At 45.6% G+C, this 288358-nt stretch overlaps 3 protein-coding genes and 1 non-coding gene across 5 annotated transcripts; 2 read left to right on the top strand and 2 right to left on the bottom strand.

Annotated features, from left to right (window-relative positions):
- The first annotated feature begins 81123 nt into the window (after positions 1–81123).
- LOC119163915 (luciferin 4-monooxygenase) lies at positions 81124–275949 on the top strand. 2 transcript variants are annotated; one of them, XM_075872461.1, is made up of 12 exons: positions 81124–81256; positions 81566–81655; positions 187987–188170; positions 220312–220513; positions 222744–222847; positions 226097–226299; positions 231958–232126; positions 233643–233780; positions 237720–237848; positions 242842–242986; positions 250197–250451; positions 273494–275949. In XM_075872461.1, exons 3-12 carry the CDS (start codon positions 188036–188038, stop codon positions 273541–273543), a joined length of 1530 nt encoding a protein of 509 aa, XP_075728576.1. In that variant the 5' UTR covers positions 81124–81256; positions 81566–81655; positions 187987–188035; the 3' UTR covers positions 273544–275949. The 2 variants fall into 2 exon arrangements, with proteins under 2 accessions (XP_075728576.1, XP_037271883.2); XM_037415986.2 differs by lacking the exon at positions 273494–275949 and adding an exon at positions 252277–254068.
- LOC119163917 (calcium-independent protein kinase C) lies at positions 255777–282263 on the bottom strand. Its single transcript, XM_037415987.2, has 9 exons — positions 281542–282263; positions 280530–280581; positions 274571–274736; positions 266352–266383; positions 263997–264079; positions 261718–261850; positions 259308–259411; positions 257644–257692; positions 255777–255969 (listed from the first exon to the last, which is right to left on the bottom strand). Exons 1-8 carry the CDS (start codon positions 281998–282000, stop codon positions 257684–257686), a joined length of 1038 nt encoding a protein of 345 aa, XP_037271884.1. The 5' UTR covers positions 282001–282263; the 3' UTR covers positions 255777–255969; positions 257644–257683.
- A 362-nt stretch (positions 282264–282625) lies between these two features.
- On the bottom strand, positions 282626–282699 carry TRNAI-AAU (transfer RNA isoleucine (anticodon AAU)). The gene has a single exon. It is a non-coding gene; the product is annotated as a tRNA-Ile (tRNA).
- A 193-nt stretch (positions 282700–282892) lies between these two features.
- On the top strand, positions 282893–283657 carry LOC119163918 (NTF2-related export protein 1). Its single transcript, XM_037415988.2, has one exon. It carries the CDS (start codon positions 283078–283080, stop codon positions 283507–283509), a length of 432 nt encoding a protein of 143 aa, XP_037271885.1. The 5' UTR covers positions 282893–283077; the 3' UTR covers positions 283510–283657.
- Positions 283658–288358: the final 4701 nt, after the last annotated feature.

Genomic DNA, 288358 nt, shown 5'->3' with positions numbered 1-288358 from the left:
TCAGAAAAAAAACATATTATAATATCACTAACAACACATACTCGTCAATATACCCTAGCATCTCCTCTCCATCAATTTTTGTGGTCCCCAAAAGGGAAGTCACCAATAATCCATATCGAAATGATCATTTCCCTATAGTTCTCAGCGCCAGAATAGCAAATGATGGCCCTCCACAGGTACCCAAATGGCTCACCCAAAAAGCTGATTGGGAACAGTACCAAAAATTTACTCGCTTAACCTGGAATGAGATGAGTACGTTAAGCAAAGAGGCTCTTGTAGATAAATTCACTGCTTTTTTGGTTGACGCTGCAACCAAATGCATTCCACAAACAAGCGGACTCTCAGGCAAGCGACGTGTTGCATGGTGGAACGAAGAGTGTTGTAATGCACGAAAAACAAAAACAAAACAAGGCATGGCAGTTGCTTCGAAACTCGCCGACGTCTGAGAATCCTATAAACTTTAGGAACATTAGGTCTCAAGGCAGGAGCACGCACCGACAAGCTAGAAGAGAAAGTTGGCATACGTTTTTATTGGGCATCACTTTATCGGCCATACTTTACACAAGCGGGTAAAGTATGGAGCAGGGTGAAAAGAGTAGAAGGAAAAGAAGCATGTCCACTCCCTCTAGTAAACGCACAAAGCGACAGCTTAGAAGACCAGGCAAACTACCTGGACGCACACTTCGAGCAGATTTCCAGCTTTTCACACTACTCTCCAGAGTATTAACGCTACAAGGCAGGAGTGGAAAAACGTAAACTAGACTCGAAGTCTACTAAATATGAGGCATATATACAGCCATTCTGCTTGGCTGAATTACAGGCATCTCTTAATTGCTGCAGCGATTCCGCCCCGGGATCTGACCGTGTAATCTAAAAAAAAATGGTGAAAAGACTGCCTCTAGAAACTCAGAAAACATTACTTTGCTTCAGTAGGGTTGAGAGCTGGGCTAGTCGGTGAGACATCATTTAACCATATGGTGTAGTAGCGCTAATTCGACGGGGACGAAGAGGACTAGCGAGTGTCGTGTTTTCTTGTCCTCTTCGTCCCCGTCGGATTTGCGCTACTACACCATATGATTAAATGATTACTTTGCTTGTACAATGCCATCTGGTTTTCTGGCGTCATGCCTTCCTATTGGAAAGAGGCCATTGTCATTCCCATATTAAAGCAGGGTAAGGATCCGTCCTGTGTTACGAGATACAGGGTCGCATAAACCAATTGCCTTTGTAAACTCTTTGAACAGATGATAAATCGCCGACTTATACACTTCCTTGAAACAAACAGTCTACTTGACTCGTACCAGTGCGGTTTTAGAGAAGGTAGGGCAACTATTACCACCTGGTACGTATTGAAGCACAGATCCGAGACGCTTTTATCTACAAACAGTTCTTTCTTTCTGTGTTTCTAGATATAGAAAAGGCTTATGACACAGCATGGCGCTTTGGTATACTCCGAGACCCCTCAGATTTAGGTATACGGGGTAGAATGCTGAGTGAAATTCAAAGTTATTTCTTCAATCGGACGTTCCGTGTTCGAGTAGGCACAGTCTTGTCCCGAACATTTGTTCAGGAGACAGGGGTGCCCCTGGGTGGTGTACTGAGCTGTATTCTATTCATTATCAAAATGAATTCATTGCATCTTTCCATGCCTTGGAGCTTGTTTTACTGCACTTATGTAGATGATGTCCAGTTCGGCTTTAAATCTCGTAACCTGGAAATATGTGAGCGGCAGGTGCTGCTGACTATGAACAGGATTTTAAAATGGGCAGATGAAAGCGGGTTCCGGATGAATACAAAAAGCACATGCATCTCGTTCTCTAAAAAGACAGGCAATCATTTCAAACATCACACTGAACTGCATGGCCAGCATCTTTCAATAAACAATGAGCACAAATTTGTAGACCTAATCCTGGACACCAAGCTAACCTTCATACCGCACATAAAGTATCTAAAAAAAGAGTGCATAACAACGATGAACATTATAAAAGTCTTATCACGCTCTACCTGGGGTAGTGACAAGAAGTGTTTGATCAATTTGTATAGAAGCCTCATGCGAACACGCCCAGATTACGAGGCCAGACCCAATCAGTCTGCGACACCAACGGCCTTAAAGATGCTCGACCCTGTTAATCCCCTAGGCATTCGTCTTTCCACAAGTGCTTTTGCACAAGCCCTGTGGAAAGCTTGTACGTTGACTCGAACGAATGGTATTTCCAATTGCAACGATCCTACCAATCTTTTCTTTACTTCCACTAGGTGATTGCCAACAAAGAACACCCCGTACACTCCACCATCAATGACTTGTCCAGTTCTGTCCTGTTTAACAACAGCCCTGTCATAAGGCAGCTCTACGCACTTCGTGTAAGGACTGTAGCCGAAGAAACAGGTGTGCCGCTCCTTCAACACGGTTTGGCGGCTCCCGCTGTATATGTCTCGCCTTGGCAGTGGCAGCTGATAGACTGCGATATGTCTTTTATACAAATCACCAAGCACGCGCCAAATGTACATATTAGCACACATTTTCTAGAACTATAGCAGAAATACTCATGCCCAGAATTCTATACTGATACCTCAAAAACCAGCCTTTCTGCCACCTATGCAGCAGTCAGTCCATCTTTTTTAAATGCCGGTATTCTGCACCCGAACACCAGCATTTTCACAGCAGAGGCTTCTGCTATACTGGTAGCTGTTAAAGACAACAAACAACTAAAATTACAAAGTGCAGTGATCTACGCAGAGATTCCCTGAGCGTTGTGAGGGCCCTTAAACATTCAAAAAGCAAACAAACTTCATTGTTATCTCTCTCTACACATTTCTGTGCACAGTCTACGCACTCTGTACACATGTCATAGTCTCCTAGGTGCCAGGGCACCGTGAGATACAAGGAAATGTTTTGGCGGACCACTTAGCTTCAACCGCCAAAGAAACAGCTGCCAGTAGATCAATAGTGATTCCTGCACTTGACTTGGAACCTTTTCTGAAACAAAAGCTCAGGGCCTATCGGCAGAGCACGTGGGACAGACATACAGGCAATACACTCCATGCTATCAAGCCGCAACTAGGTAATTGGCTGCCGCTATCATAATCACGACACACAGAAGTAACACTAACAAGGCTTAGAAGAGGACATCCACACTCTACACATTCTTATCTTCTGTCCACCGGCAATCCACCTTTTTGTGAGAGATGTTGAGAACCACTTACGGTTCTCCACATTCTCGTCCAGTGCAATGAGCTGGATGCGCTGAGAAAATAAGCACTTTTTACTGCCCTACGGAAAACACCTCTCCCTACACCCTGAGATGCTCATCAGTAGGGATCCACTTCTCAAACTGCAATCGGTTTTCGCGTTACGAAAAGATGTTCATAGCTTTCACCCCATATTTCGAGGTGATCCTTAGCATGACCTCTGTACCCTGGTCGTGGCTTCGGTGCCTACATCTCCATGATGATTTTATTATCATGACATTTCGCCATCCACTTCCACTGCACATAACTCACGCCACTGTCATGATTTTATTACTTCCATGTTTTACCACTATTAGCGCGAGAAATTTTAAGGCCCCTTTACAGCCACGCATCATATCAATGTTCATATTTCTAGTCTATTGAAATGGCGCACTTTGGACATCATTTGGCGCTTGCGCCGTTCAGAACCACTCATCATCATCATCAAAAAGGTCATTTAGCAAGCAACTATGACGAAACGCCGCTTGTTACTTCATGAAGCCCGCCAAAAGCGCACCTGTGACTAAAGCGGCAGAATAACGTTTTTCTAATGCGAAGCATTTCTTAGCGAACTTCGGGGATTTCGAGCGTATCTATCTTTCTATCTATCTATCTATCTATCTATCTATCTATCTATCTATCTATCCAGCCGCCGATGACTTTTAGCTCTCCTGGTCATTTCGATAATGATATTGATACCAAACTTTGTATGGCCTAACATGAGTGTATGTCGAGCATAATTCAGAAGACATAACATGAAAAGCATGACTTTTCTGTCATTACTGTCATGATTTACATTTTATGGTCTTGCTGCTTTTGTGGTGGTTTCGGTCACATGACGTTTTGCAAAAACAATATGTTATGACATGACTACATGGCGACTACATGGGAACACAAGAGACAGACCCTGACATGCGTCTCATGTAAAAACATGTGTACATGCCATGCTCATCATGTGCTCGCGCCCGTTTCGCTAGCTTCACATATACCAAATTTAGTATCACGGGACGTGAATAGATGACAGAGGTATGTGACTGGTGCAAACATTATAATCATGAGATGCATATCATGTAGCAACATGACATGTCACGCTCATCATGCGCTCGCGGCCGTTTCGCTAACTTCACATTTACCAACTTTAGTATTAGGGGATGGGAATAGATGGCGAAGGTATGTGGCTGGTACAAACATGACAATCATGAAATGCGTGTCATGTAACAACATGACTACATGCCACGCTCATCATGCGCTCACTTCCGTTTCGCTAGCTTCACATGTACCAAGCTCGGTATTGCGCGACGTTAACAAACGACATGGGAAAATGACACGTCCAAACATCATAATCATGACATGCCTGTCATGTAGTAACATGACTACATGCCACACTCATGATGTACTTCCGGCCGTTTCGCCAGCTTCACATGTCAAATTTGATATTAAGTATCGTGAACGGATGAAGAATGTATGTGACTGACGCAATCATGATAATAATGAAATGCGTGTCATGTAAGAAGATGACCTTATGAAACACTCAAAGCGCAAATACAATTCAACGTAACCCGGCGCGCGTGCGCGCCGGCATTCGTTTTGTCACTTCCCGCCGGTGATGCCACGCCAGGCGCTAATCTGCCTGCTACGCACTGCGTTGCTTTGACGCATGCACGTTTGAGCGCGGTCGTCGTCCCTCCGTCACAAAGAGAGGCTGACGCAGTGCTGTCTGGGTAACGTCATCGGCGCGAAATGCACAATGTCACATTTCACGCCGGCTTTCGCCGAAGCACGCTGCTCGCGCCGGTGGCACCTGGCGCCAGACTCGTGCTCGCGTTTTACTTGCGTAGCGTCACCGCGTCCAACGTGTGTGCGCGTCAACGTTACGTTGGAGTATATGGGCCTTCATGATGCGCTCGCCACAGTTTCACTAGCTCCACCTTTACCAAATTTAGTCTTTCGTGACGTCAATAGATGACGAATGTATATGGCAGGTACAACATGACAATCAAAACACGCGTGTCATGTAAGAACATGACAACATACCACGCTCATGATGTGCTCGTAGCCGTTTCGCTCTCACCACTTATACCAAATCGACATCACGTGACGAGAATAAATGACAAAGGTAAAGGACCCCTTCAAACATGATAATCATGATATGGGTGTTATGTAAAGCATGACTAGATGCTACGCTCACTGCAAGCTCGCAGCTGTTTGACTGGCTCAACATATAGCAATGTTAGTATAACTTGACGTGAATAGACGACAAACACAATGATTTGTCCAGACATGATAACCATAATTTGCGTGTCGTGTAAAGCATGACTAATTGCTACGCTCATAGCGTGCTCAAAGCCGTTTCACTAGCTCAACATATCCTAACGCTGGTATTTGGAATAATTACAATACGTTGTACCTGTTCTTGTTTTATGTTAACATTTACTTTACCCATCCTCTTACGGTCTTGGTGACCAACAGTATTTGAAAATAAATAAAAAATAACTTGACGTGAATAGACGACAAAGACAAATGATACGTTCAAACATGACAATCAAGGCATGCGTGTCGTGAAAAGTTGAACTAGTTTCTACTCTCATAGAAGGCTCGTGGCCGTTTTGCTAGCTCCACTTATACCAAATTTAGTATCAAGTGACGTGAATAGATGACGAAGGTAAATGACTCGTCCAAAGATGATAATCATCACATGGAAGTCATGTGCGCCATAATTTACTTTCGCCTCAAAACATTGTGATGATTCAAGGGACATATGAACCATCGTCATTCGTGCTTCGCATAACATCGATTCTCACTGTACGTGGTATCTGCCAATTTTTTCCGAGTGAAAAACGCGCCGCTTTCGGGACGCCGGCGTTGCACCAGCCTCACCGGTTGCTTTGTTTTTTTTTCTATTTTTAAGTTGCACTGCCTTGCTGATAGGTGCGCTGCTGGCAGCGGTCCAATGAACGCGCGTCTCGGTTACTTTATCTGGCACATCGTGTCCCCGAAAAAAGCCTTAAAGTGTCCCCACCTTATGTATTTTGTATCTTACGCCGTGAACCAGGTCAACGCCATGCGCCCCGCTACTGGTTCGCATCCGATCAGTGTTCCGAGGGAAGATGGTCCATAGTTCTTGGGGGGGGGGGGGGGAGAAGGGGGGTTGTTTTTTTATGATGTGTGGTGTTTAATGCCCAAGGGCCATTTGATGGCCAAAGAGCGCCAGGTAAGTCGACAAGTGATGCGAACAATGTTCATGACAGGTGGCTCTAAAAGGGCCTTATTTCTCGCGTTAACGCGGGTAAAAACATAGCAGCATTAAAACCATGACATTGACGTGAAATACGCGCAATAATAGTAAATTGCAAAACTTCGTGTTAGTGAGACAATGATGGAGATACAGCCCCCACGGCATCGACCTCTTTCGGAGATCGTGCTAAAGCGCCTGGGTATGTGTCGGTAAGAGTACGTACATCTGTTAAAAGCGCCAGCAATGATTTATGTGGAAAAGGTGGTTCTATACCGATGAACATTGATGGGTGCAAGGGTATCTGTTGTCGGTAGGGCAATAAAATTAATTTTTTTCTGAGAGAATCTAAATCATTGCACCGGGCGAGGATGCGGAGAACGGCGAGCGGTTCTCTACATCTCTCACGCAATAGACCCTTTTCATAAATACGCGGCCTGGTGGTTAGCTTTTCGTCAGTTTCGATTTTGCAAAGGCTTCTGGGATAGAAGCCCGCCTTGTATAGGGCGAGAGGTGTGTGATGGTGCAACGCCTCCTAGATTTCGCGTGCCTGCCGGATGAGCGCAAAACGCTGGTCATCTATGGCGGCGCTGCCTACGTAGGGGTAAGGGTTTTTGTACTTGGCCTTTGAGATCGTCAATTTTGGCGTTTGCTACTAATTTCAAAGGATGCCTTGTATTGAAAAAGTTGCTTGCTAAATGACGGCGTTACTTACGTATGGTTAATTATAAATACGTTTACGCCTTTTGAAAATTTTTACGTTAATTTTGTTGCATATAAGCTCGAAAAACGTAAAAAACCTATTTTCACGAAAGGAGTGACACGGGGAGGGGTCAAAGGGAGTTGTGGCAAGCATTGTCTTGAATGACCTAGTGATCGTGCAGTCTGTGTGTGAGCGATCATCTGTGCAGCAGCCGTAAAATGAAGCCTCCTCGTTGTTTTGACTGCATGCGGTCTGTATTGTTTTATAGGCAGTCTGCATTCTTCGTACAGGAAAGATGCTCCAGAGCCAGAAGAAAACTCAGGCGACATATCTCGTTCACATCACTATAGGTCGATATGGCAGAGTACTTGGCAGTAACTGCTAATGCCCCGCAGGCAAATCTAGCTGCAGCCACACTCAGGCCCTCGTTCGAGCTATTTGCTTACTCCAAGAAAAAGGCTTTCATCAGGCTCCAGACCACTTGTCATCTACAGATTTGCCGCAAGTTTAACGGCTTCATAGTTGGCCTCTGAAAGCTAGCCGCCTGCAAGGTGTTGACTGGAGGAGCGTTGGTAAGGGCGGCAGAGACGTACCATTGCCGAGCCGACTCAACTTGAAGAAGTTCAAGCCATGCAGCATTAAAAGAAGAGGAGCAACGTCATGCTTTTTGTGAATGGCTTGGCCGAGGCCAGAGCCGATAACTATTTAGTCAGGGTACTGTCTACTGCCGATCATGCACCAGTATGCGCTGCCAAATGTAGTACTGTTTTTGAAGGATCACCTCTAGCGTATCAGCAGCCTTTGACTCCGCATGAATTTGAAGTGCTTGTGTGTGAGTCGCTCACAGAAGTTATGAACTCAAGTGAGCCACCATGACTGCCCAAGTACATAGTGCCATTTACGAACAGCACATCGTCAAAATAAACTGAACCCTTTATTTTCATAAATACACGCACAGTGCGCTCCCACATAATTTCAGCCCAGACATTTGAAATGAAAGGTGCAATGAGACTTAATTGAACGTAATGCATAATTTTTGCATAATCTTATGAATACAAAGCTTTTTTGATGCAGCTTATAGTGATAATCGAGTAAAATTGTAGTTGCCGCCTAGCTTTTGGCTGAGCTTTCATTTAAATCCATTCCTAATCATCATACGTGCTGTCTTCTGCAACCGGTCACGCCAAGATGCTACGACAAGGTGAAGGTGACTTGTAAATAATGACAGAAGCACCAAACCACGTCGCCTACGATTAACTTTTCTATAGTTCAAATATGTGCTAGCATGTGAAATCATGTATGTTGGCTGGTTGTGTAAGCACTTATTAGCAAGGGCGTCTGAATATTTGAAATTTCAAATAATTTTCTTATAGTGCTGGCTGTTTCATTCACACTGGAGCTTTATTATTTGAAGTATTCGAACTTCCTGTAAACTAATTCGATCAACGTCCGATTGGCAGTAACCCTTTCAGATTTTGATTATAGTTCACCACATTACATGTGTGCATCGCAGCAAAGCTATTCTTAAACTCTACTATGATTGCAAATTCATCAACTCAAGAAGACGCTGGTTCCGACTCGTAGACGGCAGACGTAGCAGAGGTGGGGGTTTAGTTAATGCCATCACAGCCCTGGAATTTGAGCCAGAAGTCCAAAGAATCAGCTACACTGAAACTTCAGTTGTTCTTGTACACGGACTTCCATGGAGCAGATTACAAACTTCAGACTCGAACAGAGCGTCTCGTTGTCCTCCACATAAGTTGTGCCCCGACAGAAGTTGAATGAGGAGTAGAGGCTGAGTGATTAGCAGCTTTGCCTTTCATGTGTAAAGAGATGTTGACGGAACTTTGGTTGCACCTGATCATGTAAATATATGCAATTTTGCCTTTGCATTCCTTTATTGTTGATAAGAATACTACGAAACACCACCTCTCCAGTGCGTCCCGAACATATTCAAACAGAACAGTTTCATTTTGCTGTTTTCTATCATTATGCTTGGGGATGCCCTACAACATTTTAAATGTAATTTCACTTCGAAGCATCCGAAAAGTATTCGAGAAATATACGAAAATCATTCTATTCGATACGCACTCAACCATCAGAACTGAAAGTTTTGCTATTCGCACAGCTCTACTTATTAGTGACCTAGACAGCGACGTCAGCGAGCCAAAGTTGTCTTGCATCGTGGCAGGCCCACGTATATGATTGGCCCAAACAGGCTGATTTCATATATGCATCTAATACTACATGTATAGACCAAATTAATCTATTATTTCCGCATGGTATATATTCTGGCCCTGTCGGGGGAGGGGGGGATCCTGACTCATACCAGTTACCCTGTGCTGTTATAATACGTCGTCAGGTCAGCTTAGCATACTTGCTGAGGGCTTGGAATCATATGTTATATAATATTCGTTTTTGTGAAAAGCTAGTCTACTTTAAAAGATTGATTGTAATTATTACAGAAAACACCAGTTTGTCTACTTTGAACTATTGATTTCGTAACATTATTTTAAGATACGTTGCAGGGCAATTCGCTCTGACCCAATGGGCATTGAAACTCCCTCAGACATCCCAATAAAGTACGAACGTCCACGTCCTAAGCAGATGGACGTGGGACATCCGGAGGATACTAATTTCGGAATAAATGTTCACATGCGTTTGGCTTTCTCCAGCAGACGCCCCCGGGACATAACAAAGACGTATTGTATATATATATAAAACTATAAAACTATATTAAAACTATTTCAACTCCTATTTGTCGTTCCGCATGCTTTCATAAACTTGTTTTGGATAAGGAAGCACTTATCGAGAACATTAAGAAATCAGACTGGCTTGCTGTAAGGGAAACCAACGACCCTCAAGAAGCATTCTCGCGCTTTTTTCTTTACTTTCACATTACTTCCATTCCCATTCGCATAGGAAAAAATGGAAGAAGACCATTGCGTCACCTCAAAACCCATGGCTAACTGATAAATTACTCAAAGCAATGCGCAGACGCGAGAATCTTTACAAAAAAACCAAGAAACAACCTTTCAATGTTAAGCTAAGAGCAAGGTACAAGAAATACTGTAACAATCTCTGTGCGTACTTAAAAAGAGCAAAATGAAAATACCTCGAACAGAAAATATTGGAATGTGGAAGTAACTCCGATAAAAAATGGAAATTAGTAAATTCCTTTCTAAATAGAAACGGCGACCGAGGAAGCATTACTTCAATAATTCATAACGGCATTGTACACTCAAATCCACGTGACATTGCTGATACATTTAGTGACTTCTTCTTTTCGAACAATCTGCCATCGGACCAAGTTTTAGATTACGAAATCACTCGCTTACCCCAGTCCTTCTATTTGTTCCACACTTCTGCCGATGAGGTAACCGCGGTAATTCGGAATCTAAAAACCACTAGCGCTGGTCTAGACGACATCAGTCCATCACACATAAAGCTGATTGCTCTACTTATATCTGACATTCTTGCACATGTCATTATTCTAATATTTAAAAAGGGGACTTTTCCTCGCGAACTTAATCGTGCTAGAGTTACCCCAGTATTTAAAAAAGGAGACCGATCATTGCTAACGAACTACCGGCCTATATGTGTGCTTCCGTTCCTCAGCAAAGTAATTGAGAAATTATTTGAAAAGCGCCTAACTAATTACCTTCGAAAGTTTAGCATTCTTACTGATTTTCAGTTTGGTTTTCGAACAGGATATTCTACTGATCTCGCTTTATTATATATTACTGAATTTCTAAAGCAGGCGATTGACGATGGCAGTTTAGCTGGATCTGTTTTTGTTGACCTAACAAAAGCCTTTGATACTATTAACCATCAGATACTCTTCATAAAACTGGAAGCAATGGGAATATGTGGTCCTGCTCTGTTATTTATTCGCAGTTATCTCCTTAAGCGAAACCAAACGGTCAGTATTTCTGGTACCTACTCCAAACAAACAACAACGAACATAGGAGTACCACAAGGGTCCATTCTGGGCCCACTTTTGTTTTTAATATATATCAAAAATCTACCTAATTTCATCATACAATGTAAATATTTGCTCTACGCTGATGATACGACGATTTTTAGTTCCGATAAAAGCATAGACTGTTTAATAAATAAGCTGAGCACAGATCTTTGCAATATACTACACTGGTGTAAGCTAAACAAAGTACAGTTCAATCTTCAAAAAACCCAATTCATTCTCTTTTCATCACATCAGCGATCGCTAGTAACGTATCCCTCAATTAGTATCCCAAATCATTCGATCCACGCTAGTAATGATTGTGTTTACTTGGGCGTCAAACTAGATAGAAACTTAAAATTCCACTCTCATATTTTAGATGTCAAGAAAAAGCTGTCTTATGGTATACGCATCCTCATTCGGTCTCGCCCTTTTTTTTCACGTTCCATTCTCTTGTCACTATACTACGCATTTATTCATTCTCACATCAACTACTGTATAACTACCTGGGGCACTACCTACAACACTCACCTCGCGCCGTTACAGACTGTTCAAAACAAAGCAATTAAAATAGTCACTTCTGGTTCACATTACACCGATTCAAAACAACTATTCTACATTTACAACATCCTTACAGTGCGCGATATGGTTAAGTATAATCTTGTCATATGTTTATCCAAGCATATCAATGAGCTATTTCCCATTTCCATCATCCCATCCTCCTCACTTCTCAATACCAACAACACTAGATTTGCTTACCACAAAAACTTCATCTTACCGAAAGCCCGGACTAACTATGGCAAACAAACCGCTCATTTTAGCTCACTTTCCTTATGGAATTCACTTCCATCCATCTTAAAAGTAATGAATCCTCACTCGTTTGTAAAAGAATTAAAAAAGCTATTTGTCAACCAATACAACACGTAGCACTTCATTCTCATAGCCCCTAAAGCATGCTCTCACACATGTATGTATGTGTGTATATATATGTGTATATGTATGTGTGTATATATGTATGTGTGTATATAATTATATACATATTTTTTCTTTTTTCTCTTTACATCTCGTGTTTACATGGTTTCTTTATATTATGAAATGTGCTTGATCACCCATATCAATATGATTATTGAAATTTTGTCCTTCCTGTCGAAGCTATGTTTTATTTTGTCTTTATGTTCATCATGCACAGGAGGTCCCAATTCAGTCTCCGACTACGGGACCTCCTTCTGTATACTGTCTGTAATGACTTTACTTCACAGTAACAATAAAATCTGATTCTGATTCTGATTCTGATATATATACATACACACACACATATATATATATATATATATATATATATATATATATATATATATATATATATATATATATATATGGGTTGTTGAACAAGCAGGCGTTGCTCGGCGAACGAGAGGTTTAGTTAGCGCAAGGGCTAACTGAATGCAAGGCTGCGATCACAACACGTCTCCTTCTCCTTTCTCTACTCAAGCTCGATGTACACTGCCCTCGTTACAATCACCTCAAATAAAAAAGGCAGATCCCACGTACAGTGGGACACGATGATATGGCAAGTGCGAATGAGAAATGTTGATATGTCACTATAAAATCTCCACAACGTTATGAGGTGGAGGTAAATGATGTTGTACATGACTTACGTGTCATGACTATCATATGAAACGTGGTGTTGAACAAGCAGGAGATCACTCGGCGAACAAAAGATTTATTTAGCGCAAGGGCTAACTGAATGCTAGTTTGCGATCACAGCACGTCTCCTTCTTTCTCTACTTTAGCTCGATGTCCACTGCCCTCGTTACAATCACCTGAAATAAAAAAAGGCAGATCCCACGCACAGTGGGACTCGATAATATGGCAAGTACGAATGAGAAATGTTGATATGTCACTATAAATCTCCACAACGTTACGAGGTGGAGGTAAATGATGCTGTACATGACTTACGTGTCATGACTATCATGTGAAACGGGGTGTTGAAAAAGCAGTTCACTCGGCGAACAAAAGCTTTATTTAGCGCAAAGGCTAACTGAATGCAAGGCTGCGGTCACTTTGTTTTGTTTTGTTTTGTTTCCCTGGGAGGTTGGCTCATACCCACTCAGGGGGATTGGCCAAGAAAGTGTAGTGCAGTTTATCTGTAATCATTTTAACTATGTGTAATGAATTGGTATTATAATAAGACTAATGTAAAAATAAAAACAACATAAAAAGAGCAAACGAAAAAATAAATCAAGTTGAGCAATTTTGAGATTTGAGGTGTTATGTTTACCACTTAGCTGCGTTTACTTCACTCTGCCCTTGGGAGTAATAAATAATTTTTTTTTTGTTTTTGATTGAAGATCACAAAGGTATACGCTTGGTTGCCTGAATATAATCGCAAACGGCATTGAAAGCATCCCTGTGGCAATGTCCCAAAGCTGAGGCGCCAAAGCTTAGCGCCGTTTCCGCCGTCAATGTAAGGCCTATTTTCCGAAATGGCACAACTAGTAACCTTTTCCTAAGTATTTCGTAGCGGCGACAATACAAAAAATAATGATCTAGTGATTCCATTTCTCCGCAGAATGCGCAGAGGGGTGATGTTTTCTGACCAGCTCTGTGTAGATATAGGTTTAGGGGGGGGACACGACATCGAAATTTAGTGATTAAGACTTCGATCTTTCTGGAATGACTCCAGTGGGGTTGCCATGGAAACATGAGGTGGTTATAGTCTGTCCATGTAATTACTTTTTCTATCGTATGAGTGGAGATCGCCGATTTTCGATATCTTATAGCCGTGATATATTCTACATCTGGCAGTATGGACAAAACTGGCCCATCAAGTGCGGCTCGAGCTAAGGAATCGGCCAATTCATTTAATCTTAATCCACAGTGACCCGGAACCCATAGTAATCTCAGGAGTCTCAACTGCGGCGGTACTAATGTTTTGAATGTGCTTAGAATTCGAGAGTTCTCTGAAGCTGTCAGAGCTGCACAAACTGAAAGAGAATCCGTCATTATTACTGCATTGTTTTGATTTGATGGAAGTTTTCGAAGAGCTAAAATAATCGCCAAGAGCTCCGCTTCAAAAACTGGAGTAAAATCAGGCAGTCTCACTGAAAAGGACCAGTCAAGCAAATCAGAGGCAATTCCTACACCTGCCTTTTGATTATTTACGGAAGCATCTGTGGCTATTATATTTTTAGTTTTTGCATGCTCTAAGTAATCTAATAATATGCTATTTAAAAATTTGAGGGATTGTAATTTGGCGTTTTGCGGGAATATATCATCATACTCAATAATAACATGACAATTCGAGTCATTAGTCTCAATTACATTTCTAATGTTCTCATTTATACTTTGTAGATTTTTTTGTACAAACATTATCTGAGGTGTGTGAAACCGTGGCCAATGAGCAAGGAAGAAGGCGTCTGGGTTTGCGATAAAAGCATATTGAGATCTTCTTGCCGGTAAGCTATAAAATTTTAAAAATGCTTGTACTGTCAAAATTCGAAATCGACAAAGCAGTGTAGGCAGGCGCGCTTCCTGGTACAGTACGTTGATAGCCACAAATCTAGGGAGTCCCAGACACATTCGCAGTGCTTCTCGTTCCAAGGCAATTAGAGTTTTCGTTTTATAAGCAGGGCCACCCGAGAATAATATGCAGCCGAATTCCATGATGGGGCGCATGTACATCTTGTACAACGTTATCAAGGTGTGCCTCCGTAACCCATATTTCCGGTTACTTAGCTTGTGTAGTAAGCCTGAGGCCCGCTGTGCTTTGGTAGTTATATACTCTATGTGTGGACTCCAGTTAAGTTTGTCATTATAAATGATTCCCAAATATTTTATTGAGTCTACTTGCTGGATGGGTTCCTGTTTATATAGAATTGAAATCGAAATTGGTTCTGCAAGCGGAAACGCCATGAGCGCGCTTTTGTTGACATTTAACGATAACGAAATCGACTGCAACCAAATTTCCAACATGTTAATATATCTTTGTAATTTAAGTTGTAATGAGTAAATACCACAGTCAGCAGCAAAGAGTGCGATGTCATCAGCATAAATGTAGACAGTAACTTCTCGATCTGTTGGAATTGTGCTCATTAAAGCATTGAATAATATTGGAGATAAGACTGCTCCCTGAAGAACTCCACGCGTTTGTTTAAATCTAGATGAGGAACATCCATCCTTGACGCAGTAGAATTCTCTTGATTTTAAGAATTCTGCCACCCACTCAATAAAATATTGTGGGAAGTTCAATCTCTCTAGCGTATTTAACAATATGAAGTGCTCCACACTGTCATACGCCTTGGCTATGTCAAGCGTTACTAAAGCAGCGTATTGCCTTCTTTTACGCGCGAGCTGTATTCGGCTCTCTAAATCAGCATGGGCACACCAAATTGAGAAATCACTACGAAAGCCGATTTGGTTCGGTTTTATTACTAAATTGTCTGCCATCCAGATACTTACTCGGCTATGTAGGACCCTCTCAACTAGTTTGACCATGTTAGATGTTAAAGAGATTCGTCTGATATTATCGACTGTTAATCCTCCACCCGGCTTTTTTAGTATAGGAATCACCTTTGCTATCCTCCAATCCTGCGGCACCCATGAGTTTTTTAAGGAGTAGTTAATAACATTGGCGACGTCTCGAGGCGATAAATTGAACAGAATTTTAATCATGGGTACTGTGATTCCATCTGGGCCAGGAGATGCACAGGGTAAATGTTTAATCACGTTGGATACTTCAGTCTGTGTCACTTCTTCAAAGACAGACTTTGTCGTAGACTTGTGCCAGTTGTTTGGCACTACTGAAGTGAATCTGCTTTCCAGACCTTTACCGATAGCCTCTAAGGTGGTGGTCATTTCTTGTGCCGACAGATTATCACAAGCTACATTAACTGGTGATGGCAAGATTTTCCGAGCTCTCATATATCGGAACAGTGCTTTCATATGTTTAGGCTTCGACAGGTATTCATAATGTCTTCTGTCATAATCTTGTTTAGCCTGAGCTACCGTTCTTTTAAAGCCCGCAGCAATGAATTTATAATCGGCCCAGTTTTGTGGGGATTGATTATGTAAGAGCTGCTTCCAAGCTGCCTGACGTCTTCGGTGCTCTCTTGTACATTCATCATTCCACCAACGGCTATATACTCTTTTTGTGGATTCAACAGTAAATTCGGCTCTTTTGTAGGATCGTTTAATGACTGCGTTTATTTTCAGTGCTTTTTTATCATCGTTCTCTTCCGAGTGAAAAGCCAGTGCTGACTTCAGGTCATTCCTAAATTTAGTGTAATTTACAAATACTCTTACATTTGAACAAGATGGAATTAACGGACAAGAAATTTCAAAACTTATCGGTAAGTGGTCACTGTTGGTGCCACAGTCCAGCGCTTTCCAAGAAGAAGTACTAATGGCTGAACTGACAAAACTTAAATCTAAGGCCGACCTGGAGTGATTACGAATAAATGTGGGGGTTCTGACGTTGAGGCACGTCAGGTCATTGTCCATTGTCCACTCCCACAAGCGTTTCCCACTAAGATCAGTTCTAAAACCCCAACTCGTGTGTTGGGAATTGAAGTCTCCAACTAAAACTTTGTCTTTGCACCACGATTTTGTAGCTAGATCCAAGCTTCGTGTGTCTTGAACTCCATCCGGAAAATACATATTAACTAAAGTGAAAGGAGTGCAGTTGGGCAGTGTAATGTCTACTGCCAAAATTTCGCATTCTGGCGACATATGTTTGTATGAGCATTTGACTTTCATACTAATTCTATTACTAATAAAGAGAGCTAGACCCCCACCTCTCGATGGACGGTCTAATCGAAAAGATTGGAAGTTATTTAAATGAAACAAATTATGTACAGATAGCCATGTCTCTTGTAATGCTATAATATCAGGAGCGAATTTAGAAGTCAAGTATACCAAATCCGTAGATGCAGAATGGATTGATCGGCAATTCCAATGGAGAATCTTAAGCGACCCTATGGTTTCGAAAGAGCTGCTTCCGCTATAGCTTTCTCTAGAATGCTTTCTTTCAAGAAATCCCTCTTTGAAAGGCTCTCCTTTTCTTTCAGATACTTTTTGTTCTTTGTTTGTTTCGGTGAGTTAGTTTTCCTTGACACAGGGGATCTAGATCTCTTCAGGGACCTAGGGTCCAAATCCATGTCATCGGAATCTATTGTATATGCAGCTTTGTCTTCACTTACACTCTGTATATCTACTGCAGAGGGTGCTGTAGACGGAGAATACGATGGTGCGGTTTCAAATTCCTCATTTTGGCTGTGGACGCCTATTGCAGAGGCTCCTGCGGGCTGATAATACGATGGTGCAGTTTCAGATTCACCGTCAGCTATTGGTCGTGAACTCTCAACATGTTGGGATACTAGGCCTGACTCTCCCGCTGTACCAAATATGCGAGTCATCTGGTTAGCCAAAATTTGAGATAGAGAATCGCAAAGGTTAGAAGTCAGTCGTTCCATGGCTTTTTCTAGAGCCTTTTCTATGGCCTCCGCTATATTCAGGGAAATCGACCCATTTATTTCCGAGAGATGTCGTGCTGCAACACTGGCATACCCCTGAGTTCTAGTCTGTATTTCCGCTAGGGCTTCTCGTCGAGAACAGCGCCTACGCCCTATAATTTCAAGAATTTGCATTTCTCGAGCCTTTGCTGGACAATCAGGATTATCTGCACAGTGTTGTTCGTTGCAGAGACAACATTTCTCTTCTTCCGCCATTGTTCCAACTACTTCTTTTTCTTTTCTCCTCAGCAGACTACCCACTACTAGCTTATGTCCCAAGTGTGTCGTGCCAGAAGAAGAAGAAAAGTATGCCACAGCACATTCCATCGCGGGCGCGTGCGCTCATACTCAGAACGTCACCTATAGGCGTGCACGTCGCCTACAGAGAGGAACCAATAGCACGCGAGCAAGCCTGATGCCGGCGCTGGCGTCCTCCTTGCACTTATTCTATACCCTCTTTCGTGCGATGCGGGGCCAGCAATTCCAAATACGCCACAGGGCATCAGTCAGTAACGCATAGTCTGCCGATTAGTTATTGCCTCTCCCAACTCAATTCTCTGAGATGAGGGTAAATGGGGTTCTTTCCTGGAACAATTTGGCGGGTAGGTTGCTTCTTCCGTCTTTCCTTGGAAGGCCAGCCAAGGAGTAGACACTTGAATCGCGGAGACACGACTTGTGCGGTCGGTCTGCTTCGCCGTCTCGCTAAACAAGCTGGCCCAGAGGAATTTTTTGTAGGGACATCGGTTCTCAGCCCATCTTCTAATCGCTTCGTCGCTCCCCACCGCGGGACGCTGGTTCCAAGAGAACTGGGGTTTCCAGGCGGGGGAGCGCTGCCCAGCTACATTTCTCAGCGACAGCCTCGCGCCTACTGGCGATGGTCATAACAGTTTCACCCTCGCCAGATGAGTCACGAAGGGCAGCAGTCACCCCTGCTGCCCACAGGGACGACGAAATGGTCCGTAGTGGAATGCCAGGAACTCGCCTTCGCTTGTCGCATTGTCTGTGGTAATTGCCGAAAACTTCGACAGCGTCTTTGAAACTTGACCACATGCAAAAGCAAGCACTCGGTCCCCTTCCAACAAACTAAGGCAAAAGAGGGATGGCAAACCAATTTTCATTGCTAGCTTTTACAAAAAGCTCGCACTCAAAACTCTCAGGACTCACTTGCGCTAAGAAACCAGACGTGCTACCTTACACATTTTACATAATAAGTTGCACAAAAAATAAAAAATAAAATATCACTTTTGATACATCAAGAGCACCCCAGGATGGCTTAGAAAGAGCGGCAGAGCTCGTCGGCGTTTCCCTTCAATTTACCTTTATACCTAACGTCAAAATGACATTTTCGAAGAATCAAGCTTCACCTCACATGGCGACTGTTCTTTGATGTCACGGTTTGCAGCCAAGTAAGGAGACAATCATCATCATCATGAGCCTGACTACGTCTAATGCAGGACAAAGGCCTCTCCCGTGCTCCGCCAGTTAACCCGGTCCTGTACTTGATGCTGCCAATTTGTACCCGCAAACTTCCTAATCTCATGTGCCCACCTAATCTTCGGTCTCCCCCTGACTCGCTTGCCTTCCCAGAAGGAGACAATGTTTCCTTCTCAGAAGGAGACAATGGTCTGTCTCTATTTTACATTGAGCCCCTCTGAGATAACACTGCCACTGATGAATGCCCTACACAAGGTAAGCGCACTCCTTTCCTGAAGCGCAGTATGTTCTCTCACGAGAACCCAATTTCTGGAACAAGTAAAGTGCAGCTTTGCTTGTTACCACTGTCGTCCTGACATAAAACAGCTGCCTGCTTCTTTTCATCGCTGACCACTTTCATCGGTTCTGTCCCGCTGAAAGCATCGGTCTGGAACTCGGATTCAGCGAGCGTTAAAATTTGTCCTAAACGTGCGTCTTTGTCTACGGCCGCCAATAATTGTCTACTACTGCGACATTAAGCTCACCAGCCTTCCTAAGCCTTAACCTAAGCTGTGACCTAACGGTCTACCTCAAAGTTTAGGGAAAGCTTTATGATCTGCTCATGATCTTTAGATCAACCATTCTTCAGAGAAAACAACAGAAAGTAACAAACACTGCCTTCTAGCAGGTTTGTTCGGTTAGTTACGTGCCTTTGCTAATGCCTTTGATTAAACAAAACACTGAGTTCATCTGAGCGTTTTCAGTTATTCTTATTTCTACAGCGCTGCAAAATGTCCAGCACTACTAACCAAACGTTTAAGCCTTCACAGTTTGTCTGAATTCTTAGTCAAACGTTACCTTGTAACACACCGTGTACAACAGAAAAATAATCCTAGGTAAAAACACCTAAGCAGCAATTGGATGGGTTTTATGTGAAAACCGTGCCCCAATGACTCTCAATTCTCAATGCATGCAACGACAGCTCCACAGCGTTGAGCCAAACTTAATCATTTTGCGAAATCATTCGGTTTTCGCTCAGATGCTCATTCACGCCACATCCCCATAGCAGTGAAGGCATACGATATTACACTAAACCTTTGAAAAAACTAGAAAAATAACACATTTTCTCGGTTTTCACCTTATGATAATTTTCGCACTCGTGATTAAACTAACTTCAATTTTCAGCCTTTAGTTTGGCGGTTTTTCATTTGAAAAATTCAACACCGCGTCAGGAAACTTACAAAATTAAACTGGCTCAAATCTGCATCTCCAATGTAACAATGAGTAAGCGTATTTAACACGCACATGCAACAATTGTTCAAACTGACCGCCACTTTTCTCAACTAGATTTGCTCGAATCGCACACGATGGGGTCGTGGTCCCGGTGCTTTTCGAGCACGCCAGAGGCTACAAAACGTACGAACTCTAGGCTGTGTCCTGTTGTCACGCCTCATTCTGCACTTCGGCCTGTTCCCCTCAGGAATTCGAAAGGTACGCTAGAAACAGGGATGAAACCTGCACCATTTTTTTGTGTTCTCCCCTACGCGGTATTTAGCCACTCTGTGCTTCCGACTTTGATCCATCGGGCAAGGCCGCTTTCCCGAAGTCGTGACGATAGTTATAGTGCGAGAAAAAAACGACGACAGAGAGACAAGAAGGACACGTGTCTTTCGTGTTCTTCTTGTCTCTGTGTCGTCGTTTTGTTCTCGCGCTATAACTATCGTCATGCCATACCAGCTAGCCTAAGCTGCCACACCCCGAAGTCATCGAACGCAACCGCGCTTTTTGTTGGGGTAACGCACCTCGTTCCCCCCTCTACACCTGGCTCGCGGCTTGTGTCTCCATGAACGCCACCATTGACGTTTCTTGAAACGGATTAACGGCCTAGCCTGTCGTCTTTGTTGGGAAGGAGTGGGACCTGCCCTATGCGTACGCTGTGCCGAACGCTTTTGCTTCTGCTTCTCTATTCTGTGATGCTAGCAAACCACCTCGATGTTATGGCTGCACTGCTGAAGCGTGGTGTTCTTGCTCTCGTCGGCCACCGCGCTAGCCATGCCTACATTTGACGATGTCGAAGCGTCCTTTCGAGGCTTGAGGATGGTTTCCAGCCCCTTACTGAGCCCATTAGGGCTGCTGGCACCCGCGTCATTCTCGAAAGTACCGTCTTTTGAAATGGTCTGTACCTCCAGACCAGCCAAGGCCTCGCTCTCGACATGCTCTCTGATTTCCTGAATGGCGGTATCCTCCTTTAACTGGTCAGTAACCAAGCTACCCCTGTTTCCATTCATAAGTAAAGTGAACCTGTCTGATGCTGGCGGAAGTAAAGCATACTCGCGAGATTCCTTCTCTGAGTGACGGATCTCAAGTGTCTCGCTATCAGGGTTCTCTGAACTACTTTCCTTCGTTTTCACCACTTTTGTATCACGCACTTCCTCCGTAGTATTTTTCTCAGACGTTAACTGCGTTGCCAGTTTTCGTGTCTTTGATTGGGCTAACGCTTGCACTACGCTGTCACCGAAAAGAATGCCCTTCTCTCGCAATAACATATCCGACTTGTTTGAGAACAAGTACGAATAAGATTTCAGCAGTTTTCCCGAAACTGCAGCCTCGATTGTTCATTTACCGAAAGGGCCCTCGATTACCACAGCTGCAATGGGCAAGCATACTCTCTGCTCTTCCACCACCTGGCGGAGCCACGAACATTGTCCTGTGTGGTCAGATGGTGACACATACGACGGGTGGAAAACATCTATTGTTGCCGCCGAGTCTTGCAGCACTTTACATGGCTTTCCAATCACAACCATGTCATGCATATGAGGCTCCAACAACCTGATGTTTTCTTCGCAGTCACTTATATATGAAAACGCCATCTTTTCTCTTTGGCAGTTCGCTGCTATGTGGCCGGTCTCATTGCATCTGAAGCAAGTGAACGGCTTTGTAACTTTAAAAACATTTTCCGCTTTTCCCGCGTTTTGCCCATCCTCACTTTGTTCACTATCCTTCTTTTGAAATTCGCCAGACAGTACCTTTCTTTTCTCTTTCTCAATTTTGAAAACTCGAAAAATCTTTTCCATAACCTTTATTCGAGAGTGATTTGGAATTATAGGTTCTATCGGCTCCCAGGTTTCTGCTATAATACCTGCGTGATGCATACTCTTCGACAAGTTCAGCCGCTTTCGTCGCAGAACTTATGTCACCCCGGTTCAGTAACCAGTTTTTATCCTGCTCTGGGAGACAGTTCAAAAACTGTTCTAACAGAATCCTCTCTAATACAGCGTTTCTGTCACTGTATGACTCGGTGCTCTTTAGCCATTCTGTCAAATTCGCTCTCATTTTGTACAGAAAGTCAGGACAGTTCTTGCTCTTTGACTGTTTAGCGCGCCGAAATCTTTGTCTAAAATCCTCTGCGCAAAGTCTATACTTTCTTAAAAGGCAAGCCTTGACCTTCTCATAGTTGTCTGCGTCCTTTTTGCTGAGTCGCGCAGCAGTCTCCGCTGCCTCGCAAGGCAGAACCGTGAGTAGCTTTTGTGACCAGGTGTCTTGCTCGAATGACATTTTCTCGCACATCCGTTCGAAATTTTCCAGGTACAGACCAATATCTCCTGATACCACGTATGGCTTGATGTACCAAGACATCTTGAACTCTGCCTCCATGTTGGGGTAAGGTACCACTTGCTGGGGACCACTGCCCAACCTTTCCCTCAACTCATGTTCTGGTTTGCGGATCTCGATCTCGTGCACCTGTCTTTCTGCTTCACGTTCACGTTCTATGCGACGCTCTTCTCCCCCAGATTCCCGTAATTTTGTTTCACGCTCGCATTCTAAGCGACGCTCCTCTCCTTCGCGCTCACACCTCTCTTTCTCCTCTTTCTGCGGTCTCTTTCTTTGACTGATGAGGTCCCACGCTTCACAGAGCTCCTCATTATCAGCCCCTAAATCATTAACCACTTGAATGATTATGGGTCTTCGTGCGAAACCCTTTGTATCAATCCTGAATTCCTCACACAAAAGCAACATGTCTGGCTTCTTCAGCTCCCGTAAGTCCATGATCGTACTGAGTGCTCGCTACTTCCAAAAAAAAAGCTTCCCGAAGCGGCGAGACTGAGTCTTTCGGCAAAGTTAGCTACCAGTTCTAAAATTTACCCTCTTTTAGAACCTGGTTCACTCAAAGGAAAAGCCAAGCACTCACCCATACGTGATCCATGTCTGGAGACAGCTGCTTCCTTTGGGCTGACTGATGTTGTCACTTCTCGCTTCGTATCCCACCACTGCCACCAGTTGTTGCGTATCTCAACACTGCTTACCATTAGTCACTTCGGATCCCAGCGCTGATCACCAGTTGTTGCGGACCGGGGTCTGTCCGGTCTTTGTTGGTGGCGTGGTGCAGCTTCGGGTTAAGGAAACGAACGCTCACAAGATGGGATACGAAAAAACAAAAAGGTTTATGGCACTATTTGCAATTATTTACAGCATAGGGAGGTTAGGAGTTAACAAACCATGAGCGTGGTGGTTGAACCATTACATGGTTCAGAGCGACGTGCACCACACTGCGGGGTCGTTTTAAGCCCTGTCGAGTTCCTCCTCTTTGATCGGGACACCAATCACATACACAATACACCACCCACAGGGCATCAGTCAGTAACGCACGGTCTGCCGAATGGTTATTGCCTCTCCCAACTCAATTCTCTGAGAAGAAGGGAAATGGGGTTCTCTCCCAGAACAATTTTGCGGGTAGGTTGCTTCTTCCGTCTTTCCTTGGAAGGCCAGCCAAGGAGTAGACACTTGAATCGCGGAGACACGACCTGTGCGGTCGGTCTTCTTCGCCGTTTCGCTAAACAAGCTGGCCCAGAGGAATTTCTTGTAGGGACATCGGCTCTCGGCCCATCTTCTAATCCCTTTGCCGCTCTTCGCCGCGGGACGCTGGTTCCAAGAGAACTGGGGTTTCCAGGCGTTGGAGCGCTGCCCGGCTACGTTTCTCAGCGACAGCCTGGCGCCTACTGATGACGGTCATAAGAACATACAGACAAAGCATCCAAAATAATAATAACTTTTGATTACTGATAATTTAGTTTTTGAAGACCCAATGTAATAGCCAGGAATTCTGCGAGATAAATTGGCGTGAAGTCCGGCAATCGGAGCGCAAAATACCCATTAAGCTGATGAGAAAAATACCTACTCCGGCCATTTGAAGATTTTGCGTTGCACCCGTCGAAATTACTGCGTAATTGGAAAAATGACTTAGATGGTCTTGAAAGAGGCCCTCCAGAACATACTTTGGAAGTAACTTGGCATTTTTCGGAAAAATATCATCGAAAATTAAATCAACTGGCACCGAGCATAGGGTTTGGGGAGTTAAATGCTGGAGGGAAAGGTGAAGATGTGATAACAGAGACGCGACAAAAATGACTTGTGGTCTTTGATAATGAAACCACCGGCGCTTAAAGAAAGAAACTGGATATTTGATGAAAACTGTCTGTGAATAAAACAGGGGCGCATCGTTTAAAATTGTTTTAAAAATTTTTACACAGTAAGCTGTCGAAATCTAGCATGAAGTGGAATGATTCGAGCTTTCAAATAAAGCACAAAATTCGCGACACACTTAAATAGACCGAGACACAGCCGCAGAGCTTGCATTTCTGGCAATATAAGAGGTCTTAGTTTGTACTCGGCACTTTTGGAAAACAGAACGCAACCAAACTCCAGAATTGGGCGTACGTAAAGTTTCATATTATAAGTAACGTACCCCTGCGCCTCCCTGAATTCTTATTGAAAAACCGGCGTAGCAATCCTATGGCGCTTTCTGCTTTACGGGTGTTTGATTCTATTTGTTGCTGCCAATTTAAATTGTCCACGTAAACAATGCCAAGATATTTTAGTGATGTTACTTGTGGAATCGGGTCATTTTGATAATGCAGTAAAAGAAATACGGGAACGGATAGAGGGAATACAAGCAGAGCACATTTGCTAACATTAAGTGAAAAAGTCAGCCCGCCAAGCCATACCTCAAGCTCACGCAAATATGACAGTAATATTTGATACAAACAATTGATATCTCGGGATGACGAGAAAAAAGCGATTTCATCAGCGTGGACGTAAAAAGGAACAATTTTATGAACGGGAATGGATGATAATAAGATATTAAATAAAAGAGGTGACAGGACTGATCCTTGCGGAACACCCCTTGTTTGTTTATATGAGGCAGAAGTAACCCTCTCGTGGCAACAAAAGAATTGTCTCTCAAAGAGAAACTCCTGAACCCAAGATATAATGTACTAGGGCACCTCACAGTCCACTAATCTTGAAATAATTGTACTGTGTTTTATATGGCTTGTACTTGCAACTGCCGTAGTGTGGCTGCTTCTCTGCGTTGTAGGTCTCGGTGAGGCGGTGGTTAGAGGCGTCTGCTCTATCTGTACCACTGCAGAACGTCGGCGTAGGTTGTGATAAAATACTCTCCGTCTTCGGCATCGGGTCGTTGCGGCTCCGAGGAATGCGTTGACAGAGACCCTCGGCTAGTTAGCGTGTGTGCCTCCGTATCTGCCTCCTCATTGCGGTTCGGGCCCACGTCCAGCTCCCCGGCGTGCGCAGGGAATCACTTGACGGTAACGTTGGTTTCCGGTCTTGCTATAGTTGAACATACTCTTGCAGTGGTTCCATGGACGTTGTTTGTAGCAAAGTTGACTATTGCCGTCTTCGAGTCGCTGAGGACTGTGCGGCAATCCGGGATCGCTAGTGTCAGTGCTGATCCACTGATTGCCAACTCCTTGGCTTCCGTGGGCGACTTGCCTCGTATGCTTCCCGACGTTGTGAGTACTCCAGTGTGTGCTGCGATGACTGCTGCTGCGTACGTGATTGAGCCCCGTCTGGGCAAAGCATGTTTGCCCGGAGGTTTACACCACTGATGTATGCCAACACTGCAAGAAGGCGCGAGCCACCCAGAGACACCTCCTATGGGACTGTGCACCACCGCCGGGTAACCAAGAAGTAATGCCAACTGCCATAAGCAGCAAAATCATCAGCCGAGAGCCAGGCAACCAGAGACGTGGTCCAGCACGTGCTTAGCATCCTGGAACGCCAGCGGCCGAAAGCGGCACCCCCACGGGTTTGACGCGAGTAGGTTGCTGCTCCGAGACGTCCGAGCACGCTAGTGTCTCGCTTTGATCCCCTACCCCTTCTCCCTTTATGCCGGATCGTCAATAAAGTTGTTTCACTCACTCCCTCACGTACTGTGTTCCACATTATCGTAGGCTTTTGCAATATCTAACTGTAGTGCATACCCACTTCATGGATTATTCCTCGTTGTCGTCAGCCACTGCTTGAACAATTGGCACAAAATTCCTCGCAATAATTTAGCGCATAACACGATGCTTCTAAGAATGACAAAAAATAGCATGGTGAATGCCGGCGAGCTACCCTGAAATTTATTATTAATCACGTAGCGGGCATAAAGCAAGTGTACTTGTGGCAGTTACCTAATGAGTGTTAAGAAAAAACTCTGAAAGGCCACTCTTCTATAGGTTTCGTTGTGACTGTGCTGCGCCTTCCGCACATGCGTGAAGTTTTCCTTTCTATCCGAAGTTCGGTGTGACAGTCTTTATAGGGACATTGACAACAGGGCTTGCTGCAGTCCCATTATTAGGTAGCTTGTGAGAGTGCCCCCCCCCCCTCTTTTATTTTACACAGCAGCTACAAGTTCGGCTTCTGCAGCTTCCAAATGTCGGAGATCATACTGAGTTCTTGCTACTTCCAAAAACAAAACGTAACCTTGTGTCTTTCGGCAAAGTAATTTACCAGTTCTTAAATCTAACCCTCTTTTAGAACCAGGTTTAATTCAAAGGAAAGGCTAAGCCCTCACCCATACGTGATCGATGTCCCTAGACAGCTTCTCTGTCAGGCCGACCGTTGTCCCTTGTGGCTTCGTATTTCACCGCTGCTCACCAGTTGTTGTGCGAAGGTCTACAGCCACGTCTCATCTAGCGTCACTTATGATGTTAAGGCTACGTCGGACCCAGACTCCGTTTGGTGGCAGGGTGAGTCTGCGAGTTGAGGAAATAATGCTAGCAAGCTGGGAAAACGCAAAACAAAATGGTTTAATGGCACTTTTTACTAGAACAATATACATAATAAAAAGCAGGAGTTCAGCGAACCATTAGCGTAGTGAATGAGCTTCTTAAACCAAAGCCCAGAGGGTCTTGCGCATAGCACCATCGCTTCAACCAGTCAGTCAGGCTCCACCTTCTTAATAGATGCCAATCATACACACGACAACACTTGCCATGGCATCGGTTGATAACACACTGTCGACGATTTGTCGTTGCACTAGCTGACGCAAAGATCCTACATTCAGTGACACACAAGATGGGATCCGCCACGAGGGCAAGTTTGTGAACGACCTAGGGCAGTGCCACGCGCATTCCGCACAGCCGCAACGCACGTGCCGGCACGTCTATAGCAGGCAAGCGGGGAACAAATAAGCCGATTGGCGACGCTGTGGAGGGTCAAAGAGCGTCTTCAATTGGCTTATTTGTTTCCCGCTTGCGTGTGGTAGGGGTCCCGGCACGTGTGTTCTGGCTGTGCGGGAAGTGCGTGGAACGGCCATTACACACGTCGTCTCTGGTTAGTAAGAAAGCGAAAGATAAAGGCTTTACCACATGTACCTGTCGCAGCGCGTCAACGCGTGGCTTTCTGACGCGGCACTGCGCCCTCTCCCTGTAAAAAGAGAGAGGGCACACGTATACGTGAAGTTACGCACCTTCTATCTCCATAGGGAGAGGGCGTTACGCCGTGTAAAAAAGCCACGCGCCGACGTGCTCTGCGAAACCAGTCGTCCCGGTAGCCTGCCCAAAGTATTGCGATGTCAGCTTGAGCGTTGGCTCGCGGTACGCCGAAGCTTGCAACATTATTTTTCTTTGCGGCACTTCTTGTCGCTGGGCGCTTGTTTCTGGGAAGGATACAGATTTGTCGGGTCGCGGCAGTGGCTCCCCAACAAACTTCTCACAGACAGCGCGTCGTCAGTGACTGTAAGTCATAACAAAGCACGCGAACAAAAACAACCAATGTGCTCACGATGCAATACAACGACCACCGAGAAGTTCACTAGATCAGAGGGCGTCGCTGCCGGCTGGTGGAGGGACGCGTGACCATACGTCAACTACAGACATCAGGGCGGTGGCGGCACGTGACTTTCAGTTGTTTTTCGTTCTCCACGGAAAAAGTAAAGGAGTCTGTTACCCTCTCTCTCGATCTCCATTTCCTGCTCCTCGTGCTAGCGATGGACAAGGAGTTGCCAGAGTGGGTTTCGTGCAAAGCCTTGTGGTACCAGAGGAATAAAAGCATGAGAGCCCCTTCTTAGAATAACTTGAGTTTGACATTCGTTAATAGTTATGCACGCGTTATTACAAGAAACGAGCGTTTTATTCTCCCACGGCGTTTCCCGTCCGCTTAGCACAATTAGGGACGCCAGCAGTTTGTTCATGTGACGTCAAGATAAAAATAGGCTCTTGATTGTTTAGTATACGAGAGATATTTGTTGTGAATCGTTTTGCACTCTGGTTTACCATATAGTAACATGCACGTTCTGCCTTGTATTGCATGACTATCGAGCGTGATAGACTAATGGTCAGCTTGCAAAAATCTGCAAGCCTGCTTTTCTACAATGTTTATTTTCCAGTCAGAAAATGTTGTTAACAGACTGCTTTTCTTCCTCATTGTGTTTTTGAATTTCCCTTTTCCTCGCGAATGACAGGTTATATGTCGTCCGCCATACGACGTCTGAGGGTATATGTACAAAACGGGACAACCCCATAGTAGTTGTTGGGGGAAAATTGGGGGACCCTTAACCTTCGCCTTTAAGGGTTGAACGCGATAGCGAAATCCGGCCCCTATTGCGTCCTTCAACCGTTAAGTGCATACTTAATAGTTTTTTTTGCTACACACACACACGCACGCACACAGTCGTGCGCGTGTGCAAGCGCGAGGTATCTACAGTAATGCAGTGACTGTGCTTTGTGACCACTTCCATTTGCTAGAATGGCAAGCACTCTGCTGTAGTCAAGACAAGTTTTTCACAATTTCTCATAGATGACACACCGAGACCCACACACACACGCGCGCGCGCGCGAATGGTACATACAGGTTTTTAATCTCAAACAAGAGACGCATGGCCTCCAAGATACACGCCGCACGCTTGCCATCTCGAAGGCCATAAAGAGTCTCACAAAGCATCACAGATGGCAGCACATTATCTAGCGTTTGCTGTTTGCTTGATCAACGCCTCTTAAGGCATGATATGTTTTCCGCTAGATAGACGTTCTGGTGCATTTTTAGAGCTCTTTGAAAGTTCCTGTGTGTTTTTAGCGACAATGGCTGCACTATCCCACCCTTTATCGACGTAGTTTTATGGCTTCCAAATGCACCTACGAATCGCCGAATGGGCTTGTTTTCATCGTGACACCTGTCGAACGAAATGGGTTACGGAGACTCCTTCCACTACATGGCATTTATATAGTGTTCTTTTCCCAAGCAGCCGCAAGTAACATCGTGGCTTTTTGGTAGGACGCCTGCTTGCCACTCGAACGGCGCGGGTTCGACCATCAATAGGACCAAAAATTTTATTCTTTTTTTATGTGCTTCTTTCTCAATTTTTTGCTCACGGATGATTTTTCGATCACAACCAACACGACCGACGCCGACGGCGGAATTTCTATGACTCCAGCTCTCTAACGCTATCGCGTTAAAGTTAGGCGCATCCCTCGTCTGGTGCCTTGAATTTTTCGGTCGGCAGCACATTGCGTTGATTCGGGCACGTGTCGACGGGAGAGATTCAAATGAGTCCCTTTTTTTTCATTTTTTTTCATGTGTTCTCTTGCCTTTACCTCACCTATCCTTTTTATGTCCATTGCCCCATCCCTCCGCCGACCAGTTGACGTTTCGTCTAAACGATAGACAGTTACGGGCAGCACTTTTTTTTCATTTGCATAACTTTTTTGAGAGAAAGAGAAAAAGGTGTTTTGTTGTAGTCGCACGTCTTCACTGAAATTTGGAGAAGTGAACACACAATGAGCGAGAAAAGCAGCCTGTGAACGAGAATTTTAGTTGGATAGTAGAGCTTACAGGAAAGCTGCCTTGCTAGTTATTGCACACTCTCCATTTTAGTTTCCGATGCACAAGCAGAGATAACAGCGTGTAGTCAAAACGCGTAAAGTCTTAACTGGCTGAACGCCTAATGAATACGTTCCACGTGTTTCATGAAGAAATAGGTGGTGAGGAAAAGATAGCGCAGCGAAGAAGGGTAGTGAAGTCGAAAAATAAACTACTCTATTGCCTTCTGACACATTGTGGTTTAGGGGCTGTTTAACAAGAAATACTAGCGGGCATTTTATGCTATCAGGTAATGAACTCGCAGCAGGTTTTCCATGGTTGAAGTGCTACAAAGTACTAATTAGTTAATTCGAGAGTTACTTTCCCTATAGTTTGTACTATCTGGCTAATTGGCATCGTAAAACAATAATTTTTGCGACCCGTCTTTTTTATCAACCACAAAAATACCTCTAATTACTGTAATTTTCATGCGTGAAAAATTAGTTTTACAGATACATTTTACAACGCACGTGCGTAAACAAGTGTGTCGTTAAATTCATGCATGCACTTGCCGAACACATTTTCCTAATTTCGCGCTCTATATACGGCCTTACACACCACAAATAAGGTTTTCTTCAGCAAATGGTAATTTGAAACAAGTATCGGAGGATGCATGTGAATCTAAGAAAAACCCTTCAAGACCCTTAAGAACACGAAAGTGTCTAATGTGTAAAGCTACTGAGGCATTTGATGGTCATACCTGGGCTCTGCCAGTTCCCTCAGGAACTGTCGCTTCTTACCTCGGTTATTATGTTGTTGATTTTTTTCATGTTCCATATTTTCTGTTTACAATCTTCCAACCTTCAATGAGAGCAAGTGGTGTGTGCTGCAGATTAATTTATGTACCAAGAACTGTCATGGCAAGTAGATGTATCTTGCAGTCATAGTACTTGCTTATTATTAGGTTTATTTGTTGGCGTTCAAGCAGAAAATCTATTTTATTCCTGGGCCACTATGAGTAATGAATTAACGCACTATGATACTCCACTAGGTAAACATACCGATGCCACTTCATAAATGTGGCTAATGGTCCAGGAATGGGTCAACGTCAATTCCTTGCCGACTCCGCCTAAAATAACTTCAGAGTCTGTGGCGCAAGCTGTAATTTCAAAACCTGTGCTCAGAAATTATTACAAATCTGATTTTTCGGCTCACCGTAAGCGGGAAAACAAATACGTGCAGGAGAATGTCTCTTAGGGCAAGCTAGGAGTGCGTTAAGAAAACTGTATACTATAAAGATGCATAATAATTGAAGAGCGGGAATTTCATTTTAAAAAAAACAAATTGAGACGAATGCATCCACACTCTTATTTGCTTTTATTAGTGCTTTTATTAAGGGATTTCTAATGGCCATTCCTAGTGACGGGTCGTACTCACAGTGGTGCTCAAAAAACGTTACTTTGTCCTCCTATTTTTACAGTCTGTCCACTTCAACATGACAAAATGTACTTTTGCCAGCGAGCCGGCGAGACATATCCACAACTGTGCCCTGGAGTAACGAAAACCTGCGATGCACGCATGCAGCTAACATGCATTTGTCAATCAGGATACTATCGAAAGCGTTTCTGGCGACCTTGCGTGCCATACGAGCAATGTGGTAAGAAGCTGTGTACAGTCATTTATTTCAAAAACATCATGATATGTGCAAAAAAGAAACAGATTTGCAATAGAAATCACGAATGCAGCAGTTGGTAATACTAAATAAATAGATTTGCAAAATGTTGCTTTCATGATCTGATAAAATTCGAGAAGCTTAGCGCGAACAAAGAACAAAATAGAAATTGAATAATACTATGGTATTATCTGGCATAGGCATCTGAGATGCCTATGCCACGGCCGCTGGATCAAAGCGCACAGGGTGCGGCCCGCTGCGTGCGCCCGAAACAGTGGGATAGGCCGAGTTCATTCACCTGCCGCCGCGGCGCCACTGGTCAAGGACAATGAAAAGCGGCGGAGTAGCGGTGCGCGCGCGAATTCCCGGGATGTTTTAACTCGTGACTCTTCGTGCTGCAAGCGGACACTTTGAATTTGGTATCCTCTCAGTGCTTTGTTCCACCCTACTACGGGACCCATTCCCTTGTGACAAATGGTTTATCGCTACTAAGGGAGACGGAGTGGCCTCGACTAAGCCATCCCGCCCCTGCGACAGTCAGCTTTGAATTCATGCTTATGACAAGTTTGCTCCGTCCTCAGGCCCCAGGACTAATACACGTATTTCATATTATTTTACAAAAAACTTGAAAGAACTTTCAGACCCCTTTTAGCCATTTAACTATAGCACAACGTTTTAGCTTCTTGTTAAAATCACTTTGAATAAAGGCCATGATTTTATGTTTGCCTTTGTCCGCAGGCGCGACGGTGGATTACATAACCTTCAGTTCATTCCATAGTATTTCAGGAGCTATAATAACTCTAAATTAGCATACGTCTGCATATTTCCCGTTCGAAGACTGTTGAATGTGAAATTGTCTTCTTTGCTGTGTATGTGGAAATAATGAAAATGCCGGGTATTGTGCTTACAATGAAACATGCGTTTATTAACTGGAGCTCTACAATCTCTAAAATATCAGTATATTTTCTAATAGAGCAGAACAATTTTGTCTGCATTACAAGGTAAGAAAATGGAGGTGCCATGGTCCTCAAAGGCGCAGAACTTTTCTGGAGAGGGGCTTGTGTGCCAGCCTTACAAGACGTTGCACAGTGGCACTCACATTCCCTGCCCAGTTAGCTAGGAGTGGTCGAAGCAGCTTTTAAAAAAAACATCACAGATCTGGTTCGTGTGCTGAAGGCTGCCCGAACCACACCGTAGTGCAGGGCAGGTAACCAAATGTTGAAGGAGGGCAGAGTGAAGAAGTTTACACAGATTTCCACTTCTTCGAACTTCAGTGTCTTTCATCACTTCACTGACAAAGTCACATGCGAGTTTGCAAATTTTCACGATCATCATGTTGGGATACCGAAGTTGTCCGTTATCGATTTTCTTCACTAAATCGTAGATGCTGCCACACGGTTTCGTCTCTTGCAGGAGAACCTTGCATGATTCACAGGGCAACTGCAAGTAATAAAATCAAGTCAAGTAAAATTTTCATCAAAAGTACTATGCAACAAGTATTTAGGCTCCTTTTCTTACTTCGCTTAGCTAAAAAAAAATATTATCTAAATTTCGTAAGAGTGGGAATGAAACACCTGCGGTAAAAAGAGTGGCATACACGCATATCTGGTGTCGACCCTTACAGTGGTGGCACACCGGCGGGGCGGGACCCGCACCCTGATTCGGGCCGGAACCCTGGCTCCGGACTGACCTGAGTTTTTCTTCAGTCGAGGTCAGCCTGGAACCCTGCCTTTGGTTTTTAGTGGCGAAAGGGAGGGCAAAAGGAGAAAAATATGAGAAAGAGGGAGAACTGCTGGTTCGCATAATATAGTTAACATTCGAAGAAGGCGAAAGTGAAGTGAACATTGTTTAAGACTGGCTGGCGCGCTAGCAACGCGTTCGAAAGAATGCAGCAAATAATGCAAAGCTTTAAAATAACCGTCCTTACCTTCTCCTCACATGCACGCACAATGTATCCGGCCAGGTATACTAGGGGTGCTAGTTTGAGGTCATCCGCCACAGCAAGCCAAACATTTAATACTTCTAGCTCATAGGAAAGCCGCTTAGCACCGAGGACGACCGCAAGTGGCACGGCCACGGTGTTACCTTCTCGGGCTTTGAGTTTTAGAGGTGCATTTGTTTCAGAGCAATGGGGAGCGTTTCCACTTTTAGCAGCTTGGAGGATTCCAACCTGGGGGAAAAAGTGCGTAAGTTACATGGGTGTGCTCCCCAACGGGCACCCAATATACCTTTAGCAGCTTTTCGGCTGTGAGGACCGCGGTTCTTGCATCAACTGTATCGTTGCCTCCGTTAAACTGTCGAAAGCAACTGAAGAGGGACTCCACGGGGTCGCTGTTCAAGGCACGGGTCAAGACGTAGCGAAATCTGGAAAAAAGTTTGTTTGATACCTAAGTCAATACACATATATGTACCTGCGATAAAAAATATGAAGGTGAAAAAAGAAAAACCTACTTGTTGTCTAATAGATGTTGAATCAATGCCACAGTTGACCTCGTCGTCATTATCGTTGCCTCGCATGTTTCTTTCGTCATTTTCTTTTTTGTTTTGCCACCAGAAAGCTGAATCTCCTCGATGTACGTGATGAAGTCTACTTCAAGCCACGAAAGACGGTCGTCGTCGATCAAGTAGAATGGTTCTTCCCCTTGACCGCGCGGCTTCACAGCGCCAATATTGTGAAGGTCATACCACTTCAACACCATTTTCATGAAGGTGATGGTGGGCAAACAGTCCTGAAATTCTGTCACTTCAGGGTGACATTGCGGGTTTTCTTGTAGGAACTCAAGCATTGCTATTACGACTAGGGAGAAAACTTGCGTAGCCCTTGACACTTTCATCTTTTGTAAGTTGTTCGGTTCAACGTGTGACTGTGTTAGGAACCTCACTGGCTTTACGAGTACCTGTGACTGAATGCTGAGTAGCTTCTTCAAGTACAGTTCACCTTGAATTATATTATCTCCTTCCATCATCTCTCTTTCCACAAGATTATTTCTGAGGTTCTTGATGAGGTGATTCGGATCAAAAGACAAAAAAAAGAGGATCACCTTGTCGCAATGGATGTGGCACTACATGCGCAAGCATTCCGTCCTCGGAAAGGCTCTTGTAGAGCGCAACATTTGACTGGTGATTGTCGGTAACAATCCTCGTTACACGGAAACTCACATATTCGACTGCCTTCATGACATTCATTGTCATAGAACGAAGTTGCTCGCTCCTGAGGCACCGGGTAAAGAGGTACCCAGCTGTTATTACATAGGCAGTTGACAGCCCTCACAGGACGAAGCACAACAACCTGTTCGCCACTTCAGGCGTTGCACATGATTGCTACTCAGGACCCATGTCAACGAGACCGAAAACCTTATCAAGTTGGCGATCGTACATAACTTTCTGCTGTATCGCCATTTCATCGATGATTAGGGAGCAGAAGATTTCTTGTTCGACTTGTAGCGCTTGAAACTCTGCGCGGAGGCGTTCTGTTAGGAGTGATGTGACGCCTATTTTGCCTGTTGAGTGCCCGATGTACTTCTGTAGTGTGGCACGACAAGGCAACTTGAACAGGCCTCTTGTTCTCACATACTCGTAACCTTTGTTAGAGCACGCTTTCCAGAGGACGCACTCCCTCAGAATTGATTCAGTGTACGCTGGCTTCTTGGGAGCGAAATTCGGCACTTGATTCTTGATAAATTCGGCGGTTTTATGGCCTTCGTCTGCGGCTCTTAGTACACTCACAAAACAGGCAATTTCTTTGTTGCTTTCAAAAGCTTGAAGCCGTTCACGAACCGTATCGTGCTGGCTTTGGAGCGTCTGCAGTGACTTAATGAGGCGGGAAATTTTCCGCTACAGGCGGTTCGTCGTTTTCTTCGCATCCTCTATCATCCGCTTAAGGTCAAGGTCTGTTTGAGACATTTTATCTGCACATTAACTGGTTTGGCACATACTATCAGCAGGCAATGAACAGTCCCACGTTCCGTCCGAAGACCCGCTTGGTGCAACATGTTCTTGATCTCCGAAGAGATCAGGCTCGACATCTTCATGCCTGCTTTCATTTGGGCCATTTCGTGCACTCTTTTTTGCGCAAGCTGATGAACCACTATCTGGCACTTCTCTTCGAGGCCACTTTCTTATCCTTGGAGCCCTTGGCTTTTGCATATAGGACGGGTAATTGGGGAACACCGTCGGGATAGCAGTTGGCAGGAGCATTCGCAGTTTGGTGCCTTTCTTACAGTCATTTTCGGTGAAGTGAAGGGAACAAACCGAAGAGCGGTCACTGGGTACCCACCTCGTTTCTTTTCCGCCAGATCCCTGCCGGGAGATGTTGGTGAGCCATGCTTGTCGTCGTTCAGCGCTCGATGGAAATTCATGGTAGCTCAAACCGGGCTTTTTTTTTGCGTTCGACGCGCACAGTGGAACACATCAGTTTTTTGGCATACTAACTGGCCACTCTAACTACCTAGCTGGACTGTGAGGCAGATCGCATTAAGCTGAACACAACTATATTTGTTTGGAGCATGTAACCTCATTCCGCGGCGAGAAATTGGTGCGCAAATGCCGCGTTCGCCGTAGCGCGCCCGCGCGTCTCTTCGGTGTGTCCCCTACTACTAGCGCCCCCCGCGAAACTTGCGGCCGCAAGTGTCAACAACGCTCGTCCTCCCTCGCCAATGCGCGGCGGCTCCACGCAGCAGGCCGAACCCTGTGCGCTTTCATCCAGCGGCCGTGCCTATGCAATAGAATAATAAATGCTTTTTAAATGACTGCCGACTAGCGAATTTCAACAGATATTTTAGAACCATGCATGCGATCGCTATTGTTCATACTTGCAGTAGCCCATCGTGCAAAACATAGCAATTGAGTTTGTAAGTGCGAGGGTGCAGGATTGCTGCCATCCATGGCGGCCGCACTTACGCGGTCGTAACATTCAAAGACGCCACCGTATCTAGCATAGAATATTATTAAAAAAACGTGAGCTATCAAAATTAATCTCAATTTGTCTAGTACAGTTAATCTAATTGTCATATTGTGAATTCGGGATCGATAACCCGATATGTGACTCTCTGAAATATGAACGAGAACGTACGAAAACCAGCTTGTCGTCTGCGAACATTGTGCTGCTTTATAAAGTACCTGGAGGCGAAGTGTCAAAAGTTGCCCGATTTCTTTACATTTCGCTCGAATTGAGGCGTGCGCGCCACCGGCAGTGAACGTAAAATGAACTAAGGACACATACCTAAAGTTGTAACAGCCAAAGACAAAAATTTCACTGGTACATTTAAAAGTAAAATGGCTTCCGAAAAAGGTGAGGTTGCAGTAATTATCAAAAACGGAACATGACCTATATCTGTCCGACAGTATGTCATTCCATCAATCTATCCATCAAACGATGTACTCGTTCATCTGTCCATGTAGCTGGCTAGGTATCAAGCTTGTCACCTAGCTAAGCTAGCCGCCTTGCACTGGGTACTCTCGTGGGCCTCACAATAACTTCGTATAACAAAACAAGACATGAGTTGAAGCAACGTACAAAATTTGGCTAGTTTGAGCATACTCATCCGGATCAGCTCACAAAAAAGACAAAAGCCCAAAAAGTGCACAACACACTCGCTGTATAACAACAGAAAGTTTAATGAAAGAAATGCGACAAGTTTCTTGTGTTGTGAAATAAATGTTGTGGAATAATTTTTGTTGTGAAAACATTGTTGTGGAATAATTTGCTTCTGCTCTGGATAGCGATCGGCTGGCGTAACTAATAACTTTTTCAAGTCCGTCAGCCCTCTGCACAAGAACGGCGCCAGGACCTACGCTGCTTGCGTCAGTATGTATTTCTTTCTCGGCGAATTCGTCGAAATGGGCAAATAACGGCGGCGTCTGGAGACGATGTTTAAGCTCCTGGAAAGTGTGTTCCTGTGGCGTTTCCCACTTGAACTCTACGTCGGCCTTGGTAAGGTTAGTGAGAGGATCGGCGATGCGGGCGAAGTTTTTCACGAACCGCCTATATTAGGCGCACAGGCCCAGAAATCGGTGCATGGCCTTCTTGTCTGTGGGCGGCGGGAAGTCGGCGATGGCGGCTATTTTCCATGGATAGGGACGAACTCCAGACTTGCTGATAACGTGCCCCAGAAACAAGAGCTCCTCATACGGAAGTCTGCACTTTTTTGGCTTCAGTGTGAGTCCGGACATCTTGATGGCTTGAAGTACAGCTTCAAGGCGCCGAAGATGCTCGTCGAAACTCGAGGAAAACACGACGACGTCATCCAAGTACACAAGGCAAGTCTGCCACTTCAATCCTGCCAGTACAGTATCCGTAATGCGTTGAAAAGTTGCAGGCGCTGAGCAAAGTCCGAAGGGCATCACCTTAAACTCGAAGAGGCCGTCCGGTCTTACAAACGCCGTCTTCTCTCGGTCTCTTTCGTCGGCTTCGATTTTCCGATATCCAGTCTTGAGGTCCATTGACAAAAAGTACTTGGCGTTATGGAGCCGATCAAGTGCGTCGTCTCTTCATGGGGGAGGATACACGTCCTTTCTTGTGATTTTGTTCAGGCGGCGATAATCGACGCAGAAACGTAGGGTCCCATCCTTTTTCTTCACTAACACCACGGGGGATGCCCATGGACTCTTGGACGGCTGGATAATGTCATCCCGCATCATTTCATCAACTTGTCTCTTCATGGCCTCACGTTCTTGCGTCAAAGCCCTGTACGGACTTTGACGGAGTGGTCTGGCATTTTCTTCGGTTATGATGCGATGTTTCGTGATTGGGGTCTGCCGAATTTTCGATGACGACGAAAAGCAATCTTCGTATTGCAGGAGCAGGGCCTTGAGCTGTTCTTGCTTATCGTTCGTAAGTCTGGGATTGACGTCGAAAGCAATATGGGAGGGGCTGGGTTCGTCTGAGTAGGTTCCGCAGAATCGGCGAGGGCGAAAGCACTGGTGGCTTCGACAATTTCTTCGATGTATGCGACCGTTGTTCCTTTGTTCACATGTTTGTACTCATTGCTGAAATTCGTGAGCGTAACCGTTGCTTTGCCTCCCCGCAGCTCTGCAATTCCTCTTGCGACGCAAATATTTCGGGTGACCAACAGATGCTGACTGCCTTCAACGACGCCTTCCAAGTCACGTGATTTAGGAACGCCGACTGAAATAATGACGCTTGATCGAGGCGGAATGGTGACTTGTTCTTCCAGCACATTCAAGGCATGGTGTCCTGATGGCGTGTGTGGCGGTAGTGCTTCTTCTGTGGATAACGTTATCGACTTTGTTTTTTGGTTGATGACAGCACCACGGAGGCATAAGAAGTACATGCCAAGGATGACATCTCTCGAGCAACGCTGTAGGACTACGAAGTCTGTAGGATGAATACGGTCGTTAATGGTGACTCTTGCTGTGCAGATTCCTGCAGGCGTTACGAGATGACCTCCGGCAGTGCGTATTTAAGGGCATTTCCAAGCTGTCCTAACTTTCTTTAACTTCGCGGCGAACGACCCACTGATGATAGAATAGTCGGCTCCAGTATCGATGAGAGCGGTCACACTGTGGCCGTCGATAAGAACGTCGAGGTAGCTAGTTCGCCGTCTCACATTACAGTTAAGGTGTGGCGTCGGGTCACGGCTGCGACGGCTTGTTCCGCTGCTTCCATGTTGCGTCGTCAGGCCACCTTCGGTAAGTGAGCTTTCGCCGTCAGGGCTTTGCCAGGTTGGCGTTGTGTTCGGAAAGCTCCATCGCGGCGTCTCGTCATCGGAAGATCTTCGGTAGGTCGTCGCACAGCAATCGCACCTCCATCGGTTTCTGCCCTTAGTTTCCCGGATGCGGGCCAGGGGACCGGCCCCGCGTTGAGCCGGAGTACTGCCGGGGGTGCGGTGACATGCGGCGGCTGGGCGACGGCGAACGGGAAGGACTTCGGGGTGTCCATTGAGTTCCTGTCAGGTAGTCGGCGATGTCACGTGGCCGTTCCCCTGGCTGCGGACGTGGTGCATCGACGGCGAAACCACGCAGTCCCGTCTGTCGGTACTGGCAACGGCGGTAAGTGTGCTCGGACTCGCCGCAGTGGTAGCACAGTGGGCGGTGGTCAGGGGTGCGCCAAACGTCGGTTTTACTCGGCGCACTGCGCTGGCCCGCTGGCGAACGGTAGGTCGTCGGTGAGGGTGGTGGCGGCGGTGGTGTCCGGCGACGGAAGTGCGATGGGGCGGCGTTTTGGCGTGCGCGTGGAGGAGGGGCGTGGCGGCATGCTGCAGCAGCATAGCTCATGACTTGCAGCTGCGGCTCTTGAGGCTGAGGAACGCCCAGTGACTGCTGGATCTCCTGGTGTACGACGTCCGCGATGGATTCCACGTGAGGGGGCGCTGAAGGACGTAACTTTCGCAGCTCCTCTTGCACGATCCCTCGGATTGTCTCACGCAAGTCAGTGATTCCGAGCGCTTGAATGTCGGCGTAGCTTGCAGACGAGAAGCTACGGTTATATTGCCACGTGCGCATTTCGAGCGTCTTCTCTATCGTAGATGCTTCAGAAATGAATTCGGCGACCGTCTTAGGCGGGTTTCTGATCAGCCCGGCGAAGAGTTCCTGCTTTACTCCTCGCATAAGTAGACGCACCTTCTTCTCATCGGACATGTCGGAGTCAGCGTGGCGGAAAAGTTTAATCATATCTTCCGTGAATATCGCCACGTTTTCATTTGGCATCTGCATGCGGGTTTTGAGGAGAGCTGCGGCCTTCTCCTTGTGCACCACACTTACGAAAGTGGTGAGGAACCTGGCGCGACAGGCGTCTCACATTGTGTGGCTTCGCTCTTGATTCTCGAACCAGGTCCGAGCAGCATCTTTCAAGGCGAAATACACACGCCATAGCTTGTCTTTGTCTGTCCAGTCACTGAAGGCGGCGACGCGGTCGAACCTTTCGATCCAGTTTTCCGTGTCTTCCAGTGGCGAACCGCGAAAAGTTGGTGGCTCTTTGGGTTGCCGGAGCAGGAGTGGTGCAGGTAGAACCGGCGTTCACATGGTCGCCGTGGTCGACGTCAACGTCTTGGTTTTCCGAGCCTTGTCCAGTAAAAGCCCGTACTCCAGTGACAGACCTTGTTGCCTGCGGCTAACTCACTGCTCGTTGCTGGCGTCGGTGTCTTCACGGCGTGGGCTGGGTTGATGGCTTGACGGAGGGGTCCGGTACATGAAAGAAACAGCACCTCCACCAGATGTCACGGGGTCGTGACGTGGCCGAAGACAGGAAACTTCGTGTTGGGATTTAACTGTTTATTTGGGCAAACCTGTGCCCGGTAAACGGAAAGTATAATTACGGCAGCAGGCTTGCACAGATAGCAGTCTCGGACTGATAGCGGCGAAAGGAGCGTCGGCCTTCGATCAACAACTGACAAGCGGCGAAGCGCGTCGGCATTTATACTCTTGCCGTCAAATGTTCTAGCGTTATCGCTGGCAGTGGCGTAGGTTTCAGAACAATCTGCACCGTTCGCACAGTGGGTGTGATCTTATCGAAATGATCTACTACAGTCCGGAACCTTCTCGAAAACTGCAGGCGCGGTTTGCGCTGAGAATCGTGTGGTGTTTTGGGACGATAACAAAAACTTGGGAAATGGAACGTGGCAATATGTTTAACATGGAATGAATATGGCTCGACAAGTTCTCGGTTGTAGTGTTAATACCGGAGATGATTGATATGTGGGGTTTAACGTCCCAAAACCACTATATGATTGTGAGAGACGCCGTAGTGCAGGGCTCCGGAAATTTAGACCACCTGGGGTTCTTTAACGTGCACCCAAATCTGAGCACACGGGCCTACACTTCCGCCTCCATCGGAAATGCAGCCGCCGCAGCCGGAATTCGAACCCGCGCCCTGCGGGTCAGCAGCCGAGTACCTTAGCCACTAGACCACCGCGGCGGGGGCTTATACCGGAGATGATTGGACGGCCCGGGTTACCTTGTTTATGAATCTTCGGGAGTATGTAAAATCTGTCGACCACAGACGGAATAAATGACCGAAATATTTCTTCTAGTTAGAGTCATCAGGTTATCTTGCAATATGGGCTTAAAACTATCTGTTGGATCGGTTAGGAGGGCTTTTTGAAAACTGTATAACGCGATACCACTATATATTTTCTCCATTAATATCTGCTGACGGACTTGTCGCATGAAAACAGTCGTTGGACGTCTTCGGTGGTAAAAACTGTTTATTAAAGTTAACCAGGAACGATATAACATACAAGATGCACTAAACTGCTTCGATACAGGACAAAACGAGGCTAGGCAGCGTTGAAGTGAAAACCCAGCCATTCGTTCCAGTCCTCTGATTGCAACTGCCCAGGAGCTCCCCCACGCTCCTCTTTGCGCCCTCAAGGGGCGTCAGCTCTGTCTTCTTCCTCCCCTACTCGCCACCCTCGGTGCCTCAAATCTGGTCTTAATTAAGCAGTGTCGGCTACAAAGCACCGTTCCAGTGTCGGTGTGGTCGTCGCCTCTCCTGACCTTGAGAAAACAGTGGTGACCCCAGAGGGGTGAAAGGAGAGAGAGGGGGGGGAAATGGAACGCAAAGTTACAACAGGGCTAGTTCGTGCATAGCTGGGAAGTAATTATTAGGCGCAGAACGAAGACCAAGGACGAAGGAGGGACACACAAGCGCACACTCGCAATTGACCTCACTGTGATTGCGCTAAAGAGCCAGTAAACAACACCGAGGTCCAAAAATTTAATGAAGAGAAACATGTGGGCTTTTGCTACGTGAGCATGCCGCCGAAAATTTTTGCGAATACGTGCCATAACAAAGAAGTTACAGGAGCTAGAACGTTCGTTCTAGCCGGTTTTCAATTTCGGTACGGGTGCTTGCCACCCATCTCAGCGAAGGATTAGCCCGTTGCTGTACCTCCGCTCAATTCAGCAACGTCACAGTGATACGCCATCGGCGCCAACCAATGACCGGGTTGTGCTTGCCAACATGTGCTAGTCATAGCGGCGCCCGCCGGAAATATAGAGCGAAGAGCACTTCTCCTTTTTTTTTCTCGTAGTGTAGTAGTGAGACGCCCCTTTATCACGGAGGCTTTTGTTCTGGTAATACCTTTTCTCGGAGTCTCTGGCTCAGCAAAACGACATAGGGCAGCACAGAAAAGAATTGGTCGCGTACTTGCATGTTTCACTGCAAATTTCGTTGAAAGATGATAGCCTTGCGTCTGGAGAGAACGAAAAAAAACGTTTAATTGACGTTCTGCGCAAGAAAACTAGTGAATTGTATTCTACGTTAGAGGCGCTGCGTTAGAGTGTCTCGATACGCGCCGCGAAGGTGAACGAGCGCATTGCGGCACGTTAGACACAATCACTATTTGGAAGTTATCTTCGACAACGAAGGAAGGCGTGTATGCCTGTCTCGGACGCGACAAGGTTTTGAAAGCAAAGCGACGGGCACGTTCCACCACCATGTCGTCTTAGCAAAGCGTTTGGAGCACCTGCATTTTTCAGCACAGCGTTGCATTGTCAGCGCAGCGTGATAAACGCTACGGTCCTTAGAATGCCTTCCATAGTATAAAAACACGCATACAGAATATTGACGTGCTCTTATGGTGCCTCAGATATGCGCAATTATTGTTTTTCATTGACAATCTCACAAGTATGAAGTTTTAGCTGAAGAAATATTGCTGTGTGCTATGGATTGGGTTAGCCGTTTGGGGTTCCGTGCGAGGCCGTTTGAGGTATCGTTATCGCTGACAAACAGACAAATGCACAAACATAGAGACTGCCAGACAGACCAAAATTTTATTCGTAAAAGTACCCCAAGAACGACTATCGTCTTTAAAACTTCACAGCATATCCAAGTGAATGATAATGATTGGGCGAAGGTTCGCCGGCTCTCAGCTCAGCCGTCCACCCATCCATCTGTACACAATCCCTCTGTCTGTCTGTCTGTCTGTCTGTCTGTCTGTCTGTCTGTCTGTCTGTCTGTCTGTCTGTCTGTCTGTCTGTCTGTCTGTCCGTCCGTCCGTCCGTCCGTCCGTCCATCCGTCCGTCCATACGTCTATTCAGGATCCACCTATTCGTCGGTATGTTGTCTGTCCGTCCATCCGTTCGTCTGTCTGTCTGTAGAACATCCTATCAAACGCCTATGAAACTAAACCACATGGGTGGATAATTGTATATGGCTGTACCCTTTCGATCGGGTAGTGGCTAGCGCCACCAAGCCGTTATACTTAATGAACCAAAACCTAGATTTATTTTTTTTCTTAAATAGTGAGATTGAGGATTCGTACTTTGCAGTGAAGGGCTTCATTTTCACTTGTGCCTTGATATAGCTACCAATCAGACAACCTTCTTCTAGTGAATTCTACCCGCTTAAGGTCTATTTTGCCCCAACTGTCCCTAAACCCCAGTGCTTTGAAAATCTCTGCGCTATCATCCTGAACTATAGGGTGAAGCCCTTTACATAACATTATCAAGTGTTCCGCAGTTTCTTCTTCCTCTCCACACACACTGCATACCGTGTCTACCCCTTCGTATTTGGCCCGATATGTCTAAGTTCGCAATACTCCCGTCCTGGCCTCAAACAGTAGAGAACTACCCCGAGTATTATCATAGATCATTTCCTTGGCAATTTCCCGCTTAAAAGTTTGATAGATCTCCAGTGCAGACTTCTTAATCATGCCGATTCTACACATATTGGTCTCGGCTTCCTTCACCTTCTTCTTAACCGATAATTCTTTTCGGTTCGGCCCCCTGCTCTTTTCTAAGTATTTACCAGTCAATTTTCTAGTTCGCTTCCGCCATTTTGTACCGACATTCTTTATGTACAAGTAGCTGAATACCTTCCTAGCCCAACGCTCCTCCCCCATTTCTCTCAATCGCTGCTCAAATAATATCTTGCTGCTAGCTTCCCTGCCCTCAAATGATGTCGATCCCATATCACCTTGTACTCCCTGATTTGGTGTATACCCCTGAGCTCCTAAGGCAAGCCTACCTAATCCACGATGCTTAATTTCTAATTTTGCTTGAACTTCTGATCTCATGCACAAGACCACATTGCCGAACGTCAAACCAGAAACCATGACCCCTTTCTTTATTCCTCTCACAACATCATAACTATTGTAATTCCACAGTGCCCTGTTTTTCATTACCACTGCATTCCTGTTACCTTTAATCGACACGTATATTTCGTGTTCCCTTAGGTACTCGGCCCCGTTGCTTATCCATACGCCCAGTTGTTTGTATTTATCTGTTATATCTAGCGTGACCTCCTGTATTCTAAGCTCACTACCTTCATTGTCATTAAAAATCATGACTGCTGGTTTTTCCTTACTGAATCTGAATTCTAACCTATCTCCCGCATTACCGCAGATGTCCACTAATCTCTGCAAATCTTCCTTATTATCGGCCATCAGCACTATATCATCTGCGTACATCAATGCTCATAGTGCCTGTTCAGTGAGTTTTCCTTGTTTGACGAAATAGAGGTTGAAGCCCAGTCCACTTTTCTCTAATTTGGCCTCTAATCTTTGTAGGTACATCATGAATAATAAGGGTGACAGGGGACACCCTTGCCTAAGCCCCCGTTTTACCTCTGCAGGCTTGAATACCTGTTTTTCCCACTTTATATTTACGTCGTTACCTTTATAGATATCCTTTAAAAGATTCTCCAATGAATGAATATTCGATTTGCAAGTGTTAGTCAGTACCGGCAAGCTGTAGCGCAATAGACACAGAGATAGGGCCCTGTACAGCTGTAGCATGGAGGCCACAGAAGTTCCCCATGCTTTACCGCCACGTGCTACGTTTTCAGACGTCATAGCCAAGCACCTAAACAGCATTCCATCAGGATATACGCCAGCTGCGAGAACGGCATGCCCTTTGTGGTGCCTCGACAAGCCGCAAGTACGTCTAGAAATTCCGGGAATCAAAAAGAAAAGCAGTCACTCCAAAGTCGCATTGAAGCAAGCAACACTGCTATTTTTACATGAGTTGTACTTACACCGAACGCAGATATACACTGATGGGTCCGTCTCATCCAGCAGCTCATCAGGTGCCGCTGTAATTCCGGCTGCCGAAATGACAATCAAGTTTAAGTTGTCGCATATGACTACATCTACGGCCTCAGAGCTTGCTGCTATAAGAGCTGCTTTACAATATCTCGTTCAAGAACGTCCAGGAAAATGGGTCATATTCTGTGATTCGAAGGCAGCGCTTCAGAGTTTGCAGTCTGCCATGCGTAGGAGGAGCCATGACCAACTGGTACAAGAAATAAGACATCGCCATCATAAAGCTCTAGCACGAGGGCATGATATTATATATCAATGGCTGCCTGGACATATCGGTATTACCGGAAATGAACTAGCCGATGATGCAGCCCACTCAGCCCATGAAGAAACCCGTGTAGTCCCGATTCCTCTATCAAGGAATGATGCAGCAAGACAACTTTACCTGCTGGCTCACGATCTCACACGCACGTTCTGGTCGTCTACCAGCTTCCAAAGGTGTCAATTTTATGAACGGGATCCTTCGCTCAAGCTAAAGCTACCATCACAACTTTCCCGCTCCGATGCGACACTGTTATGCCACCTTTGGTTGGTTGTTCAATTCACAAAGGTGTACTCCTTTCGCATTGGTATGGCAGACACTCCTACATGCGACTACTGCGGAGATGAAGAAACCATCGAACAAGTCCTCTGCAGCTGCGCTTGCTACGACACACAGCGATGCCAGCTACGGATGGTTTTGAATCGACTTGACCCCGGACCATTTTGTGTGCAGAAGATACTAGGACCTTGGGCATCTGCCTCAGTTGCGCAGAAAGCAACTAAAGCACTGCTTCTTTACCTTAAGTCAACAAACCTGAGCGACCGCCTGTGAACTGTGTGTGCTCCCCGAGTGTGCTCGTGATTGTGTGTACCTTCTCATCTTTGTGCAACCTCTTTTCTCCCCTTTATCCCTTCCCCAGTGCAGGGTAGCAAACCGAATGTGCGTCTGGTTAACCTCCCTGCCTTTCCTTGTATCTTTATCTCTCTCTCTCTCTATCTCTTTAAAAGATTAGTGACTACATCTTCCACGCCTAGCGTGTCCAGTATTTCCCACAATTTCTCTTGAACCACGCTATCGTACGCTACCTTGATGCTAGCCACACGGGCCTGTGTTCCTATTCTACTAATTCGATGCACTGCGTCAGTGAGAACAGATTGTCTTCCAACCTCCTGTGTTTCCGAAACCCATTCTGCAGTTCCCCCAGCACCTCCTCATCCTCTATCCATGCCTGCAGTCTTTCCTTTATAATCTGCATCGCCAGCCTGTATACCACGGATATCACTGTTATAGGACGGTAGTTGTTTATGTCAGCTTTGTCCCCCTTTCCTTTATAGATCATGCTCACCCTGCTAAGTTTCCATCCATCGGGGAATTCACCATCGATTATTATTTTGCTCACTGCCTCTCTCAAAGCCTGCTTAGACTTCGCACCTAATGTCTTTATGAGCATAATTCGAATGCTATCTGGGCCTATTGATGTACTACTAGGAACCCTTTTCTCAGCTATTTCCCACTTTCGTTGTGAAAATGGAGCCAATGCGCCACTTAATTCATCCTTGTCTATTGTGGTGCATAAGCACTTCTTTTTTGAAATTTTTCTGTCACCCTTGTTCTTATAAATTCAATGTGTTCGTCCCTTTCTAGCCTAGCAATTTCAGCTGTAGTTATAAAGCTCTGCCCTAGGCTCGTCTCATTTCTTGGGGAGTTTAGATGGTTCCAAAATTTCGCAGTTGCCTTTCTATCTTTTTTGTGTACTTCTGCCAGCCACCCAGCTCCCCTTCTTATCTTTTCATTGATCAGAAGGGATGCATTTCTTCTACAGCTTTGAAAGATTTCCCATTTTCGTTCAACATCATCTGTCGGTTCACCCCACTGCTTAGCATGTCTGTGTTCCCTACAGGCTTCCTGAAGTTTTGCTATGGCTCTCTTAACTTCCTCATCCCACCAACTTTTAAGTTTGTGTCTTTTTTTTCGGGGTGACTTTTCACGTGCCTTATCAAGCTATAGCTCGAACACTCTAATTAGGTTCCTGTATGTCCACACTGATTTATTATTATCCTCAGTGATTACTATCTCAATTCATTTAGTAGCTATTTCTATTTGCCTTTCTAAATAAAGATTTTCCTGTAGTTGCTCATCTTGTCTCCTTCCCACTTTCACTGCTCTTCCAAAACTTAGCTTGATATGTTTGTGATCACTACCCAGACTTCTGGAGTCACCTTCATCTATGTGCATTCCCCTGAGCTTATCATACATACTTTGTGACATCAGTACGTAATCTATCGTCGACTGCAGCCTTTCTACCTCCTATGTTATTTGCCCTTCACACTTCTCGGTACTGTTGCAAATGATCAAATCAAGCCTTTCACACATATTGATGATCAATTTGCCTGTCGGGTCGGTATACCCATCTATATCTTCTATGTGTGCATTCATGTCTCCTAGTATAATTATCTCGCACTCTCTTCCATACTCCTGAATGTCCTTTGATATACACTGTACCATCGCCTGGTTTACCTCTCTGGCCTTTGCTCCCGTCCACAGGTATACGAAACCAAGGAGTGTCATTTGCCCTGCCACTTTCCCTTTTAACCATAAGTGTTCCTTGCACTCCTGCTTGACCCTTTGCCAGTCTGTACTTTTATGAACAAATGCCCCAATGCCACCCTTCCTTTCTGCTGCCTTCTGTTTTATTACAATATTTCCACGCGTAGTCTGCATTGTTAGGAGGTTGTTCGATGTCCCTGAGATGTGTTTCTACAAAACCGTATACCATCGGACTCTCCTTCTTTAGCTGTTCTTCAATCTCTTCCCACTTCAGCCTGTTCCTACCACCCTGCATGTTAGTATATTCTATGTCCGACTTGGCTCGGCGCTCGTGGCTACGTCTATTTCTGCCCCGGACTCTACCTATCTTAAATACAGGTGCCACTTTGGAATCGTATCTGTCCATACCACCTGTCAAAGAGTCTCCCTGGTTATTCTTCTCGTTACTGCACTCCGAAGGGCTCGCTTGCCCCCCAAAAAAGCTACTGCGCGTCTTGCAAGTCGCCAACCCACCTCATGACCTAGCCGCCCATCGAAGTGAATTCTGTCTCGTTGAAAACCACCCCACCTATGCACCTGTCTGTTTATTTCCACCATCTCAAAGCTTTTCTCTCAACTCATCCGACATATATCTTGGTTAGCGTTGACAACCGCTCTTTGCAGGTTGCTATCACGCACCGGTACCTCAGGTATCGTGCATATCGCTACCTGTACCTGAGAAGAAGTGGCGCGCAAGTCATCGATGCCTTCCGCCAGTGTATTTGCTAGTCCTGCTGTATCTTCATTTAAGACATCGTTTAAACCGCCTGAAATTACCACGAGGTTTCGTCTATCAGCTGTAGTTTTGAGTTTTGCGCTCGCTTGTCTCATGACTGCTTCCAGCTTGCGTCCCGGGAACGCCCCTTCTGCAACCCTCTTGTCACCTTTTACCCTCTCTTTGATGGCTTCTGTGCATCAATTTCAATTCAAGTCCCCGGCGATTATCACATGCTGTGACTTTTCAGCTGGAGCGTCCTGCACCTGGGGGTTATTTGCACCTGTGACGCCGGCTGCTTTGTCCCCTCCCAGCCCCACTACTTCGCTGAAGCTGGCCCTTGCGACAATTGAACCGGCTGAACCTGTTTTTTTCCAAACTTGCTAGCTCGTTCTTCTCCTCCGTTCTGGTTGCCGGTATCCTACTGTTCTCTCCATAGGCCGCTCCTCTGTTCACCTTGGCTAGTGCTTCCCCGGTGGACTTAAGCCTTTCCCCCTTGCCCTCGTTTTCCTTTGCCCTGTCGCTAACACAGTCTCAAGCTCGATGATCTTAAGCAGTCTCAAGCTCGATGAAACATGCGGGGCGTGTTTGCTTGTCGACGATGAAAGCAGCGCATCACCAGAGGGCGACGGTTCACCGCTGCTACAAAAGACGCTGCAAGAAAGTCGTCGCCTACAGTCCGGCAGCAGTGCACATTGGCATCGCTTACTAAATCTACGCCTGTTTCAGGTGAGAATTTGTCTGTTGTATTCAACAGCATTTTTTTTGCGATTTGTGCACTGCTGCCGGACGTGCTGTTCCTGTGTCATCGTTTGCAAGTGAACGCATTTGTGTTGGCTAACCATGCCGAAGGATGCGCGCGATACTGCTAAAGCAATCGAAGACTTACGACGAGAACTAAGAAAGGAACTTCGAGATATAAAAGATGCTTTGAACGAAGTGAAAGAACTCAGAGCAGATATTCAATCTGTAATAAAAGAAAACCAAGAGCTCAAAGCTGAAAATGACAGACTACATCGTAGAATAGAGGAGGTCGAAACTTACCAGCGCTCAAATAATCTGGAAATTAAGGGTGTCCCATCTGATGTTGAACCCCTTGATGCGGTTAAGAAAATTTGTGGTGCCATTCAAGAGGAAATACCTTCAGATGACGTCGATATCTGTCACAGAGTACCGACTGCTCGTCATGATCAAACTAATATAGTAGTCCGATTTGTGCGCAGGACAAAGAAGCTTGCCATTTTAAGCAAGTCAAAGAAAGTTAGAATTGACAGCAAGGACCTGGGCAGCCAGACGTCTTCTGCAGTATATGTCAATGAGCACTTGACGAAACACGGAAAACAGCTTCTTGGATCAGCTATTCAGAGAAAGAAGGAAATGCGTTGGAAATTTGTCTGGACATCGGGGGGCAAGATATTTGCTCGTAGAAACGAAACCTCGCCTATACTAAAGATAAGAAACGCAGATGATCTTGCTTGCCAAGATGACCGTGGAAGGGGGCGGAACTGCCACAGAGTGAAAATTGTTTTTTGAACATGCACAAACTGATATACGTTCGTTTAAGATGAGCACCGATACAGCAATACCTAGTGATGACTATCATGATAGCAGTTCTGCGAATGGTCTTCTTGGGGCTGCGCGCAGGTGCATAAAGGTTTTTCATTTAAACACACGCAGCATACGCCACAAGACAGATAAGATCCTCAGTATATTTAGCTCCCTTACATTTAGCTTTGACTTGTTGCTGTTCTCTGAAACCTGGCTAACTGTAGGCGAAGATCCACCATATTTTGAGAACTACACTTACAATGGCATAGTGCGTCCCGTTGGCAGAGGTGGTGGAGTGGCTATTTACGTCAAACAATCCTTAAAGCATGAAGTTGTCCCCCAATTTTACCTGGTTAATGAAGTTGTAGAGTGCCTCATGGTTCGCTTAGAAAAAGCATTCGCTGTTATACTTTACAGACCACCCTCGGGGTGTAAAACAAAGTTCATTACATTCATTGAAGACGTTTTTGAGTACTTGTGTCCTACTGGCTTTCCAGTTGTGATAATGGGCGATGTAAACATCGATATGCTCTCTCAGGATGCAACTTCACGGCAGTTAATAGCGCTGGCAAATTCCTTTGCCTGTAATAACGTAATTTCTAAGGCAACCCGCCTAACTGCAGAGACTGCGACACTACTTGATATATGTTGGACGAACACACTCCCAACGTCTTGCGTTGCTGGATCGCTGGCAGTAGATATAAGCGATCATCTACCGATCTTTTGCACCATTCCTTCTTCCAATGGTACTTGCAAAAGCAATAAAAAAGTACGGTCTCGTCAGATCAACGCTGACACGCTTGGAATCTTCCGGTATCGTGTTATTGCAACAGACTGGAACCACGTGTTACAAGAAAGGGATGCTAACTTGGCATACAAGCTATTCAATAATAAACTCATAAAATGTTATGATGAAGCTTTCCCGGTGTCTGTGAAGAACGCAAAACGCCAGAAAATTAGAAAACCTTCGATAAGTAATGCGCTATTTAAAAAAATTACAAAGAAGAACAACATGTACCATGCGTTTCTAAAGACACGAGATATCAAATTACTCAGTGAGTTCAAAAAATACAGAAACCATCTAAATGGTGAAATAAGGCGCGCTAAATTCAGGTATTATGAAAATTTATTTAGTAGAATAAGTGATAATCCGAGCAAAATTTGGAGCGAGGTTAGAAATCTTTCTGGTCAAATAAAACAAAGCCACATTCCTAGGGTTTTGGAAAACTCTAGTGGCCTTGGTAACCGAGAGGTGGCAACGGCAATGAATAACTACTTCATAAAAAGTTGTGATTTCGATGATGCGGGGTATGACGAGGATACACAACTGCCTGTAAATGACCGTCGCTTATCTAACTCTATAGTTCTGCACACTATGTCATGTCATGAAACCGAAGAATTAATAACAAAGATAAAAAACAATTGTGCAGCAGGTTACGATGATATTAAAGCTATACCAATAAAATACGTCGCTGATAATATATCACCTGCGTTGTCACATATTATTAATTTAACTCTTGTTACCGGCGTATTTCCCGATGAATCAAAAATAGCTCGCGTATGTCCGGTTTTCAAGGGTGGTAATGACCAAGAGATTGGAAACTACCGACCGATATCGGTACTTCCGACTCTGTCAAAAGTTTTTGAAAGCGCTATTAATATTAGATTACAAAAATTTTTTGCGAAATACAATGTAATAAGTGATGCCCAATTCGGCTTTCAAAAATGTAAATCCACCGAGCTTGCTATACTCAATAATAAAAACGAGATACTAACCAATTTTGAGAAAAAGCTATATACTCTTGGTCTTTTTGTTGACTTCGGCAAAGCATTCGACACCGTGCACCACAGTGTTCTTTTAGAAAAACTTAATAACTACGGTGTCCGTGGCGTTGCCAATAGGTTAATTCAAAATTACTTAACAGACCGCTATCAGTATGTCGCTATTAATCAAGAGACATCTCCTCGTGCGAGGGTCAACAAAGGTGTCCCTCAAGGATCGATACTTGGTCCTCTGTTGTTTATAGTTTATGTAAATAACTTGTGTAGCATTCCGGATTCTCCTAAGTTAATCATGTATGCTGACGACACCAATATATTTTTTGCTGGTTCATCGATCTCTCAACTTGAAAAGTCTGTAAACACATATCTAAATAAGTTGTCTTCCTGGATTAAACTAAACAAGTTGCGGCTAAATGCGAGTAAAACTAAATATATATTGTTTGCACCCATTAATAAGCCACGGAATATAAGTCTAAGTGTCTCCTTTGAGGGTCAGACTTTAGAACAAGTCAAGGTACAGAAATTCGTGGGTGTGTCGTTCCAGGAAGACCTTTCTTGGAATGAACATATAAATAAATTGGCAGCAGATCTAAGTAGAAGCGTTGGATGTATGTACAAACTATGTCCGTTATTACCACTTTGGCTAAAGAAAGCGTTATATTATAAACTGATAAATTCCAGGCTAAGTTATTGTGTCTTATGTTGGGGAACAACGACGGCTCAAAACTATAAAACATTACTTACACTACAAAAGAGGGTACTAAGACTATTCGAGGGATATTACGGTATGCCACAAGGTCTTAGCGCACGTCCGTTATTCCCTAAATATCTCATATTACAAGCAAACCAAATATGTTATTATAAGTTATTATTGTATATCCAATATAATAAACTATACCTCATGTACGATTCTTCTCGATGTGCTGAGTACTATCTCCGTACACATAGTATAAAAACACCGAAAACTAGAACAACCTATGGTCAACAACATATTGATTATGAAATACCGAGTCTCCTCAACAAACTGGGTGACGTACTTGACCTAAATAAGAAAACTTCCAAAAATAAGTTCAAGGAATTTCTCCTTTATAATTGTATTGAATACACTTAATACAGAAATTTGGATTATTTATTACTTTCTGTGTCCCAATTGCTTAGAGTACACTATTTGTGTCCTTTTGTTGTTGTTTTTTTTGCTTATTGTTTGTTTAAGGTGCTTAGGAATGTATGTGTCTCCAGATGCTTTCCTTACCTCACCTATTGTATATATTGCGATGTTTTTTTTAGGTAACTCATTACTATTTACTGTCCTGTTCTTTCTTTATATTTGTGATGGTTACATGTGTGATCAGAATTTGCAAATTGTATCTGTATATAATGATGTTCTCTAATTGCGGCTAAGTTGTGTATGACATGTTATTTTTAGTTTTTATTTTATTTTATTTTGCCAGACTGTATTTCGGAGCAAAAGCCTCCGTCAGGCTATGTAGCCTTTTGCTTTTGCTTCGTTTTTTTTTCTGTTGCACGTACAGAAAAAAAATAAAAATCTCAAATCTAGAATCTCAAATCTCTCTCTCATCAGCAGGTCACTCTGGGTAACCATCATTTTCTCCATTTTTTCCTCGACCTCACATTGCTTACACTTCGCGTCAGCCTCTTCTCCTTCTGCTTCTACACTTGGGTCCACTTTCAAACCAACCCCACATCCTGAACCATTCACAGTCTTTTTAACCATGTCTTTCCGACACCAATTGTCCCTATGACTTGGCTCACTTGATAAATACAAAATTGGAACCCTGCCTACGAAAAAGAGAAAGTCTAAGCTCTACTACAAAAATTTGCGTGTTTAATGTACGTGCACCTCCCCCATGGGGTAGAAAAAGAAAAGGAAAAACGACAAAAAACAAAACAAATGAAACACACACACACACACACGCACAAACTAATGAGTACCTGGTGACTGACCCCCGAAAAAGCCGTACAACAAAATGAGTGCTACAGGGATTTTGACTGCTGCCCTATAATTTTAAAGACAAGCTCAAAACATGCAAAACAACTTATCTGCGCAGTCGAACAGGAGTGCTCAAAAATCACGTCCATCCACCGTTACAGTCTGAACCGAACCGAACAATCAACACGCGTCAACGCCATCTAGTGAAAATTTCACGTATTACAACAGTGCAGCGCCATTTGGAGAACATTGCCAGAAGTAACGGGTGGCTACTACGGAGGAGGGACCGAGCCACACCGTAAGGCGCTTCGCCCCCAGAATGAAAAAGCGGATTGCGTGGTTGAAATTGCATCGCCGTGGGTCCAAGGCACCGTTTCATTGAGAAAAGAAGCAATCGACGAGCTCAGTAGTGCATAACGCCGTCCACGGGCAAGCTTTCTTCAGACTGCGCGTAGGAGGGGGATGGGTCAGGCAAGGAAAACAGGCGTCAGATTGTTTTTTATGGAAGTTCTGCGCGGCACGCAGCACCGTAACATTAAAAAAATGTGATCGCCATCCTCTGCTGAGCGAACTGTCGAGCTCGCCTCAGGGGTGTAGAAAAAAGTTGGAGCCTGTTTACTGGCCCTTTAAAGAACTCATTTCACCGAAGCTGCGGCATCGATGTCGGCAGGGGCGTCGTGGGTAGTGAACGAATAATATTTATGCCAGCCGTGGCCGAAATATGAAGACATTTTTGAAATTTTCTGGTCCGAGTGAAGACCGAACCAAGGCCATTTGCGTGGCAAGCAGGTGTTCTACCACATAGCCACGCATCAGCTAAGACGTACAGTGAAATTATCTTCCTCTGCTGGGAAACGCACTGAAGATAAAGTTCATGCTTTAGAAATACACGCGTTTTGTATACAGGCTTCTCAATATAATACGTATTATCACCGTACTATTGCGTGGTATAGGCGTACATTGCCATCGGGCATCCTCACGCGGGAGTCAGCCAGGTGGCACGGTGCAACTTCAGCGCCTGCGTTGGACCATGGTAAATCTGTACTCACTCACTCACTCACTCACTCACTCACATGTGATTGTTATGAAGAGTTTGTTGTTAAGAGCCGGCCACCCATTACAAAAAAACATACATGTTACTGCGCGTATTCTCTAAAGACCACGTAGTGGGTGCCCCCTGGCCAGTTCTCATATATTTCACGTACTTAATTGCTTGTGGTTGAAGCATGCTATCCGTTACACAGAGTGCAGTCATATGCGAAAGTTTCACTGACACAAGCCACTTTCGACTTTATTGATTACATTGATGTATTCCACTAGTCAGAGTTCTCGACTAACATAATAAATTGAAAAGTATGCAATAAATGGTTGCACTAGGGACAGGATATTGCTATGGTGTTGAACATATGAAAGCGAAGCTTAATTATTCCCTAAGTGTCCTCAAGGGTTCCCCAAGGGTATCCCAATAAACCGATGTTTAGCCTCTGAAACACTCAAGCAAACTCTCTCACATTCATTTCAATTATCTTTCTTATTTTTTCTATTTGCAAAACAATTGCCCTGCTGACAACCTTCAAAATGAAGTTGACCCGAAGCACACATCTTTTCAGGTAAGCTTTTTTTTAAGGATTGTCTGTAGATGGTAACTTTGGAACTGTTGTCTCATTGCTATAATGTACTGCGTGCGCTCCCATTTTTTTCGCTAATTCATTGTCGAAACAGGATCATTTTCATGGCACATTTTTAATCTGCACTTATGAACGTGTACCTGTACTATGGAGACTTTATGCATATTAGAAAGTTTTCTCGAGCGATTTTAACATTTTTAGTAAGAGCGTTGAATTACCTGGAGGCTGCTGGGCGAAAAAAGAGCAGTGCAATAAGAAAATGTTCGCAAATCTTTCCCGGTGCACTGCTTTGATTTCGTTCAACCCTTTTAAAAGTGTGGTCCGCCACGGTGGTGTAGCCGTTACGGTACTGGGATACTGACCCGGTGGTTGCAGGTTCAATCCCAGCAGCATCGGTCGCATTTTCATAATGGGAAATGCTTGGGGCCCGTGTACTTTGCGGTGTTAGTGCACGTTCAAGACCCCAGGGTTATAGAAAATTCCGGAGCCTTCCACATAGTGTCCCTCGTAATCACATTCTGGTTTTGATACGTTAAGCCTCCGTTATTCTGATCATGTCATAGTGACGCATGAACGAGCTCAACAGTCTACCTTTCTGAGGTCTAGAACTGCGCAATGCCGTCTGCATTGCTGTTTTAAAGCAAGTATCTCACATGACACCATATTCTTTCTTTTCGTATTAGGAGAACGGGTTCCTGTGAGTCAAAACCGTGTACATCGAACCTTGCTAAATACGGGTATATCAGAGATAAAATCTTGGATCTCCTTGAGGAGCTCTGCTATACTAGCGCTTATCTAAAGGGCCCTCGTGGTGAGTTTTCTGACGTGCCTACCCCAGTGGCAAACTGGTCGTACCCAAAGATTATTAGCTTCTTCCGTTGCTTGAAGAGGGCGGTCATCGTGGTTCAATGCACCGTTTGAGCACAACTATAAACATTGATCACAAAGATGCGGTTGCGAGAAAGGCCAAGCTTGAAGAGTGGGCTGCTGGCGCGATGGCATGTTTTGTAAAAACCCAACTGTCCTATAAAATGGATCGTCGAGCAAAGCTTCCCGTACATACGTACGCAGTGAACATGACAGCACAAGGAGCTACTGATGACACTGGTAGGGAGAGTACAGCTATGCAGCACATGATTCTCAATCTGTATACGCAGCCACCATGCTCGTAGCTCACGCAAGGCTCGAAAAATGCAGCATGCCAGCATCTATTCGCGAGGCAGGTGTACAAACTTCGCTCTTTTTGGACTGAATGAGTTCGTTAACACACCTACGGCTTTGTTGCTGAACGTACTGTTCTGATTTGAGCATTGTCAGCTCAAACATTGAAAGGGTGTGACTGCGTAATCACAGTGCGACGACTGCTAAATTCGAAAGTCGATATCTTTAAAATTGAAAGCAACTAGCATTTCAGGGCGAAAGAACCGTGTCGACAACCACAGGGCTTCTGAAATTTTGAGTGAACGTAGTGTCATATTCCCTTTTTCGCGTCATCTGCAACCGCAGCAATATTGAGACGTGGCCTCAACTCCGTCAATAGCACATGGACAAAGTTGTTCACGGAGACCATGGTTGTTAACAAGAGATACACTTGTTCGCGTTGAGCTTGGCTGTTCGTGATTGTGGCATTTTGTAATCCATTGGCTGAGCATTTAGCGTCTTTATACGTTACTTGAGCATCTAACCCATACCACGCCCCCACCGTTTTACCACGTTATTTTATCAAATCAAGAAGTGTCACCGACTTCTAAAACGACTTCAGCTTCCGTCTATACCAGCGCAGTTGAGTTCGCGGTTGGGTAACATTAAGTGCTGAACGCTAACTTCACGTGCACAGTCTTGGCAACAGCAATCTGAGAGTTATTGCTTAGAAATATTCATTTGAACTAGAACACTCAACCTAAAGGACTTTTCAAGTCAGCCTTACGAGGCGCAGTTTGGTTTAAAAGACGCCTGCATGAATAAAACTTTATCGTCGCATGTGATGCTCAGCAAGCCTTCGCTTGTGTTTTGGGGCACTTGGAATATGGCTAATCAGCTCTCTTAATTTCTCATGGGGACCAAAGACGTATAAATATAAATAAACGTCATAGTTTCGATGCAAGGGTGAAGACAACGTTTTTGGAATAAACTCAACTTTAAAGCTTCGTGTTTCCGCCACCGGAGAAGGGTGGGCCAAATGGTGGTTGCGAGAACTAGCGGCACTGCAGTCAGATCTTGAGTAAACCTTTAATCTGGACCTACTCTTGGCGCATCGCCTGCTACGGCAGCGCACTGCGGCGCTGTGCCGCGATTTTCTCACGGAGACTTTCTTGTTCTACTATTATTATACTTAACCATTCATCATGTTTCCAGTCCACATTCTCACGTCGAATTGGTGGACTGCTTATGTGGATACGCACAAGGTCGCTTGTATAGAGTGGCTCGGATGCGTTGCTCAATTCAAGTTGGCTGAGAATCGCTGTCCTGAATATATTTAAGCTCTCTGCATTGCGTTTAATGTCAAAGTACGGGAGGTTCTACCTGAATGAGCATTTTAAGCACAGTTTTTATGATGACCGCTACCACTTTAACTGGAGCCGTCTTGCCCAGACGAAAAACGGCCCAAAACATCTCTAAGAGCCTCAAACAAGTTGACTCACTGGAATACAAAACGCTCTAGAAAAACATTACTCATGTTTTTTTACTAGTATTAAAAAAGACAAAAAGAACACTGTGGCTGAGAAAATATCTACTCCTGTAATATGAAGGAAATATAACCAAACATGGTCATTGGTAAAAGATGACCACTTATATACGATTCCATTGGTTCATACAGAAAATAAATATTAAAACAAAAATATACATTGTCGTGAAAGCACTGTAAAAGTTGACAATTGATTGAATGTCATTGTGATGCAACTCTCCAAGTATCAACAGTGCCGTTCGTCGTGTGTCTTTCATCTTGATGTGCTACTATTTGCGGCTCCTCTAAACTCGACACTGGGCATTCGATGGGTTCCATGCCTTCTGGGGAGATTGGCGCCTTGGTTTCGGTCATTCTGGCTTCGATATGTAAGGGGTGTTCTGTTGCTTTCATTATGAAGCACTATGGCAGCGGTTGTATTCCCAGTATATTTCTTCCAGGTTGTGTATATATGCTTCGTCGACGCCACGATTCCACAGTGTCTGCATGACTGCTGATATTTCTACAGAATCAAATGCTTTCTCGTAATTTATGAAGGCTATGTATAGTGGTTGGCTCTATTCTGGGCATTTCATTATTACTTAATTGATAGTACGAATGTGATCGATTGTTGAGTAGCCTGTTCGAAATCCTGCTTGTTACTTTGGTTGATTGACTTTTAATGTTGTCCGAATTCTGTTAGCAATTACCTTCGTAAAAAAGTTGGCCCCGTATCTGCATGTTACTCTGCAAATTCCGTCGAAAGACGATAGTCTTGCGTCTGGAGAGAGCGAAGAAAACATTTATTTAATGTTCTGCGCAAGAAAATTGGGGAATGGTATCCTGAAGGCGCTGCATCAGAGTGCCTCGAGCGTGCAGCGGAGACGAACGAGTGCATCGAGTCACGTCACACGTGAGACATGAGTGCTATCTGGCAGTTATCCTGGAAAACGGGGCGCGCGGCGTACGCACCCGTCTTGGAGGTAATAAGGTGTAGAACGCATTGCAGAACAAAGTATACGAGTGGTCTGCCGAGCACACTGCCATCTCGCTAGCATATATTGCTTCCAAGACCAGCGTACCACCAGCAGCTCATGATGTGCATAAATAGCTTCCCGTTACAAAGACAGAGGACGTGCTTTTTCGTGGTTCTGCATCTAACGCTGTATGCTGCAGAGCGAGGGGTCACTAGTACGATTCCGTGCGTCGGAAAATATTTTTATGAATTTTTTAAAGTTTTTATTCACATACATGCATGTACGTAAATATACGGGACATAAGGGGGGAGATAGACGATGTTGACAAACGGCGACACCGGTGGCAAAAATCAGCCAAGAGTGTCCATACAAGCTCTATCGCAATAAAAGTAAGAGCGAAAAAGGCAAAGGTAGAAAAACACAGAAATATTGGTTCTAAATCTGCATGTTACACCGCAAATGTCGTCGAAAGACGATAGTCTTGCGTCTGAAGAGAGTGAACAAAACGTTTATTTGTTCTACGCAAGAAAATCGGTGAATGACATTCTGGAGGCGCGGCGTTAGAGTGCCTCGAGCGTGTAGTGAAGGCGAATGAGCGCATCGAGGCACGTTAGGCACAAGCGCCATCTGGCAGCTACGTTTGAAAACGAAGGCGTGCAGCCCGAGGAGAAAGATGCGCGTCAGTTTCGGAGGTGATAAGGTGTAGAACGCAAAGCGACGAGCAGGTGCCACCACCGTGACATCATAGCAAAGCGTTGAGAACACCTTTTTGAGCATCGCGTTACCTTGTCAGCGCAGGGCGATAAACGCCAAATTCCTTAGAGTTACTTGTGTGTGCTTCTTCTAGTATAAAGGCAGACATACAAAACATCGAAGCGTTGTTGTGGCACCTCAGTTATGCGCAATATTCGCTTTTTAATTCACAATCGCACAGCTCTAAACGCTAAAGCTTGAGCAATATTGGTGGGTGCTGCGGATGGGGTTGGCCGTTTGGTGCCGTTTGAGGTATCGTTAGAGCAGACAAACACACAAATGTACAGACAGACAGACAGACAGACAGACAGACAGACAGACAGACAGGCAGGCAGGCAGGCAGGCAAGCAGGCAGACCAAACTTTTTCCGTCGAAGGTCCCCAAGAAAGACTATCATCTTTAAAAGGTGGCTACCGATTGCTCCTTGTTGGTTCATCCCAGGCGTGTCGCCTACGCGAAGCCGGGGCTACAGAAGTGTATTAACGTGATAGCGTTAAAGATCTCGTGTAGCCGAAAACGCACCGCTGGCATCGGCCCTGTTGGTTGTGAGGGAAAAATCGTCTGCGCGTCTATGACCGAAAAATCGGGTTACCGAGGTAGCCGCGGGCGACTGCTACTTTTCCACGCGTGTGCGCACGATCATACTAAAAAAGCAGCGCGTTCGAAGAAAAAAAAAGTGCTCAAGGTCCCGAGGCGCGGTAGTTTCTTTGTCCTGCCACGCCTCCCAGCTTAGCTTCCAGCGCTTTCGTCGGGACGAGTGAAAAGATCATGCGATTGCAGCATGCGACAAACCTTTGTAACTCCACTCGCACTGAATGGATTCTTAAAATTTTTGTGGCATTGAATTCATGAGGCAATATGTTCTTTCGGTGAATTCATTCCATTGTTACTTGACAACGTTTTTCAGGGCCCCTTTACCACACTTTGTCCGACAGGTGTCACGATGAAAACAAGCCCATTCGCTGATACTAGCGCACGCTGGTCAAATCTACTGTGTGTGTGTGTGTGTGTGTGTGTGTGTGTGTGTGTGTGTGTGTGTGTGTGTGTGTGTGTGTGTGTGTGTGTGTGTGTGTGTGTGTGTGTGTGTGTGTGTGTGTGTGTGTGTGTGTGTGTGTGTGTGTGTGTGTGTGTGTGTGTGTGTGTGTGTGTGTGTGTGTGTGTGTGTGTGTGTGTGTGTGTGTGTGTGTGTGTGTGTGTGTGTGTGTGTGTGTGTGTGTGTGTGTGTGTGTGTGTGTGTGTGTACGGGCGTGTGTATATTACAAAGCATGTAATAAATATGCACTTAGCGGCTGAAGGGTGCACTAGGGGCCGGATTTCGCTATCGCGTTCAACTACTAAAGGCGAAGCATAAGGGTCCCCCAATTCTCGCTTCTATGGGGTGGCCTTAAAATTGCGATCACCTGGGGTCAGCACAACCCGCAGGATACGCTTTCCTCAGACACTTAAAAGACACGCACAGCAAAGCATGGCAGGAAGTTCAACCCACCCCTCCTCCCCGTGCCATTATGGAGGGTTCACTCTTTGTTTTACCACCTTGCTCGCCAAGCTTCTTATGCTCGCGCCTTGTCCATTGTCGGTGGCGTGTACACTATAGTTCTCATTTCTGCTGCTAGAGGCGAGAGCAACAAGCACGAGCCCAAGCAACGCTTGCTCATAAACTGGATCGTTGGTTTTGCTGCCGGTTGATCCTTAGACCAGCATGAAGTAAATTCTCTTATAAAGGCCTCTACAAGTTAGAGCGATGTCATTAGCAAATGGATTATTGTGCAGCAGAAGAGCAGAATAACAGTTGTTGTTTGTAATGCAGGCTCTTGTGGGGTTACGAAGGGCTCTCTGGGTTTCAGACTGTGATAGTATTAAAGAAGAACAAACCCGTGTTTTTAACAAATAACGCAAAAGTTTCAAAAGGCTATTAAATTTACGAAAATCCACCCAAAACAAAACACCAAATTAAGAATTCACAACACGTGGTGAAACGCATCTGTCAATATATAAAACGAAAGTTTAGCACCTTAAAATTAAACTACAAATTGTGAACACGGGTGAGCGGTGGAGTGGAGAAATGTGCCAGTTCAGTTTCACAAACTAGCAGAGGCTTGACTGTTGGATTGGGTGCGGGCTCGCTGGTAACGGCAAACAAACGCTGGCGGCTGTGCGATGCGTCGAGAAGTCAGGCGAACCAGGTGATGCAGCTGGACCTACAGCTCGAGCCCGTAGCTTGAGTGCTCTTGCTTGCTTGTCAGCACCGAAATCAGCAGGTATTGGGGAGGAGTTCCGGACCGGATGACCATAGTCCTTTCGAACGGGAACGCGATGGCAGGAGGCCACGACCAGTTGAAGTCTTCGAGGGTCGGGTCACTCGGTCCCCGTCCCCTTCGGACTCGTCACCTCTTCTCGGCTAAGAGTCTAGCTTGAACTCAGGAACACCTGTCCCGTCTTGAATCGTTACGTGTAATCATCGTGGTCAATGCCCATTGGATCTCTTTTGTTTTATTTTGTTGATGTCTCGTCATCAATCCTCGTCCTCTTGTACACAACGTCTTCGCCTTCGTCGTCATCTACGCAGCACCGATCCTTGCATTTTTGCGTCGAGAACTTTTCAGAGACGTGCACTTCGGAAGTGCATCGCACTCATAACACCATTAAAACACGGGAAATGTGGAGTGTCCAATGACGTCATCCATTAGCCGATTCGGAGTGTCCCACGAACTCTGCGCCGGAGCGCTCCACTCTGAAGGAGGGCAACAGAAAGGAATCTACGAATGAAACTCATGGGCTCTCTCTGGAGCAAAAGGCAGGGTCAGAATAGAACACGATACACGCGTCTGCTTCCTTTCTTGAGTGGGCATGCTCTGTAGAACGACGCTACGCCAGAGAAACGTGAGCTCCAACGTGAGGCTCAACTGACGCAACCAGCGTCCGTTGGCGCACCCAAAGTTCACACCGTTTCAAGGCACGGGGCGCTCGCGACTTCAGGTCAAACCCACCGATTTTCGCGGAGTAAAAAAAGTTGCTCCATGGAGTGGGTCTCGCAACGGAGCTGCTCAGATTTGCCGATGTAACATACACGGAGCACTATCAATCCGCCAATGGGATAGACTTGCTCCGAATAGAGCAGAAGAAAGTATTACTGGAAGTGCTCCGAATCTGCCAATATATTTTTGAATGAAACCATATTTTAACGGCCAACCACTTACAGGGTGGACAGTTAAAAAGAGTACAAAATTAGGAAAGGCAATAATAAGGAAAAAATATACATTAAGAGAGTAAGAAACACGTAAAAACAATGCAAAAAAAACAAAAAAACGACAAAGAGGAAAAAGAAAGACAGAGAGCCAGAAAGAAAAAAAGAGTGAAAACGAAGAGGGGTGCCCAGCTGGACTCTCCTTTCAGTCATGGCACCCTAGTGCGAAGGTACCTCGATTTTTACTTGCTTGTACGTCCAACTTTTTGTGCTCACACCTTTTATGTTATCAGCTGTGCGTTTCCCAGTTCTCCTTGTTCCCGCTAGACACGCCGCTGTATTCTCGCACAGCTGCGCACTCCCCGGTTAGTCACGCAAGTGGCACCCGCACACCACCCGCACATTCGCCACGTGCACTATTTAGATGGGTGACCGCTAGAGAGCCGCAACTATGTAGAGCGCTCACGTTGTGCGCTCTTTCTTTCTCTTCGCTGAGAGCTCACAGTGAACACTCTTTATTACCACTTCGCCGAATTACCACCTCAAAAGCCAAAGCAACAGCATGGCAGGCTCGCCGCCAGCACCTTGCGGGGAGAGCCCGGGAGACCCAAGCAAAGAGAGATCACCATCAAGCGAACCCGGAGCTGCGGGGCAGCGAAGCGGGCTCACTGTGAAGTAAACCCGTCATGCCTCTACATGATTGTAGAAGAATATATACGCATGATTCTCGGCTTACTCGATCGTCTCCAGGCAAGCTTTTCTAACACCGTTCACTTTGTGGATATGGCGGTGATTTTTTTTTCAAGTGAAGAACTCAAGCGATTTTCTCAAAACGTATGATTGAAGTACTTCATGTCGAAAACCTATGAAACTTTTCAATTTTCCAAAAGCGGCCTCTAGAGCTTGTTGTGACGTTATTAAACTTAAATGTGAAAGGGAAGCTGAATCTCTGATGTTCGCAACAAGCTGTCGACTGAAATGGCGCCATTGTTCGAGCTAACAATTACAAAGGAGCAGTTCTTTCACGTTGTTAAACATATATATACGCCGTAGGCGTTATCATACTGCCACCGTAGAGCACGTACTCAGACAGTGAAGTTGGTTGATGGTTTATACAACGATGCTAACATATTCCGAACGTTCCAGAAGAAAAACGTTTCACTGGCGTTCTTCTGCCTTTCGGTTTTCCCGCTATTGCGTTAAAGAGGTCGTTTCGTAGATATTCTCACGTTGGTGGCGGCGTTATTGGTTGTGGGCGAAAAATTCTACTCTTTTCGTGGCTGGAAATCTGAGAGATACAAGTAAAATAAATAATAAAAAATTCCTGGGCTGAGTGGAGATCGAATGCAGGTCGTTTACGTGGCAAGCGGGCATTCTACCTCAGAGGCACACTTATTTTTTTTAATTCGCATGCACTTCTTAGTTGACATTTGTCGGGCGTCCACCAGAATTCATCCACCACCCTCTCCCAAAGCAACAGCTGTGGGCGCGAGATGTCGAAACATTTCCCACTACAACACGTTGTGACAGCGAGCAATCAAATAGAAAAGCCAGAAACATTTCACCAATTCTAGTGGCAAAAAGCCCCACTGAAAAACTAGGACCATGTTACAAGGAGACTAAGATGACCAGTGGCTGTCTACTCCTTCAGCTCAAAGACAGAATGCAGTAAGAAAACCTCTCCAACCTCACATCATTCGGGAACATCCCTTTCACAGTCAGCTCACATACGTCCACGAGCACCGTTCGTGGTGTCATCTCAGATGAAGATTTCCTGAACCTCTCTGAACATGAGCTACTTTATGGTACATGAGCTACATGAGCTTTAAGAATGTACCACTCAGAAAAGCCAACCAAGCACTTATTACTATATTTTGAATCAAGTGAACTGCCAGAAACTATTGAGGCAGGTTACAGTAAACTTAAGAGTTCTGCCCAACGTACCGAACCCAAGTAGATGCTTTAAGTACCAGAGGTATGGCCACAGCTCCCATTTTTTGCAAAGGTCACTCCCCTTGTGCTGCTAGTGCCTTAACAAACCACGTTTCTGAAGGCTGCGAGGCCGCAGCCTGCTGTGTAAATTGCGGCGGTAACCACTTGGCATACTCGCGATTATGTGAATCACAGAAAAATGAGAAATAAATAATTTCATTGAATATCAGACAGAAAATATCTTTTAAGGAAGCCAGGAAGCGAGTTTCACCGTTCTATGACACCACTTATACGAATGCGCTGCGTCAGGGGGCAGCGTCGCACCAGCCTCTGCCCCCAGCCCGGCCCGCGTCAAGCGTGCCACCGGCTGTGGCGCCCACTGCCAAGGCGCAGTATTTCAATCTGCTCCACCAACACAACATAACTCTGCGACTCCAGAGTCATCGGGCCACAAGGTCTCGTCGCTCCAAGCGAGGTCTGAAACTCGAACTATCAGCCTGCATAGGCGGGCATCCAATGCCTTGAGGCAATAAACACTACTCCACTGCCTTTGGCGCCGAAACAGTGGTGTAACTCTGCGGACTGCAAAGGAAAGTGAAAGCAGAAAATCACGGGTCCTCCCAAGGACCTTTGAGCAACAACTTCTAGTACTGTCAAAGACAGAACACCTCCATCTGTGCTAATATGTCAACACAAATAATGTTTTGGAATATCAGAAGCCTCATTCGCAACCTAGATTACTTATATAGACTGTTATGCTCCTACCAGCTCAACGTGTTTTGTGTCTAGGAGATACATTTGAACTCAAAACACACGAATTTCCTCCAGCATTATGCCACCTATAGAAAAGATTGTGAAGAAACTCTTGCTTCATCGGGAGGTGTGGCAAGAATTGCTGACAAGTCTGTGCCTTACCATCACGTAGTCCTCCAAACAGCTCTCGAAGTAATCGCAATTCGTGCTATTTTATTCAACAAGTTGGTTACAGTCTGCTCCATTTACATATCACCCAACTACCCCCTCACTGAGGCGGAATTGCACAACTTGATTACCCATCTTCCTGAGGCTTACAATATCGTTGGGGATTTCAATGCACATAACATACTATGGGGAGACTTGGGCTGTTATGCAAAATATCACCTTGTGGAGAACAGTCTCACAACCTCTGATCTATGCCTGTTCAACAAAAAAGAGCCAACATATTACAATCTATCACACAATTCATACTCATTTATTGACCTAGCGATTCGTTCAACAGTTCTGATTCCCTATCTTGAATGTAATGTTGTAAAGAACCTATTTGCGAGCAACCACTTTCCTTTAAGGCTGCAGTTAACAGAGCATGATGATTTCTGCCCCATCACCCCAAACGGAAACTAGACTCTGTTGACGGGGAATGCTTTAAACAATCCACATATGTGTCACAAGCTTTTATTAATGATTTTAGCATCGGCACTGACGTCACATATTTTACCGTTAATTTTTTAAGCGTAGCCGAAAAAGTAATTCCTGAATCAAATGGGCACTCTAGCAGACGACGAGTTCCTTGGTGGTACAACGACTGCAAGCAAGTGCGAAGAAAGCAAAACAAGACATGGCGTACACCGTACCCCACAGAAATATCCAACTGCGGAAAATCTGGTACAGTTTAAACTGATCAAATTACAGAGAAGGCACACACGAAGGCAGACCAGACGGACAAGCTGGGAGAAGTTTCTCTCCTGCATAAACTCGTACACTCAAGAAATAAGGGTATGGAATAACTTTGGGAGGTTGAAGGGGCAGCAAGCCCAACCACTGCCTCTTGTGAATGATGAAAGAAACACCTTGACAGATCAGGCAGACGCCGTGGGAGAGTACTTTGAACGTGTATCCAGCTCTATGAACTTTTCAAAGTAATTCTAAAAATACAAAGATAAAGAACTCAGAGCGCTGGCCATAAATGCCATCAGAACGAACCTTATAATTGTCTTTTTTGCACTGCAGAGTTAAGGGCTGCCCTCTCTTCATGTCGGAGTTCTACTTCACGACTTGACAAAATTGTATATGGCTTGATTAAACACCGACACCCTTACACACAAACGACACTGCTTGCAATTTACAACATTTGGGCTGATGAACACATTCTAGACACGTGGAAAGTAGCAATCGTTGTTCCTATATAAAAGCAGGGCAAAGTCCCCTATTGGTAACAAGCTACCACCCTATTGCACTAACGAGCGGCCTCAGCAAGGGGTTTCAAAAATGATAAACTGCCGTCTATTGTATTATCTTAAATCAAACAAACTTCTAGACCCGTATCAGTGCGGCTTTAGTGAGGGCATGTCGACAACTGACCACCTTGTGCGTGTAGAGACCTACATTCGTAATGCATTTGTCCGTAAGCAGTACTTCCTGTCAGTTTTTCTTCACATTGAAGGAGCGTATGATACGACGTGGCGCTATGGAATTATTCGTGATTTATCCGCAATGGGTATTGACGGGAACATGCCTAAAGTTATTGAGAGTTACTTATCAAACCGTACATTACGTGTCAGGATTGGTAACACGCTTTCAAGATCATTCATTCAAGAAACTGGGGTATACCATGACGTGATATACTAATCTGCATCGATTTTGTTGTAAAAATGACTTCTTTGTGATACTCAATTCCAAAGGACATGTTCTACTCCGTGTATGTCGAAGATGTGCAAGTAAGATTCAGGTCCTGTAACCTAACTATCTGTGAGCAGCACGTACAAGTTAGCCTAAACAAAATATTGAAATGGGCTTATGAGAATGGCTTTCAAATTGACACGCAGAAAAGCTCCATTGTCTTTTTTACTAGCAAAAGAGGCTTAGTCTCAGATCCTGCTATGGAACTTCATGGGCAACGCTTAGCGCTGTATGCAGAGCAAAACTTTTTGGTGTTACACTTGACTCCCAGCTGACCTTTTTCTTTACATTAAATTCCTCAAGGCTTGATGCCTGAAAACAATGAATATTCTGAACATCTTGTCACACACCTCATGGGGTATGGACAAAAAATGCGTGTTAAATCTTTACAGAAGCCTTGTTTGATCATGGCAAGACTACGGCGCTGTAGTTTATCAATCGGCTACACCAAGCGCCTTGTAAATGTTGGATCCTATCCACCAATAAGGCATGCGTCTCGACCCCGGTGCTTTCAGGAGAAGCCCAATCGAAAGCCTATGTTGAGTCACATGAGTCGTCGCTTGACCTACAACGTTCATACTGTACTTTTAGTTATTTCTTGAATGTATATTTCTAGCAAACACCACCCTTGCCATCCCACAATCAATGATACCTCCTCTGCACTACTTTTTCGCAAGAAACCCACAGTAAGAGAGCCACTTGCACTTCGAGTTAAGAGGCTGTGTGAAGATACGTCTGTTTCACTTCTTGAGTATCACCTAATGGCTCCATCTGAACCGTTCTCGCGATGGCTGTAAAACGTTGTTGACTATGACACATCAATTACAGAAGTGACTAAGCATGCCCCAGACACCCCTATCCACACGCATTTCCTTCAGCTGCAGTTGAAATACCCCTGCCCCGAATAATGCACACATGCGTCGAAGTCTCAGACCAGCGTGTTTTTCGCAGCCATTGGTCCATCCTTTTCTGAATCAGATATTCTACATCCCACTACAATTATCTTTACGGCAGAAGCTTATGCCTTACGTTCTGCTGTCAAACACACCAAACAACTTAAACAGGCCAAGGCAGTTATATACACAGACTCACTGAGCGTGGTTCAAGCCTTAATGTCATGCCGAAAACTCAGAAATTCATCACTACTATGCTCTGTCTACACCTCTGGCCAACATATAACCGTGTTATGGGTGCCTGGTCAGAGAGGTGTTCAAGGAAATGCCCTGACGGACCGAATCGCAAGTTCACTCCACAAAAATGCAATGAAAACATATATTGCTGACCCTGCACAAGATATGATGCCATACTTGCGAAAAAAAACTACGAACTCACTGGCAACAAGACTGCGGCTCTCAATCTTTAAATAAACTTTAAATAGTTAAGCCACAGTTAGGACATTGACCATCATTAACCAATTCAAGGCGAAGTGATGTCCTACTCTGTCGCCTCAAAATAAGACACAATTACGGTGCGCACAGTTTGTTATTGACTGGTGAGGAACATCCCCTGTGTGATAGATGTGGCGAAAGGCTCACTGTTCAGCATGACCTGTTGGAATGTCATGAAACAGAATCGGAAAGGATGAGAAACTTACCTTTATCATATAAACTATGCATACCTCTTCACTTGTCTCTCTTCCTAGGCAGAGGACCACTATTTAGCGCAAAACCTTTTCAGGCTTTCTTGAGCGATGTCCGACGCCCAATATTATCTTCCCTAGTAATCACACTGCCTCCCTCAAGAGGCAGCAGTCGCCATTTTTTTAAAGGCACATGCCTCCTTGACCTTCTACGCAAGGCCTCAGTGAGGCTGATGTGCTACTTCGTATTTCATCTATTAGGAGTTAAGACGCTATTTTTTTTTCATATTTGACATCCCCTTCTCATTGCATTCACCCCTTTACAGAAGCCACCATAAATTTAAGTTGCAGGTATTTTAAAGCTCTTACAGTTTTGATTTTAAGGCTTCTCTACAGCCTCTGCATGAACCATAAAGCCATACAAAAACATAACTACTGTCTTGGCACTCTTTGCTCAAACCAAAGCCCTTGCGACACACCAAATCCCTTCCCATTTATACAAGTACGTAACATTCCTTTCCCTAAGTTCTACATTGTCTAACTCAGTCAGATGTGATATCACTGTACTTACATTTCATTTCTTTCTTCGAAATGACTAATAAAATTGTAGCTTAAAGTTCTCTTTGAAGCACACTGTAGAAGAAAAGAGGTAAAAGACGGGGTGAGTGTAGAGAAGCGGGCAAGTGTATTTTTGTCTCGACGAGGCACGGCCGCGTTTCGTGCGTGCATGAAGCTTTGGAGAGAGCTTGGAGGTGAACGCCGTAGATGAGGGAAACCAGAGTGAGTTCATTTCTGCCTCTGCGGTGTACCGGCTGTGACAGCTGTGGGCTCCCTCTATTGGCGTACAAATAAGCACTGTAGTGATAAAGAGTAGGTGCCCTTGACTGTACGTCTCAGCATCGCTCACCTCACAATCATGGGCACCTGCCAAAGAGTAATGTTGTGGTGTGGTGTGGCAGTTGCAGTAATCGATCAACTAAAGGGTTTTAATTGATTACGCCTAATAATTGAAAGGCAAAAGTTTATTGCAGGTAAATTTAATGGTGCGTCTTTAATTTATTAATGGTTCATTTGTTTCATCATCCCAAATTCTCATTCGCAAATGATATTCATCCTACAAAATATTAACGTACTTGGCACCTCTCAACGAAACTGCCAAATGTTTCATTATCGAACCTCTTTAGCCGCACGCTAGGACTTCTCGATTGGAAGACTCCGGTGAAGCACTCGATTTTCTAAGTGTACTTCATCAGCAGATCTTTCCGTAGACTTACTAAACTCTGGAAATTAACCACGTGTGATGGGTAAACTATAATTGTGATGAGAGCTCCAGGGTGCTACTTAAAAGCAGACATGTCAGGGTTGTTATATTGCGTTGGCTTCTATAACAAATACATAGGACATAATAACATTGGGGTTCCGCACTTCGAAACCACGATTTGATTTTGAAAGGCGCCGTAACAAAGGTCTCCGGAAATTTCGACCATCTGGTGCTCTGAAACGCGATCTCACATCGCACAGTGCTTTGCCCAAAGTAGCCTCCATCGAAATGTGACCGCTGTAGCCATGTTCGATGCCTCGACCTTTGGGTCTGCAGCTGCGCACAGTAACTGCTACACCACCGCCGCGAACTCGACGACGAGGTAAACGCAACCTTATATCCAACCGGAACTGCGTCTCATGTCCCTGTTGACTTCATAACTATCAGAGTGCTTCGTGTGCTGGTGAACCGGGAAAGTAGGTGGTAGACCCAATCACCTTAGTGCCAGAGGCGAGTGTCGTGTTGCCGATATCAGCCGGTAAAATACGGAGTCTCGAAAACTTCCTGTGGTTTCCGTTTACTTCACATTGGGGTTCTCTTCAGCACAAAATAAAAAGAATCGACATGGTAGCCGAGCAAGAAACCAAATGCTTATAAATCAGGTCCTTCGGTCTCCGATCAGCTGTGCGTTATTTATACAACAGGTACGGACTCTTGTTCAATCATTCACGTGTATATGCATGTAAGGGTGGGCAGTATTGCGGTACATTGTCGGGTTGGGCAATAATGTGTGATTTAATGACCGTGCATGCATCTTATGCCCGATCGGAATGGTGGGTATTATTAGTCTTGAAAGCACAAAATATGACACAGGCGCTCACTGTGCTCCGAAGTCTCCATTGTGTTCGTGTCTCTGTTGACTTCGTGTTTAGAGGTGTGACGCCACCAAAAACCACTTCGGTCCCTGTAGCGACGATATTTTTCACATCATCATTTTGTCAACTGACGCGTGACACTATAGAAAATTCACTGTTAGGCTCATATAGCCATTAAATTTGTTTTTAGGGCATTCAGTGCCCTGCCTTTGAAACGAAACGCATGTCCCCGCTTCATTCGATTATAAGGGTCGTCGTAGTTCACATTGTTAGTAGAAGCTTTTAGAGGCAAAGCATCTTTTGCTCGAGTGTATGTCCCGTGGTGCCAGTGTCGATGTCCGCACTAACACAACGCATGCACAACATCTTTCCTCTCCCACGCTTCCCTCTTTCACCTCGCAATGCCGACACAAAGAGCGTCCGCTAACCTACGCTCACTCCCCCCTTTCCTCTAGGTATTCCTCCCCGCGGCGTTTACACTGCCAGTGTATATGTGCGTCCTCTCCCCCTGTCTCGCCTCGCAACGTCGGCGCACGCAACGTTTGCTAGCGAGTTTATTAATTGAAAAAGCCGACTGCTCGTGCTGCGCAACCTTTCACTGGACGTCCCGTACATATATAGCGCTAGACCTTTGCCTCCATGGTACTACCGGTGGAGATTTCTCATGTACATTGTTGAACAATAAAAATTTGCCATGTGCGCCTAAATATAAGCGGACTGCACGTCTGCGTATTCAACCGGAGTGTTAAGTCTCCCACTGCCCATTAGCAGCCACTGGCATGTTCCAGTAAGAAACAGCGGTCCATGACTGCGTGCTTTATGCCTCCCCATGTTTCTCTCCTGTGCGACGCCGCGTTGAGTACCAGCGCCAACGTCGCTACGGTGTAAGCGTTAGCACCCACTGCTTCACATATACACATTGTTTCTATTAATGGGAGAGCGAGAGAGAACGAAACGTTTTTATTCATAAAGGCATGGAGAAGGAGGGCGTGGAAGGAACCCCTAGTCCTGGGTCTCTAGGAGGACTCCAGCACCGAGTCGGGCCTGCTGTATCAATACTCGAAGGACCTCCGGGGTCCATTCCGGAGAGCATCGTCCCATAGCTCCTCATTACGTAAAGGGTGAAGGAAAGCAGGTAAGGGAGGAAAGTTGTTCGCAGAGCACTCGATTGAAACATCGAAGGTCGTGGGCGAGTTTCCACAGCCGGAGCAACGGTCTGCATAGCACTGCGGGTAGAATTCATGAAGTGATAACAGATTGGGAAAGGATTTAGTCTGTAGCTGGCGTAACGCAACTGCCTCCTCTCGCAAGAAAGATGGTGGTGGGGCGCTCTCAGTGCGAGGGACGTTCCTATAGTGACGAAGAATGTCGTTGTAAGTGAGAAGAAGGTCCCCCGCTCCGAAATGATCGTCTCGCCGTGCCGGGCCAGCCGGAGCGAAGTTTCGCGGGCAACAGCGTGTGCGCATTTATTACCCGGCAGAGAGGCATGACCAGGAGTCCAGAGTAAGTGGATGCGAAAAGTACTGTTTGACTCAGCGGAATTTGATTGAGAATTCGGTGGGCCGCTCTTGGGATGTCATGTCCTGATAGGAAGGCCCGACAACGCCTGTTGCGAGTCTGTCCATATGCAGACCTCACTACGAACACGGATAGCGTGTCCTATCGCTAGTGCGACTCCAAAAATTTTGCCGTGAGCGGCATGTGTCCCAAGCATTACGGCCGAGTCCTGCAGGGAATTGGTGCCATCTAACACTACCGATTGTAACCTTCGCGTGTTCGGACTGTGTCCGTGTAAAGAGTATGCGATTCCGAGATGTCTTCGAGCATACGGCTGAGGTATCGTACGCGGGATTTGCGCTGGCCTTTGTCATGCTGGGGGTGCATGTTACGTGGTAAAAGATGAACAGTCAGTATTTTCTGTATTGCAGGCAATAAGTGCATGGGGCGGGTTTTAATATCACGTCGTGGGACAGGATATTTAAGTGTGAGAGGAGACTGCGGCCGGTAGGGGCGAGTAGCAAGCGTTGGCGCTTACTAAGCTAATCTGCCTCGAGCAGCTCGCTTATTGTGTTTTGTGTACCCTACTTAAGAAGAATACGTGTGGAAGTGTAGTTCGGAACGCCGTGCGCCAGCTTTCTCGCATTGCGGATCATGGCATCTACGCGTAGTTGTTTCGATTGGGTTAACCACTGGAAGGGCAGGTGATATGTCAGCCGGCTGATCACGCAGGCCTCCACCAAGCGCAGCAAGTCTTCTTCTTTAAGCCCTGAGCTCCGATTTGAAACCCGCTGGCTCATGGACAGTATTTGATCAACTTTTCAAGATAAAAGGCCAACGGTGTAGTTAGCTTTGCCATCCGCTTGAATATGTGTTGAACATGTGATGTGGCTATGCCATCCACGTGCACAATGATTGGGGGAAGAGGGCTACTGTTTCGGCAAAGAATGACTATCAGCTCTGATTTTTGAGGAGCACATTGCAAGCCTTCCTTTTTAGCGCACTCAACGACAGTATACACTGCTTTCTGCAGTTGGTCCTGGATGGCTTCATCAGAGCCCCGTGTCGACTAGATAGTGATGGCATCCGCATAAATAGCATGGGCGACATTGGGGATCTGATCGAGCAAGCGGGGAAGCCCTGCCAGTGCGATATTAATTGACGTAGAGGAAAGAACAGAGCCCTGAAGGTGTCCCACGTCTTGTACGGTGGATCGTACAAGACTAATGCTGTTCCATTCTCACAGTGGCCGTACGATCACGAAGAAATGAGCTGATGTTATACATTCGATTTCCGCAATGTGACCAGGCTAGATCGCGAAGAATGAGGTCATGTTCAACATAATTGAAGGCCTCCTTCAAATCTAAAACAACAATTTCTCTCGTTTGAGCACTAGAAGGAGGCCCTAGGACTTCCTCCCGTAGCTGTAACAATACACCTTTGGCCGATGAATGAGCTCGTTATCCGAAATGAAAATGACTGAAAAATCATTGCTGTTCTAAGAAGAGCTGCAGACGTCGCAAGGCTACACGCGCCATCAGCTTGCCAATGCAGGAGGTTTGGGATATAAGACGTAGGTTCTGAACCTCGAATGGTTTGCCTGGTTTGGGAATCAACAAAATATCAGCATGTCGCCACGCTTAGGGAAGCGTACCTAGGCGCCAGTATGCACTGAATATACAGGTAAGGTGGGTGATATCTGCATCACCTAGGTTGCGGAGTGTGGTAAGACCATTGTGGTCTGCTCCCAGTGCCGTGTTACGGTGTAGATGTTGTAACCCTACCCGTACTTCCTCAACCGGGATGTCTGCATCCAAAACACATTTTTCTCGATTACGTGCGGATACTGAGAGTATTGCGGCGTTATGCCTGTTGGAATGAAATGTTTTTTTATTTCCCTGAGAAGTCTCGAGCGGTCGTCCCGATACTCGTGCATTAGGATGTTTAACTGTTGAAATGTTTTTGTTTTCGTGGTCGTGGGGTCTGTGAGTGATCGAAGAATCGACCATGTTTTGCGGTGCCTGATGTTCCTGAAAGCCGGTTGCAGAATCTTCGCCAGTGATTTCTGAGGATGGCCGCTGCGTAGTCTTGAGATTACCACGTAATTTGATCTATTCTTTTACACAGTTTACGATTGAGACGCTGGCGTTTCCATCGCCGTGTCAGTCCTTTCCGCGCGTCCCAAAGAAAAAGCAATTGTGGGTCAATGTCTGCTGCTTCGGTGGTATTACATATTGCCATTACTGGCAGATTGTGTAATTTTTTATCCACTCCTTTTCACAAAAGAGGCATTTTAAGGGCCTTCTTTTCTTTTTACGAGACATGATGTTACCCAGAACCAGCAGAAAAAAAAGCCAAGGAAACTATACCGGATGTCATTTCTAGTATTCACCGCAATGCTGTTCAACGCCAACGCTCATCTACCCGCACACATTACTGGGTATGTCCATGTATTCGAACCTGGAAGTGTTACTCAGCACCGCACATAGCCATGGCAGCGAGTGTACAATACTCTTTAGAGTACTAGTGTCACTTGGTGTGGGCTCTTTTTTATTGTTTGTCAAAATTTACTTGGCGAAATTTGACGAGATTACAAGGTGGACAAGAAGTGCAACTTCATAGGTCCCGGAATAAAAACTGTCGGGGAGACCTCCTAACAAAACATAAATGGGGGTTTATAGCAAACTAGGTGAACACTGAGTCATTTATTTATATAATTTTTATAGCTTTGGTAATAAAGAGTGAAATATTCATAAATAATTTAAAAAATTAAAAGTCAGCCATGACAATCACAAACGTAAATGATATAATCATTTATCTACGATTTCACAGCTCACTATTAAATCATCGCTTATTACCTGAATACACCATGTCTGCGAGTACGAGGTCCCCGCTATGAATAATTTGGAATGAATTTTAAGGGGTCGTTATTATTTGTGAGAGGCAACTTCAACGCGAACTGACCGACAATGGAACCAAGGAAACTTTACGCGATGTTATTTTAGTCTTTATGATATAAATGTGAAGAAATTGAATCGGACAAAAAGACGACATGCGGCCGGCAGAAACCGTAGCCGCATGATTCAAATCCGTCCTTTTGGTTATGCGCTTGCAGTGCTACGATGGACTTGCCACGTAGTTCTGCCATTCTATCAAACTTTCCAGGTGCCTGTTGTTTTACCAAATAATTTTTAGTCACGACGTTTATTATTTGCCCTTTTGACCAAACGGGCTTTTATAGACCAGTTAATGAATCAAAATGTGGTTCTTTTTTACAGTTTGAACCGACATCTGGCTGGGAGAAAGTGTAAGTGTTACGTAGCCATCATATTCGTATTTTGCTTCTCTTCTCTCCAACGCCATACAAGTGATATTTTGTGGCACTACCTTGAACCATTCAGTGCTTTGCTTTTGAAAGTGCCCATGAAGAGATATAGGTATTATGGTGCACAAAATTGCTGAATAAAACCACAGAAAAAAGAAAAAGGCTCGCAGAAAAAAATATTTCGCAGATCCCACGTACCTTCGAATTGACGTTATGTGAATCATGCGAAGGCGAGGTGACCGTGTTGCAATTTTTTTTATTCAGCGACTCATCATGAAATGACGCTACATTTATGTACAGATGTTGCGCGCACAGACATATGTTGAAGAGTTGCAGATATTTATGTGACCAGCTGTTTGCACTTGCGCAACGATGCCAACTAGAACATGCGTATCAGCAACATCAGAAGCTGATATGAGGCGCTGGAGCTCGCGGGGATGCTGGCCCTGGACACTGCTACATAAATCAAGTTCAGCAAATGGCAACTAACCAGTATTGAGGTTAACCCGACGTGCGGCTGTATCAAATAAGTACATATGTAATGTTTATAAAATTTGGTAGGCAGCACTGCATCCGCTATTGACATTTCACGAAGACTAGAGTCTATCAGCGTCGACCTTTGAAAGCTTTGTTACGTTTCTTTGCGGACAACTGGCCTTGGTGACAAACTTAAGTGCCGTATTCTCTTTATATTGCTTTTACAATTTAGCTATTCTTGTTTTTTACCTCTCTCTCTGTGTCTTTGTAACTTTTCTTTCCTATCAACTTTTAGTCCCCTTACCTCTTTACCCAGCACAGGGTAGCCAGCTCGTCTATGAACTGACTAACCTCTCTGTCCTATCACTCATTTTTTTCCTCCTCATCATAAACGCAAAAATGAATTCATACCACTCTTTAAGTTCTCTTCCAGTAATTACATGGTATATACGCCAATAGCTACCGTCCGAGCATTTTATGCTTCACAAAGTGCAGAAATTGTGGCATTGAGATTTGCTCTCCTATTCAGGAGTGGTTGTTTTCACTTCGCTGTTTACAGTATATACTGTACTTGTAACAGACTATCTGGTCATTGTTTTGGCTTGCTTGAAATTAAGATAATGAATGCGTTCCACAGCAATTTTGATGGATGCGGTATTAGTATGCTCCTTCCTGACTGTAAATTACGACTCGCATGCCTAGCGTGTATTCGAATGATTAGTTTCACCACATAAAAATTGAAGTGTCGCAATCATCATTGACAGGAACCTTTTACGGTACATTAACTAACATTTCGTGACCAGCTGTATTTTGTCAGCAGCATTTCTTTTTTTTTCTTTAATAACGTACAATCAGTGTTTGTGCAATGTTGACAAACTTTTTGTTGCCTGAGCTCGGAGCACTCTTATTCTGTATGCTGCATTGTCGTAAGCACTTCTCCCTCTTCAAATGTCCTTTGGCCATGGAGTAATATAACTAACTAACATACTAACTAACTAACTGAAATAAGTTAGGATTTCTAAATACAAGTACCTATATCTCTGAATAAAGTAGTCGATCGGTTCTTAAAGATAACTTTCAATGGCTCGCTGTTCTTCTTGTATTACCATTGCTTATGGGTGCTGGATTACGAAGGAAAGTTATGTTCATGTGCTATCAGCTCTGTGATTAGCGACGAATTAAAATTTCAACGTCCTACTCAACATTGCAATATCAAAGTATATCAAACGCGATCAAATAATGTCTCCATTTCAGTAAAACATTGTCAAACTTCATACGCAAGTTTCAATTTACGCGAAGCTGATTTCAGGGCTTGTCTCAACTTTTTAACCTCACGTCCCTTAATATATACACTACGTCAACTAAAAATATGTTAAGAGCTGTTTTCGTACTCTTTAAATTAGATTTAAATGCACGAAATGTACTTTCCTTGATGTCTTTTACCTCGGACAGAGGGACGGTGAAGTTGCCTGTGTCTTGCGAGAGTTTCTTTTAGGTTCAAAAGATTCACATTATTTACTGACGATTTTGTGATATTCCGCAGTACTTTATTTAGCGCTACATATTGGCCACTTTTTTATTTATATAAGTACTTTTGTATCCGTTGATCCCTAATTGTTTTTCATTTTGGTTCAATGTTAGTAGTTTTGCTTTCTTCACAAGCGAAATCTAGCTGATAAATCGGGACTGTTCTCTGCAAACAATATGGTTCCAGTCCAACACCCTTTCGTCAGTGCTTATCACGGATTCGTGGTTCTACTCCGCTCTGCTTTATTTGCAAAACCACCTCATTTCTCGTGATTCTCTGTAGTAGCTACGAGTCACAGATAAACAAAAAAGCAGGAAGGTGGTTCTGTCTCAGTAGGCAAGCTCCGAGCCAGAAGAGTGCCTATGTCAGCCCTTTTCTACAGTGAAGGCTGCTATCAGACCGAAACACGGGTCACATGCGGTGCTGTAGTTGTCCGCCACCGCCACTGGTGTGTGTCTGTAACCAGTGTCACAAGAAATGAGAAAAAAACTCAGTAAATAAAACACACCAACGACAGAATGTGATTTTAACCCGGGTCAATTGCGTGCCAGCCCAGTATTTCATCAATGAGCCACGCTGGCTCTTGTAAGTGATTTCTAAACTGGCCTCATGCAGGCTTGATATCGGGAAAAGAATCACGGTAATATGAGTAATAAAGCGTTTTGGAACATCAAGGTAACAACGGAGCGTTCTACAAGGTGAATCGCGTAAAGAGGGTTCGCCGAATGATCCAACCCATTACAAAAGCTTGTTCGTGTTCACCTATAAACTCTGGAGCATACCCACTTCAGGCATAATTTTTCATCGTCATGAGCCACTGCATAAAAAAATACACAAAATTCCTAGCAAGTGTGTAGCGGATACCATGCTTGTGCGAAGAATGAAGAAGGATAGCACAGTGAATGCCAGCCTACTACACAAAACTTATAATTAGTTGTTACGTAGTGGGTTCCCAGCAAGTGTGCTTGTAGCAGTTACTCAAGCAGTGTTACGAAAAAAGCTCTGAAAAGCCGCTCTTGCAGCTTTCGGAGTGACAGTGCTGTCCGTTACTCACAGGCCTGGCGTTTTTTTTTTATTGAACCATGCAACAATCCTAACAGCAAATAGTACCAGTATTCTAATTTTCGTTGCTTCTTCTGATTCAGAAAAGGAGAACTTTATCTTGATTTAGTAACAAAGAGAAACAAAGGCAAGAATGAGTACGTCATCAGGACTAATAAACTGCGTAAGACATCTGCCCTAGTCACCTTCATTTCCAATGCGCAAGAGTTCGTTTCATCAAATTTTACAACCGCACTCATAGTTAAATGGCTTGTGGTGTTGTAGTACACACCACCCCCATATATTACAGATGAAGCATACACGATATTTAACACTCTGGTAGACAGAAACTCGTACAAGGATTTAGAGCTGCAGAAAAGACATACGGCCGATAAAGGCGGACAAAGAAAACAGTGGTATCCGAAAGCGAAGTTTACTTGTTGCAGCTTTCGTATATACAATTTCCCAGCCTTAACAAAAAAAGAAGAGCAATGAATAGACGGCGCCTTCACGCCTTAAGTGTAGCGTGTCGAAGAGCGTCGCTGAAGGCGTGCGAAAATCCGCCGCGAGCGTCTAGCGGCTAAGGTACTCGGATGCTGACCAGCAGGGCGCGAGATAGAATCCCGGCTGCGTTGCGATAAAGGCGAAAATGCTGTATGTCCGTGTGCTCAAATTTGTGTGCATGTTAAAGAACCCCAGGTGGTCGAAATTTTCGGAGCCCTCCACCACGGCGTCTCTCATAATCATATAGTGGTTTTGAGACGTTAAAATCCACATATCAATCGATCAATCGGAGGCGTGCGGAGTTTTGGTAAAACGATGTGAACAACAGGAGCAAACAAATACATGTCTCTGTTGGATTAAGTGACAGTAAACGTGCTAACACTTTCGTGGCGTAGCATCGCCGTATGCAAAGTTTCTGGAAGTTTTTGACCAACTGGCCCTGGTGAATCTTTATTGCGATAGCAATTACTTGGACACTCTCGGCTGAATTTCGGCGCCGGCGTCGGCGCTGGCTTCACCGTCGATGCCATGCACCATAGATGTATACGTATCTATATCTATAAAAACGCCAGAAAGAAAAAAATCCAGAAAAAAGACTTTGGCGCACGGATCCGACCGTACGTCGTGAATACGAGGCGGTAACCACTTAGCCACCGAGGGGTACCTACTTCATCCTTCAAACGGCAAGCTATTTATGTCTACCACTTACCGCTGTTGACGGGCATCTCGAGGGGGAACTATCGTGTTTTCAGCATTATCGGCAAGATGGCGCAATGAGCGCGTGGCGGCGGCTCTTATCTCTCACGCGCACTTCAGCCCACAGAGAGGTGGGGAGTGGAAAATATTTCCTTCACCCTTATCTGCTGGTTGGGAGGATCATGTGTCTTAGCTGGCGTTAAGGCACACAAAGGTCACTGATATCGTTGCAGAGCCTCTGTTTGCAAAAATGGCCCGCTTTACCGACACAGTGAAGTAACAACTGAGACACTTATTCGCGTTCATCTGTACCTGTAAGTACGTTTAGTGCGTGAGAAACTCGACTCACGATTCGTTATGCTGGCCATTCTGCGCGTGACCTTCCAATTTGTTGTTATCACTTTCATGGCCTCGCCTTCGCGGCAAAGCTGTGACTTCTTTAGAAGAACAACCCTCTCTCTGATTGGTGGGCTTCGACATTTAGTGCCAAATGCAGCAATTAACATACCGTCATAAGGTCTACTAGCGCCCGAAGCGAGAATCGGCGTGAAGCGACGAATAGCTTTTCTATAAATTTTGTTTGTGATATGTGAGCTATTAAGCGATATGTATAAATTTTGCAGGCACTCCTCCTTTCGGTGTTGAGAATGAGTATACTGTCCTGCACGCCGATGCCAACTGCATCATCATCATAATACGGCCAAATGTTCCTGGTAAGTACACTTAGCTTTCAGAAAACACTCTTTTTCGCACCATTCGGGAGCTTCAGGCTCAGTAATAGAAGGTATCTTACGTTACTTACTACTATCAGTGTCATTATCAACCTTTCAATTCCATATGTTTCAATTATAACAATGTTTTCACTTAAGGTACTGATACTTCTAATGGAATAAATGTGCTTCTTTTAAACTTTCTATATCCTATAGCCATAATATGGAGTTAAGCATTCATACCTTTACACCAATATTCATCATTATCATCAGCCTCACTACGCCCACTGCAATATTATCATCAGCCTCACTACGCCCAATGCAAGATTATCGTCAGCCTCACTACGCCCACTGCACTATCATCAGTCCCACTACACCCACTGCCTATCCCATGTTCCGCCAGTCAACTCTGTCCTGTGTGCTGCTGCCGCTTTATATCTGCACACTTCCTAATGTCATCTGTCCACCTAACTTTCTGTCTCTCCCTCACCCACTTGCCTTCTCTTTGAACATCATCTGTGATCCTTAATGACCAGCGGTTATTTGGCCTTTTCGCTACGTTGCGAATGTGTCTTCCCTGACACATTCTGCTCTCTTCTTGTATTATCATGTTACACCTATCATATTCCTTTCCATTGCTTTCTGCGTTATTTTCTACTTAAGTTGTACCCTCTTTGTAATCCTCCAGGTTTCTGCTGAGTAGGGAGGTACCGGTAAGATGCAGCAGTTACATACTTTCCTATTGAGTGTTCGTAGTAGGTCACCATTCATGATTTCAGAATGCTTGCTGAATGTGGTCTATCCCATCATTATTCTTCCAATTATATAACTCTCACGGTTCGGTTCCGCAGTTACTACCTGTACCAAGTAGAAGACATATTCTTTCACAACTTCCAGTGTCTATCCACCTATCGCAATGATTGATGATTTATTTGTGGGGTTTAACGTCCCAAAACCACGATATATAGTTATGAGAGACGCCGTAGTCAAGGGCTCCGGATATTTCGATCACCTGGGGCTCTTTAACTTGCACCAAAATCTGAGCCCAAGGACCTACATTTCCGCCTCCATCGGAAATGCAGCCGCCACCGCCGGGATTCGATCCCGCGACCTGCGGGTAAGCAGCCGAGTACCTTAGCCACTAGACGACCACAGCGGGGCTCCACCAATCGCAAAGCGTTGTTTTTGCCAAGAAACGTGAGCATTACTTTATTTTGCGCATATTAGTTTTCAAACCCACTCTTCTGCTTTATATTCAGTTCAGTAATCATGAGCTGTAAGTTGTCCCCTTAGTTACCTATCAAGGCAATGCCATCGGTGAAACGCGGGTTACTAGGGAACTCTTCTTTAACTGGTAACCCTAACTCTTCCTCTCCTATAGGCCTCTGCAAACCTCCTGTAAGTACGCGGTAAAAAGAATGAGGGAGATCGTGTCGACTTATATTACACCCTTCTTTATTTGTACTACATCGCTTTCTTTATGGAGCGCTATGGTCGTAGTTGTTTCACTGTAGAATTCTTCCAGGATGTTTATATATGCTTCGTCGGCACCCTGATTCCGCAGTGTCAGCAAGACTGCTGATATCTCTGCTGACTAAAATACCTCCTTTTAATCTATGAAGGTTATGCACAGCGGTTGGGTGTATTCTGAACATTTCCCCGTCACTTTATTGATAGTATGAATGTGGTTAATTGTTGATGAGCCTGTACTAAATCCTGCTTGATTTTCTTTAATCAATTGAATTCTAATGTGTTCCTAATTACGTTAGCTTTTAAATAGCTTGTACACGATGGAGAACAAGCTTATCGGCCTGTAGTTCTCCAGGTTTTTGTCGTCCTCTTTCTTATGGATTAAGACTCTGGTACCCTCACCATCAGGGGACACTTTGTGAACGGCGTGTCCCATTTTTCTAATACAATCTGTTCTCCGTCTTTTCAGCAGATCTTATGTTACGTGATCCTGACCAGCACCTTTGCCGCTTTGCATTCCCTCCGAGGCTTTCTTGACTTGTTCTGCATTACTGGTGGGATGTCATCCGGGGTACTGCTGCTTTTTACATTATGTTCGTGACTGTCCCAGCTACTGTACAGATCTTTGTAAAACTCCTCCGCTACTTCAACTATCCTATTCATTTTGGTACTTACATTGTTTTCCTTGTTCCTTAGTGCATGCATATAATTTTTGTCTATCGCAAGTTTCCACATATAACAACTCTTTACAGCGGTTACGTTACGCTTATTAATCAACTTCAAAACATCTGCCAGCTCTATTTCGTCTGTTGAGTTTCAGGCTTTCATGCTTAGACGTTCATGAAGTTCTTTGTCTCCTGAAACAGCTTGCAGTGTCCTGTCTATCCACAGTACCTCAAACTTTCACTGCACACTCCATAGTGATACTCGTCAGATTATGAATTCATTGCGTCAACGCTCTCAAGCAAGACCCTGCATTCCTGTACTTTCCCTATCAGTGCTATAACTCATCGATTGGCTTCTTGAGTATCAGTTTCTGTCGTTCCTTCTTCAAGTCTAGGTGATTTAGAGTCCTTACCATTCACTGTATCGTAGCTTGCCAAGCATTTCCACACCCTGGACTATGCCTGGGTATGCACTCAGTATAAGGTTTATTTCATTCTTACTTTCGCCGTTAGGGCTCTTCAATGCCCACTTACGATTCGCTCATTTTTGGTACAAGGTATTCAAGATCCCTAAATGATTGAGTTCAGTGAATTCTACTAATAACTTCCCTCTGGCATTTCCGGTACCGATGGCCTAATACTCTACTGCCTGGTATCCAGCCTGCTCCTTCCCTACTTTGGCATTGAAGTAGCCCATCCCTATACCAGTAGTATGCCATAATTAGGGCTTAGCAATGCAAACACTCGGATTACAGTGACTGCTTCGAACACAACCACAAATAATCGAATGCCGACACATGAATACAGTGCGTCATCAATTTCAAAGCAATTTATCATAAATTTATTCGTAGTAACTGTCCTAGTCACCTTTCGTCCGACGTCGCGCAGTGATTAACGTCACTGCGCGACGGGACTTCTGAATAGCGATGATTTGAGGCTTACCTTCAAGAGTTTTTAAAAATATTGCTCATGAAGCGGCTCTTTGTTAGTAAACCCACCACAGTCTTATTGCCAGATACTAAAGTCCTCGTCCGCACTATTCATGTTTATAATGAGGGAAGCATTGAGCAGCTAAATCAGTCATGAGGATCGCGCCCTCAGTCAGTGGCGCTAGTACGTTGCGTTGTGCTGCGACCTGCAAGAGAAGGTCTCTCGAGCTTGTTGTTAGGGTTTGCGAAGGCACCACCCTCCAGGAGAAAAAAAAATGCTAACTTGGAAAAAAATCACTTAGTGTCAACAAATGCGGTACTGGTAGACTCTTGATGGCTTCTTTGATCCGATGCGAGAAACAGTTCATGAACACTCAGTAAAAGAAAACGGCAGAAAAATTAGTGTAATGCCGCAGCCGCTGTGAGCGTGACTTCATTCCTACAAACCTGTACCATCGAAGATTCCATCATTAGTTCTAGCAGCCGGGTAAGCTTTAGAACTAAGCCCCGCCGCGGTGGTCTAGTGGCTAAGGTACTCGGCTGCTGACCCGCAAATCGCGGGATCAAATCCCGGCTGCGGTGGCTGCGTTTTCGATGGAGGCCAACATACTTTAGGCCCGTGTGCTCAGAAGTGCTCGCACGTTAAAGAACCCCAGGTGGTCGACATTTCCGGAGTCCTCCACCGCGGCGTCTCTCCTAATCAGATGGTGGTTTTGGGACGTTAAACCCCACATCTATCTAAGTTTCACAACTAGCTGATGTTCGCGTCGAGCACACTGTATAAAAGTAATATTCTGTAACATTATCTAAATACTCTAACTTTTTCGGACATGCTTTGCACTAGGGAGCACTTACCCCCGTATTCAGAAACGCTCCTTGACTCGACTTTCACCCTTCACATGACAGAGTTGAGCACTGCGCCTCCACTTGGCTGAAAATGACGCTGCGCAACTCAAGAATCGCAGCAGACTATCGTTGATATGCAGTGACTTGCCGTGCCTTGAGATGGCGCTCCAATCGGCTTTCTGAAGTGGAGGCGAAGCGTTGAGTGAAGGGAGGTTCTAGAATACGGGGTTAGATTGCAATGCGACGGTAACTTGAAAATAAAGAGAGAAGAGTGAAGTGTGGCATTGCCTTCCTCTGAAAAGGCATCACATCCGATGCCTCAACAAAAGATGGAAGTACATCAATTACTCAAGGAAGTACAGTAACGAAAAATGTAGAGTTCACAGGTCCACAAACGCGTGTAATACAGTTTGAGGCGCATGGCGTGGGCGACTTCAGGTCACGTAAGGCGCCGCTGAAAGTTCATAATGTCATCAGGGGCAACATCGTAGTCGAAGGTGCCGACATGTCAAAGTACCCTGTACGGTCCGAAGTATAGTCGAAGATGCTTCTCACCTAGGCTCCGTCGGCCGGCTGACACCCAGACCGATAGTGGTCAACGGGTTCGTATTCCACACGAAAAAGAGATAGTCTGTCACCGCACGAAGCTGAGAACGCACTGTCCCCTACGCAAGTACTCTAGCCAGTTTACCCGCGTTTTCGTTTGAACCCTTAAAACGGTTTCGGACTTGTGAATAAAAAACGACTCGCATATTTCGCGCTTATAATGTGACGTGATTCCCGCCTCCAATACAGTCGCCTTAAATGATTCGAAGTCATGTCCCGTAGTGGCAACGTGTCTAGAAATCGGCAGCTGAGGCAATGAGTGCACATGCGCCTTGCGGTTGTTATAATAGTAGTGAAATTCATTTTCGGTGAGACCGATGTACTACAAGTTGCGAATGGAATTAATTACCTGTGTCACAGGTAAATTCACCACGAATTTTTAAACTAAAAGTATTTGCGCAGCTTTTAGCCACCGTGGTATAGTCGTCATCCGATCGCATACCTTGCATCAAGGTTTGCGGCATGTATGGCAACCAGCGTGTGAAATATAAATGAGTATTACGTAGTTTGGAGAGACCTGAGTATGCCCTACAAATTCTTGAAGCCACCATACACGGCATGGGGTAGCTCTAAAAAAACTTTCTTTGGGTGCTCACTTTGCGTTAATATGATGTGATGTTTTGTACTTGTGATTCAAAAATGACTCGCGAGATACGCGAGTCATTTCGTATTCACATGTTCGAAACAATTTCGAGGGGTTTAACCGAAAACACGGGTAAACTGGCTAGTGCACTTGCGTGAATATGTTGCGTGCTCAGCTTCGTGCGGCGACAAACTTATATCTTTTTTGCGGGAATATTTGCTCCCTGGTAAAAAATGTTTTTTTTTCTCGAGTTTTACTTGTAAAGAGCAATCTTGTGCTAAGTGCGCTTGGCGCAATGCCAATATTTCTTATACGTGTTGTGCCTCGTGGTATTTCACTGGCCAGTGACGCGGTTCCTTGTATTACGCAATATCTTTGTTTTTGTCATTGTTAGTCGTAGTGTGGTGTTGTGTCCACCATGCGCCTGTACCTTGTTCTCATTGCGCATGGCATCTGACCGTGGTGCACTGCTCCTGTGTCTGTATCCACCTACATATCTAAAGTGCCCGTAACATATCTGCAGTCATTCTAACGAAGGCTGGCCCACCAGCCGAAACGTTATTAAAGCCACATTTTGTATAAGTGCGTCCTTCTCTTTATAAATGAATATATATATATATATATATATATATATATATATATATATATATATATATATATATATATATATATATATATATATTATATATATATATATATATATATATATATATATATATATATATATATATATATATATATAAACGGTGTGCCAATGTTTTTTATGATGGTGCGACAGAATGCACGTTGTTGACTCTTACATGCAATGAGTCACAATAAATTTTGTTCGTAATAATTGCATAATTATTACGAACATAACCAAAAGCCGTACGAGATAGTTTCGAACTTTTTTATATATTAGGCACTAGTGCTTTTTCTTCGCTTACTAGTGATGCCCGGAGAAGACAAAAGCAAATACCACGTGCCATGCCTGCTTGCGTGCATTTTCGCACTGTGCTTGCAGTGCTCCCCTACGTCCCACCTTCAAGCAAAATGCATCGCTCGCAGCGGTTCAGTGAAGTGATAAGCACGCGCAGTGGTTATCGCTTTTGTTGCCACTATCCCTGCTAGCAAAACGTACGTAAAGCCACGGCCACGTCTGTGTAGAGAGCTCGGGCAGCCAGTTTTTGCACTGCGGGCCGAAACCTTGAGGCCGTTTCGGGCTCTGAAGTAGTGTATCAGGAGCATGCACGGCCTAGTCGTCAAACTGACCACGTCAGAGCCTGATACTGCCTCGAGGTTTTGCTCCGCAGAGCGAAAACCAGCTGTTTGTGTGCTCTAGACAGGCGTGGCCGCAGCTGTACGCCATGTCAAACAAAGCCGGCCTGTCCTGTCGTGTGTGTCCTGTCGAGGCAGCACTCTCAGCCGGATAGTACTGTTACTTGCGTGCGGCATGTTTAAAGAGCACCGCAGTCAGCGCGTGCATCGGCCCAATTAGCACCGAGAACGAACACTGGCAGTGCTGTGGTCCCGGCGATTTGGCGTCACGGCAAGTACTTCGCAACTCAGCCGCCGCTTGTCTCCTTTAACTGCACCCGCCATTTACCCGCTCTTTAGCAAAACGTTGGCGAATACTTCTCAATTTTGTGGCGCGAATCTCTCAAGGTACAATGTGGAAGGGTTTATAACTAGTCAGACTTGTCGAAATCTCACATATCAATCAATCAAGATGTAAAAATCTTTGATAACTTATCTGAGGATAGACAGATTCCCGCCCTAATTGAAGATTTATTGCGAAAATGGGGTTTCAGAACAACAACACAGCCGTTTTCATTCGTACACCAAGAATTGAGTGCTAAGAAAGTATGCTGACTGGTGCTGACGTGATTACAACTAGGCATAGACTCCACATTAAGAAAATATGTGGACCGAAGTATCAAAAACAAAATTATAAGTGTCGATTCAATAAATACGTTGCGCTTTCTGAACTATTTGCAATTGCATCTGCGAATAATCTAAATGATTTCACAGAACTGCACCTTTACCAACAGGACACTTACACGAATCTCATTGTCATAAGCACTCAGCTAAAGTATTCGGAAGATTAAATAGGTGGTACTGCCACACTCACAAGCATTTTAGAAATGTTGAGATATGTCAGTTTTCCCTTTATGGATCATACGTACAGGTTCCTTCTCGACAGTCACCAGGCAATATGTAGTCGTATACCCCAATTTGCGTGAAAGGCTAGAGTGATCCACTGGTGCGTCACAAACACAGTGTTCACTTCGCGTGGGAGCAGCGCATATAATTCGAACAGAAACGCCAAAAGTCGCAATGAACTCTTAAGATCGCGTACTAAGCGACGTGACCCAAGTAATAAATAAACAACCCTCGCCTTGATAAGTCAACTACTTGTGTCACGCGTCATTTCCACTTAATCAACTGAAAGAAAAATTAATTTACAATGTGGCTATCTAAATTGATGGTTTCTTGTGCGACAGCACCATTGCTATGATTCTGCACGAAGACAGAATCTGATGGCAAAACAATTCACGCAAACAACCTCAACCGCACTAAACCTCAATAACTTCCGTGAAATGAAGCTCCAAAATTATTGCGAGATAAACATGAAACTAAACAGCTTGTTGAGTAAGCAACTAGACGAGAAAAACAAACAGCGGTGGTATTCTAGGCGCATGCATTCAAGATTGGTTGATATGTGGGGTTTAACGTCTCAAAACCACCATATGATAATGAGAGACGCCGTATTGGGGGGCTCCGGAAATTTCGACCACCTGGGGTTCTTTACCGTGCACCCCAATCTGAGCACACGGGCCTACAACATTTCCGCCTCCATCGTAAATGCTTCCACCGCAGCCGGAATTTGATCCCGCGACCTGCGGGTCAGCAGCCGAGTACCTTAGCCACGGCGCATGCATTCAAGATATCTTGCGAGTTTCAATGCTGCACTCGAGCACGAGGTTTTGGCACACCAGTGAAAGTATTGTCCGTAGATACACCAGTTACACCATTTTCCGTAAATAACGCTAGAAGAGGAGAAACTCTCTTATATCTTGAAGGAATCGCTCACGAACAGCTGCACCTAATAGTGTAAATATGGTGCCTTGCATCTCAATATCCCATGATTTTGCGCCAATGAGTGTGTTGTATTCAAGCAGAAGCGTGTTTTTGCTTTTCTCCCCTTTCATAATAAGGCTGGCGTGGGCAGTAATGGAATACATCCATCATAGGACTTAGAAGCGTGACACACACCTTTTCACAGTTTTCATCGGGCATCGAAGAGTCCATGCCTTGACGTCACGAAAGCCTCCCTCCAAGTGGCGCCACCCCAACTTCTAAGAGCTAATAGTCGTCAACATGCACTTGGTCGCCTTCCTGTCAAACCCTCACTAGTGATTGTCAAAATACTGTTAAACCCACACTAGTGGTAGCTTGGACTCCCTGTGAATGAATGCCCAACGCAAAATGCGAGAAACAGTCGTCACTATTCTACCACAACTAAACGAGCTGTGCCTGATCCATTACGATTTAACTCTAAGTAAGCGTGCGCTATATATTGTTCCTTTCGTAGAATCGCGTACGTCTGAATTCATAAGGCTTCTTAGTTTGATGCTAATTACCAAGCAATAGTGTCAAGCAAAGTGTAAATGTGCATGGTATTCTTTTTTTTCTGTATACACTGTACACATCGTTTAAAATAGTTTGTTAATGAAATATATATCTTTGGTCAATAAACCTTGTTGCTTTTCAGGAATGACAAACTGTGTGTTCTGGACCAAAAAACGTCTTGTTGAACAAAAACTGTTGGAATGCGATTTTGTTTTCGAGCATTATTGTAGTATGCCTGACGAAGTTATTGAGAGCGTGGAAGATTGCCCTTAGCTGCTTGATATTTTAATAAAGTGATGATTTCAATAAATTAGCGAAATACGCGCAATGACGGCGAGGCTCTTTCTCAAAGAATAACTTTGTCTATTGTAGCATTGACCATCCTAGAAAGTCGGCTTTCGATGCCACAAGGTAGTATCAACAGCTTGTCGATGGACCTTTGTGCGTGAAGCAATGTTCAATAATTTGCTGAACGTCGACATGACTACAATGAAAGCGCCATGTTTTGCGCTTCTATGAAGCAGTATAGGTTCAAGTTCATCTCACCATAGAGAAAGGCTTAGAAAAGATGCAGGGAACGTATCTTAGGACGAATGAGACAATGTTATGTTCTGCGGAATTGCTACCGGATTTGTACAACATTTAGGAGGTTACTATCAAAAAACTCCAATTAGCAATCTGAAGTCATAATAGAGTTTCGTGGATATTTAAAAATTCAGCTTCGCACTTGTGGTGGCAAGCCTGTAGGAAGGGCAGAACAGGGCAACCTTCTTTGTTTCTCTTCGGTTTTTTTTTTCTTTCCTTTCTCCCTTCTTAATTTATTTGTCTGTCTTCCCGGTTTTTCTGCCTTTTTATCTTTTTTTCTTCCTATTTAATTGTGTTTCCCCCTACTTTCATCTCCCTATTTCTCACCTGCTTCATTTTTTTTTAAATCTTTACTTCTGGTTTTACCTTCATTGATCGAAGCCATTATTTTTTACATACTGGCGACCTTTATGTCCAAGCAGGTGGGCAGTTTCAAGAGGACGTAGTTGATACAATAAGTGACATCAGAAATTGTTCGGGGTGGGTGTATCATACACTCAGAGTAAACACAAAAAGCTAAATCGAAAAGTATTTCGTAATAACGCATGTACTGAACAAAATGAAGAAAATATGATACTGAAAATCCATACTTCAAATGTGCGCAAGAATACATACGTAATACAAACAAAACAATAAAAACGATCATTTTCGCTCTTCAAGTCAAGAATGTAATAAATACATATGCATACAATAAAAATGGTATATACAAGAGTAAAAAAAGAAAAAACACTGTATTGAAACATCGGAAACCTGGACTTGCAAGACAATGCCATATTGGAGTGAAGGAAACATAGATACTATGAAGGTGCCTGAGTTATTTCTTTCCAATCTGAGACCATTCGTGGAAAATATAGGTACTTATAAGTGTGTGTTCTACAGAAATAAGGTGTTAGGAGCTTAGCGTGATGATGGCTTGAAGGTGCGGTTGATGAGAGTGTGAGGTACGGCGATGAGTCACTCGCAAGCTTGGCTTTGAGAAGAAGATAGAGAAGGTCAAGTATTACCTATTTTCGACTGGCGCTAAGAAGGGAAATGCTTTTGGCTTTCATCCTATCATAAGGAGAGTCGACTCGTGAGAACTTGTTAAAAGTAGACCGCTCTGCTTTCTCTTTATTTTTTCAAGGCACTCGATGTTAGTTCGAGTGTATGGGTCTCATGCTGCACTCGTGTATTCTAATTTCGGCCTCATCAGAGAATATTAGGACAGTAATCTATTATTATTGCTCTGGGCGTCGTGAAGCTTATGTTTTAAAAAGCAGATCTAGCTTTCTCCGTGCAGAGGAGGAAATATTATTGATATATTATTATTACGTGTATGTGCCAGACTGAGAAGAGGGAATAGCAGTGTAGACTTTGGAAGAAGAGGATCTCTCGGCAGGTTTGTCCACCAGTAAGTCACAGCCAGGGAAATGTTTCCTCACAAGTTGACAATGTTCAGACGATGCCCTTGAATGAGGGTCCTAGTTCCAGCTTGTCTCTAAAGAGCGGTAGCCCTTCAGACTCACAAATCTACCATGCAGGTTTACAGCAATGTGCAAGCATGGATGTTGACCCGCGTGCAGAGAAACGAAGGGGGCCTCCGCTAGAGGTTTCCAATACCTGTACTAACAATAAATCAAAGAAAGTTCTACCTCAGGTCAACAGCACAGCAAACATTTTGGAGAAGGCTGTAGCCTCTACGGTGCTTTTGTCACCGGAAGATAGATGAGAGTACTACAGTGGAACTGACGATGCGTCTTTGCTGCTTCTACTGATCTCAACAGTTTAATTTCTCAGAGTCATTCAGATGTTGTCATAATACAAGAAACTTGGTTACCTCCAGATAAACTTTTTAGTTTGCGTGATGACCAACCATTTCGGTTAGATCGTCCATCCAGAGGAGGTGGTTTACTCACTCTTTTGTCTAATAAATTCTGCCATAAAGCAAGGTTATCCTTTCAGCTAATGTCTACTGAAAGTGAAATATTAGCAATAGAATTTACTCTTCCAGGAGGTCTCGAGTTTTCTCTGGTAATGCATATTTTCCTTTGGGTATGCTAAAAACTTAGTCACTAGATTCAGTTCTTCTAAACTGTGGAAAAAGAGTTGTGCTAGCTGGAGATTTCAACTCTCATCATATATCATGGGGATTTAGAACGAGTCAGAATGGAAAACGCCTATGGGACTGGGCGGCATTGAACAATTTTACCTCTCACAACACTGGATCATTAACATTTTTACGTGGCCTGTGCCATTCGGTGTTACGTTTTCGAAATCTTACGTTTTCGAAGTATTACGTTTCGGGTCCAGGACTTTCGGTGTTGTCCTGGGAGACTGTGGACACTGGTTCGATTAGCGACCACATTCCCGTGATGTTTGAGATCCACGGGTCACAGTATAGTGCATAGTGTCTCGTTCGTTCGTTTATTGACCATAATAGGTTTAAAATGAATTCGCGGGTATTTTTTGCATCTTTGGCTGAAAGTTCAAGTAGCGCACGTAATGTTTGCAATATTCTTGACTCTGATCGTAACAAATCGGAGTTCAAGATACAAGTAGGTAAAGATCCTACGGCTAATATTTGGTGGAATGACGACTGCTTGGGGGACTAGAAACGCCGGAAAGCAGCGTGGAAGCAACTTTTGCATAATCAGTCTTCTAATAACTGTAACAACTACGAGTTTATTGCAGCGAGTTTCACGCGTACAATCCCGAAAGCAAAGATGAATATTACGTTCGCCATTTTGAGTTCCTTTCAAAATTAAACAATAAGACCGCATTGTTCCGCTATCTCAGATCTATCAAATTCCACGTTCCTTACATGCAGAATTAATAGTATATACTACCCGAGAAATAGAAGATTCACTAGGTGCAATCGCCAGGGGATTGGAGGCTAATATTTCTACCTGCAATCATTCACCTCTTGTGAGGCAAGACACTCTCAAAATACGAAAGGTATATCATTTTCGGTCCTCTCTTCAGTTGTAAAACGTTAATCAGCGGCAGCACAAGCCTCGATGGTATCACTACGAAGATGCTGAAAATCTTCTTAGATGTTCTTCAAATGTGTTATTTGATACCATAAATTATTCTATAAAACACTCTTGTATTCCTTCTGTGTGGACGGCAGCTAAAGTGATACCCCTGCTTAAAGATAAGAACAAGGGACTTACTCAGGACAACATTCGACCGATTTTGTTAACATCTGATTTTTTAAAACTAATTGAGAGACTATAACATGCTCACGTTAATAAGTTTGTTACTGTTAATAAATTATTAGGTCCCTGTCAAACTGGTTTTAGAACAGAAATGTCTATCTGGTGTGCTCACGTTGATTTATAGAACAGAATCCAGCTAGCACGGCGACAGAAACAGTATGCAGCAATAAATACACTAGATATCTCTAAAGCCTACGATAATGTCGAATACCCAATTTTACTTAGAAGGATCAGTGAGATTACCTTGCCTAGCATTTTTATTGCATGGACGACTGAGTTCTCGCTATACAGGGAGTTTTACTGTGTACAGGGTGGGATATCAACAAAGAAATTGAGACAGACAAGAGGTGCTTGATCCCCAAGGAGCGGTTATGTCCCCGCTATTCTTTAATATCTTGCTTAGCTCCATTCCTCGTCATCAAAGAGTGAGCACGTATGTTCAGGTGGATGACATAGCATTCTTTGCGTCTGCGACTGCCATAAAATTACTTTACACTCTTTTACAAGGATACTTATCTACCTTGGAAGCTTGGCTAGACAGCATTTGTTTAACGCTTAATGTGCCGAAATGTGCAGTTCTAACGTTCTTTCCGCAAGACAATATAAATATATCACTCTCATTCCACCAAGCAGATATTCCCCAAGTGCAAACTCTCAAGTATCTCGGAATCATCTATGATAGAAAGCTCCACTGGAGGATGCATATTGAACATACAGTGACGAAAGCGTCACGTGCGTTAGGCCTACACAGAAAGATGAGTAACCGTCAATGGGGCATGCGGACAGACGCCTTAATAATGGCTTACCAGATGTGCATACGTCTTATACTGGAGATTGGGTGTGCCTTATTTCTGGCGTACCAGCCTGGAAGATACGTCTGTTAGTTCTAATTGATGCCAGGCACTTCGCTGGTGCGTGGGGTTACCCATATTTGTAGCAAACTCTGTTCTATATAAGGACTCATGAATTCCTTCTCTGCCTGTTAGATTCAAATAATAAAGAATTCAAACATTTTTAAGGGTCTATGACTCACCGATAAGACGAGAAGAATATATATTTATCAGTGATCCAGCTGTGTTATTTAATATAACATGGCCTCGCTTCCATACCTCTTAGGTAATCGTTACCCATAAGCTGTTGGGCCCATTGCAGATAAGGCTTATTTATATGGTGCCTATGAGTGGCAGGTTCAGTGTATTCGCCATATCTTATGACGATATATTTCCTAACCATGCGAAATTACTACCTAGAAATCTTCTGAGTAGCATTTTTCGAGAGCACTTAAACCAAATTGGTTCTATGGTTGTAGTAGCAACTGATGCTTCGCATTGTGAAGAGAAGGCCGGGGTGGGAATTTTTTCTACACAACTAGACTGAATGGTCGTTTTCCGTTAGACTTCCTGATTACACCCAAATATTTTTGCCGAGTTTTTAGCTGTTATATTAGCCCTACGTAAAATTCTTTTAACCATTACTTCTGTGGCTATAGTTACATATTCATTGTCGTTGTGTTCGGCACCAACTGCTTCAACAGATTCGGAGATTCTAAGATTACGGCGATTACTTGTTCCTCATCATTTGCGAAACTTGCGAATATTTGGGTGCCAGGACACAAAGGAATCGTAAGTTGCGGACTCTCTGGTGAAAGCTTCTCTGACAGGTCCAGTTCTCCCTCTCTTTCTTGTTACGGCGTTTGTTACTGCGGCAAGGTTCAGAAAGTATGCATTATCTGTGTTTACTCAAATTCTTGATTCATCACCGAACTTCCTGCACCTACAGTTCTCTTATAATGGTGTGCTGTTCTCTTATGGTGGTGTGCAGTCTCTTAATGGTGTGCAGTAAGACGAGCTGAAGTTACAATAACCAGAATGCGTTGTAGAATCAAATCTAAATTTTTACATTCACAGAGCGGGTTTGGCGGTCTGCTCTTGTTGCTCATATTACAACGAACTCGCAACTATCGAACACTTCGTGTTGAGCAGCCGACGTTTTCTCTTGCAGAAAAAACCTACCGAAATTATATTGCGGCAATGTGGTCTACTGGTTACGTCAGCCGTTCTGCTATCATTTGGGGCCATCGCGCTGGGGCACTCGGACAGGAATATATTCAAAGCTGTCGAAAAGTGTACATGCGACTCGAATAGATTTGATGGGTGTATCAACTACTAACAATTATTTATTCAGCCTTCCTAGTCAAAAGATCTTCAGTCTCTGTGAGATTGCACAAAATAGCGCGACTTAAAATTACAATTACTCGTAATTACGTTCCATTAAAAATCACCTCAAGATTATTTTACCTCTCACTAAATAATAATCATAAATTCAGTATACATGATCCGTCCAACTCATGGCCGATCCCGCAGAGTGGGTAGGTGTCAATGATCCAAGGAGCATCATCATCATCCCGTGCCCCCTCGCCATCCCAGCCTTCTGTTCAATAGACCCCCGCACCCCTACTTCAGACGTAACAGAGTAGTGCAAGGTGCTCGGTATAACAACCAACGACGGGACCGCTAGTCTTAGGACTTCGCCGGCACTGTCGCCTCGCCAGCCTGCCTCCTCTTTTGCCCATCATGCCCGACGAAGCAGAAGCTCGGCAACCAGCCCCCAACAGTTCTTAAACGTATCACAAAGAGCCACCAACCTTTTCCGGGAAGGTCAACGACGACGTGGACGCATGGCTCAAGCACTACAAGCGGGTAAGCTAATACAACATATAGAATGCTGCCTCCCAGCTGTCTCGAGTGGTTTTTTTTTTTACCTTACTGACGTTGCACTCGTCTGGGACGAGAACCATGAGGACATACTGACGATGTGGGAGTGCTTTGTTGCTGAGATAACGAAGTGTTTCAGTAACACTGCTGCGCAAATAGAGCTTGCTGAGCAGACTCTTGCACAAAGGGCTCAGTTTCGGTGAGACCTGTACAATGTACACAGAAGACATTTTGAGGCTCTGTAGGCAAATAGATTCCAGCGGGATGTTTATAACTTTATAATAAGCAAAAAAGTCTGACTTCCGTGTCAGATGTCATCAGACGCTGTCGGACGTGTGAGACATTGAAGCAGCGCAGAATAACGCCGAAGCTTGCTCGTTTGGCCAATGTCACAGCGCTGGCCAGCGTAGACAATCTACTACCTGCTGACCGAGCTTAAAACCATCCATCACATCGTTCGAGAAGAGCTAGCCAGACAAGAAAGCATGACGCGTGAAGTGACTTACGCCTCTCGGCGCCATTTCTCGCAAGGCGTGGCTACCTTGCGGCTTGAGGATTTCGAGAGTCAATTCGTCAACGCACCGGTGTTTGCGGAATCTCGGTGAAGCTATCACTCAAGCCCCACTTACTACAACAGGCCACCGTACCCTCAGCGCTACAGTAACGTACGACCATACATCCGGCCAGCGAACGATTATGTTGTGCGTCGCACTCACGCGAATTACCATGCCAACATGCCAGATCACGTCGAGCTGCAGCGACGACTTAGCCCAGTTCTTGTGTCCTACAACTGCGGTGTGACCAATCACATATCGAGGTACTGCAATCGCTCGCGAATACGACGCTACGAATGCCCGCCACCCAGGATTCAGCAGCCTGGTGTCCCACCTCTTGAAAAACACTGGACCATCCAACCACGACCCAACAGCAGCTTCCGGCAGGGGCACTTCCACAACACTTCTCCGGCCTCCGACCGATGTGTGACACCACCTGCAGCACCTCGACGGCGTCGGTCGCCGTCGCCCCGTCGCCACTACCCGTCCCCACATCAGGAAACCTAGGCAGTGCTGCTGCTGGGGGTGAGGTCACTGGTGATTCGGTGCAAGAAGAGATACATCCACTGGTGTTTATGTTTAAAAACAGTCCTCCACTGGTGTTTATGTTTGAAAACAGAGTGCAAGTTTTAAAAATGATAGTGTTTTATGGGGACCTTAGACGCAAAAATTTTGGTCTGTCTGTACATTTGTCTGTCTGCTCTTAACGGTAACCTACACAACACCAAAGTGGCCAAATGATACTCCGAATGGCCAACCCCGTCTGCAGCACCCACCAATATTGCTCAAGATTCAGCGTTCATACTTGTGCGATTCTCAATGAAAGGCAATTATTGCGCATATCTGAGGAACCATAACAACACGTCAATATTCTGTGTGTGTGTCTCTTACTTTAAAAGGCATATATAAGTAATTCTAAGAACCATAGCGTTTATCACGTTGCACTGATCATGCAATGCTTGTACAAAAAGGCAAGTGTTTCCAACGCTTTGCTATGACGACACGGTGGTGGCACATACCCGTCGCTTTGCGTTTTACACCTTATCACCTTCAAGACGGGCGCTCAGGGCGCGCGCGTTTTGTTTTCCACGATAACTACCAGATAGCGCTCATGTCTCACGTGTGACGTGACTTGATGCGCTCGTTCATCTCCGCTGCATGCTAGAGGCCCTCTAACACAGCGCCCCCAGAATACCATTCATGAATTCGCTTGCGCAGAACATCAAATAAACGTTTTGTTCACTCTCTCCAGACGCAAGGCTATTGTTTTTCGACGACTTTTGCAGTGTAACATGCAGACATGGGGCCAATTTTTTGTTGATGGTGTAGATACAATGACATTGGTGGACACTGGAGCTACCGTGTCGATCATGAGTGCTGTGTTCAAGGCTCGTTTGGGACGAAAACTCGTGTTTCTGTGGGAGAAAGCGATAACATTCTGTGGCGTGGGTGGCAACTTGCCGTGTCCGATTGGTGTTTGTACCACGGCAGTGTCACTAAGTGGTCAAGTGTTTGTAACAGCATTCACGGTTATTCCACGGAGCACACGTGACATCATTCTGGGCATAGATTTACTTCGAATGTGTGGGGCCACTATAGATTATCGCAATGATGATGATATTATAAGTGACGTTATTCCTCATGGCATTATATAGAATTCGGGCAAAGAAAAAACGGTGTGCTCCGAGTCTATGAAGAAACCTTTGTCCCGACCTTCTGTGCTGTATGTGTTCCAGTAGTTTCTTCGCATATTAACGACAATAATATCAGGTTCAACGCGCTAGTGGAGCCTTTCCATCTAAGTTGTATAAAGAAGAGCACGTTGGTGATGATGATGATGGTAGATTTTAGTGACGCAAGGGCAACTCAGGCCAAAGAGCGCCAAACACACGGTTTTTGGTCGATTTGATTATAAAAAGTCTACTCAGGGCGGCAAGAGTAAAAGAGTAGTGTATAGAACTTAAACTTAGGTGTAGTGACTATGTGTGATGGGTGTAAAACGGCCTACGCTTATGGGTTTTACAAAGTCATGCCGTGTCGTCAACAGTCCTTGTCAAGACAAGGAGTGCGTGCTGCATGGCATTTGATAAAAAAAAGTCTCAGCGGTTCCCTCAGGATTGAGAGGAGGCTGAGATTAGTGAGAATATGTTATGGAATGTAGGAAGCCTACACTAGCTAAAAACTTTAAGATTACTTTTGGGGGAAACAAGGGATCGTCTCCAAGAAAAAATTGTGGGTGAGGCGGAATGTGACATTTGTACAGCTTTGAAAAGTGACACAGTCTTTCTGGTTCGAGGTACGAACAGGTAATTAGAACGTGAACGACAGACAGCTCATCACCACATTTGCACAATGTGGTGCAAGAGCACGTTGGTACCCCACAGCATATATCCTCAGTGAGGGAAGATCTTTCGTAACTTTGGACAATAAATCGTTCAAATGAACCGTAGCTCCTACCAGGGGGACTTGAGCTAGCCTCATTTAAAGAATACTCGCCGACAATAATAGCTGTCTTCAGTGACATTCGACGTGATGACGAAGTCACCGCCTGCTCAGACAGTTAAAAATTTTACATAGGGTTGATATAAGTCAGTGACTGCCAACAAGCGCACTATGCTTGTGGACTTACTATTAAAGTACTTGCAAGTTTTCAGTTTTTTCCAGAGTGACCACAGGCCTTCGATTCCTCCATGTCGTACACGCCACAGGATAAATAGAGAAACGACACAGCCAGTCCGACAAAAACCGTACCGAGTATCGCCGTCCGAGAGCAAGATAATTGACGATCAAGTGTGTGAAATGCTCCAGAAGGGCATCAATCAAGAATCATCCAACCCTTGGGCAGCTCCTGCGATTCTAATGAAAAAGACAGTACCTGGAGATTTTCTGTCGACTACCGCCATTCGAACACCATCACGAAGAAAGATGTTTATCCTCTTGCACGAATTGAAGACGCCTTGGACTGTCTCCATTCCGCGTCCTACTTTTCGTTTATCGATTTGCATTCCGGCTACTGGCAGATCCCTACATATCCAGTGTACAATAGAAAGACTGCTTTGATAACTCCGGACGGACCTTATGAGTTTAGCGTGATGCCGTTTGGATTATGTAATGCTGCTGCCACATTCGAAAGGTTCATGAATACGATTCTGCGTGGCCTAAAATGGAACATCTGTATGTGCTATCTAGATGACATCGTGATCTTCGGGCACACATTTCCTGAGCACAACAAAGGTGTGGACATTGTTCTGGAATGCACTAGGAGCGTTGACTTTGTTCTTAATTTGAAGTGTCATTTCAGTGAGCGACAAACCTTGGTACTTGGGCATCTCGTGAACAAAGATAGTACCAGGCCTGACCTAAACAAAAACAGCAGCTGTGATGGCGTGCAAACCACCTCGCTCAATCAAAGAGCTTCGTACCTTCCTAGGCCTGTGCTCGTACTTTCGCCGATTCATTCGCGCATTCGCCGAAGTTGTCTTCCACTTGACCAGTCGGCTACGCCAAAATGCTAGTTTTGAATGGACTTCAAACAACTCATGTTCTTACTCATGTCGCAGCCTATTCTACGGCACTTTCACTCTTCTGCACCGACCGAAGTTCATACAGACTCCAGCGGCATTGAAATAGGTGCACTTCTAGTTCAACGCTGCAATGGAAAGGAACATGCCATTGCACATGCAAGTAGAACTTTAAGTAAACCGAAACGGAATTGCACGGTGACTGAGCAAGCATGTTAGTCAATCGTCTTCGCTATGCAGCGATTCTGTTCATACATTTACGGTCGTCCGTTCTAAGTGGTCACAGACCATCACTCCTTGTGCTGACTTGTAAACATTCGAGACCTATCTGGCTGCCTTGCACGCTGTACCCTACACTTGCAAGAGTAGGACTTCACGGTATTATACAAGAGCGGCAGGAAGCATGCTGACGCTGACTGCCTTTTGCAGATGCCGCTTACTACAACACTTTGCGATGCCGACGATTTCGATCACCTCATTGCGTCAGTGACTCCATATATTCCCGGACAAGACCCCCTTCGAAAATGAGCAGTGGAAGAGCGCCATCTTGCAGCAGTTATTTCCTGACGCACGAGCATCCACTTTGGCAGGACGCTTTTGTGTTCGTCAAGGATTACTTTACAGAAAAACGTTCTCGGCCACGGCATTCCGCTTCTTGCTGGTTGTTCCAGACACACTTCGTTCTTCTGTTGTGCGCGCCCTGCACGGCGAGGCAACTTCGGGTACCTGGGAATGATGCGAACACTTCTTCGTACACAGGAGCGATTTTACTGGCCACGCATGAGCCTGTCAGTTGAGCAGTACGTGGCCAGTTGTACTCAGTGCCAGACGCACAAATCAGTCACGCCTGCTCCGGCTGGGCTTCTACAGCCGGGAACGCCTCCCAGCATTTCATTTGAGCAAGTTGGCATTGACCTCGTAGATTCTTTTTCGCCCTCAGCAAAAGGCAACCGATGGATTGTAGTGTGTGCCGATTCTACTATCCGCTACTGCGAGACAGCCGCCCTGTCATCTGCGACTGCTTGCCAAGTATTCTCCTTCCTCCTGCGCTCAATTACATTAAGCCATGGACCTCCTCACGTCATGTTACGTGGCTCCGGGTGTCAATTTACGGCAGACATTGTCGAGGAACTGCTCCGTATATATGACTCGGAACTTCGACATTCGAACCCTACCATCTAAATGGCCTTACTGAACGAACGAACCGGACACTGGTGAATATGCTGTCAATGTACATGGCATCCATTCACAAAACCTGGGACGACATCTTACCGTTCATCACGTATGCCTTCAACACTGCCCAACACGAGGCCACCAGCCACAGCCCTTTCTTCTTTGTTTATTTTACAATAAGGTAGTTGGTATTGTGACGCTGAAGTATTTGTCGCAATCGACTTGCCTAAGTGGTGAAGAGCCAAGCCGGTAAGTAAGAGGCAGGGGTGTTTTTTTACGAGTTACAGGGAGGAGTACAGTTTTATCAGCGTTCAGAACCATTCCCCATTTTTCGCACCACTGCAATTCGTTGTTTGAATTGTTATTTACCTGAACTTAATCATCAGGATGAAACTTTTCTTTGAACAATACGCAGTCACCTGCAAACAATCGGATTTGAACACCAGGGCTCACTACGTTAACAGTATCATTGATATAAACCAAAACAAGCAGGAGGCCTCTGCTTCGTGGCACCCCTGATTTTACTGCCAAACTTTCAGATCGTTGACCTCTAATGCCGATATATTGCTTCCTGCTAGTCAGGTAAGCAGAAATTTATCTGAAGAAGTGTTCAATGACGCTAATCATTTTAAGCTTTATGATTAGTTTTTCATGCGCAACCTTGTAAAAATATTCGCTTAAATGAAGAAACAATACGTATACCTGGCCGTTGGAATCAAGAGATAAAGTGAACGAATGAACTACCGTTATTAGTTGGGTTTTATTTCGAATGCTATTTTCGAAAGCCATCCTGTTGTTCAGTTAGTGCAGCATTTTTTTTTTTCAGAAATTAACGCACACAGTTATGATACGTTCCACGTGTTTGCACCTTTGAGATTTCAACGAAGTTGGACGATCGTTTTGTATAAGTGTTCTGTCACCTTTTTTCAACGCAGGAACAACCCGGGCTGTCTTCCAGTGATTAGGCAATTGTGCAATAATGACTGAGACACGAAACAAAATTACGAGAAAGTTGGCAAGAACCTCGGCAAATCGCTTAAAAATTATGTTAGAAATTTCATCAGGACCACAACAACTTTTAGTTTTCAAGTTGAGTTTAATAATAAATACTCGACCATAAGATAAAGAACTCGCTTCGGGTAGTTTGGGCAATGTGCCGTCACATGCGCATACCGTTTTATCAGAAAATACACTTTGAAAGTAGTTGAAGGGTTAAGCTATGTTACCCCGACCTGTCACCGGCTTCCCGTCAACTGATATTTCAGTAACTGGTTTCTAGCTATCTTTTGTTTACTGCCAGAACTTATCACGGTTATTTTATATGAAGGTCTGAAGCGATATCTTGAAATCATAATCTTTTGCTGAGCAAAGCGCATGTGCGAGGTCATCTTGCATCTTCCTTATTTTGACATTCCGCGCGTATTTCATTTCATATCTCTTCATCCTGCATTTTGGTTGAATGATGTAGGTAATTCAGGGCGTTTGCTTTTTAACTTTGTGTAGTTTATTGCGGTCTAAATTATCTAAGCAATAGTGACGGAAATATTTGAACATGTTTCAAAGTATCTTAGTGTTGTTGCGCCCAACATCAAACAGTTTTGCAAGCAATCGATAATGCTTGGGTCATCGGCATAAACTTATTTAAAGGAACGCTCAGAGACGTGCTTATACTTTCGTACTGGTTCAAGCGGCAACAATGTGCTTACGAGATGGTGATCAGAGATCCCTGCCTTGACCTCTAGTGTGTTATAAAAAAATCACGGCTGATGAACGCAAAGTGTAACTCGAAGATAGATGTATTTTGTACACGAGTTGGCTCATGGACTATCTGCTATAAATTATACCTTAAGATAATATCGAAAATAATTCTATTGTGTTATTATGTTAGCTACTTGCAACAATGACTTGTCAATATCTTCCGCGCATGTTAAAACAAGAACAACTTTTTTTTATTCTCGTGCATTCACATTTTATTATGTGGCATCCCTCATACACCCGTTTTGGCATCTATAGGCCGATAAAGTGCGTACAACATAAAACTTTGGCTTCATCTAGAGATTCTAACACGCAGGCTTTCGATACCTACTACGTCGTCTAATAAAACCGCCTGAACAATATCTTTACCTGAGATAGCCACACCATTACCCCTAGCCGGCTGATCTTTACAAAATAATGTGTAAGAAGGACGAATATATCACTGTCACATATCTCCTCAATCAGCCACGTTTCTGTAGGCACAGTTACATGAAGATAAATAATAATAAAATCTAAGTAATGACTACACACCACGCTCATGGTGCCCTCGCGCTCATTTTGCTAGCTTCAAATACGCCAAATTTCGGATTACGTGACATGAACAGACAACAAAGGTAAATGACACATCCAAAGATAATAATCACGACATGGAAGTCGTGTACGGCATGATATACATCCGCCTCGTTGCATTGTGCTCTTATTAAAGGGACGTATCAACCTTCCTCATTCATGCTTCGCATACAATCGATTTCCATTGTACGTTTCATCTGCCAATTTTTTATTAGCAGCAGATTTTAATGTCTATCATGTCACATGGGGTGTGAGAACTGATGCGTGGGGCCATCATTATTGGGACTGGTCCCAAAATAGCAATCTGACATGTTTACATTCAGGAAGCCCAACGTACTTGAGAAGTCGCGCGTCTTCTTCATTGGATCTGAATTTTCCCAAGCGTCAGCTATCATTTCAGGCTGTTCCGTCGTTAACTGTGCAACAGACAGTAATCATGTGCCGGTTAGTTATAAAATAAGACCAGTTGTCTGATTAGTTTCTAATGCACGTACGCTTATAAGTTATACTAAAGTGTAAAGGTATTTGCTTTCTTCACTAACTTCTCAATCAGATAAAAGCATGAAGTAGATAGATAGATAGATAGATAGATAGATAGATAGATAGATAGATAGATAGATAGATAGATAGATAGATAGATAGATAGATAGATAGATAGATAGATAGATAGATAGATAGATAGATAGATAGATAGATAGATAGATAGATAGATAGATAGATAGATAGATAGATAGATAGATAGATAGATAGATAGATAGATAGATAGATAGATAGATAGATAGATAGATAGATAGATAGATAGATAGATAGATAGATAGATAGATAGATAGATAGATAGATAGATAGATAGATAGATAGATAGATAGATAGATAGATAGATAGATAGATAGATAGATAGATAGATAGATAGATAGATAGATAGATAGATAGATAGATAGATAGATAGATAGATAGATAGATAGATAGATAGATAGATAGATAGATAGGCAGACAGGCTCAAAGTCGCTGAAGTTCACTAGGAAATGCTTCGCAATAAAAAGCACGAAGTCCAAAGTCATGAGCATTTGTTCAGTTCTGATAATTCCCGCCAAAAGTTTGAAATTAATTCTCGCATGTGTGAAGCTGGATGGTAACTCACTGTGGTGAAATCATGAATATTCCAAGGACTGCAGGCGTAGTTTAAGGAAGCATTGAAAAACCTATTATTCAGTCAGGGCCTTCAAAACTAGACGGACTACAAGTTTCATGCTGGAGTTTTTAAAAGAACAGTATCGCAAGCAAAAGAAAAAAGGACGTTCGGTCGTTCGAGTATCTATCTCGAACAATAAGCGCGCCCTCTGCAGATTTCTTCGTAAAAAGAAAATGATACCGCGAGCTATGAGCAAGCAGTCTCTTATTCTGTCTCCGGAGAAAATTAAAGATTTGTTAAATATCATTGGTAGGGGGTTACAGCAACGCTTTTCTTTCCAGTTATCCTCGCCGAAGCATTCCCCAAGTGACAACAACTTCATAGAAATTTCCAGGTCTGAATTAATAGATGTAGTAGATAGCATTCCATCAGTAGCTCCTGGCCCTGACAGAGTCCCACCGGCCATGCTGAAAATGGTAAATAAGCAATGTCAACAGTTTTTATTACATGTTATCAACTAATCAATAAGAATTACACGGCTCCCTTCAGCTTTACAAATAGCTACGGGGATACCACTGCTTAAAAACTCTGATAAAGGGTATTAACTAGACAACGTTAGGCCTAATGCATTAACCTCAAATTTTTTGAAATTTATTCAACGAATGTTAAACATTCGCAACACAAAATTCATTACTCGAAAAATATTCTAAATTCATCTCAAAGTTGCTGAAGATTAGGGTGCTCGTTATCGCAGACTCATTTAGATTTTGATAGTCACATGCAATTAGTTCGGCGTGACAGAAAGTACGCCGCATAAGTCAAGTTAGGCATCGCGAAAGCGTCTGCCAGCGTCGAGCATGCAGTTTTAAATAATAAGTTGCCCAACATGAAGTTCCCAAATCTATACTTGCATGGTTCATCGGTTTTCTTTCAAACCGCTCACAATTCGTAACAGCAAACAACTTTGACTCACATCCTTTACTTGTCCGTTCTGGTGTACCTCAGGGGTCCGTTCTCGGGCCCCTTCTGTTTCTAATCTATATAAATGACTTACCGACTAATATTTCTTCTTCAATTAATCTTTTTGTAGATGATTGTGTTATTTATCGCGAAATTAATGACAATAACGATGTCTCTTGCCTTCAATCCGACATTAACAAGGTCATGGACTGGTGCAGTACTTGGAACATGAAACTAAACATTAATAGGTGTAAGCACATGCACATTTCTCGAAATTCTAGCCCAGCTTCCACTTACCACATTAACAATGTATTTCTTGAAACTGTGCTCTCTTAAAAGTACCTAGGTGTTCACATTTATTCTAACCTGTCTTGGAAAACTCATATTCATTATATCATAAATAACGCCGACCGCATGCTTGGGTATAATCGCAGGAACTTCTCTCTTTCATCCAGTTCAATAAAACCATTACTTTATAAAACACTGGTTCGCTCAAAATTAGAGTAGTCTGCATCTGTCTGGAGCCCTCGCATTGCATCACTCATTTCCGATTTGGAAGCTGTGCAGAACCGTGCCTGCCGTTTCATACTCTCCAACTATCACCGAACAAGCAGCGTAACCGCCATGAAATTAAGTTTGTCCCTCCCTCCTCTTTCTCATCGCAGGTCAGTAGCTTCATTATGTCTTTTTCACAAAATTTACTACAACTGCTATCTGAAACAGAAATTATTAACAAGGCCGTCATACATATCAGCTCGCATTGATCACCGCAATAAAGTTGGAGTTCCATCATGTCACACCAAATGTTTTCACGACTCATTCATACCTAGAACTTGTGTCAGTTCGAATGATCTTCTCCATGATATCGCTTTTATAACTGATAATATTATGTTTCATAAAACCATTGATCTTCTCTAAATGTTTGTGTATATATATTTGTTTGTATATATGTATCTATATATGTGTGTATATATAAGCTTATTTTTATTAGTATACCTTTTTTCTTATTGAATTGTTGTCATTTTATGCCTACTTTATTTCACTTACTTATCTGCTGTGAGTTTTTTTTTCTTGCTGTTTTACTTTGCTTCCGTTATGCATATCCCCACTCCCCTCTGTAATGCCCTCGGGCCCTGAGGGTACAATAAATAAATAAATAAATAAATAAATAAATAATAAGGCATGGATTGCTTATTTCTTGCAAAATAGGACGTTTGATTATTCCCAAAACGGCATTTCTTCGTTTACGTACGCGCAAACAAGAGGCGTTCCGCAAGGAGCAGTCGCTTCTCCAATTTTATTTAATATACTAATTAGGTATATACCACGACATCAAGACATGTGAACATGCTTACGCATATGACATCGCATTTATTGCTGCGGCTGACAATATTCACAGTCTATACGAGGTACTGCAGTCATACTTACCAGCTCTGAAAGTGTGGCTTGATGAATTACACCTGCATCTGAATGTCAAAAAATGCACCGTACTGCCATTTTCTTTGAAAGGCTCCATTAATTTTTCGGTTTGTTATCATTCAGGGCATATTCCGCAAGTAGAGCAAATAAAATAAATTGGTGTGTTATACGACCCCTTTTAAGCCACACATAGAATACATAGCATGAAAGGGTGTTCGGGCGGTTGGTTTGTTGCGCAAGATCAGTCATAGTTAATTTCTCATGTTAAAGCAAACGCTTTTGTCAATATACTGCATGAACATTCAGCCTGTCCTGGAATTCGAATGCATATTATACGCTGGTGCTCCTGCTTATAAGCTTCAACCTCTTGTAATCCTTGAGAAGCAAGCCATGCGGCTGTGTTTAAGTCTTCCTAAATTTGTAGTAATTAAAGCCTTGTATCTGGAAGGTAGACTGCTATCGCTTGAATCGCGTCCCAAATTGTGGGTGGTACAATCATTTCCAAAGGTGTATAAATCCCTAGGAAGGCGTTCCGAAACAGGTTTTATTTCCCAGCCTGAGTTGTTCTTTGACTCACACTGATCGAGTTTTCACACACCTCAAGTTCTGCATAAACAGAGTTTTCTTGACAACCTAAGTGCCCATTAGTGGCGTATCTCTAATAAGTGATAGCAAGAGCTCCATACCAAAATAAATTATAACGAAATTTTTCCAAAACAAGTGAAACCAATGTCGCACCACCTTTTAAAATTTATTTTGAGTGATTATCTGGTTCAATCACCAATATAGAGAGTCATGGCGATGAATGCTTCGCAAATTGAAGAAAAATGTAGAATTAGGATCTTCGCTCCTAATCTAGATTTGTCATTTTCTCTACGCATTCCAGGTTTTGTGCCCATTTTTTGTAGCAACATGTTTCACGATAATTTTAGCCCTCCGTAAATTAACAGCATCAGCAAGTTTTGTCATAATTTCAACTGTTTCGCTGTCAGTGTGTTCTTCTCTGAATGCAAATTAGAACTCCCAAGTGCTGATTACTTTCAAATCATTTGTTCCAGCGATTATAATTTCGATTGAATTGGTTTGTGTACGAGGGCATAAAAGATATTTTTAATTTTTTTCTCGATGAAGTGGCGAATGCGTTAGCGAAGTTATTGTTATTAACAGATTACCTGTATTTTAATTCATTAGAGTGATAAATTTAGGAGGAAAATGATGTTGGAAGAATTTCCTTTGCCGTTCATAATGAACACATTGGAGTTTTTAGATATGTCACACGCGCGCAGTTGAAGTCGCAATCACTAGACTGCAGCGTCAAACTCCTTATCTTAATTTTTTATTTACAAAGAGCTAGTCCGGCTGATTCCGCTAATTGTTGGCTGACCAAAGGGCGCTACATTATATTGAGTGTCTGAACCGAGCCCCACATGGCAAGACACTCCTCAACAGGCTGTTACAGCACCCACTTTCTCGAATGGGGAAAATGGCGGCTTTCTTCAATGGCATTACTGGCAATTCCGGTGAAACTATTCAGTTGCCAACATCGACAGAGCACAGGCCATGTACCTTCCCTACCCATCTGTCAACTCAAGGAATACGCAAAAAGTGTAACCAACCTGTTTCGGAACTATACCAATTAGCCCGTTCACAGTTATTTGACAACTTTGAAGACTACGTAAAAGTATTTACGGGCGCTTCTCTACGCAGCGGTGGCCTGAGCGCATATGCAGCTTTCTTCTGCCCTTCAACGGATATCAGGTGGTTTCTTTAAAATACCGCACCCCTCATCATCCGTGACAGCCGAGCTAGCAGCGATTGGTGTCGCCCTTAAGTACGTACAAGAAGGGTTACCAGCATCGAAGGTTGTCATCCTCACCGACTTTCGTGGTGCCCTTAGCAGACTCACCAGCAAGGAGATTGACAGCTCTATTCTGAGCAGCATCATGGAATCCATTAACAATATTCTGTCACGTGGGGTATGCCTAGTTGCACAGTGAGTACCTTCGCACGTGGGTATCACGGGCTATGAAGAAGCGGATCGCCTTGCTTCGTCATGCAACCATGATGGCTGTGATTCTCCATGAATCCTATGTACGATGGACAACGCTCGTCGGCTTATACGCCGACACCTCCCAAAGCAGCACCCAGACCAGCGTGTGGCGAATGGATTGTTCCCTCCACGAGTTCGTGGCCGTGGCTCGCCTCGTAGTTCCCGAGTGCTGTTGTACAAAGAGTGGGCTCTGTGCTCGTGCGTCATTGATTGCACCGTCAAAAGCGTGCGGACGGCCCGTTGTGCGCAGTTTGTGGCTCCTGCGAAACACTTGAGCATCTCGCAGTGCACTGTCCCACATTTTCTACGCAGCGGTTTTGGCTGATTAAAGAATATAAATTCCTAGGACTGAAGTGCACGACCCTAGACGACTACCTCTTTCCGAGTGGTAGTGCGTCCCGACGCGACCAGGCCCTCTGAGCTCTCCTTACATTTATGAACCGAACAGACCTGGCCACCCGTTTATAGACGGTCTCTTTTATTATTCTTTTTTTGTTATTTTTTTATTAAATATTTTTATTTATATTTTTACTCATACTTGTTGAAGTCTACGTCATTTTTTTTCTCTCTTCCTCATCTTCTTCCTTTCTCCCATCTAATCTTTGTTTTCTCTGTTCCTTCCCTCCCACCGAAAGACTAAGAAGGCGCTCTGCCCCTCCAGATGGCAGTTGCCAGTTTGCTCTCTCCCTCTTTCCTCCGTGTCCTTGTGTATCTGTGTATGCAAATGAAATAATAAATAAATAGTTTTATGGAGTGCCTGAGACAACAGGCAATTATCTAATATATTGTAAAAGATACGCCGCATTGCACGAAATTGTATTAGATGTGGCCTTCCGTTTAGTAAAATTTTAGTTACACTCCAAATGTACTTTCTTTCGGGGATTTGTCCCTAGGATTCAGTGACCGGAAAGTTACCGATGCCTTGCAAGAGTTCATTAAAGCTTGAAAGAGATTCAGACAGTCGAAAATTTTCTTACTCCTTAATTGACTGTTTCCGAATCACTTTGATTTTCATTTATTTATTGTTGTTACTGAAAAAATATTCCTAATGTTTCTTATCTCTTATCTCTAATTGTGAATTTCTGATACTTTTTACGTTGATTCCTCTCATTACCTTAAAAGACATGAGCTAACAAACTAACAGTATTTCATTAGAACTACCCAGTTCGTGATTTACAGATATGTGAAGTTTAATGTCTGGAAACCACCATTTGATTGTGAGAGGCGCCGTAGTGGAGGACTATGGAAATTCCTACCACTTGAGGTTCATTACCCTGCACCCAAATCTGAGCACGCGGCTCTACAGCGTTTTTGCCACATTCTAAAATGCAGCAGCATCAGCAGCAGCCAGGATTCGCTGCCGCCACCTGCGGGTCAGCAGCCGAGTACCTTAACCACTAGACCACCGCGGTGTGGCAACTATCCGGTTCTTCGCCAATACCCTAGCGTGGTGTGCCACAGATCCCAGGCTCTTCCTCTTCCTCTTTGTGTTTCGTCTTGATGATGATGATAATGATAATGATGACTTACTTTATTTTGATTCAGAGAAGACGCAGGGAACGCCCCGCTCCACTCGGCTAATCCCACGTAAGGACCGCAAAGAAAAACTTGGTGGGCTGTTCACGTGCACTCTGGACTTCCAGTGCTTGATCGTTATGTTAGGGGCTGAAAGTGAAACCGATGGCTTCACGGTTGTACTGACATACCCTTAACGTTATCTAAGCGCGGACTGTCATGCCTGTACACCATTATCAACATTCAACCATGTTCTCCCTCATGTTCGCACTCAAAAGTTTTTAAAAATACTAGGGTTAGTTCTCATTAATACTGATATTTTTTACACAATCACGATGAAGCACACTAACTTTAGGTGATGCAATAACTTAGTGACTCATTATTCGCACAATTGATACTAGTGTTTTTAATTAGCCGTCATAGCTTTATTGCTACATGAGAAACAAATTGTTGATATTGTCACAAAATAGAAGTACTGCTACGAAATTTTGCGACCGCGATAGCCAGCAAAATATAGCGTGGAAGATATTTTATTTTAACTTTGAAGTTTCCATCTGCGATTGATTGCATCACAATATCGACGCCGTAAAAGGGGATCCTCGGGTGCCCCCTAATTCTCTCACGTGACCACGCTGCAGCAAGTTATGGTGACTTCATAGCAGCCATTTTTCTTTGTTCACGTTTGTTCCAGCAGACTGTTACTCAGCACCTGCTCGCGAGGTCTTGGCCTCGGCGCACAAGTAGAAAGTTTTGTGATTTATGACATTGCTGTGTTGTGTGTGTTTTCGGTTCGAAAATAAAAGTCTCAATGCGGACCATGCGGAAGAGCGTCACAGTTCTGCGAGCTCACATGGTCGAGCGTTGCATCCGCTAGGTTGGGATAGCTACACCCGGTGGCTTGTCGTTCTTGAAATCAAAACTGACTCTGGTAAGTAGTAAAACGCCTGCACTTGCCTGCTTGTCATCCTGGTTTTTCACCACACTGTATACATCAATAACAAACCGAAGGTGCGACGAGAAGTTAGTTGGCTTGTACTGGCGTAGAGATCTCTACAAGAACGTCCTTTCGAAACCATAGCTGCCCCAATCCTCGTGAAACTAAGATAACATTGGTGATCTTTCTTTTCACGTACTCTGCCTAGCTTCTCAGCTACGCTTCACTTCGCTGTTCTTCGGCGAAGTCATCGACATTTATGGGCCCCAAGATCCACAACCTGAACTAGTGCGCTAGAGAGCAGTCGGCGTCGTAGTGCTTTCGTCCGCACAAGTACACGATAGTAATGCCGAATTCTCGAAGTCCCACACCATTGTGCACAATGTCCTGAACATTCCTTCAAGGTTGCTCACAAAAACAACGCACAAGGGTCACTCATTGCCTTGAAAGACCTGCTGTTTTTTTGGTGACTAAACTTAAATGTAACTCAAATAATGGTGAGCCACTATTTTTCTGTCATCGAATTATTTGAGTCAACCTTTGTATATTACTGACTAGCGTAGGCAATGACCTTTTTGCAACATTCCCTCTCTCGTTTAGGTGAAGCGCCAAGTCCTACACTGGTTGCGTCAGTGTGTATTCCAGCATAGGCGGGTTTGTCGACGTGGGCCACAGCCGCTTGCCACCTGAAGTGTTGGCTCAGTACTGGGAATGGTCCGTCCAGGGGCGATTTTCACTTGAACTCAACCTCTATCTTGGTCAGGTTAGAAAGTGACTCGGCGAGGTGGTAAAGGTTCTTGAAAAGTTCTTGATAAACCACCTGTTATATACAGAAAGGCCAAGACATTAGCGCGAGACCTTCTTGTCGGAAGGTGTCAGCAACGTAGCGATGGCCGTCTGTCTTCATTGGGGAGCGGGAAAATCCAGAGCGGATCATGTCGCATCCTATGAAGAGGCCTTCATCAAACGCGGATCAACACATTGACGCAAATCAACGCAGTAATAAAGGCACATACATTTTGGCACATCTATGTACCAAGACAAACACCACTACGTTGCAATGAAGACATCATTACCCTAATATATACATGAAAACGTTGGCATATATGTACACAGGTACTCACTGTGATATCATGATACAATGAATGATATAACAATGCAATAGATGCAATGAAACACCATTGGTTACAAACGAAATCGTGAATAACTATTCAACAGGAGCTCCTTAGCACCACGTTGGTCGGAAAACGAGTTGCACCCTTTCGTGTTCAACGCTGACGAAAGGACACGACCAATGCCACGAAAACTCGGGTTCCCCGAAGAAGAAAAGCTCCTCAGAGAGGAGCGCGAGGATTTCTCGTCTCAATCGGAACCGTAATCGACCACAAAGCACGCCGGCAGCCATTCACAGCTACCGGCTCGCGTCGGTTTAGCCAAAAGCTGAACAAAACTACAATTATTGAAGGAGCCGAAAAGCACCCGCGCGGATATTGGCCATTGGACACGAATGTTCGCACACCTTGTCCCCGAAAACCGCCATAGACCGCTCACCAAAAAAGGCAGGAAACCACAGAATCAATCGTCGCATATCGATTGGTGTCAACTATGACGCAGTTGGGGCAAGTGTAAGTGCGAAGCACCTGTCATCGCTGCAACTAATCTCGAGTGTAGAGCAAGCCCCAGCCCAGCCGCAAGACAAAGTCCCGGAGATACCCTGGCAACACTGCTGCATTGATTGGTTTCTAAGGGCAGTTCATTATAGATTGATGATGCTGGGGCACCAAGGGCCATAGAATGGCGGCCATTGTGTCCACCACTTTATAGTGAGCCACCTCTATTTCAGGGCACGTAGCCTCCAACCGTCGCTGAAACACCTGAAGGCCACGATGCCAAGATAGCAGTTCAGTTTATTGACGACGTTGGTTAATTTGGTTAGCTGGCAAGAAGACACGTAGTGAAGGCACCAGATGGTAGCGAGCTAGTGTCTGAGCGGGCGTACCTTGCTCAGTAGTCGCAGTTAAGTGCGGATGCACAAGGTAGCAGCCGTGACGAAAACGTCGGGGAAGGCAAAACCGACTTAATCTCATGCTTTAGAGAGAGAGAGAGAGAGAAACAAACAACATTTAATATGAATAAAGTGGTTCATCGCGGGTGGGGTCCTTCTTACAAGGCTCCACTGGCTATAGCGGCTCATCGGGCCTTACGAAGGATCGCTAGTTGGTTTCCCAGGGTCTGTTCAGTGATTCGCGCTTCCCACAACCACGTATGCAGTGGGTGCGCATGTCTTATGTCGACTGTGACAGGTCGCTCTGGACAGCTGTAAGTAATATGTGTTAGTGTAGGAGTACCTCCGCACCATGGGCATGCGTTGGGATATCTTGCGGGTAAATCATTTGAAGCTTGTGCAGATTCGGGAATGTATTAGTCTGCAGGAGGCGCCAGTCCCAAGCTTGACGTGTATTGAGGTCCTTATGGGACGATCTAATCTTTGTTTCTTAAGATAAGATTCCAGGCCGTGCCACTACTTCATCGGTATCCTCTTCCGCAGCGGCTGGTAGTGGGGCTCGACCACTGAGTACTCGAGCTTGGCAATGAACAAGTTCATTGCCATCCAGGCCCGTCTGGGCAGGACACCAGATTGACCCATGGTCAAAGAGAAGCTTGTTTCCCAACAGCTTGATGGCCTTTGTAGGTAATATGCCCTTGAGGTGCATGCGAGAAGCTGTCTGCGAGTCTCGGACAACGACAGCAGAGATACCTTGTTTGTCTGCCATTCGAACGGCGAGAGCGATGGCAGTTGCCTCAGCTGACGCTGAGGATGAGGTACGTATGGAGGCGGAGTTGACAAGTTTACCTCGGTTAACTACTGCTAGAGCAAAAGCGTGAGATTGCCCTTGCTGCTTAAGATAGGGACTGACGTCTGTATAATAAACGTTAGGAAGATTCATCAGTTGCTGCAGCTTCTGTACTCAAGCTTTTCGGCATCCTATATATGGCGGTACGGATGCATATTGCGACGAATTGGCTGCGTCATGATGCGCTGTCGGAGATTTTTTGAGAGTAGGTTGGTGGCTTCAGAACAATATTGCGGTGAGATAGGATATCCGAGTCTTTGTAAGAGAAATTTCCCCTATGGTGTGCCGCAGAGTCGTTCTCGCTCGGAGATGAGTGTAGGAGCTGCCAGCTTCTCGAAGGTATTATGCAACCCCAGTTCCAGCAGGTGTTGTGTGCTTGTACTGATAGCTAGTCCATGGGCTGCTTTAGTCGCAAGTCGAATTAGTATGTCGGCTTGTTCCTGCTCTGTTTTCCGGGTTGTCTGGTGAGGAAGAGCATAGGTAAGCCGACTCAGAACAAGAGCTTGCACAAGCATCAGCTTGTCGTGCTCAGTCATGTTGTTATTTCCTCTGGAGATTCTTCTAATGAGTCCCGTCAGGCTTTTTACTGTAGGCTTAAGCTTATCTAAGGCAAACTTGACACTCGTTCTTTCCTGAATGTGCATGCCATGTATTCGAAGGGTGCTAAATTTTCTGTTTGGCAGTTCTTCCAAGTAAAATGTTAGCTCATGTGTTCGGCAAGAGCTAATGCCGGATGAGATAACCATTCTCGGCTACGAGATCAAAACACTAACTGATGCAGCTTTGCACTTCTCTGCAGACGTATAGCGGCGGCTTAACAGAATGGCAAAGCTACCATAATTTTCCGAGGTACACCATTTGAGATAAGTATCGGCGTTCCAAGAGGGAGAATTCGAAGTGTCTGGCTTCTTTTACGTCACTTTTAGGAGTTCATAGAACGGATGACCAGATGTTGTCCTGTACACCATATGCAGTGAAAGTAAACCCTAGTATTGTCATGCTAGGTGATCACTCTAAAGGCGACGTGATGCTCATACTACCGTTGGGGTTGCCAATAAAGAAATACTGGCTTTTATAAACGTTTAACCTTGCACCGGAGATAATGCCGAAATGATGGAAAGTATCGAGAGCATGCTGCAGCGACTGTTCATTATGAACATATAGAGAAATATCATCTGCGTATGCGGTGACCTTTACCTGAGTGTTACCAGGTAGGGGTAAGCCTCGAATATGCGGGTGACGTTCAACGGCCCTTATGAAGGGCTCTAATGCCAGGATGAATAGAACTGGGGAGTGAGGACACCAGTGACGGACCCCGCGCGTGACTTTAAATGGGTGACTCTCACGAGTATCTATGTAAAAGGCACTTTCTGAATTATTGTACATCGCGCAAATTAGGTCAATGAACTTATCCGGGAATCCGTATGCATGTAAAACATTAAGTATGCAGCCATGTTCTATAAAATTAAAAGCTTTCTTCTGATCTAAGGAAACCAACAGTCCTTGAGCACGTCGGCTAGTGGTGTACTGAATGATTTAACGCGTTAACCACGTATGGGTGTGTATTTCTCGGGCTGAAAAGAAACAGACCTGGTGGGAAGTGAATAATGTTGCAAGAGATGGACTGATTCGGCGCACCAAGATGTTGGCCAAGAGCTTGTAATCTACATTAGGCAGAGTAATAGGGCGCCAATGTTCTGGTCGCGTGGACATTTGGTGTTTCTTGGCAACTAGTGTTATACGGCCTCTGTTGAAAGAGGTTGGAAGGGTAATATCTTGGAAACACTAGCGAACTACGCATGACATATATGCAACAGTGATAGGCCAAAACTATACATAAAACTCCGAATGGAATCTGTCAGACCCTGGGGCGAACCCTTTTTATTGCGTCTAATGCGCCTCTTATTTCGTCATCGGATGGCGGTGATAGCACAACGCCATCTGACATGTAAGAATTATGCGGTAAGTCTTTCAGCAGTGGATGCGAAGAAACGTATCCCTGGTAACTGACACTAGTAACACAATGAGCCATAGACTGAAAGTCTTGAGTGAATGCCTGAATGTCGCGCGTACCCGCAGCAGCTGGTGCGGTAGAGTTTAGCGAGTGGGTAGGTGAGCCTGGTGGACTAAACAGAGCTCTACGTGCATACCTTAGCATCTCAGGGTGCGCACACGGTGCATGCCTAGAGTACCAAGCTGCAGCCGAGAACGAATAAGCGCACATTGGAAGTTGGTTGCGTTCGACGAGCTCCTCTGCCATACCCGCACAACGGGGGAAGGATTGGGACCACGGTGGGCAATGCGTACTTTTTTGGATTAACAATGACACATTTTTGGACATACGGGCGTGAAGTCACCTGCCCGACGCACTGCAATGATGGCACCACTGTTCTTTGAGGCGATCCCAATCAGCTATATCCGCGCCAATGAGCGATGCGCGTAACGCTCGGGACAGTTTTTTCGTAGACTGAGAGTCCTGGAGGACGCGGCAACCGAGACGCCATGGTCTGTGAATCGTTGGCGTCCCCGCTTGCAGGTGGAGAGAGAGCATAACCAGGCAATGGTCGCTAATGTACACTAGTGGCGGTGGCAATGACATTACCCCAGTGTCGTGAACGTAGGCAATGAGACCTGGGGATGCGTATGTACACGCGATCAATCCTGCTGCTCGACGTTCCTCGACGCCTAGTATAGGCATAATTGCTATCATGTGTCACTCAATGCTAATTGCTGCACTCGACCTTGAAGTCCTTTCGACGCGGCAACCGACCAACAATACCACCACCTAAAACAGGATGGTACAGCCGACGACCAAATGAATGGCGATGACACGGTGAGCCGAGACGCTACTGATCATCAATCGCATGCTGAAGAGAACGCTAGCTGGCAGGCAGTTAAATCTGCGAAACAACGCAAGAAAGAGGCACTGGAACGCCCGCGCAGCAACGCAGGGCTTCAGGATCAAGTTAAGACAGACACGTCGACATTCAACAAATTGCCAAAACTACCACCACTGTGGAAAGATGATTACAAGGTCGTCATTGTCCAAACCAGGGCCTCCCGCTGAGAAATATTCTGACTCCTACGCTTACTCAAGCAATCATCAAGGCATGCCAAGCTGCCTTCAGAGATGAACAGCTCATTCTTAGAATCAACCCAAGGTCAAACATAGCAATACTATCAACCAAGTATGAGGACGTTGGGGACAAAGCGCGTCTCATACGCACACTTGTGCTGAACAGAAGGGTTCACGCCGTTCATGCCCATGCTGCCAACGGAGACGACACTCTCAGAGGCGTGATTCACGGCGTACCAATGAACAACTCCCCCGAAACGCTCATGGCGCACCTACGCGTGAGAACGCATGGTGTGGAGATCACTGCCAGAATACTAAGCACAACAAAAAGCGCAACCGTTACATTTTTTGGACCAGCGCTACCTCCCACCGTCTACTATTACGGAGGTAAACTCCATTTTCACCCCTTTCGGCCTACGATTCAGGTCCACAAGGTATGCTGAGAAAAATGTCACCGCATGGACGTTTGCCCGAACCCTGATTGCCCTATTTGCCGGCTGTGTGGACTGACCAATTCAACGGAAGGACACCCGGGTTCTCTCAATTTTGCCACGTGTTCGGAGAATCATCTCACAGGTGATGCAACTTGTAAACAAATTCTTAGGCCACCAAAACCTAAACAGCCCCAAACACAAGCAGGCCACAACAATAAGTTCCACCAGGACAATACCAACGACCCACCCAGGACCAAGAACCTTCGCTTGTTCTGCTCAGAAGAAGAAGAGGACGCCTACAAATCGGCCAACGGCAAGCACAGTTCGCAGTCGTACTTGGCGTCTTCGGGCCAAAAGCCGTGCTCGCCACCCAAGAAGAGCGCACCAACGCCGCCTCTGCCAAACCTCCACCCCCGTTCTTCTGGAGAGAGCGCAAACAGCAACGACGGGAATCAAGGACACATCCAACAGGCCTTATTGCATCCGGTAAGCTGGGCGGAAGCCGTGGCTCCCAAATCTGCATGTACTCCCCCAATCACACAAAATGCACACTATCAAGCAGTAATCGTAGAAAACATATACTTTAAACAGCGTCTTGCCAAATACGAGAACAAAATAGCATGGCTGGAAAAGCAGCTTACCCAATTGATGGGAACCTTCCCGAAACCTGCAGCACAGGCCCCGCAAAATCTGACGAGCAACCAAGCGTCAAGCCACGAGACAATGGGCACATCTAACCACAATCAACATCGTCACAAGATTCAGTAGTTAATACCAAAGCACAAGAACCATCAACAAACCTCGCTCTACAACAACTGCGGCAAATGCAACGTGCAACGGCGCATTCTGGAGCAAACAGAAGCACAAATGTAACCGTTCTTTGTCGAATTTCAAGAACTGAAGTGGTACGTTCATGAAACGCTAAACAAAGAACCAAAGCGTAGACGTAAGCAGAGCCTTCAGCGGTCCCAGGAGTCCGACAACAAAAGCGTGCTTACCTCTAACACTGAAACCGCAACTACCTCCTCGCATCATGGCATATAACCGAAAAGCGTGAGATAGAATCTTACTGTATGGTCCTGGAACTGTTGTTTTCTGTACAACAAGCACTCTTCACTCACACTCTACATAAAGGTGGCTCTGATTCCTCTAGACATAATCTGCTTACACGAAGTGGAACCCAGTTCTAAGACGGTTACAGGCTACAGATTACACATAGATCCAAACAACCCTAAGGTTGCGACACTTGTCCGGAAAGAACTGGCAGCTACATCTGCAATGGTACCACACGAAGAGACGCAACACCTTATCGTAATGCTCTGGCTAGCCAAGAAAGGACGCCCGAGCAAGCTATATGCAAAATATATAGTTCCCCGAAAAGACCGAAAAGCTGCTTTCGGCAATATTTTTGACTATCTAAATTAGCACGCTTCAGCCGCGCGATCACTTGATCATCACTAGCGACTTCAATGATTTGCACACAACATTGGGTTATTGCATAGATTTACCCAAAGGTTCGAGACTTTTAGAGCTGGTACAGCAGCATGACTATACACTTCTCACGACACCGGGCACTCTGACTCGTATAGGAAACGGCGTCAACAGGGACACCACACCCGACCTTACCATAACTAACAATGCCACAGCAGTGCACTGGAGTGCATTGGGTGACAATCTGGGCAGTTATCACAATATTGTGAAAATAACATATGAAACAGCTCAACCGTGGCGCTTCAGTAGGGAAAGCTCGACTAACTGAACGAAATACAGAGAGCAACAGGAAGTAGACGAGACGAAACCGAAAATAATAAATCAATGGACACAATACATTAGGGGTATCTATGACAAGAACACTAAGACATATCAAACTACTGCTGACGCACCTGCCACCGACACCCATTTTACACACCTCAGGAAAGCTCGCAGAGGCCTGACCAAACGGTGGCGCCGACAGAAGCTAAACAAAAAGCTCAAACTCAGAATAGCGAAAATCACGGAGGAAGCAAACGCATACGCAAAAAAAGCTATATAACAACAACCGGCGCATTTTCTGCGGTTCCTTAAAAGGAACATTAAGTACTAAAAATACCTGGAACATCTCACGGAATCTTTGCACCCCTCCTCGACGAAAACCAAAACAAACGCTGCCCTTCAATGACTAGCTGGGGAATTCCAGGGAGATCAAAATCAAATAATGAAAGAGCTTAAAAAATAGCAGCATATCCGCGGAATGAATGATGGAGAGTGGGGCGAAGCATTTATCCGTCCATTCGTTCTTGCTTCCGTCCGTCCATGCGTCCGTCTGTGTGACCGTCCAAGCGTCCATCCACCCGTCCATGCGCGCGTCTCTTCGTGCGTCCATCCCTGCGTTCGTCCATGCGTCCGCCCCTGCGTCTGTTCATGCATCAATCCATGCATCTGTCTGTGTGTCCGTTCGTCCATCTATTCAACACTCCAAGTACCACGATCTCGCATCTTTTAATCATATAATCCCCAGACAGAAGCACCGCCATCCAGCGGACATTTCAAGGACTAAACGAGAGGTGGCACACGCACACTTTCTTACGGTTTGCGCTTCGGGTCTACTTCCCACCTTTAACCACCTCGAGTTCATGGCATATACTAGTTCACTGTATTCTTGGCACTGCGGCCCAACGCTCGCTAAACCTTTCTAAAACCAAGGAGGTTACGCCCAGCGAGTAAAACGTAGCAACCTTTTCCTGTCAGATAGTGCTCAATGTACCATACGAGCACACACCGATGGCAACGAGCATCGGCAACTACAAAGCTGTATCGATATGGTTTTGATTATAAAATCATTGCTTTAGAAAACACCTGGCGTCTTTCGTTAAGCAGCTGGCGTCTTCTTTTTTTTTTTTTTGCTTTAGAAACATTTGGCGTCTTTTCGTTTTGCTTTTAGAAAACACCTGGCGTTTTTCGTTGGTTTATTTCATCAATGAACGGCGTTTTGAACAAACATTTTAATTGTTTATTCGCGCACAGGAGAAATTTCCCCAGGCACTACCTTGGAGATAAACGATGGCTGCTACTGGGAATGAGAGACAACAGAAGTCAGCTTTCAACACTTCTACTTCAACTAACGTTTCCTACTGGAACACGCCAATGGCGGCTAATGGGGAATGAGAGAAAGGAGCATTCGGCTTTTAGTTAACGCGCACGCCGTGAACTTTTTATTGTTTAACAAAGCACAGAAGAAATCTCCCACCGGCACCACCTTGCAGGTCAAAATGTAACACTTGTTACACGCTACGACTACGACTACGAGGGACGAACGGGTGCCGCTTTCAAGAGCTTCACTCATAAAAACGCTATAGAGGAGAAATCAAGCGAACCAGAAACCTAAAACCTAAAGCAAGAATACAGTGGGGAACAAAACACTGAGCTGGACGCACCCATAACCTATGCTGAGATTTATGCAGTGGCGCAAAGCTTCACCATGAATATGACACCAGTATTGGATGGCGTTACGAACGCCATGATACGGAACCTCAGCAGCGAAACACCAGAAGCCATCACGAACCCCCTTAATAGGAAATTCTGGACGACGCGTGGGAAGATACCTGCAAAATGGACAATGGCACAGATAGTACTCATACGTAAACCAAGAAAACGGCGAAGCCTTGATCAACTAAGACCAATTTCACTAACATCATGCATCGGTAAGCTCTTCGAAAAAGTTATACTCATTCGTCTTTACCAATACACAGAGGAACGGGGGCTTCTACCAACTTTCATGTACAGATTTAGGCGCGGGGTGTCTACCCAGGTTATTTTCCTGCTGCTCAAAGAGGAAGTGCTTCATCCAAATCCAGGTAGTTTCAACAACTTACTTGAGCGCAAATTCGAAAAAGCATTCGATAATATCGCGCACACCACCATATTAGACGATCTTACAGCGATCGAATGCAGAGAACGCATAAGCCACTATGCCTCCGATTTTCTTGGAAATCGCGAAGCACAGATTGGCATGGCTGGTAATAATTCACCACCGTACAACCTCCCATGAAAGGCACACCTCAGGGCTCGATCCTGTTTCCATTTTTGTTCACTCACAACATGGCTTTCCGAGCTGGCACTGGGAAGCCAACTGGTGACCTTAGACCAGGCCCGGCAAGCCGCCATGGCCAGTGGGGCTTTACAAGAGGGCTCCACCCGGGATTAAAACACGGACTGCCTCATTGAAATAATGTTTATTCTCTCTCTCTCTCTCTCTTTCTCAGTCTGTTTTTGTGGTCACCGAAACCTCGAACATTAAAGGTTAGAACGTTTATAGTTAGAGCCATGGCGAAAAGTAAAATCCGATATGGGAACACGGAAAAGCAGAGGCGCTTTTAGCAGACGCGGGAGCAGCTGCCCCACGAGCGGCTGAGTCATTTTTACGGCCAGGCGATCCACTGTAGGCTTGGGGCTTTCAAGGCCGCGTCAAAGGCCGCAGGGGACTTCGGTTTCTGCTGGGGGCTTCTAAATCAATAGATAACCGGTTACGCTCGGTGCCTGGGTTCTTGAGCGAGGACGGTACAAAAGCGTAAACACTGTACTGGCTTATGTCGCTGGTGGTGGTGTCTTTGTCCATTTTTAGGGGCGCCTCACAAGTGGTGCTGTTTGAGTCCTCGTAAATGCAGGCGTCGTCGTATTGAGATGTAGTCACCTCGATGACATCTGAACTTGTGGTCGAATGAGCAGCCCCGTTATGAGGGTGAGATGTAACATTTTGATCTGAGACGCCTTCCTCACGAGGCGCCATGACTGACGAGGGCTCGGCCAGCGGTTCTTCAGAAATGGTCATCGGATGCGAGGAACATGAGTTTTTAGAACCTGGAGGAGTTGCTATGGTCGTATTTCTTGGGGACGCAGTGGGCGTCTGCGGCAGCGTCGCGATTGGCGCAGCTTCGTCATGGTCGATTACCACGGCTCGATTTGACGAACCGTCATGCCTGTTTTTATACGGCGTTCTTGGCTGAAGTGGAGGTAAAATCCTTGGATGCTGGCTCCGAGTACGGCTGTTTCATCGTGCAAGCGACATTAGCATGTGGATCGCCATAGCGGTGGCCCGGCCGTGAACAGCCCTTTTCGTCATGGCCGTAGACTCCACACCAACCACAAAAGGGAGCGGTGCAGTTCATACGAAAGTTAACACTGTCACCACATCGATGGCGCACCCGTTGTATTCCTTTACAGTCGCAGTCACTGAAGACTACGCAGTCACTGAAGACTACGAAGTCTCCAGGACCCGCCATCTCAGGGACGATGAGATCGAAAGCCAATGCTTTCTTCGGTGGCTGGCTTGCCATGATGGGTGCCTACCAGCCTATAGAGACGCTCTGAAACGTGCTGCTTAGCTCGTTACCACTACTGTACTTGGTATAAGAGACGTCTTCAGGGCCTACCACCTCAAGGACGACAGCATCGAAGGTCAATGCTTTCTTCGGTGGCTGGCTTGCCATGATGGGGGCCTACCAGCCTATAGAGACGCCCTGAAACGTGCTGCTTAGCTCGTCACCACCACTCTACTTAGTATTCTACTAAGGTTCTCAAAAGACGACTCTCTTATGGGTGAGTTCTCGAAGAGGTCAGTCAAATCCTTGTGTGTTTCAAAAAAAGTGGTTAACGATTAAGAGTACGTAGTGCTCTACTATGGGAGAGCATGAACCCGTCCCGTGCAAACACGTAAGCCAGTAAATGTTTTCACGTGAAGGCCCCGGGGAAAGTAAAAGCTCAAGCATGTCAGGGTAATGGACCGTCAAACATGCTTTGTAATCACAAGCGGTTTGTTTCAGTGTATCACCAGGTTTTACTGCGGCGGAATCTGATGAATGGGCAGCATTGAAGAAATGCATCAAAACCGTAAATCTTTTAACCGACAGCAATAAGAACCACCGAATATTTTTCACGAGCTGCACTGGTGATGCGACGCGTGCAAGAGATCTTGCAGTTTCGAACATGAAGTCCACAGTTGAAGAAATAGAGAAGGCGTCAGTTCGGGCAACGGCTCAGGGCGCGTTATCTATCACAGACGCCACTTGTACTTCGTTTCACATGCTTGTTTGTTTATTTTTTAGAAAACAAATCAGTCACTGAAGACTACGCAGATGGCGGAACTTTACAATAAACAATATTGTAACGAACAAATACAACGCCGAAAGCTGAAACAGCTATTTAATTAAGGTGAACTTGTGCCCGTCCACTAAATACACAAAGGTTGTCCTGAGCTCGCTAGTGAAAACCTCGTCAACCTCTTCTTTTGCGTCTCGCCGCGTACCACTCCTTCGAAAAACCGCCAGTCTTTTTTTCCAACGCATGGTGTGGTGACACGTGCAGCCAGCGTTGCATGGCGCGGTTATAGCTTGGTGCGTTTGGCTTGTCAGTTGGTGTGGCAGAATACATAGGAGCAGGAAGTGGCGCAAGACTTCAGTAGGTGCCTAACAACATGCGGCAATAGACGCAAAGATGGTGAAAAGTTGTGAGGATAAACAAATTCACAATTATACAAAATGGGAATACAACAAATATAACAAAAAGAACAACCTATATAGAAGAATAAACAGAGGCAGATATGAAGTGATGTCATAAAGTTCGAAGAAAACAATACACAAATACGCATGGGCAAATTTATAGATACGCAAACACCTGGAGTATTAAAACACTGGACACTGACAATCCGAAGAAGTGACACTGCACGAGGACGAAGTATAGACATTACAATGAGCACTGGAAGTACAGAGATGGTGCACTTATGTCAATGTTGGGATTCTCCAAGCAACGCTTTCTCGAAGTTATATATCATATAAAACGACATCAGGTGGTAAGCTATTCCGCTGTGATAATTGTTCGGGGAAAGAAGAAATTTTTAAAGATGTTAGTCTTAGTGGAGTATTGGGAGCAGGTTATGCATATGATGACGCCAAGACTCGCGAGGAGAAATAGATTGTATGTATTTATAGGCAGGAATATTCAGCTTACCATTATAAATAAACTGCGGAAATTTTCGGCGTGAAATTCGACGGCGTTCTTGAAGCACATTGTTGTCGCTTTCTTTCATTAATTATGCAAGGTAATCAGAATTTAAACTTAGAAAAAAAAGTGTACAGCATGTATTTCAGCTATTTCGTGTTTTTTTATATCTTTTTTCGTAAAAAGGCTCCCAAATTACTGGTGAATATTGAACTTTAGGCAAAATATACGCTTTGTTGGCCAGCATATTTAAATTCGGAGGGTTTTTTTTTCATTTGTACGTCAGAAAACCAAGCTTATGGGGAAGCTGATGCGAAGAGCCCCGCCGCGGTGGTCTAGTGGCTAAGGTACTCGGCTGCTGACCCGCCGGTCGCGGGTTCAAATCCCGGCTGCGGCGGCTGCATTTCCAATGGAGGCGGAAATGTTGTGGGCCCGTGTGCTCAGATTTGGGTGCACGTTAAAAAACCCCAGGTGGCCAAAATTTCCGGAGCCCTCTACTACGGCGTCTCTCATAATCATATGGTGGTTTTGGGACGTTAAACCCCACATATCAATCAAATCAAGCTGATGCGAAGACATTTGTTATATTGTCACGGGCTAAGTAGATGCCTGAGGATGACGACGACGAAGTGCTGAACGGGATCGTGCTCGGACTGCAGCAGCGTCGTACGCATTAGCTCGCCAGTATATTCGCCAGTGCACATTTGTTCATCAGTGTATACTTTATTCCCCGTAACATCATTGGTGGAAGGTGCGGGGTACCACTCGCTATACAGCCCAACGAGCTGGATCTTCGCAGCGGACGGCGCATTGCAGCTACCACGATGACTGACCAGGCCACTCAATGTCAACAAGATCCGTCAGCCCCGCAGCCGATCGTTGTGGTGCAACCTCGTGACCCAGGTCCTTTCAACGGCACAAGTGGCATAGACGTCGATGACTGGCTTGTTCAATATGAGCGCGTCAGCAGCAGCAACCATTGGGGTCCAACGCTTATGCTGGCGAACATCATCTTCTACTTGCATGGCACGGCAAAACTCTGGTACGAGACACATCAAGAAGAGTTGACTAGCTGGGACGTCTGTAAGCAGAAATTGCGCTATCTATTTGGGAAACCCATCGGACGTCAAGTGGCCGCAAAGAAAGAGCTTGCGACTCGTGCCCAGACATCCACGGAGCCGTACATCGCGTACATCCAGGACGTGTTGGCTTTGTGCCGCAAGGTCGACAAGGACATGCTCGACGAGGACAAAGTCGGACACATCTTGAAAGGAATTGCGGATGACGCCTTCAATTTTCTCCTGTGCAAGGACTGCTCAACGGTGGAGTCGGTCATCGAAGCATGTCGTCGCTTCGAACAGGCAAAAAGTAGGCGCATAGTTCACCGATTTGACCGCCTTCCCAACACGGCGGCTACGTCCTCTTGCGAAGATTTGCCCACACTACACCAACCACCAGCGCCAGAAAACGTCACCAGAATAGTCCGCCGGGAACTCGAGGCCATGGCTCCCGCTATGTCTAGCGTCAGCGCGCCAGGACACAACCTCGGTGCTGTTTCAATGATACAGGCCGTGGTTCTCCAAGAGATCGTGAATATGGGCATTTCGCCACCTCATCAAAATTCTTCTGCTACTTCCAGCTCGGCTCCAGTCGTTGCGGCTGCCACTCCGAACAGCACGTTCGTGCCACGACGAAACCCAGCTGAATGGCGCACTCATGATGATCGGCCCATATGTTTTACGTGCCATCGGATAGGACACATCGCTCGCCATTGCCGCAGCCGGTGGACCTCATCACCTCGACCGAGCTTCTATGATTGGCGGCCTCGCTCTGAACGTGCACCTTATGCCCCGTCCTACCGTGCTGAGACAGGTGCAGAGTATAATCCAGAACGTCGGACCAGCCGCTCGCCATCGCCCGTGCGTCGTCAGTCCCGCTCGCCCCAACCCCGCCGTTCTCGGTCTCCTTATGACCGTCGCTCGGAAAACTAGCCGGTGCAGCCCCCGGAGGTGACGCTGCATACACGACTTGGACTGCAAATCCTCTGATTACTCCCGACCAGCGGTGCAACCTCCTAACAATTCTCGTTGATGATTTACCTATAACGGCTCTTATTGATACCGGTGCACAAATATCTGTGATGAGCTCAGACCTCCGCCGCCGCCTCAAAAAAGTTCTGACGCCTGCGATTGCACCTATCGTTCGTACCGCGGATGGGAGTACTCCTGCTGTGCTTGGAATGTGCACTGCGCGATTAACAATTTCTAAGCATCAAACTTCAGTTCTGTTCGCTGTACTGGAAAATTGCCCTCATGACCTAATCCTTGGACTCGACTTTCTGACTTCACACGCTGCGCTCATTGACTGTTCCAAAGGTCTTCTTCAGCTCGAACTACCATCCTTTTCGGAGACCGTCTCTACCAGCCCACCTCGTCTACGCTCTGTTGATTTCCTTAGACTTCCGCCGCAAGCCGCAGTCCAAGTCCAACTCTCGCCATATCCTGCAGTACCCGATGGTGATTATGTTGCTGCCCCGATTTCTGACGTCGCCATGACACGCAATGTTGCACTCCCCAACACGGTGGTTACCGTTAAGGACAACCGAACTTCGTTTCCCGTCCTCAATTTCGGCCTCTCAGCGCAAGTTATTCCTCGCGGCATGTCACTTGCGCATCTTACACCACTGGTCGACCACACAGTTTCCGCTCTAACCACCAATTCGCCACCCGATTTTTCATCAACGTCGTTCTCGTCACGTTCCTGTTCCGACCTTTTCAAGCCAATGCTATCTGACAAGCTCACCTCTGAACAAGTCTCTGCTTTCTGCCGTGTGCTTGCTCCTTATCAGGACATCTTTGACCTCGGCGACCGTAATTTGGGCCAGACATCTGTAGTAACCCATCGCATCGACACCGGTGACGCTCGACCCATTCGCCGACGACCCTACCGTGTGTCAGCCCCGGAGCGTGCTATTATACAGCGAGAAGTCGATAAAATGCTTGATAAGGGCATAATCGAACCCTCATCTAGTCCCTGGTCCTCACCTGTTGTACTTGTTAAAAAGAAGGACAATAGCTGGAGATTCTGTGTTGATTACCGCCATCTCAACCATATTACCAAGAAAGATGTCTATCCCCTACCGCGCATAGATGATGCACTCGATTGCTTGCACGGTGCCAAATATTTCTCTTCAATAGACCTTCGCACAGGCTACTGGCAGATCGCTGTGGACGACAAAGACAGAGAGAAGACGGCCTTCGTGACTCCTGATGGTCTTTATCAGTTCAAGATGATGCCTTTTGGATTATGCAATGCCCCCGCGACATTTGAGCGCATGATGGACTCTCTCCTTCGAGGCATGAAGTGGACCATCTGCCTCTGCTATCTTGACGACGTTATTGTTTTTTCGACTACTTTCGACGACCATCTTACCCGTCTGTCCGCAGTGCTTGATGTTTTTCGCCGTGCCAACTTGCAACTTAACTCGTCCAAATGCCGCTTTGGGCAACGCCAAATTTGCGTACTCGGCCATCTTGTTAACGCTGCGAGCGTTGGACCCTGCGAAAGTCCGAGCAGTTCGCGACTTCCCCACACCCCGCTCAGTCAAGGACGTCCGAAGTTTTCTGGGACTGTGCTCCTATTTCCGTCGTTTTGTCGAAAAGTTCGCTGAAGTAGCCCGTCCTCTAACCTGCCTCCTCAAAACGGATGTCGCATTCACCTGGGGCCAACAGCAAGCAAACGCCTTCTCGTCGCTCGTCGACATTCTCACCAATCCACCAGTCCTAGCACACTTCGACCCATCTGCTCCTACGGAGCTTCGTACTGACGCCAGTGGCCATGGCATAGGCGCAGTGCTCGCGCAGCGGCAACAAGGAATGCACCGCCTCGTCGCGTATGCAAGCCGTCTGTTGTCGCGCTTGGAACAAAATTATTCCATCACAGAACGCGAGTGCTTAGCTCTCGTCTGGGCCATTGCGAAATTCCGACCGTACCTGTATGGCCGACCATTCTCAGTTATTACGGACCACCATGCGCTTTGCTGGCTCTCCTCACTCAAGGACCCTACGGGACGCCTTGGTCGCTGGGCGCTGCGCTTACGAGAGTACACTTTTTCCGTATCCTATAAATCCGGACAACTTCACAAGGATGCCGACTGCTTGTCCCGTTACCCAGTCGATCCCCCTGACACGAGGGAAGATGAGCAAGAGGCCCTCGTTCTTTCAATTACCGACTTCACCGACATAGCTGCTGAACAACGCCGCGACCCCTCTTTGCGTGCTATTATCAATGGTCTGCACTCTCCCCACCCTGACCACTCCTTACAACTGTTCGTTCTTCACAACGACATCTTGCACCGCTACAACACCCGCCCTGATGGTGCTGAGCTTTTACTCGTTGTTCCTGTGCATCTTCGCTCAGACGTTTTGGCCCAGCTGCATGATGCCCCCTCCGCTGGACACCTAGGGGTGTCACGCACGTATGACCGCATTCGCCGCCGATTCTTTTGGCCTGGCCTCTACCGTTCTGTGCGACAGTACGTTGCGGCATGCGACCTCTGCCAGCGCCGCAAGACACCTGCTCTGAGACCTGCTGGTACCCTCCAGCCCATTGAAGTACCAGATGAGCCATTTTTTCGAGTCGGCCTCGATCTTCTAGGACCCTTTCCCGTGTCGGCCACCGGTAATAAGTGGATTGTTATTGCTACCGACTACGCAACGCGGTATGCCGTTACACGCACCCTCCCCACCAGCTGCGCTACTGATGTAGCCGATTTCCTTCTTCATGACATCATTCTGCGTCATGGTGCTACTCGTCAGTTGATCACCGACCATGGCAGCTGTTTTCTATCTAAAGTAGTCGACGAGCTCCCGCGATCCTGCTCTACCCACCACAAGTTCACTACAGCGTACCATCCGCAAACCAATGGCCTCACGGAACGCCTCAACCGTACCTTGACGAATATGTTAGCGATGTACGTTTCCAAGGATCACAAAGATTGGGACATCCACTTACCTTTCGTTACCTTCGCATACAACAGTTCACGTCATGATACAGCTGGATTTTCCCCTTTTTACCTACTGTTCGGTTATGACCCGCCTTTGCCCATGGACACCATGCTCCAATCTGACGCCGCCTCATCGACTGCTTATGCTCGTGATGCCCTGGCCCGAGCTGACATCGCCCGCCAAGTCGCCCGGGATCGTTTATGTGCCTCGCAGCTTAACCAAAAGAGTGCTTACGATCGCCGGCACAGCGACGTACAGTATTCTCCGGGGTCACTCGTCTTGCTGTGGTTACCATCACGTCGTGTTGGTCTCAGCGAAAAACTGATGTCCCGTTACGTTGGCCCCTACCGCGTCATGCGCAAGGTCACCAGCGTGACCTATGAGATAGCTCCACTCCATACCACGTCAGTACCAGCTTCAGTCCCGACCGATATAGTGCACGTCTCACGGCTTAAGCCATACTTCTCACGCCCCGAGAATTGATCGCACCGGGACGGTGCTTCTGCCGCCGGCGGGTGATGTCACGGGCTAAGTAGATGCCTGAGGATGACGACGACGAAGTGCTGAACGGGATCGTGCTCGGACTGCAGCAGCGTCGTACGCATTAGCTCGCCAGTATATTCGCCAGTGCACATTTGTTCATCAGTGTATACTTTATTCCCCGTAACAATATGAGCGGTACAACAAAGTGTGTTGTAATGGCTATTCCTTGGTATTTATATTCATTTACTTCCCGTACTGGTGTTCCTTGAACGTGGTAGGTAAACGACAATTGCTGTTTTTTTTTTCTCGTCACAGGTAGGAGTACCTTTTTCTTTTCTCATTGTTTCTTGACATTGTCGACCAAGTAAACCACTAACTAACATGTGTTGATGCAAGACTAAGATCGACCTGCTCTTGTTCGCATGTCACTTTTTTTATACAGCACGTAGTCCTCAGCAAACAATCTGATAATAATGTTAGACTTGACATTTTAGCTATGTCGTTTATATATATATATACGAAAAAAATTGACCCTAACCCACTTCCTTGGGGCACTCATGGTAATACCAGTAATGTCTTAGAAATATGTCTCTCACATCGACGTACTGAGTGCGATTTGAAAGATAAGCATCCATTCAATTTACGACAAAAGATAGAATCGGAGCTTCAAGAGAGATTGGCCATGCTGAACGCGGTCGAATGCCTTGCTAAAGTCTAAAAAAATTAAATGAACCTGGCCTGAAGAAACAAGCGTTTGTGCGATATCGTGAACTGTTGCAACTAGCTGCGTACACGTTGATTTTTTTTTCTGAAAGCCATAGTTGGCTGGATACTGCAGGTTACTGTTCTCAAAAACAAAACAGTAATAAAGTGAGCAATTGTGTGTTCAAGTACAGCATGTAGACGTTAGGAAGATTGGGCGGCAATTTTCCTTCAGCAGCCGATCATCCTTTTTATGCACAGCTATGACCCTAGCGAGAAGTCAGTCATTTGGTACAATGTTGCCGTTTTGATTGATTCAGAGAAGATGTTGCGCAAGATATGCGATACTTGCTCAGCTTATCTACGCAAGAAAGAATTCAGAATGCCGCCAGGGACACCGACGAATTTTTCTTTTACGTGAACAGTGATAACGCAACCTCAAAGCTTATAAAATTCGAAACAGGCAAGAATAGAAAGGGCTCGTGATTTGCGCTATCTTGTGAAGAAAACCTGACATGAAGATAATTATTCTGTATGTTAAAAATCTGTATTAAGTCGGTACCTACTCATCTATTCTCTTTTAATTTTTCTAAAGTAGGAGCTTTATTTCCAAAGTAATGCCGAAATTTTTCTGAATTATTCTTAATGAAACTCGGTAAAGTCGATGAAACGTATTTATCGAACGATGCCGTTAGTGCGCAAGGAAGTTCAACTTTCAGTTCTCAAATCGTGTCGTGATTTCTGTTTGATTTCTTTTTAACGCGCTTTAGTTCTCGCCTAATGTGGAGAATTTCCTGGCTTACCCAGAGAATAGCCCTTATTGTTTTAACGTGTCGGTCAGGAACAAAAGATTCTAAACAGTGAAGTACAGCATGCTGAAAGGATAGCCACAAAAATATGACATTGCTGTGAGGTTCCTGGTATAGTAGCCTCCACAACGCATCAAAAATACATTGATAATCAGCGCTCGCCACATTTTTTTACCGTTTTCGTAACAGTTATGGGATGTTGAGTACTATTACCAAGTTTACAAATCACCAGTATTAGCTTGTGGTCTCATATATCCTCTTGAATGTATGCGTCATACGAGGTAATATGTCTGTTGATAAATAGAAGACTTAATATCAAACCACGATTCCCAATTACCTTCGTGTTTTTAAGTAACACTTGTAGCAGGTCACAAGGAAGCATAATGTCATGCAGAGGGCTATCAATTAGACGGGCATGCCACTTTAGCGAACATCTAAAGGAAGGAATGTTGAAATCCTCAGCCATTAAAATACGAGCACATATGACATGTGATCACGTAGCACTGGTAAGATCTCGGTAGTAGAAGACGGGGGCAGTTCGGCAGCACACAGAGCACACGTGTAGCCCCAGCAGCTTAATTTTAGGAAGACGCTTCCGTGGTCGTCTCTCTGTGCAAGTACGCTGGCAGGAAAACAGTTTTTTCAGTATTATCGCCACGCCTCCACCCATACTTGTGCGATCGCATCAAAACATCTTATACATCCACATCACTGCAGAAGGCTCTGGAGTTTCGCAGTCACGTGGCGCCTACTGTCGGATTGTTTTGGGTAGTGCAAAGTCCTACTCCTTTGTGAAGTTTGCTAGGAAACCATGTGCGACCAGCGAGTGCGAAATATCGATTGGGCTAAACATTAAATGTCTTTGGGCATCTAACACTCAGAAAAATAGCTACGAATTTATCTCCGGTAGTCGGACGCTCTACTGAAGCGCCTTGACGGGCTTGTTGGATCGCTTGCCTGAACGACAGGGAAAATAAGAGCCAACGCAAGAGCTCAGGACGATTCTCTTTTTCATAGGGGGGCAACGCCCCGTTCCTTCCCCAAGTTTTGTTGGCGCCTTGTTACACTGTAAGCAATTCTCAGCACAAACCACGCGTGCAGTGTTCGAGATGCTTCAGGACTGTAGTAGATCACTTTGTTCAGATTACGCGCACAAAGCGAACATGACAGATTATTTTGGAACCTACGTGTCCTCTAACGATACCATTTAAATATTTGACAGCACATGTATAAATGCCGGAAAGCTTCGCCGCTTGTCATTTGAAAGACGGCCGACGCTCTTCTCGCCGCTATCAGTGCTAGTGTGTATCGCTGTAATCTTATCTTCCCTTCACTGGCCACAAGTTTGCCAAATAAAGAGTTTCATCTTAAACCTGCAGTCTGCTCACTTCATTGATGTCACGACTCCCTGGCATTGAGTGTTGTTCATAAAGTTTTTGGGATCCTAAAGCCTCGCGCAAGACGCACTTCGTTTGGTAAAAAGCTTAGTCATCAGCACACTAACGTACTCACTCCCCTACCACAACATGAATAGACAGGAGAAAGAAAAAGCAGACAAAATATAAAGAATGGCATACGAAACGGCTCTGCGACTACCACAAAGTCTTCAACTGCGGAGTTATTAGCCCTTGGACTCCACAGTACATTTTATGAGTTGGCTGAAGCGCAAGTAACCACCCAAAATTAACTGCCTGCTACAGACGCCAATCGGCAGAGAAGTTCTTCAGAGGATCGGCCCCGGTGAATAAGTACAGGTCCATGGAAAAACTAAGGAATTTCCGAGCTCAGTTAGAGCCAGCGACAAGATGTGTCCCCTACCGAAGAACATGGATCCAGTTTTACATGCTGGAAGACGTAAAGCAAGAGCAGCTTACAACGATAAAAACACGAAATACTTGAATACAGCGATATTTACAGACGCTGCACCACATCAGACAAACGCAAGGAATATGGTGGACCACAGACCAAAAAGTAAAGTTACAAATGGTGCCTCCATAGCCCAAGCCTCCATCACAGAAGCGGAGGAAATAGCGATAGCACTGGCAAACAAGGAGGGCAACGAGCGAAAAGCCCCACTGACAATAACCACAGATTCTAAGGCTGCGTGTAGGAACTGCAAGAGGGGTAGAATATGTACGAAGGCGTTCCAACTTCAAACCAAAGCCCGTAAAGACTACCCAATTGAATACACACAGACCATTATCTGGGCGCCAGGGCACGAGTAACTCACCGGGAACCAGTTTGTAGATGAGGTGGTTCAAAGCCTCACAAATCGCCGAGCTTCCTTGCACACTGCAATAGAGGACCCAACACCCCTATGCCTTAATGTTTCTGTAATTCTTCAGTAATGCAGGGGTAATAGAAAACTGTATTCAGCACCGCATAAGAATCTCAAAGCAATAGAATCTGCGGCGTTACGCAGACTCCCGACAAACACGTACATGTACTTACACAGGCTACATGCATTCTACCCTACAGCATACAGAGACATATGTCCATGGTGCGAGGCCACACCAACCCTGTTTCACATAACTTGGGAGTGTACACTTCACAATAAAGAACACCACAGTATGAACAACACGATGGAACAATGGGAGGCACTTCTGTCCAGCTCGGCCTACGATGATCAGCTTTGGCTGAGCCAACGGGCAGAGAAGATGGCAAGGAAGCCCTGGAATCGAGGCTGGACCATTTTCAATGCTTCGCGTTGTGCTCACAGTTTTTCTCTCTTAAGCCTCGCCTTTAGGAGCTGAACGTATTAGCAGTATCCTAGCCCTAGTGCGCACCTAAACCACTTAGTGCACACTTTCTTTTAAATTATGTTACTCAAAAAAATTAACTGAGATTAGTACAGTCTAATCAATAAAGTGTAAAGATGCTTGTGTGAAGGAAGCTTTCGCATATGGCTGCAATTTCTGTACTGGCTACCATGCTTTCATCACGAGAAATTATGTGCGTTCAGTCTTTTAAAACCTGCTATATGCACCGTCTGCGTTGTTATAAGGGAATACAAGCAGTGACGTGCGTGCCCTTTGTAATAGGTACCGTTCAAACCACGAATTCGTTTTATATATACATGTCCTGAAGCTTGATCGTTTGTCCCACCCCATATTACCGCCATGACATCTGTTTTATTGTGAAGCCTGTATGACACATGTTTTTGGTAAAGCTTGAAAGTTCGTTTCCCTATATTTTCAAGCCGAGGAATTATATTGACTCGATTTTTAAGGGCACGCGTGGCTGTGTTGTAGAACGTACACTTTCCGGGCATGCTAATGTCGTGCGTTCACTCTCCACTTGTTCTCAAACTATTTTATAATTTCTTTTTTTTGCTTCTTTTCTTATTTCTGGTTACAAACCAGATGGTGATTTTTCTCCAACAACCATCCACACCCAACCCAACACCTGCCACGACGCCAGAATTTCTGTCAAACTATCTGTGAGACTTGACGTTGTTCTGTAGTAGAATACTTAATCAACATGCCGAATACTGGAGTTCCATTCCTATTAGGACCCTGACATTTGTGCTTTATAATCTTCGCGTCATCATTGCAGGTGTCTCCTTTTTCTTATCCCTCATCCGCCAAAAAAACCCCTTGTCGGTTCTCGCGACTTCCTGGGAAAATGAAAACTGTTGAGCACCTGCTGCACATGCCTTCACACCTGGGGCCCATGGCCACGTGCCGGTATGCATGGCGAAATTTTAGTGGAACTTAAACGGAAAGTGTCGAACATTTATTGCCACAAGCCCCAACACCCGTCGACTATTGAAGCGTGACTAGCTGACGAAGGGTCAAATAACGGAAACAAAAAACTCAATTGAACATTTTTTAAATAGTCGTAATTACATATGTGCCAAAGTTAAGTATAAAATTATTTTACGGTCTATATGAAATTTGACTAATCAGCTGGTTGCGTCATTTTCTGGTCGAGTGCCATAAATGGGGGCGTATTTAGGCAATCTGCTAACAGGGCTTGCGCTTTAAGCGCTCCCTCAATAGGTGTTCAGATTTCTAAAACACGCACTTAGTTTTTCACAACATACTGCCTGGTGATCCGTAGTGCGGCCTCGTACAGAGGTCACGGCTGCGGCAGATATCACCATGAACACTGCCATTTATTTCAGGTATACACTTATTTCACGTCACCCGCATGATTTTAATACGCTTGAGTTTGTGTATCACCTCAGGGAGTGGAATTTCAGGTACCCATACATACAGCCACTTCTCACGTCTCATGTACTTGAGCTATTTGGCCATCAAATTGTGCTTACTCAAAGAAACGCCATATATCGTCATCGTTAGGCAGCATTCGACGGCACAATTCGCAAGCAAGGGTGGCGTTATCCCATGTACCATACGACAGAGATAAGTCACCTCGTTTTGTGTTTGCTTCACTTGCGTTATTCATCCCCGCTTGCGCAATTTCAGCCGCGGGTGGTAGAACATAGGATGCGCTGGGGGATCTCACCAATGTGAAACCCAACTACTTCTCTTCACCAACGACTTATTTTCAGCTTCTGACACTGGCTCCATTATCGATTGCATTTTCCTTGATTTTCAAAAAGCTTTTGACACCGTTTCTCACCGTTTACTCCTACTAAAACTAAGCATGCTAAATATTGACTCAAACACACTACGATGGATCGAATGCTTCTTATCTAACAGAACCCAACATGTAACAGCTAACGATCATGACTCACGCAATTGTTCAGTAATCTCTGGTGTGCCGCAAGGTTCTGTCCTTGGACCCTTACTCTTTCTAATTTATATTAATGACCTTCCATCCAGCATTACATCAACAATCAGGCTATTTGCCGACGATTGTGTCATCTACCGCATAATAACTAACTCTCATGATTCATCACTACTTCAATCTGATCTTGACAACATTACATCTTGGTGCTCACTCTGGTCAATGAAACTAAATATTGGCAAGTGCAAAATAATGAGGATCTCTCGAGGAAGTACTGACTGCACTAGCCCTGTTTATTCAATTTCTAATTTTCTGTTGTCGTCTGTCAATACTTACAAATATCTTGGTGTTCACATAGATAACAATTTAACATGGAATAATCATGTCAGTTATGTGATTAACAATGCTAACCGCACTCTCGGCTTCTTGCGCCGTAACTTTTCATTAGCACCTGTTTCATTAAAACTTCTTCTTTATAAAACACTAGTCAGATCTAAACTCGAATACGCCTCATCAATCTGGGATCCTCATTCTTGTTCACTTGTTAATGCACTGGAAGCCATCCAAAATCGCTCAGCTCGCTTCATTGTCGCTAATTACTCCCGTACCGCTAGCATCTCATCAATTAAAAATTCCCTAGACCTTCCTACCCTTTCTAACAGGAGGAAACAGGCCCGACTCTGTCTCTTTCACAAAATTTTTTTTATGAATCCTGAAATAAAGGGCACATTGTTCTCGTCACCTTCTTACGTTTCATCTCGCATCGACCATAACTTCAAAGTCCATGTGCCACTCTGCCATACCAACATATACTTCCACTCCTACGTGCCGAAGACTTCATCCGAATGGAACCACCTTCCTGCCTCCATCGCCAGCAACCCTGATCATGCATCATTCAAGACTGCCATCTCTAACTTGTAACCACTCCTCTCTGTAACGCCGCAAATGGCATTGAGAGTATTTAAATAAATAAATAAAATAAATAAATAAATATACTTTATAGAGAACATGACAGCGACCGCAAAAACCCGTCGAGAAAGTTTATATAACTGCTATTGAAATAAACGGAGTTTCAGCATGTATGGTCGTCAGGTCAAATAAGTAGCCTATACTTAAACTGGAGGTTCGTGTTGCGAATAGGCTGGTTATCCAGAATTTAAAAAGAGACATCATTTATTGCCAGTACTGAAAGCGAACTGCTACTCGGACCACGTGCGCGAGCCGCCTCCGATTCCTCCGATTCAATAGCTTCTAGCACGCTCCGGAAGCCCCGATCCGCGCCACTTTGAACAGTGCGAACACGGAGGAGGGAGGAGGAAGCAACAAAAGGGAGAAGGCACGGAGGTTAACCAGAAAGGCATCCGGTTGGCTACCCTACACTGGGGGATTAGGGAAGAGGACAAAAAAGATGAGAAAGAGGGAAGAGAGGTAAAAGTAAAAAAAGGGTGGCGAGAGACTGACAGTAATTTCACTGCAGCGTGTAGAACTCTACCGTATGTCAGAGGCGTTCACACAAGCCTGTCTTTCTCGGGAAACACAGCACGGCTTTCACTGCCTTGTGGGCTGTCGAGGCATGTGAACGTAGCTGTAATAGCACCTGCACAGAAAGTGGCCGATCATCCAGACGCCGCATTGCATTGGCAAGTACTTGTCTATCTGAGGCAAATCGAGAACAATGGTACAGCAGGTGTTCGATATTTTCGTCGGTGCCGCAAACATCGCACACTGCACTGTCAGTAATTCCGATTAACGTGGTATAAGCTTTCGTGAAAGCAGCTCCCAGCCAAAAGGCGATAGAGAAGCGAAGCTACACGTCAATGTAGGCCGGGTGGAGGCCGGAGTTGTAGTGAAGGGTCTAGCTTGTGCAGTCTTGTACGTCATATGCTTGGTGTGTTCCACTCAGTCAGTGTGAGACTGCGGGCCAGTTGACGAATCTGCCTCACCGCATCCGCTCTTGAAAGTTGAATCAGAACTCTGTTCGCTTCTTTATGTGACGTAAGAGCAGCATGATCTGCACAATCATTGCCACCTGTACCACAATGCCCAGGTAACCACTGAAAGACGATGTCGTGGCCTTTTTGTATTAAAAAGTGGTGAAGTTTCACGGCTTGGTAGGTCAATTGGTTGTGGCATTCGCTTCGGAAAACTGATATCAGGCACTGTAACGCTGGTTTTGAGTCGGACAAGACAGCCCATTTACATGGTCTTTCTTCTGAATTGATGAGTTCCAGTGCATTGCACAGAGCCTCGAGTTCTGCCGTCGTTGACGTTGTCACATGTCAAGTCTTAAAACACCGAGTTAGCCCGTGGGATGGTATAACCACTGCTCCACCTGAACTAGACGGCGTAGTAGAGCCATCCGTGTAAATGTGCACGTGGTTAGTGCAGTTTTGTTCCAGTAGGAATAGACTCAGTTGTTTCAGGGCATGTGTCGGTAAATCCGATTTTCTCCTCATTCCTGGAATCATTAAGTGAACTCGCGGCTGGCTCAAACTCCAAAGAGGAAGCAGTGGCTTTGATGCAGGTGCGTACGTCTCAGTAAACGATGAACGATGCTTGTAGACAGTAGTGCCGTATGTCGTGCGGGGCCTTTCAGCAGCTAGGCTCGCCAGGTGGTGAGAAGGGGTCCTGGCATAATGCCTGAGGTGCATGCGCTTTCTCTCGGTCATAATATGCGTCTTTATCGAGTGATCTTGAGCGATCGCGATGGTTTCAGCCGTTGAAGCACTGCGGGGTAATCCAAGGCATATCTTAAGTGCTTGGGCTTGAATGCTCTGAATTGCGCACAGGTTGGTCTTGCCGGTGTTAGATATTGCAGGTATGCTGTACCGTAACAATCCGATAAACAGTACTTTGTACACTCCCCAATTATTTCCTGCAAGGAATTTGAACATGTGGCATGTTGCGATCAGCCGCTTCTTCACATAGTTCACGTATGGAGTGCACGACAGGTTTCTGTCTATTATGACTCCCAAGAACCTGTGGCTTCTGCTGAACGATATATATTCTTCATTAATCGATATGCTGTAAGCAGACATTGGTTTCCGCGTGAACGCTACCACTGCACAATTTCCGCAGGACACCTCGAGGCCTTGTTTACGAAGGTAGCATCCTTTTGTTTACGAAGGTAGGCCTTGTTTACGACGTAGCAGCCTTCTGAAGGCGGGCGCGAAGCTGAGGCTTTGTCACACCTGATGTCCAAATGCAGATGTCATCAGCGTAGACAGATAGTTCTACAGTGCTAGATAGCTGCTCGACTAGACCAATGAGAGTTAGGTTGAAAAGTGTAGGGCTTAGCCCTCCTCCCAGAGAAACTCCTCCGCTGCTGTAATAATCAGGTGTTTGGCTATTCGCTGTCATCACGTAAAATGATCTCAGCTGTAAGTAGCTGTACACCCACATATATATCTTGCCACCAAGACCTACTGTTTCCAAAGCACTAGGGATGGCTTCATGGGTGACATTTTCGTAAGCCCCCTTAACGTCTAGGAACAGGGTGGTACACAGTCTCTTACAGGCTTTCTGGTGTTGGACATATGTCACCAGATCAACAACGTTGTCGATTGACGAATGGCCACGCCTGAATTCGGTCATGGATACTGAATAGATTTCGTGGTGTTCTAAATACCGCTCCATTCGTGTTAGACTCATTCGTTCCATCGTTTTTCCCACACAACTGGCAAGTGCGATAGGACGGTGTGAGGCAATATCCAAAGGAGATTTACCAGCCTTTCGAAGTGGAATGAGGCGACTTGACTTCCATGCCTGGGGAACCGTACCAGTCTGCCAGGAGTCGTCTTATAGTCGTAAGAGTGCCTTCCGGGCTTCGTCTCCAAGAAGATCACAAAGGGCACGATAGGTAATGCCGTCAGGTCCGAGTGCTGAAGAACGTCTGCACAGTGCAAGTTCCGCCTCTAGCTCATCCATAAGAAACTGGCATTCCATACGGGAATCACGTGAGGGCGGTGGGTTGTCAAATGCTCCCATTCTTGATACTGTGAAATCGGACTGACCGGCAATTCTTCTTCAGAAAAACTCTGCGACGTGAATCTTTCTGCATTGAAGGTGAAGTGCCAGAGATGTAAACGGGTGTCGATGACCCAAGGTTGTGCTAAGACCCCAGGCAGTTCGCATATCAGTGATAGGGGCTTTCATGGATCCGACGACTCGCAAAAAGATGTACAACGTCGCCTAGCCAGTTTATCCATGTGCCACTGCATTTTCTTTTGAATGCGTCTAGCCAGCCTCAAATCATCCATGCACTTTGTCTTTCGGTACCTTCGTTCTGCACGACGGCGTATTGGGCGAAGTTTCCCAAGCTCGATGTCGAAATTGGTGTGCTTGTGACTAGTCAACAGTGAATGCGTGGTATTCTGCAGGACCTCCTTTATCAATTCCTCTAGGTTATATGATGAGCCGTCGATACAGCAGTCTTCCACTAACATTTTGAATTTCGGCCAATCAGTGTTTTGAGGCCTCTTGAGGACTTGGAGCTGGTGAAACCTTTTATACACAGGCAAGTTAGTATATGGTCGCTGCCCCGCGCCTCCTGATCCGAAAACCAGCGCACTTTCCTGGTAAGTGAGCGAGAAACCAATGTAAGGCAGGCAGCTGTTCCGCGTAAATATGTAGGGCTTCCATCGTTGCAAACGTACAGTTCGTACTCCGAGGCTAGGGACACCAATTTTCTTCCTCTAGAGTTGACCCTGGAGCTTCCCCATAGGAAATGGGGGGCATTGAAGACGCCAGTAATCACCCATGGCCTTGGAGTCGGTGTCAGAATACCGCGTAAGCGCTCGCAGTCAAGGCGGCTTGATGGAGATAAGTAAGCTCCGATGATCGTGAAAGCAACTTTATCTTTTTTCACAGTAAGGCACACATACCTATTTCCTTTATTAGGCGAGACTTTGTGGTGAACGTAAGTGAGGTCATGCGCATGACTACAATAAGTTTGCTGCAGTCTCTGTGAGTGGACGACATAAAGCACTCATATCCTGACAGCTTGATAGAAGCAGACAGGTTGGGTTCCCAAATCACGATAATGGGGAAGCGGTTCACAATTACAAACTGTATAAAGTCAGACATGCGCGACTTCAGTCTTCTGGCGTTCCACTGAAAGACCGATGCATTCTTGACTTCCACTCGAAACGACGGTGCCTCGCTGGCCATGGTTTTACCTTAGAGCTGCAAGCACCGGACTCAGGGTGTCCAGCACATTCAGTGCGGTCTGCACAGCCGAAGTCTTCATATTACTCAGTAGGACACGCATGGTACTCATCGGCGATTGCAGCAAACTTATCACTTGATCTTCATTCATGGCATCATTGGTTTGAGGGGTCGTCGAGGGCGGCGGGATTTGATGCAGCTCCGAAGTAGGTTGACTTCGTGGAAGTGAGGGCCACTGTTCGGAAGGTGCGACTGCTGTCCCTTTCTTCTGTTTGGCACTATCCGTCTTCAGTGAGCTCGGTGTTGGTGGGTCAGCCTCTTTGATAAAGGATGACATCTCTCTATCGGTAGAGCAGTTTTCCCGTGATGGTCTTCGCCCACGACGCTGTCGTCGGCGTAGTGTAGCGGCAGCTTCCCTGTGCGTTGAGTTGTCCCGCACCATACGCCTGAGTACCGCGTGCTCGTTTCGCACCCGCGGGCAATCTTTGGATGAGGCCTCATGAGCGCCGTGGCAGTTTGGACATCGTGACACGGTGGCACCGCAGGCGTCTTTTGAGTGAGATTCAGCGCACCGCGGACGCGCAACTTTGTTCTCACCGACACCTTTTACGTGTCCCATCTTGAAGCACTTGTAGCATTGCTGTGGCTTCGGTACGTATGGACGCACTGAGTGGCGAACATGGCCAACTTTAACATACGAGCGAAGGCTGTCTCCCTCGAACGCAAGCCTCAAGCAGCGTGAGTTGCCGAGTCTGGTAATGTGCGTGATACGGGTGTTTTCTGTCGCTGGCTTTATTAGTATTGGCAGGCCATTAGCTGGGATGGAAAGATCCACATCATAAATGACGCCTACAGTGCCATTACAACCTGTAGCAACTATCGGCCGAACTTTCAAGTTGCCGATATCTGTTATGTGCCGAAGTTTTTGCAGTGCGCTACGGTGCATAACGACAACAGCAAGGACATTCTTCCGTGCATTCATCCTCATGTCTTTGATCTCATTCGGCGTGGTTTCCTCGAGAGGCACCGAAAGAACTTGCCTGTTGAGGAGTCGCAAGTTAGATGCAGGGTCTTCGGGCATGAATAGCATGGTGTGCGGACACCGCTGTGGTGCAGTCTTAACGGTGGAAACACTTGCCGACGATGCCGTCCGCAGCAGTCTTCATTTTTTAGATCGATTTATGACGACCGTGAAGTCATCATCCGATAACTCAAAGCCGTCCGAGTACAAATCAGTTGCCTCGCTGTCCGTGTCGCTCGACGCGTTGCTACGCTTCCTGGACGACAAAGCCCGGAGCAACGGTTGCACGCCTCGAACATTCTCAGGTGTGTCCTGAAGCATCACCGCAAAGGAGGGAGTGGCAGCTCCAAGGATTTTCAGGAAAACAAATTGAAAATACCGAGACACAGGCACAAGCGTTCTGTGAGAGAATCACTTCGTCGTCGTCTCCTCCTGTCCGAACACAGTTTTATATTAAGTTCAGTACCCGGATACACGCACTGCATTCGTGCAAAACGCCAGTATAATTGCAGCCACGAGCAACCAGCCGTCCCAGGTACGCTCGGAAGAGTACACCGCAGCCGGTTTCCCGCAAATTCGCGCATGCACACATTGCGTGGTGACATTTGACCATCGCTTATTCACTCATGAGTGTTCATCATTCAGCGACAATTTCGAGGAGAGTCCGAACTTTGTGCCCTCTTTGCTGCAGTGTCGGTAAACAGAACGTGAAAGAAAGAGGCACTTCCCGAGTGTTTACTAACATAGCACTTTTTTAAATGCGAAGCATTTTTTAGTGAAGTTTGGTGACTTTGCGCGTATCTATCTATCTATCTATCTATCTATCCATCTATCTATCTATCTATCTATCTATCTATCTGTCTGTCTGTCTGTCTGTCTGTCTGTCCGTCTGTCTATCTATTTATCTGTCTGTCTGTCTGTCTGTCTATCTATCTATCTATTTATCATTCTATCTGTCTGTCTGTCTGTCTGTCTATCTATCTGTCTGTCTGTCTATCTATCTATCTATCTAACTATCTATCTATCTTTCTAACTATCTATCTATCTATCTATCTATTTATCTATCTATCTATCTATCTATCGATCTAGCTGCCTACGACTTTTAGCTCTCCTGCCCGTTTCAATTATAGTATCGATACCAAACTTGGTATGGCATAACATGACTGTTTTAAAAACATATTTGACTAGTCAACGTGAAAATCATCACATGGTTGTCATGGATGTCATGATTTATATTTCATGATCCTGCAGCTGTTGCGGCGGCTTCGTTCACATGGCATGTTGCGAAATTGGTATGGTATGACTTCATTGCATGGCGAACTCAAGCCACAGATCCTAACAAAAATTATGATATGTGTGTCATGTAACAACATGACCACATTCCAAGCTCATAATGCGCTCGCGGGCATTTCGCTAGCGTCACATATACCAAATTTGGTATTACGATACGTGAATGGATGACGAAGGTATGTGACTAGTGCAAACATGATAATCATGAGATGCGTGTCATGTAACAACATGACTACACGCCACGCTCATCATGCGCTGGCGGCCGTTTAGCTAGCTTCACTTATACCAAATTAGATATTACGGGACGTGAATCGATGACGAAGGTATGATACTGGTGCAAACATGATAAACATGAGAGGCGTGTCATGTAACAACATTACTACATGCTACACTCATGATAATCTCGCGGCCGTTCCGGTAGCTTCACATGTACCCAACCCGATATTACGTGACGCGAACGAACAGCATGAAAAAATGACACATAAAAACATGATAATCACGACGTGTGTGTCATGTAACAACATGACTACATCATGACTACATGCCGCACTGATGATGCGCTCACGGTCGTTTCGCTAGCTTCACATATGCCAAATTTGTTAATACGTGGCGTCAATGGATGACGAAGGTATGCGACTGGTGCAAACATGATAATCGTGAGGTACGTGTGATGTGAGAACATGACTACATGCCACAGTCAAGGCGCCAAAACATTTCGACGTGACGCGGTGCGCGTGCTCACCGGCGTTCATTTTGGCGAGTCACGCGTGCGTTGCCACGCCAGGCGCCGGTCCTGCCATATACTCGCAAGCGCACACTGCACTGCATTGCTTTGACGCATACGCGTTTCAGCGCGTCCGGCGTCCCTCCGTCATGAAAAGAGACGCGGTGTTGTCTGGGTAACGCATCGGCGCGAAATGCAGCATGTCGCATTTCGCGCCGGTTGCCGTCGGGCCACGCCACCGCACGCTGGTCGCGCCGGTCGCGCCGGTAGCGCCTGGCGTCAGACTATGGAGTGCTCGCGTTATGCTAACGTAGCCTCGCCGTGCCCAGCGTTCGCGTGCGTCGACGCTACATTGGAGTATATTGGGCCCTTCATGGCGTGCTCACGCGCGTTTTGCTAGCTGCAAATATATCAAATTTGGCGTTTCGTATTGTCAATAAATAATGAAAGTATAGTACTGGTGCACACATGATAATTCTGACACGCGTGGTATGTAAAAACACGACAACCTACCACGCTTATAGCGCGTTCGTGGTCGTTTCGCTAGCTCCACACATACTAAACTTGGTATCACGTGACGCGAATAGATGACGAAGGTAAGCAACACATCCAAACATGATAATCATGACACGGAAGTCATGTATAGACACATTTACCTTCACCTTGTCACGTTGTGCTGATTTTAAAGCGACATATCAACCTTTCTCATTCGTGCTTCGCATATCATCGATTGCCACTGTACGTGGTATCTGCCATTGTTTTTATTCAAGCCTCGGCAAAAAAAAACAATGTTTTACAGAGGTTTCATATTACATGGTGAAAGATTTCAACGTGTCATAAAACAGGAAATTTGACCGTTCTGCAGGTTTGGGGACGGGTGAAGAAATAAACATCACGTAATTACGTCACCATTTGAAGTTATCATGATGTCAAAGATCGCAAAATTATGTGACATCGTTATGTCGTCTAATATTCCTGTGTGGCGTGGTGCGACGTAACGCCACAGCTGGGGAAGCACGCTCCTTTGGGCGGCGAAAGCATTCGGAGAGCGCTCGACTTCAAGAGGCGAAAATCGAGGCGGCGCTTGGCAGTGACATCGTGTTTGTGACAAAAACATCGTCCGAGGAAAAAAAAGAAAATGGCTTTCGTTTTGTAGTCCTCTTAGGCGAACGCCCAATAGTTATACTGAGTGTCTTCTCAAGCAATCCAGATTTTTTCTTTGAAAAACTAGAGTCGATAGGCACTTGTTTTCTTCACAGCCAATTTCTAGGCCAAGACGGAAGAATTTCCCCATTATTTTGATCGCTCATGAATGAATAGTTAACAAACATATTTTAATTAACTTTTTACTATGAATTTCAGGGAGGGGGTGTTTATATGGCAAACTTGTTTTAAGTATAAAATTAAAGCGAGCACAGTTTTCAAAGGCTGAATATAGCACGCATCGTTTCAGAAATCCATCGTCGAATTTTCAGACCGCGGTGTCGGAAAAACTGCAAGTATCACACAGATTGGGCGGGAAGGGCGATTCCTGTGCAACAGTTATAGGACAACACGGCAACGGCGAAAACCCCTCGAGACTGTCCATGCAATTACTATCGCAATAAAATGGTGTGTCATGTCATACCTTGAGTCTCATCTCACCAAGTCCCGTGTGAAGAAAATGAGTGCCACCTTTAACGCGCCGGTCACGTGTTTTTTCCGTGTATATTATCCTGCCGTGACATTTACTGCTGTCGCTGGGCCCGTAAAGAAGCTCGTTTAGTTCAAGACATTACTAAAGAGAAAAAAAGGGTCACAGTTTCGCCAAAAGGGCGAAGTGATGAATGCGATAGCAACATATTCCAAATGTTTCACGGAGCAACGCTAGCATTTCTGGGAGCAATATTATTCGTTGTAAACATGCGTTTGTTAAGTAACCAAGTTTCGTGCGGCGCGGTCAGGTGACCACAACAAGGCTTGTGTGCAGTGACCGCGTTATTATACAAAACGAGGCTTGCAGTCAACTAATTTATATCAGACCTCACATAACTCCAGAAAACCCTGGTGTAAACGAACACGGCCGCTTCAGTTACACTCTTGGCACCATTTTTTTGTGTGCGTTAAGAGCACGGCCCCTAAACGCTCCCGCCTGCTTTGTGAGAACGAGGCGAGCGCTGATAGTTGCCGCAATAGCGCGGCCACCATCGACAACCCTCCCCCTTGTTCGCTCACGAGATAAGCGCACACGTAGATGAAGCCGGCCAGAAAGGCGCTGTTCACTCCACAAAAAGAGGAGGCTAGCGCATCCATCCCCGCATATATATACATAGACGTATACGTGAATGACGGTGGCGGTGATGGCAAAAAAACCAGCCGAGACTGTTCATAGAATTGCTATCGCAATAAAACCAACTTTCGCGTACTAGTAAAGTAGTTTTGTACAGTCCCGAAAACACCACTCTTAAGGCCCGACTATGTGCGTGCTCAGAATTGGGCGCACGATGAAGAACCCCAGCCAGGTGGTTGAAATTTCCGGAGCCCTCCGAAGACGAAGAAGTGTGTTTTGAATAGGAGCTACTTCTGCTAACTCCGGCGTATTTCAGTTGTAATTTAAGTCTGTTGATCAGTTTCCGCTGCTCCCTTGGAGGGTATGGAAGTAGACCACCCCGGGCGCCTGCCGGCACCAGCGGCGTCAGCGGCGACTGCCTCCAGGAAGCGGATGAAACAAGCGAGCGACAGCGACAGTGAAGATACTCATGCTTACTATCTCAGCAGTCAGGACTTCTCAGATGACGGTTTCCAACCTGTACTGAGCCGCAAGGCGAAGAGAAGGAACATGAGGACATCCTCATCCTCAACTATTCAAACTGTAAGTGAAGCGCCAAAATCGAACACTTATACCATCCTGTTTCTGTCTGCACTTCCTACCGTCAGCATGAAACGCCTTAACAGACAGTCTGTGTCGAGGTCTCTGGAAACGCTCGTGCCGAATGAGATCACGGACATAAGAGTGAACGTCAGAAAGATTATACTGGCTGTGGACGTTTGGCACGCAAGTGCGTTGGGCGTTCTGCGCAGTGTAACTGACTTGGACGGCAATCAGGTGCGCTCTCATGTTCCCTTGGGATGTGATGTAGTAACCGGCGTGATCTACGACATTGATGTCGCTATTTCCAATAAGGACTCACAACTTCTTGTCAAGTCAACAACTGATACTCCAATTGTTGATGTCACCCGGCTAGGCAAGTCTCGCTGTGTGAAGATTGCGTTTAAGAGCACATCACTCCCCTCTCATGTGAAGGTGGGGTACTTCAGACATGCTGTGCGGCCTTTCATTCCAAAGCCTCTCCAGTGCCGTAAATACATGAAACTTGGACATGTGAGCAGCGTCTGCGAGAATTCGGTGGTATGCCACCGCTGCGCCGAGCACCATGAAGCGGATAAGTGCGTCGCAACTGTCAAGAAATGCTCTAATTGCAATGGATCCCATGAAGCCACATCGAAGGACTGCCCGCGGATTCAGAAGGAAATTGCCATCTTGAAGGAGATGGTGCGCCATCACTCATTTCATCGAGAAGCCGCAGCTAAAGTCAGAAGGCGTCGTTCACGTCGACGTCGGTCTTCGAGGACTCCCGCTACCTCCTCGACACGTTTGCGTGATCCCTCATCAGTACCACCTCCTTTGCCTCCCAGACCACATGCCGTGGGAAAGGCTGTAAAGGACAAAGCCAGTGAGCATACCCTAACTGCGACTGAGTGGCCTGCACTTCAAAGGGAAGCAGCATCAAGCGAACCGAAGAAGTTTTATGACGGTGAGTCCGCGATCCCGGTTCGAGATCTTTCCACCCAAGACAGGCAAGCGACTGCAATCGTCCCGGTTCAAGATCTTTCCAACCAAGACAGGCAAGTGGCTGCAATCGTGCAATCGTTAATTGCCACGATTCGCACGCTACTGAGCAGCATACAATCTCCGTCTGCTAAGAGTGCACTGCAAATACTGGATGCACTGAATCCAGTTCTTGCTAACTTCGTATAAGAACAATGGCTCAACAAAATCTCATCTTCCGCACTGAAGTTAAAAGTGCGTCGATTTTTCAGTGGAATGCCACAGGCATGAAGTCCCGTATCTCGGACTTTCGCCAATTTGTTCGGGCCAATCAATTCCCCATACTTGTCATATGTGAACTAAACGTATCAACGCCTTATAGATTGTCCGTGTATGAAGCTTTTTGTTCAGCCGCTTGCGAAGAACGAAGCAAAGTAATTGTTTACATTCGCACAGACTTGACTTATCGTTCGCACCCAATAAGTTCAAATGACGACAATCAGTACGTGTGTCTTGAAGAAGAATGCAGTTTCGTTCATGCTTATTGGTGGATATATATCTCCATCATCGCGATTTCACTGCGACAGATTAAAAGACATCCTAATGAGAACCGATGGGCCTTGGATCATCACCGGTGACTTCAACGCCCATCACATGCTTTGGGGGAGCACTAGGATGAATGGCAGGGGCCGGAACATTGTTACATTCGCTTCCGATTACGACCTTTCCATCATGAACGATGGTACCCCCACATATCTGCGGGGTCTCACGTATGGCAGTTGCCTTGACCTGACATTGGTGTCACGGTGCTTCTCTCACAAAGTTAAGTGGTTTTGCGATATTGAGACTCATGGGAGTGATCACATACCCACCTACGTGACGATCGATGGTATCATAAAAAATTTCTCTTCCGGTGTTGCAATTGGCACTGACTGGTCGATGTTTGCATCGCGTGTTGAGAACGCTTGCCAAGAAGACCTCGCCTGCAGCCTGGAAAACACCATAGTGGAAGCTATGCAAGCGTCCAAATGTAAATTACCATTTTCGTCCAAAGTAACACAGTTTGACATCGAACTGGAAAAATTACGAGCTATACGAAGGCGTGCTGAACGACGATACAGACGCACAAGATCAATTTACGATCTGAGAAAAGCAAGGCGGCTCCAGAAAAAGATTCAACGACGCATTTACAAACTGGAGAGCGAACGCTGGAAAGCATTCTGCGAATCTCTAGACCCTCATAAACCGCTGTCATATATCTGCAGAACAGTTCGTGGTCTTCGCTCCTCTCCACAACAACGGCACCCTTTTAAAGCTTTGGCACTCTATCATGGAAAAACAGAACTCGAGGTGGCTGAAGAATTTTGCACGAGAGTTGCCTGGAATATTATGAACGAGAGCATCGACGCCGTGATCGTTCCTGAGACGCGATTACCAGAAATGGACATTCCGTTCACCATGGAAAACTGGAAGGTGCGTTAGTCACTTCTAAGCGCATGTCATCGCCAGGCCCTCATGGTATTACTTATAGTGCGTTGGGACACCTTGGACGAAAAGCTAGAAAAGAACTTTTAACATGCTTCAACAACTTCTGGCTCAGCGGCAGTGTTCCCCGAGAATGGAAAATAAGTCGATTAATACCACTTTTGAAATCGGGAAAATCACCATTGGACTTGACAGCGTATCGCCCTATTGCCCTCGCAAGATGCCTCGGAAACGTGATGGAAAGAATGGTTCTATTTCGTCTCGAGTGGTACTAGGAACGATACACCAAATACCCTTCTTGCATGGCAGGCTTTCGTCGGGGCCGCTCCTCTATTGACTGTGTCCTTGATTTATCGACATTCGTTTAACAAGAAAGAAGTCGCAAGCGCATATCAGTGGCACTCTTTCTTGACGTGAAGGGTGCATATGATAATGTAGCTCACGATGCCATCCTCACTTCTCTCACAGCAATGGGTATTGGTGGACGAATGTTTCAATGGATAAAAGATTATATAACTGGCAGGGGTTTCTTTCTACAAACATATGAGGGTACAACTGCCCAACATTACACCTACTGCGGAGTACCTCGGGGAGGTGTTTTAAGCCCCACATTGTTCAATGTGGCCCTCATTGGTCTGGTGAAGGTTCTGCCAAAGTCGGTGTGCCTATCCATATACACCGATGATATTTGCCTCTGCAGTGCTGCAGTTACTCGCCCTCAGGTGCGTGCACGAATACAGCGGGCAGCGACCCTCACAACAGCCTACCTTCAGAAACAAGGCCTAAATATATCAACTGTGAAGTGCGCGTTGATGGCGTTTACATGCAAACCAATGACGCCATACCCTGTTTACATCAACGGGCAGAGTGTCAAATACGCACGGACGCATCGTTTCTTAAGCATAATAATCGACAGAAGTCTTTCGTGGAGCCCACATTGTGCGTACTTGAAGAAGAGACTGCTATCTATTGTGCATATCATGAAATTCTTGTGCGGTAAAGCATGGGGAACTTCTGTGGCCTCCATGCTACAGCTGTACAGGGCCCTATTTCTGGGTCTATTGCGCTACAGCTTGCCGGTACTGAATAACACTTGCAAAACGAATACTCATTCATTGGAGAGTTTGCAGGGTCAGGCACTGCGTATCTGCCTAGGACTGCCCCGATGCGCTTCTACTTATGCCACAATCATGCTTGCCAAAGACCATCCGGTCAGGACATATATAGTTGTGGATTGCCTCAGAGCGCACATTCGACATGCTAGCCGTGTCCCCGACCACCACTTGGCCCTTCTACCTTCCGGAAGACCGCGTGCTACGTTTTCAGACGTCATAACCAAGCACCTAAACAGCATTCCATCAGGATATACGCCAGCTGCGAGAACGGCATGCCCTTGGTGGTGCCTCGACCAGCCGCAAGTACGTCTAGAAATTCCGGGAATCAAAAAGAAAAGCAGTCACTCCAGATTAGCATTGAAGCAAGCAACACTGCTATTATTACATGAGTTGTACTTAGACCGAACGCAGATATACACTGATGGGTCCGTCTCATCCAGCAGCTCATAAGGTGCCGCTGTAATTCCGGCTGCAGAAATGACAATCAAGTTTAAGTTATCGCATATGACTACATCTACGGCATCAGAGCTTGCTGCTATAAGGGCTGCTTTACAATATCTCGTTCAAGAACGTCCTCGAAAATGGGTCATATTCTGTGATTCGAAGGCAGCGCTTCAGAGTTTGCAGTCTGCCATGCGTAGGAGGAGCCATGACCAACTGGTACAAGAAATAAGACATTGCCATCATGAAGCTCTAGCACGAGGGCATGATATTATATATCAATGGCTGCCTGGACATATCGGTATTACCGGAAATCAATTAGCCGATGATGCAGCCCGCTCAGCCCATGAAGAAACCCGTGTAGTCCCGATTCCTCTATCAAGGAATGATGCAGCAAGACAACTTTACCTGCTGGCTCGAGATCTCACACGCACGTTCTGGTCGTCTACCAGCTTCCAAAGGTGTCAATTTTATAAACTGGATCCTTCGTTCAAGCTAAAGCTACCATCACAACTTTCCCGCTCCGATGCGACACTGTTATGCCGCCTTTGGTTGGGTGTTGCATTCACAAAGGTGAACTCCTTTCGCATTGGTATGGCAGACACTCCTACATGCGACTACTGCGGAGATGAAGAGACCATCGAACACGTCCTGTGCAGCTGCGCTTGCTACGACACACAGCGATGCCAGCTACGGATGGTTTTGAATCGACTTGACCCCGGACCATTTTGTGTGCAGAAGATACTATGACCTTGGGCATCTGCCTCAGTTGCGCATAAAGCAACTAAAGCACTGCTACTTTACCTTAGGTCAACAAACCTGAGCGACCGCCTCTAAACTGTGTGTGCTCCCCGAGTGTGCTCGTGATTGTGTGTACCTTCTCATCTTTCTGCAACCTCTTTTCTCCCTTTATCCCTTCCCCAGTGCAGGGTAGCAAACCGGATGTGCGTCTGGTTAACCTCCCTTCCTTTCCTTGCATCTTTCTCTCTCTCTCTCTCTCCGGAGCCCTCCCCTACGGCGTCCCTTATAATTATATTGTGGTTTTGGGACGTTAAACTCCTCATATCAATCAACCAATCAATCAATCAAGACCTGACTCTATGTATTTGTAGCAACACGCGTCGGCCCGCTTCCTCATCACGCGGCACCGAGTTGTTTCTCATATATATATATATATATATATATATATATATATATATATATATATATATATATATATATATATATATATATATATATATATATATATATATATATATATATATATATATATATATATATATATATATATATATATATATATATATATATATATATATATATATATAATCATAAAGCTCATGTGCATGCCCTTTTTAACTTACCGATTTCAAGGCATGTCACCGAGGCAGCTCATTCATTCAGTAACATGATAGCTACAATACTGGAATCGGGTTTTAAATCACACCATAAACGCGAAGTAAAAGAGTCATTTTTAATTCATAAATTCAAAACACTATCTGCCGGCATGAACGAGAGCCCGGGTACGCTTACTTGCATATTGCCTTAGTAAATCGCTTTTTTTTACTGACAAGTGTATATTATTCGCACGATGTTGGCCTATTGTCAAATATTACCTACATAATGTTGGTGGCCTTTGTCGCTTCACCATTTACTCGCATTCATTTTGCTCTGCCTGCTTTGTGATTTTGTTTATCTCTCTAAACTTCTTTTTCTTTTTTAAAGGCTTACTGAATGTTTTTAGGCTGTGTTTATCCCGCAGAACGTATGACCAAGTGAGCAACTGCGTGCGCAGTTTGTTATTTTGCTGACCTGTTTCATTCCACACAAGCTGTAGGGTATCTAATGCGTGCCAATTCACTATTGTATAATGATACGCGTTTTCAGCTGTATATACACTATAGCCACGTACCTTTGGTGATATATAATCTTGTTTCCTATACTACTGATAATGACTTAGCCGTGTGATACGCAAAGAAGCGGCTTATATATGTGCCCTGTGTGCCATGTGTAACCATTCACTCCGACGAAGGCAGGCCCACCTGCCGAAACGTTAGTAAAACTAGTGTTTTTTCGCACGTTTGTCGACCTCTTTTTATACTGCATTTTCCACCGGATCCATTGAATATCACCCCACCATATATATATATATATATATATATATATATATATATATATATATATATATATATATATATATATATATATATATATATATATATATATATATATATATATATATATATATATATTATAAAGAAGATTTATTAAGCAGAAAAGTGGGTGCTTGGAAGGCTTGGAAGGCGATGCACCAGCCGCAATTTCCGAGCTCGAGCCGCTGCTGCACACTCGATGCTGCTGCCTCTGCGCCGGAGTACTTCCTGTTCTTTACAATGGCCCCACGGAGAAAAAAGGAGCCATCCTGGCGACTTAGTCCTGTGCAGGCGGCGTTGAACCGTGGTATTGCTTGAGCCTCTGTACGTGTACAACCTCGCGGTTGCGACGTCGCAAGTCTGATGGTGGCGTAAGAGGCTCAATGAGGTAGTTTACTTGCGAAGTTTGTTCGACAATACGATATGGCCCATCGTACTTTGGCAGAAGTTTGGAAGAGAGCCCAGGTGTGCGATGCGGCACTGACAGCCATACAAGAGAACCCGGAAGAAAAACGGGTGTTGAGGTCTGGGCATCACGAATTGCTTTTTGCCTGTTTTGGTCATCGCAGGTAAAGCGACGAGCTAACTGTCGGCATTCTTCTGCGTGTCTGGCGGCGTCCAAGATCGGTAGGTACTCGGACGCGTCTGGTCGATAGGGCAAAATGGTGTCAATGGTGTGGGAGGGGTGACGGCCGTAGAGGAGGTAAAAAGGGGAGAAGCCTGTTGTCGCTTGCGTTGCCGTATTGTAGGTGTATGTAATGAATGGGAGAACTAAGTCCCAGTTAGAGTGGTCAGGCGTCACATACATAGATAGCATGTCACCGAGAGTACGACTGAAGCGCTCGGTAGCCCCATTGGTTTGTGGGTGGTAAGCGGTACATGTGCGATGTACAATAGCACACTCAGCGAGCAATTTTTCAATGACCTCGGACAAGAAGGCGCGGCCGCGGTCACTGAGGAGTTCTTGAGGGCCTCCATGACGCAACACAAAATGACGCAGTAGGAAAGTGGCAACCTCCTGTGCTGTAGCCGTTTTAAGAGCAGCGGTCTCTGCATAGCGCGTTAGGTGGTCGATAGCAACTATTATCCACCTGTTGCCAGTCGGAGTCAATGGAAGTGGCCCATAAATATCTATTCCAACCCGTTCGAAGGGTCGGGAAGGGCATGGTAAAGGCTGCAGTTCACTGGCGGAGGCGTGTGGTGGAGATTTTCGGCGCTGACATTCGGCACAAGAGCGGACGAAGCTGCGGACGAAGGTATACATGCCACGCCAGTAGTAGCGATGTCGAAGCCTTTCGTAGGTCTTGAAGACTCCTGCGTGGCCACATTGTGGGTCAGCGTGAAAAGAGGAACAAATCTGCGACCTCAGGGTTCGTGGAACGACGAGCAGCCACTTGCGTCCCTCTGGTGCGTAGTTACGTCGATAGAGAAGCGTGTCACGTATCGAGAAGTGTGGAACTTGGCGCCGAAGCGTTCGCGTCTTTGGGAGTTCAGAAGTGTCGGAGAGATGATTGAGGAGAGACGCAGTTCACGGGTCATTGCGTTGTTCGATAGAAATGGTGTCAAAGTCAAGCGATGACAATGTGGAATCGCAAGCGGAGTCAGGTGTGGCATTCTGGGACAGGGGGGAACGAGAAAGGGCGTCGGCGTCAGCATGCTTCCGTCCTGACCGATAAACCACGCGTATGTCGTAATCTTGAATTTTCAACGCCCAGCGAGCGAGGCGGCCAGATGGGTCTTTTAACGTCGAAAGCCAGCACAGCGCGTGGTGGTCGGTCACGACGTCAAAAGAACGACCATATAGATATGGGCGAAACTTTCCAAGGGCCCACACAATGGCCAAGCACTCCTTTTCTGTGACGCTGTAGTTGCTCTCAGCCTTGGTAAGTGTGCGGCTAGCGTATGCCACGACGTATTCCTGATGTTCCGGTTTACGCTGTGCGAGCACAGTACCCAGGCCTACACCACTGGCGTCGGTGTGGATTTCAGTTGGAGCTTCAGGATGGAAATGGCGTAGAATTGGTGGCGTCGTAAGAAGCCGTCGCAGGGTGTTGAAAGCCTCGTCGCAGGCAGGGGACCACGATAAGAGGTCTTTACAGCTGCTGAGAAGTTGCGTGAGAGGTGATATAATAGACGCGAAGTTTCGGACGAATCGCCGGAAATACGAACACAAGCCGATGAAACTTCGAAGTTCTTTGATGGTGGCAGGTTCAGGAAACGCCGTAACAGCTCGCAATTTCTCGGGATCCGGGAGGATGCCTTCCTTGGAAACAACGTGGCCCAAAATGTTCAGTTGACGCATGGCAAATCGACATTTTTTGAGGTTTAATTGCAAACCAGCGTTAGTTAAGCAAGTAAGGACGTGCTGAAGGCGACGTAAGTGCGTGTCAAAGTTAGGGGCGAAGACCACGATATCATCGAGGTAACACAAGCATATCTTCCATTTTAGTCCACGCAGGATGTTGTCCATCATTCGTTCCAACGTTGCAGGTGCATTGCAAAGTCCGAAGGGCATGACGGTGAATTCATATAAGCCGTCTGGAGTGACAAAAGCGGTTTTGGGGCGATCGGCCTCCGCCATAGGCACCTGCCAGTAGCCTGACCGCAAGTCTAACGAGGAAAAGAACTCGGCACCCTGCAAACTCTCCAAAGCATCGTCAATGCGCGGTAGTGGATAGACATCCTTCAGCGTTATCTTGTTCAATCGCCGGAAATCGACACAGAAACGAATAGAACCGTCTTTCTTTTTGACGAGAACCACCGGAGACGCCCATGGGCTCTGTGAAGGTCGAATGACGCCTCTGCGAAGCATGTCGTCTACTTGGTCAGCAATGACGTGGCGTTCTGTAGCGGACACGTGATATGGTCGTTGTCGCAGTGGTGAGTGGGACCCAGTGTCGATGTGGTGTTCTACTGCTAAGGCACGGCCGAAAGATGTTTGTTCAACGTCGAAAGAGTGGCGGTAGCTCTCAAGAATGGTGAGGAGTTGTGAACGCTGCGAAGATGTCAAATCTGCAGCGATGAATGGTTGAAATATGTTTGCCGACGTTGAGTCAGGCGCTGAGACGACAGCCAGTTCACAGACGGAGGTAGAAGGCACCTCATCGGGGACAGATATAATTCTGCAAGAACTGATTGTCTCGACGTGGCCAAGGCACTCGCGACAAAGTAGAGATAAAGACGACGACTCATGATTATAAATTGGCATTATGGTTGACCCTTCTACAAGATCGAGAGCAGCAAAAGGCAGGGGGAGAGCTCTTCGGGCGACGAATATTGGAGATGGTGTGAAGAAGACCATGCCGTCGGATATGGCGCTGCATGAAACTGGCACGAACGCAAAAGAGCATGGAGGGATGTAGGTGTCATCGCTAACGACAAGTTTAGCGGCAAACTGGGTGTCGACGGACGCTTGGTCATCCAGTGAGCAAAATTCGACCTCAGCCCTAGCACAGTCGATTACGGCGTTATGACGCGACAAAAAGTCCCATCCCAAAATAATATTATGGGAGCATGATGAAAGAACAACGAACTCTATCGTATACAGAACGTCCTGAATTGTCACGCGGGCTGTACATACTGTGGTCGGTTGAACAGGTTGAGCACTGGCTGTGCGAAGCGATAATCCGGAGAAAGGCGTCGTAACCTTACGAATTGAGCGGCAAAATCCAGCATCTATTACCGAAACAGCTGCGCCGGTATCTACAAGAGCGACAGTAGGGATATTTTCGACGAACACATCAATAACATTGGTAGGTGACAAATGAGGACTTGGGCAAACCGAAACTTGCGCAGTTCTTGCCTCAGGAACTGCGTCGTCTAGTTTTCCTCCTCGTTAGGTGCGGGCCGTCGACGCATAGGAGAAGGCGAGCGGCGGCGTGGAGAGGGTGAGCGAAGACGTCCCGGCCGAGGGCGGTGGTCGTCCTGGTAGCGGGCTGGCATTGGAGCGGAGGAACCGTAGCGCGCGTTGGAGTCAAGCGGGAAGAAAGGCTCACGGCGGTTTTCATTGGTGATATGCGTCCGGCGGCGACAATACCTTGCGACGTGTCCAAGGTATCGACAAGCGTAACATATCGGGCGATTATCGAGGGTGCGCCACGGGTTGGCGGTGTTAGTGCTGGTCCAGTGAACTGGAGCTGGGGGATAGCTCGCGCGAGGCTGGAACGGAGGCGCAGGTGCTTTGCGAGTTGGCATGGCTGCAGCCGCGGCGTAGGTGAGAGGAGCAGCCACAAGATTAGGCTCACGAGCAGCTGGTAAGGCCTCGGCGACCTCTCCTTGAATGACGTCACGTAGAGATGATGGTAAAGTTGTGGTAGCTTTTGGTGTGAAAGGCACCAAGGAAAGCTGTCGTGCAACTTCTTCGCGGACAAATGCTTTTATTTCGGCTATTAGTGACGCGTGGTCATGACCACTGATCACACTAGACAGCGATGCCAAATCGTGCGCTGGAGGACGTCTTGTCAGAGCTCGCTGCTTCCGCAATTCATCGTAGCTTTGGCAGAGGCTAATTACGTCGTTAACAGTGGTCGGGCTTTTCGCCAAGAGCATTTGAAAAGCGTCGTCGTCAATCCCTTTGAGGATGTGCTTACATTTTTCAGCGTCCGTCATTTCGGCGTTCACGCGTCTGCACAAATCGACGACGTCCTCTATGTAACTTGTAAAGGTATCACCCGTTTCTTGTGCGCGTGTGCGTAAACGTTGCTCGGCACGAAGTTTTCGGACGGCAGGTCAATCGAAGAGTGCTACAATTGACGTTTTAAATTGCGGCCACGTTCGGACGTCTGCCTGGTGGTTTCTAAGCCAAAGGCCAGTTACACCCGTGAGATAGAACGAAACGCGTGTCAACTTGTCCGCGTCCGTCCATCTGTTTAAAGCGCTCACCCGTTCGAAAGTCGAGAGCCACTTTTCAACGTCGTTGCCATCTGTTCCACTGAAGATTGGAGGCTCCCGCTGAGGAACACTGCCTGGACAGGTGGCCGGAAGTGATGGAAGCGTCTGCTGATCGGCGTCCGGCATAGCAGAAGGTAGCCGTCGAGAACGGAGTTCCAGGATGGTAGCGGGAAGGTGTAAGGGACGGTACCCGGCACGTCTCCACCAATTATAAATGGCTCCGTGGGGCCATTGTAAAGAAGAGGAAGTACTCCGGCGCAGAGGCAGCAGCATCGAGTGTGCAGCAGCGGCTCGAGCTCGGAAATTGCGATGCACCAGCCGCAATTTCCGAGCTCGAGCCGCTGCTGCACACTCGATGCTGCTGCCTCTGCGCCGGAGTACTTCCTCTTCTTTACAATATATATATATATATATATATATATATATATATATATATATATATATATATATATATATATATATATATATATATATATATATATATATATATATATATATATATATATATATATATATATATATATATATATATATATATATATATATATATATATATATATGTAACGAGAGCAGGGGACACGGAGCCCAGTTAGAGAAAGAAGAAGACGCACTGGTATCACAGGCTTGCATTCAGTTAGCCCTTGTGCTAAATAAATCTTTTGTTCGCCGAGTGAGCTCCTGCTGGTTCAACATCCCATTTCAAGTGGTGGAGGTGCTGGGTACATCTGGTCCTCACCCTGGAACTCCGCAGCCGCACACTCCAACCACCTTCTGCAAAACTGATTCAGGACCGTCTCTGGCCACCACTCCAGGTCTCGCACCCATACCTGTCTTCTGCGCTTGCGCTCTCCGGCAGCGCGACCCCCCCCATATTTGGTGGCACAGAGGACCAAGATGTGGACAAATGGATTGCCGAGTATGAACTGGTGAGCGCGTACAATAAGTGGAGCGCAGCCGATAAGCTCACAAATGTGAGTTTGTACCTGACCGGCGTGGCGAAACTATGGTACAGGAATCACCAAAGTGATTTCAGTACCTGGTCGGAATTGGAAAAAAACCCTCTCGGAAGTCTTTGGACGTCCTGCTGTCTGCCGCCTTTGTGCTGAACAGCGCTTGCGTGGCAGAGTACAGAGAACAAATGAGACTTTCACGAGCTACATCGAAGATGTGCTCTTCCTCTGCCAGCTTGTCAACCCGACTCTGGATGAAGCAGGCAAGATAAAAAACATCATGGAAGGAATCGATGATGGTGCATTCCAAATGCTTGCTGCGAAGAGTACACAGACGGTCGCCGAGGTGATTCAGCTCTGCCAAAGTTATGATGAGCTGCGTAGGCAACGTGCTTCCACACGTTGCGCTGCTCAAGACACCGCGGACCTCTCATCCCTCGACTATCGCCGTGACACTGCCGACCACTCGGCTTTGATGCCACTCATAAAGCAATTCTTGCGCGAGGAGGTCGCCCGGCAGCTATCTATAATCACCAGAACTACCGAGCCGATGGCACCCTTGTCGCTTTCGCTTCGCCAGGTCATTGAATCGCAAGTTGCCGAACCACTGCCGCCAGCTCAGGTTCCACCATCTGTTACCGCACCACTAACAAATGCAGCCGCTGCTGCTCGGCCACGCGCTCCAACGTCTCCGGCTATCTACGAAGCAACTCGCCACGTTTATTCATCGACGCCACCTGCCCGCCCGTTGATTGTCCCGTGTCCGGCTCTATAAAAAAAACTCGGAACGTTTATATGACGCCGCCGCCGGCACGACCATTTCCGGTACCTTATTTAGCAACAAGTGCCCCTACCGTCAGTCAATGACGCCCTCCGGATAATCGGTCAATATGTTTTTCATGTGGCATCCCAGGCCACATAGCTCGTCACTGCAGCCGTCGCAGCTTTCCTTCTCATGACATTGCAGAGGCTTCACACTACATGCCCACTCAGCCGCGATATCCCAGTCTTGCCGATCCGCCTCTAGACGTGCGTCTCGGTTGCCGATCATCCGGCTCAAGTCGTTCAACTTCTCCTCGTCGTCGATCTATTTATTTCTCCAATGTTACGTCGCAACAGCCCACCGCGAGGGGAAAACTAATGGGCGCAGTTCCGGAGGCAAGAACTGCGTTGACAGCGAAAATTTCAAGACCTAGCTGCTGTCCCCCGAACCAAATCGAACTTTATATTGATGGTATTAAGGTGAACGGACTTGTTGACACCGGAGCTGCCGTATCTGTAATCGGCGAGAAACTGTGCCGAAACTTGAAGAAAGTGACCACTAAACTTACCGACATATCTTTGCAGACAGCTACGTCCCACCATGTCCAGCCTTCAGCTCTGTGCACTGCATGAGTCGTCATTAAAAGTGCGATGTACGTCGTCGCATTTGTAGTTTTATTCAGTTCTTCGCATGACGTTATCATTGGATGGGACTTTCTTTCGTCAAATTCTGCTTTGGTCGATTGTGCTCGTTCTGAACTCGCGTTATCTGTGCCGTGCTATGTCCCCGACGATGGCGCTTCGTGTAGAATGTTTGCTGTTTCTGACGTTGACAATGTGCCTTTCTCAGCTGTTGTTGTTCCGGTGTCGTGTGCCTCTCCTCCGAAATCGCCTGTGTTGTTTATGCCATCGGTCACATCTGCGTGCCGTCGAAATTGCATGCTTACGTTTGCCGTCATCGTTTTTCGCAACGGCCACGCTGCCATTTATGTGTGCAATCCCTCGGACAGCCCGTCATCCCTACTACGTGGAGAATGCCTGGGAAGCTACGAACCTTACGAGTGCATTCTTCCAGCTACTGTACCCGATTTTATGGTTTCGCTCCCAATTTGTGCTGTCACTCCTACCAACGCACCTAATCATGTTCTGGACGTAGTCTCGGATGCCATGCACTCTGAGCTCGCACCAACTCAGCACCAAGAGATTATAAATCTTCTACTTAGTTTTCGCTCTTCTTTCGATCGTGACCAGTATGGCTTAGGCCCAAAGCCTGTCTGCCTCAGCATCGCTACATTTTTGGTGGAGGTGCTGAGTAGACAGGCTAAAAAACAAGCAACTTTATTAGGGCGAACTTGTGCCCACAAGTCTAATGACTATGGTCGTCGAGTCCGAGTAGCCGAAAGGCACAGATTCAACTAACTTCCTCTTCCTCGTTGTTGGAGCGCACGAACGCGTGACGAATGCCAGCCGGGTCTTGCTGGTGCTCTTGCCATGATGATTGCGGCGGCTACTTGAACGGGGCCAACCTGTCGCGGCAATACATATGTATAATATATATATATATATATATATATATATATATATATATATATATATATATATATATAGAGAGAGAGAGAGAGAGAGAGAGAGACAGAGAGAGAGAGAGAGAGAGAGAGAGAGCGTGCAGTGTCGCGTAGCCACGTGCTGACTCTTTCTGTAGGGAGTAGGGCCAGCGCGTCAAAAAGCCACGCACTGATGCGCGGCAACGGATAAGTGGCGTCAGGCCTTTACCACGATAGGACGCTTGGCAAGCGAGAAAATGCGCAAACAAAAAATTGGCCCCTTATCTGCATGTAATCCGCAAATGACGTCGAAAGACAATAGTCTTGCGTGTGGAGAGAGTGGACAAAACATTTATTAGATGTTCTGCGCAAGCAAATCAGTGAATGGTATTCCGGAGGCGTTTCGTTAGAGTGCCTCGAGCGTGCAGCGGAGGCGAACGAGCGCATCAAGTCACGTCACACGTGAGACATGAGCGCCATCTGGCAGTTTCTTTTGGAAAACAAAGCGCGTGGCTGTGCGCGCCCGTCTTAGAGGTGATGGGGGGGGGGGGTAGAAAAAGAGGGTAACGATTTAGAGCACAAGGTACTCTACTATGGGAGAGCTTAAAGCCGTCCCAGACGCAGAACTTTCAGACAGTGTGCCTGTGCCACCACCATCTCGTCTTAGCAGAGCGTTGGAAACACTCCCCGTTCCGTGCAAGCATTGCATGGTAAACGCAGCGTCATAAGCGCTACGGTCCATAAAATTACTTATGTATGCGTTTTCTAGTAAGAAATGCATATGCAGAATATATGCGTGTTGTTATGGTGCCCCAGACATGCGCAATAACTGCTTTTTAATTGACAATTACACAAACATGAACGCTCAACCTAGAGCAACATAGGTTGTCGCTGCGGATGGGGTCGGCCGTTTCAAGTACGCGATGCTGTTAAAAGTAGACAAACAGACAAATGTACAGACAGGCAGACAGACCAAAATTTTTGCGTCGAAGGTCCCCAAGAAAGACTATCATCTTTAAAAATGTAGGTAAAGACGCCACATTGAGATTTACGCACCGAGCACCACGACCTCGTGGGTCTGCACGGCGCCTGCTGGGTCGTAGCTTATATAAACCATAAATATGAAGTACGTTGTCATCGGTGGGTGCCATAGACCTGACATACGACGTTTCAGGAAATTCCAACGAGCCCATTTCGCGAAAATAGAAAAAAATTTATTTTGACATACGAGACCCCACTCACGGAAATTTTGCCGCAAAATTTAAAACTTGAAGCTTGACCTTAAGATAATCCGCTAATAATAAGACTAAGAGAGTTAAGCGTGTGACGGAGTTGTCAGAGCTCACTCTGTCAATATCAACCAAGTCATCACCATGTCGTAGTTTCACTTTAGATTCCCTTGAAATCCGATAACAGTCACAGAACACATTTATAAAAAGCGCTTCGACGGTATTTTTCACATTCATTATGTATTTACCAGAATAAAAAAAAAAGAGGAGAGGGCGTGGATACGCCATCAATGCTTTTTTCACGGCTGCCCCTAACCTGCGCATGATATGCGCAACCGCACGGACAAGGAGAAGTGGATCATAGAAAAGAAGTGGACAGATAGTTGCTTCGTGAAACGTACCAACAAATTTACCTATTTCTGTAAGTGTGTAGGGTATGTGATCCCGTTCAGCTGCGGCTGTTTTGAAGTCGAGAGCACACCCTCCAACAACTTACACAATGACGAAATCTTGAATTTAGAGCAGCGCAACAAGACGAAAAGACTATTGATCACACCAACGCCCAGGTGATCAAGTCTTCTGTTGCGCCAGTCTAACCACCGTATTTTAGAACGTCCCTCCACTCAACGCTACACCTTCACTTGAGAAGGCCGATGGGAGCGCCGTCTCCAGGCAGAGACGGTCACTGCATATCAGCGATAATCTGCTGCGATTCTTGAGTAGCCCAACGTCACTGTCAACCGAACAGCGGCGCAGTGCTCAACTCTGTCAAGTTAAGAGTGAGAACCGAGTCCAGGAGTGTTTGTGAATGCGGGGGTATATCTATGCATCCGCACCGACTCGCGCAATTGTCAGTGCTACTCAAATATCGAAATCAAGTGTGTGAGCAGTTAGCTACCACTTCTATCACCACGCGTGTCGGATTGATAGGTTCACCTATTGCTTGGGCCCGTGCAGAAGTGTATTGGGGCGTTCCTTTCGTTCTGGATGCACTTGTCCGCCTTTGCTGTTTCTGGTCGGCGTTTGTGGTATCTTCACTTGTCTCTCTTGTGCCCGTGTTTGTAAGCTCTGTCACTTAGACATGAATACCTACAAGCTAATTCAGCTGTCCGTTGCTCTAACTTAAGTTAAAATTCGAATCATTCCTAAGTGCCGCAAGTCACCGTCCGCTGTAAACGTGAGTAAACATGCAGTACTTTTGAAACTTATCTTTCATGCACTTTTTCCTGTAGTTTTATCGAAATTTGTACAACAAATGTTACGCTGTTTTACTGTCCTTGACCGCTTCATTTCAAAAGTATGTTAAACATGTCAAAACGTGTCAACAGCGCATAGAACGATTAGGACAGCACGAAACAATGAAGGCTGAGAGGGCTGACTTCCAACAAGTTCTTATTTCGATAAGAAGGGCATTTATTCAAGGTAAAGAAGAGGATGCATATTATAACTAGCTTATTGGCCCCCATATAAACAACATTAATGCCGTCTCTCGCCCTTCTCCTCTGTCGTAATCGTTCTATGCTGTTAACGCTTTGAAATGAATCCCCACCAAATTTCCCAAGCGTCAACCTTTTGATCTGAACATGCGCTGGTTATATCACGCTATCTTCAGCTCGTATTAGCTAGAAAACACAGCATACTAAACATGCGCTGGTTATATCACGCTATCTTCGGCTCTTATTAGCTAGAAAACACAGCACACGATCCTCGTGAAAACTTGATCAGTCATGTTGAAATTCCAGCCTTGTGAAAACAGATTCATTTTTGAGTCATAAAAAGCAGAACAATCTTAATGTTGGCTATTCGTTCAAACTAGCGGCAAAACATACCAACTTCCACCCTTGCACACACATATGCGCACATAGCTCTGACCAAGGAAGTCATCTGTTATTCTGACGCCCACTGATTCAAAACTAAGCACGTGCACATAGACATTATAAATGCTCGTAGTCCTTCTTTCTGCATAACTTAAACGTCAAGAGCAACGGTTCACAAACCAACAGCTGTTTGCAAGCGTACTGCAAAAAAAATAAAAGGCGAATTTTATACGCACGTACGTATACGTGCTAATGGTCAGTTTCCCAACATTCGGTAACATGCGATCGTAAATGAACGTCGCAAACAAAGGGAATTATCTAACCAGTTGACTGCTCTCTAGTTGCACAAGATCAGTCCTTTAGAGCACACACACGCAAAACCACAGCTGAAATTCTGATCAGGGGAAAAGAATCTGTCCGGTGAGTTGATTTCCAGCTCTTCGCAAGGAACCGCTCCTGCTCGGTGCTTTAACTGCGTTATTTTTGCTTGAAATCAGATTTGTGCACGAAACCTCAAAAATGGTTTCGGGTCTAGTTGCTGATGGTTGCGTGACAAAAATGCACATCTGCAGAATACCAAAAACATGGTTGGTCCCTCTGCTATAAGAATCGGTATCACACGAAGGCAAGACGAGCTTGTTCTGAGGTAATCAACAATTTCCTGTAGACTTATGTAGTAGTTGGTACAATTTATATTGGAGTTCAGCAGCTATTACACCGTTTATTGTGGACGTACGGACGTTCACGTTTCGTGGCATATCTCCATCCCGAGGACTCTCGTTCACGATCAATGGTTAGCAAACCATTGGGTAGCTGTAGCTGTTAATGTTGAAAGTAAAATAAGAGAACAGGTGTGATATTCTGAAGAGCTTCGGAATGTGAACATAGCACTTGGGCTAAGGTCATCACCATCTCACGGCATGTTAAACTGTGACTGAATACCACGGTCGCACTAAAGCGAAACTCTAAGCACGTCGTGCCGCCCCTGTAGCACGGCTGCGATTTTTCTCAGGTCGATCGTGAGCTAGGAACGCGGTATTAAAACCATGTTAGGCTGGCGTGCATCGCAGAGCTATTTACCGTTTGCATTTTCCTCCATAATTTCGATATACGCGGGGACTTTCATACATTGATACCCAGAAGGGAATCTGGTTCCCTTCTGATATTCAGAAGGGAACGCAGGCTCCTACCATGGCACGAAGTTTCTCACAAAATAGCAGGAGGTAAATCTGACACTACCATCCATCTGAATTCCTTAAGGGTTGTCGTTTGAGCTAGAGTGTCTATTACACTCTAGTTGGAGCACTGAGAATAATGACTGTGAGGATTTGAGAAAAACGACGACAATGACGGAAGTGCGGGGCAAGGCGCGTGGGATTTTGAGCCAACTGTGCGTCTCGATGTGTGACGCTCTCGTGGCGACTGCGCTTGACGGCGTGGGTGCGACCACGGAGCAGTCAACCCGCATCGGAGACGCGATGCTCCATGCGTGTAAATGGCCAGCCCGTCCAGCGAACAACTTGCGCCGAGACGCGATGCTCGGCGCAACCAAGACCACTAGCCAGGCCACGTACATTGCTGTGCCAAACGTCTGACCACGGAGACGCCTCGCCGAGATCCGCAATGTCCTCGGCAAGGAAGAGAACAGCAGGCCAGGCCGCGCCCCGAAATGCAGTACTCGTGCCGGCAACGTCACCCCAGCTTGTAGTTGGACGGCATTAGCGTGGACAGCCGCGTTCCCTGGCCGGAACCTGGATCGCCTGCGTCCGACGCTTCGGCCCGCTGTCTCCTGTCTGCCGCTGCTTCAGCTCGTCCCCAGCCACAAAGCTTACCGCCACGTAATGGTCATACGTGGCCCAATCGTGGCACGTCACCTCTATGGGCCACCACAGGTCATCAGCTGATTGGCTGACCTCACGCGCACAGTTGGCTCAAAATCCCACGTGCCTTGCCGCGCACTTCCGTCATTGTTGTCGTTTTAGGGGCGAAGCTCCTTATAGCGGCACCCGTTCGTCCCTCGTAGTCTGTAACAAGTATAACATTTTGACCTCCAAGGTGGTGCCGGTGAGTGACTTCTTCTGTGCGTTGTTGAACAATAAAAAATAGTGCTCAATGTACATGTCAATGGCTGCTAATGGGGAATGAGAGACGGGAGCATTCGGCTTTTAGTTAACGCGCAGGCTGCGATCACCATTAGCAGCCATTGGCATGTACATTGAGCACTATCTGACAAGAAATGGTTGCTACGTTATACTCGCTGGGCATATCCTCCTTGGTGTTAGAAAGGTTTTGCGAGCATTTAGCCGCTGTGCCAAGAATACAATGAACTTGTATATACCATGAATGAACTCGAGGCGGTTAAAAATGGGAGCTAGATACGAAGCGCAAGCCGTAAGAAAGTAAAAGCCGAATTCTCCGCCTCTCATTTCCCATTAGCAGCCATTGGCATGTACATTGAGCACTATCTGACTGAAAAAGTTTGCTACGTCATACTCGCTGGGCGTACCTCCTTGGTTTTCGAAAGGTTTAGCGAGCGTTCGGCCGCAGTGCCATGAATAGAGTGAACTAGTATATACCATGAACTCGAGGTGGTTAAAGGTTGGAAGTGGACTCGAAGCGCAAGCCGTAAGAAAGTGTGCGTGTGCCACCTCTCGTTTAGTCCTTGGAATGTCCGCCGGATGGCGGTGCTTCTATATGGGGAATATATGATGAAAAGATGCGAGATGGTGGTACTTAGAGTGTTGAATAGATGAACGATCGGACACATAGACAGATGCATGGATGGACGCATGAACGGACGCAGGGGCGGCTGAATGGACGAACGCAGGGACGGACGCACGAACAGACTCACGCACGGACGGGCTGATGGACGCATGGACGATCACACTGACGGACGTATGGACGGACGGAAGCAAGAACTAATGGACGGACGAATTCTTCGCCCCACTCTCCATCATTCACTCCGTAGATATGCTGCCATTTTTTTCTCAAATCCTCACAATGATATATGTGACTGCGAAGCTTGTAAGGCTAGTGTTGAGCGAGGCTTCGGCTCAAAAGTTGATACAACTTTTGAGTTGTAGCTTCTCTAAAACAAAACTTCCATAAACGGACCTTTTTCACGCGTATTAGGTTGGAAGTTAAGGTCCACTTCCATTAACGGCATAACAAAACGACGAATAAGAAAAACAGACTATGCTAGCAGTGGCAGACTGAACGCTGTCTATGTCGTCTGCCCGCCAACTTTAACGGCCGTTTGCTACTTTTCGCGCTTCGTAAAGTTGTACACCAACGTAAAAGTTTCTAGTTAAAAAAAAAAAGACGTTTACTTTCGTTATGCTTGGGAGTGCAGTGAAGATGTTTTATTGCCACTACCTCAAAATAGGCGTTTCACTTGAGCATCCACGGAGCACCTTCGCAGCGACGTGTCAACACAAGACTGACCTCACGGGAATAGTGAAGCACGCGAAGTTCTAGCAATGCCTGACAGCTTGCTCTTAGTGGCAACATCGTTGAAGAACGACGAGTGAATATTAAGAAGTATGACGGTGATTTCTACTATTTATGTTGTATGCAGGCCACAGAGTTTGCAAACCGAGCGAACTGTTCAGACAGGATGAAGCGTGCATACAGACACGGACATCAAAAGGGGAAAAACCGCAAACAGCATGGGTACTTTCATGTTGTCTTTGTTGGAGTAGGATGAATTGCTAGGCTAGATGGTACTGACTACTGTTTATACACCAGAACACAGCGACCTCAGTGCATGTTGATTGACTGATTGATTGATTGATTGATTGATTGATTGATTGATTGATTGATATGGGGCTTTAACGTCCCAAAATCCACATATGACTATGAGAGACGCCGTAGTGGAGGGCTCCGGAAATTTCGACCACCTGGGGTTCGGGTTCCTGAACGTGCACCCAAATCTGAATACACGGGCCTACAACATTTCCGCCTCCATCGCTCAGTGCATGCTGCCATATTGAAAATCGCGTCGCGCCATCTGTTCCAAGCTTGGCGAAGCAACACCCATAAACTGCCACGCGAGCAGACGATCCACAAATAACGCGAACTGCACAACCCGAGTCCGGCTGTGAGAATGCTTCGCGCTTTTGATCTCCTAGAATTTTGAGCTGATTTCGTGTGAAACGTCTAGGACACCTTCCTGGACAATCCGGAATGTCTACAGCACGTGCATTGCAGACTTCGGAAGCGACTTTAACTGGTACGCACTATCACGAATGAAAGAAACTCGAAAAGCGTAAGGCATTGCTTTCGACTCAGTCGCACTGCGGTGTGCCTTGGTTGTGGCAAGGCAATATAGGTCGGTGTCAGCGTAGCGCTAGGATCTCACTCCAATTTGCGCACATCCGCTTCATGTTTTTATTTGCCACTCATGTCGGGCATTCGGAACACACACGTGTTGCAAAAGTGACAACCAGAACAAGAGCTCAAAATGCTGCGGTGACGCCAACCGAAAGCACAGATTAGCCGTCAAGACATGCCGCAGTTCGACTGAGTCGAACGCTTTCCTTTTAGCGGCGTTTACGTCTCTTTGCATCGCTATAGTACGCCGTTACAATTGTATATGTGCACGGTGCTTGCATCCACGCGTGCATCGTAATATATTCTATTACTGGCACGCAGCTTGCGCAGGAGCACTGCAATGATTTCGTGCCGCATACTATTCCGATATACTGCGTGCAAGTCGCTGCTGTAAAGCGGGACAGCTGGCGTCGTGCTTGAATAAACGCAATAACTATATTTACTCAAACACTTTTACTGCACTCGTACTTTTTCCTGCACCGGCGGCGGAGCTCGGCTTTTTCGTTGCGGATGGAAATCTGTGCAATCAGAAAACACCGCATCGGCACGATTGCTGCATTGCGTTGGAATCTTCACAGAAAGCGCTGAGTTATTTTTTGGTGTTTGCGCTGGTTGCGTTTGCATCCGAAGACGGCACAGTTGTAACCAGAAGACTACTTATAAGCTGGCGCAGCGTGAACAGGCCTTTTTTTCTACATTTTAAAGTCCCAGAGCCACTGCTTGCCATGCTAGCGAGGCACACCTTGGCAGTTCAAAACAAATTATGACGTCTCTGGGAGCGAGAGTATACCGCCAAAGGCACATGGGTGCGAGATAGGCGTGCTCTCGTCCATACTGGACAAAGTGGGCACGCACACATATCTCATCAGGAAAAAAATGCCAACGCCATGGTCACCTTTTTCATTGCACTGTTACACAAATAACAGGCTAGTTTGTATCAATTCCCGTTTCTTCCCAAGCGCGCATACCAAATCTCCGCGCGGGAGGAAAAAGAAGTCGTGTCACAGTGCAGAGTTTGAGAATTCCGAGACCCTTTATTCAAATTTCATGAATTAACAAAACACTTCTACTTGGAAAGGAGAGTATTTTCTCCACCATGCACAAAGCTCACGACACGACAGGCGATAACCCTTAGGGAACTTATTCTTAACAAATCTCGCTTTTACGCGCTGTCTATTCCCTAGTGACTGAGCTCGCACTCTCGCACTTCCTTCGCTGCAGGAGAACGTGCGATTTAGAGACACACTTTGGCGCCGCGGTGCCCCTCGTTAACGTGGGGATAAGGAGTTCGCAAAGCAGAAATGTAGATAGGTACTCAAGAGCACGGAATATCAACATCATTTTTGGGCTGTCCGTAGAGCCTGAGATGCGGCAGTTAGCCTAGGGCTAACTGTGCCCACGTAGGTGCGGCCCGCGATATCACCCTAAGGCGTGGCACTTCTCCGGATCCTTAAATAAAGTTTTTCGTACCGTACCGTATACTGAATATGGTGCATACACAGACACGGACCTTTAATGAAAAAAAACGACAACACCACAGGTCTTTTTTATTGCGCTAACACAAATAATCGGCTAATTGGTATTGACTCATGTTTATGCTGGATAAGGCACACACACTGACACAGACTCTGCAAGTATCTTGCCTGTGTACGCACCTCATCCAGTCTAAACATGAATAATACCAACTAGCCAAGTTGAGGTGCTACGCCAGTGAATTGTGCTCGCTTGTCGGGATTATGTTTATAATACGGTGAGACTGGCTTCCAGATAGTGGGCAATAATAACTTTAAAATTGAAGTAAAATACTTTAAGCGTTTTCTTTGGTTGTGGTGTGGAGAGCGTTGGAAGTGTCCACCATGAAAACGAAAAAAAAAAAAATCCTTTTTTGGGGTGCCTCAGCACCGTGCCTGAAATCTTTAAAGAAGTACTAACTGTAAAATTTGAACTCTTTATCCACCGAAATTTCACCTACAATACGTATGCAATTCAGCACTATCACTGCTGCTTGCGTCGGTACCAAAATGTACTGTAGTGTGCGTATGTTGCATGTATTCTCAAGGTATCACTCAGTAGAGATTCAGAACGCTTCAACACACTCAGGCACAGCTTGTGTGAAGCGATAACACGTGGAACAGCTTTAGTTGGCGAAACAGGAAACACAAAGCTAATAATGCGTGACAATGGCCTGCTCTAAATACTCATGCTGAGGGCCGGAATAGAAAAGCCAGAAAGCACATGTAATGCACAAAGCCAGCAAAAAAACTGAAGCTCCAGGCGTCATTAGCGTGCGTAGAAAGGTTTAAAACACACTACATGCATGACATCTGGCCCCGTGTGGCGCCGCTGTGGGCACGTATTGATGTTGCGTATATAAGCTCATATACTCGATCACACTAGGACTTTGAAATATATGGTATGGCCCGAAGTATTGTCGAAGAAGTTTCTGAGTAAACACATGTCTAGGTATTGACATCTACCTCCAAAGACAGTTGCCATAACAAAATTGGGGTTTAACGTCCCGAAGCCACTGTATCATTATAAGAGACGCCGTGGTGGAGGGCTCCGAAACTTTTGGCCACTTAGCATTCCTTAACGTGTACCTGAATCTAAGCACACAGGCCTCAAGCGCCTCAAATATTTTGCCTCCATCGAAAATGCAGCCGCTGCAGCCAGAATTCGATCCCGCAAACTGCGTGTTGTCAGTCGAGTGTCGTGAACTCTAGACCACCAAAGGGGGCTTTTTAAATTTGCATTTTTAAACCTTCTTGAGCCCACCGCGGTGGGGCAAAGACAGTTCCCAGCCGGATGTTTCAAATACCTTCGTTGAAAGTGGTAATGATTACCGGCAGTCTTCGTCTGCTTCTAATCGCACCGATGATCGAGGTATGTGGATACTTCTGCCCGCTGAAGACAAATTGTGACGTCCACAATGTCGTCATTACGCAATGGTCGGCCAAATGGCATCCGACGTCATTGTGGGGTTCCTTCTGTAAGTCAGCCTAAACTGCGTCTTACGCGTTGTTTCTTGAACCACCGCGTTCAAGGCCGGTGCTGTGCACCGAGTGGCATCACAAGCCTTCTGTACGATGACTCCTTATGTTTGACATGAACGTACACGGCGAGCAGCTAGTTTAACGAATGTTATCTGCTTCAAAGCTGTCTTGGTGACAGCTTTGACGCCCACCGATCACCTTTGCGCACGGAGGGCCGGTGAATCTTCGCTCGCAGGGTGGGCGCTCTTACGCACGGAGGTACCCCGTAAATTCGGCACATCCCACTACTCCGCACTGGCCCACCAAGAATAAGGATGAAAACGCCGAATCGTAAAAGTGAACCAACTCGAAGAATGAGGATGAGGCAGAGCGCATTTAACACGTGTTCTCAAGTCGCGATAGGTAACATATATATACCACTGAAATATGCAGCAACAAAAAAAAACGTCAGGCCGGCGTGGAGGGCACCGCACCGTCACAGCTAAAGCTAGAAGAGCGGCCTTTCAGAGCATTTTCTAAACGTTCACCGGGTAAATGCTGCAAGCACACTTGCTGTGTACCCACTATGGCATTATTAATTTTGTTTTATGGTAGCAGGCCGGCGATCGCTATACTATTTTTGTCATTCTTCCGACAAGCGTGGTATCCGCTAAACACTTGCAAGGAAGTTTGTGCCATTTGTTCATGCAGTGGCTGACGACGATGAGGAATTATGCCTGAATTGGATACGCACCACAGTTAACACGTGATCAAGAACAAGCTCTTGTAGTAGGTTGGAGCATTAATTGGACGACCTCTCGTTACGCTATTCGCATTCTGTGACGCCTGGTTGTTCTTTCGCTGTTCTAAAGCGCGTTATTACTCAACATAGCGCATGATAACTGACCATCATGCGCTATGTTGGCTTACGTCACTGAAGGATCCTACTGGCCGGCTCGGGCGCTGGGCTCGGCGACTCCAAGAGTATACCTTTACGGTGACGTACAAGTCCGGACGCCTACATCAGGACGCAGACTGCCTGTCACGCTACCCGGTCGCTGAGTCGAGTGCTATGCATGACACCGACACCGAGCCTTACGTCTTTTCCCTTTCACAAATGACATGCATCGGTGACGAGCAGCGCTATGATGCGTCCTTGCGTGCTATCATTGAACGCCTCGAATCACCATCTTCCAGTCAGTCCTATCGCTCGTTCGTGCTCCACGATGGGGTATTATACCGCCAAAGTTTTGAGCCGGATGGACCGGCTCTGCTGCTTGTCATTCCGAAACACCTTCGCTCGGAAGTTCTACATGAACTTCATGACCTTCCGACTGCTGGTCACCTTGGTGTGTCACGCACTTACGACCGAATACGCCGACGCTTCTACTGGCCAGGGCTTGCACGCTCAGTCAGAAGGTACGTTGCGGCTTGTGAGAAATGTCAGCGCCGTAAAACGCCATCGACACTTCCCGCCGGACGCCTTCAACCACTTGATATTCCGTCAGAACCTTTCCTCCGCGTTGGCTTGAACCTACTTGGCCCTTTTCCCTTGTCTTCCTCGGGTAACAAGTGGATAGCCGTGGCCACCGACTACGCCACGCGTTATGCCATCACACGAGCTTTTCCAACAAGCTTCGCCACAGACGTCGCCGACTTCCTCCTGAAGGACGTGATTTTGCAACACGGAGCCCCACGGCAGCTGCGCACAGACCGTGGCCGCACCTTTTCGTCGAAGGTCATAGCCGACATCTTGCAGTCCTGTAAAACGAGACACAAGCAGACTACGTCATACCACCCGCAAACCAATGGACTAACGGAGCGCCTAAATCGAACTCTTAAAGACATGCTCGCTAAGTATGTTTCTACCAACCACACCGACTGGGATCTCGCGTTGCCGTACGTCACATTTGCCTACAATTCTTCGCGCCACGACACTGCCGGCTACTCTCCATTTTTTCTGATGTTTGGCCGAGAACCAACATTGCCTCTAGACACCGTCATACCGTCCCCTGGAGTACCGACCAGTGAATATGCCATGGACGCTATCACTCGGGCCGCTCACGCACGCGAAATCACCCGTACTCGCCTTCTGACCTCTCAAGAGAAGCAACGGCGCTTGTATGACACACGACACCGCGACGTACACTTTCCACCTGGTTCTTTGGTACTGCTCTGGTCTCCGACCCGTCAAGTTGGCTTGTCAGAGAAGCTGCTTACTCGCTACACAGGCCCATACCGAGTCCTTCGTGTGGTTACGCCTGTAACATATGAAATTGGTCCTGCCACCCCGTTGCCTTCATGTGCCCAACAGGCTACTGATATTGTACATGTTGCACGCTTGAAGCCCTACAACTCTCCTAGTGACGTTGACATCTAAATGCGCCGAGACGGCGCTTGCGCCGCCGGGGGTTATGCTACATGCATGTGTATTGACATTATAGGGGGCGACGCGCGTGTGTGCCTGACGAGGAAGACGAAGGGTTGTCTGGGCTCGATCGCTGGTGAACCGGGCACGCCATTACCGCTGGTTTGGAATATATTTCATCCCCAGCCTCGTCGTTACGGCGTCTCTTCTTTTCCGTAACAATATTAACGCGATTCCTTTCCAGGCATCAAGCCTGTTTAGGGCAAGTTTGCAAACAACTCCCAAGAAACGATTGATTGTATAGCTATATCTGACATCATTTGATTGCAATATTTCCATGCGTTAAAGAAAACAAAGCATGGCTCAGTGGTAGAAGGCTGGGCTGGCACGCGGAATACCCGGGATTGAGCCGCATTGCGTCCTTGGTACTATTTTTATTATTTATGCGGTAGTGGTTACGGACACCGACAGCCGCGGAATACTACGCCGCCGCGTGTGATCTGAATTTTTATATAACAGCTTACGCTGTAGAAATGCCGGCTGTGGCTTAATAAAATAGCTAAATTGATTGATTTGTAGGGTTTAACGTCCCAAAACCACGATATGATTATGAGAGACGCCGTAGTGGAGGGCTCCGGAAATTTCAACCTCCTGGGGTTCTTTAACGTGCACCCAAATCTGAGTACACGGGCCTACAACATTTCCGCCGCCATCGCTCAGTGCAAGCTGCCATATAGAAAAGCGCGTCGCCCCATCTGTTCCAAGCTTGGTGAAGCAACACCCATAAATTGCCACGCGAGCAAACGATCCACACGCCACAAAAGCCGCCGCAGCCGGGAAAAATAGCTAAATTGAGTTTACGTTCTGATAAAGGGAAGTACAAGCAAGCATCTCAAACTAGTTAGGAAGGTTAATCAGAGAACATCGCAATACTATGTTCTGCCTTCGTCTAATGGCTGTTCAGAAAACCTTTTGTTTATTGCTTTTTTTCCTGCGCTGAATTCTCGGTTGTCAGATTCCAACACATAATTGGATATTGCTTCGTGTTTATAAAACGTTAATGAGAACCCTGCCAGCGGCACGTTTTCTTTTCATCCACTTTACTTTTTTGGCGTCTATATCACCCTTATTAGACTACACCTATAACTGTACAATTAGCGTTTCCTATAGCTTCTTTGCTTTCACGGGAGAACCAGACTTGACTTTAACCCAGCGTGACGGTGGTATCGTAGAAATACATGGGTAATGTTTATGAAATTGAATAGTCAGCACTGCAACGGCAGTTGATCTTCCACGGTTATTAGGGTCTATTTGAAAAGTAGTTCCCAGACCTGGCATGGCTCTGTGGTTGAATACTTGGTTACCACACAGATTGCCGAATTCGATTCCTGCTGGGACCCTGACCTCTTGTATTTCCATTCGTCAGGTAAGCGCTGCTGATTACAGCTTTTTCTGGACGCTGACACGTTAAAATAGCTCATGTCTGCTATCGTCGTTTTTGTCTATATATAAAATGTCAATTACCTGTAATACATACCCGCCCGCGAGTATGTGCCACACGTCTAGCGGAAAGGGTATGACGACGTACGTGACGGTATTCTGACATTATTGATGTCATGACCAGCGAGGCATATTTGTCAAACCATCTTACCCTCCCAGACTAATTTTCGTTCACGCCAAGTTAAGGGGTGACACGAGGGCACCCAGACGTAGGCGGAATGTCGCGACGTGAAGACAGAGGTCGTATTTGAAGACACTGGGAAAACAGCAGTGGGTCAGTCTTTTTATTAACCGCGCGTCAGAGAGTTCCTCGTCTTTCTCGTCGTTGCGTTCTGCATAAAAGCGTGCAGATGCGTGTATGCGATGTCGCCTTCGTCTTTTTCGCGGGACGCACGTGACATTTGCCTCCCTCCAAAAATGACATCGTCCCGATGCACAGCCAAGGCACTCTACTTATAAAAACGCACATATGCACCAGCACCCACAGGACAAACGAGATGCGGCAGCTACTGGACAAGTAGGGTTTCATCCATATGACAGGCATGATCTCGGGTGAGCAGTTTAGGCGACTGGAACTGCAATCGCCGTCGAGAATACCTTCGTAGTTGATATCGTTCAATCGTCGGGTGACTCGATATGGGCCGAAGTATCGTCGTAATAGTTTTTCTGAAAGTCCGCGTCGACGTATTGGGATCCAGACCCATACCTTGTCGCCTGGTTGGTAGGTTACCAATTTATGTCGTAGGTCGTACCGTTTCGCATCTTTGTGTTGCTGGTGACAAATACGCACGCGGGATAGCTACCGGGCTACTTCGGCGCGCTGACCAAATTCTCCGGCGTCAGCGTGAGTGTCGTCACCCTCGTGCGGCAGCATAGCGTCTAACGTAGCAGTGAGTTCGCGCCCGTGTATTAAACTAAACGGCGTCATTCCGGTAGTTTCCTGCCGGGCAGTATTATAGGCGAAGGTCACATAAGGCAAGATTTTGTCCCAGTTCTTGTGTTATGTGTCGACATACATGCAGAGCATGTCTGCGATGGTCTAATTAAGCCGCTCTTTTAGTTCGTTCGTTTGTGGGTGGTACGCCGTTGTTCTCCGGTGAGCTGTACCGCTGAGCCTGAGAAACAACTCCAAAAGGTCTGCCACGAACGCAGTTCCTCTATCTGTGATGAGAACTGTTGGAGCACCGTGCCGAAGGATGACGCTTTCTATGAAGAAATGAGCCGCTTCTGCTGCTGTGCCCCTTGGCATGGCTTTAGTTTCTGCGTAGCGAGACAAGTAATCGGTGGCGACAATGATCCATCTGTTGAAACAATACAGCAATAACGACAATAAACAGTTGGTAGTCTGCGCTCTTTCCTGTCTCCCTTGTGTTTTTTTTCCTTCAAGTTTATGCAGCAATTCAATTTTTCATCCATCTGTTCCCTGTGATAGAAGTTGGGAATGGGCCCAAGAAATCTATTCCAATTTGGTCGAATGGCTTTGCTGGTACTTGAACGGAATGTAATAAGCCTGCTGGCCTGCCGGATGGTGCTTTGCCTCTTTGACAGTGAGCAGATGTTTGGACGTGACGTTTCACAGCAGCAGGCAGGTTCCGCCAGTAGTAACTGTTTTGCAGACGGGACAATGTTCGAGTGTAACCGAGATGACCGAAGGTGACTTCGTGATGGCAGGCCTCCTGAATTTATTTTCGCAGTGATGCAGGGACGATGAGCAAGTATGGGCTGCCGGTGGGAGAAAAGTTTTTCTTGTATAGGGCGTCATTCCTTAAACAAAAAGATGGCACTCCTCTCGCAAAAACTCGCAGCACGTCTTCACGTCGTCCTTCTAAGAAGTCGATAAGCAAAAGCAGGTCAGGGTCACTGCGCTGCTCTTGAGAAATAGTGGCCACGTTGATGACTCCCAAGAATTCGGCGTCCATAGACTCGTCATTAATAGCGGCAGGCTCGACGGGTGACCGCGAGAGACAGTCTGCGTCGGTGTGCTTCTTCCCTGAATTATAAATAATGGTCATATCAAACTCCTGAAGCCGAAGGCTCCAGCGTGCTAAACGGCCGGATGGGTCTTTCAAGTTAGTGAGCCAGCAAAGCGAGTGGTGATCAATGACGACCTTGAATAAGCGGCCGTACAGATACGGTCGAAATTTGAGAACCGCCCAAACCACGGCGAGGCACTCTTTCTCTGTAGTCGAGTAGTTCTCTTCCGTGCGAGAGAGAGCTCTGCTGGCATAGGCTATCACTTTCTCGGAGCTATCTTGCCATTGTATCAGTACGGCGCCCAGGCCTACATTGCTTGCGTCGGTGTGAAGTGCTGTTGGCGCTTCTTGCTCAAAGTGCGCAAGAACCGGCGGTGTTTGGAGGCGTTGGCGTAATTCGTCGAACGCTGTTTGTTCCTTTTCTCTCCAAAGAAAGGGGACATCCTCTCGTGTGAGCCGCGTCAGAGGCGCCGCAATAGACGAAAAGTTGGCAATGAATCGTCGGTAATAAGCGCAGAGGCCTAAGAAGCGTCTCACTGTTCTTTTGTCATGCGGTGCGGGAAACTTTGCGAAAGCGTCGATTTTGCCCGGGTCAGGTCGAACACCTTCGTGGCTTACCACGTGGCCTAAGAAGCAAAGTTCGCTGAAACCAAAATGGCACTTCTCTGGTTTTAAAGTCAGGCCAGCCGAACGTATAGCTTGTAGAACTACGAATAATCGACTTAGGTGTTCCTCGAATGTAGCTGAGAAGACGACAACGTCGTCTAGATAGACCAAGCATGTCTGCCACTTCAGTCCTGATAGCACAGTGTCTATTAAACGCTGAAACGTGGCTGGCGCTGAGCATAACCCGAATGGAAGCACTTTAAACTCATAAAGACCATCGGGCGTCACGAAAACAGTTTTCTCATGGTCTCTCTCGTCGACCTCTATTTGCCAATAGCCACTTCGCTGGTCCATCGATGAGAAATAGCGTGCATGCCGCAGCCGATAAAGAGAGTCATCTATGCGTGGCAGTGGGTAGACGTCTTTCTTCGTTACTTGGCTTAACTTGCGGTAATCTATACAGAAACGCAAGCTGCCGTCTTTCTTTTTAACCAATACTAATAATAATAGAGAAGCCAGCACCAGTGTCAACCAGTGCTGTTACGTGGTGTTTGTCTATAATAATGCTGACGTCGGCACGTACAAATTCATTGATGCTGATGCTGATGCTGATGACCTCTGATGGATGGCGCTTACCCACAAAGGGGGATGGGCCAAGAACCGGGCGGCAGGATACATAAATGAAACTAAATTGAAAATGAAGCCAATCTGAAAAAGTAACTTGAAATAATACTACCAAAAAGCAAAAATGTTTGCTGAGCAAGCGGTCAAACCATCTTTTGTTTTTGAAAGACATAACTACGAATTATAAACTAAAGATCTGAAAAGGTAGGGGTTCACTAGCATGGTAATCTTTTAGTTGCGTTGATGTAATCAAACACAGCGGAGCATACATCCCTGTGGCAGTAACCAAATAAAGTTCCGCCAAGTGATAAAATTACTGGTAGATTTACTTGTATTCCTAGCTTTTGTAATGGGGCTACTAAAAAATTCATTGGCATTAGTACTCGTGGTTGTCGTCGTCTTCGTCATCACCGTCGTCACGTCGTTTTTGTGTAGAAGCAATGGGGTCTTTTTGGCGTCTCGGCGATTGACAACCTTGCCCCCGGAGGTCACGGCAGTTAGTTTCCCTAGCACAGGCTTGGGGAGCAGTTTCTGACGGCGTCAGCGTATCTTTGGCAATTCGGGGAATTCTGACCTCGTGCAGGTGAGGGAGACCGCCGCGACGACTTGGTGAAGACGCTTGGTTGGTCGGCAGGTGATCAGCACCATGGTCATGAGGGTCTTCAAAATAAAAGGAAGCGGGCCGAGAAAAGTTTCCAAACCGGTCTTCTCGATGACGGCAGTAGCGCGAGATGTGGCCTGGTTCGCCACAGTGGAAACAAAGGGGTCGACGGTCGGCAGTGCGCCACAAGTCGGTCCGACGTACTGGTGGTTGCCGCACAGGTTCCCGCGGCCACCACGGCAAGGTAACGGGCCGTGGCTGAAAGGGTGCTTCTTCTGTGGCAGGCGAATGACGGCGGACGGCATCGGCATAGGTCAGTGGACGTGGTTCGGGTGGTGGCGCCGGTGATGGAAAGGCTTGCCGTAGTTCCTGGCGCACGATTTCTGCAACAGAAGCAACTGGGGGCTCGGTAGACGGAAGGCCGAGGGCCCGCAGCTCTTCTCGTAGGATTTGTCTAATCATTTGCCGTAAAGAGTTTTCGGAAACGGCAGCGTTTTGAGCAGCGGCACCGACAGGCGTTTGGTCGGGCAGGCGGTCAAAGTGGTGGCATCGTTGCCGGAGCGCCCGCTCAATGACAGTCGTCTTTTTGATGAATTCATCCACTGTTGTTGGCGGATTTTGTACAAGGTCGGCGAAAAGCGGTTCCTTAACTCCCCGCATCAGGTGACGAACTTTCCTTGCCTCGGGCATGTCAGAGTCAGCGCGGCGAAATAGACGGACCATATTCTCAGCGAACATGGCGACGCTTTCATTCGGCTTTTGCATGCGGACTTCAATTATCTGTTGTGCGAGATCCCGTCAGCACGCACTCAGGAACGTCTCGAGAAGCTTTTGGCGGAAATTGTCCCAAATTTGGAAAGTAGGCTCCCTTTTCTCGTACCATGTGCGAGTGCTATTTTCCATTGCGAAGTAGGTACGGTTAAGTTTTCTCTTGCACGCTCCAACGATTCACGACAGCGGTCCGCTCGAACTGGTCGAGCCAGTCCTCGACATCTTCATACGGTTCTCCACGGAAGACTTCGGGAATACGAGGAGTCTTAAAAGTTACCTGGTAAGGATGAGTCGTCTGGGCCGGAGGAAGATTCGCGTACATTGAAGGGGCCGCCATATTGGTAACAGGAGATGCCGTCAAGAGTTCTGGACTTATGCCTAGTAGGCGCCGGCTGAATCGGTGTGCTGGAGTCGTAACAAGATGTTGAGGCTCCGGACTGGGTGTACGGTCCCGAACAACGCTTTCTTGCATCAGGTTGCAGGCCCCAGCACCTCCACCAGGGTCGCGACGTGAAGACAGAGATCGTATTTGAAGACGCTGAGAAAACGATAGTGAAACAGCCGCGAGCGTGCTATGAGCGTAGCATGTAGTAATGTTTTACATGAAATCCATTTCATGATTATTATAATTGGACATGTCATTTACATTCATCGTCCATTCAGGTCACGTAATACTTAATTTGGTATATGTGCAACTAGTGAAACGGCCGTGAGAACGCTGTGAGCATAGCATGTAGTTACGTTTTACATGAAACTCATATTATGATTATCAGGTTTGCACGTGTCATTTACCTTCGTCGTCTATTCACTTCCCTCGATACCAATTTCGGTACATGCGGAGGTAGCGCAACGGCGGCGAGCGCGTCATGACGTGCCCAATATACTCCGACGCAACGTTGACGCGCCCCGCCGCGGTGGTCTGGTGGCTAAGGTACTCGGCTGCTGACCCGCAGGTCGCGGGTTCGAATCCCGGCTGCGGCGGCTGCATTTCCGATGGAGGCGGAAATGTTGTAGGCCCGTGTGCTCAGATTTGGGTGCCCGTTAAAGAACCCCAGGTGGTCTAAATTTCCGGAGCCCTCCACTACGGCGTCTCTCATAATCATATAGTGGTTTTGGGACGTTAAACCCCACATATCAATCAATCAATCAATCAACGTTGACGCACGCGCTAGGTGGGCGCAGCGACGCCACGCTAGCAAAACGCGAGCCCTCTATAGTGTGACGCCAGCTGCGACCGGCGCGACCAGCGTCATTCGGTGCGGCTCGGCGGCAACCAGCGCGAAATGCGACGTGCTGCATTTCGCGCCGACGACGTTACATAGACAGCACCGCGTCTGCCTCTCTTCGTGACGGAGGGACGCCGCGTGCGCTCAAACGCGCATGCGTCAAAGCAACGAAGCACGTGCCTGCGATTTATGACATACAGGTCCACAATGAAGGTTAGTGGGCAGATGCACTGATCTCTACTAGTGGGATATCGGCGCCTGGCGTGGCATCGCCGGCGTGACGCGATAAAACAAACGCCGGCGCGCACGCGCGCTGGCTCACGTTGAAGTGTATTGGTGCCTCGAGTGTGGCATGTAATAATGTTCTTACATGACACACATCTCCTGATTATCACCTTTGCACCAGTCACATACCTTCGTCATCCATTCACGTGACGTAATACCAAATTTTGGCATAAGTGAAGGTCCAGCGGTTATCCTGTCTACGCGCTACATGCCCGATCTATGTCCATTTCCTCTTTTTGATTTCAGCTATGATATCCTCAACCCCCCTTCATTGCCTAATCCACTCTGCTCTCTTCTTGTCTCTTAAGGTTACACCTACCATTTTTCTTTCCATTGCTCGCTGCGTCGTCCTCAATTTAAGCTGAACCCTCCTCGTAAGTCTCCAGGTTTCTGCTCCGTAGCTAAGTACCGGCAAGATACACCTATTATATACCTTCCTCTTGAGGGATAGTGGCAATCTACCTGTCATAATTTGAGAGTGCTTGCCGAATGTGCTCCACCCCATTCTTATTCTTCTAGTTACGTCAATCTCGTGGTTCGGCTCCACGGTTAGTACCTGCCCTAAATAGACATATTCTTTTACAACTTGAAGTGCACTATTATCTATCTCGAAGCGCTGCTTTTTTCCGAGGTTGTTGATTGATATGTGGGGTTTAACGTCCCGAAACCACTATATGATTATGAGAGACGCCGTAGTGGAGGGCTCCGGAAATTTAGACCACCTGGGGTTCTTTAACGTGCACCCAAATCTGAGCACACGGGCCTACAACATTTCCGCCTCCATCGGAAATGCAGCCGCCGCAGCCGGGATTCGAACCCGCGCCCTGCGGGTCAGTAGCCAAGTACCTTAGCCACTATACCACCGCGGCGGGGCTTTCCGAGGTTGTTGTACATTAGTTTTGTTTTCTGCAGATTCATTTTAAGACCTACCTTTCTGCTCTCCTTGTCTAACTCCGTAATCATGAGTTGCAGTTCGTCCCCTGAGTTACTCAGCAATGCAATGTCATCGGTGAAACGCAGGTTACTAAGGTACTCTCCATTAACTCTTATCCCTAACTGTTCCCATTCTAGGCTTCTGAAAACCTCCTGTAAGCACGCGCTAAATAGCATTGGGGAAATTGTGTCCCCCTGCCTTACACCCTTCTTGATGGGTATTCTCTTGCTTTTTTTATGAAGCACTATGGTAGCAGTTGATTCCCTGTAGATTTCTTCCAGGGTGTTTATATATACTTCATCGACGCCCTGATTCCGCAGTGTCTGCATGACGGCTGATATTTCTACTGAATCAAACGCCTTCTCGTAATCTATGAAGGCAATGTATAGTGTTTGGTTATATTCTGAGCATTTCTCTATTACCTGATTGATAGTATGAGTGTAGTCGATTGTTGAGTAGCCTGTTCGAAATCTTGCTTGTTCCTTTGGTTGATTTAATTGTAATGTCAACCAAAGGAACAGACAGGATTCCCAGAGAAGGCAAGTAGGTTAGGGGGAGACAGAAGGTTAGGTGGGCAGATGACATTAAGAAGCTTGCGGGTATGAATTAGCAGCAGCAAGCACAGGACCGGGTTAACTGGCGGAACATGGGAGAGGCCTTTGTCCTGCAGTAGACGTAGTCAGGATGATGATGATGCAGGTAGCGAAACGGCCGCGAGCGCGTCATGACTTATGAGTGTGGGACGTAGTCATGTTTTCACAAGAAGTGCATGTCATGATCATGATGTTTGGACGTGTCATTTGCCTATGTCGTCTGTTCGAATCACGTAATTCCAATTTTGGTACATGTGAAGCTAGCGGGACGGCCGCGAGCGCATCATGAGCGTAGCGTGTAGTCATGTTTTTACATGACACGCATTTCCTGATTATCATGTTTGCACCAGTCACATACCTTCGTCATCCATTCACGTTCTGTAATACCGAATTTAGTTCATGAGAAGCTAGCGAAACGGCCGCGAGCACATCGTTAATGTGGCATATAGTCATGTTGTTACAGGACACGAATGTCATGATTTTCATGTTGGAATCTGTCGCTTGCGTTATAAAAATCATAACATTTATGACATGACGAACATAACGAAATATAAATCATAACATTTATGACATACATTTCATGATTTTCGTGTTATCACTAGTCAATTATGCTCGTCATACAGTGATGTTATATCATGCAAACTTTGGTATTGATACCATTATCCAAAGGGCCAGGAGAGCTGAAAGTCATAGGCGGTTAGATTGATTGATATGTGGGGTTTAACGTCCCAAAATATGCGGATAGATAGATAGATAGATAGATAGATAGATAGATAGATAGATAGATAGATAGATAGATAGATAGATAGATAGATAGATAGATAGATAGATAGATAGATAGATAGATAGATAGATAGATAGATAGATAGATAGATAGATAGATAGATAGATAGATAGATAGATAGATAGATAGATAGATAGATAGATAGATAGATAGATAGATAGATAGATAGATAGATAGATAGATAGATAGATAGATAGATAGATAGATAGATAGATAGATAGATAGATAGATAGATAGATAGATAGATAGATAGATAGATAGATAGATAGATAGATAGATAGATAGATAGATAGATAGATAGATAGATAGATAGATAGATAGATAGATAGATAGATAGATAGATAGATAGATAGATAGATAGATAGATAGATAGATAGATAGATTCAATGTCGCCGAAATTCATCACAAAATGCGTCGCATTTAAAAACCAAGCACTTTATACAAATGGTTAACAAACGAAGCTGAAACGTGTGGCCACAGGCGGTTGTAGACGTCACAGCCGAATCCACTGTGCCATTCGAGAACTGCCACTAAAAGCAGCCGTTGGCCTCCGCGAACGCATTCCCGCCATTGTCCCATTAACAATACACTGCCGGCAACGTCGCTCTGCCGACTCGCCGTTGTCGCCTGCAACCGGCTAGGAAGGCTGCTGGATCATCCATGCGTAGTTGCTACTCGCGTTTCCCCACCTGGGCATTTTCTTGTACCCTGACTGCTGCATGATCTCCAATCGTCCACTTAGACTGCTGCATCGGCCCGGTAAACATGAATTCTCTGACAGGTGATCTGTCGGTGCTAATCTTTGAAAGTTCTTGCTGTTCCAGCGCTCTTATGATCCGTGCCCTCCCTATCTGAAAACTGAAAGTTGAAACTGCTACGTGTGGGCTCCGCGGTATGGCTGCGAAATGATGAACATCGTCACTGACTGCGCATCCAATGGCACACTTGCTTCAGTACAATGCTTTCAGTTTCAAACAGTTTCTTTTCGCGTCATCTCGCGCCGAACAAAACAACCATTCGTGTCTGATATGGAACCAGCGGCAAGTCTGCGACCTCCTCCCCCTTCAAGGCAATTACGTGAGAGTTGGTAATCGCCTTGAAGGGCGAGGGGTTGCAAGCTTGCCGTTCTATATCAGCAACGACTGGTTGTTTTGCTCGCCGCAAGATGATGCGAAAAGGGTTTGTGGTTGCTATCACTCCCGCATGAACGTGCTGCCAGAAGCCGCTGGAGCGCGCAGGCCACGCGGCACCGTGTTTCCTTTCATAAAAATTGACACTGTACACTTTCACGGCACGCACTACGCCATAAATCATAAATTTTCAGAAGTTGTTGGCACCCGCCACGCTATTGTTTTTCATTCTACGGAGAAGCAAGTTACGCGCTACACAGCTGCAAGAAATTGTTCCCAGTTGTTGGTACACGTGGGGAGAGGGGCATAAGGAAGTAAAAGAGAGAAAGAGATGCACCTTACACACCGCACACACAGTGCACGGTAGTCTATTTTACCTTCGTACCTTTCCTATATTCTTTATCTTGTTGGTACGGTGCCTGATGATGAGAAATAATTACGGCTGCGCCCTTTGTAATGGGTTAGAATATTTGAACAACGTGCTAGTTAATATATACGCATTGTCTGACACCTTTCGTCTGACACCACTCTTAATCTTTCTCGTTCTCATTAATGAAGCTGCCAAGGTTGTCGTGTACTACTCATCTTATCGCAGTTTGTGCACACTTCCAAGAGAGAATAAACATTTTGCATGTACTTGTTCGCTGGATCGACCAGCATTCAGTTAGCAATAACAGCAAGGTACGTGAAGCGACTGCGAGCAGAAAAGCTTCAGAAAGATTTTGGAGTTTTCGTCTGAAATACGTTCAGTGTTTTTATTGGCCTCGAGGACATACCGTGGCTCCACCTACGTGATGACGTTACTCATAGGACAACGATTTGTGTTGTTTGATAGAAACTTCGCATTTTCTGCTCTTTTGCTGTGGACACCATGCGTTCTTCCCTTTGTTTTGAAGCTCAGTGCCTAAAGAAGCGGTAAGACCTGATAGTATGGGCAAGGAAACTGCAAATCGGTGCACCCGGTGGCACTCTTTGCATCGTGAAATCGCGACTAAGAGCCGGTTCAGGCATGGGGGATGATGCAAGTAGTGTCGTGATGGCAAAACTACCGTATTCTACAACTACTTCCCCGTCTGTGACTCCAAAGCGATCATAGCGCTGGCCTTCGTAGTCGAGGCCCTCGCGGCCAATGTATTGAATGAGGAGCGAGCGAAACCCACGTCCTTTCACCGAAGGTTCTTTTTTCCGACGGTTCTTCTTCGTCATTTGATCATGGGTATGTGAAATTTCGCGTACTGCATGCAAATTCACGAATTACAAAGCTGAATCTGTGCCGGACAACCACCTTTTTTTTCCCCGAATGATGACTTACGGAAAAGAGGCAAGTTGTGAGACTATAGGGGAGACTGGCCCACTTGCACCCATGCCTTCCAACTATGTACGCTCATGGTCGCAAGGTTATTTGGAAACATACTTTTCAGGGATCCAGGGCTTATCGGCCTTGACCGGCCCGGAAGGAGCTTGTGGAGCATGGCGATGACGAAGGTGCCCATCAAGGACGGTGTTGTGTCCTCGCCTTACCCACCCATAGAGCTACCTCAACATGAATCTTTCTACCAGTATGTGAGGAGGCGCTTCCTAGAACGTCCTCATCAACCAGCATTGGTATGTATTCCTTTCTTGACTAATTGCAATGATTGCTCATGCACTTTTTTTCGTTTCTTGCTTCACTTTACTTCTTTCTTGCTTTACCACATAAATTTTATTCCCCTTTTCTAATTCGCTATTGTAGGTAGTCAACCGGAAGATTTTATGATTAACCACCCTGCCTTTTGAATTCCTTTCTTTCCTTTTTTTATTGAAATAGAAAATAAACAAAGGAGTTTTTGTCACCGTTACTTGGCGACGGCTACCCCTTTTCACTTAATTGGTACAAATAAAATTATGAAAAAAACAAAAAAAACAATAGCATGTATACATATATAGAGTCCTACATGGGTGAGAACAAACGTTCTCCTATATGGGCAGAACAAACACGTAGACGACACGCTCACTTTTAACTTTTGTCCGCTCAGTATTCGTCACAAATCTTCGTTTCTTCGAAGAACTGTTGCAGCACCATCACTGCTTTGCCGTTCGTTTTGGATGGTCATGGACCTAGTATTTTAATCAACCCGAATGGTTGCTCAGGATCTAACCTGTGCAGTTTTGTTCTAGTCGCCTTTGGTGTGTGTCGTTTTTCGGACAGTAGAGCAAGGGATGACAGATATCCTCGTCATCGTGGCCGCATGAACATGCTGACGATGTTGCACGATGAATACGAAGTAGGAAGTGCCTTGTGTAAGCAGTTCCGAGTCGTAGGCGATGAATAAGTGTGTCGATACGTCTTGGGAGGTCACGGTCTAATTGGTATTCAAGATTAGGATCAACAGAATATAGGATCGATTCCTTTGTGAACCAGGTAGACAGGCATAATTCACGTTTTGTTGTTCTTAAAATTCTATTTACATCATATTGAGATACCGGAATGGGGCAAGTTTGAGTAGAATTATGAGCGGTTTTTGCAAACTCATTCGCCATTTCATTTCCCTTAATTCCGCAGTGACTGGGGACCCACTGAAACGCTATTCGATGATTCGACTTCGTAGCTTCTGAGAGCTCTCTTAGTATAGCGTATACTATATGCACATCAATGTGTCTTGAAGTGGCACTTTCCACACATGCCAGTGCTGCCAGAGAATCTGTAATTACCACCCATTTTCTTCGAGTCATTGGCAGTTCAATGAAGCTTATGGCTAGTGAAAGCGGTATACGAGCTCCGACGTTGTTGAAGAAGAGAGGTGGCGGCCCAACCGACATGCATATTCTTCGTGCAATTCCGGAATTGTGAATGCTGATGTCACTGTCTTTTTGGTGACGGAGCCGTCAGTGTACGGAACAGTGAACAGTGAACAGTGAACTTTATTGACATCATGTACATAGTACACACACATAGTACACAATGCCGGAGGCCGGCAGAAAAAGCCATCGCAAGGATAGCTTGACGAAGCTGCGGGCCCCCGTTTTGGCACCAGCGTACAACGGTGTTCTTAGTACATAAAAAAATGTACTGAACAGATAAATCACTTAGTACAGGACCCGAAGGAAAATGTGAGCCCACTACAAATAACCACGTCTTGCGTACAAACCATACACAAAAGAAAAACATACACCAACGGATGTACTAAATAGCTCAGTACATATAGATTACCTTCATAATACATGCATACAGATAAACATAACTTTGTAATTTACATAGAGTACACTATAGATATATAATTGCACATATCATTTAATACATGACCGAAAGAAAATATGAGAAAATATGAGGTGGTTACGAATCGCCATGCCTAGCGTACACCGACATATTCTCTATAGTTGACACTCATAGGCATGCACGAGATATTATATAGTGTCAATGTAATTATTTGCAAGAAAGGAACGTATTGCATTGAAAGTGTTGCTTTCCAGCTGAAAGTTAAATTCGTATAAAGCATTTAGTAGCCTCGGAAGTCTGTTTCCTAACGTATGTCGCCCATATGTTGTCCTACAAGTTTTAACAGTCCAAATTTCGCAGTTTCGCGTTTTATAAGGCTGACAATTTCTTTTAAGGTTGGCAAGTTCAGTCAAGAATACATGTTTCCCCTTTAATTCTTGTTTATAGGCTTGTTTATACGCGTGAGTGTATCCTTGGTACCTGTCAAACAGATGATGTGATGCCAACTGCTGAGCGGCAATGGTTGGCACTTTATGTTTGCTGCGAAGTCCTTCTATTGACGTTTCAATAGTTGGTAGCTCAAGCAGCCATAGAGGGTATTTTTGGTCCAGTGGTCAATGTGTCGACACAGAAAGCCGAGAAATGTACTGTTGGTACACCTGGTGTATTTGCGCTCCAGCACGGTTAACGATGTTGGATATGAGTGGATGGGAAGGGTGTTGCGCGACTAGACGAAAGAATGCCGACATGTCTCCAAATGTCTAATTACTATAAAGTTGGGTTCTCTTGCCTCTGCCAGTGTCAAAGAACTTGATGTTGCCTGTGAAACCCCCAGACATATGCGTAAGCTTCGTGCTTGAAACAGCTGGAGTCAGTGTTGCGACGTCTGAGAGATGTTGTGGAGAACTGGCGCAGAGTAGGCAATTTTCTGTCAGATTAGTGCACAATGAACGTGGAGGAGAGACGCTGATGCACCGCCCCATTTTGTTCCCGCGATGCGACGTATAACATTTATGGTGCTGTTCACTTGATTTTCAGGATCAGCAATATGCTGACTCCATCTGAGTTGGCTATCTAAGGCAACGCCAAGGAAGCGATGCTTTCGTGCGATTTCGATTTTCGGGCCATCCACAAAAAGCTTCAAGTTTTTCACTCTTTTTCTCGTGAATGGCAGAACTACATATTTGGCGTGAGAAACCTGCATGCCTCGCTCTTTGAGGTAATTACTTATTGCGTCTAGCCCTTGTTGAAGCCGATGTTCGACCACTTCCAGTGATTTGTGAGGCGTCTATATGCATATGTCGTCTGCACACTTGAATATGTTCAAGGCTTCGGGCAGTACTTCTGGAAGACCTGCCATTGCAACATTGAAAAGAAACGGACTTGGAACGCTTCCTTGGGGTACACCTCTGCTTATGTTGAAGCGGTCGCTGTCTCCGTTATTAATTGAAATATATATTTGTCTGTTACATAGGAAGTTGGCGATCCATTGAAGGATACGACCGTGAACCCCTAGTGAGGTAAGCCCGTGCAGCACAGGAAGGTAGCTCACAGAGTCGAATGCCTTCTTAATATCTATGAACGCCGCAACAGCCATATTTTCACAGCTCATCTCATGTTCTACAAATGTAACGAGGTCGAAGACGCAGTCCATGGTGCATCGCCGTCGTTTGAAGCCAGCCATCTGTTCTCGAAGTGAGTTGTTAGCTTCAATCTACCACTGTAATCTTCTGTCAACCATTTTTTCCATTACTTTAGATACGCAGCTAGTGAGGCCGACTGGTCGGAATGAGTCAAGCGAAAGCGGTGATTTACCGGACTTCATTACTGGGGTCATTCTCGAGACCTTCCAACACATTCGAACGTACGCCTTCGTCCACATGTCGTTATATATCCGTAGAAGAACTGGCGTGCCGTTGGGTCCTAGATTTGTCAGAACACTATACGATACGTTGTCGGGACTGGTTGCCGTTCTTACGTGGGTTAGTGATAGAGCGGTACGCAACTCTAGTAGAGAATACGTGTTATCCAGTTGAGCATGTGATAAAGTGTATGCATCTTGGATTTGCTGCTCTACAGAACTAGTCAGTGCAGTAGTGTTGTTAACCAATTGCCCAGTTACAGTCTGCATTGTGCAAAACTTATTAGAAACATCACGTTCGGATAATTTAAGAGATATAGCCAATCTTCTGAATCGGTTTCGCTGGGATACTGGATGACTTAGAGCAGCGATTGTTTGCCAGATTTTCGGAAGTGGAGTAAATGGGGTCAATGAATTGCAGAAATCATGCCATTTTTTCCGACTTAACTTTTACATGTGTCGGTTAGATTGGATGTGTGTGGCCTGACTCTTCATATAATCTTCAAGTCTCTAAGTGCGGCGATAGCTACGTTCTGCTCGCCTTCTAATAGCTCGTAGGCGCTCATAGTCTGCATCTACACTGGAGAGGCCTGCTGCGACAGCTGTAAACTTTGTTGCACGGGAGTAACTGCTTTAAACGCAGGACATAAATGTATCCAATTCATTGACTCCCATCAAGTTACGTCCAGTATGTTCACGAAATAGTTTCCAGTCAGTTAGCTTTGAAATCAATGTGGTCGTTTGCACTTGCATTCCTGGGTGCTGCATAAGAACTGGGTAATGATCCCTCCCTCGTGTTTCGAGATATGTACACCAGTTCATATCTCGTGCAACGTCAGGAGAGGCTATAGCCAAATCTGGACAGCTGGCCTAATTATTACCTCTTAAAAACGTTACTGATCCATCATTCAGTGCAACAAGACCACATCGATCAATTGCTTTTTCGAGTGTTTTCTCACGTGAATCGGTATGAGTACTGCCCCACGTGGTATTGTGCGCATTTAAATCTCCACAGATGAGGGTAGGTCCCTGGGCTTTACCCAATAAATGAACCAGAAATGATCCGGAGATGCGTGTCGATGGTTGCAAATAAACACAAATTACGGTGATGGCGAGTTAGTTTTGGAATTCAATTTTGCACCCTACAAGTTCTGGCACGTCCGAGTCCGACGAGTATAAAACAAAAGAGGGTATGTCACGCCGTACGCATCACAGTGTCCTGCTTAAGCCTGGATTTATTCTTGATGCATATGTGTCATAGTTAGAAACTCTAAAGTCAGAGCCAACGTTGGTTTCATTTAGACACAGAACGGGGAAGCTATACTGAGCAACCAGATTCCTAAAGTCTGCGCTTTTGGACCTAAGGACTGAAACACAGCTGTGTTGCGGAAACAGTTGTTCGTTTGTAGAGCCATTTTGCTATACAACAATTCTTTGTTGTACTGCTAGAGGCTCTAATGAAATGACTGCGCTCACCTCTGGTAGGTCATTGGCCTGTGGAAATACACGCAGGATTGCTTTCAAAGCAAGGAAGAGCATCGACATAACCATATATACGGAGCAGTATAAATCATGTGTGGAAAGCGCAAAAACGAAATATTTCGAAGGGCTCAGCAATAAAATTAAAACTAATTTAAAGTGTTTCTGGCATTATATCAAAGAGTGTGGGTCTGATCATGTTCGAGTGGCTGAACTAAACTTTAATAATATGGTTGTAGTTGATGAGGAAGCAAAAGCTAACTGTTTAAACAAATATTTCCAGTCTGTGTTCTTGCCCAAGTTTGGCGTTCCTTCAAAACCACACCCAACCACGATTCCGCCGATGCCACCGGTAGAACTGAGTGTCCGTGGCATATGTTCTCTTCTAGAAAACCAAGATGAATTCAAAGCAGTTGGTCCTGATGGCATCTCTCCTCGTATTGTAAAGCGATGTGCACTGCCAATTTCCCTTTACCTTTATGTAATTTATTCAAAATCCCTTTCAACGGGAACTCTACCCGAAGATTGGAAAATTTCTCATGTTGTTCCGGTTCGTAAGGGTGGCTCAAAAAAAGATGTAACAAATTACCGACCCATTTCATTGACGTCAGTGGCATGCAAAATTTTTGAGCACATTTCATTCAAGCACATATTGACCCATCTTACTGCTAATAATGTATTAATAAATGAGCAGCACGGTTTTCGTAAAGGTTTTTCTTGTACGACGCAACTTGTAGAGTTCTTTCACGAGCTGGCTTCCAACGTTGATGAAGGTGGGCAAACAGATTGTGTGTTTTTAGATTTTCGAAAGGCCTTTGACACCGTGTCACACTCCCTTCTCTTGGCTAAATTACAGACTCTAAATTTCGACCCAAATGTGTTCATCTGGATAACCAATTACTTGCTGAACAGGCGTCAATGCGTTCTTTTAAATGGGAAGTGTTCATCCTATGTTAACGTTACATCAGGCGTGCCCCAAGGCTCTGTCCTTGGGCCTCTCTTATTTCGTATTTTTGTAAATGATATTTCTGTGGGTATTTCGTCGCGCATGCGTTTATTTGCCGACGATTGTGTGTTATATCGACAGGTTCAGAACGAAGGTGACTGTGCTTATTTGCAGAACGATTTGGATTGTATTGTACAGTGGTGCCAGAAGTGGCAAATGACGCTAAACCCCAAAAAGTGCGTTCATATGCGTGTTTCCAAAAAAAAGAAACCAATAGTAACGGCGTACACCATAGATACGCATACTGTTATTACCAAACCAACATGCAAATAACTTGGCGTTGTTTTGTCGCATGACTGCTCATGGAATGCTAATGTTGATCGCGTTGCTGGCAAAGCGGCAAGGGCTCTAAACTTCATTCAGGGGAACCTAAGATTGGCACCCCGAACATTAAAAAATACAGCCTATCTCACATGTATTAGACCGATTTTGGAATACGCATGTCCTGTGTGGGACCCGATGCAGGCGAACTTGATTGATAAGCTTGAAAAAATACAAAACAAAGCTGCGCGGTTTGTTTTAGGGCGGTACGAGCGGAGAGACAGCTGCAGTGCTATGAAAGCTGAATTGGGTTGGGAATTGCTTTCTTTACGCAGGAAAAAACTGCGTTTGAAGTTTTTCTTTTCTGTTTTTCATGGGCGGACTGGGATTGACCGTCATAACTATTTCAGTGAACCCAGTTACATATCTAGTCGACATGGCCACCGACGCAAAGTGAAAGAGTATCGTGCAAGAACGACCATGCTTTATCATTCCTTTTTTGTGATGACCATTAGAGATTGGAACCGGCTGCAAGACAAGCAAGTGTGCTGTATACACGAAGAATTGTTTTATTCCAGTCTGTAACCCCCCTGCTGTAACGCCTTTTTGAGCAAAGCGGGGCACTCACTGAATAAAGAATTAAGAATAAAGAATATCCACATCACTTGTTTTCGGTGCACGTTGCTTAGTGCCTTTGGCTTTGGCGAGGTGAAAGGTGTAGACGCTTGGTTATCCTGAGTTGCTGACGGTTTCGGTGTCCTGCTGTCTCCTGTCTGCATTTGAACACTTGTTTATTGTCCTCTACGGTCCGTTTTGGCTGTACTTTTGTTTTTCAGAGCTGAAGCACGCTTGGCTACCGCCGCATACGACAGTGGTGATGTACTCTTTTGTGATTTTGAAGTCTCAGGGAGTGGATGCACAGTTTCAAGATTTGGACAAGGCGATTCCCTTTTTGGAGCTCTTCTAAGCAAAATTTCTTGTTGCTTTAGTCGATCAGCTGCCTGGTGTTTCGGACAACCAGCATATGACGCTACGTGGTCTCCATTGCAATCGGCACATTTGGGATCATTCCTCGATGTACATTCTTTGTAATCATGTGCTCCTTCACATATTTTGCAGCAAAGTTGTCCATGACACGATTTGGCAACATGTCCATATCGTTGAAACTTGTAACATCGTGTAGCGGGCTGTAGGTACTCTTCCACCGGATGACTTGTGGAGCTTAGGAAAATACGAGGCGGCAGTGGTTTGTCGGGGAAGAACTCAAGAATTACACTGCCGAGTAAATGTGGCTCTACTGAACCATCTTCACGACGGAGCCATTTAGTCTGTTTCCTGACTGAGATTACACCGCTGTCTCTTAAATATTCAAGCAGTCGATCTTCACTGTATTGCACTGGTACTTGTCTAATCTTTCCTAGGTTCCTCACATACGACTGCGGTATATACGGTGCCACTTCAAGACCAGCAACATGTGTTAACTCAAGAAGTCTGGAGGATGCAGTAAATGTAGAGACACTTACGGAGAAGTTCCCATCTCTGTTGACACGAAACGACTCCACTTTCTCTTTAGCAGCAGATACTACTTCACTGGTCAGTTTGTTTGGATTGACTTTCCAGAACGAGGCGCTAGGGTCTGTCAGCTTGAAAATTACGGGTATCCCCGCTGTTAGGGCTTTCTTGTACGTGACTGTTGTCAAAGGCCTGTCTTCTGCTTCTACATCACTGTTCATTTCCGCGGAGTCGATGATTGTTGCATCGCTGTCATCCTCTTGATTATCAGTTCGCGCCTTCTTCGGAGTAACACACTCGTCGTCGGCGTTAGGTGTCGTCGAGGGGCCGTCACAGTCCTCCTCTGGTCCGCGAAACACGGGATTATCTTGCTGTTCGGACGCACTCATCACTTCATCTTCATCTGATGGGCGCTGAGAAGAATGGTCCCCACCAGTAGCCGAAGCTTTCGGACGTCGTGGCAGCCTAACATAAGACTTCGGCGCCTTGGAGACGTGGCGCCTGGTGCACCGCGAAGGTGGAGGCCGAATCTCTGCAGTAAGATGCAAAAGACCAGTAAGAAAACTTACGAAATTGCCGAAAAAACAGCAGCGCTAGGAAACTCACGCCCAGTGATTCTTTACTTCGTCCTCTTTTTCCCTTTCTTTCCTTCCTTCCGTTCTTCAAGTGAGCGGACTGGTTTAACGAGTTGATTGATTGATTGATTGATTGATTGATTTTTATTTATTTGTTTATTTATTTATTTATTTATTTATTTATTTATTTATTTATTTATTTATTTATTTATTTATTGATATATAAGGTTTGACGTCCCAAGACCACCATATGATTATGAGAGACGCCGTAATGGAGGGCTCCGGAAATTTTGACCACCTGGTGTTCTTTAACACGCACGCAAATCTGAGCACATGGGCCTACAGCATTTTCGCGTTAACCTAAAATGCAGCCGCCGCAGCCGGAAGTCTATCCCGCAACCAGCGGGTCAGCACTCGAGTACCTTAGCCACTAGACCACCGCGGCGGGACGAGGTGGTTCAATGAGTGATTTCTAGACTTGTGCACTAAGCTAACAGCGACCTAGGGTCATCATGTATCAGCGTAAAGTGATGAGAACAATGTTGTATAAGCCCGTGCGCTTTTTCATTCACAAATTTTATGTGAACGTTTATACCCTTTCATGACAGAGCGCCTCATAGAATGCGCCTGTATGTCGTGTAATCTTATCCCTTCTTATAAATATTAGGTATTTATTACACAAAGTTTTATTTACCATCATTTTATTCACTCTTAAATTTATTTTTACTAGCACTCAACAGGGAAATAGCGCCAATATGAATCCGGTAAGCTCACGAAGACGGGAAAAAAAGACATACACAGTTAAAGAAAATAAAGACTCTGCATTTAGAAAACGCTTGAGCCCATGAAGTACTGCCAATAATTTACGCGCACCAAGAATAAAACTTATGGAGCGTAAACTAGAAAAAAAACGCAGTCTGCAGATTTTTAAAGGGACACTAAAGGCAAATGGTAAGTCTACGTTTATTTAATTATTAATTTATTTTTATTTATATCATTACTCATTTACTTAATTTTTAAGCAAACTTCTGTGGGAGACCATGGGAAAAACGCTGATACAATCTACACAATCAATCAAATAAAGTGAGGGTGCCCTGGCCACGCTACACGTGTTACAGCGTAAAAGGTGGCAACAAATGAAATAAACAAAACAATCAAATACACACGTAATATACTGTACACAAATACCCTCCATGCAAAAAAAGTAAACCTTGTTCTATAGACATAATAAAAGAACATTATGAGAGAACATAATAAAGAACTGAATTATTTTCCTTAAAAAAACAGCGAAAACATAAAAAGACAGCGTTGTTATGAGCAATGTTCATAATAGGGATATTGTGGTGAAAATTCTACGTACATCTATTCTTTCGTAGTTAACACATTGATACACAGCCGTTTGTGGATGTATTAACCGTCCAAAAACCTCGTAGTGCTACTTTCGTGCTAAGAAAAATCCGAAATGAAATCTCGTTTTAGTGGTTTGCATCACGTTAACGCTCTTCAAATCACCCGCCTGAGCGGTGTTTCTCACGTCACTGTTACCGTGCCCAAAGTGGCCCATCTTTACTGCGCAGCCGCCAACACTAGCAGCAGCAGAGCGAAAGTAGCCCAAGCAACAACAAAGGCCATTTGACAACTTTCTACTTGTTTAGTTCAACTGAGCCCCACTCGGTGGCACCACCCATTCATGTCTAACCAGGCGAAAACAGAGCTTTTGAACGACTTGCACCATTCCCCACAGTAACGCCAGACGGTTCTTTTTTCTACAAATCGAACCTAGACGGAGAATCAGCACTTTATTACGTCTCTAGATACACGGAAGGTTCTTTTTCGATTGCAGCTAGTACGACTACTTGTGATCAATTGTAGGCCGAACGCTTTGACATCATTGGGATCATTTCCAAAACGCCCCACTCGTGGAGCACGTTGTATGATACACTTAGCGTAATTTATCGAGAAGCCGGGCACTCTTGTTGATAATATTGCCGTTTTAGACGTTGTCATACATTAACCGTTTGCTGTGACCTAAATTGTTATTTGCTTTTAAGTGTTCCTTCAAGGATTAGTCAACCAGCTAACCAGCTTTATAACTTTGCGTTTGGAAAACATTATTATTTTTAGGTCCTGGCCATTCAGCAGCAAACAAAACTAGGCGCCAAGAGAACGTTGTCACCAAGAAAAACTGACAGTAGTTTTGGAATCACATTAGGTGTAATTACTCAACTATTCATTGCATAATAAGCGAACGCTTATTTACAATATTGAAACCAACTAGTACCCAAGCCATTCCTCATTATATGAAAGCTGTAGGCACTGCAAGCCTTTTAAAATATTTGTTCTTCACCGTCTGCTAAAAAAAACAGCATTGCCGAACCACATGAAATCTAGTCATTGTGTTTTCATCACAGTCGGAAATTGCCTACTGCCACATAATTTTAGGCACAAATTACACTGACGCAATAAATTCGAACCATATTATGGTGATCCGATGGTTGATTGACCATATCTATCTTTATATATATATATATATATATATATATATATATATATATATATATATATATATATATATATATATATATATATATATATATATATATATATATATATATATATATATATATATATATATATATATATATATATATATATATATGAGATATAACAGACAGTAATGCCAAGGAATGTACAGGCGAATTTATTAGAACCAATGGAATGTAAATAAGAAGAAAGAAGAAAGAAAAGTGGCTTTCTTCTTATTTACATTCCATTGGTTCTAATAAATTCCCCTGTACATTCCTTGGCATTACTGTCTGTTATATCTCATTAATATTGTGTTAAAACACGGAAATACGAGCCCTTAGGTATACACTTCTCTCCCTTATATATATATATATATATATATATATATATATATATATATATATATATATATATCTTCCTGCCTACTTCTTGAGGTGTTCGTAGTCACTTCGTTAGTTTATTTGTACAAATATGGTGTGGTGTGAGATGAGTGCCTGACCAACGTGAATGAGAAGTGAAGAGCTTGACTTGCATGGTCTCTACGTCCGACACACCTTCCAAGATGCAGTCGGGATGTGATGGTACGTGCTTCACATGAATGCCAGGTAACGTTATGAGTAGAAATATGTGCATCTTATCTGTATCGTGCTTTTATGACATGAACGGCATGATTCAAACGTCGTAGCCCTTTCAGTAATATTAAATGCGGGAACATTTGCGTGAATTAACTCTACCAGTGTAACGTTAACTGTCTCGACATGATTGACATAACGAACATTTCATGCATTATATGCGAAAATGCCAATAATGACGACATAGTGAAGTTATTCATTCACCTAATGTACACGGCGTGCCAGAAATGCGTAAATGAAATGGCATAACACGCACGCCGGCGAGCACCATATTTATTGTAAACAAACCTAGCATGCTTCTAGGATGCTTCTTTTTGGGTGTTGGCGTTGTCGGAAAAACACCCGCTTATCCCCCGTTACATGTGCTCACCTATGATACATCATATTGTTACACGACATCGGCAACGAAAGAGCGTCATAGACGACGAAGACGATGAAAGTGACCGTGCTCGTGTTGTTGTTGCTGCTGTTCTTCCATCTTGGCTGCAGCTGCCTCTGACTCTCCCGGTATACTATGTAAATATATTTATTTCATTCATTCCCTTACCCCCGTAACATTTGGTGGAGGTGCTGGGTATCGATCCTCGTACCTCTTACCGAGCGCCTAAATCAAACATTGACTACAATGGTCTCCATGTACATTTCCAAAGATCACCTTGATTGGGATAGTACTTGGCCTTATGTGACATTTGCGTACAATTCGTCACGCCACGACAACGCTGGCTTCTCCCCCTTCTATTTATTGTTCGGCCGCCATCCAGCGTTACCCTTCGAGACTCTTCTCCAATCAACTACGCAAACGGTTACAGAGTACGCCCGGGATGTCACTGCTCGGGCTCAAGTGGCCTGCCAAATCGCCCGGGAACGTCTTCTTGGCTCGCAGCTCTCTCAGAAGGCCCGCTACGATAGCCATCACAGAGTAGTTTCCTACGCTCCAGGTTCATTGGTCCTCCTCTGGACACCATGCCGCCACGTTGGCCTCTCTTCGAAGCTCCTGTCTCGCTACTCGGGGCCTTACAAGGTTTTACGCCGGCTTACCGATGTCACATACGAGATTGCTCCGTTGGACAGTCAGTCATCGTCATCCGCACCAGCTACTGACGTCGTCCACGTGACCCGCCTCAAACCGTACATATCCACATATGATCCTACTCTCCTTTAGGTGCCGAGACGGCGCTGCCAGCAGCGGGGGGTCATATGTTACACGACATCGGCAACGAAAGAGCGTCATAGATGACGAAGACGATGAAAGTGACCGTGCTCGTGTTGTTGTTGCTGCTGTTCTTCCATCTAGGCTGCAGCTGCCTCTGACTCTCCCTGTATCTTTTGTAAATATTGTTACGGGAAGGAGACTGACTCAGAGGGGTAGTCACCGATGTATTTACAGCCGGTTAGGCGAGCAGCGCCAGCCACACAGATTAGCTCGTGCCAGTCTATCTGCTTTCTCTTCTTAAGCTCCATGCACTGGCACGTAGCATGACCCCCGGCGGCGGAGGCACCGTCCCGGTGCTTTAAAGGCCGTTATCTGACGCATTATTGTAGGGCTTGATCTGCGAGACGTGTACGATATCACTGGGCCGCATAGTAGAAGATGATGGACAGATGGGGCTGATCTCGTAGGTGACAGGTGTTACTTGACGCAATATACGGTAGGGTCCCGTGTAATGAGACAGAAGTTTTTCGCATAGGCCCAGCCGACGATGAGGGGACCAGAGTAAAACAACGGTACCAGGAGCGAAATGTACGTCTCTATGTTCCTCATCGTACCGACGGCATTGGTTGCTTTGCGACGCCATCAGCCGAGCGCGAGCGAGCTAACGGGCATGATCGACTCGCGCAATCACGTCGCGGGCATACTCGCTGGTGGACGAGGTGTGAGCTGAGATAACTGTGTCCAGTGGTGAAGTCGGCTCTCTTCCGTACAATAAGTAGAACGGCCAAAAGCCTGCTGTGTTGTGACGGGATGAATTATACGCGAAAGTTGCGTAGGGTAAGGCAAGGTCCCAGTCTCGGTGGTCGGGCGACACGTACATAGCGAGCTTATTTGTTAAAGTGCGGTTAAATCGTTCCGTGAGGCCGTTTGTTTGAGGGTGGTAAGCGGTTGTCAGTGTGTGTTGCGTGGAACAAGAACGCAGAATGTCGGCGATAACTTGGGATAGAAATGTATGGCCACGGTCTGTGAGAAGCTGTCTCGGAGCACCATGAATCAATATAACGTCCCGTAACAAGAAGTCAGCGACGTCGGTTGCAGAGCTAGTCGGTAGAGCTCGCGTAATAGCGTAGCGTGTAGCGTAGTCTGTAATAACGGCTATTCATCTGTTTCCCATTGTGGATGTGGGAAAAGGACCAAGCAGGTCTAACGCAACACGGTAAAATGGTTCCGCAAGTATGTCAATTGGTTGAAGATGGCCAGCGGGTAGTAGCGACAGTGTCTTACGACGTTGGCATAGGTCACACGTGGCAACGTATCGGCGTACCAAACGAGCAAGGCCTGGCCAGAAAAAACAGTGCCGGACGCGCTCGTACGAGCGGGATACACCAAGGTGTCCAGCCCTGGGAACGTCATGAAGTTCGGTGAGAACACAGCGGCGCAAATGCTTAGGCACAACAATGAAAAGGTCGGGCCCGTCTAGTCGGAAATTGCGACGGTATAGCACACCCTTTTGAATGACAAAGTAGCGGACGGAAGCATCATTTGTGGAGGATTCCATACGACTAATGATGTCAAGCAGCTCTGGATCACGCTTCTGTTCTTCCCCAATATTAAGGAAGTCGGACACTGACATGATAGAGTTCTCCGTGGGCTCGTCAGTGTCCTCAGGATCGTCGACAGGGTACCGGGAGAGGCGATCAGCATCACGGTGTAGGTGGCCAGATTTGTAGACCACCGAATAGGAAAACTCTTGCAGGCGCAATGCCCAGCGACCAAGGCGGCCTGATGGATCTTTCAGAGAGTTGAGCCAGCAGAGTGCGTGGTGGTCGGTAACTACCGAGAATGGGCGTCCGTATAGATAAGGTCGAAATTTCGCCACCGCCCATACAAGAGCCAAGCACTCACGCTCTGTTATCGAATAGTTACGTTCAGGGGCGGATAGGAGGCGGCTGTCATATGCAATAATGCAATCATGGCCATGTTGTTTCTGAACCAGCACTGCACCAATGCCATGCCCACTTGCATCTGTACGGATTTCCGTAGAGGCAGCAGGGTTCAAGTGTGCCAGAATCAGAGGGGTAGTGAGAAGAGTGACGAGAGTAAGAACGCAGAAGCCTCTTCAGAGCCCCATGAAAACGGGACTTCTTTCTTGAGGAGCTGCGTAAGCGGCCTCGCTATGTGCGAAAATTTTTTCACGAAGCGTCGGAAGTAGGAGCATAGTCCGATAAAGCTGCGTACATCCTTAGCAGATCGTGGTACAGGGAAGTTTTTGACGGCGCTGATTTTTGCCGGGTCTGGTTGTACACCGTTGGCGTCTACTAAACGGCCAAGCACTGTGATTTGATGGCGTCCAAAGTGACATTTGGACGAGTTGAGCTGCAGGCCAGCGCAACGGAAGATTCCCAGGATGGCTGACAGGCGCTCTATGTGAGTTTCAAATGTTGGTGAAAAAACGATGACGTCGTCCAAGTAGCACAAACAGGTGGACCATTTGAATCCTCTGAGCAGGGAGTCCATCATTCGTTCGAAGGTGGCTGGAGCGTTACAAAGGCCGAAGGGCATGACCTTGAACTGATATAGGCCATCGGGGGTGATGAATGACGTCTTTTCACGGTCCACTTCATCTACCATTATGTGCCAGTAGCCGGAACGAAGGTCTATGGAGGAAAAATTGTGGGACCCATAGAGGCAATCAAGCGCATCATCTATTCATGGCAGGGGGTAGACGTCTTTTTTGGTAATTTTGTTTAGGTGTCAATAATCCACACAGAAACGCCATGCATCGTCTTTCTTGCGGACTAGCACTACAGGAGAAGCCCAAGGACTGCAGGATGGCTCAAGGATGTCCTTGGCGAGCATTTTGTCGACCTCACTTTGGATGATGTGACGCTCGGTCGCCGACACCCGATTGGGACGCCTATGAACAGGATGCTCATTACCAGTGTTTATGCGGTGGCTCATACTGGTAGCTTTCCCCAACGGACGGCCGCTGATATCGAAAACGTCGATGTAGGACAGCAGAACCCGGTGGAGCTCATCAGTCTGCTGCGGCTTTAAGTTGGAAGCGATCATCGAAATTATAGCGCTGTCGGAGCAAGTGGCAGATTGATGTAAGCATGGGGGTCAGAAGGGGCGGCCATCGCGAAAACATCTACCGTATTGTCTTCTAAGATGCAGAGCAACGCCAAAGAGTTCCCTTGTGGCAAAACTTGAGGTGTCAAGCTAAAGTTGACAACTGGGAGGCACGTAGAATTTCCTGCGACGGACATAATGGTGTGCAGTAATGTAATGCCACGGCTTATGAGAACATCGGTGATAGGGGTCAGAACATAGTCACCGTCGGAAACTGGTGGTATTGAGACGAGCTCTATGTAGGTCAGTGTCTGTGGAGGGAGGCGCGCATGTCCCGTTGTGGAGAGGTGACTCGGCCGTTGTGTAAGAGGTTCTGTTGCGGGCAAGTGTAGGCGGAGCGTACTGGTCGAACAGTCTATGAGGGCAGAATGCGCGGACAGGAAGTCGAGTTCTAAGATTACGTCGTGGGGGCATTTATCAAGGACGGTGAAGAGAACAACTGTGTGTCGATCCGCAATGCTCACACGAGCGGAGCACATTCCAACGATAGATGCCATTCCACCATCTGCAACACGGACGAACTGAGTGGTCGCAGGTGTGAGAACCTTCTTAAGCTTGCGGCGAAAATCACTCGTCATCACGGAAAGTTGGGCGCCGGTGTCGACAAGAAAAGCGACATGTACGCCGTCTACTTGTACGTCTATGAGGTTTCGTTTTGTCGGTATCGTCAAAAGAGGATTTTCGGTCAGTCCGGGCGCTGCAGCGCCACCTACGGGGGCTGCAACGCTTAGTTTTTCGTCGGGGAACCTCGTGGGAAGGCGGGGGAAGATGGTCGGCGGGGCTGTGGAGAACGGGACTGGCGACGTTGGGGGAATGGAGAGCGGGAGTAGCGGTGTTCAGAAGCAGGTTCCTGGGCAAAATGGTCGCGGCTGGTTTCATGGCGATAGGCAGGACGTGCATAGAAGGGACGAGAGGACGGTTGTACAGGAGGACCCCAGCGACTTCTGCAATGGCGAGATATGTGCCCAATTCTGTGACACGAGAAGCATATCGGCTTGTCATCGTATGTTCGCCATGCGGACGGATTACGGAACCTTGAGGGAGCGCTGGCCGGGAAGGGACGTGCAGGCGTGTATCGGGGCTGGTAGTCGGTGCGGGGAGGTGGTGAGATAGAGTGAATTCCCAAGCTGGCGATTTCCTGCCGGATGGCTGCTTGAATAAGAGGCAACGTAATTGGCGGAGAGGGGTCAGGGGACGTTGGTCCCACCTTGGCTGGAGCGGTCGCTTCAAGCTCCCGCCTGACGATTCACGTCAAGTTGTCACAGGTGTCTGGTGGATGATATGTGTCAAGACACGAGGACATCGCAGTGGTGTTCGGGAGGCACTGGAACTGATGGGAGATGCGTCTGCTTTTAGCTTGTTGGAACCGGCGGCATTCTTGAATGATCGCATCAACAGATGACACATTGTTGAATACCAACAAGTTGAACGCATCGTCGGCGACACCCTTTAGGATATGCGCAACTTTTTCAGTTTCGGACATATTTTCGTCAGCTTGGCGGCATAGTGAAAGGACAGCCTGAATATAACCGATGTAGGGCTCCGTGGAAGATTGTGCGCGAGTCGACAACTCATTTTTCGCAGCTTCACGACGACCAGAGATGTCGCCAAAAAGCTCACGGATCTTTGCCTTGAAGCTGTCCCAGCTTGTTATGTCATGCTCGTGGTTATCAAACCAAACACGAGGAGTTCCGTCGAGATAAAAGATGACGTTTGCGAGCATAAGAGTGAGATCCCACCTGTAAGTGGCGATGATGCGTTCGTAGAGGCGTAGCCACTGGTCGACGTCGGAACCCTCGCTGCCCGAGAACATGCCGGGGTCTTTGAGCGCGGGAAGTGTCCCGAAAGTTGTCGTGGGCGCTGGGTTGACAGGTCGGGCAGAAGGGGGAGCGACCGGAGAGGATGTAGCCGAGTCTTGATTTGTCATGTTGTAAGCCGCGAGGGAGCGTCCGCTTCGGAGTTCCGTGGCGAGGACGGGGATCGCACAACTCCACCAAATATGTTACGGGAAGAAGACTGACTCAGAGGGGTAGTCACCGATGTATTTACAGCCGGTTAGGCGAGCAGTGCCAGCCACACAGATCAGCTCGTGCCAGTCTATCTGCTTTTTCTTCTTCAGCTCCATGCACTGGCACGTAGCAATATATTTATTTCATTCATTCCCTTACCCCCGTAACAATATCGTTCTGTATCCATCTTCTCTGCTTGGTCACTCTCAAGCGCCGACTCGGTGAGTAATTTTGATCAAGTGCTGCGTAGTGCTACACCACCCGTTTGCCACAAAACGTCTCAATGCTATCTCGCGTGATTCTTTTCGCCTGATAAGGCCTCTCTGTACACTATTTAACGGATGGGTCTGAGTGCCGCCATATTGGGCATGGTTCGTGCTTTTAAATTTTAATGACTAAAAAAACAGTATTGTGATAAACGCATACACGTGAAAAAATTGGCAGTTCCGACTTTCAGTGGGACTTGATTATATGAGATGCACGAATGAGAAATGAAAAATCAGCACAAGGTTACGAGGTTGGGGTAAATATTCCCAACATGACTTTCGTGTCATGATTATGATGTTTGGATGTGTCGTTTACCTTCGTCATCTATTCACGTCACATGATACCAAATTTAGTATATGAGGAAATAGCGAAACGGCCGCGAGCACCCTCTGAGCGCGGTATGTTGTCGTGTTCTTACATGACACGCGTGTCAAGATTATCTTGTTTGCATCATTCATATATTTCGTCATTCATTGACGTCACGTAACAACAAATTTGGTATACGTAGAGCTAGCAAAACGGCTCCGAGTGCTTCATGGAGGGCCCATTGTACTCCAATGTAGCGTTGACGCGCGCGCCCGCTGGAAAAAGCAACGCTACGTTAGCAAAACGTGAGCACTCTATAGTCTGACACCAGGCGCGACCAGCGTCCGTCGGCGCGGCCTGACGGCAGCCGACGCGAAATGTGACATGCCGCATTTCGCGTCGATGCGCTACCCAGACAACACCGAGTTGCCTACTTTTCGTGACAGAGGCACGCCGATCGTGCTGAAACGCGCATGCGTCAAAGCAACGCAGCGCAGCGCGCACCTGCGAGTATATGCAAGAACCGGTACCTGGCGTGGCAGCGCCGGGGTGACGCGACGAAATGAACGCCAGTGAGCACGAGCACCGCGTTACGTCGAAATGTATTGGCGCCTTGACTGAGGCATGTAGTCACGTTCTCACATGACACGCATCTCATGATTATCATGTTTGCATCATTCACATACAATCGTCATCCATTGGCATCACGTAATACCAAACTTGGCATATGTGAAGTTAGTGAAACGGCCGCGAGCGCATCATCAGTGTGGCATGTACTAATGTTGTTACATGACACGCACGTTATGATTATCATGTTTGGATGTGTCATTTACCTATGTCATCCGTTCGCGTCAAGTAATACCGAGTTTGGTACATGTGAAGCTAGCGAAACGGCCGCGAGCGCATCATGAGCGTAGCATGTGGTCATGCTGTTACATGACACGCACCTCATGATTATCATGTTAAGGTCTGTCACTTGTGTTCGCCATGCGATCATTCTATACCATACCAGTTTTGCAACATGCCATTTGAACGAAACCACTGCAAGAGCTGCAACACCATTAAATGTAAGTCATGACATTCATGACATACGTGTCATGATTTTCAAGTTATGACTGGTCAAATATGTTCTCCATAGTCATGTTATGCCATATCAAGTTTGGTATCAGTACCATTATCAAAACGGCCAGGCGAGTTAAAAGTCCTAGGATGGATGGATGGATGGATGGATAGATGGATGGATGGATGGATGGATGGATGGATGGATGGATGGATGGATGGATGGATGGATGGATGGATGGATGGATGGATGGATGGACGGATGGATGGATGGATGGATGGATGGATGGATGGATGGATGGATGGATGGATGGATGGATGGATGGATGGATGGATGGATGGATGGACGGACGGACGGACGAATGGATGGATGGATGAATGGATGGATGGATGGATGGATGGATGGATGGATGGATGGATGGATGGATGGATGGATGGATGGATGGATGGATGGATGGATGGATGGATGGATGGATGGATGGATGGATGGATGGATGGATGCTCTCAAAGTCGCCGAAGTTCGTTAAAAAATGCTTCGGATTTCAAACGCTTGAGTTGGTGCATATGGTATTTCGTGACATTACTCCAGATACAGAAGGCCGGCTCAGAAGTATAATAGTTGATTGATTTGTGGGGTTTAACGTCCCAAAACCACCATATGATTATGAAAGACGCCGTAGTGGACGGCTCCAGAAATTTCCACCCCCTTGGGTTCTTTAACGTGCACCCGAATCTGAGCACACGGGCCTACAGCATTTCCGCCTCCATCGAAAATGCAGCCGCCAATGCCGGGATTCGATTCCGCGACTTGCGGGTCAGCAGCCGAGTTCCTTAGCCACTAGATCACCGCGGCGGGACCGAAGTATAATAGTGGACACCAACGAAAAATGAGCAAATTCAATTGAATTTATATCGTTGTGTCGCACATGAAGGATGTCCAAGTTCTATGCTGGCGGGAACTTGGGTACTTTCCTCATTATGCAATGAGCATCGGCGATTGCGGACATCATCAGACCGAAATCGGCCTATTAATTGAGCGCACAACAACTTACTTTGCAAGAAACGACATAAATTATCTTGTATCAGAAGCCCAAACTGTGAGACAGGACACAGAAAGAGCCGTAAGGACCACAGCCGTGCATACATAAAAAAACACATTTCACTTTACAAATCATTGTGCAGTGTGTCAATTGAAACAAGAAAAATCGTAACAGCGAGGACAGCAATAACTTTAGTAATAAACTGATGCGTTACTATGCATCTAATTATTGTGTCAAACATCACTGTTGGTTCAAGATTGTGACAGGTGCATTGCTTTCGTTAGATGCGACTATGGAAAAGTGCAAGAATAGTATGCCGTTAGCTTTGACCGTGAAACTTGAAAACGACAGACGCCGCTGTGCGATGACCAGTCGACTGAATGCCTTTCCCACCGAAATCAGCGCTAGGATCAAGGCACTGAGCCTCGCATTGTCTTAAAAGGAGCCTCCACACATGTGGTCGAGTGATCGAGGTGACCCTCTTCATGGCTTCAGCAAGGGGTAGTCGCGGACACCCCTTGCTTCAAAAGAGATGGAACTTCTAGAAAGGTTCTCATTGTTCCCGGCACTGTCTTTCCTTGAACGCAGGCACAAGTGTTTTCAGGCGCTCTATACACTGGCCGTCCTAAAAAATCACCAAAGCCAGCGACTCTTCGAACTTAATATCGTCGCTGGGAGCTCTAGGAAACAAGTCGCGCTGAAACGCGTACGTTGACATTCCGTGATGCAGTTGTGGCTCCCACTGAATATCCCGACGACGCTCACCAGCGTATTTATCGACTAGCCCAATTCCCCCTTTCTGATGAGCGGAGCGCTGAGACACCATAACGCAGGATTAACGGGAGCTGCTGTCACCGCTTTCTCATGGTCGTGATAGGCCGCGTGGAAAATCAATAGCTGCAGACATTTATACAGAAAATAGAGTGAAAAGAGTTCTCTTCTAGCAATATAAATGAAGCTATGTTCTCTTATGAACACATTCTCTTTAGTGGAAACCATCGGTCATGTAGAGTATGGCTGCTGTCAGCTACCGCAAACGAGAGCCGCCGGACCCCAATCTTTACAATGCCTAATACTATGACACAACTTCACAGGGCATTAGAGTACGCTGTTCGTAGCTTGCAGTACCCAGTAAAAATGACTAATCACTGAGCTAGACAGAATCCAGAGAGTCGCAGCCAGATTCATGTGTTCGATATACGAAAAAATCAGACTCGCTCACCGAGATGCTAAGTTCGTGTACATTGAACGAAAAAACGTAATTATTTCAGATTTTCATGTGTCAAATAAATATTTATACAACTATTTAGGGGAAAGTCGGGAGGTTTCGGATAGTTGGAGGAATGAGACAATGCGTCCACATCTCAAGACACAATGATAACAGACTGATTGCATGGATGTAATGGCAGGTGTTTTCAGAGAATGAAGATTTCTGTAACTGCAAGTCGCCCTTTTAACGCAAAAGAGTTAAAAAGCTCGCTTCGCAGAAATTCCGGCGTCGGGGTCAGCGTCGTTGGTTGTGAACGAGAAAAATAATCATCTTTCTATGACTGAAAAAGCAAGCATCTTTGCGTGACCGAGAAATAGAGAAAGATGTACATAAAATAATACATCTGGGTTTCAGTAGGGTTAAATTTTCCTTAGTGGGGATTGAACATGGGTCGTTCGCCTGGGAAGCGGGCATTCTACCATGGAGCCATGCCTCTTTTTCTTTTTTTTTCTTTAATGCAGGAAATCATCAGCAGTAATAGTGAACTACGCACAACATACTTCATCAGAAGTCAGGCAAACAACACAATTGTCCAGACGGAGAAGACAATCTGGAACGGGGTCAAAAGTCTCAACAACACTGCGCAGTTGGGCAGCTGCTTCTCGGAAGATGGATCTAGTCGACCATGGTGGCTCGGCGTGTTTCTCAATCACGCAACTTTTCCATAGGGACTACATTCCCAGCAACATAAACAGGTCATATGGAGTATTATCAGTCAGGCTCTTTTTGAAAGGGAAGAACCTAATACCATGAGCTGTGACCAGAAGTGAAAATAACTTCCTCTGCTTCGAAACGAAGTGCAAAAAAATGCCGCCATATCCACGAAGTGAATGATGATGAGTGGGCGAAGCTCCGGAGGTAAACCTGGTAAACCATGAATCCTCCGTACATTTTGCCCACTCGATTTTATTGCAACGCTCCCAGTAGCGTACGTCGCCGCACTATATCGAACGATGGCACGCGCCATATGTGGCATCATTCCTATTTTATAACACCTCGCATCTTTCATAATCAACTACACGTACCGCCGTCTAGTTTATAACATCTTGCATCTTTTGGACGGACGGACGGACGGACGGACGGACGGATGGATGGACGGACGGACGGACGGACGGATGGACGGATGGACGGATGGATGGATGGATGGATGGATGGATGGATGGATGGATGGATGGATGGATGGATGGATGGATGGATGGATGGACGGACGGACGGACGGACGGACGGACGGATGGACGGATGGACGGATGGATATGGCTGTACCCTTTAGATCGGGCGGTGGCTAGCGTAATACTTAGAACTGAACGAGAGGTGGCTACATACAGGGGACGCACAGCCCACGCCTTAAGAAGCTTCGCTCCTAATAATTTTCACGTTTTACGAACACACACGTCCTGCATACATGTTTCACAATGCAATATGAAATACTGCGGTAATAATGCATGGTACAAGCGCACATCACCATGGGGCGTCAGAATATGGGATTATCATGATTTCTTGATAGGTTAAAGCCAGTCAGCCACTAGAAAATGTCAAGTGACGCAACGTAGGGGATTGTGGTGGTGAAAACGTATTTAGTTATTTATTTACATGAACTTTTCTGCGGAGAAGCTCCAAGTAGTCGGAGATGCTTGGCTTGCGGTGGGGGGGGGGGGGGGCGGCCCTTAGTCCAGGGTTCCGCTTGCAGCAGCCGCTCTGCGGGCCCGGTTGATCAGACTCAACTAATCTTCCAGGTTCTCGCTGGCCAGCAGCTCCTCCCATCGCTCCGCTGTTGGATTTTGTACTGGCTGTAAGGCTATAATGGCCTGACACTCCAACGTGACGTGGTACAGGGTGGCTTTAGCAGAGCACCATGGGCAGAGAGGAGAGTATGCCGAGGGGTGCATTTTACTCAGGATGCGCAAATTTGGAAACGTGCCGGTTTGAATTTGCCTCCAGCTGACCGATTCCTCTTTATTTAGTGTTCGGTGTGGTAGCGAATAAGCTTTCTTAATTCCTCTGTAATGGTTTAGGATGGCCGAATAGTCGCAAGGGACCGGAACGAGTTCCTCAGGGGCAGAGTTGGAAGGTGCTCGGCTCGCATACCCTCGAGCTACCCTATCCGCTGCCTGATTCCCCTTCAGTCCCATGTGGCCCGGAGTCCATATAATCCGATGCCAAATTCTGAGTGGATGTGTAATGTAATGCTCGCCAGTGTCTGTAACGCTCAGGATGATGTTGAGAGCGGGTTGGCTGATGCGCCCCTGTACGTACTTGCGGCAAGCTGCTTGAGAGTCCGTGAGAACTGTCAGCGACCTTCGTTGTCTGTAGCCGAGGGCGAGAGCGAGCGCGATGGCAGTTTCTTCAGCATCGGTGATGTTGTGGCACCGCACGGAAGCGCTGGTACGTTCTGTGAGTGTGTGGTCCACGACTGTCGCTACAGCCTTATTTTTTGCATTGTCGTAGTTGGCGGCGTCAACATAGTACGTAGTGTTCTTGTGTGCATAAGTTCGCTCGAGGGCTTCCACTCTGGCTTCCCTCCAGCCCTGATGTAGTCGGGGATCTATATTGCGGGGGATGGGAGCGACCTTATAAGTGGCACGAAGTTGGTCCGGAATGGGCTTGCGACGAGCTGCGTCGTGAAACTGGCTGATGTAGCCGAGGCGTAGAAGCAGGTCACGGTCTGTAGGTGTTTGCTTGAGCCGTTGCAGTTGTGTGGCGAGTTGCGCTTCACAAAGTTCCTCAAAGGTGTTGTGTAGGCCCAATGCGAGGAGCTTGCTCGAAGGAGTACCCGGTGGTAGCTTGAGCGCCGCTTTGTAGGCTTTGTGGAGCATTGCGTCTACTTGGCCCTGTTCGCTCTTGGTGAGGCGTTGGTAGGGCAAACTGTATGTCACCCTACTGACCACGAGGCTACGTATGAGTTTCAGGGTGTCCTCCTCGCGCATGCCATGGCGACAAGTGGCTACCCGAGATATCATTCGGGCCACTTGCAGTGTAACGGTGCGGAGAAGGGAAAGTGTGTGATTCACATGGCGGTTCGACTGTACTCACATGCCTAATATTCGAATGGTAGATTTCTTTGGGATTTGTTTGCCAGCAAGGACGACCTGGAGGCTGGAGCCTTGGTTGTTCTGCGCCGATGGTGGGAGCTTGCGTCGATAAATTCGTAGAAGCTCAGATTTTTCTGTTGCACAGGCCAGGCCTCGTGCCTGCGCGTATTGTTCGACGCATGTTTCTGCCTGCTGCAGGTTATATTCTTTTTCTCCAAGGGACCCCCGCGTGGCCCAGACGGTGATATCGTCCGCATACATTGCATGATGGATGCCATCGATGCGGTGGAGTTCATGTGCCAGGCCAACCATAGCTACATTAAAGAGTAGCGGGGAAATCACTGAGCCCTGCGGGGTGCCCTTGTTCGGAACCCTGATAACATGTGATCGGATGGAGCCGAGACCAACTGTGGCAGTGCGGTCCGACAAGAAGGCGTGAACATAACTGTGGACGCGCTGCCCACAATGAAGGGCCTCGAGGCCCTCAAGTATGGCCTGGTGGCTAACGTTACCAAATGCGCCCTTAATGTCTAAAGTGAAGATAATGTTTTCTCCTTGCTGGGGGGCATTATCAATGACTTCTTTTAATTGTATCAGTACATCCTGCGTTGAAAGATGTGCCCGGAACCCGTACATTGAGTGCGGGAAAAGGTCATTGTCCTCGAGGTGATCTTGCACGCGATTAGTGATGAGGCGCTCGAAGAGTTTACCAAGGCAGGACGTGAGTTATATTGGTCGGAGGTTTTCGATCGGAAGTTTTTTTTCCGGCTTCGGTATCATTATGACCTTCGCGTGCTTCCATTCAGGAGGAAGCGTGCCACGTTGCCAATGATAATTGAAAAACGCCGTGCTTTCTTGTACGGCGCTGTCGTTTAGGTTCCTGATAAGGGAGTACGTGATTCCGTCTGCCCCAGCAGCTGTGTTGCGATTGCTGCTGCGAATGGCTGCGTAAACTTCGTCCACCGTTATTGGTCGGTCGAGAGTGTCATTGGCACGTCCACGATACGCAGCCTGAGATGCGGGTGGGTGGACATCGCCAAAGCATTTTCGCCGGAGTTGATCCAGCAGCTCATCGTCTGTACCCTCAAAGGCGTGTATGAGGTGCATGACCGACTTATTCGTCTCATTTTTTGTTCGAGTGGGGTCCATCAAAGCCAGCAAAATGTGCCACGTGCGAGCTGTGCCCAATGAGCCTCGAAGAGAGTCACTAAACTGGGCCCACTCGAGTCGCGCCAGTTCTGTAGCGTACTGCTCTGCCTGAGTGGTGAGTGTGGCGATCCTTAGCTTGAGGCGTCGGTTATGTTTTTACGTCCTCCATCTCTGGATGAGGCTCCTTCGGGCTTCCCGCAGATGTAGCAGATGGCCGTCCACTTCCGGCAGTGCAGGTGTTCTGTTAATGGTGGTGGCCCAACGCTCTCGAATTTCTTTAAGTTGGGTGCACCAGTCGGTGAGGCTTGTGAGGCTGTCGAGTGAATGTTCGCTCTCACGACGAAAGGCGTCCCAGTTTGTGATGCGTGCTTCTCCAATAGACCGACGCGCTGCGCTCTCTGTAACTTTTGTGCGGAGAATGAAGTGGTCGCTGCCCAAGGATTCCTGCAGGTTGTCCCAGTTATAGTTTGCACGGCCACGGGCGAAGGTGAGATCGGGGCAAGTGTCCCTGCACACACTGTTGCCGACCCAGGTAGGGAACGCGGGATCCGTGAGCAGTTCAAGCTGAAATTTTTCAGTGGCAGCCGCAAGCTGTTTGCCTTTGACATCCGAACGGTTGTAACCCCAGCGTTCGTCGAGAGCGTTGAAGTCGCCGAGCAGTAAGAGTTCTTTTCCCTGGGCCGATCTGCAGGCACCTTGGACGAGGGCATGGAAATCAGTGGTTTTTTTGCTTTGGGGCGCTATATACGTTGACAATGATGATACTTCGCTTTTCTCTTTTCTTTTTTTGCCTGAGAACTAGCTCCACAATCACATGTTCTATGTTGGTGTCTGGGATGTTGTCTAAGCCAACTGCGGTTAGCGCTTTGTCAATCAGGATGGACGCTTTACCTTTTGTTTGACTATTATAGGACTCATAACCTGAAAATATGGGTGGCGTTCCGGGTTCCTGAAGCGCTATGACATCTGGCCGAGCAAGGTGTGTGTTAATGTACCGTTGGAGGAGGCTCCGCTTTCTGCGGAAGCCGCGGCAGTTCCATTGCCAGACTTCTAAATGTTCGCCAATGAGTGGGGCTGTGCTGCCCATGATTAATTCGTTGAGTGGAAAGGCGTGGGTATCGGAATCTCGGCCTGCGACGCCGATGTAGGAGTGAGGTTGAGGGCACTGGGTGTCAATGCGGGGGTAGCGAGGATTTCGGATGCATGTGATTCCAATCCTAGTCTATGATAACCTTGATCTGTCGTGGCATGCGAGCTACGAGTGGCCCTCTTCCTGCGTATGTTTTCGCCTGTTTCAGCAATTTGCGCCTCGAAGCGTGCCTCGAGAGAGTCGAGGCGTTCTCCGAAATGCGTGAATACGGCACTGAATTGTTGCGATAGCTGCTGCGCAAGCGTTGAGAGCATTTCGCGTAACTCTTCGCATGTGACTGTGATGTCCGACGCAGCAGGAATTGATAGCGCCGTTTTAGGGATTTTCTGTCTCTTGGGGAGGTTGGGGTTTTTTTTTCGGGGGAGTTGGGCGGCGATCTAAGACGTGCCATTAGGGCATGAAGTTGAGAACTGTCCTTAGCTTGACGTGCCCTGACGGCCGCCAGATCCTGTTTGAGTTTTATGTTTTCCGCCAGGAGGTGTTCGTATGCGGTGGACAGGGTATTGAGTGGAGCGATGGGAGGATCTACATTTGCTGACCAGCTCACCTTATTGTCGGCACCGGCTGATGGAGTGGGATTGGGCTTCTCATTATGTTTGCTGGAGGCGTGCTGGGACTGTTGACAGGCGGGTTGCTGATGCTGCTGCTGCCCCTTGGTCATCTGGTTCTTTGGATGCTGTCGCTGCTGCTTCTGTCACTGCTGTGGCTGCTGCTGTTGGCCATGTTCCACAGAAGGGAGGGGCGGGAAGGACTGTGACCTCGAGCGTGAGCGGGAGTGGCTGCATGAGGTCTCGTTTTCCTTGCTGAACCACCTACGTTTGGAAGTGGGTGGGTTACGATGGGGGTTGCGGCCCCTGGCTGGTGCTGCTGGTTGAGGAGGTGGCCATGGGCGCGGGGCCTTCAATCTCTGAGAGCACTCTTCGGCGCCCGTTAAGTGGGAATCTCGACACAAGTGACATTTGGGAGCACAGGGGTGACCGTCAACGGGGTCGAGGATACCACGCTGCCGACACACGGGAGTGTTTGGCGTGGGGCATACGTCTGAGCGGTGCCCCGGTTCTAAGCAGACTTGGCAGGCTTGTCGCGTCGGCTTGTACGGGTGGCAGGCCACCTCCCCACCGTAATACAGTACATATCAGGGCAGAAGGGGGCCCTCAAAAGTGATCACGGCAGATTTGGTAGCACCAAGCATTCGTGCACTGTGCACTGTCACTCCCTGTGTGCACACGCGGAGGTTGGCGGTGAGTTCTTCCGGAGTTGTGCCAGGGTCTATCCTATGAATAACTCCCCGCAAGGTGCCCTCAGGGGCCGCCACATAGATATTGAATTCGTAGGTCTTCCTCTCAAGCGTGAGGGTGGTGATCCGACGAAGAATTTCGGCCGTCTCAACATGTGGCGTGCTGGCAATAATGATGTTCGAACCGGGGCGAGTACGTATAATGAAATGATCACCAGTACAATGTTGTCGAGAATTGCCTGCCACTGCTACAGCTCGGGAGATTTGATGCGTAGTGAAGTTCCGAATGGCCAGGCCCTTTTTCGGGCGCATGATGATCTTTATGTCCTTGCGTGGAAATGGCGGCGGCTTCCGTCGTAGCTGGCGCAGCTTCGTTACGGGCGGTGGTGTTCGCGCCGGTGCGACGCCGGCCACGTCTGCCTGCGCAGCAGGAGCGCTCGCAGCTGCAGCTGCCCCTGCGTTGACGTGGCTGGGCGGAGTGCTTGCAGGACCGGCCAGCTGCATCAATTCCGCTCGAGCTTTGTCGAATTTTTTCTGGCGTTGACGCTGGCGACGGGAAATCGCCAGTTTCCAGTTGGCGTCAGTGTCGCTCGCCGGTCCCAGCGATGCAGACGACGTGGGATGGTGCTCGCCAACTTCATCTTCGCTTGCCGAAGTGAGCTCGTCGAGGTCTAGAGATTCCGTGTTAACATGGGTGTCGTTGGGGCTGAATGCAGGTTGAACGCATCCGGTAGTGGTCACGTCAGCAGTTGGCGTAGTGCTAGCGTCCATATTGTTGTGGAAGGAATCCCGCCGTTAGGCCTAGTCACCCGTACTCGCACAGGCGAGCTGGGTCGACGCTTAGGCCCAGCGACCCAGCGCTCACGTGGGTTCTTCTGAAGGCGATAGAGAAAAATGGAGATGCTCTACAGCCTCGGAAAGGGTGTGCGGTTCCCCGGACAGTTAAAACTTGATGATCCGACACAGTGCCGGCGACGATATCGAAGTAATCCGGTCAACGAGAGCACACGTTCGGCGGAGCGCATGCGACGCGCGTCCGCTGGCTCCGGCGTCCAAGCGCGTCCGTAACGTAGGGGACTCGCTCGCTGGATTCCGGGCCGACCGGTTGTGTCCCCGCGATCTCCGACGACAGCGCATCTCTGGCCAACCTGCTCACCCTCTGCCATCTCCTGATGCCGTGAAGCTCTCGCTGAGTGGTGCCTCGTCCTCGGACTCCTGCGACCATGTCTACCTTTCTCTATCCTCTCTTTACTTCTGTATGTGGGTCTCTCTGTCCCTATCTCTATCCCTTTTATTCCTCCCTATCTCTTTTAATCCCTCCTTACCCCCATTCCATGTGAGCCACTGTTGAGGTGTCACACTGTGATGCAGACAGTTACGGGGCTTCCTTTTACCTTCTATTCTTTCTTTTAAGGATCACTTACACAAACGCAACGTAGTATCAACACAAAGTGAGCTTCATTTCTTAGCACATGTCCTTTTTAAGACTGAAAAACCACGTGAGTCCCGACACGTGTTGTTGCCGAGTATATCGGAGCTTGCCAACAAGTTATGAAGAAGCATGCGGGTGATAGATGTTCATAGACGACGCTGCAAAAGGCTGCGCACGCTACTGCACCATGAGGCCACGTAGTGGGCACATATCAAGTTCTAAAAGATTTCATACGCAAAGTGTTTCAAGTGCGCACTCGGAACAAAGTATTTCTATCGCGTTCAACTCCTAAAGACGAAGATTTTAAGGGTCCCCAATCTTGTTTTTTTTTTTTTGCTTGTCCAACGTAAGTTTATTGTATATCATTTGTAACGCTCTCCAACGCAAATATCAATTCTTGATTTAGAAAACACGCATCAGTGCTGTACTTTCTCAAAAAAAAGAAAGTTTTGGCGTTAATACTTTACTTTTGCCATCGAGCGTTGTTTACTCTGGGAAACACAATTGGGAGGATTGATACACTGCACCGTAACTCTTTGTCACACTGCCACACCGCGTTACACAGCGCGAAGAGAAAAAAAATGTTAGACAAGTGTTCTTACATGCGCGCTGAAGCAGCATACGATTGAACAAGTGAGCTCGTCGAGGTCTAGAGATTCCGTGTTAACATGGGTGTCGTTGGGGCTGAATGCAGGTTGAACGCATCCGGTAGTGGTCACGTCAGCAGTTGGCGTAGTGCTAGCGTCCATATTGTTGTGGAAGGAATCCCGCCGTTAGGCCTAGTCGCAGAAATTAACACGACAGTCTTAAAGAAGGATCCCGGCACAGCCAAAACTGCCGCCACAACCCATCCAAAAAAGAAATGGCGTTTGCTGAAGGATTGCTGTTCTTCAAATGAAAAAGACACATTTGCGGGGGCCTTTTGACAAGCCTGACAACGAAATGCCTGGCTTCGATAAGGACCGCCGGCTTGGCATTTTTTAAATCAATTGGTCTGGTGAATATACTTCACTGGCAAAACCCAATTTTTTTCTTGTCAGTCTTTTTGCGAGGAAGATTAGCGTTCAATACATGACTAAAGTGAAGAGCAGTAATAACATGTCAGCGTCGGAGCGCAGTTGCCGAGGAAGAAAAAACAGGGCTCTCCGTTGTACCTTTCTCATATATGAAAGATACGGGAATTTCACCGATTACATATATTGTGCCAAATCGGCACTGTTCAAAAATATCGCTACAGCAGAGTTTCTGCAATCTCCGCTTATTATTTGATATTTAACTATTCGCTTATGATAGTCGCTGAAGACAAATGGACCATTGTGTTACGTACAGCATATATGGCAGTGCACACTAGGTAACACAAAGAACACGCAAACAAAGGGACGATACAAGCCGTGAACTTCAACAGAGTTACTGAAAAAAATCGCATAGGTGGGTGACACATATGTTATACGCTCATGAGGGTGTGCCTTTTGCTACAATCAAATCCAAGACCACCCTATCATGTAGTAGCAAACAATTCACTTATACACACAAGAGCAAAAAAAATATAGACACGCAAATGGTCATTGTCACGTGTTAATACCTAAAAACTTTTTTTCGTAGCTAGAATAAGCTAAGCGTAACCTGGTGTTCGCAGCCATATGCTGTGACGTCTTACCAACTAGCCCGCCAATACTTCTTAACCATGTGTTACCTGCATCCCGCTCCTCCCAAGTCAAGCCCCAATTCACCCACCTAGACAGGTGGAATGTGAGATTTTTTAGCCGTCACAAACTATTTCTTTTTTTGACAGCCGCATCAATGGTCGTAGGAACCAGTGCGTTTCAGAAGTTGCGCAACTTGTTCAGACCTGTGTTTTTTTCAATCAAACACTTTTCTGCGTTCAAATTCAACAAAACAGAAAAAAAATATACTCGTTAAAAGTGTCCCAATCCTCTCGACTCTAACATACAAAAACTTGATAAAACTACCAAGAGAATATATTATAATGCAGCCATTAGACCTTATGCCACCTGCGCAAACGTCTTTCAGCTTTCGCTTTTCCCCAATGTTACCGGAAAATGAAATAGACTAACAGCGCATATTGCTGAATGCGCGAGTGTAAGTACATTTCGACATTTGCTTGACGTCTATGTTTTTTTAAACTAATAGGATGACGTCTTGATATTTTTGCGTTTCTTGTCATGCCGCTTTTTCACAAATTTTGGATTTCGTTTGTTATGGTTGTTGACATATTATTTAAATTAAATGTTCTTTTTACGTAACAATTTTTACCTAATACACTCCCTCCTCGCAAGGACTCACAAAGGCGGGTTATCAGTACGTTCAAATAAATACGCAGAATAAACTATAGGGAAAGAAAGAATATAAGAAAGGCAGAAAGAATCACTGCTGTTTTTAAGTGATGAAAAGGTTGATAGTTACGATTGTTTATTGTGATGCACACCTTCCGCATCAACTCGCAGGTTCGAAGTGGTGAACGGCTGAGATTCGCTGATGTTCTCTCTCTTATGGAACGGTACGCCAACGGATTCCGGCGGCATGGCGTTTCTTGCGGGAGCAGGGTGTGCGTTAACGTGTCTAATTCTGCCGAATCATTCGTGGCTGCTTACTCCCTGTGCTGTCTCGGTGCTGCTGTTGTCCTGGTAAAACCATCGCTACCCGAACGTAAGTGTGATTTACTTATCAACGTAATCGTGACTTCGTTATGTTTTCTCCTGCCTTTACTAACGAGTTAGCATTTATTTATTTATTTATTTATTTATTTATTTATTTAATTATTACTCTCAGAGCTTACAAGAAGTGTTACAGCATTCGTGGGCTATTACCTATCAAAAATCATGCACCCCCATGACAGTGCCTCATGGTATATGGAAATACGCGGTGTCTTAAGTAGTTGTATATGAAAGTATCGGCGTCTTGCTGATAGAAATATGAATACTGTTTTTGCCACAGTGAGTAGCCATACATGTGTCTTCGGGGAAAAAAATGGGTCCACTGTATTTCCCAGCAACAAATAATAATAATTCAAAGACTAGTTGTGGCTTAATGAATAAAATGTGAATAGAGACTGCGAGTTTTGTACAGTGTTGGCTAAATGGCTGAATGAGTGTCTGTGTCTATTTTGCTTCTGTCATCGTTCGCGCTGAAACAACATGTTTAGCTTTCGGAAGAACATGGCTTCCGAAAACGGCCGTTCGCCATCGTGATTCGATGGTGGCGCTTCAGTGATTGTCGGTAATTGGGAAGGAAGCGAAAAAAATCTTGAAACTCTAATAAAGTGTATATTATTCTTCAGTTGAACTCACCTGTTCCCCCAAAACGCGTAATACAATAACGGCAGAGCCGAAATGCAACCAGTGTTGCCAGCGCTGCTTCTGCGCATCCCATGCGCAGCCGTGCTGGCGTTTCGCTTAGCCGCAACGCTTGTATAATGCCGAGTGCGAAAGAAAACAATGCAGCTGAAGTGGATACAGCACTAAGTGCGGCACATAGGTGAAGTAAGATATGCAGGAGCGCCGATTTCATCACCACGCAATGCATCCGCACAGTGCGACGCGCAGGTACAGTCGCGCTCTATGTGACTTGCAACTCGGGAGTGCGAGGTTTCACGTGACCAGAGACTGCGCATTACTCTCAATAGTCCTTATTTTCGTAGCTATACACTTCCTCTCACTTAGGGCTGATGCTCGTTAAGAAAACACTGCTGTTCAACCAGACACTGACAAAGTCCGCGCTGTAGCTGATTCCCGGTCTCACGTTCCATTCATTTAATTGTTAAAATGAGAACCAATTGAATAAATACATGCACAGTCTGCCTTTGAACTTATCTGGTCACTCGCTCCCATGTTGCGGGGCATATTGAAAGCGACGGTACGTGTTATAGCAACATTTGTCCAGTTGCGCTACTTTCCACAGACCCCCCTTCAAATGCGGGTGCGTTTCTTAATCGGGGAATTTCAGGTGTCTGTGGGTGTCCGCGCGCCGGCAGATGTTATCTCTCCGTTCTCACTCCCTCTCCCACAGCAACAGTTGTAGGCAAGCGCCATAGAGTTTCCCAAAATTAACTAGAGGGCACTCTGGCGCTGCGATCGTTCAGCGACCATGGAAATGACGAGTAGTACACACATTTGCCTAGTCTTCGTACTTGTGGGCGGCAAATCGTACTTGCGGCTTCGTTTGTTACTGGTTACGGTTTTGTTTTGAAAGAAAGAACGAACCCTTTCGAACTGAAAAACTTGATTCGAAATAGTAAGCTTAAAATAATAAGGTTGTGAAGCGCAAACGGTGAACATTTGCTAATTTATGTTTTCGTAAAAAAAAAACAGCTCCAAGCCACACGAACACACACGGAGCGAGAAGCAGGCCAGAAGTACGAAAATTAGACAAATGTGTGTACTAGCCATCATTCCTATGCTCGCTGAAGCGCCGTGTGTTGCAACTCCCTTAGACACTAGCGCCAGAGTTCCCTCTAGTAAGTATTGTGGGAAACTCTATGGCGCGCGCGCTCATACTCGCCCCTAGCAACCGGAGCATGTGGTGCGAGCGGAGTTACGGAGAGGAAGTGGAGAGGTGGAGCGTGTTCTGGCGTGTGAGGGCGCTCGCATCTCGGTAGATCTAGGGTGCCTCGATGCGCGCGCTCCCGCTCGCATCGAGGCATCCTAGGCAGCTCGGCGGGACTCCCGCGTGTGTGCAAAGTGTGTAGGCGATGGTAGGTGCAGTGCTTCGCTGCTCCTTTTCTCGCCGTTCGCTCTCCCTCCTCCCTGCGCCCTACTCTCCCTAGCCAACTGTGCAAAGATATCGTATAAGTGGTGTTTCCTAACGAGCGCGCCGGGTTCACAAAGGACTGCGAAATATTGCTGCCAGCCCTATACTGTTAATTTGTCTTTCTACGCAGGAGAAGTGCTGCATCTCGTGGAAGACAGTCAAGTGGGGTACATCTTAACGGAGCAGCAGAATGCTGGGAAGATTCTGAACGTACACAGAAAGTACAAGTTAAAGGTAACGCAGTGAAATTCCTTCTTGCGGTTGGGTTTTCAACAAGCACGCAAGTGAGTTACGTACTCTAGTCAAGCTTGAAGAGGTCATGGAGAATATTGGGATCTAAAGAATGCGGTGCTCCAAAGGGCCACTAAAGAGAAAACGATTTTTCGCCTATTAGTAGAGTACTACTTCAGAATCCAGAAAACGCCAGTTTTACCTCGAGACAATGCTTGGCAAGCGAGAAGGCGCACAAAAAGGAATCGCAGGCGGATGCGCCACTTTCAGATTCCCTCACTAAACACCATGATATCATAAATTTTGAAGGCGTCGCCTGGTTTTACGTCACTTCTAACTGATGAACTTGAAGCAGATTGTCATCTGTGGGTGCCGTATTGACGTAGAAATGAATATTTCAAAAAATTTCATCGTGTCGCGAAAATACGAAAAATACATTCCAAAATTCGTTACGTCTAGCACGGAGATTTGAATTTAAAAATTAAACTTGAAACTTGATTTCCTTTGCTAATAAAGAACTTACCATAGTGAGACTTGTGACATCAGAGTCCTCAGAGTGCAGTTAACCAATCTAAACACCGTAATTGTTTCTCTTTAGTGTATATTTATTGTCCGAATGGTGAAGAGACGAAGGAGAATCGGTGTCTAAAATGCTTCTATGAGATAGCATGAGCTTACGAGCACCTGCCCGTTTGTGGTGCATCAGTAGTTACACTTGTCGGTTGCTGACCCAAAGTTCGCGGGGTTGATCCCGGTAGTGGCGGTCACATTTCAGGGGAGGCGAAGCGCCAGAAACCCGTCTACTGTGTGAACTCAGTGCACGAACACCAGATGGTCGAAATTTTTGGAGCCTCACCGCTGCGGCATCCCTGACCGCTCATAATCATATCCTGGTTACGGGCCATAAAACTCAGATATTTAAGTTATTACTTATCACAGCCAAAACTGTTGTGAGTTTACAACACGGTTTACGTGAGGCGCCGTAGTTTCCCGCCGCCGCTGGTGTGCGTAACCACCATCACACGAAATAAGAAGAAAAGTAAATAAAAAACCCCAAGGACACAATGGGATTTTGAACCTGGGTTCCCCGCGTGCCAGTCTTGTGTTCTACAAATGAGCTACACCGGTGCTTGGAGTTCGTTTCCAAACTGGCCTTAGGCAGGCTTGATGTCGGGAAAGGATGTTGGGAAAGGAATTATGAGTAATATAGCGTTTTTAAAACATCAAAAGAACAACCGGGCGTCACACATTGGGAATTGCGTGATGAGTGGGTCATCCGATGCTCCAACCTATTACGAAAGCTCCTTCTTAATCCCTTATTAACTACTGTGGCACATACCCACATCAGGCGTAATTGTGTAGCGGATAACACGCTTCTCCAAATAATGACAAAAGATAGCATTGCGAATGCCAGCCAACTACACAAAAAATTTGATTCGCGTTCCAGAGAACAAAATAAGGTTATTTTCATTCCTTTGTTATATCTGGCCGGTATAGTGGGTACCCGGCAAGTGTACTTGTAGCAGTCACCCAGAGTGATTAGAAAAGGCTCTGAAATGCTGCTCTTCCAGCTTTCGCTGTGACTGTGCTGCGCACTCCGCGCAAGCCTGGGGTTTTCTTATGAAGGCCTCATGAAAGTTATACAATCAAATGCTGGCTTTAGCAACAAAACAGGTTCGGTGCCCATTCACTTCTCGCTGAAGCATTGTTCATTATTTAACAGCAAATGTGCCACTGGCACATCTCCAAAGGGTTTTTCAGCTCTTTCGCAAGTAGCTATAGAGTGCATTCATTAAAGGAGTTAATTCTCACAATTTCGATGCCGCAGAAATGTTTAGAATCCGTCCAGTACGAGGGGAGTTACAAATATTTGTCGGACGATGCCATTGCATCCTCCATTTTCTCGTCCTGACGAAAACAATGGAAGTTAAGTAGAAGGTAATGGCACAGGGAAAGAAAACACGTCGCGCACGCCTCGTGGCCTTGATATTTTTTTCTCTTTCCTTTTCTTCGAATGCACGGCCTTTGAGTGCGAACGCGCGCACCCGGCTGATTTACGCATGGCGCGACTTTAAGAATTTATTTTTAAACTTGTAGCGTCATTTGTGGAGAGAAGAGAAAGCAGTATTTGGCTGAATTTGAGAATTTATAATGAATTCCAGGCCACGTCCTGTGCTATATTAATTTGGATCTCGTGTTTTTGGCCTTGACTACCGATCAAAAGTGTTTGCCGAGCACGCGCCGGAAGTGTTGGAGAGCCCCTTAATTTAGACAAAGTGTTTAACGATTTCGCATACACAGTGTTGAAGGCAGAGACGAATAATGACAAATGAACCACGGCAGCTCAAGCAAGATGACAATAGGCTGAGAAAAACAGGAGTTGGCTTTCACCGTGGAGTCCTCTTCGGCGAATTCACAAGTAAACCTGCGATCTTTTTTCTCCCCACCCCCCAAATCTGTTCATCACGTGGTATTACACTTCCTCCGGAATCGCACCACCTTTTTACCAAGCTGCAGCGCCATGTGATAACGTAATCATGTGAAGGGATTAGATGACGGCGCCGTGTGACGTCACCACGATGTAGCACTCTTTATGTCCTTGACGTCGCAAGTGTTAACGACAAGTATGACATAACCAGTGACGTGGCATACGCAGGCTTTTCCATCACGCCATTCGATCTCCATATTTCATTGATGGGGCAGCTCAACTAAAATTCTGCATCGTTGTTTAGCCGTGTGACAAAACATGTGTCTTTCTAAGACACTGTAAACTAAACTATACAATTACTACTTCTTTCACTGGCTTTACGGCTTCTGCATACGATTTAAAAGTGAACCGCGCAGCACGAAAAACGAAGACAATGAAAAGAACTAGAGACCACACGAGTGCTGAAGTCTCCAGTTCTTCTCTGTACCCTCGTATTTCGCGCGGTGGTTTACTTTTAAACAAGCAGCACTAACTCGCTCTACGTCTTGCCCTTTTGCTTTGTACAATATTATTGAATTGACCGTTTTGCCATGTCACTGAAATTACGGCATCCGTGTGTTTAAATTCTCATTCTATAAATTTCGATGATATCTTTCTAGTACTTTCTTCATATCTGCAAGAAAGTCAGATATTCTAGTAATGTGATATTCCAAGACACCGTATGGCCTACAAATTAATTCAAGACAAACTTAAGCTGCAAAATAGACTGTTGTTTACGTTGCCAAACATTATGAACGGGCTAAACGATGCCACGTTCCTTGTAGACTCTGTTCTCCATAGACCACGCTCAGGGCTTCGTGTGCATAAGAGACTTCGAAGGAGAAGAAGATGGCGAGTTCCAGGAACCACAAATTGAAGACACGAGAAACCACATCACGCTGTACATCTACACATCAGGCACCACGGGCCTGCCCAAAGGAGTCGAGGTCAGCGTGTTCGCGTACAATACGTCTGTCGAGTTATGCAGGTGAGGACTGTGTACGATCGCGTAAGTAGAATTTCTTCAATGCTTCTGACGCAGCGTCAGCCGTTGTGATGATGGTAACAACTTTATTTTCCACCCGATAAGAAAGCCTCCTACCCTCCGTCCCCGGCACACAGGCCTATGTGACGGAGACCACGATGAAAAGCAGGCAATGACTTACTGGCTCTTCACGGCTTCTTACGCTGCAGGCGGATGGCTTAATTGTTGGTGTGAAGTAAGGTCCTCACTCAGCAGCTGGCGTCTGCTATCATGGGCGATTATTTATGTCATAGGTCGTGTTGTAGGTTATTGGAATGGTTACAACTGCTGCTGCTCAATCCATTTACTACATTTAACGCCAGATTACCATGGTCCGTTAAGCATTATCCTAAGACAACTACAAGGTGCAAGTCATCTCTTTTCTGCTTTAGGGGCGAAACTCCTTATTAAGTCGTGGGTCGTACGTCTGCGATGTACGTAGTACTAGTCGTCGTAGTAGTAGTAGTAGGTAGCCACTTGCACGGCCGTACTAGAGGAGCAGCACGCGCACCCTCTTTTGAATTGAGGAGGAAACCCGCCCACGTTAATTATAAATAATAAGATACTTGTTTCTGATGAAATAACCTACAGAGACGAGTATCGGTGACTTATCTACAATAAAACTTGCCTTGAATTTGATGCTTACTAAGTAAATAGTAGCAGAAGTACGCACTTTGAGCACTATCTGACCAGAAAAGGTTGCCACGTTTAATTCGCTAGGCGTAAGCTCCTTGGTTTTAGCAATTGGCATTCACAAGCGTGAGTCTCCGTATCTCGCTTACAGGCAGAAGTTTCTGCGTTCCCCGGTATCGTTTTAGCTGGACGGCTCAGTGATCTCCCATAGTTGAGTACGAAGTACTCGAAATCGTTAAACATTTCTTCTAAACACAGGTTTAGCGATGGTTGCGCCGCAGTGCCATGAACTAGCGGCAGTGAAAGGTGGGAACTACACACGAAGCGCAGGCCGTGAGAGAGTGCGAGCATGCCGTTCCTCTAGTCTGGCCGTGCCACCTTTTGTTTAGTCCTTGGAATGTCCGCTGGATGGCGGTACTTCTATAAGATGAACATATGATGAGAAGATGCGAGATGGCGGTACTTGGAGTGTTGACTAGATATACGGACGGACGCATGGATGAACTGACGCACGGATGGACACACAGATGGACGCGCGAACGAATTCACGGACGGACGGTTGCACAGTCGGACAGACGGATCTGCGGACGCATTGACGGTTGCTTTGACCCACTCACCCTCATGCACTCCGTGGATATGCTGCGATTGCTAAACTTAGCTTTTCTTTAAGAATCCCCAGATGTAGGGATAAATCCCTAATGTGTGTTTAGAAAGGGTGGTTCACGATTAGGAGTGCTTGGTACTTCACTATGGGAGAGCATATAGCCATCCCGTGGGCCTCATTCGTGTACTTGGTGAGGGACTATCGTTTGTGTTTTGAAAAAATTCATTTCGACATAGAACGTGTGTTTAGAAAAAGTGGGAAACGATTTAGAGTACTAGGTACTCTACTATGGGAGAGCTTACAGCCGTCCCGTGGGCCTCATTCGTGTACTTGGTGAGGGCCTATCGTTTGTGTTTTGAAAAAATTTATTTCGACATAGTACGTGTGTTTAGAAAAAGTGGGAAACGATTTAGAGTACTAGGTACTCTACTATGGGAGAGCTTACAACCGTCTCTTCATGGTCCTAGCCGTTTGCGTTTTGAAAAAATTCATTTCGACATAGTACGTGTGTTTAGAAAAAGTGGGGAACGATTTAGAGTACTAGGTACTCTACTATGGGAGAGCTTACAACCGTCGCTTCGCGGTCCTAGCCACAAGGCCGAGAAGCGATAAAAAACATGTTCACATGCCGGTTTAATTGAGAAAAAGTGGGGAACGATTTAGAGGTTGTAAGCTCTGCCATAGGTACTCTACTATGGGAGAGCTTACAACCGTCCCTTCGTGGTCCTAGCCAAAAGGCCGAGAAGCGATAAAAAACATGTTCACATGCCGGTTTAATTGTTGCGGGCCCCCCTGTTGATCAGATAGCTACCAAGCCCACGGCAACCGACCACAATACACGCTCTGGGACGATAGAAAGCTTACATCGATTTTCGTTTAAGCTTTTTAGTCAAAAGAGCCAGTGACTCCGCGATGTTAGGAACAAGCATCAACCCGTTTGATCTTTTAAACTATCACTAAAAATAACACTCAACTTTTTTCATTACGTCGCACGTTGAAGATATGCAGCGTCCAGAAAATTTGCAGTTCTCAACATCGACCGCTCAAGCCAGTTGGCCACTATGAAGGAGAATTTAAAAAAAAAACAATCACAGCATATCCACGTAGTGAATCATGATGAGCGGTGCGAAGCGTCCTTCTGTCTGTCTTTCTGTCTGTCCGTCCGCTTCTATCTCACAGAACACGTATCAGAAGAACGGACGCACGTTTCGCCCCACTCATCATCATTCGCTCCGTGAATATGCTGTGTTTTTTTTTCTTCTCTATAGGGTGCACGAACTTCCCTCCACGCTCGCAAATAATTTCTGCATCTAAAGTGGTTTTGCACCACCTGAAGGGTTCGCCGCGTTGCAAGCTTTCCGCACCTCGCGTTATCTTTCAGCCACGATCGACCTCCTTTCAGCAAGCGGCACTCTCATGTGATGGCGTCATCATATTGCCACGGGCGTGGAACGACATTGAGCCATGCCAATGCGTGTATGTGCCATTGTGACAACGAAGAAGACTGGTTGATGTGCTCATAGTTTGTGTGCACCATATATGAACCATATATGACTCCATTGTGGCGTCATTGTGACATCACATTGAGTCATCACATTCAGACATCACATTGAGTCATAAATCACCACGCATTCCGTGGTGATTTATATATATCCTTTCCGCTCGGCGCGTACGCGACGTGCTTAGGGTACGCGGCCCTAATACTGCCCACTATAGAAGGACGTCATCGTATTCACGTTGTCTTTACAAACGCAACTCAATTTGTAAAAAGCGCATGCTTCAGCGACACTATGTGCAACAACTGATTACCTATTACATTGGCGACAACTGATTACCTATTACATTGGCATACTGCATATCTATACCTAAATTCTCTTCTACTTGAGTAAATCGGGAGTTCGTTACTGTGATGTTGATTCAAATGAGAATACCAAGGAACACTGTTCTTTCTTTTACGCGTATTCTTGGTTTGTGCTTGCGATTTCTACAGTGAAAGGATCAGCGAGAAGACACAGTTCGATAATAAAAGACACCAAGCTTTCTCTTAACCATCTGCGGGCTCTCCTCGAAGGGCCCGTGTATTATGCCACCCTTGTGCCCACCTGGTTAAATATTGGTACTGTTTGTATTGTTGCACTATCACTATTGTCATTATGACCAGTACAGCCCTATTGAGGGTGCTGGGTTTAGCCGTACTCTCGCTCTAACGTGGAGCAGTCTTGCAGTGTTATAAGTAAACTGGAGAACAATCTTCAGGCGCAATTCCACCATACGGCCCACCTAAAAAACACCACAAGTATCACCATAGATATCGATATAAAAGCACCACAAATAGAGAGTGCAAAAGGGCAAAAATAGCATGTCACAGTTTGAAAAGCGAAGCGTAGTCTTATAGCAAAGGTAACACGAACTTCTTTTAACACGTAAAGCAAGCAGCCACCGTCACGTAAACAAATTTTGTGGCACCCTTTTTTTTTAGCATTCAAAAGAGGTAATAATACCCATGCGAGGAACTGGTCGTCGGAATTCTCTTAAGCCGAACTAGTTTGTCGAAGAGGCGCATTCAGCGAACATACTTTGCAAGATTTCTTCGCGAATAAAACAAGCGAACAGCCACCGCTAGCGAAATCATTACCGAAGTGAAATAGCCGTTTGCGCGTCATCAACCGGTTCACAAGAGACTAGAAAGTTTCAGAATACCGTTTGCAAGTGCTGCGGGCGTTGCGGGCGTCATACGAGATTTAGAATAGCATTTGCCCTGCTGCGAACCGCAACGCACGATCGCTGCGGCACCGTAGCCTCGAAACCAGCGCTTGCAGGCCACATGCGGGCCACCATACCACACGCCATTTCACATTTTTCGCGTGCGGTCAGCGAACGCTGACTCGCGTTACGACGCATGCGCAGTGGCAGTGACCGCACCACAAGGGCTCGCGGTGCGCTATTCTAAAACTCCCTACTATCCAAAAGTAGCTTCACAAGCATACAACATTACTGCAAAATGCGCAGTGCCAAACGAAAAACCACTGCAAAGAAACAGAAAACTTTTGGGGCGTCCTGTAGCTGCTTTGATAAGGATAGCACTTGTTTCTTTGTACCGAACAAAACGCGTGCTAACCTTTCTTTCGTACGCTGGGAAGCGGAAAATTTTCGATAAGCTGTTTGTTCCAGAGTTGTGACACCACGAAGCAGCGCAGCATGCTTTGTGTCCTCCTTATAGGTCCGTCAACATTTTCAGCGTGTTCTAACTCACGAACACCGGATGTTTTACCTTCAAGGCATTCCAAAAATTTTCACACGTACTCAGTGAAAACAAACAGCAGGAGCAGACGAACTGCATGGCAGTCGAAGAGATAAGAGCAAAAGCGCCACCCGTAGAGGCAACGAGTACAGCGTCTGGATAAAGTTATAGTGTGTTAAAAAAAGATAATAGCAGAGGAAACATCTTACTTCTACCCATTATTGCATAACTTTGCTTTATTCGTGCTCAGGGTGGAAAGATAGGTTCACACATGCAAAAGTTGTTGAATTTTCACTCGCACCAAAACAATGGCGGACAGTTTATTTCCAATACCGAAACTAGTCGAAGTGACCGGCGCCTGGTATCACCACAAGGGGGAAGCAGTGATTGTGACAGCAATATTCTGGAATATATGTTTCAGCAGCCAGCACCTTTGGCACCAGACCAGGCGTAGCTCAGCGAAATACTGGCCTAATGAAGCGCAGCGGCCGCAGCTGTCTTTCGCTGTCACGCGAACAACGGTGCGATAACAGCGCATACGAAACCGTGAGCTGTCGGCGCAGCCTTATCAGTGTAAGACGATCACGCGAATAACTGATGTTCTCTCTATCAGTGTCGGTGATTAGCCGTTTCTGATATGGCAATCTGACCACCGAGGGGACTTGAAATCTCCTATTGCCGCATTACATTGTTGCCTTAATAAACGCGCGAGTGTCGTTGGTGCCTGCAGAAGCTTGAGTGTTGCCCTGCTAGGGACTCGGGTGAAAGTTTAATTCCAAGCATGGTAAAGCAACATTAAGAAGGAAAGAACGAAACAAAGCAAAAAGAAAAGAGAGAACGATAAGGAAAGAAATATAAAAAGAAGGAGAAATAACGAAACAAAGAAGACAGACAGACAGACAGACAGACAGACAGACAGACAGACAGACAGACAGACAGACAGACAGACAGACAGACAGACAGACAGGCAGGCAGGCAGGCAGGCAGGCAGGCAGGCAGGCAAATTCGTTTACGTAAAGCACCCATTGCCTCCCTAATTTGCGCCACAGGGAAAGGTCTGAATTTCCCTCAATACTTGCACACTTTGACCGCGGCAGTAACGATAATAGAGACAGCGTGATGACCTTACGTGTACATACCACAGGGCGGCCAAGGTTTTCGAAGAAGGCGACGTCGTCCTCGCATGGAACCCAGTGCCGCACATATCGGGGTTCGTTTTCTGCATGGCTGCTTTCATCTGCGGTGCCACGGTGGTGCCATCGCAGAGTGGATTGTCTCCCAAAGAATTCGTCGACATCATCAACACACATAAGGTAATGGAGCGGAGTAAAACGTGTTGCTGTGTGACTTGTTCCTTACGTGACAGGTAAATTGGCTTGCGCAAAATTCACGCAAGGATACACTGCCATACTATTTTTTTATTGTGCCCTTCTGTACATTTCCGCATACTGATTTACTTTTTAAATAAGGTAGTACTTTAGTATTACATTATTTTGCACTTTCTGGAAACTCTGATTGTGCAAACTATAACGAAGAAAACATAAAAGCCCCATAACAACTGATTTCAACCTCAATTCGTTGCCTACATCCAACTGAGTGCAAACCACTTTAAGCCCAGTGTCTCATGTCGACGTTTGACATTGTGCTAGCTGAACTCTGTATAGCGTGGCTGTGTATAAAATAGCCACATGTAGCGCTGTACTGCAAGGGGTTTAGAAAAGCAAGTGCTGATGGGTGGGAACAACGTGAGGAAGAGGAAGGGAAAGGAAGGCACAGGGTAAAACATAGCACAGACATATATGCATGGCGTCATACAAGGTTGCCGTGTATGAAATGGCCATTTATAACATGGTATATAGTATGGGGTGCACACAAAGGAAAGTTAGGTTGAGGAGGAGGGAAAGGGGGAAAGAGACTACAGCCCCGTATGGTGTCATGCAAGCGGAACCATGCATACCCCAGCCATGCATGGCATAAACATGTATAATAAGTACAACTAGGGTGCGGGAAAGAGGATTGAGAGTGAGCAGAATGAAAATGAGGCAGACAGAATGTAATGTATAGCGTAGCCAGCATAGTATTCCATAGGCACGCGTAGTGTGGCGTAGGAAGGGGTGCAAAAGTGAGGGTGCGGGGGAAATAAGGAATAAGGGAAATAAGGCAGAACATAGCGTGACTGTGTATAGTATGCATAGCTAGGGGTGCGAAAGGAAAGTCAGCGTTAGGAGAAAATGAAGTAGCAGCGGTAAAGCATCGAGCAAGGAAAAGCAGAAGTGAGAGAGAGAGGAGGAGAAAAGAAGGTGAGAAGAGAGCGCCACTGCAACACAAGTGAAAGCTTCCTTTCCGGAACCACGGACGACGAGTATAGGCTGCACGTTTGTAACGCTAGCGCACGTTTGCCTGTGAACGCGAACGTCATTGAAGGACAGGTGAATTACTGCTCTGCACTTGCCACTTTTGGTGCAGATGTAATGGAATTGAAAAAGACTTTATTGTGTCATGCGGAACGCTACTCGGCCGCGCATCCGGCCCAGTCCAACGTAGGAAGACCTCGCGGGCCCATTGCACAGCCATGAGCTGATCATTGGGAAAGGGGCTGCGTAGAAGCGTCTCCCACTTATCCGAGGAAGTGGAAAAAGGAATCGAGAAAGAGAGTAGGTAAAATGTGAGCGTGAGGAGGGGTAAAAAAAGAAGCGTAAAAGGGATAGATGAAGAGGAAATCAAAGAAAGAGAGAGAAATTTCTATAAACATAAAGAGATATATGAAGCAGGAATTAGGCCAACATATTGTTCTTTATAGCAACTCAGTCAACCACTCCATATTTACAGGTTACAAGCCTCTGTGCATTTCCTACTGCATTTAGGCAGCTGGTCTTTCAACTGAAGGAAGGCCTGGTGCCATCGTTGAAACGAATCGTTATGTGCGGCACAAATTCTACCGAAGACCTGTACCAAAGAACACTGAAGGTGAGTTTATGCAAAGCTGAGTTACTTGATTTGAGTATGTGGAGTTACTAGTGTAGGTTGTTGAAATGCGTTTGTGTATGCGTGTAGGAAACAGCGCAGATGCCGTCGAGGTCGAATACAGGCCCATGGTAGACAAGTACAGTACTAACATTGAACGAAATGTTTATTATTGCGATAGGAACTGTATGGATTCTTTCGGCTAGCTAGTCTCGACGTTGGAATGCATCTACACGCCACAACTTAAAATATTTAATTTTTTTTCTTGAAGCGTGTGACAGAAGATTTAAACCGGCGACACCTCGCTCCACAGCACTCGGCATTTACGACTCTGCCACGGAGCATGCTTAGTTTAGCATATTAGCCATTTTTATGCGCAATTTGATGCTGGTGGTGCGCAGAGCTCGCAGGATCCTCAGCGTGTTCTTTTAGGTGCAAAGCTCCATGGGGTCGAGCCATGTTCCCTGCCCATCAGCGTGACACGTCATAAACATCCATATCTAAATGGATATTCTTATAGAGATCCATATGGATGTAAATATTCATATCAATATTGACATGGGTGCTTATACATATATCCATATGGATACCTTATGGACATGCATATGGGTATCTCAACAATATATGCGCAATGTGAATAATAAAGAACTTTGTAAATACTGACACACGTGTTGTCACGAATTCACATGATCGAATGGGCAATGTGCGGGGATTCATGATACCCGAGGGCTTCGCCCACTCATCATCATTCACTTCGTCGATATGCTGTGACTTTTTATATCCAGAGAAATGGCGCGAAGGGTGAGCCTTGAAGGCCATCACACCGCTTGTTGCGATGACCACGCAACGCCTGTCTGTCCCACCTGTACTTTGCCGCGCAGGGCTTGGTCCCACATGCGGCCGGTTAGCTCGTGACGGGGTGGTTTGTACGTCTTGTGGTTCACCGCAAAGTTTCCGTTCGGGTTAGAGAGCAAGAAGGTCACTTCACTCGCAACAGCTGCCGTGTTTGCGAAAGGAGTGAGCTGCTAGATGGAATAGCCAAAGTAGTGGCAGCTGGTTGTGCACAGTCAACAATGACAACTCGTTGCTCAAATTCAAAGTGACACCTGCGACATTTGTCACTTCGTCCTCGTTTTGTGTGTACCTGTGCATTCATTGCGCGCTTGGTTTTTTTTTTTTTTAATCCGAGCTGTGCTCCAACTGTCCAGCTGTGACAGTTAATTCGCGATCGTCATGTCAAGTTTTCTTCGTGCGTCCTTTGTGCTACGCGCGTCCTGCAGGACTGAAATAAAGTTTTTTTTTCATTCATTCATTTATTCCTTTGTGCTCTTGAACGACGTGCTGCAATTGTCAAGCTCGTTGCCGTTCTTCGCGTGGCATTGCGATTCGCTGCAATCGCATTCGTTGCTTCGGACTTGCGGTGAAACTGACTTTTCCACACAAAATACTGATAGCCTGAAAACTGAGTGCTAACTAAACCGAATGGTGTACGTGATAGAGATGTGGCCTTGATGATTTCTCGCGTATGAGTTAGCTTTCATCGAAATAAGATTTTTCTATTGATCGAATATAAGTACTTATATTAACCGAGAAAACATATTTAATTATTCTCTCAGCGGAATCCGGATACAGCAAGACACACAGGAGAAAGGTGGCCGCGCCGCGGTTCTGTTAACGCGGCTGGTACGTTTTAATGCGAAAACCTGCGTGCTATATATTCTCATTAGCGTGACCTCCCTCTCCCTTTTCTTTGCGTTGGAAGAGAGGGCGAAAAGTCAGTCCCACACATTGTTTTACCAAGTTGCCCAGCCAGCCGTTCTGACCCACACATTAATATTACAGGGAGGGGGTGGCGTGCAAAGTCTGCTCCGTGCAATCGCGTAATAAGAAGAGAGGCGCTGCGACAAACCTTCTAACCTCCCTGGAGTTGAAGTCTGCGCACGCTTATGCTCTTACTCACGGTGTACGACGTCCATCCGTGCCCTGTATTGGTGTCAGCTGCGACCTTTTCCCTCGCACTTTCTCAGCAATCACATAATGGCCCAGTGGCTATAAAAAGGGGTAAAAAAACTAAAAAAAATACCCCCGGCCTGTGCGGAACGCGCAGCACAGTCACACCAACATGGTGGTCACAGCGAACTGAATACGAAACTAATAAACTTAAATACCTCATACCTTCTTCTCTAAGTCAACATCCGCAAGTTCTAAATTATGTCAATAAAGCCACGTCAAAATATGTGTTAAAGCTTGTCGTTAAATCTTATTTCTTATCCTGTGTGCCCCCGTAATATGAGCAGGGCCTCAAGTGTTATGTGGTGTACGACATTTGTATTAAAAAAAAGTACATTTGTTTAAATTATTTTGTGTGTATCATGAACTGTTCTTGATAGCATTGTGTCATGTTTCATTTTGCCTTTCTCTTAGTGGTTCCGCTTTCTCTTTAATTGTATAATTTATATATGTTCGAAACCCTGTTGAGCAGTGCTTGGGTAGTAGGGCCATTGTCAGGCAGTCAATTTGCCTTTAGCTGTATCATCTCTTGACATGTAACATTTAGCGATGTAACATGTTGAAATTAAACATTATTATAGAAGAAACAGTGGCCTTTCTAGATCCTTTTTTTACATCATTCAGGTAACTGCTACAAGAACACTGAGGGAACTTCTAGACGTATAAAATAACCACAAGAAGAAAGACACACAAAGAAAGAGCATCAACTCGCAACTGAGTTGCGAGTTGATGCTCTTTCTCTGTGGGTCTTTCCTCTAGTGGTTTATTTAAGCGCCTAATGGAGGCGGAAATGTTGTAGGCCCGTGTGCTCAGATTTGGGTGCATGTTAAAGAACCCCAGGTGGTCTAAATTTCCGGAGCCCTCCACTACGGCGTCTCTCATAATCATATAGTGGTTTTGGGACGTTAAACCCCACATATCAATCAATCAATTATTTAAGCGCCTAGAAGTTCCCTCAGTATGACTAACGAACTAGCCCAGCAAGAAGTACTTCTAAGCTACAAGAACACTTGCAGGGTACACACTACACTACAAATCATCATAATTTTGGTCTTATAAAAGAATTTCATGATGATGATGATGCCTCATATATGAATGATACCCACTCAGAGGGGAAGCATTTACCATGCCTTCCTTTGTCATTCTTTGGGAAAGCGTGGTGCCCGCTGAATACGTATCTTGTACAATTTTTTCATGCTGTAACTGATGACAATGAAGAACTATGGCTCAGGCTTTGGTAATGGGTTGGAGCACTCGACTACCCACTGGTTACCCAATTTGCATTCTATGACACCTCGTTGTTCCTTTGCTGTTCTAAAATGCTTTATTACTCATATTAACGAGATTCCTTTCTAGACAAGAAGCCTGCTTAGGGTCATTTTTTTTTCAATACAGCAATACCTACAATGCAATGGAAACATAAAATGTGCATAATACAGAGGCAGGTCCCAAAGTAAAAACTGTCAGGGGACCTCCTGTTAGAAGAAGTATAATAACATAAAACAAAAATTTACAACTAAAGAACTACATTTCAATATAACAAAGTAGCACATATGTAAATACTTTGAAACGAATTTCAAGCATTGGCATTTCTAAATGGTAGAATAGTGGGCAGGAACACAGGAAACCGGATTGCAAATCTCATTTGTGTTTTTTTTTATTCAGTTAATTTTTCTCTCATTTCGTGCTACAGTGGTTACGGACACGAGCAGCTGCACTGGAACACTACAACGCAAGTGACCCTTGTTATGATCTCACAACAGCTTTCGCTGTAATAGGGCATGGCACAGTTAGCTGAATGGCTACAAGCTTTTGCCAAACACACTTTTCAATTTACAAAGTGTCCTCCAAGTTTTTATTTAGGCTGTGAGTGAGTTTATACAATGACCTTTTTCTTTATTCACAGCAATCTCACTTTTACATTGTGCGCAGGTGTTTCAGCTTGAGAGCCTCAGGAATGGCTACGGCATGTCTGAGGGCTTCGGGTTTCTTACCATGACGCCGACAAACACTATCGGATATCGCAGCGCAGGCGTCGCATTGCCATTGGTCGAGTACAAGGTAAAAATATTTATTGAGAAATGTCTATCGCACCACGATTATTCAGTTATCATGGACATTGTAGATAAATAGTCGGTGTACGGGATGTACTGCACATTATCGCCAGGGCAAATCAGTATTCAGGGTACTATCGTGTGTAACAAGAGCTGGAAAGCAGAATTCATATTTATTCAACAAGTACTTGAAATCTACTGATGCATATGTTACTTGATCACCAGAGGTAGCATTCTGCTTGAAGCTCTAGTGTACTCATTAATATTTTCGTGCTTGCCAACAGTGTTCAGGCTGTATAACCTATAATCGTGACATCACTATTCCAGCTCCCATTGCACAGTTTGAATAGTAAGTGTGCAACAATGGAACTTTTTTCATTTCTAACATATGGCGTTTCTATTGGGGTTTCCAACATATGGTTATTTCTAACATATGAGCCTGGATAGTAACAAACTTGAGAAACTGAGGACTGTCAAGCATGCTATGGAGACATGACTCTAATAGACAACAGGACAGCAAACTAGATTACAAAACAGAGGTAACCTATTTTTTGATATACATTAGAGAGTTTTAGAATTGGCGGCCCAAGGACCCAGGAGACCGCCAGGACGTATGCGCATTTACGAGCCGCCGGGGCGCATGCGCAGTACCCAAGCCATTCTTGGGCTTTTGCGCTCGTGTTGTCCCAAGAACCGCAAATCGAGAACTAGCGTGGGTGCCCAAGGAGCCTTGGGTAGCCAGCGTGGCGACGCAGGGCGCAGCGCGAGAAAACACCAGGTACGCCCCACGTCTTGCATAATTTTCAGTTTCGCCCCGTGTAGCGTCCCATGCCTTTCACCCGATGCCGACTGCATTGGATTTACTGCGTGGTTTGGCCTATCTCTCAAACTTTGCAGCTGCTTGTTGCACCTTGAGGACCCAGTGGCTTGGGTTCATGATTCGAAAACTCGCTATTGGGAGGGTATAATGAAGAGAGGACAACGAAGAAGCACACGAGCAAGCCAGCAAGCCATGTCAGTAGTAGCACTGGTCGCGAACACGCACTTGCCTGGATTTTGGCTGCTTGACACTCAATCCATGATGTTGCTGGGCTTTCCTGAAGTCTGCAGCGTCAATAAACTATGTCGCAAGGAAAACAATCCACCTTGGCAGGTCGTGGCATGACAACAGGCAACAAATGCTCGGTGATAATGAGTATTGCAGTAAGTGAAGCATGGCCGTTCACAAGAAAGGGTTAGGTATGTGTATAACTAAGAACCAGGGACCCTCAAATAAAATCAACTTATGTACGATAGGTTGCACTGGAGATTATTACAACAGGCCTTCGTACCTCGAACGGACATAAGGTGGGAAGAGAACGTGCAGGCATACACAGCACAAGTACCAAATGTCACAGTTTTAAATGCCAAAGATTTTTTTGTGTGCTGCAGGCCATCTTAACATCTCTTTACATATCTATTTCTACCTGGCCACTTCTGTGTGGGTCCTGTTAATTAACTTGGGGTGAACCTCAACTTAGAATATTTCATGTATTATCAAAATAGATAAAGAATCTTACCTTTCACTTCCCCATTTTTTATCTAAGAGAACTGACCAACCTCTAAAATTACGAGAAAGTTTTTGGAGAACAAACGTTTACCAATAGTCCTTTTTCCCGCACCCAATCTCCCAGTAGAATCGGCTTCCGCGAGGATTGCAGACTGCCACACTGAAGAATCCTTAAGGGACATACTGCTACACTCATATATCTGCATTTTTGTTATGACCTATTTTTGTGTTCATCTCGTTTCTTTGAATAGTTGTTTCTTTTATATAATCATATGTTATGATGTGCATTTCCCCCTCTGCAATAATGCCCTTGAGCATTGCAGGTATTTTTATTAAATAAACAAATAAACCGAAATTAGTGTTGGAGGGTAAGATATATTGACGAATATGGCTCACAGGTCATGACATGAAGAATGTGACAATCCCATCGTGTACATCGTCAAACTTTTTCCGGAAGACATGCGTGGTACATACTGCATACCATGGGCAGGTATGTGCCACAGGTGCTTCACGGTTTATATCTACTCAGCAAAGTCCAGAACAGCCGTTAGTCATTTTAATGCCAAGGCATTAAAAAAAGGCTGAAAGTAGCAGCGTTCATACGAAAGATGCAAAGAACAAATGTGATGGTCCCAGCAGGAATCGAACCCCTGCATTCTGCGTGGCAATCGAGTACTCTACCCGAGAGCTATGCTGGGCCTCGGTACTGCTTTTCCAATAGATCGTAATGCACAATTGTGAAGCGTCAATTGTAGCAGTCCTGGCTATCGAATTTTATAAACATTACACAAATACTACTATAATACATCCATAGCGATTGGTTACGGTCAATTGTAGTTAAGCGTCATCCACTAAAGTTGATTTATGTAGCAGTGTTTAGGCAACCACCCTCGCGAGCCCAAGTGCTACGTATCAGCTTGCCGTTTCTGGTGTTCCTGATACCCATGTAGCTCTTGGCATTGTTCCGCATGTATAAACTAGATATAAAGAATTGAGCCATCTCCCGCTAAAATGAGCATGTGTAGATGCGAATGAAGTAGCATGCGTTAATACTTATTCTGGGGAAAACGTTGACGCTGGCGCTCATCGAGCAAAAGCCAAGATGCCCTTCACTGAATTCTGAACGTGCGATCCAGTGCCTGCATATATGGGGTAGCCAGTGAAGCATTGTGCAGCGCGAGTAGTCTTTTTTTAGGGGCGAAGCTCCATGGTCGTGGGTCGTGCGTCCCCTGTACGTAGTAGCCACCTCTCGTTTTAGTCCTTGGAATGTCCGCTGGATGGCAGTACTTGTATATGATGAAAATGTGATGAAAAGATGCGAGATGGCGGTGCTTGCAGTGTTCACTAGAAAGACGGACGGACGAACACACATAAGGCAGACAGACCAACGGATGGATATACAGACAGACAGATGAACAAACGGACAGATGGACGGACAGACGGACGGACACACGGCTGGACAGAAGTAAGAATGAATAGACAGACAGAGGGACAAACAGACGGACGCTTCGCCCCACTTATCATAATTCACTCTGCGGATATGCTGCGATTTGTTTACTATAAGACACGGCCTGCGTCGGCCTTGCGAGGCGAGAGAGGGAGAGAGGAGTGACAGCTTTACGGGTGTTTTCCTGGGCCGGCACACGACGCGAGCATGAGCAGTCGTGGTGTACGAAGGGACAAAATTACACAGGCTTGTCAAAGAGCTTCAATGCCACTTTGACTTGGTTGGGTTCGTACATACTTGAATAGGCTTCAGCGCAATTGCGACGAAGACTAAGGAGACGCAGAGAACACAGACGAGCGTTCGTCTGTGACTCCTTGGCCTTTGTCTAAATCGGCTGAAGCCCACTCGAGATTCTGAGAGCTGCTTCGCATTTAAATAATATGCGACTGTTTAACATACGCCAGTGCGTACTAGATTTGTACATATCTTGAACGTCATTTGGTAACGTTTCACTGTTTACAATGCGATCACGTTTCCTCCGCATGTTTCACATAACGTTAATTCTCAAGGTACGTGGGATTTGCCAAAATTTATATCTGTGTTTGAGCAACGTACTGCAGGTGTGGACAATGCAAAGCCAACGCTCTCGGACATTGCTTACTACCATGTGTAGTGTGTTTGCGTTTCCAACCACGCGATGGCGTCTCACCCAAGGTTTTTCCAGCATCTCCATTCCCTTTTTTTCCCACCTCACGAGTGGATAAAGGGGCTCTGTTTTCATACTTGTCTGAAGGGCAGTTTTCAAGTTCTAATTAAAATGTAGGAGCATTACGTGGTACAGAATCATGCCATATCCACAGAATAAATGATGACAAGTGTGGGAAGCTGTAGGGGGGGGGGGGGAGAGTCAGCTGTAACTCCCTGTGAAAAGTTAGCTCATCACATCATTAAAGAGACGTAAGACTGTGCATATATTATACAAATCAACTTTTATTTTATTCTTGTTTATTTGTATCGTTTCTTCATTTATTATTTTCATTTCCTCGTTGTCGTGGCAGCTGGATTGCAAGGTCCCTTCATTATTATGGCTTTATGGTCCATGAAATGAAGTGAGAAGTCTTTGTACTGGCTGCAGTGAGAAGTTTGCAAACACTAAGTCTATGGACATCCCTCGGATCGTGGTGGGTTGCATATGAATACATCTGAGTGGGTATTTGGGAAGCATATGCTGCACAATGCGGTCATTGGCAGTGATACCTATCCGTCCGTGATCCATCTGTGGATGCGTCTGTCTGTCCGTATGTTTGTCACTCACACTAGCGCCACCTGCTGAGTGAGTCATAAACTAAGTGGTTGCGAACCGGTCACAAAAGTCGTGCATGGACAGACCCACGGCTCTAGGAGCTTCGCCGCTAAAATATGTTTGAGCTTCTCCGCAATGGGCATACCGCCAATGGCAAATGGTGTACATAAATAGCTCGCCGTTCTTAAGCTGAAACATAAGTGGTGCAGGGTTCAGTTTTCTAATGCAGCATGCTGCGGAGGTAGTGGTCCCGGGTTTGAATTTCCGGTCATGTGCTTAAAAAATTTCTTCTTATTCTTTTGTCTTCATATATATGTATAGATACTGCGGGCAATGGTTGTGTACTTCTTCCTCACCTGCGCATTATTATAATCATCATCATCCTGTTGTCTCTCGGTTTTTATTGTCACCGTGTGTCATTATCATCATCATCATCGAGTGTGCGCGTGCTCTGCCCGTTCGCTTCTAACGCCTTGAATCTAATAAACACCATTTAAACCAAGACGTCATAATAGATATACATATCCAGGACATGACGGCGATGGCAAAAATCCGCCAAGATGGTTCATATAGTAACACAATGAAAGGACAGTGTTCACACAAAATCACAGGTTTAGGAAGTGTGAATGCGGCTCTCAGACCCCTAAGTTCTGGATTAGGGTCACTCTACCTTTTCAGCCACCGATATTGTCTTTTGCCAGATCATCGACAACACCACCGGTCAACTTCTGGGTACCGGAGAAGTGGGCGAAATAATCTTCCGATCGCCACACGTAATGAGAGGCTACCACAACAGGCCGGATGCAACTGCCCAAGTGCTCAACGAGCAAGGATGGTGCAGCAGCGGTAAGTTGAAACTTTCAAAGGTTATTTATTTCCAACATTCGCAATGCGAGGGCTCCAATCAAAAAGCTTCTAATGGGCTTGGCTGGGACCACGACCCCTTACAATCAGGCATTCGTAGAGCGGGGCTCTGTAGAATTGAAACCACCTGAGGTTTTTCTTAAAGCGCATTGAAATTGCATGATACGCGGGCCTCCACGGTTTCGCTTTCATCAAAAGGCGACTGCCACAAACCCAGTGAAACGAACGATCATACGAACAGCCTTTGACATTTTCTTGAGCATCTGAGTTAGTGTGACATAAATGTGGTGAATAAAACGCATCCCGGCTACGAAGTGTTGCTACATGCATGTTGACATTTTGTGGGACGATGCGCGTGTGTGCCTGACAAAGACGACGAAGGGTTGTCTCCGCTCGGTGGCTAGATGCAGTCTGTATGACCTTGAATGTATATAAGAGTGCAGTATTGATATTCCCGTTATCAGATCGCATCTCAATTTCAATATGTTATAAACAAGAGCCCATTCCGCAGGTGTAATCTCTTAAATATCTGGGAGTAATCTATAATGCCAACCTAAACTGGACTCCCCAGATAGAAAGCATGGTATCTAAAGCACAACGCGCCTTAGGAATTCTTCGTAGACTGAGCAGCCGTCTATATGGTCTACGCAGAAGCACAATAGTGATGATATACAAAATGTATATGCGACCAATGCTAGAATTTGGGTGCGTATTGTTATCAGGTAGCCCTGCTTACAAAATAAAGCCTCTTGTGCTTGAACGAGAAGCCTTGAGATTGTGTCTAGGACTTCCTAGGTTTGTAACAAACAATGTTCTGTATCAGGAAGCACGATTACCTACATTGCCTTGCCGTTTTCATGTCCTAACGGTTCAGACGTTTCTGAAATTTTATAACCCAGGCACCTTTATTCTTGCCCATTGGCCACGGTTTCGAACAACTCAGATTGCTTTTGTATAGAAACAACTAGATAGAATAAATGTAAAAATTCGAGATGTGATTATGGTGCAGGTTACAAATCAAAATCTAAAGATAGAATTCGATGAGATTTTTTCCTCCAAGCCCAAATTACAATCCTATAGGGTCTTAAAAAGCCGACTGCAGGATTATCTTGCACACGCAGAAACGAATAATATTATAGCCACAGATGCTTCAGTAATGGATGAAAAGACAGGTGTAGGTATATACTCCAATTCGTTTGACTGGTCTTTTTCATTAAGATCACCAGATTTCACCCCAGTTTTTGAAACTGAACTGTTGGCAATAGTTCTAGCGCTGCGAAAGCTGCCTTTGAATGCCGATAACGCAATCATAATCACGGATTCCCTGTCAGTATGTACGTCGATTACGGCGTCGAGAAAATTGATTGCCTTAAAGACGCTCCTTATGCTAGTCCCTCCTCAGCTGCAGCTACTGAAATTAGTATGGGTACCTGGTCATTGAGGCTTAGAAGTAAATGAAATCGCCGACTCTCTAGCACGAGCAGCATTGGAAGGGCCATTATTATCAGTCCTTCCCGAAGTGGCCACTATAACTGCGACAACATACAGAAAACTTGCGCTTCGTGCAGACACTATGGAAGCAATAATGTCAACACCAGAATTTACTCAAGATTTCCATGGAAAATTCATTGGTGTCCTACAAGTCAGTTGAAAACCATAATAACGAGATTTAGATGTCGTGTCCCCCCGTTAAATTTCTTTTCACACAGGCCTGGTCTCGCAATATCACTGCTATGCAACTTTTGTTCAGAATCAGATACAATAGAGCACTATTTTTTATCATGTCGCCGATACAAATTGCTCTGGAAAACACTCTTAGTCCTCCCATTTGCTAGCCTGGGGCTGAACTTCACAGTAGAAAATATACTTTCCTTCGGTGCTTCCGATCTGGGCTTCAGCCACGAGAACGTTTTGTATGCAGTTTGCAAGTACCCTAATGAAAGTAAAAGAATGAAGATTTTATTTGCGTGATTAGTATTCCTGCAAAAATATTCCAACATACACAGGAGCTTTGTTTAACCATGCTGATTCTTATTCAAGGTAATGATTGTCTGATCTGAACGAGTGACAAACAACTATTGCACTCCTTTCATTCTGCCTAGGGTGTCTTTTCTTTTTTCTTTCTTTTTTTCTCCGGTGGGTGGTTTCGATATTGAATAAAAAAAGCTTACTGAATTAAGTCATCGATTTTTGGCCGATCCCCCTGAGTGGGTATGAGCCATGGCTGTGGAATCATCATCATCAGCTCGGAGGCTGGTCAACAGGTCCCGCTGCTGCTGCGGGTTTGAAATTTTCATCCACAGCCTCGTCGATACCGCGTCTCTTCTTTTCCGTAACATATTTGGTAGAGGTGGAATGTTTCCCGTCCTCACCACGAAGCTTTGCAGTGGCCGCACCGTTCATCCTACAGCTATGGCCTCCAATGATAACCCGTCACCACCTCCAGCTGGAGCGCCAGCCACACTTTGCGATGTCCCAACCCCGTGATCCCGGTACGTTGTCCGCCCAACCTGGCCTTGACGTCGACTACTGGCTCCGCATGTACGATCGCGTTAGCCCGACTTACCAACGGGACCCTACCATGATGCTCGCCAACGTAATCTTTTACTTGGACGGCACCATGCGTGTATGGTTCAACGCTCATGAGCCCGTGATCACCAGCTGGGGCATCTTCAAGGATCCGTCCTGTTGACAAATGGCCATGCGACAAAAACTCTCCACCCGTGTACAGTCATTAACCGAGTCGTATGGCTCATACGTACAGCACGTGCTCGCGTTGTGCCGAAACGTGAACGAGCAAATGACCGAGAGCGACAAGGTAGGCCACATACTCAAAGGCATCACAGACGATGCTTTCAACTTGCCTGTGTACAACAATGTCACGACTGTCAATCTCATAATTAAGGAATGCTGCTACTTCGAAATGGCCTGAAATCATCGAGTTCTGTCTCGATTTTCGGGGCTCTCGAACATGGCTGTCACGTCAACCAGCACTGATCTCGGCGCCACACCACCCTTGTACGAGAATGTTACACGCATCGTTCGGCGGGAGCTTGAGGCAGCTCCTCTGGCGCCGTTTCATCCACTTCCACTCTATTAGGGCACCGTTCAAACACCTCCGGCGGTCTCAGTTATTCAGGCAGTCGTGCGGCAAGAAACGTCTGTCGACCCGACTACAGACTGATGCCAATGGAACGCAGCGCGCCGTCACGCCGTGACCCATATTTTCTGCCCAGATCACGCAATCCGACAGAATGTAGAACAGCAGACAGCAAGCTCATCTGCTTCCGCTGTCACAGAGTTGGCCATGTCTCTTGCTACTGCCACAGCACTTGGACGCCCCCCCCCCCCCCCGGTTGGAGCCAATTTTCTTCCCCTCGCTCATACACGGACACCCGTCGGTATTCGCCCGGCGGTGAGTATCCTGCTTCCGACGCACCTAAGAGCCACTCTACCACTCGTCCACCGTCCCCGCAACGCCACAGTTTTTCGTCGCCCCAACCCCGCCGATATCCATCACCGACTAACTATGGATCCTCCCGGACGGAAAGCTAGATCATGCAGCTCCTGTAGATAGTGCTACATCAAGTCCGACTGACCCAAATTCTCCATTGATGCTCTGTACTAATAAGAACTTGCTGGAAGTGCATGCGGACGGTCTTTCTTCGATGGCTTTAGTTGACACTGAAGCTCAGGTGTCTATAATGAGTGCTCGCCTCGTTGCCGCCTCAAAAAAGAACTCACACCTGCTGCAACACAAGCCGTCTGTGTCGCCGATGGTAAAACTGTAGCCATCATTGAATTATTAGCCTTGCCGGCCGCCATGTTCCTGTTGTATTTACTGCACTCGACATTGCCCTCATGACCTCATCTTCGGGAGGGACTTCTTATCGACGCATTCTGCTCTGATCCACTCCTCCGCCGGCACTCTCTGTTTAGAACTTCGTCTTCTTCTAAATTCTCGCCTCGAGCTGCTGAAGTGATAAACATGCCTGTGCTACATGGACGACGTCCTTGTATATTCGCCTAAATTTAAGACACGCCTTCAGCGTTTGTCAGCGGTTCTCGACATCTTTTGCACTGCTGGCCTTCAACTAAACTCATAGAAAGGTCACTTCGGCCACAAGCAGATTACGGTGTTGGGCCACCTTGTCGATGCACCAGGTGTGCAGCCTGACCCGGAGAATATTCATGCCATCACGAGCTTTCCTGTACTTCAATCTGTCAAGGACGTCCGAAGTTTTGTGGGTCCTTGTTTCTATTTTAGAAGGTTCGTGAAATAATTCGCAACAATCTCTTGACCACTCACCGACCTTCTGAAGAAAGACATGACTTTTATGTGAGGTTCTGCTCAAGCTGCCGCTTTTTTCTCACTTCACAACACTCCTGACGACTCCACCTATACTGGCCCACTTTGACTTGTCTGCTACAACAGAAGTCCGAACCGATGGGAATGGTCACGAGGTTGGAGCCGCCCTAGCCCAATGCCAGCGGGGACACGACCGAGTTATCACCTACGCTGGCTGCCTTCTCACAGCTGCTGAGCGTAACTATCCAATCACAGAGCGTGACCTTCCAACTGCCAGTCACCTTGGTGTATTACGCACTTACGACCGGATTCCCCCAATGCTTCTTTTGGTCAGGGCTTTCATGGTCTGCCAGAAGACACGTTGCGGCTTGTGATAAATGTCAGCGCCTCGAAACACCACCGAGGCTTCCCGTTAGGCACCTTCAATCATTTGACATTTCCTCAGAACCTTTCTTCCGCCTTGACTTAGACTTCCTGGGCCCTTTTCACTTGTCTTCTTCTGGCAACAGGTGAATACCTGTGGCCACAGACTATGCCACACGCTATGCCATCACACGAGCATTTTCAACAAGCTGCGCCATACATGCAGACTTCCTCCTACACGACCTGATTTTGCAACATGGAACACCACGCTAGCTGCTTAGACCGTGGCTGCACGTTTCTATCGAAGGTCATAGCCGATATCCTACAGTCATGTGAAGCGAGGCACAAGCTCATTATGTCGTACCAGCCGGAAACGAATGGACTCCCGGAGCGTCTGAATCGAACACTTACAGACATGCTAGCGAAGTAGGTTTCTTCCAAGTACTCCGACTGGAACCTTGCTTTGCCATACGACATTTGCATATAATTCTTCTCGCCATGACACTGCCGCTTACTCTCCATTTTTCTGTTGTTCGACCAAGAACCAACATCACCTTTAGATACAGTTATTCCGTCCTTCGCAACACCGACCAGCGAATATGCCCTTGACGCTATCACTCGGACTGCCCATGCATGCCAAATCGCCCGCACTCGCTTTCTGGCCTCTCAAGAGAACCAGCGGCGTTTGTACGATCAACAGCACCGCCACGGGCACTTTTTACCTGGTTCGTTGGTCCTGCCATGGTCCTCAACCCGTCAAGTCAGCTTGTCAGAGAAACTTCTTTCTCGCTACACAGGTTCATACTGAGTCCTTCGTGAGGTTACTCCTGTGACATACGAAATCGCCCCTGCTGCCTCATCGCCTTCAACTGCCCCACTGATCACTGTTATCGTACATGTGGCAAGCTTGAAGCCTTACCACTTTCCCGCTAATGTTAACATCAACATGCGCCGTGACGGCGCTTCTGCCACAAGGGATTATGCTACATGTATTTGGACATTTTGTGGGACGATGCACGTTTGTGCCTGACAAAGAGGACGAAGGGCTGTCTCCGCTTGGTGGCTGGTCAACCGATCACGCCGCTGCTGCTCGTTTGAAATATATTTCATCCACAGCCTCGTCGATACGACGTCTCTTCTCTTCCGTAACAATACGAAGTATTTCTTTGGCCGATCTTGTGCCTAGTAAACAAAAGGGACAAATTACAAGCAATACACGCAATTTATACAGTGAAGACAGTAATTGCAGTAATTGGCTGGCAAGAATCTGATCAGCGGTAAGGCTCGTCGGCATTCACACATGCAGAGCTTAGGATTACAGCTCCATGGTTGAAGGTCGCGTTTGTTGCATAAACTGTACTTTTTGCTTTGGGCACTCGATCTAGTCAGAAAAATCTAACCTTGTGAAGCCGGTAAGCTCCCGATGAGGAAGACAAGAAGACGACACACAGCTGAATCACTGCTTCCAACTGATGTTTATTGTGGCACAAACTCGTTATAAATGTATACTCTCTTCACTCATGAAATGGTAACTGTGCACGCTTGAGAATCGTACTAATGACTACCGACTAGCCCGCATTTCTTGTTTTTCGATGCTGTTCATAAATGCTAGCTAGCTTTTCTTAAACCCTTGTTCATTTTCCATAATCTTTCTCACCCTGTTGATATTGCCTTTGAGAGCGCGTTCATGAACATTTTCCTGTGTGATACCAAGTGGTTTTCCTTCGTCGCCCAGTTTCCATGGGCAGGCTAACAAAGCCTGTAATGATTAGTGCGAAAGGAAAAAAAGAGAGTGAGCGTACAAATAAGAGAAACACCTAGAGCCGAGTTTTCAAATATTTGCAGTTACTATATTCACGATTGAAGAGACTACATATAAGGTGCGTTTGTTTCTCAGTATATATCAGTTGTAAGTAGCAATGTGTATGTCGTCTTCTTGTTAACGTCTTCGAGCACACACCAGTTTCATTATGTCACTTTACAAATTAACTCCGATTCAGAACATGAAATAATTTGCAACATTTGGCGTTCATGCGCCAGGTAGTATAGTTAGTACGCGTGTAACAGGTCGGTCACATGAAATAAAAAACAAAGGCTGGCTTGGTATCACAGAGTAATAATAATTTATTACTTGGAGTAATAGTAATAACTAGTAATAATAATTTATTACTCCGAGTAATAATAATAGCCCCAAAAAATTTACAAGCGGCCAAGACATATGTGCAGAACCCAAGGCGCGCATGCTCTCTTGCGCTTGCGTTGCCCCAAAACCCGAAAATCGAAAACCAGCCTGGGCCCCCCAAGGTGTGTTCAGTCCAAAATGATGCAGACGCAGCATTGTCAACGACGCAGTATAGCCCACGCATCGCACGATTTCGTTTCGCAGCCTGTGGCACTTTGTGCGTTTGACCTAGTTCTCAAACTGAGCTGCTGCTCCAAATGTAACAGCAGCCTACCCAATGCAGCTTAGGGACCCACTGTCATGGGTCCCCAATCTTTGAACTCTTTATTACCATGCAGGTGATGCCGGCTACTACGACAGCTACGGTAACTTATACATAGTGGAGCGCATCAAGGACATGATCAAGTGCATGGATCAGCAAGTTGCTCCCGCAGAAATAGAGACCATCCTCAACCAGCACCCACTGGTTCGCGAGGCCGCAGTTGTGGGCATCGACCATCCGGATCTTGGAGAAGCACCGACTGCATTTGTAGTTGTCGAGCCTTCCGCCAGAGGGCAAGTCAGCGAGGAAGAGCTCGTACAATTGGTTGCAGGTTAGATGTTCTATCAGCACTCATTGTTATGCTACTCATTGCTTTGTATTACTATTTATATATATTTATTTTATTTATTTATTTATTAGTACTACAACCATTTCAGGAGTATTAGCAGGTTGAAAAACAATGCGTGAACAAAAATAGATTATAATAGCACTCAAAACATATGTACATGAAGATGATTACAGTAATAGTTTTAAAAACAAAGAGAAAACACACACACACACACTAAAAATAAGTTCATGTTCAATTGTGAAAACATTTACAAATGCAAATGAAATAAAGCAATAGGCAGCAGTAATATAATACAGACAGTAACTATAAAAAAATTAACTGATTATGTTTCAACCATCAAGGAATGATGAGAATGGTGATAAAGGTGCTGCTTGAAAGATGTTGCTGTTAAGGTTATTCCAATCTGCGACGATTCTTGAAAAAAAAAAAAAAACTTGAAAGAGTTGTTATGAGAACGAAAAATAGTGATTGGTAGTTCATGCCTTTGGCACGTTGAATAACTGGAAGAGAACGAAATTCATTTGCTAAAGTTGACATTATAGTGCCCCTTAATTAGCTGATATCAAAATTTTAAATGTGACGAGCGGTTTTTTCGGCTAAGGGCATTACGTTAGCGCAAGCTTGCAGTTCATGAACTGAGCTGCATCTGAAATCATTTTAAAAGAACTGTATGGCTCGTTTGTGAACATTTTCTAGTTTCAGAATACCTTTCGTATACGGGTCCCATACTAGAGCAGCATAGTTTAAGACTGGTAGGACAATCGAATTGTATGCTAATTTTTGTACAGAAGGGGTAGCCAAAGTTAACGTTCTCCTTATATATCTAAACCTCAGTTTTTGATTATTTTTGGCTGTATATGTTTTCCTGATAGTTCGCAGTGCACTTCCAATAAGGCCGAAGTTCATGGCAAGATTACAGTTTGAAAAGAGTGAGTGAGTGAGTCAGTCAGTCAGTGTCAAAGTGAGAGGTCTGTGCCTCCGGAAGGATTATCGTACTTTAAATTGCGGGGCCAATAGTCACCAGTACTTGCTCGCGCCTTGTCTTGCATACACATCAGCAGACAGCTAATACCTTTGCGGCTGTGGTGTTCTCACCACTCAGTTCGCGATGAAGTGATAGACCGCATGAAGGTTGCGTCACTTAATACAGTACTGTCATAAGTGTCCTGCCACATGTGGTGCGGTTGAGTGGGTAGCGCGTGTACGGGCCTGTCCAAGCACTACCTGACCAGCCACAATGGACGTGGTGGGACACCTGTCACACCCAAGCGGGGGGCAAATGACCGAAATGGCGACGCTCTTTCGCCCTCTGCTTGGGTGCGGCAGGTGTCCTGGAACGTGCATTGCGGCTGGGTGGGTAGCGTGTGGACAAGTCCTACAAGTCACAGCCGCCCCGCACGCGACGGGACATGCCGCGTGCAAGTCGAAGGCGAAATAACGAATCTGCAACGCTCTTTCATCCTCCCCTTGCTCACAGTAGGTGCACCGCCATGTGCGATGCGGCTTAGCGGGTAATGCATATACAGGCCACAGCCGCACCACACAGCGTGACACCTGCCGCTCGCAAGCGACTGGGGGCGAAAAGGCGAATCGACAATGCTCTTTCACTTTTCGCCTGCGTGCACCAGATGTACCGCCACGTGCGGGGCGGCTGAGCGGATAGTGCGTGTACAGGCCCAAAGCGAAGTGTGAGGAGGCTGCAGAGCTGAAAGCTCAGTTCATCTTTATATTTCCAATAGCTTAAGCTTTTTTGGAATGCAGCTTTCCTTAACTCCGTTACATACCATTTTACTCGTTTTCATTGCAGAGCAAATGGTTTTTTACAAAAACTTGCATGGTGGCGTAATCTTTGTTGACCACATTCCCACGACAGACACGGGAAAGTACCAGCGGAACAAACTGCGTCAAGAGCACTCATGCCACCTCAAGAAACAGTGCTCGAACACTTGAAATATGCCTATGCCAGTCTTTTGAGTGCAAGCTACGTGCCATAGTAGTGATTTTGTAAACATACGCATGAGCATGGTCCTCCACTAGAAGTAGATAAGTTTCATCCAGGCACATCGCTCCCTCCCTTTGTATCATTATGAAAGACAACTACTTTATTCGCAATGAACGCAAGAAGTGGCCGCGATGACATGCTTCTCATAATTTTTTGCGAATTAATGCTGTCTACATGGATGTAAAGGCGGGAGCAGGCAGTTCTTGGAATGCGACATCGGGAGTTCTTCGGCTGCCATAATCATCTGAAACCTGCGTGGCTCAAACCCTGCACATTTACCTATGATGTAACAGGTCATACTAAACAAAGATACGGACGGGACTGACATGCCTCCCTCCTTCCTAGACCATTGCTTATTGCACGATAGTAAGTTGACTCATTTTATCTACATCTGAAAGCCACAGTTGTGACTTAGAATCGAAACCGAAACTAGTTTTTATTGTAAGGTCGACTTACAACTGGGACATAAATAAATGAGAAATAAGGCACGCTATGCGCACGTTCTATGATGTAAAATTGCATGTATTCAATGACCAAAAGAAGTCCCTTACTTGACTGTGGATTGGGCTCTTTAGCCTGTTTCACGATACAGAGGCGTGCAATGAAACTTTCATTTGCGTATTTGGACAGGATTAGTCAGCTCAACAAACTTTACCTGCACCTTGAAACCACACAATGAGAGGCTATCAACTGGCGTCCCCACCAAATAGACAAAAGACTGGGCCTGTTTCTTTTTTTTATTTTTCTTTCTATCTTAACGGCTTGTCTTTTTTCTCTCTCTCTCTCCCTACTTGCAGTTTAAAATCCCAACGCAGGGTAAGAAGTCAGCTATTTGTTTATGCCGGCTAAATTTTCTGCTTTTAAATAGAGAGTTCTCTCTCTCTACGGCGGGATTACGTGATTATCTTTATTTTCTAGCTCTAGCTGTAAAACATACCACATTTCCTCCTGTACAACTAGCACTTTTGCGATCAACAGAAAATTTTGCTAAAAATGGTCCCTGCATACTTTGGCAAAGCATGCTTTTCTGTAGAGTTTTAAAGCATTGCCATGAAGCCAACCTTGCACACCTAAATTTGTTAGTTTTTTTTTTTTGGTGCGATAGTCTATGAATTTTTCTAATGAAACGAGCTCGCACTCTTTATTTATTTGCTCTCCTTTTTTTTTTGTTCTGTTTATGCAATTTTATGAAGGTTGACGTACAAAGTCAAATATGTTGCTTTTACGTTGTTTTGCTGTTATTGCCTGCTTTGCAAGTTACAGTAGTACAATAAAGCCAATTTTAAAAAACAAGAAGAACGCACCATTATCTTCTTTTTTTATGTTCTTTGCCTCTGGTTTCTTTGGAACAAACCTAATCTCAGCCTTTTCAAAACGACGATCATCTCACAAACCCCGAGTGGTTTCCCTTCAGCGCATACCTTGTGGGAAGTTGGAAAACGAGAACGCTTGACAAGACAGGGTAGGGTCTTTTCTTCGCGCTTCAGCGACTGTTACACCAGACGAAACAGGGCACTTCTTTCAAAGGACCTAGGCTTCTTTTGTGGCAAATTCTATGTTCATATCTCAAGTACAGGCGCTAGGCTAACATTTTCATGCATACCACGCGCTATGCTTGCGCATGCAACATCAACGTAAAGCTTTTGCGTCTAGTGCAACCACAAGTATTTAACCTATGCACCTGCACGATGAATGTCATGCAGATGCCTAGGTTAAGCATGCTTTTAATCCTAGAGTTACTTTACTCTTAATCCTATAGTTACTTACCTATCTTAATCTTAATCCTATAGTTACTATACCTGCCCGATGAATGTCGCGCGGGTATAGTAATTATAGGATTAAGCTGAAAGCACTAATATTCTTTTTATCTATTATAACAAGTATCCAAATTTTACCAGCGAGTCGGTTCCATCCATCACCTCGCAGATACTCTTCATCTTCGAAGAAGAAGTACTCTATATGAAGTCGGAGCTATTTCCTTTTCAACCACACGAAGTAACACTGAAGCCAGGGTAAGCACAAGAAAAAATTATGCCAATTAGAGATCTCAGAATGATAAAAGCAAAACGAATGTTGAAAAAATTGACAATTTCTGGAACTTAAAATGCATTACATGAACAGACTTTCGGGCTGGTTCGATAAAATCAATGAAGCCAGAGCACTCAAAATATGTGGACTATTGTAAAGAACAGGACGAGCACACGTCCTGTTATTTTCCGTTGTCCCTGTGTTTTCTGCGCTCTGGCTTCATTGATCCTAACATGCACAATTCACACACTACACCATTGAACACAAGAGGGCAGAGGAAAATGAGATCATGATACAAGCACCGATACTCCTAGCAATATGAACATTCCTGGCGCATTGTTGCCATTGACGCCGTCGTGATGTCGCCCAACACCTCGCATTTTCTGTGTATACATACTACTGGAAGCGTGCATGGGCTCGTGCACAGTTGTGGCCCCAGGGACCAAGACACAGGTGGCATAGGTGCGGCGGCAACTGCGTACTTTGACCTGCCAGGCATGGTCGACCGCACCGTATTGTTAGAGGAATGAACAAAAGGCTCGTACCTCTGCGCGTGCTGTGCACTCATCACTAAGATTTCCCTGAAGCCACAGACAGTGTGGGGGATCACTTGGCAATCTAGAGTGGCTGCATTTCCCAAGGGCAGCATTTTGTTGAGTTATGCCAAGTCGCATGTTCTAGGAGCTAGCTGCCTCATTACTTCGTATAACATTCCAGCTTGTTGCAGTCGCATTCAAAGTTTCATCCTAGCAGACACACTGTGACTTTTTTTTTTGTCCTCTTCTGCTCATTAATGCTGCTCATGAACAGCTCGCCCAAGTTTCTCTTCTACTGCATCATATGCGCTATGAGGTACTGAACAAGCGTATATTAGCTGGTCGCCGAAGAATAAAGTAACTTATTATGTAACAATATCTATGTATGCTGCCACGATAAGCGGCATAGGCCACATTCTCATGTCTACCTTTGTACACATGCATATGCAGATAACCAAAAAAAAGTAGGACGGGAAAATCACTAGAAAAGCTTGATTAATGGCCAACGTACCACATCACACCTGATCACATATCGTTGTATGCTTATGGAGGGGCAAAACTGTCGTCCACATGTTCGTAGCATGAGGCTAAAAAGGAGTTTTTCAGAAATAAAGCTGCCCAGCTGATAATAAAATTAGCTGTCTAAAGTTCAAACTCAGGGATCAAGGCCTGTACAGGCTGTTGCTCTAAAATTTGCATAGATCACACAGAAAGTGCACACAAGCATGTCTGTTCATACAATTGTAGGTAACAAAACAATGGGCTCCTTAGACCCCTTTATTTTTTGCTGTTAAAATGTGGCAAACAATGCCTGCTGCTACCTGTAGTGTCAAATTATTCCGTCCTTGTCTTTCCTGGTGCAAAGAAAAGTTCAATAATTGGACGGTGTCACATATTTGAGCGATCCGAAATGGTCAACAGCTTCAGTTCAATGCTGCAAAAATGAAAAGGGGGTTGGGGGGGGGGGGGGGGAGCAGGTGAAAAACTCAGTAATGCAAAATCCTTCTCTCGTAATCAAACTTTGTTATATCATATGATGACAACATCAAGACTTCTGATGCAAAACCCACATTGCAAGCACTCGATCGTTGCTCAAGGAGAGGACTAAATTACATACTGGTTCTCGAAATCATACGGACATTCAATGTCATGCAACGCTATGGTCCCACGATTCCCCTAAAATGGATGCACAGACACCGCGGCTTGGCAGGCAATGAGCTTGCTGATGCTGGAGCAAATGCCACTGCGGATAACGGCGCAGTTCAAGTACAGATTTCATACTCGTGAAGTCCCGTGAACGCTTTGTTGAGATCAATTGCTTCTATGAGAATGCACACCTTACTGGTCTAAACCAGAACATCGGTACAGGTGTTTGAGGAGACAGACCCTCACGTGATATTCCGCCTACTGGCCAAAATAAACCTAAGCCACAACGTTTGCTACACTGAATTTTACTGCACATTCACTCGACTCTACATACACCTTACTGGACATGCGGTCAGCCCGAGCTGTGAGTACTGCCATGTGGATCAACCTTTACCACATGGCGCAACTTCTCTCCACACACGTCCCAATTGAAGATGCAGGCTTCAAAATTTGCAGGCGTCACCATAAAAGCTTTTAGTCAAACTAGCCTATTGTCCACAATGTCTGCTAAGACAGCAACAGCGACTGGTACAAGGGCATTTGTCGACTTTCCAAAGAGTACTGGACTAAACAGTAGACTTTAAGAATACCACTGCATTACGTTGTTATCATACATACGCATCCCCTCCTGTTCCTATTATCATCTTCATCACTCTTTTTCTCCCTTTCCATTTATTCCTGTACAGACCAGCTGGCTAGAGTGGGCAGATAAATTTGCACTCTTATCAGCATTTCGAAGCATAGATATCAAAGGATAATCTTAACTGTGACATATTGATGTCCCTATCAGACAAATGGTTCATGAGGCATGAATAGTTGTGGATTAATTTTGAGCCCATTGGTATTTTTAAAGAGGCACTAGACCAATGAATTGTATCCCTTTGAAGTAATATGTGGGGTTTAACGTCCCGAAACCACTATATGATTGTGAGAGATGCCACAGTGAAGGGCTCCGGAAATTTCGACCCCCTGGGGTTCGTTAGCGTGCACCAAAATCTCAGCACATGGGCCGGCAGCATTTTCGCCTCAATCGAAAATGCAGCCGCCGCAGCCGGGATTCGATCACGCAACCTGCGCGTCAGCAGCAGAGTACCTTAGCCACTAGACCACCGCAGCGGGGTAGCCTTTGGAGCGATGAATCATTGTTTTAGAACTCAATCATGATTAATTTTGCCATCATAGATCCATTACAAAAGAGGAAATGATGGTTAAAGTTCTATGTTATAAGTAAGCACTTCAAACTCATTGGCATATGAACATCAGTGCTACGTCACAAATTCCAGTCTATTTGAGCATTTTAGTCATACTGGTTCAAAGAAACTTTCTGTGACAACAATGATCTGTTTTTCGTGCCTTCCTTAAAATACTGATTGTTCATTTTGCACAACCCTGAAAAAATTGGAAAGCTATGCCTCTTTCTATGTTAAAAAAAGAACTGGAATAAAATATGACATGTGCATACCTTTTTTTGTTTGCTTGTGTTGTTCAGGTGCGGTCACAAATTACAAAATCTACATATGGAAGTCGGATAGGGTGCAAAAAAGATGTACCAAGATTTCTATGAATAATGACACATACAGATAATGTAAAACTAACCTTAGTATTTCTAGCAAAAGCATGCATAAAGTTTTAATTTGCACGCATAAAGTCTTAATTTATAGCTGGAAGGAACACCTACTTACTGGAAGAAACGCATTTAGAGCATTGACCCTTTGACCCTTTTTAAAATTACCCTTTTTGAAATTACCCTTTTTGACCCTTTTTAAAATTATTGATAATGTATAGATGAATCAAAAATGATGAACCAAAGTTACTTAATATTCTATGTACACTCAAAGCTCCTTATAACAAAACTGCATCTTGCACAAAATTAAGTTTGTTATATGCGAAAATTCGTTGTAAAAGCATATTCCTAACATTATCTTTATTGAAACTATTCTTCATTTACTTCATTATAGCCGACATTTCGGTATGTTCGGGTTCATTATATCGAGGTTTGAGTGTATAGATGTGCAGGTGAAAAAACCCTGTGCATAGCAACTCTCAAGAGCAAGCGTAATAACGATAATCTTGGTGTAATTAGAGTAAAAAATGTACACAAGAAAACACTCCTTTCAGGGTTTCCCTTGTATCATCATATGCATGCAATTGCCTGCACAATCACATAGAACTTAGAGACAGTGCTGACTATTTAGCGTGCCACACTTATGTAAACCACAATTAAACTTTGCAGTGGGAAATTCCAAAGCGCCAATATGCTCGAAGAATCCTTTCAAGTGTAACTGCAAGGAAACACAACTGCCTCAAACGTATCAATAAACATGGCCACTTTCTGCTGTCACTAAAATGTTATTTATTCCATATTATTTATTTGGGCAGCTGACGGGGATAATTACTGTCACACTTTGTGTCCTCCTGGATAGATCTCATCTGTAAAGGTGGTTATCTTAATCTTCCAGTGCTGACTCTCAAGAAAAACATAAAGGTTAACTTTGTACATCGACCTATAGTAAAACGAGAGTAATAATGATGATGATCAAGAGAAGTCAGCCCACAAGTACCATTGACGACATTAAAATTTACACTATATTCCCAAAGAGAACCCTGATGCTATGCAAAGCAGCAGTGTTGCGCACGGGTGGCGTCACGGGTTACACAGCACTAACGTGGGTGCTGTAGTGAGCACTGCGAAATTCATTTTAAGCGATGGCTGGCATAGGTCTTGTCATTTCTTCAGAGTGGACACGGGTCTTGGACACGTACAGACATGTTTTGACGCGAACGTTAGGCGTGCACCAGGTTTATTGCGTGTGAATTGACAAGTCAGAGGTGGAGCGAGCGGCGGTCGCGGCAAATGTTGCGGGCGAACACACAACAGGGCAGCTGCGGCAAGAGTGCGACAGACGATGGAGGGAGTGACGTCAGTGCGCACTGCGAGAGAAGCTAACGTCAATGCGCAGTGCGGTGTGACCTGCTAGGCACAGCTTCAATACCAGCGCCGAGGAGAACACGCTGCAGTGCGTTTGTACGGATGCACGGATGGACAGTGTTACACAGGCTAGTCAAAGAGCTTCTTCACATCTAAAAAGAATAAGAATAATATAAGAGAGAAGCCACCTGTCTCACCTTGTGTTTGCTACCAGAGATAGTCACATCACTAAACATGGTTGCATATCCGCAGTTATCGGCAACGTTCCTTTGGCATCGCTTGTGCACATTCAGGCGGCATGCTGCATACATAAAGAAAACATACCGTATCACTGCAGTTCACACCAAGACTATACCTCTGTGTTTCTCTAAAGCAATAAAGTGAGGGCATCACTGATTACCTTAGCGCTGTAGTACAATCCTGGTGCATTTTAGATAAGTGAAGATTCGGTGAAACTATTTGAGCCATTTTTTTAAGTGTCTTTTTGCATGCCTGCCGAGTTCGTGCAGCCATTTCTTTTGCAAGCACTTGGCCTATCTTGTCTGTGCTTTTTCTTTTGTTACGTTCTTTAGGCTACAATTTAAGTTGTGATGTTCTTTATCTCATAATTTGACTCTTTATGAATTTATGATGAGACTAGTTGTTCATCCCTGAAGTGTGCCTAAGGTAGCAAGAAGTGCGATGCAAGAATGCTATGTTGAAAAAAAAAAAGAAAAAAGAAACGTGCATGTCACAATACTCAGCGTGCATTCAGCTGAGCAGCAAATATTCATCTAGCCTTCTGGCACATTCTTTAAAGACTTTTCGGGCATCGCACAATGTGGTAATGAATGCAAAAAGTACAAAATTAGTTTAATAAGTGCTCTAAGGACACTTATCTGCAACTTATAACGAGGCTTTAGAAAGACATGCTGAATATTCGTGCCAATTTTCACGAACATTTGTCACGCTTTAAGAAAGTTGGCTTTCCAAAGCCGTGTTCCCTCTTAAAGCAGCCATTGCAAAAAGTGGTGGCTGCACGAGGCTGTTGTTATGAAAAAATCACTGTACACTGACAAGAGCTTCCTGGGCGAAAATGCCAGATGCGATGAACTCAAGAACGGTGCCATGATGCTCGCCTGGAGTAAGAATTGCGTACTACAGTGGCTTCACCCTACACAGTGCCAGTACTGTTACCTTCAGGTAGCCCATCATATATAGGCTGCTATAGCATTTATTTTCACTACTAAATATTAGAGTTGTACGTACATTTGTGCATTTTGAATGTTCAGACGAGTACTGAAGTATTTTTTGAATGGGTGGTTTCACTCCAGCAAGAGTCTGCTTTGCTGCATGACGTTTGTATGCTTTTTTATTCTTATTATTTTTTAATTTAGTGTTTCTATAATGCTGTTCTTTTGTTTGCCATTTGCCTGCCCTGCATTCAATCAATACATTATCACTGAGAGGTTTCCCTGAAAGTGTTTACTTCAGGGCCTCCTACTGTAATACTTATGAACCATTTCACTAGTATTTTCATGATGTCACAATAAACTTCAAACCTGAACTTCAGAACTGCCTATTCTGGGGAAATCTTCACAACTGCAAAGAATAAGAATAATATAAGTGTTAAATGAGTTAAACGTGTACATTACCTCCAGCCCGATTTTTTCCTTTAAAGTTTTCCTTTAAGCACGGGCTCACATGAACTATGAGTGGAAAAGTTTAAAATGTAACATATTTTGGCGTTTATAATGCGCACCCTAAAGCTACTCGAATTTCACACCTATACTAATTCACTCTAAGATCCTTTTATACTAATTGCCGTTCACTTCAACTTAATTCACTTTGAACCAAATAGTAATATTCACGCAAGCCTAGTAAATGCATTGCATTAGTGAAGCCAATCTGTTTTGCTTTGAGAAAACCCAGCTTCATGTACGATATCTCTTTACTGATAACAAGGAAAAGAAACCGCAATAAACATAGAGGCAAATGACAAGCATGGAATGAAAACGAGGCATAAGTAATGAAAAAATTGAAGGTTCGAAGAAATGAGAAATGTTTATTATATAGTTTACCACTATAATGTGTTCTTTTGAGCTCTTTGTTTTAAACAACCTGTCATTACTCCTTAAATTGCCCAACTTTTTACTTTACTGCTAATTCACCACTGTTTTCTGATCGATCTAATGATCCAGTGCCAACTTTTCGTTAGGAGGTTCCCTTAACAGGTCGTACTTTAAGATTTCTGATTGCAAAAGTAAAAAATGCATCATAATACATGTTACCAGACCTATCAATTATGAATTAAACAAAAAATGTCGCTACATCCAATGTTGTGACAAGTCATCTTGCTGCCCTGACGAAGACACCTCCTTGTAAAAATGTTTTCTCCAGAGGCATTCCCTGTTTAATGATTCCTCAGGCATGTGATGATGCATACAGCTTATTACTCGAAAGACGTGGTGCAAGGTTGAAAATCGAGAAGAACCAAGACGAGACCGAGAGAACACCAGGCGTTTCTTCGGTCTCTTCCTGGTTCTTCTCGATTTCAACCTTGTGCCACGTCTTTTGAATTACAATTGGCCCTACATGGCCTACTGCTAATCATACAGTTTAAGCTACCTTTGCAGTGCACTCCTTGCTCAGTCAGGCCAGTCAGGATTGTCCCGCAGTGGTCGCAGAAGGTTGGCCGCCTGTAGGTCCGCACCGCAAACTGGTGTGGGTTGTTGGCATTGAGCTCGCTTCTGGCAGCCAACTGCAGCACACAGACGCAATTTTAGCCTTTCCGAAACGGGCATTCCAGTCTTAGAATCAGCCGGCTTTAAGGATCCTTTTTCAGAACAGAGCTGCTGAGTTATGCTTTGGAGAGATAACAAAAAACTATCATCGTCAAAAACCAGCACAGCTCTTTTTGTCTTCTTCTTTGTCTTCTGCTTTGCTTCCAGAGCATGTGTGCCAATTCGTCCGACGTGAGATGCAATAACTCTGATGGGCGAGAAAACGGGTACAGAGAGAAATAGAAAGAGGTAGGATGATATAGAGAGGAAGAAAGAAAACAAAGGTCGATAAAATAAAAAGATTCAGAAAGAAATAGAAAAAAACGGGGCTGTTCCCTTTATATAACAATCGGTACAACACAAAAGTAAAACGCGTCTTCACAAGGATATCCGAGCGATTTATTGTGTGTTGTTTCAGCAACAGCAACAAATTGCAAAGTCACGTTAGGAACGGCAAGCAGCTCGAAACTTGCAGCGCACACTTGAAGCACACAGCATGCACACAAATAGCATACACAGTACGAGCATGGACTAACATCTGCCACAGCTCGGCTCCTAAAGCGTGCTGTTCAAACAAAAAGAAAGACACATGAAACAAGCGCACAAGTATACACAGCACAAGCGTAAACAACCGTCACAATTCTATCTGTGTCGTGTGTTAGCAGCGCGCTCCTTTCGTAAATGTTGCCATGGCAGCGAGCGAAGTGACCTTCGTCCTCTGCCGAATTACAAATATGATGAGCGCACGTGAAAGAGAGACCACACTCAGTGAAGGCGGCACTTCGTGGAGGAGACGACCTTTAGAGTGTGCCCAATGAGAGCCCATCGCACCATCTTGCAACTGATAACGAAAACACGCTCGAGTTTAGGAGCTCTGAGGACCCCCAAACGATGCATAGTGTATATGAATGGCTCGCCATCGGCGTGCCTGAGAACATAAGTTCCATGGTGTAGTGGTCAGTACTGCGAGCTGGTTCAACTCTGCGGAATAGATTCATGCTTGATTTTTTTTTTTGCAGACTGTTAGTACATATTTTACAGCATCCCATCCGAGACGGGAATAAATCAGCGGAGCCGTGGCGAACCCTGGCATAAAACACTTCCGTGTTAAAAGATTGAACGAAATGGACACAGAGGAGAGATAAAAACAAACAGCAAGACAGTAAGGAAAAGAATCAAAAAGAGCGAGGAAAAGGATCACCAGACCTGTGCATCTTTTCCACAGCTCATTGCATGCTCTCTTGAGGCAAGTAACTACACCTAGAGTTACTGTACCGTATATGCTACCTTTATTACCATTCATGATTTGAAAATGCCTGCCAAATCTGCCCCCTCCCATTCTTACTGTTCCAGTTATTTCACTCTCATGGTTTGGCTTTGCAGTTACTACCTAAGTAGACCTTTACCACTTTCAGGGTCTCATCACCTATGGCAAAGCACTGTTCACTACCAATACAATTGCACATTAACTTAGTTTTATGCATACTATGCAACCTCCCGCATGATGCAGCTAGCGTTTCTCTAAATTTGATTCAGCAAGCACCTCTACTGCTGTAAGCATTGTTTTCAAATTGATAAGAGCTTCTCATCAATCTAGTGCCCGGTTTACTTTTGCGACAGCTCAGTTCTCATGTTTTTAAAAGGGCTACTTGCCAGGTTACGACACTGAGGGCGAGCATATGAGACACGTAGATCAGGAATTGGCAATCGTGTTTGCTAAGAGCCACGAAACAGCCTTAATGCATGAGAATAGTCAGTGTTTGCCTGAATTTTAGGTGTGAAAAAGCATTAACTAAGACCCCAGCTCGGCTCCACCTATAATCTTCACTTTGGAACCTGCGTTTTCTTTATCATTTTTCAATTGCATTTGTGATCGCAGCAAAGCCTGAAAGGCAGGTTTGTTGCTGTTCGAGAATGTGATGGGATGAGACATATTAAAATCTGAAGGGCTTACTGCCAATCTAATGTTGACTCTGCGAGTCTCCAGAAAGTTCCAATAGCAAACACTAATAGAGCAATATTGAAAATTTAGAATATTCGCACACCCCTAGTTATTATAAACATTTGATAAAGAAAGACACAAGCTTTGCAGTGCCACTATGCAGCCTTCACTTGCTGGCTTACCTCATCGTCAGTGCTATCACTCGTACCCGTGCATTTGGTGATCACCATCGCGTGACACCGCTTGTGAACAACACACGTGCAGGCTGCGTTAAAAAAAAAAAAAAAACTGGCAGTGGAGTGACTCATTGATCATATTTTCCTAAAAAACTGAGTAAAAAAATTAAAGCACCGTGAAGACACTGTGCCCTCTTGAGCACCAGATATTAGGTTTTATATTCGTTATTTCTCATAGTTTCATTTAGTATGCATTTTCTACTTATGCATTCGACACAACATAACAAAGTAGTGAAGCTGACAGCATACAAAAAAAAATAAATAAAGGCACGACACACACACACAGCTCTCATGTGTGCACTTTTTTGTGCACTATAAGCTTCAGTATGACACACCAACATGCACAAAAGGCTACATTGATAAGAAAGTACATGTCTTAAAAACAAACTGCTAGGAGTATTACGAGCCGCAGCAGGAGCTCAATTAGGCGTTGTCAATCTCACTAAAAGCAGAAATGTATCTCCGGCATGACACTCTGGGAAAGTTGCTAAACTAGTTAAATTCATAGTTTTTGCGAAGTGAAACCACAATGCAGTTATGACATTAATTTGTGGAAAGGCTTCTAAATTAATTAACTTTAGCAGTTTATTCATATCAAGACAACAATGTGATTGCCATAGTGGAATGGGTGACCTTAGATTAATGTAGGCTGCCTAATGATCTCTGATGCACACTGAAATGTAAAAACACAAGCATTTTCACCACTACAGCTAGGAATCGAACCTGGCCTTTTATGCTTAGCAGCACAACAGCACAGTTGCTAAGCTGCCAACAGAGCCGCATGTGCAGTTTCGCTTCAGATATTCGCAGTTGTCTTTATAGGTATGTAAAAGTCCCAGCTGCCATTTCATAGATGTCCATTTTGTCTTTAAAAACTTTCAGACAGTATTGACCTCAGTTTCATTTCACTGAAGAGGGCCACTATGCAACTTCATCTGCTACTTTTCTGAATGCATAAAAAAGTCAACTTAAGAATGTGGTTTAATCTTTCCATCTATTTCTCTGAAACAAATGAGTGAACATAAAGAGGGTGATGAGGGCAGTAGGCGTCTTTTGCATAGTGCACCAGATTTATACTGCCCAGACAGTTCGGTGACGCCATTGTTAATACTGTTCTCGTAAACCTACAAACAAGGAACCGTGACCACTCAGCTACCATGTATAGTTAGGCAATCAGAAATGAGCACATCTTAGAACACTGTGTGAGCAAAACAAAGAGAACAGACAAACGCAGAAAAACAACTAATCCGTAACAGAGATATATTCTCGTCTATTTTTTTTTAATCTACCTTAATCCACGCTACAAGCAAACTACTAATGTTCTTAAATAATTTACTGTTACCCATGCCATGCAAGCCATATATAGGGGAGACCAATAATAAATTCAGATTTTTCAGCCTATTTAATCAAGAAAGCAGAGCGTTACTGCCAGAACTCAATGCTCATCGACGGAAGTGATTTCTTGATCAACGAGATGTACTGATGTTGCATCACAAATGTGCATAATCTTTGCTTTTTGATTGACAGTGTTCACAAGTGTGAACACAGCTACAGGTTCAAGTTGGCTGTTGAACAAGAGCTTAAACTTTGGCCGGGTGGCTGAACTGCGTGACAGACAGACAGACAAACCTAATGTTTTTTTCTTATGTTCCAAGTGTGACAAGGAAGATTGTCGTCTTCAAAAGAGAGTGCTCAAGCCAGTACGTGCACGTAATGTAGCTTTTTTTACCCCGCGCCGCTCCTCACTGCTTAGCTTCCCACACACTCGTTAGGACAAGAGAAGAGGGAAAGTGTTTACAGCCTGCGATAAATCTGTAACTTCACTTGAACTTGACATGTTCTAAAAACATCCAGGGAGGTCAATTCATGAAGCAAAGACCTCCCTTTATGAAGACAATCAGGGTTACTCATAAAAGTGTTGCAGAGCCTCCTTTAAAAGATTTTCCACTCTCATCCATTTCAGGGTTCTTTCACATAGGGTGCTCATGTTATGATGCGGAATGTTGACACATTGGAGCAAAACATTGTGGCTTTCAGTGTATTCAGCATACCGATGAAATGAATTGACGTATCAATGCACCTTTTTCTGTTGTGTGACCACATATCAGATCACCTCCAGGAAAGCTAGCACAAAACTCATTTGCTGAGATGTTATGGTAGAATCTAGAACATTTATTATTATGATACGGATTGCAACATTGTATATCTTATGCCCCCCAAAAATAAATTAACGAACAGTTCTTGTTTGAAGGTACGAAACAGCAAAACACAATGGTTTTCAAAAAGCCCGCTATCATTTACCTTTGCACTGGTAGCCTTGCTTTCCAATGCCCCTGGGAAACCGAAACAAGACAAAAAAGGATAATTAACATTTACAATTAACAACACTACAGAATTAGCACATATAGAGAAACCCTCTCTGTTACACATTACGACGTACCTACATACAGCCTTCCTTCAATGAACGCCGGAAAGAAAAATTCCAGGTTACCACAATATCAACAAGCAAAGATGCCTCGATGAACTGTAAATATACCTAGAGAAGGCTATCTAATATCAGAAACTTGGTTTTGACTTGTTCATAGTGGGTCATATTCAAAAAACTTTGTATTGCGTAGTTAGTATGATGCACCAATTACCAGCATGTGGGGTGCAGCGCAATTAATGCGGCTGATGTAGAGCGCGTAGCCAGTTCCCGACCCGTCAACTAAGGAAGCTGATCGGTTCCGCAAAGGCGAACGCGGAAGACCCGAGCGCAGGAAAGAAAAGAGGCTTCTTCGTTCTCACGGTTCACAAGCAGAGCAGTCAAGGTCGCCCCCGTTCGGGATTAGAAGGGGAAAGCTTACTCGGAAATGTGTCTGGCATGAGACAGGTCAGGCGCCACCGTCTGAGTTTAAGCCATTGTTGGCAGGCACGCGTGTCATTGAAAATGACACGGGGCGCGACCACTTTGCTGATCGAGACATAGTGACGGCAGGGAAACGACCATAACTTCCCCCGCTGTTGTTAGGATGTCGGGGCGCCTCACTGTCGCATGTATACCTGGTAAGCGCACAGAGCGCAACGGTGCACTCACCGCTCTTAGGGACGCTTTTACGAAGCAACATTTAATGAGAGAGCCGACGGGGCTCGAGCGTGAGAACGGACATTGACGGAAGTCGGCCAACAGGGACAGCACGGCCTGGTATGGGAGAGAGTGTCACACGCGGAGAACCTATCCCTTTGTGTGTTGTATTTGGTAACGTGGTTTTTACCAATGCAGTGTCTATTATGAAAGTGTTTCTGCAATTGGTTGTGGCAATGCGAGCCCACACGTGTGATTGGTTTTTGTGAAGACTCTTTGTTCGACCAAGGGTTGAAAAGAGGATGTTTAAGTGTGAATTAGAGCGGAGGTTCGGGCTTGGACTCGGGCATTCACCTGAGGTTGCAATAAAGCGTCTTTTCCTTCGCGCTGCCACCGTGCACTCGAGTCATCGAGGGGGCCCATTCTAAACCTCAAACATCTTCGCTCCTTAGCTAGTGTTGAAGCTAGTCGAGGAGGAAGAAATTAACTGGCGCAGTCGACCTGGAGTGGAAAACCCGCTGCGAAGAAGAAGCTGAAGTCCGGGAAGCTGACAAGACGCTCACCGCTTCGGGACCTGCTGTTGCGCTGCGAGAAGCAGCATTGACATTCGGTATGAGCCTGCCGGTCAACATTGGAGCCTGGAGTTCGGCAGTGCAAGAGCACTGCGCGTCAGTGAACGAGAGCAGAGCCACACGTCATCGTTGAGCAACGGACTTATCGGAGAGGCACTGCAGGGTGCTGCTTCAGGAGCAGAGCAGCAAGGACCGTCTATGTGGCAGACCGAGTCAGTGACAGGGGTCATCAGGTGAAGACCTGCTGCATTGGAAGTAGTCAGCGCACATAGTGTTGGTGATGAGACGGACGCAGTTCCAACTGTCAAGTGCATCGGTCGACGCATCACTGCAAGGTGAGGCCTGCTTTGTGCTCTCTCGGGGCCCCCATTTTTTTAACTGAATGCACTTGCGTTGAGGCACACTCTGGGAGATGGCGAATTCAGAGCGAGGTGTCATGGAAGGTAACACTGTGAATGAATCGGATCGCACCCACGAGTTGCAGCTCGAGATAGAAGCGTTAGAGCTCAAGCTTGAGCTTGAGAAAGTGAAGTCATCGCGTGCCTTGTCAGAGGAGTCGGAAAACCAGAACCAGCATTCTAGTATCGCACGGTACGCGAAAGAGCTGAAGACAGTCTTAGCACCTATGCCCACTAATGAGCTTATGGTTCCCGCTTGGTTCAAACATGTGGACACTCTCTTTGCGGCATTGGGCATACCTGAGGAAATTCAGGGCACGCTTCTGTTGCCATTTTTAAGCGACAAGATGTGCCTGTTCGTCGCCAATCAGGCTGAAGCTGGGGTAATGCTGTACGCAGATGTAAAATTAAGAGTGCTGAGGGAGCTGCGTATGACTCCGAGCGAGTACCGCCGTATGTTTGTGGATATCAAAAGAGAAGCAGGCGAGTCTCGGAGCCAAGTGACGGCGTGCCTGCAGACTATATTCTGTACTACTTGAAAAGTAGAGAGGTGGAGTCGTTTGAAGATCTTAGGGAGTTACTTATTGCTGATAGACTCAAGCAGTTAATGCCAAGTGAGCTCCACTCACTCGTGCTTCAGCAGGAAGTGAAGGGCTGGTTGAGGCCCAGGGATATTGCGGAAGTAGCCACCAATTTCGAAGAAAGCCTCGGCAGTGGCAGGCAGGGCAGCTATCGCAATGCAGAGCCTTGGAATTCAAATTATGGGCCGCAAGCCAAACTATTTGCTAGTGCTAATTTCAGCCCTAATTCAGGAGCAAGCTTTCGCTGCGGAAAACGGGGCCACTTTCATAAGGATTGCGAGTTTTCCCGTGGTACTGCTGCTAATACAGCCGAAGTTTTATGCGTGGCTTCCCAGAGGAAGCGATCATTTGAGAGCCGAGCCAAACCGTCGCGGCAATCTGCGATCGTGAAAAACTCACTGATGCGGGATCTGCAGATCGAGATTTTCGTGCGAAACAAGCCCTGTTTTGCACACGTTGACTCGGGTGCAGATATCACTGTGGTACGAACTAATGAAGTGTCCACTGAAATTGTGGATCAGAGTAGTGGCACAATAAGGCTAACAGACGCTTTTGGGCATGGTGTTACCGCACGCCTGCTGCATGTGCCTCTCAGTCTCCCAACCTCGTCAAGGAGCGCTGCTGAGCCGGTGAAATTGCGATGCGCGATTACTGATCAGTTGAATACCAGTGTTTCCGTCCTGCTTACTCCCACAGACTACAAGTGTCTTCGTTGTCACTGGCAAGAGCCAATGAATGATCTAAAGGTGGGTAATGAGAGGGAGATCAGCTGTGTAAGAGGGGAAGTTAGACCACAGCAGTATTCATTAATGAGGGAGCCAAAGCGTTTGTCTCGAGGTTTTAGCCCTAGTGCTAACGCCGTGCAGTGTGCAGTGGAGAGACTAGATGGCCAAGCAAGGGAGCCGCAAACGACTAAGTTCGCGTCACTTCTAGAGCAAGCGCAGTTCAAAAGTTGCAATTCCGCTGCGGAATGTAATGTGGACAGCAAGCGGCTGGGTCCATTTTGTGGAAATTATCGCGACGGGGAAGAGGAACGCGATGAGTCACTTGCCGATGCGCGGCGTCAGGGGAAAGAGGCATCGCATGTTAAAGGAAACGATGGACGGTTACTGCATCACAGGGAGAAATTACACGGGAAACAGCCCCGCCAGTCTGTGGTGTCAGAGTCGCGCCGAGACGAAGTGTTAGCGATCAACAACTCTTGCGGTGGTAACTGCCCAGAAAAGAAAATGAGAAAGCACGTTAAAAATCGACTAGCGTTGGGTTTTGGTGGTAGAACGAGGGGGCTCTATGACTGGCGTATTCCCTGTTCAAAAGGAAAGGTTGTCAGGATGAGACCGTCACGTGTGCGACTCAAGAGTGAAGTGAAGCCGTAAGTTCTTGGAAGGATATACCGTAACTACCGAATTTTTTCGAAGGTATTTTTGTTCTGCGTTGTCTTTCTTTAGTTTTGAAACAATTTTTTTTATGCAATCGCCGCGAGAGAAGTTATTTCAGTAACTAGTTTTGCGCTTTCTTTTTTTTTTAGTGTTTAAGTATGGCATGTTATCGAAGAGTGGTGACATGATGAAAGGCTTTCAGTAAGAAGACGGCTATTAGTCGGTTACGGCGGTTCGAGAGTTTTGAACACGCTGCCATGAAACGTAGAGGAACAGGCAGCGTTTGATTGAGGTAGAGGGCTTGGCGTTGTTTTCTAAGTTGACGGCAACCAACCCCAGCAAAGCTTTTTATTTCGCCACGCACGCATCGAAAAGGGCAATTACAGGTTGCCTCTCTCAAACGATAGGTGAATGTGAACGATCAGTCACATCATTCAGTAAGAGGCCGAGCCAGTCGCAACAGGAGGTGTCTACAATTGAATGAAAGGCGAATGTGAAACAAAAATTGTTCGTAATTAGGGCGCTCTGAGAGAGGCTGCTGAGGCTCTTTCGAGTATCGGATGATCATTGAAATCAGTAATTACAACTGTTTAGTGGCAATAGGATGTTTTGTGTATTTCATATGGTTGAGTTTTTGTTGTTTTTATTGATGATATGTTGCCACTGAATAGTTTCTGTAAATAGAATTACTGTACAGGAGTTTGCATTGGATGTTTACGTGTTGTGCGTGATGTTAGTGGGTCGAAAACACTAATAGACCCGACGTGATGTGAAGTTTTTGTTTGTTGTACCAGGCAGCTTTTGTTGTGTTGTTGAGATGCGAGCCTGCCTCTAAGTGGTGGAACTGTTAGGTGCATTATATGTGTTATGTAGGAATAATTTTGCAGATAAAATAGGGTTGTACTTGTGAAGTTCATTATAAATTTTTGTCTTGGTGCGATCCATTCAGACTGAGGTATACCTATAGCGCTGGGTCCGTCGCTCTCTTTGAGTGTGTTATGCGGGGCCTGTAGGGAGCATGGAGTGGGTCTGCCATTTTGGGACAATGACCGTGTGGTGTTGTGAATTTAAAAGACAATATGCCGCTGGACTATGCACGGTGCGTGTGCCCTGTGCCAAGCTAATGCGAACTGACTATTGCTGTGGACTTCATCCTAAGTGCATTATCCAGTGTTGTGCATTACGAGAGTGCTTTCTGTCGGACGACTATTTGAGGGCATTATGTATATGTGTCACTGTGTCTATTTCGCAGAAGGACGCGAAAGTTCTCCTGTTAGATGGAAGTAATAATCGGTTCACGCATGTGTGTGCACTGAGAGTGAGTTTATTTTGAGCAATTTTTTGCTTGTTTTTGTATCGCGTTACTGGACAGCGAGTATCCGGTAACACTCTTGAGGGGGGAGGAGTTAGTATGACGCACCAATTACCAGCATGTGGGGTGCAGCGCAATTAATGCTGCTGATGTAGAGCGCGTAGCCAGTTCCCAACCCGTCAACTAAGGAAGCTGATCGGTTCCGCGAAGGCGAACGCGGAAGTCCCGAGCGCGGGAAAGAAAAGAGACTTCTTTGTTCTCACGGTTCCCAAGCAGAGCAGTCAAGGTCGCCCCCGTTCGGGATTAGAAGGGGAAAGCTTAGTCGGAAATGCGTCTGGCATGAGACAGGTCAGGCGCCACCGTCTGAGTTTAAGCCATTGTTGGCAGGCACGCGTGTCATTGAAAATGACACGGGGACGCGACCACTTTGCTGATCGAGACATAGTGACGGCAGGGAAACGACCATAATTTCCCCCGCTGTTGTTAGGATGTCGGGGCGCCTCGCTGTCGCATGTATACCTGGTAAGCGCACAGAGCGCAACGGTGTACTGACCGCTCTTAGGGACGCTTTTACGAAGCAACATTTAAGGAGAGAGCCGACGGGGCTCGAGCGTGAGAACGGCCATTGACGGAAGTCGGCCGACTGGGGCAGAACGGCCTGGCATGGGAGAGTGTCACACGCGGAGAACCTATCCCTTTGCATGTTGTATTTGGTAATGTGGTTTTTACCAATCCAGTGTCAATTATGAAAGTGTTTCTGCAATTGGTTGTGGCAATGCGAGCCCACACGTGTGATTGGTTTTTGTGAAGACTCTTTGTTTGACCAAGGGTTGAAAAGAGGATGTTTGAATGTGAAATGAGAGTGGAGGTTTGGGCTTGGACTCGGGCAGTCGCCTGAGGCTGCAATAAAGCGTCTCTTCACCGGACTACGGCTCTTCCTTCGTGCTGCCACCGTGCACTCGAGTCATCGAGGGGACCCATTCCAAACCTCAAACATCTTCCCTCCTTAGCTAGTGTTGAAGCTAGTCGAGAACCAAGAAATTAACTTGCGTCTTATGCCCAGAAAAAAGCAACACAAAGAACAGGATGACTGTCATTTGCATACTTTATTTTTTTAAAAATAATGCCTCAGAACATGACTGTCTTCCAGCTTTAAATTTGGTATTCACACAAAATAGCACTTTATGTCTTTTTGTGAAGCACAAGAAACTGAAGCAGCATCTGCTTTACGGAAAACACTAATGTTAATCTGATTACATGTGATGCATTGCAGAGATAGATGTTTGTGCGTAGCTGACCTCCAATTTTAGTTACTGACATGTTCTTTACTCCCTTGTAAGTCAATACCATGACACCACTATGTTGAATTTTTTTCTTAACAAGTAGCTTTAATTAACTGAACCTTTTCCTGCTCAGCAGCTGACTTCAACTTTTTCTTAATTTTTTTTAGCCACTTAGAAGAGGAATGAATAAAAATCACACAGCATTCCTTATTCATTCACTTACAAAGGCCCTGCAACATTTTTCTATGTAGCCATGGAATGGGTTCACTAAAAGAGCTTAATGTCTCACAAAATCCCCGTCTCAAAATTTTGTTTAGAATCTGTACAGTACGAGCAGAGCTACAAAGCTTTGTTGCACACTGCAATTATATTCTCTCTTCTCTCACCCAGACAAAAGCGCTGAAAGCTAAGTTGGAGGGATGGCAAGGGCAAATAAAGTATGTTACGCACACCTTGCGATATCGAGCACTTTTTCTCGTTTTTTTTCGAATACGCAGGCTTTTCAGTGTGATTGTGAATGCACACTTGGACAAGTTGTGGCCTGCCATGTCAGCTCCGGGAACGACCGAGGGCACGATGCTCAAATCTTTCAATGACTGATACAATGGCTGTGACTAGCAATTTCTGAGCTTGTAGCATCATATGTAGAGAGCCAAGAGGAAACAATTTGTCGTAGACTTTGAGAATTTATTGTGAATTACAGCCAGGTGCTGCGCTATATATTTGGTCCGCGCATTTTTGGGAGCCTCGACTGCCGATTGGCAGCGTTTCCTGACCATGCTCACAAAAGTGTTGCTGGGCCCCTTTGAAATGGCTCAAAGGTGAAAGCCACCATTTTCTTTTTTTCTTTTCAGTCTATGCACTGATCCTGTCCTGGCACCCTTCGAAAGCTTTCTGCACCTAACGTGGTTTTTGCACTGCCTCCATGATCGGAGGTGCCTCGCTTCGATTTACATTGCCTCCGTCATCGGATCACCTTTGACCAATGTATAGTGCCATTCAATGATCTCATGATGTGATGCTACGTCAGGGTTACAGTGACATCATTAAGATGTCACAAACTTTTGGGATCTGTGACGCTCCTTGGTGGATGTCGTGACGTGATGACGACTTTTCACATCATACCTCCCTAACGCCGCGGGGTGCCGACGGTCGAATTTTGTGTTTAAAGAGACACCTAAGGCTTTTGTTTAAAAATTAAAGGCCCTGATATCACGCTCTTGGAGACCAAAGTGCAGCCACCTTTGTGAGCTATCGTCCTTTGCGTCTCCAAGAGGCTCGCCAGAACATGTGGGCACAACCTGTGAACTCGCACTGTGATAAAGCAGTGAGTGAATACTGCCGGTAAAAGTCGCAATAAAGCCTATCAAATTCACAAGTGAACCTAGATCTAACGATTTTCAGTTACAACAACATAAGTCAGCAAGAGGATGACCAATTGAGCAATATTGTTGCCAATTACGTTGCAAGTGAGCAAAGTGTTGCCAAGTGTTACAAATATACATTTATAACGAATTTTTGCATATAACAAAGCTATTTTCTGTGTCAGACGACACTTCATGAATGGGGTATTACAGTAAATGCTTTTGTAATAGAGACATGTGCCCGCGCTCTTCCATGGCTTGTTTAAGATGATAAATTTTACGCCAGCTTGCACACAGGGCCGAAGTGCGGCATCACAGATTACGATAATCATCACCAGCAAGGAGCACGGCTCGCCCGGCTTATGATGCTTGCGCTACGAGCAAACTTGCATTTGTCTGATTCCGTGCTGACATGGAATAGAGGACATGCCACAGATGCTCCCTTGATTGAGTGTCATGTATTATAGCACAAAGTGCGCTTTTCTTACGGCCTCACAATGTAATGCTACATTTTAAATGGTTCGAAAATCATAGCAATTTTCGCTAGACATGTGACAGGCCTCTCACCAGATGAAACCATGGCAACGGGAACAGAAGCTGGGCTGCCGTAGAAGCGTGGCGACAAACTTGTGGCCGTTGACCTCGTGCACCTTCTCCTTTGTAGCGCCCTGGCATTGGATGAGCGCTTGCCGCTCCCTTGACTCGTGCTGGTACTCCTCGGCCCCATTTTCTCCTGCGAGTTGTTGTTTATCCATGCACTATGAGCACAGGCACATAAATAGCGACTGAAAATGTAGAAGGCACTCCTATAACATGACGGGGAACCTCCTCCCTGTCACAGATTACAGCAGACCCTCTCTATGCCGATGTCCTATCTGACATGGAAATAGCTTCCGTATAAGCGAAAAAGCGTGATTAACACATTAACACCCTTCCTTATGCATAGTCTGCACAATACATTTCAGAAAATTGGAGCTAATATAACTAAAAAAAAAATGCCAATCACGGTCTGCAAAGGTGACTTCACAGCAGTGCTTTACAGCTTACGCAAGAATGCTAGCTTTGCAGCAACACTTCCTTTTTTTAATTACACGAATCGTTGTCAAGGGTACGAGTTATACGCAACAAAATACAGTATTTGCTAGACTGTGGAAATGGTGACACCATTTTCATTTACCTCAAAATAACCGAAAATCAGAAGCATTCATATTAGGCATACCGAGGTCTGCCTGTACTAAAAAAAAGTCAGATATGGTAAAACAGTACAAAATCATGTTACCGTGCCAAGTGTGCACAGAAAGTAACAGTGAAAAATGAACACATTATCGAGTAACAACAAATACAAGAATAAAGGAAAGTTGGTGCATTGGTCCTCAACTAAATGTATAATTTTGGTGAGACCATAATATGCTAATATTTCACCGTGTGTTGAGTCATGTAGCTGTGACAGGTGCATCGCAAGTGGGTCATTGATTTATCTGTCCCATCTCACATAAGGTAAAACATGACAGATATACGTGCTGTCCATACTATTTCGGGTCAAAATTCGTTGATTGCATCACCAGTGATTAATATGTGAGTGCACAACAGTAGAGAAAATCATATATATCACAATGATACTGCACGCAATGATAAACAGGCTCATAATAAGTGAGCTGAAAGTTCGGCAAGTATTTTAACGCAGCAGAATGCTAAGTGGACAAAGCACGAAACGTGACAGTGATAATATGACAAGGCCATCTAACAAGGCCAAGCACCGATAATAATTAAGGAAAATCGTGCTACCGTATATACTCGTGTAAGGGCCGCACTTTTTTTTCGAAAATTTTGCTAGGTGCGGCCCTTACACGAATCAGGCCGATTTAGTACAGGCAGTACAGGCCAAAGGTCTGTACTGTTTATGCAACAGTAGCAGAGTGCAAGAGTCACAAATGACATGCCAGAAATGTTTTTATTCGGATTCCATTTCGCTGTCCTCGTTCTCGGAGGAGCTCGCCTCGGCGTCCGCGTCTTCCCAGAGACGGTCATCTTCGGTGCCGTTCATGGAGTTCGAAATTCCCGTTACCTTGAAGCTTTTAGCAACTACTTCTACTGACATGGCACGCCACGCATTCAAAATCCATTCACACACCTGTTGGAGCGACGCCCGCTTCAGCCGTCCTGTAGGGGTCTTCTCGTGGACGCCTCCAGCCATCCATTCAGAGTAACATCGGCGAAATTCCACTTTGAATGGTCTGTTGACGCATACGTCGAGCGGCTGCAGCACACTCGTCAGGCCACCGGGAATGACGGCCAAGTCCGTACGAGTTGCGGCAACTCGGTTCTTGACGCGGTCGGTCAAGTGGCCCCTAAAGCTGTCCAAAACAAGGAGGGCTTTCCGTTGTAACAGCCCTCCAGGTCTGTTTGCCCAGACGGTCTTAATCCAGTCAACGACCAGTTCCTCGGACATCCAGCCCTTCTCTTGCGCACGTACGACGATTCCCTGAGGGAACTTCTCTTTTGGGAGAGTCTTCCTTTTAAATACGACGTACGGCGGAAGCCTCCTGCCGTCTGCCGTGATGCACAACATCACAGTGCACCTTTGGCGTTCTGCACCAGTCGTGCGCACAGACACACTTTTCGCACCTTTTAAATCCACTGTGGTGCTTTCCGGTGCATCGAACCACACAGGTGTCTGGTCCGCATTCCCAATTTGGGACAGGTCGTATTCATGCTCCCTCCTGCGAGCATTCACGAAGCGATGAAACTTAATGACGTGGTCTTCGTACTCGCGCGGCAGTTTTTGGCAAATCGTCGTTCGGCGCCGAATAGAAAGCTGGTTACGGTTCATAAACCGCGTAGCCCAGCCCCGACTTGCCTTGAATTGTGCCGGGGGTATTTCCATGTGGCGAGCGATGCTGAGGGCTTTGACGCGTATCATGTCAGTCGATACGGCGTAGCCGTCCCTTCGTGTGTCGACGACGTAGTTGACGAGCTCGCTTTCGAGTTGCGGGTACTTGCACTTTTTCCCGCGAAACGCCTTTCGGCTCCTGTTAGTAGCGGCGAGGGCATCTTTCTGATTCATCCAGTAACGCACGCGCTTCTCATCGACGTCGTACTTTCGTCCAGCTTCCCGCTTCCCGTGCTCCTCGGCATAGTCAATCACTTGCAGCTTAAATGCTGCAGTGAATGATCTCAGATGCCGGCCCATCGTCCGTCACGTGCGCTGGCTTCTGCAGGGTTCACTACAACCAACAAAGTGACACCGACGACACCGATCTGAAGTCGCGCTGCCAACGTATCGACACGATGCTAGGAACGATGCCAACAAAGAGGCCGCACAAGGCAAATATGGCGGCGCGCTGTCAACAGCGTGGTCGGCGCGTCGGCGGAAGTAGAATAAAAGCGGAAAAGCGTGCAGCGCCATCTGGCTGTAAATGAACTAACTACACTTTTCTGGCGGGACATTTTGAACTTTTGTTTTTTTTTTTTTTTTCGAAATATCCGCTTTCAAAGTTGGGGTGCGGCCCTTACACGAGGGCGGCCCTTACACGAGTATATACGGTATGACAAAGGCAAACTTCCCAATAAATAGCATCCCAGGAGAGATTGTAGATTGCTGAGGGAATTGCGAAGACAGTGGCTTAAATGTCTGTGTTATGTGTCATTCGAAGATTGAATCAGCATTACATCCGTACCACTTGAGGTTAACATGAATAGTAGCCACACCTTCACTACCTCTGCACTACTGCTAGACGACAACACAATCAAGCAGTAAGTAAAAAAATGGTTCCTTGTTATCCTGTGTGCAACAAATGAGGGCAGTAAGCGATAAGAAGCGCGGTTACGGTAATAGAGAAAGCCTTTCCATGAGTATTCTTTACCGAAAAAAATCTCTTCAAAATATCTATCAGTCATCTTACGTGATGCTAATATTTACCTCCAAAATTTATCGCAGTGGTTAAGTGCAAATCAGCTACTTTTAAATACACAAAAAACTAAGTATGTTATCTTTTCTTCTATAAATAAACCGGTCCAACGTCAAAATGCCATATTATTTGAATCGAAAGTGTTACAACAAGTTTAAGAATGCAAGTTTCTTGGTGTCTATTTCCATGAATCCTTTCGGTAGACGTATCATAGCTACATATTGACTATTAAAGACATATATGATCAACTCCTAGCCAAAAGAACCTTCCTGAACTTGAAATCAGACACAGAGATATTTTTATCATTACACACTAACGCTGATCCGCATTATAGTCTCAGATGCACTGCATTTTAAAAAATTCAGACTATGACAGGATACGGCATACAACTGCTCCAATGGCAGATACCAGCTCTTTTAAATATGTACCCTTTTATACTTGATGTGATGCACAGCTGCTCTTCTTTGCTAGCCTTTCGGAAAAAAGTTAAACAGTTTCTATTCGAGCAATAATGTCAATAATGCCATGTTCTTCTGTCTGCTCTTTTGTAGCTCTATTAGAGTGTGCGAGTGTGTTTTTGTAAAAGTGCTTTTGTGTTGAATCTCTGTAAAAAAGCTATTTTTTTGGTGTGTAACAGGAGTTATTTTATTACACATAATTATGCTTATCAAGTTTGACTACAGGTTCCAGAAATGAATAAAAACTGTGTATGGTTTGCCTGATATTGTTGTATAGTTGAACATAGAATTGTATAAGGTTTTGAATTACAGTTTCTAAGCTATTTGCTTTTTGTATTAAACTGCTGCTTGTGAGATTGTGCTGCCTGGTGCTAGGGGCCTAGTCAGGCGACTTTGAATGTTGCCTTTTGCCATAGCCCCAGGGCAACCTCTTTTGTTACCAAAAATATATATAAACAAAAAAGCAATACAAACTTATATCTTGGTGTGATCACTTAACAGGGTAATGTGATCGCTTAATGGTGTAATTACAGTGGTGTAATACTTAGCTATACTAAGTATATTACACTACAGCCCCAACCAAACTACTCCAGTCAACGCACCAGGCCTACGAACAGTGTTGCAGCAGTGGACCAACCCCACATGTGTCACACAGGTCACATTTTAGCCAAAACGATCCACATCTAGCCATCTTGCCTGGCAGGCACACAAGTGTGGTTGAAAATATTTCATGATATATCATCTCCTCTATAGCGGCATTAAGTAATTCCAATACGTATTGCATCCTCTACATGACAATTAATCCACAACTCTTTACCGATTCTTATTTCTTTAACTGACGAAAGCTTGGCACAAATGCAATGAAGTAGAAATGACTTTATAATCTATTTCTTTGTGAAGAACGCGAGCTCAGACATACGGTGCAGTAGACTCCAAATTAAAGGATGTGCAAATATTATTTTTAAAATGAGCACCTGAAACACAATGGATGCCAAACAATATAGTTTATGTGGCCATAGCCACAACAATGATTGCGACATAGCTGTATTTGGGCCAAGCTAAATAAGAAAAAGGCCAATGAGATACGATGATGGGACCAATCTTTTCCTAATGACCACCTTAAGCAGATGTGTTAACCTGTCAGCACTGATTAACCAAATTTACTGACAATTAGATACCAATGTGCTAACTTTCTTGCACGTTTCTTTGGGCTTGCATGTCAAATCATGCATCCAAATCATGCATCGCAATAAAAAATTATGGCTTCAATAGCAGGATTAATTGCGTAACGAGGCCAGTTAGAGGGATTTGTCACAGGCTTTAGACATTTTCTTTTCTTGTCTCAATGAGCGCATTGGAAGCTAAGCAGGGAGGGATGACACGAGGGAACAAGGTAAGTCATGCTAGCATCAGAACATTGAGCACTTTCTTTTCCCTTTTTTTTCTTTGAATGCACAGGTCAAATTACTTTCAGGAAGTCATGCTAGCATCACAACATTGAGCACTCCCTTTTCCCTTTTTTTCTTTGAATGCACAGGTCAAGTTACTTTCATGGTAATCGTCAGTGGGCGTGTTGACACGTGGCGGCATCACGCAGTGGCCGCGGTAGCTACCTGGCTGAAGACACTCAAATCAGCCAGTGGCCTTGAGGTTTACGCGCAGTCATTTGGGTGTATGGCATCGTTTGTCGAAAGAAGAATAAATTATTTTTTAGTGGGCTTTGAGAATTAATGGCAAATTATGGGCCGCATGCTGCACTATCATGTTAGGCTCGCATGACCTGAAAAGCCTCAACAACTGACTAAACGTGTTTTCTGACCATGCTAAACAGAAGTTGCAGGGCCCGTTTAGTGCAGCCCTGTCATTGTCAATAGCACTTCTAAAGTCAAAAAATAAACTTTGGAAAGAACAATTTGCTAGGCTAGTTGGGCTAGAGCTAAACAACATAAAAGAATGGAGAAAGAAACAGGCAACTGTCCTAGTTTATAAGTGCCACCAGACCTTTAAGAAATGTTTTAATCAACTGTTCTTCAAGTTTAAGAGCAAGTGTTCTTGCATCCAAGCAAACTGTGCAGCACAAACATAGCAGTAAATAAGCAGCACAACAAAAAAATTATGTGCCAACACAATTCAGTAAATTGCTGAGTTTTGCAGACCTACCTCGTACTAGGCTGATGACAGCGTGCAGTTTTCCTTCAGGCTTGAGGTCAATCTGTTAATCGTGATAGGTTCTCCATTGCAAACACAAATGCAACCTATAGGCACTAATATAGACTACAGTGCATACAACGTCAACACTGCATGCTCAAGCAAAAGGAGTTAAACAATTGTGCTGTTGTAACAGAGGACGAAGGGTAGGAGCACTCAACAAAGACTGAACAACAAGACTTTCTGGTTGGGTGCAGGTGACGAAGTGTCTTAGACATAGTAATGATATGTGTGTATGTATGCATGTATATGTATGTACCAAAACTAAAAAAGAGCAAGTGGGGGCCGGGTTTGATGCCCCCTAGATAGAATTAAATATTAATGGTGTTTTACTCTCTTTCTGAGCACCACTACAGAAATCCCATAGCTGTGTATGTACAGGCTGTTAGTATCATCCTATATTTTAACCCAACGGATGCGTGATTACCGTTTTCATCTATTTAGTTAGCAAGCCCTCCTGAACATTCCCACATGTGGCATTATACCCACACAGCTAGCTCTTTTCTCCTACTGTAGCTAGCATTAGCTTTTGCTCGAGAACCCCTCATAATGTTACCAGAACTATATATAGCTTTAGCTTCACGCCCTTTGCTTTGGAAGCTCATCCGGGATTACTATTCTACCGCAACTATAAAAAGTCAAATTGTGCGCGCCTAAAACCGAAACATAAAGTCGCGGTTGCTCTCTCTCGTCGTTTGGTGCGCCGCAGTCAATAGTGCCGCTGGGCGTATCCTTGCGGAATACATTGTTTGTTCATTTTTAAAATATATCAGTATGCGAGACACCACCAGCGCGCGCGACGCACCCGACTCGAGCAGTCATAAACATGCAATTGATTGTGACTGCAACTGCATAGCTGTTAGAACGCTTCGGTGACAAAGCGGATGAGAATGCACGCAAATAGGCATTGCGTGCGTGTTTCATGCGCGTTGATCCCGTCAAGAATTATTACAATCGCACTCACCCTAACGTCGCTATCGGGAACACTTGCTCTTCTCGCCGATTGGACGAGCTCGTCGAAGGTGACGCTGCCCTTAGCGACGGGCAAGTCGTCAGACGTTCGCGTCGTCGCCACGCGAAACACGGTAAACGCCAGGCTCCGCGCGCCGTGAACGTCGGCCACGAGACAATCGTTCCAAGCGGTCGTCCCCGGCGTCTTGGTGCTCGAACGGCTGATGAACATGCCGTCTACGCTGAGTGCGACGTAGTACAACGCCTCTTGGTCCCTCGTGTATACGACGTCCTCCGCCTGCAGGTCGATGGGGTCCATCAGATCGGTCACTTCGTACGTCTCCACTTTGACGTTGCCCGTAAACCGGCCCGTATCTGTGGTCCCCTTTTTCTTCGAGGCCGATCTCGTCGTCTCTGACGGTCTGTCATCCCCGACAGCCCTGAGGGCGCCGTAGTTCATCACTTTAGCCATGCCAGTGCGTAGCAAGTGCGACAGCGCGTGTCTCAGTCAGGTGTTTTGTTTTGGAGCGCCCCAGCAACAAGGCGAAACTAGCTTGGTCGGCGATGGCATGGACGAAGGAATGTTTCTCCTTTCTTCAACGTGTGTGAAGGCGAGGGTTGCGCCAGCATGCAACATAGCCTCATTGGCTCAATCGACGTCATGCAAACGAGGGAAAGAAACATTAGGAGAGAGAATATTGGTTCTCCCTACACGGCCAGGCATGGATGTACGCGACATAAACATCGCCTCCGCAATACAGGCGTGCAGACAACTTTCTTTGCTTGACGTCACAGACCGTTTGAATTTTTTTTTTCCTCCAACGCATCCGGATCTCAACAGAGGCAGCTTTAATTAGGCTTCGTTTCATAAAAGGCCTCATTCCCGAGTCCAACGCTTACATGCGATGAAGTAATGATAAAAAGAGCACACAACGCATGCAACAATGCCAATAAAGCACAACTCGTGACGCAGCCGCGCAACTTTTCTATAAGTTGTACCTCCTATCGACGTACTTGTATAAATGTAATGCCAACTGCTTTCTAACAGTGTTTTCAATATCTTTCGAATGAAAGAAAAAAAAAGTTGAAAAAAATAATGGCCTGCGCAGGGATCGAACCTACGACCTTCGCGTTATTAGCACGACGCTCTAACCGACTGAGCTAGCAGGCCAGACAACCACGGAGATATTGTTAAAGTATAAGAAGCTAAACTATCTTTCGTAAGTGATACAAAAATTTTATTGCTGTTTTTTTTTTTTTTTTGTTTACCAGTACCACATCACAGCATTCGGCCACTCTATTAGCCGCTTCTCTTCATTAAACGCACCAAACACGTCAAATCCACCTTTCTTGGTGGCGTTGCGGTCGCTACCGGAAGTTGTACCCGCTTTATCAACAACACATGTGCACAGAAAGACAAGCGCCAAACATCCTCGTTACGATAAATGTATCGAATAACGGTAGCGTGAAACCGTTCGGTGCGTTGTTCTGATTACGCACGAGGCTGCTTTCAGTCGTCCGTTCCTTGTCTTCATCTCCATCAACCGTGATGGCGGCCTTGAGGAGTTCGGACACGGGCTTCCAACAGCAGCAGGATGACCAGGCGGCCAAGGCCGGCGAGGACTTCGTCCGGCTGTTCTACGAGACCCTGGAGAAGCGGCGTCACCTTCTGGGTAACCTGTTCCTCGATACGGCCAACCTGGTCTGGAACGGGAACCCGCACGGCTCCAAGGAGGCCATCAGCAAGTTCTACGAGTCGCTACCTTCCTGCGAGACCGATCTGATCTGCGCCGACGCACAGCCCTTTCGAGCCGAGTTCGTCCAGGGCCAGACGACCATCCACGTCGTGGCCGCTGGACAGATAAAGTTTTCCGGCAAGCGCTGGGTGCCTTACACAGAGTCCTTCGTGCTCACCGCTCAGGGCAACGTCTGGAAGATCGTGGCGGACACGTTTCGGTTTCAAGAGCCCGCGCCGGTGTGACTGCGTGGAGCGCTGCGATGACTTTATCGCTGCATTGATATTCATTCTTGGCTCTGGTGGTTTGTCATCCTCTCCTGTGTTGTAAAAATGCACATTTTTATTATAAGTAAAGGCAAGCTTTTGAGCGGCGCTCAGCCGTGCTGCTGGATATCATGTCCCTGTGTCCTAATGCACGAAACTATAGTCGGGTACAACTTCAGAGGACAGGAGAGGCCCCGCCCAGATGACCGAAGCACAGCAGCCAATTTGTCCGCGACTAAAAAAAAGAGTCCCGTTCGATAAATTGTGACTGCTTCTAGAACATGTATTTGTCGGTATAAAGAGATTTGCGTATCGTGACGAGTGCTTTAGTAAAACTGTAATGATGGAAATGCTACAGCACATTGCACATGCTCATAAGCAACATCCCTCACACATCAAACTCGATTTCAAAAGTGGCACAGAAACACATTTCAATGCTTGCATATCTGAATTGAAACACTATTGTTCCTTGATTATTGTTGGTGAGCTCAAAATCATCATTCGGGCAGCTGGACACTCGGCTATCTTACACACGGCTGCCAACGATCGGTCGTTTGCGCGCTAAGCTTGAAACAACGAAGGCAGCATGTTCTCCGTCAGCATGGTCACCGGCTACCCGCTCTTGATGTCGCTTGAAGTGCGTGCCTATTGGTAGAGGCACATGTGCATCCGCCTTTGAGTGGAAAATGCCGCTTTCTTCTAAAGTTGTACCCAAGTATAGCCGGCGAAACTCCTGCTTGTGCATCCACTAATGCGTAAAATTGACGCGTTCGATGAAAAAATTCTGTTTGGTGTCGTAGAAGTCGGTTGCAAGACTTGGGCTGTATTTGCCCCGGCAGTTGAAAAGCATTGACTTCCCGTATGATTCCTGTGTAATCCGCTGTGTCTGTGCACACTGTTGATATCGGCATACATTTTAAGTAGGAGCCCCTTCCCCTTTTTTTCCCTGTAGAATGACGTGTGGGCCATTGAATGTTCCAACCCATTACAAAAGCTTCAGGCATAATTTTTGTGATCCACCACATCATCTACGAAGTGCATATAGACTATTTTAACTAAGACATATGGGCACCGCCATCTTGGGCTGTTTAGTTGATGTTCTCATGCTTTCATGTATTGAAATGTAGATTAATAAGGTGACAAAGCATCGTATGCACCTCCTGAAACATTTTAATGTGTAGATGCCAACTGTAGCACTGTTCATTTAGCTTTTATAGATGCAAAATGTAAATGTTAAGCCCAACCTGGTGGCACTGAAATCCTTTTGCAAAATGGACTGTAATGCTTTATAAGTGTGTGGCAGGTAACCTCGTTTTGCCGAAGAGTGACGAATAATATCATTGTGGGCACTTCCGCACTACACAAAAATTTTGATGACTTGCGGCATAGTGGGTACCAGCTTGGCTGCTTGTAGTAGTAGCTCCAAAAGTGTTGGAAAATAGCTCTAGAAAGTCCAGCTTTCGGTAAGACTTTGATTATTGATATGTAGGGTTTAACGTCTATAAACCACCATATGATTATGAGAAACGTCGTAGTGAAGGGTTCTGGTAATTTTTACTACCTGGGGTTTTTTAACGTGCACCCAAACATGAGCAGTGTACGCGTGATTATAGAAGATGAAAAGCCGCTTGGAAAAAACTTCTTCTTAATCAGAGCCCAACAAACTGGAAGGACTATCAATTCCTTGCTGGCGTATTTAGGCGTACAGTGAACCGCGCGAAAGAAGAATACGACAGTAGATATTTTGATTATCTTTCTAAATCTAAAAATAAGCGGGCTTTGTTCACTTATCTTCGGACAAGAAAGGTACTGCCAGTACCTTTAACGTTACAGTCATGTATCTTGACGCCGGAAGAAATGAACACCTCTCTAGAAGACATAGTGCAAGGTTTAGAACGCCGCTTCACTGCTAATTTTTTGGCTATTCAGCCGGTTCTGGTAACTTGCATGAATTTCCAGAAGTTTCTTTAGCTGAATTGAGTCAGACAGTATTATGCTTACCGAGGACGGCTCCCGGACCAGATGGGATTACGAACTTTATGTTGAAATGTTTACTCCAGGAATCACCTAACCTTTTGCTAGAACTAGTGAATTATTCGTTAGGGAACGCATGGATACCTCCAGAATGGAAACTTGACAAAATTGTATTGTTGCTAAAAAAAGAAAATGATGCATACACGTTGGATAACATAAGGCGGATCGCACTGACATCAAACTTAGTGAAATTGGTTGAGAGAATCATCAATATACGAATTAATGAACTTATTACCAAGAGGTCAATTCTTAGTCCTTGTCAAATTGGGTTCAGGGCTGGTTGTTCAATTTGGGATGCCCACGTTGATTTAGAGAGTCGGCTTCAATTAGCTCGGCTACATAAAAAATATGCAGCTTTAGTTACTTTAGACATCGCTAAAGCATATGATACCGTGGAGCACTGTATTTTGATAGATCGATTAGAATACCTTGATTTTTCATCATACATAGTAGCGTGGGTTCACAATTTTCTTGCAGACAGGAAATTTTATTGTTTTAAAGATGGGTTTTCATCATCTACTCATACCCAAACGAGGGGAGTACCGCAAGGCTCGGTGCTTTACCCGGTGCTATTTAATTTACTAACGAGCACCATTCCACGTAAACAGGATATAACAACTTATGTTTATGCAGATGATATCGCATTTTTTGCGATGGCAGATAACATTCAGACCTTATATGAACGGCTGCAGATTTACCTTAATATATTGGAAAGCTGGCTCGATGGCAACAGCTTTTTACTTAATCCGAGTAAATGTGCCCTCCTTGTTTTCCTGCTGCAATACCCTGTGAACATCTCTTTGTCTTACCATCATGAGAATATACCACAGGTGGAATCTGTTAAATACCTTGGTGTAATTTATCACACATCGCTTAACTGGCGACCTCATATCGAATATATCGCTGGAAAAGGTGTGCAGGCCATTGGCATATTACGTAGGCTAAGCAATTACCGTATAGGTATGAGAAGAAACACATTGGTAATGATATATCGCATGTACGTTCGTCCCATTTTGGAATTTGGTTGTGTACTTTTCTCTGGAGTTCCAGCTTACAAGTTGCGGCCTCTAATTCTTCTGGAAAGAGAAGCTTTGTGCTTATGCCTTGACCTTCCCAAAACAGTTGCCAACAATGTGTTGTATCTCGAACTGAGGGTCCCTCCGCTTTCTTGTAGAATTCGCCTTCTGACTGTTCAGACATTCTTAAGAATTTATGAATCACCATTACGACATTCAGGAACGGCCTTTATTTCCACCCCGGAATCATTTTTTGCTGCTAGATGGCCGCGATTTCACACGCCACAAATTATATTTGTGCAAAATTTACTGGAGCCTCTAAACGTACGTATATGCGACATCATGCCGAGTCGTGATAATTTAGTCCCGGTGGAAATTCGATTCGACGACATTTTTCCTAATAATGCCAAATTACTTCCCCATAATATTTTGGATGGTTTACTACAAGATCACCTGCGCCGCATTACAACGAACGTTATTATTGCTACAGACGCATCGCAATACGACGAAAAGTCAGGGGTTGGTATTTTCAGTCCGATTTTAAATTGGATTTATTCCCTTCGACTACCCGATTTTATACCTGTTTTTGTGGCTGAGTTTCTGGCAGTAGTGCTCGCCTTATGCAAGTTAGATACGGCAATTACATCAGCTGTCATAATAACAGATTCCCTATCTCTTCGTGCGGCACTTTCTGTTGGTGCTGATAATCACGTAACAAAGGCGTTCCGTGCACTAGTACCTGCGCATTTGAGAAAAGTACGATTAGTTTGGGTGCCTGGACATAAAGGTTTGTTTCTAAATTAAATAGCCGATTCCTTAGCTAAGTCGTCAATCAGCCAACTAATTCTACCACTCTGTCCATCATCCGCTTATGTGAGTGCTGCTCGATTCCGCAGACGTACGCTTATGCAAGTCTTTAAAGGTTCAGCACTAACAAACTCTACAGAATATCGCCATTTATTATATCCCTGGCGAAGAGACTTTTGCCGCACTCGAAAACAAGAAGTAGCTATCACAAGGCTGCGTTGCCGAGTACCAAATCTAAATTTCTATAAACACAGGTCTGCTCAGGTACCTTCGCCACTGTGTGCATTCTGTGATGAACTGGAAACAATAGACCATTTCTTTTTGACCTGCAGGCGGTTTAACACATTACGAAAAACCCTATTAGAAATACCTTTACGTGGTATTGGTATGGACTTATCTCTGCCTGTCATTTTGTCTTTTGGAGCTTCCATTTCTGGTTTCTCTAATGCGATAGTATGCGCGGCAGTCTGGGACTATATTGATGAAACTAATAGGTTGACTAATTAACCAGTTTCATTATCCTAACAGGTTCACATAATTATATACGTATAAAATCTGACTATTGCTCTATTCTGAGAATAAGTTCGTTTATGTAAATATTTGTATGCATTACATTTAGCACCACACTTTCCTAGACATTCGGTAATCTTTCTGTTAAACCTCCATCATTCCAAATATGAACAGTAAATGTTGAAGCCACTCGATTCTTGGCCGATCCCCCACAGTGGGTATGCGCCACTAACAATAGGAAAACAACAACAACAACAACCTGGGTCTACAGCATTTTTGCCTCCACCGATAATGCAGCCGGGACTTAATCCCGCGACCTGCAGGCCAGCAGCCGAATACCTTAACCACTAGACCACTGCGGCGGGGCAGCACTGCAAAATAAAATGAGAACTTTTCCCAGTAAAGGTACTATTCAAAAACATAGTTAAACCCTCTGGCTCCCTCGGTGGGACTGTGCTGCG

Source organism: Rhipicephalus microplus, chromosome 8, assembly GCF_043290135.1.
Source record: "Rhipicephalus microplus isolate Deutch F79 chromosome 8, USDA_Rmic, whole genome shotgun sequence".
Classification (NCBI taxonomy): domain Eukaryota; kingdom Metazoa; phylum Arthropoda; class Arachnida; order Ixodida; family Ixodidae; genus Rhipicephalus; species Rhipicephalus microplus.
This window is presented reverse-complemented; position numbering and strand designations above follow the sequence as displayed.

What these genes read in the sequence shown, in the direction of transcription:
- LOC119163915 (XM_037415986.2), top strand. Translation starts at nt 188,036, where the DNA reads ATGGCGATGACGAAGGTGCCCATCAAGGACGGTGTTGTGTCCTCGCCT. An exon ending in ACGTCTGTCGAGTTATGCAG is followed by an intron (nt 226,300 to 231,957) that starts GTGAGGACTGTG and finishes TACATACCACAG; the next exon opens with GGCGGCCAAGGTTTTCGAAG. An exon ending in GCAAGGATGGTGCAGCAGCG is followed by an intron (nt 242,987 to 250,196) that starts GTAAGTTGAAAC and finishes ATTACCATGCAG; the next exon opens with GTGATGCCGGCTACTACGAC.
- LOC119163918 (XM_037415988.2), top strand. Translation starts at nt 283,078, where the DNA reads ATGGCGGCCTTGAGGAGTTCGGACACGGGCTTCCAACAGCAGCAGGAT.
- LOC119163917 (XM_037415987.2), bottom strand. Translation starts at nt 282,000, where the DNA reads ATGGCTAAAGTGATGAACTACGGCGCCCTCAGGGCTGTCGGGGATGAC. An exon ending in CGTTGCCATGGTTTCATCTG is followed by an intron (nt 266,384 to 274,570) that starts GTGAGAGGCCTG and finishes TCGGTTTCCCAG; the next exon opens with GGGCATTGGAAAGCAAGGCT. An exon ending in GCAAGGCTACCAGTGCAAAG is followed by an intron (nt 264,080 to 266,351) that starts GTAAATGATAGC and finishes TTTTTAACGCAG; the next exon opens with CCTGCACGTGTGTTGTTCAC.